Consider the following 228,895-nt stretch of genomic DNA (forward strand, 5'->3'; position numbering starts at 1 on the left):
ACCAGGCAAGCAGAAAAGCTGTGCAGTATTTCCCTGAAAATGAATAAATTTAATTAATTTTCAGTGACATATTAGCATGTGAATCCAGGGAGAGATGCAACTTTTGGTTACAGGAAAGGCAATTCTGTACATATTCCCATAGCTGCTTTGCCTGCAGGATTTCTGTGGAAACCAATTCAGATTCAGTGCTATGAAAGAACAGTGGAACTGGGTCCCCTGTGACCCTAAAGCTCAGTCACTCCATCGGAACTAGTCCTTGCCTCCGGTCACCTCCATGGTGGAGGAGGCTTCAGGAGGATGCAGCTTTTTGAGTCAGAGGACCACAATGAGGTTGTCAGCCTGTGCTAGTATACAAGAGGTTACCCCTGCATAGTTGCTGAAAAACAGGGAGAAGACATTTGGCAATGACAATTAAATGGCAAGGCTTTCTTCAGGAGTGACCCAAATCTGATTGCAATAGTGTGTATAATAGATACATAAAATGCATGTGGAATTTAATGCAGCGTAGTGAATACATACCTGTATACACATAATACGTACAAGCGCAGTACTGAGTTTTTGCTGCTTTAATGTGATCACAGTTGTGTTTTAGGAAGTGGCTTTTTTTTTCAGTCCGCAGTTTGAAATTTTGGAGGTTCCAATGCAGGGAGGTGTATGTCTCTCTTGCTTCTAAACTGGTGTGAGCTCAAAGGTAAAGTCTTCATTTTGTAAATTAAACTTAATTTGAGGTGCTTTAAGATGATAGGTGGTAAATATTTTCAGATGCTTATTTGCAGGTACTGTTTATTGTGAGTGATTTAGAAGGCTTTCAGTTTTCAATAATCAAATACTGTTTGGTATTTTATTTTACATGCACGTAGATATGTGTTGGCTGAGTAACGGCAAAAAGAGGGGGGGATTTTTGTGTGTGATTTGGTAGTGGCTATAATTTAAAAGATAAGTTTAGTGTTTTAAGTCAGATAGTTACCATGGATAGAATGATAGACTTTTCTACTAACATTACAGCAAGAAAAAGAAGAATATTTAACCCCGATTGTTTCTGTTCCAGAAAATAATTTGTTTGTTTTGTGAAAGAACAAGAAACATCTTTTCTGATGGTACCAGCGTTGATATGACTACAGTTGCATTTCCTGACGTCTCTGTTGGGGTGACTTTCCCCACAAAAGTGCCAGGATTTAGGCAGTCTGGGTCTGCTTTGTTTCAAACAGGATGAACAGACCAAACAGATGTGGTGAACCTTTGGTTGTGCACCTGGCAAAGTAAATACTCTTTTTCTAAGAGCCTGGTTACACCAAAATGACAAAGGGCATTGCATTCATTCATCATTACTCACTAGGTTCACGAGCATTTTTGGCCTTGCTGTTTGCATATGGGTCCCCATAGTGATTCTTTGCCACGCTGCAGGGTTGGCCAGGCTCTAGGAGAGCAGTGACTCTCCAAAGACTGTAAGTTGCATCTTGGAAGACCAAAAACTCAGGATGAAATTACAGACTTGGTCCACAACTCTTCACCAGGGACCTGAAGTCCTGGGGCACATCCTGGATATGAGAGTGGGCTCTGGTGCGATACTGCCAGTGCGTGTTTTGCAGCCTGTTGTATCTGGAAGCTCTTTCCAGCTTCTGTGGGGATTTGCATCTGTATTAAAAACTGTGAGATTAGGCCTAAATTAGGGAGGGAGCAACATCTGATCATTTTCTTTTTTAAAAAAAAAAATAAAATAAATAAATATGAGGGCAGGTAAGTATTAATAAGTGGTTGAGTGATTAATATTTTCTAATGATCTTCACCTAACTCTAGTTAATGTTCTGCAGTGGTTCTTGTCAAAATCTGAAGGAACTATTCCCAGATGGGAATGTTTACCTGGTTCTACATTTAGGGGATATAAATGTATACGTGGAACTATTGATAAGCAGTAGACTAGATTATATGAGAAATGGGGATCCCACTGTAGTTAGGTTTTGAGTGTTAGGCTGATACACTTATTGTATGATATTGTATATTTACACTTTTATTTATATAAATAAAACTTCTTTTAATGAAAACTGTTTAATATGCCTTGTATATTACAAAAAAAAAAAAAGTGAGTGCAATAACATGAAATAGATTGTACATTTTTCAATTTGCTGTCTCTGTTATGTAAATCTGTATTGCCATAAACTGTTTTGTTTCAGGTTTTTAGTGATTTTGGAAATAAATGGTATCCTTAGTACTCGTCTGGATATTTATTTCTCTTATGCCAAAGCCTGCCTGGTCCACAGCTGGAACTGACATTGCAGGGACAAGGTTGTCTGGGAGACCACAGTCGAAGACTAAGTGTTAATGCTGTCCAGATGTGCATATGAGCTGTTAAATACCATCTAAGCTGTTAAGTATCTGGTAAAATACCACTCTCTAAGAACTGTCATTCACTGTGAAGGAGGTTAATGCATTTAAGACGTGTTAGAAGGTGTTTTGTAGGACTTGCTTCAATATCTTCAAAGCAAATATGCACTTTGTTTCTTCCTGCCCCTTTGGAAGGAAAATGTGGATGGCAAAGGTGAAATGTAGAGTTTTCATCAAGAGCAGCAGTCACTGCAGCACGTCACCTATAAACTGTACCTCCTGCCCAGCCCCTGGGCTATGAAGGAATGGGTCATATGTATAGGTAACATGTATATACAGCTAGTCCTAAACTGGTATTTGTTCCTATCATCCACCTAACCAGGGGATAATCTCCCCTCCAAAACTGCAGTGAGCCAGCAGTGTGGGCTGGGCTGGAGGTGACCTGTCTGCGCATAGAGTAGAGCTCAGGCTGGGAGCTAGATGCCCTCATCTCCAAACTGGGAGAGTTTCCATCAAGTGTTCATAGAATCAAAGAATCACAGAATGTTAGAGATTGGAAAGGACCTCAAAAATCACCTAGTGCAATCCTGCCAGAGCAGGAACACCTAGATGAGGTTACACAAGAATGTGTCCAGGTGGGCTTTGAATGTCTCCAGAGAAGGAGAAGCCACAATCTCCTTGGACAGCCTGTTCCAGTGCTCTGTCAGCCTCACCATGAAGGAGTTTCTTCTCATATTTAAGTGGAACCTCCTGTGTTCCAGTGTATACCCATTGCCCCTTGTCTTATCATTGGCTGTCACCAAGAAGAGCGTGGTTCCATCCTCGTGCCACTCGCCCTTTACATATTTATAAACATTAATGAGGTCACCCCTCAGTCTCCTCTTCTCCAAGCTAAAGAGACCCAGCTCCCTCAGCCTTTCCTCATAAGGGAGATGCTCCCCTCCCTTCATCATCTTTGTTGCCCTACGCTGGACTCTCTCCAGCAGTTCCCTGTCCTTCTTGAACTGAGGGGCCCAGAACTGGACACAATATTCCAGATGCGGTCTCACCAGGGCAGAGTAGAGGGGCAGGAGAACCTTCCTTGACCTACTAACCACCCCCATTCTAATACACCCAGGATGCCATTGGCCTTCCTGGCCACAAGGGCACAGTGCTGGCTCATGGTCATCCTGCTGTCCACCAGGATCCCCGAGCCCCTTTCCCCTGCTCTGCTGTCTAACAGGTTGTTCCCCAACTTACACTGGTACCTGGGGTTGTTCCTGCCCAGGTGCAAGACTCTACACTTGCCCTTGTTACATTTCATTAAATTTTTCCCCACCCAACCCTCCAGCCTGTCCAGGTCTCTGGATGGCAGCACAGCCTTCTGGCGTGTCAGCCACTCTTCTCAGCTTGGTGTCATCAGCAAACTTGCTGACAGTGCACTCTATTCCCTCATCCAAGTCATTGATTAATATATTGAACTGCACTGATGCCAGTGCTGGAGCTTGAGGCACTCCGCTAGATACAGGCCTCTGACTAGGCTCTGCCCCATTGACCACAACTCTCTGTCTTCTTTCCTTAAGCCGGTTCCCATTGCATACACTTTGTACAGTAGTATTTGATTTATTATCTCTGTGCAGACCTGGGACTTGAAAAGTATTTCCACAAGCCAAGTGTATGCCTTTGGTTCTTCATCTGTAGGTAGATCAGCAAGGGGTGGTTTTCTGCTTTGGTGTGGCAGTGCTTCTCCAGGCAGGTGAGCTAATGTGGGAACCACAGTGCTTTGAAGCCATATTTCTCACACCCCACCTGTCATGCTCCATTCGGTGATGGACTCGTGATGGACTCATGATGATTCATTTACCTTGATCTCAAAGTGCAAAATTAAGGTGGCCAAAATGCCAAGGAGTTATAATTAAATCAGTGTTAACTTCATTATTTTGCGCATAAAGCAGCACACAACAGAGAAAGGGGAGAAAAGGGAAAGAGGAAAAAAAAAGGGGGAAAAAAGATTAGCTATCACCACAGGTCCAAATGTATCTTTGTGGTCCCAGGTCCTGTAACAGTGTCCTGCTGCTCCTCCGTCGTGATCCGTGATCCTTTGGTGGGGAGATGTCTATGATGTTCAGTCAGGAACCATATTTTATGCTTCTTCACCCCATTCTGTCTCCCGTGGACTGAGGCCAACCTCCACCTTTGTTTCGCAATCCAGACTTAACTGAGTAGGCCCAAGGAGAATGCACTTCGCTTACCAGAACTTGTCTGCGTCTGCGCTGCCTCGCATTCAGGAGTCTCTTACTTGTCTGCTGGCTGACCTTAAGATTCTCTATGAGCCTCTGCACATGGTCCTCTTCGTTGGCCTTAGTAATAGGGAGGAGGTGGGGGCAAGTTTGGCAGCAGGTGAAATCCAGCTTCTGGACAGCCGCTGTTGTTACCTGTAGTCCCAGGCTGGAGAGTCCTGTACAATGGAGTTCTTTTTCTCCAAATCTCTATACAGTTCTTCAGAATATTATCCAAGTCCCTGGGGGCAATGTTGAGGCAAATACTGTTCTTTGGACTGACTCTTATATCACCCCACAGACCTGTGGGAAGAACTGTTGAGTCCATGCAGTGGAACGCCAGGAGCCTTGTGTTTTCCGTAGCTTGCTTTGCAGTTGATAATCTAGAGGGTCCTGGACAAACTCAAGAAGTGGGCCCATGTGAACTTCATGAGGTTCAACAAGGCCAAGTACAAGATCCTGCACCTGGATGAGGGGAACCCCTGGTATCAATAAAGGTTGGGAGGTGAAGGCATTGACAGCAGCCCTGCCGAGAAGGGCTTGGGGGTGCTGGTGGATGAGAGATTGGACATGAGCCGGCAGTGTGCACTCACAGCCCAGAAGGCCAATTGTATCTTGGGCTGCATCAAAAGCAGCATGTCCAGCAGATCTAGGGAGGTGATTCTGCCCCTCTGCTCTGCTCTCATGAGACCCCACCTGGGGCCCTTGTCCAGTTCTGGAGCCCTCAGTACAGGAAAGACATGGACCAGTTGGAGAGGGGCCAGAGGAGGCCACAAAAATGATCAGAGGCTGGAACAGCTCTGCTATGAGGACAGGCTGAGAGAGTTGGGGTTGTTCAGCCTGGAGAAGAGAAGGCTGCAGGGAGACCTTATTGCAGCCTTTCAGTACTTAAAAGGGGCTTATAAGAAAGATGTGGACAGACTTTTTAGCAGGATCTGTTGTGGTAGGACAAGGAGTAACAGTTTTCAACTGAAAGAGGGTAGATTCAGGCTAGACTTGAGGAAGAAATTTTTTACAATGAGGATGACAAAATACTGGCCCAGGTTGCCCAGAGCGGTGGTCGATGCCCCATCCCTGGAGACATCCCAGGCCAGGCTGGACGGGGCTCTGAGCAACCTGATCTAGTTGAGGATGTCCCTGCTCATGGCAGGGGGGTGGACTAGGTGAACTTGGAAGGCCCCTTCCAACCCAGACTGTTCTATGATTCTGTGAATCTAGTTGCCCAGTAAATAATTATTTTATGTTGCATGTGAACACTAGGATGCTCTCTTTCTAGAGATCAGTCTTAGCAAATTAGTAGAAGCTCATAAGAACAGTAATGGGTTTCATATTCACAGAGTAAAACAAAGGAGCGGGTCGTTGTGTTGGGTTGTAAACCCAGTGTTAGTGCCTGCCCTGGCAGCTTTCCTCAGCTGGAGAGCTGTGCCCGAGGCGCTAATAATAACCGTGTCTTCTGGTCACTGAAGCACATCAGTTTTCTGCTTCCCTTGTTCACCTGCTTGGTGACTTTCCTCTTTATTCTGTAAAATACGTGTACAGCAGTGACAAGAGGAGAAATAGGGTGTGGAAGGGATCAAGAAAGTGATTTGACTGGGAAATGGCTCAGCAGGAGGGGGAGAGGTTTGTTCTGCTGTGCTCATCCATCCCCTGATCAGCTTGGCAAGACAGTCCTGCAGCCAGCCAGGGCAGCGCAGGGGCAAGAGCTAACAGATGGAGCCCTGGGGAATGTATTGATCTAGATTTATTTAAATACAACATGGTACATCTCTCCAGAATGATTAAAAATGTACATGTGCATGGCAGCCCCCCACGCCAGCCCCCTTCCAGCTACATTCCTGACATTACAGCACTGACCTTATGTCATCTTCTTAAGCTTTTCTTTTTCCTGAGGAAATGCAGGATCTGTGACAGCAGAGAAAACTGCAGTTACTCTTGGATATAGATCTCAAGGGTAGGAATCTAGTGTCAATTTAAAAGCAATGTGTTACAGTTTTTAAAATGGTAAAAGGATAACATAAAGCCATTGACACGGGCTTTAAAACAAATGAGTCTTGCAATAGCGGTTTTGCCTTTTAGCTTAGGGTGCCTGCTGCTATTTTTTTCGACTGATAACTCTGTTGATATTAAAGTGAAAGTAAGTCAGGAAATACAAGCAGAGGGTACGATGGCAGCGCAATTCAGCAGCAGCTGTTCGATTTGCATCTCTCCTGTGTCTTGTACATTATCAACATCCTTTGTCACACGGGTGATAATCAAGTAAGGTGTCAGCTGAGCATCCTCTCCTCCCTTTTCTGTAGGGTCTTGGATTCAGCATCGTAGGAGGTCAGGATTCTGCTCGTGGACGCATGGGGATTTTTGTGAAGACCATATTCCCAAATGGAGCGGTGGCTGCTGATGGAAGGCTTAAAGAAGGTATGGTAAAGAGAATCCAGCTGCATATAAAGGACCACAGTGAGGTATTATTTCAGACCAGCAAAAAAATGCAAGTAGAGCTTTATTTAGGCACCCGGCCATCAGCAAGAGGTAGTGCAGGATGTGACACACCCTGTTTGTCCATCCTGGGGAAGACCATTCCTAGCAGTTAATTTGATTCTATCTTGTATTGAGAAGGGGAAACTACAGCATAAGGGAGGGTTTTTTTCTCTTTCTCTTCAGTGGACTTGCTTTGCCCAAACTGTAAGCTGCAATTCTTCACTTGGAAAGGGTCATTGATAGCAGTGAAATTTATCCATCCAGCTAACATCTGGCTTAAAGACACTGTTCCAAGAAGGGGTTATACAGAGGGACATGCTTGGGAGAGGCTGTTTTGGGCCCTTGTGCTCTCCGAGTCTCTTGATACGATTTTGACATCAATCGACAAATAAGAGTCCTAACCAGAAAAAGACAAGAGGAAGGATGGGATTGGCAGTAAGATCACCCAGATGGTTAGAGAAGTAGGTGCATCCTGATTTTAGTACTGGTTTTCCAGTCTTGATCTCTGAGCTGGACATCTAGCCTGCCCTGTTTGTGTCTGCACCCTGGTCCCAGTGCTGCTGTGGCAGCCAGACTCTTACTGCTGAAAGCGCAAAGTGACCACATGTGAAGATGGGTGGTTTACAACCCTTCTGCAGGGGCTGGGTTACTTCTCAACCGTAGAAAGCTGCTCCTGTGTTACTTCTCTCAAGCTGCTCCTGTGTTACTTCTCTCCTTCTCGTATCTTCATTCTCCTCACTACATTTCACCACACTTGTTGTATTTGAGGCTGCTTTTGGTGCCAGCTCTCACACTTACTGCCAGAGGGAAGCTCGCTTCCCTGCAGCATAGGTTTTTACTCACCATGGGATGCCAGTGAGTAGCGGCTGTTCCAGAAGCCCGGCGAGCCTTTGCAGGCTATTCGGAGCTTGCATGCCCTTTTTTTTTTTTAAACTGGGGCAAGGAAAGGAGAGGAGGGGTAGACTTGGCTGATAGCATCACCCCATCTAATTTTGCACACATGCAAGTAAGATTGAAGAAAGCGAGTCTGGATCCTGCTTACCTGCCCTCCTTTAACAGAATGAAGATCTATCAACACAGGTGGGTAAGGTAGATCAGTACACATGGGTGTAAGCAGTAAGACCAAGAGCCTGGCAGCAGGTAGAAATGGGACAGGATGCGTTCTTTGGGGTGGGAAGGGCATCGCAGCATATGGACTACTCACCCGCCCACAGGCATTTAGTAAGAGGACACATTTGCTTTCTGCAGCAAGGCCATTTTTCTCTAAACAGGCTTTGGAGTGATGTGCTGTAGTGTTTCACTTAGATTCTTGTTTCTCCTGTTGATACACACAAAAGAAAGGGAGTTATGTAGTCCTTTTGAACTTTATGTTGTGAGTAGCTATTTTCAAACTAGAGTTAAAATCCATAGTGTTTACATCCTCTTTGTTAGCAGGAGGATGCCAAACTAAGCATATCTGCTGAAGAATGGTCTTTACTCTGCTAATTCCTCACTATTAACTTGTAAAGGCATTAAGAGAAAATAAACTGAGAACAGTAAAAGGCTTTTTACTGAGCAGTTAATTGGAATCCTTATGGTAGTGGGTCAGCTTAGGTATAGCAGGGTTTTTTGCATCTGTATAGTCTGTATATTGCTGACTTCATTTTTTTGTATCTAATTACCAGGAGATGAAATCCTAGAAGTTAATGGGGAGTCTCTTCAAGGGCTGACCCATCAGGAGGACATTCAGAGGTTTAAGGTAACACAGATGTACCAGAGCAGAGATTGATGCTGTTTAGCACCCTGGGCTTTATATTGTTCTGTTGCCACAAATTACTCTATGCAGGTTTACTGGCAAATGTTAGCGTATCGCATCCTGGCCCAAAGGACAGGATCGTCATGGATGTGACGCTCAGTAAAGGTGAGGATCCATTGAAATGAGCTTGGAGAACGAAACCCTGCTTCTTACGGGAGTTTTTGGAAACAGGCCAGAGGCTCTAGTGTCGAGGCCACCTACCCGTGTCCATCTGATCTTGAACTACAGGATAGAGGAGAAAAACATTGACTGAGACTTTGTTTTCACTATTTGATTGGTTCAGCAGGGGTGGGATTTATACCTACAAGTTCACCTCAAAGAAAACATTTAAATAAGGACTTTCCAAAGAGGTGTCAAATACCGAGGAACCATTATTCTCTGTGCTGGAAGCAGCATAATCATATGGGGTTTTTTTAATTCTGTATACAGAAAACTGAGCCTAATAGCACCCTTTGAGAAAGGGGAGCAGCAAGAAGTACAGCCTCATGTCTTTTTTATCAGAGATGCAGCCAGAGACCCCAGGTGGGGAGGGAATTTGCAGAGCTCTGCTAAAAGCTCAGTCACCTGAAACTCTCTTAAGAAGAGCTGGGGGAGATGTTCTTGCAGCTGACTGTGCCCGTGGGTGCAGCGGCACTTTTCTGCCCTTAGTGTCTGTCTGGCAGGATCGCTGCTGGCCGACCTGCCCGTCTAATTTACTCTGTCATGGAGTTTGGATGTCATTAAGGAATCATGAGAGACAAGCAATGATTCTGAGGGTTCCCCTGTGCTTTACACTGGATTAAGTGACAGGAAGTTATTTGCTGGTCCTCTCCTAGAGGCCTCATTTTTAAAAACCACTGGAGGAAATCTTCCGCCTTCCTGTGTTCCTGCATAAATACTGGTGGGTGCTCCAAGCGTCACTCAGGAGGGGAAACTGCGCTGAAGACCTGTTGGGACTGTGTGATCCACACCAGTCGTGTGGGCACTGGTACAGAGAGGCTGAGCAAACGCCTTGCTTTGACATGGAAAGAGAGTGCCTTCTGTTTCCTTGCTCACCAGGAAAACTGGGATAGAGCAGTTTGATTTTTTGGAATAAGGGAAGAAGATAATTTTATGTTCACATCCCTACTAAAACCCATGAAAATTCCTTCTATCTAGGAATGTCAGATCTTTTGCAGACACTTACATCCTTGAAAAAGCTTGACCATCAGTCAAAAGCACAAATGTTTCTGTAAAAGGCAGATGTGACTGACTGGCTCTATGTCTCCCTGCAGTCGAGGTGACCAGATCCTGGAGGCAGATTCGGTGAGTCTGCGTCACGCAGCATTAAGTGAAGCCTATGCCATCCTGAGCGAATGCGGTCCAGGTCCTGTTAGCCTCATCATTAGTCGGCATCCTAACCCAAAGGTGAGGAGTAAATGTGTTAGCGTATCTGGGTCGTTTTCACTTGGCACTGCAATTTGAGTCTTGCTGTCGGGAAGGCAGCGAATTAAGAATATTGGATTTTTCTCTCTCGGGCCTATGTTGTGCAAGAAGTCAGGGTTGTAATGATGCCTTCCAGTTTTGGAAGCTGTAGCTATGTTGGACTGTCCCTGCTGCTTTGCACTTAGTCAGCCACTGATTTTTTCTGAAAATACTTGAGTGGAGTGTTTCCACCTTTCTTGGTACTTAGAGCAAGTGACAACACAAGTCCTCTTCCTTCTTAAAGTTATTTTGCAGTTAGTCTGTCTTGGAGTAGAATATAATTTAGGGCCAGGAGTATAGATATCAACAGATTGAACCAATCAACTCTAACAAAGTAGTAGGAATACTGCCTAAAAGAAACCCTAAAATCTGTCCAAAGATCAAAGTTTTCCTTCAGGAATTAAAACATGAGAATCTGGAATGTACTGCCACTGTGAAATCTGTGCAAGGGCAATTTGGAAATCAAGCTGTGTTTACAAAGTGAGTATTTTCAAGCAATTTTAAGAAATTGATGATAGTAGATAAAAGCCTTTTAACCAAGCTATAGGGAATAATAGCTTCTTTTATTTCAATATTTCAAAGAATTTCAGGAGTGTACAAAACCTTCCTGTTTAAACAGGAATGAAGCTGTAAAAATATTAGTGTGAGTGGGACCAGAGAGCTCTGACTTTTGAACTCATAATAACAAATGGGGGCCTTAATAAATGCATATCCAGGAGAACTCAGGTTTCTTATTTTATAATTAATTGCGTATTTTCTGCTAAATCAAATTCACAAACAATAGACAAAGAGAAGTCTACTGCCTCATTGCTCTGAGGCCTTGTGCTGCTAAAAAGAAAGAGGCTCTGGTTCTGTTAGTTAAAGGTAAGCATGGAGGTGGTAAGAATTGGGCTTATAGCCTAAGATAACAGTATTTCTAGGGAGCCTGTGTGCTGTGCTGAACCAACAGGATTGTTCAATTTGATTTCATTATTAAGGCATATAGACTTATTGGAGAGTCGGTAAGTAGCAGGAAATAAAAACTCCATGGAGCAAAGCCTGTCCTCTCTCCTCCATCCTTCATCTGGCTGCGGTGGTGGCTTGGAAGCCAATAAGTGACCTAACCAAGTATCTGCTGAGAAGATGAACTGAGTTAAGCTAATTGCTTGCTATTACTCAGTAACAGAGGGAAACTATTAAGTAGCTCCTATTACAGTTTTCCATAAGTGATATTTAAAATGACAACAAGCCCTTTGCCAAGAAATGCTAAGGAAAGCTAAAAGTTGAGCTGGCGAGACCCTAAAGCATTTCCCCCTCCAGGCAGTATTGAGTCCACAATCCTTCATAGTTGGATCTTTGAAGGAGTGTCCATATGGGGACCCGTATTTATCATTATGTCACTGTTACCCTTCTTCTGACAGCCCCGGCAGATGTATAGGAGTGTGTGGGGTATTTTATCTTATTAGGTCTTAATAATACCCCAGACTTCAGATCATAGTTAGGAATTAGCTTGGCCCTCTATATTTTGCTCTGCATGAGTGGTATAGGATGGTAAAAATCAACACTGGCAGAGCTTGCAGAAGTGCGGATTTTTGGTTAGATTTAAACAAGTACTGCAGTCTGCCCAGCACCTGGTTTTACTTCTGGGACACCTTGTACCCAAGTTTGTGTAAAGGTCCTGGAACATACTCTCAGGATCTTGATCTGTGTCCTGGAGGAACTCCCTGTGCCCCAGGAGCCTGGAGACCTTCTGTTTTCTGTAAGGTCGTGCCACAGCCTGAAAACAGAGATGTGTTTCTGCGAAGGCCCATGTTGGTTTAGACAGTTTTATACTTAATGTCTCATTTTATGACACAAAAGCTCTACAGTACATTTGGTTGCTGAATATGTTCACTTCAGTGTTTTCATGTACTTCCAAGAGAAATACCACAAAATTTTCTTTCTTCTTGTTATTCTGAGCGAATGTGGCATTCAAACTATGTTTAAAGTGCTGAGTTTGCTTAGGAATCTTTCAAATCTGCATGGTTCAGAAAGATTTGAGTTTCTAGTCTCTATTTATGCTGAATTTTAATTCATGTAAAGTGATGTCCATAGACATTATTTTTGACAGAACTAACTTGCTTTTGATTTTTAAACATATGACCTGCAGATGAGTTGTTCCTATTATAAAACTATATGGAGTTTTCCAGTAATAAGAATTAAGTGCATGGCAGTAATTCAGGACAAAAGTAGCAAATATTGTAAGCCAGTATTTATTCTTGAACCAGAGAAACATTAATTACCAATTACCAATTTAGATTTTCTTTTTTAAAGCCAGGAGAAGAGAAATGAAAAGTAAAAAGACAGCTGACATCTTCAGAAGTCTAGTATTCACCCAGCAAATTAAGCGTAGAATATCTTCTGTTGCTGATGTATGCTTGTACAAAGCAGTCTTTGTCTATTTAAGGTGATATTTTCTCGATAAATCAATGTATAGCACTTAATTGAGTTAAAATTGTGCTGTAATGACTTCATTTCCTTACGTCTGGTGCTGTTTTATTTGTTTGCACAATGTGGCACTTCGATGTGGTCTTCATGAAGTCAGCAGGTTTCTGCTGCCTGGCCACTGCAAGAGATTGACAGAGAGAATCTGTATCAGGGGCCAGACTTAGGAGCTCCCAACTAGGTCGACTTCAGTGCATCTTTAAAAACAGTAATATATCTGAAATGAATCGTGTATTTGTAGTGATAAGCAGTCAGACTTCTAACTTCATTATACCTACCCTGTTTGAGCTCCATCTTCTACCTCACTTCAGGTTTCTGAGCAGGAGATGGATGAAGCAATTGCACGTACTACCCACCGAGAGAGTAAGGATGCCAGCTGCTCTCACGTCACAGGTAGCAGCACGTTTTCTCCTAATGTGTCCTTTTCCAGATGGAGGAGGGCTTAAGGACCTGCTCTTGGGCTACCGACATCAGTATTTTGAGGATACTGAAAACAGCAGAACAGTTTGGGGCAGGTAGTCGCTCTGTCCACTGCAGAAATTTTAGCAAAAACACCCAGTTCACATGGATCAACTCTGTAGCTCATGTTAGAAGCACGGAATTGTAGAACATCCTGATTTGGAAGGGACCCACAAGGATCATCAAGTCCAACTCCTGTCCTTGCACAGGACAAGTCCACAGTTGACACCATGTGTCTGAGAGCGTTGTCCAGTCTCTTCTTGAACACAGTCGGGCTGGGGGCTGTGACACCTCCCTGGGGATCCTGTTCCTTGCTTTGATTCTCTAGGCTGCCATGATCTGAAAGCACCGTTGCCAAGAGGTGGATGCTAATCCTCTCTTCAGGATGAATGAGAAGATCAGTGCCCCAGTAGGGAAAGGACAGTAGGAATCAGCTCCATCTTCGTATGCTTATCCACGTAGGTGGCCAAAAAAAGAGAAGTATTGATGTGTCCATTTGAAGAAGTCCAGATATTGCATTTTAATCTTTGGGGTCATGCCAAAATCTGTGATCTGGCATTTGTCTGATGTTTTTGAACTCCAGACCTAACACTTCCTCAAATCTTATAGGTAAAAGCAAACTCTTGGCAATGGCAGAGTGACTAGTAAGGCGATTTTTAGACATAAATGTTAGATTTGTAATTATCTCCTTTCTATCCATGTCAGCTAAGATATTTTTTTGAAGTAGACCTTGCCAGTGACCACTCATTTGTCTTTTGAGGTTGCACCTCGTCACCAACATGCTCCAAAGGGGAGCGATATTCTGCTGCCTCAGCTTCCCACATGGATTCAAAGCAAAACCAGAGGCTACATTGCATCTGCATTGGTGAGCCAGGCAAAGCACTTCATCACCACACCAGGTTTCAGGGTCCTCCTGAGCACCCTGATGAGGGGAATAAACCTACTCACGTGTGAAGTGTTCAGAGCTCCTGCTCACAGCATGTCTCACCTGACAGTGTTTGCTGAGATCCGAGTCATTTCATGCAGATCTGGAGTGAACTCGGCAGTGACCCTGCCCTGACAACCCATTTTACTGCTGTGCCTGTTCAGTAAATATATTGACCCTTTACAATCACATCTGTCTCTCTTAAATCTGAATTTTAAGTAATGTTATTATAAACGGGCAATGCAATAATCAAAGCTTGTTTGCCTTGCTTTGCCTTGCCTCATCTTGCCTTGCCTTGCCTTTGCCTTTCTCTTTCCCCTTTTTCCTTTTTTTTACCCTTTTTCCCCTTTTTCTCCTTTTTCCCCTTTTTTCTCCTTTTTCCCCTTTTTTCTCTTTTTCCCCTTTTTCCCCTTTCCTTTTCCCTTTCCAATCAGGTTGGTGTCAGCTTTGTGACCACGGTTTTGTTTTCATCCCATAAGCCTCTCCTCAGGTGAAACTTCCTCATTGCCCCACATCCACGCTCAGAGCCCCATCCACCCTGGCCTGGAATGTCTCCAGGGATGGGGCATCGACCACCTCTCTGGGCAACCTGGGCCAGTATGTCACCACCCTCATTGTAAAAAATTTCTTCCTTATCTCCAGCCAGAATCTCTTTCCATTAGTTTAAAACTGCTACCCTTGCCCTATCCATGAAATGCTCTACCCTGGCAAGGCCAGGCTCTCTTTCTGTGTCCCTTCTTTCTGGTTTTGGTCAGGTTTTGGCCACATTGCAGCGCAGCAGCTGCTCTGGAGGGAAGGCTGCACAGCGCTGGCTGCCAGCACAGCCTGTGGTGACAAACGAGCTTGTTGTCCTGCCAGAAGCAGTCCTCAGATGTAGCTGTCTCCGTGTTTTTGTTCGTGTCTGTTGCCAAAACCATTGGGACGGACGAGGGGAACAGAATGGGGACTGATTTTCAAAGTTATTCGGGAATTGGTGTATCTGCCCCTTCCCGTTCTCCCAGCATACACCATTTCTGACCTGCTTTTGAGATTTCTGCTTTTTAATGAGCTAGCATCATTTACCCTAAGGCAAACTACATTGTGTACCTGAAATGTACGTGGTCTAGGAATTTAAAGCTGTCTTTTACATTTTTCTATTCATTTAAGCTTTGATCAGCTGCTCATCTCAAGCCTGGACCAGCAAAAACTGCAATCTGTTTTGTCAGCGATTGTACCAAAATGTGATGTTGCTGCTATGCTCCAACAAGTCAAAGCACAAGTAAAGGTAAAATCCAGAAGATGAAAGTAGGTTATTGGTGATATTTTTAAGGGTTTTCTTACTGGAAGATAAAATCTGTTCTAAACAATTTTGAGCTCCTCCGGTACTCCTGTGGAATGTTACAGTTGATGCTGATCTTATTAATGCTGGTTTTTGAACGCCTTCTATAAACCCATAATACATTTAAATGGCTTTTGTGTGAGAAAGGGTATTGTTTCTCCAGTGGAAAAGCGGTTTTGAGCCACAATGAATAGACATAGTTTAAGTGTAGAAGTGTGCCTCCATTTGAGTCATTATTGTAACTGAGAAACTCGTGGTTTTGCCAACAACTGCACATCAGAATTCTAGCTTTCTACCAACCGTCTGTGTCAGACTCACTTTCCCCACCATGCAGGAGTAGCTCAGCTCCTCTCTGTGCCTGGAAGCACCCACATTTTGTTAGAAGCTGTAATTGCGGAAATGAAATTCGTTTTGTTTAGTGCTGAACTGGTGGCTTGCAACACCAGAAAGCGGCTGCTGAGGGTTTGTAAGAGACTCCTGTGCCCTTTTTGCTCTCTCTGCGGAAACTGGTCATTGCATTAAGATAACGTGCTTCATTGTACAGGTGTTTAAAGGAGGCGTCCAAAGTGAAATGATTGCCAGAGCATTACTTCCATCTGTGTTTTTGGGGAACCTCCATATCTTTTTTAAATCAGAAGTTGATAAAATAATGACAACACTGGAGGGGAAACTGACATCTGGTCTGCATAACTGCTGGCTGAGTTGCATTTAGAGCATTCCTGAGTCTTATTCACAAAGGTTGCTATCTGAGACCTTAAACATGCTGGGGGGAACAGCACCTCCCGAAAATACCCAGCTTTGTCTCATTCCAGGGACAGTGTAGCTAAGCCTTGCAAGTCCCAAGGGGTTGGTGAGCCAAGAGGGTTTGGTAGGTTTACTGATAAAATTAGGACTGGATTGTCCTTCTGACCAAAGGTAATTAAGTGTTCATTGAAGTATTTTGCATGGGGTCTTGCAGAGATTGTGTATTTATGCCACCTTTCAAAGCCTGAGTACTCAAATATTTATAAAGCTAAACATTTTTTGGAATGCACTCCCTGTCTGCGTAGTTTCTTAACCATATTTAAGCCCAGTTTGGCATGTACGCTGGAAAATTTTATGCTAATCAAATGCCGGATTTAAATGTACAATAGGACAGTACTTCATATTTACGCAATTTCTGAAAAATGAGATGAACTGCCTGATTCAGGCTCAGACCTTCCCTGGATAGAATTTGTCATAATCTTTTCCTCTGAATAGTGCTGAATTTACTGCTAACATTTAGTAAGTGCTCCTAATATTAGAAATAAATATACAGGCATTTTATTGTTTAAATTCATTTAAAGCTGTTCACACTTGAGTACAGGTAAGGAGTGTCTGAGCATCTCCAGAAGAATCTGGACTGAGAGGGTCAGCCCTGACTGCTCCTCTCTCTTTGAGCGCTGATGGATCAGGGTGGCACTGGTTTCTGACACGGGCTCTGTGAATTGCAGACGTGATTCTAATGCAGAAAATCTTCCAGGGCCACTGTTTGGCAAAAATGCACAAAGTGAGGGCAAGAATTTGATTGTTGTTTCATCAAAAAATGATATTTGTGGTTCCCTGTGCCTTTTGAAATGAAATTAAAAGGCAAAGCTGAGTCAAAATGTTGAGTTCAGAGAACTCAATATGTCATTTAATGATAAATAGATTAGGAAGTTTGTTTCTAATGATGTGCCATAAATTTCAGTGTTGGCAGTTTCTGGAAATGACTGGTGTTGGATGGGATCCGGGGGAAAAGCTGAGATACCTGCATTCTAGTCCCCACTTCCGCTGCTCTGCCCTGCAGTCAGTTACTATCCCCTTAATCCACCAGATGCCTGCTTATAGTCCCCTTTCCAGCACAAAATGTGGTCTCTGTAAGAGTGTCTGGTTAAGTCCTAATAACCATGCGGCAGCAGCACCAGACTTGCTGGACAGGACTGCTTCTCTGTCGTGGCAAATCCTGCATTTTGGCAGCAGGCCATCCATCACTTTGGAGAAATCAGCTTTACACCGTTGTCTGGAGCCACGTTCAGCCTTGGTGCAGACCTGAGCCAGTCCCTTTGGTCTATGCTCCCATTTCTACAGTGGCACATTTAGACCTGTTTGAATCGCTAACAAGCTCCTTACTTTTGTCTCCTAAGTAAAAGTTTGTCCTGCTGTCCCATCTAACCTTCCCAAGCTTCAATTTGTAGTCAGTGCTACTTGCAAGGTTGTCCAGCACTGCTGAGAAGAGGTTGATGCAACTGCCTTTCAAGGAGAAGGAGAAAGGAGATAAGAGAAGTGTTTGTAGTTCCTGGAAATTACAGAACTTGCTCTAGAAAGGTGTATGGGAACTGCTGAGTTTTGACTGCAAAATGTCGAGCAATGCAATATTCATTATAGCCTGTGAAAATTGGGCTGCTGAAGGTTTAATACCCTTCCACTGTCCTAGTTTGGACTTTACTTTCTAGCTTCATAGTGAGAAACATTTGCTGTCGTAGGAGCTCTTCAGGATGGCTACAAGTCATCTGTATCATGAACGAAAATGCATTTCATGTCTCTGTTTTAATTCCTTGAGTTGTTGGGGTTTTTTACCTGCCATAGTCTGAGGGCAGTGGGGATTTGTCATTTGTGTGAGAACTTGGTCTTGATCTTTGGGTTTTGTTTTTCTTCTCCTTCCTCCTCCCCTCCACCTCTGTTTTTCTGCTAGAGCAAAGAAGACACCTACTTTGTAGTCTTGCACAAAGAAGAAGGAGCTGGCCTGGGATTCAGTGTCGCTGGAGGAACGGATCTGGAACAGAAATCAGTCACGGTAAGTGATGCCTGCAAGTCATTTTTAGCAAGCCTCACTTTAAAGCAGGCTGTTGAATAGATCAAGTGGTCGTTTATCGAGACTCACTGCAAGTCGTTCACGGTCACAAAACTGTGTCTCTCAGAGGTGGCTGCATACCATCTGCTACTGAAATCACAGAGCATCTGGTAAGCGTAATTTTTATTATTGGAGATGGGTGCCAATTACGTTTTCAGTCTTTCAAAGTCTGTTACTGGAGAGGATCGGCTAGATCTAAATCGTCTGTGTGTACACAGAATTCTGCATGCAGTTGCAGTGCATGTAGCCGTTTAGGGGAGATTTTCTCCCCCAGCCCTTGAAGGTAAACTCTGTGCAGCAAAGTCTTTGAAGGATTTTGCAAATCCTGAGAATGACAGCTTTGCACCTCAGCAGACATTCTGGGTTTCATGTCACAAATTTGTTCTGGTGTTAGAGAGACCTGTGGGTGGCAGGTAAATGAGGATTGCTGTTTTGGCTGGTGTTTGTGTTATTTTGCTTTTTAAAGTGTTCTGTAGCATTCTAAACTAAAGTTACTGTTTGCCATTAAATGATGTTGGTGTGTAAACAGTGATATCAAGTAAATTGTACACTGTTAAAAACCAGATCATTGAGACAGAAGAATGCAAGACACCCATGTCTCGTCTGACAATTCCTTTACATAGGCTATGCATTTAAATTCTGCCCTGAGAGAGATCATGAAGTGCTGAGATTAGAAGAAGGGCATGTCTTCAGTCTTTGTGGTCTGCAGCAGCCATTGCAGAAATCTTCTGGTTTTTGCTCTTAGACAGGACCAATATAGGGAAATGTCTTACATGGAACAGTCATTCAGTTACAACATGGTCACAGTCTCGGGAATGAACTCAGCTTCTCTCACTGCAAAGGCTGTGTTCCCTGTCTGTGGTCCAAATACTCGCAGTGTCAGCTGTGAGCAAGAGGAGGGCTCAACAGTGTCCCACCCAGAGAGCTCCTCACTTAGGTACTGGGACACTACCCAAAAACACGATCTTGAGCTCTCTCAGGATGAGTAGCTGATGAAGTCTTTCTGCTGAATGCTGTTAGCCACGAGAACAAAAGAGCATGAGCTCCTGCTCTTTCCAGATCCTCTTTGTTGAGTGTGTGTAAAGCATGCTTCTCGGGTGGGAAACCTTTTAACGTCCTGGACCTACTGGGATTCTGGATGCCGGCTGCATTTAGGGTTGGCATTGGATGCTGAGTAACTTAGATGGGCTTTTCTGCTCGCAGTTGGGTGCAGAAATAGAAATTCCCAGTGCGCTTCAAGGTATGGAAGAGTTGAGCAGGTGAGGGAACGCAGCAGATGTTTCAGACATGACTGCTGTATCCAGTTTACCTCATACCTTTGGGTGTCTATATCTGTCATTGAGGCTGTTATTCCAGTTTTGAATGCCTGCTGAGACTGGCTGGAAATTTATGTCCTTGGATCTGTAAGGTTGTTTCAGGTGCCCATCTCAGCGTGGCCCTGCAAAGAGACATAAATGGAGCCAAAGGACTTCTGACTCCTCTCTGTTGTCTGGGTATCGGGAGAAATTCCTGGAGAAAATGCCATACAGAATTGTGTCCACAGATTTGCTGCCTTGAGCTTTTGCCCAGTGGACCTAGAACATGGTAAGCCATACTCTGGCTGCTACAATTACAGTGCCTGATAGGCAAGTCTTGAAATACTGGGTCTTGAGTCTTTTAGTCAGTTCCTTTTATGTAAATGGCACACAACTAAGTCTCGACTGCACTTTTTTGGAGTTTGCTTAAAGTTTAATCAACTCTGAATGGAATATATTTTCTGTAGAAAAAATGCATTTCAAGCCACTAAGTCACCCATTTGCATCTATTTACATGGTATTTGGTCAGCCAAATTGAGATGGACAATTAAATACTTGTACAACTGCAGTAAGTCAGAGCCTTTCTTTGCACAGATGATGCGCACCACTTAGAAGTATGTGTTTGAAAACGGCACAGGGTGTGTGTCCCAGACAGTGGGAATTTGAGGAGTGGGTATCGCACACCGCAGTGTTGTTCTTGGTGTTTGACATAACAAGGATGTGGATTTAATCTGTCTGCTGCTTGGAAGTATGTTAATTGAACACCTTGAGGCATTCAGTGACAACATGAGTGACTTGTGATATTACATGCTTTAGCTGATTTTGGTTGTCTTTGGCTTGGAAATGGCCATGCAATAATAGCATCTTTTCCTCTGCTTGCACCACCATCTCTCACTACAGTTCTTGTCCAGTCACGTAGGCCTTAGTGTAATACTTGAGGATATTCATTGGAGCAAATGTTGTGTGCTTGATATCCGGGCAGTGGGCACTGCTTGCAGACTTTGGTAGGGTCTCCGTGCTCTCCGTGGCCTGTAGAACACCATGTGTGGTCGTGAGGTCACTGCATCCTGAAGCTGAAATTTTTGTTGTAGGTACACAGAGTGTTTTCAAAGGGAGTTGCATCTCAAGAAGGAACTATTCATCGAGGAGATCTTGTTCTGTCAATCAACGGCAAGTCTCTTGCAAGCTCAGTCCACGGGGATGTCCTGAACACTCTTCATCAGGCAAGACTATACAAATATGCGGTCATTGTCATCCAGAAGGAAAAAGACAAAGCAAACAACTTCTCCAGACTTGAGATATCAGCTACTGGCAAAAAATGTGTGGGGTCTGGAAAGGATGTTTCCATGGCAATAGGAACAGGTATGATCTTTGTCCAAGAACAGTTGGAAGGATTCCCTTGCAGAGCAGACTGAAGGGAAAATATCCATGATGTCCATATGTTTTAGATTAAAAGTGTCTGTGCCTTATGCAATCGAAGGCAGCAAATGAAATTACCTTTAAATTTTATTTGTTCTCTTTGGAGCAGTTTGGTTTTGGTTTGGTTTGGTTTTTCTCAATATCATAACTAGGCAGAAACTTAGAAGGACATTCAGGGCCTAATCCAATTTCTACTGAAGTTAGTGATTCCACATATTCTTGCAATCCAGGATAAACTAATTTTAAGTAATAACAGTAGTCGGAGAAAGAAAGCAAACGACCAAAAAAGAAAAAAAGAAATGAAACCAACCTCAAAGAAAACTCCAAACCCTGCATTTTGTTATGCATAGGGACTGAACTTGCCACTTTGTAACAGCAGTTTTCCTACTGTTTCTACTAAAAACATAGAAAAAAAATATTTTCGTATTACGGTAAATGAAGCCAAATCCAAGTCAGCCATCCCACAGGAAACTAGGAATAAATGGTTTAAGTGCAGACCTGTGAGTGGAATGGCAAGTTCCTGTTTGGGAACAAGGCAGCATGCCAGCATGAGGGCTGCACTTGGGGTGTTACAAACAGATCCCTCCAATTTTTGTAGAATTAGGAGAAACCCCTTTGTTACCTGTCTGCATGCTACTGCTTCGGGAGCAGGGGATGACCTGCTTCAGTCCTGCAGGGTCGCTGGGTGGTGTGGGCAGTGGTTACAGTAACTGCTGACAGACCTGGTGTTGTGGCTTCCCTGGCCTTCCAGGGCAACACCAGGCACTCAGCTGAGACCACCCCAAAACGCGGACATGGAGCTGCCCTTACGCATTTTTAACCCATTGGCCATAATCATTACTGGTTTGGGTTTTTTTTTCCTGTAGCATTTTTATTGTTTTATGCTTTCACCGGGATTTATAGTACAGCTTTGTAATACGGCCTAAAAGAAATAGGAAGCACTCTGTAAATGAATGGATCAGTCTTTCTGGGATTTCTCCCATGGATAAAACACAAGTAATTACTACAGAATGCATTTCTACCGTCAACTCTCTGTGTCCTGCACATCGACAGATGCAGAACATCTGCTGGTGCAGGCACTAGGGGGCAACATAATTTTATAATCAACAGTATTGAGTTATTATTAATGTATTTCCATCTTGAAGGCAAAGCACAGCTTCAAATGTTTTCGATAACATATAAAGTTGTTTCAGATAACAGTAGTAGTAATTTGTGATAGTTCAGACTGCGTAATTTTGATGTTCACACAGGATAAAGAAGGCCCTGTTTTCCAAAACTATAGATTTATTTCCTCTGAAGCAAACTCATGTTTTATGTCAGCTACAGCAATATTGCATTATAAAAATGTCTGCTACATAGAAGGCAGGATGCATGTACAGGTAATTGTGGTTATTTCCATACACATGAGACCAAAAATGATTATTCACACTAGTTTCAGTTATTTTGTTGATGTTTAGAGTCATTTACTAAGTTTGCTAAACTTGTCAATTTCTGTTAACCATATAACAATATGCTGTGTATGTTGTGTCAGAGATCCAAGCCTGGATATGAATGATGTCATCTGTGTTGAATTATTGAAAACCTCTGCTGGCTTGGGATTCAGTCTTGATGGTGGAAAAGCTTCCATTGCTGGAGACAGACCCTTACTTGTGAAAAGAATATTTAAAGGTACTACAAGCATGTAAATACAGTGGATATTGTTCTGGTTACCCTTCTGTGCATTGTACAGACATTTTAACTCTGGACTTGATGTTTTTTGAAGCAAGCTTTTGGTTTGTGACCTTCATTTTTTACCATTTGCTAGCCAAAGTGGTCGTTAAAATAAACACTCCTGGGAATGGCTACAGGTTCCAACTGCTTGTAAAAGTTTGTGGAGCAGTCAGATTTACTAAATATGATGCAGTTTCTTCCTTAGCTTATCAGCTATTCTAGACATTAAATTACAACAGCAATATTGTACGTAACAGAAGCTCATGCCTTTTATCCGATTCTCTTTTCTAAGAGAAGTACAGGGCAGATAATCAGTGTGGTTCCAAAGCACCATCCTGCATTGTACTCAATTAGTAGTTTAACCTTTTTTTCCTTAGATATCAGTATTTGCTTTCACCAAGAATAGGTGGTGTTCATATTCAAAAACTGCCACTCTTGGATGGTCTGTTTGTGGGCAGGTAAAGTTAAATGAACTGTGTATCGAAAGGAAACCATCCCAGTAGTATGCTGTGATTTTAATTGATTGCAGCATGACAATAAACTGTGGCAGATGCTTTGTTATCCCCCTCTCCTTCCCTGCCCCCCAAGCTCCCCCCCTCCCCACTAAGTACAGACGATTCGAAGGCAAAGTAGGACTGAGAGAGAGAGAGTTGGGAAAAAAATTTAAAACTGTTTTACTAATGTTACTAATAAAAATAGAGAAAATAATACAAAATATACAAAACCAATCTTGAAAATCCCGGCAAAGAACTGCTCCGGCAACATCAGGAGACACCCAGAAGTTCTGGGCTGGACTCTGCAGCAAACCAGAACTTGATTTAGTCTGTCACTAGGCCTCAGTTCGCAGGGACAACTCGCAAGGTCCACCCCTAATGTCGGCCATAGTCCAAAAGGAAAAAGGGACAAGATCCTCACGGTCTCCCACTATTATATGAAGTATTACGTGCATGGGATGGAATACTTAGTTGGTCAGTTTTAGTCACCTGTTTCAGTTTGCTCCTCCTTGCCCTTCTCACTTACGGGATGTGCATCCTTATCAGCGACCTTGCATTCCATTGCTATGTCTACCAAAACATGTATTTTACTTCAGAAGAGTGCAGTTACTAAGAAGACTAGCTGAAAGGAAAATTCACTAAAAGAGAAACTTACATTGTTTTTAACAAAACCAGGACATTCCACCACTTATAACATACCATTCATGGCATACTTATACCTTATCAATACAATCTAATTAATTACTACTACCATATACATATATATATATATACATATGTACATATATACACAGGTGTAATTCATCGTTCTCAAAGTCCATGGACCATCCTTTTGAAAAGGTCATTAAGTTCATGTGTCGTAACAGTCTTCCAGGGCAGGAAAAATGGTACATCAAGTACATCTCATGACCACTGTTTGTGGGTTGAAGACATCAACTTCAAAGAAGTTGTCAGGTGCCACTCGAAGAAGCTAGCTCTGGTTTCATCACCACTGTCTTGATCTGGAAGACACTTATTAAACACTGTTAGTATGGCATTTAGCATCATATAGTTCAGTATTGAATATTTTCACCTAAAATCAAATCCCTTTGAGGTACACACTGGACTTGTCCATCCTTAAACATCACCCACTAAGTTCTGCCAGGTCCTTAGGCAAAAACAATCCCATGAATGGGCTTGCCTTTGCCTGAGGCAGGAGTAACCCGGACTGCCTTTCCTAACGTATTTTTCATGTGTACTACAGGAACTTTATCTCCTTCTACACTACGTAGAATTTCTGATTGGGCAGGTCCGGCTCGATTGGTTGATCCCCTAGTGTTGACCAACCAAGTGGCTTTTGCCAAATGTGAATCCCAGTTTTTAAGGTTTCACCACCAAGTGCCTTTAGTGTAGTTTTTAACAAACCATTGTACATTTCAGTTTTCGCAGAGGCTGGTGCATGATATGGAATATGATACACCCACTCAATACCATGTTCTTTGGCCCAGTTGCCTATAATACTGTTTTTGAAATGAGTACCATTGTCTGACTCAATTCTTTGTGGTGTGCCGTGTTGCCAAAGGACTTGTTTTTCAAGGCCCAAGATAGTATTTCGGGCTGTAGCATAAGGTACAGCATATGTTTCCAACCATATGATGGTTGCTTCCACCATTGTAAGTACATAGTGCTTACATTGACGTGCTTGTGGAAGTGTAATATAATCAATCTGCCAAGCTTCTCCATACTTATACTTTAACCATCACCCCCCATATCATAGAGGCTTTGACTGTTTGGCTTGTTTGATTTCGGCATGAGTTTCACATTCATGAATAACTTGTGAAATAGTGTTCATAGTTAAGTCCACCCCTCGATCACGAGCCCATTTATACATGGTATCTCTGCCTTGATGCCCTGAAGCATGGTGAACCCACCAAGCTAGGGAAAGTTCACCTTTATGTTACCAGTCCAAGTTCACCTCAGCTGCTTTAATCTTAGCAGCTTGATCTGCTTTTTGGTTGTTTAAATGTTCCTCAGTGGCTCAACTTCTAGGCACATGAGCATCTGCAGGACAAACTTTTACAGGCAGGCTCTCTAGCCAAGCAGCAATGTCTTGCCACAATGTGGCAGCCCAAATGGGTTTACCTCTGCACTGCCAGTTGTTTTTCTTCCATTGTCATAACCACCCCCAGAAGGCATTTGCCACCATCCATGAGTCAGTATAGAGATAAAGTAGTGGACACTTCTCTCATTCAGCAATGTCCAAAGCCAGCTGGATGGCTTTCACTTCGACAAATTGACTAATTCACCTTGTCCTTCAATGGCTTCTGTAACTTGTCGTGTGGGACTCCACACAGCAGCATTCCACCTTTGATGTTTTCTTACAAGATGGCAGGATCCATCTGTGAACAGTGCATACTGCTTATCGGTCTCTGAAAGTGTATTATATGATGGTGCTTCTTCAGCACGTGTTACTTCCTCCTTATCTGGCGACATCCCGAAGTCTTTGCTTTCTGGCCAGTCTATAATCACTTTTAAGATCCCTGGGCAATTGGGACTTCCAGTTTGAGCTCATTGCATGATTAATGCAATCCATTTACTCCACATAACATCTGTTGCATGATGTGTAGAGGGAACCTTCTCTTTGAACGTCCAGCTCAGCACCAGCAGTCAAGGTGCCAGGAGGAGCTGTGCTTCAGTACCGATCACTTCTGAAGCAGCTCAAACTCCTTCATATGCTGCTAGTATCTCTTTTTCAGTTGGAGTACAGTTGGCCTCTGATTCCTTGTATCCTCGACTCCAAAAACCTAAGGGTCAACCTTGGGTTCCTCCTGGTGCTTTCTGCCAGAGGCTCCAGGTAAGTCCATTATCTCAGGCTGCGGTGTAGAGCACATTTTTAACATCTAGTCCAGTCTGAACTGGTCCAAGGGCCACCGCATGAGTTACCTCATGCTTAATTTGTTCAAAGGCTTGTCATTGTTCCAGGCCCCACTCAAATTGGTTCCTTTTACGAGTCACTTGATAGAGAGGGCTTACAATCTGGCCATAGTCAGGAATATGCATTCTCCAAAAACCTACAATGCCCAATAAAGTCTGTGTCTCTTTTTTATTAGTAGGTGGAGACATTGCTGCAATCTTATTGATCACATCCATTGGGATCTGACAACGCCCATCTTGCCATTTTATTCCTAAAAACTGGATCTCTCATGCAGGTTCCTTGACCTTGCTTCATTTTAGGGCAAAGCCAGAATCCAAAGGAATCTGAATTATTCTCTCACCTTTCTCGAAGACTTCTTTCGCTGTGTCACCCCAAACAATGATGTCATCAATATATTGCAAGTGTTCTGGAGCTTTACCTTGTTCCAGTATGGTCTGGATCAGCCCATGGCAGATGGTAGGACTGTGTTTTCACAAGCGATTCCATGTGTACTCAATTCCCCTCCAGGTGCAAACAAACTGCGGCCTGCACTCTGCTGCTACAGGAATAGAGAAGAATGCATTAGCAATGTCAATTGTAGCATACCACTTAGCTGCCTTTGACTCCAGTTCAAATTGCAGTTCTAACACACCAGGCACAGCAGCACTCAGTGGTGGTGTAACTTCATTCAGGCCATGATAGTCTACAGTTAATCTCCACTTGTCACTAGATTTACGTACTGGCCAAATTGGGCTGTTAAAGGGTGAGAGAGTCTTACTGATCACACCCTGGCTTTCCAGTTGATGAATCAACTTGGGGATAGGAATCAAAGAGTTGATTGGTGTGATATCATCAGCGATGCACTGTCGTAGCAGCAATTGACATCTGCTGATCATCAACCATCAGCAGTCCAACAACAAAAGGGTCATCTGAGAGACCAGGCAAATCAGACAGCTGTTCAATTTTCTCAGTGTCCACAGCTGCTATACCAAATGCCCACCAATACCCTTTTGGGTCCTTAAAATACCCTCTCCTGAGGTAGTCTATGCCAAGGATGCATGGAGCATCTGGACCAGTCACAATGGGATGCTTTTGCCAGTTTTTCCCAGTTAGGCTCATTTCAGCCTCTACAACAGTTAGTTTCTGGGATTTTTTTCCACACTGACTTTTTCTCCATTTGCTCCTAGGTGGTGCTGCAGAGCAATCTGGAAACATAGAAACTGGAGATGAAATTCTTGCTGTTAGTGGAAAATCATTACTTGGCCTCATGCATTACAATGCCTGGAACATTATTAAATCTGTACCAGAAGGCCCTGTACGGTTACTGATCAGAAAACGCAGAACTTCAGTGTGATGGAAATATTAAATCTAATGACACTTACTAAGAGAAAAGATGTAAAACTGGCTGGAAGCTGTCGTCTGTTTCTAAAACCAGCAGAGAAGTGTCTTAATACTCTACAGAGAGGTGCTAAGAGCCTTGGAGAACCACTGAGCAAGCACGTGAAGAGCATCATAAAATCTCACCTAATTACCAAGGATGAAGGAAGCCAAATGTTAGAGACAATTTGGTATTATGTGGCAGTTTTAATGGAACTTCAAGACCTCTCCTGGGTTTGATTTTAAATATTTTGACTGAGATAAATAACACTGTGCCTGTCCCTGATAGTTTTAGTATCTGCAGAGGGAGTACAACTTGTTGGTTGCCATCCTGTTGACAAGGATGGGTATTTAGACTGTACTGTATAACGCAGCTGTAATAAGGCTTCAGAACACTGACTAAGGGTCTGGTCCTTTTCTGTTGTAATAAGAGAATGTCTGGAACAATCTCACTTTATTCTTCTAAGTGCAGTTTTACTAGAAATGCATAACAAAAGAGTTTAATTTTGCACAATTTTAATGCCTAAAACATCAGCGTTTTATTGCAAAACTGGAAAGTCCTTCAATTGTGGTGAATGCCGAGTCAGTTCATGAGTTCTAAAAACTGATGAACTGATTCACCATCTACCACAATCAAATTGAATTTTAGATGTAACTTGTATCTGAAAGCACTTGGCATTAATGCAGTAGAAATCTGTGAGCAAGAGCATCATGCCCACCAAGGTGTAGACTGAGCTGTTAGTTATGATTAAAATGGGAGCAATAAAAATTGGGGTCTGAATTTTCGTATTTAAGGCTTATGATGCTAGGGACCTTAAAAATATATATATATTTTTTTAAAGAGGGATAATTTTGTGTGCTGAGCTCTTGCAGATCTCACAGACTTAAGCGATTGCAAAGCACATCTGAAAGCCAGGCTGCTTTTATTTGGCTGTAGGAGGGATTTCAGTATCTTAAGTCTAAACTGGCTATATTTGTGGTGGCTTTTAATTGCTTCTCTCTTCTCTTCTTTCTCCTCTTCTCTTCTTTCTCTTCTCCTCTTCTCTCTTCTCTTCTCTCTCTTCTTCTCTTTTCTTCTTCTCCTCTCTTCTCTTCTTTCTCCTCTCTTCTTCCTTTCTCTTCCCTTCTCTTCTCTCTCTTCTCTTTCTCTTCTCCTCCCCCTCCCCTCCCTTCCCCTCCTCTCCTCCCCTCTCCTCCCCTCCTCTTCCCTTCTCTTCACTCTCTTCTCTTTCTCTTCTCTTCTCCTCTCCTCTCTTTCTCTTCTCTTCTCCTCTCCTCTCTTCTCTTTCTCTTCTCCTCTCCTCCCCTCCCCTCTCCCTCTCTCATCTCTTGCCCAGTATTTATTTTTGCTTGTGTGAGAGTGGGTGAGGGAGTGTGTGTAAGATATAAGTACAGCTGGCTGTGTCAGGAAGGTGCTGATGCTGAGCATTCTGGATGGCGAAAGTGAACACTGTTTGTGTAGATGGGAGAAACCATGCTGTTAGATACAGCAAGACTGACACAGTTGCAGTATGTGAACATTTCTTTTTGATTTTCTCACCTCTACTCACGGTAGAGGCACCAGTAGCAGAGCGGGCTGCTGAGTATTATTTATAATCTGCCGTGCTGGCAGGAGAGTGTGTGGGTGCAAGAGATTAGACTTGTAGTGAATGAGGCACGGACTCTCTTCAAGATGTAAAGAGACACATTTATTACAAACTCAGGCTTGCATTTATACTTTCTGTGATGTTCACTCAAGCATTTGCTGATTTGCTAAGTTAGTCATTACATAAGTGACGTATTTTTTGTTCCCACCAAATTTGCTGCCATAAGTGCTTTTTTTGGTCCACCACAAGTTAACCCCTGTCCTTGAGGTATCAATTCTGTATCAATTCCTCTGTTCTTGATGTATTAAGTAGTACATAGTCCTTTCTTTATATTTTTCCACCAATGCTTGTTCTCATGCTGTCGACTCTTGTGGTTTCTCACAGGCCCAATGTCAGAATACTGCCACATCTCCCCCCTTTTTGTTTAATAAATCCATAGCCATAGCAGCATGTAATTGCCTAGCCATTACACGATTAAAGCATTTTTCAATCATTCGTTATACACAAGATAAGACACATGGTATACAAATCAGAATAAGTAACAAGACTCCACATATAAACATTGCAAGCATAATTAGTCACTCTGCTCATGGCCCTAACCCCCCCAGCCAAGAGAACAGACTCCAGAAATCACCATCATCTTGGTTTTGCAATTGCTTTGTTAATTCCTTTGATTGAGTTATGCTGGCATGAATGGATTCTGAATGATCACTGAGATTCATGCAACACATTCCTTCAAAGTCCTGACAACCATGACCTTGAGCTAATAAAAAGAAATCAATGATTGCTCTATTTTGTAGCGAACCATGTCTTACAACATCAACATCTGTTAAAACACCATTCAGGGCTAGGCTCGTACCGTTAGCTTCTTTTGCAAGCCAGCAGCCTAGCCTCTCTGGGCAGCCTGTTCCAATGTCTGTCATCCTCAAAGTAAAGATGTTTCTCCTCAAGTTTAGATGGAACCTCCTGTGCTTCAGTGTGTGCCCTTTGACCCTCATCCTATCTCTGAGCACCACTGAAGTCTGATCCCATCCTCTTGACACCCACCTTTGAGATATTTACAAACATTGACAAGAGCCCCTCTCAGCCTTCTCTTCTCCAGATCGAACAGGCCCAGCTCTCTCAGTCTCTCATCAGAAAGATGCTCCAGACCTCTCATCATCTTTGTAGCCCATCACTGGACTCCAGTAATTCCTTGTCCTTCTTAAACTGGGGAGCCCAAAACTGGACACAGAACTCCAGATGCAGCCTCACCAGAGCAGAGGGGAAGAGAACCTCCCTGGACCTGCAGGTCACACTTTTCCTAATGCAACCCAGGATACCCTTGGCCTTCTTGGCCACAAGGGCACATTGTTGACTCATGGTCAATCTGTTGTCAACCAGAACTCCAAAGTCCTTCTCTGCAGAGCTGCTTTCCAGCAGGTCCACCCCTAACCTGCACTGGTGCTTGGCGTTATTACTCCTCATGTGCAGGACCCTACACTTGCCCTTGTTGAAATTAATCAGATTCTTCTCTGCCCAGTCCTCCAGCCTGTCCAGGTCTCGTTGGATGGCAGCACAGTGTATCAACCCTTCCTCCCAGTTTGGTATCATGAGCAAACTTGCTGAGGGTGCACTCAGTCTCTTCATCCAGGTCAGTGATGAACAGGTTGAGTCTACTGTAGTTGCCAAACATATTGAAAATATTTAATTTTGTAACTGCTTTCTTGGGATATATTATTTCTTTGATCTAATGGAAATCCTCTAGTGCATCTGGCTTTCATTTGTAATTTTTCTACAGGCTGTTGACATTCCTTGTAATTCCATCCCCCCACCTGCAGGGGATGGGGCTGTGAGCCCCAAGCAGGGCCTGGGCGTGAAGAGGTGCAGCAGGGCAGGCCAAGGCAGAGCACGGCTCACCTTGCTGATGTTCAAGCTGAACAACTCCTTGAAGCAGGTGGGCTGACAGATGAGCAGCAGGTAAAGGGTCCAGCTGTGGCAGAATTTCACAACGATGATGGCATAGCGTGGTTTGGAGGTGAAGAACTGGTGCCAGGGCATGGCCAGCTGCAGAGGGAGGGGCAGGGCAGGGCTGATGGTGACCTCTTGACCCTTGACCTGCCCTTCCCAACCAGGGGCATGACATCCAGCCCTGACCTCACACCTGGTGATCTGACCATGACCCATCTCTGACCTCCAAGCCCCAAGCCACCTCTGACCCTAGACCCAACCCTGATCCTGACTCCATCCCTGGCTCCAGTTTGACCCTGCAGAAAATGCCCTCCAGGACTGCCCTGACCGCTACCTCTGACCCCTGACCCTCACCAGGGAGGGCTGGGGTCAGCTGGGGGGAATACATGCAAGACACCCTTGTGCAATGTGGCATGTGCAAGGGGGAAGGGAATACACGCGATGGGTCCAGCTCTAAGTGCTGGGGTGCTGCCCCTCACACACCACATGCCGCTCCCCTCCCCTCCAACCCGTTGGTGGTGAATTTCTGGCCGATGAATCCCCCTGAGATCTGGGTGATGATGTAGCCCCAGAAGGAGCCGTGGATTATCCCCACCATTTCAGAGTCTCAGTTGAACTGTGTGCCCTGGGAGGGCAGAGGAGAGGGTGAGGAGACCACTACAGGCAGGACACCCTCAAAATCTTCCAAAACCCCCAACCCCCAAAAAGCACTGAACCTGCCCCTTCCCAAACATGACCTCCATGTCCCACCTCCTCCCAATGCCCCCCAGTCCCCCATGCCCCCCGTACCTCTCCGTGCCTGCCCCTGCTGACCATGGCCATCCCCAGGTCACAGTGGATGCCACAGCTGATGCAGAAGCTGATGCTGTAGTGTTGAAGAGACTATTGCAGGTGCAGTCCAGCAAGGGGAATGTGGGGGGTTCCAACCTGTCCCCCTCAGGCACATCCTGAGCTCAAGTCCAGTTCCTCTGCATCCTCCTGCTGTCACTCCAGGAGTCTGTAGAGACAGGGCGGGATGGGGGGATCATGCATGTGTGATGTGTGTGCCTTTGCTGCCCACCCTGTCGAAACACCTGGGTCCCCCCTGAACTCCCGGGTCCCCATCAGATGCCTGGGTCCCCTCTCCTTGTCCCACATGCCTGGATTCTCTGGGACACCATCCCTAGACCCTCGTCCCCAGGATCACCACTAAATCCCCCTCATAAGCTGAGACTCCCTCCTGTGTCAGGGCAGGGGGTGAGCACCTGGGCACCTGGGACCGCTGCGAGGCCCTGCCCCCAGCACAGGGGACCCAGGTGGCCGGTGAGGTTGCAGATACGTATACCAGTTTGATTGACCTTTTATTGCAAGTTTTTGTACGAAAAAGGCAATGGGGGTGGGGGGGACACAGGTGTCCACCCCCTCAGGCCTGCAGGGGCGTTGTCACGGTGAGGACCTGGGGGAAAAGGTCAGTGGTCAGCAGGGGGGCAGCACCTCCTGGCTAAGCAGTGGGACCGTGGAGAAGGGTGGGGACAGGAAAGGGGTGTAGCTGAGCGAGCAGGCATGGCCAGGAGCCTTTACCTGGGTAACGTGGATGGGTGTGGCTCAGGGCATGGACCAGGGCAAGGCTCAGGGTAGGTGATGTTGCCCATCACCATGGCAACACTCACCTTGGTTCCACGGTGGAAGTGGGCATGGCACTGGGCGGGGTTGGGGGGGTGGGGCAGCTCCAGCATGGAGCCGCCCCCCTCCCCCTTCAGCACCAGCTGTTCCTCACTCAGCCCCAGCCACAGCAACTCTGCACCTGCCTGGACGCGGCAGGGCAGGGTCAGGGAGAGGACCTAGATGGCCCCAACACAACCAGGGTCCCCCCAACTGCCCCTGGACCAGGTTAAATCTCCCCCACACCTACCCAGCCCCACCCAGCACCCCTCCTCCACCCCACAGCTTCCCCTCTAATATTTAGAGGAGCCCCCCCATCCCCCAACAACCCCTGGGATCAAGTTAATTCCCCCCAATGACCCTGGTGCCACCCCCACTCACGGCCTGTGGCAGCAGCACTCCTGGGTGTTGGGACAAGTGTTCTGCCACCTCCACATACTGGGAGGGGGCAGGGCAGCTGTGGGAGGAGGGGCAAAGGTCAGGCAAGGGGGTCACAGGGGGGTGGGGGAGTGTCTCACTCACCCCTCAAGCTCCTGGATGTGGGGCAGAGGCCACATCCGAATCTTTTGGGCTGAGATAAAGCCCAAGAACCGGCGGTTCCACAGCACCCACCAGCCTGGGGTTGGGGAGCATGGGGAAGTCACGGGGGCGGGGGTGAGACCCCCTTCCACCACCCTCTTCTTTTCCAGTTCCACCCCCGAAGTTCATCCCCCAGCTCCTTCCCAGTGCCTCTAGTTGCCCCACCCCTCACCCTCACAGTGTTCCCAGTCCCACCAGTCAGCTCCAGCCCATACTTCTCTGTCAGCCCCTCCATGGCCACAGTCAGGAATAACTCGCGGTACAGGGGGCCGGCCTGAGGGGAAGTGGGGCAGGGGGATCAGAACCCCCCAAACTCTTCCAATCCACCCTGGGATCCCCCAACCTCTCTCTCACCTGCAGTGTGCAGAAGAACCCCAAGCTCACCATCATATCATGGGCCATGCAACCCTGGCCATCTGCGGTGGGGGGGAGAGGGGAGAATGAACGAGGGGTTGGGGCATTTGGGAGGCTCAGGATGAGTTTGGGGGAAGGATTAAGGGAGTGGGGGAGGTCATGGAGAGGGTTTTGGGGGGATTAAGAGGGGCTGAGGGCTCCACAGGGGGGCTCAGGAGACAGTTTCGGGGATCAGGGGGAGAAATTGGGGGTCAGGCAGGGTCAGGAGGAGATTAAGAGGATGGGTGAATCTGGGGAAGGGTTCAGGGGAGGGGCCGGGGGTCACACAGGGTCAGGGGGGCTGAGCAGGAGGTTTTGGGTAGCTGGGTGTGTTGAGGGGATCAGGGCAGAGGTTTGCAGGGCTCAGGGTTTTTTGGAGGAGGGGGATCTCACTGCAGTCCAGCTCGGCATGGGGCTCCCCCAGACTCATGGGGATGTGAAAGGTCTCGGGCAGGTCGTATAGGAGGAGACAGCACAGCCCGGGGCGGGGGCAGCACCTCTCCCGAGTGACAAACATTGACAAAGACCTTGGTCCCCCCTGCGCGGGTGTTCACGCAGAACCCTGGGGAGAGGAGACGCAGGGGGTCAGGACCCGCCGAGACCCCCCAAATCCCTAGGGCCCCTCCCAAACACTCCAGACCGGGCTGCGGGGTGACAGTGCGAGAAGGGTCGGTGGGTGGGGGCGGCTCCTCGTCGTCCTGTGTTACCTGGGGACGACAGAGGATCTGGGGGTACACGGACGGAGCTGGGGAACACGGGTCAGTCCCAGTTCCCCTCGGTCCCTGCTCCCCTCGCCCCGGGCTCTCCCTCCGATCCTACCTGCAGCAGAAGCCGCCGCAGCGCCTCCTTCTCCTCCTCGTCGTCCGCGTCCAGCTCGGCCGACAGCAGCGACGCGTCCGCGGAGGCGGCCATGGCCTGGGTGGGGGCAGGAACGGGAGGAACCGGGGAGGAGCCCGGAGGCCCCAAACGCCGCCCGGGCTGCCCCGAACCACAGCCCCCAACCTCAGGCCAGTCCCCCCCAAAGCCTTCTGAGCGCCCCCGGGCCGCCCCGCCGTTACCGGCCGCTACGGCTCCCACCTCCGGTTTCCGGCGGGAGCGTGGGTGAGTTTCTATGGTTACGGGGCGGCTGTTTGGTGCGATGGCGGCAGCAGCGCTGGAGCCCGTCCCTGGGATCTTCAGCTCCATGGAGGAGGAACCCAGAGCCGAGGGGGCCGCAGCGGGGGAGGTCAGGAGCAGGCACACGTGTGGGTCCTGGGGCAGCAGACCCCACCCCGGCGCCAAGCGGGACCTGCACAGCAGCCGCCTCTGGGTGCCGGGACGGGGGGGCTGAGTGACCCCTGGTGACCCCTGATCTGCGACCTCCCACTGTGAACTCTGAGCTGCAAGTGAGACCTCAATAAACACCCCCTCCGCCCTCCCCCGCCGCCTTCCGGACCAAAAATTTTTGTAATCTAATGGGGATTATCAAAGAGGTAGTGAAACAATCACAGGACCTTCGACAAAATATAGAAAGCATGTGGATTAGTTAGCTGTTGTCTCAAATGGGGAATATTTCACTTGCAGGGTGGCTAACATCATTAATGTACACAGGAATAATTATTTTAGTCGTCATAACTGTGTTTATAATTGTTTTAGGGTGTGTAAAGAGAGCACCAGAAAGAAGCAGTTTGGAAGTAAATGCTCAAGGTTCTATTTTAATGAGGGCTGAAGCCCAGTGGCCACAAACCTTCAAGAAAAGAGGAGAGATTGATGATAACTAAAATCAGCAATTAGTAATAAAATAAGTCTATACAAATAAGGGTCATAGATTTTAGGCATTGATTAAGTTAATAAGGGTCACAGATGTTAGATGATAGGCACTTGTTAGGAGTTAAGCCACGAGAATGGTATTTGTTAAAATAAGCAAAAGGGTAGGAGACGCCTTTGCTCTCAGAAGATCAGGTGGTGACACCAGCGCAAGCAGGTTCCAAGCTGAATAGCAAAGGAGTGTAATGCATATGCAAAGGATTTATTGGAAATTTAATGAGCATGTATGATCTGTATGGGTATAACCTGTGTCTCGGAATTGTTCAGGGCCCTCACTAGGGGAACAATCCCCATGGGTGCTGGTGCGTCAATAAAAGATGTTTGCTTTCAAAACCGCGGGGGTTTTTGTTTTAGAAGTTTCTTAATTAGTCGATTTATGGTATAAATGTCATCTCAGCTGGGTATTTGCTGAAGATCTCAGGTATCAAAAAAACCCCTACAAACTGCACTTTCTGATCAGCTTTGCAGCAGAATAACATATAAACAAAACCTCCTCATGCAACAAAGTTTCCCTAAGAGTAAGGAATGAGAAGATTATTTTGTGTTACTTTTCAGTTGATACAAAGACACAAGAGAGAACAAGGAAAGGCCAATGGTTCTGGTGCCTGCAAAGGCTAGTGTTTACAGCCCTGTCCTTCAGTCAGAACTCAATTTGGCGGGTAAAGAATGACTTTGCAGAAACACAGTTATCCCGAAGCAGCAGAGTGTACTGGTAGTTAGTGTGTTAATAAGTAGTTAATAAATGAAATCTCATTAAATTTCATTGAAAGCTCATTTTTTATTGTAGTAAAGGACGTTGAAGTTTCACCTTGATAATTAGGCTCTTTACATTTGGCAGAAACAAAAAGATTAATTTAATAGCAGAGATGGCTTGGATTGAAACAAAGAAATCAACTCAACATAACTAGATTACACTGTTAGGTGGGCGTTCTTTATGTGCAGCGCTGGGGTGGCACTTGCGATTCTCCACCATAAGTGCTCACCACGACAGGACAACCTCGTGCAGCTTATATCTACGAAAGCGTTGCATATTCATTACAGTTCTTAGAAATTATTAACATTCAATACACCTGTCCTAAGAAATGATTACATAAACATGAAGTTAATTATTTCATAGTCTTTGCTGCCATCTGGTCTCCTTTTACAGGCATTGCAGTCTCTCCAGGGGGGTGTTTACTTCCTTCGAGGGTCTTCTCATAGTCTACCTCATGTGTCCGCTCGTTTAACTTTCCATGTTGGCAGCTCTTCACGCAAGTGCAATTAGTACATACTTACATAAATGATAAATTAGTGCAAGCCTTGAATTATACTTCTCTATTCTATAGCTTACTTACAATACATCTGTTAGTGTGCAGCTTTGGATTTGACCTGTCCAGGTATTTCCTGTAGCTCATTTTGGGCCATAATAGTTTTCACTAGAGATTCATGTTAAAGACAGCTTGGAGTAAAGGCATTTGTTACTGCAGTTGTACTTATCAGAATCACTAAGATCAACATCGAGGGAACTTCGAAGTGGTAGGTCCTACTGGTTCTGACATCCATTTCTTATCTGGCACTTTCTTCAGTCTTGAATAGTGAATCCAGGCAGGTTGCTCTTTAATCTTGATTGCAGTAAAGGTCATTGGCAACACTTCTCTTCTAAAGGCTGACCTGAAAATGTTTAACATAAGCCCAGTCTTCTGGCCTAAAGGAACGAACTGGTTGATCCTCTGGCCCTAGTTTCAAGCACTCGCTTTGCTGCTTTATTTAGCAGTTTACCTAAAGCTATCATATATTGTCATAAATATGCTTTTCCTAACTGATTCAAATCTTTGCCTTGGTACTTAGCATGACAGAGCCTACCATTGAGAATTTCAAAGGGACATAAATTCTCTATGGTTTGCTAATTCTAAGCAACACAAGGGAAAGTGCTTGATTCCATTTTAGATTTGTCTCAACAAATTTTACTCAATTGCTATTTAATCAAATGATTAATTTTCTCTACCTGTCCACTGGCTTGTGGCCTATATGGTGTATGCCATTGCCGATCAGTTCCCAGAGCTTTGCTAACCTGTTGTACTACCTGTGCAATAAAATGTGAACCTCTATGAGAGGACACCACAGCAGGTACCCCAATTTGAGGAATTACTTCATTTAACAATACTTTGTAACTTCTCTTGCTTTGTTAGTTCTGCAAAGGAAAGCTTCTGGCCAACCTGAGAAGGTATCTGCCAACACTAACAAATACCAATACCCACCTTTTCTAGGGAGCTCAGAGAAATCTATTTTTCAGTGTTGTCCTGGTATGTTTCCTTTCCCAATGGTTCCTATCTGTACATGACTTACAGTATTCGGATTATTCTTCAAACATACCTCACATTGCTGAGTTACTTGTTTTACTACGGCATACAAATTCACTCCTGCAATTCTTTTAATCAAATCCTGGTATAGAGCATCAGCTTCTCAATGAGTTTTTGTTCTGTTCTTCTAATACAATTCCCCATAACACACTGTAAGGTATTACTACTTCCGTCAGCAGAGATGGGTCATTTTGTATCTGACTCTTCTTCTACTTTTGCCTATAAATCTATTAATTTCTTGTCATCCTTTGTATAGTTACTGATGTTGGTTCAAGAAGATAGCCATCCGGGATCACTTCTGTATTTGTCTCTGTCCCTTCAGCAGCCTGTTCAGCAGTATAATCTGCTAGCTTCTTCCCAGTCTCTTGGTCAGAGAGACTGAGGGCACCCTTTTGGTGCCCTCAACAATGCATGATGGCTGTCTTTTCTGGTAACCTCACAGCTTCCAATAGCTGAAGTATCTCTTTGGTGTGTTTAATCTGTTTTCCTTGTACTGTTAACAGTCCCCGTTCTTTCCAAACAGCTCCATGAGCATGTGCTCCTCCAAATGCCTATTTTGAATCGGTCCATGTATTAATCTTCTTCCCTTTAGATAATTCTGATGCTTGTGTGAGTGCAATTATCTCAGCTGTCTGGGCAGAGGTTCCTGCAGGTAAAGAATTGGCTTCTATTACCTTGTGGGTAGTTGACACAGCACATCCAGCTTTACGTACTCTTTGCTTTACAAAGCTGCTCCCATTAGTAAACCAGGAGTCTTCAGCATCCCCTAATGGTTATTTCTTTAAACATGGTATACTTGAGTAGGAGGCCTCCATGATCTCCAAATAGTCATGGACCACTGGTTCCAAAACATACCCACTGAGGAAAGAGGCGGGATCGACAATAGTAGTAGTAACAATATTTACATCATCTTGTTCTACTAATACTGCTTGGTATTTCAGAAAGCTTTAAGGGGATAACCAATGGTTACCTTTTTTTCTAGTACGACAGTGAATGTATGAGATACCAACAGTCACCTTCTGACCCACAGTAAACTTGTGCACTTCCTGTATGTTGAGGACAACTGTTGCCACAGCTCTCAGACACCCTGGCCAGCCTTTGCTTACATTGTCTAATTGCTTAGAGAAGTAAGCTACAGCCCATTTGTAGGGCCCCAACTCCTGGGCCAGGACTCCTAAGACAATTCCTTGCCTCTCATGGGAGAACAGCTAGAATGGTTCTGTGACATCAGGAAGGCCTAAGGCAGGAGCTTTCATAAGTTCTTTCTTCAGCTGTGCAAATGCCCTTCTGGCTTCTCCTGTCCAATTCAATTTAGAAGGGCTGTTTTTCAACAGGTCATACAAGGGGTTTACTAAAAGTCCATAGTTATATATCCATAGCCAGCACCAACCTGTCATTCCAAGGAAAGTTCTGAGCTCCTGAACTGTTGTAGGTTCAGGTGTTCGGCAAATGGCTTTTTCTCATTCCATCCCAAATTTGCGCTGTCTCCCAGATATCCTGAATCCCAAGTAAGTGACCTGGCATTCTACTAGTTGAGCTTTCTGTTGAGAGACTCGATACTTACTTAATCCCAGAAAATTAAACAAATTTACAGCCCATTGCATGCAATCTTCTTTAGTTTCTGTGGCTATAAGGAGATCATTAACATACTGTGACAAAGTCCTGTTTCCTGGAGGAGCTCCCCACGTTTCAAGTTCTCGTGCTGACTGGTTTCTAATAATAGTAGGGCTGTTCTTGAATCCTGAAACTCTGTCCAAGTTAAGTGGATCTTTCTCCCAGTGCTGGGATTTTCCCATTCAAAAGCAAAAAGCTTCTGACTTTCTTTAACCAAAGCCAAACAAAAGAAGGCATCCTTCAAACCCAACACAATGAACCATTCAGTTAACTATGTGTAATGGTTGGCTACTACTGGGTGTAAATCCTCAGTCATTTTGTTTATTGCCCTCAAATCCTGCACTAAGCTATTACTTTTACCAACTGGTTTCTTTACAGGTAGGATTGGAGTGTGCAATTCTGACTCACATTCCACCAAAAGTTCAAATTGCAAGAAATTACTGATTATTTCTTTTTCCCTTGTTTATCCTTTAATTTCAGGGAATATTGTTTGATCCTCACTGGTCCAAACCCTGGTTTCAAATTAATTTTCACTGGTTCTGCATTCTTTGATTTACCAGGAACTCCTGAAGCCCGTACCCCCTGGAAATATTTGATCCAGTATTTCCTGAGGTATTTGGCTTTGCCTATCGGTTTGAATCCTTTCCAAACTCAAAAATCTCGATTAATTGATCTTCTTTTACCTTGAATTTCACTTTACCCTCTTTGAATGTTATTATGGCTTCCAGTTTTTCCAACAGATCTTGTTCTAGTAACGCTTTTGGAGACCCAAGCATATATAAGAACTTACGGATTACATTGTTTTCCTAACTGATATTTGATTGGCTGCAAAAAGAAAGCTTTCTCTTGTGGGCCAGTAGCTCCCACTACAGTTACAAAATATTTATCTAATAGTGTCAATTCCTGATTCAAAACCAAACAAGATGGTCGTGTACCAACTCAAACCTCAACTTCTTTTCTCTGTTTCCCTAGCTTTACTATAACCAGTGGATCTGCTAGGGTAGATTCCCCAGGTCCCTGTCAAGCAACCCCAGCTATTAGTGCAGACTTCAATTTTGAACAATTCCATCTCCAATGTCCTTCTTCTCTACAATAAGCACGTTGATTCTGTTTCAGCTGGGGTCTGAGATGGGACTCATCCTTCCTCCTAGGAAGCCCTCCCCTACCCCATCCTCCCAAAGGTCCCTGTGGACCCTGCCCTGTTCTTTCTAATGCCACCTCAGTAGCAGCTGGAAGGAACCTGTGGTGACCAGTTAATACCACACTCTTTCTGTCACTCTGGGTGATTTTGCAAAGTGAAAAACATGTAAGCATACATAACTTCATTCCATTTTACTTTTTTCCTCAAGAATAACATTGCTCGTAATAAAGTACCATAATTTGAAGTTCCGTTAAGAGACCTCTTTTCCTCATCATCTAATTTACACAATGGCGACCACTGATTACAATATTTTGTCAAGGTTTTTCTAATCGCATTACCACTAGGTGGTCACCCAATGTCTTTCCATTGAGCTAAAATACCCCCTAACAGGCCTTTTTTCCAGAATACCACTACTAGGCTGTCCTCCCATTATGCTATGATTGGAGCAGCACAATTAACCCTCTTACAAATACAAACTGGGAGTATTAATACATATATTAATAACCCACAAATAACACCAAAAACTCTGCATGACATAGTACCTTCACAGTTTGTACTCCAAGTTTATTCCACTCTCTCCAAAACTTACAGTTAACACAAAACAGCTTGGCTGCCAGACTCATATCTATCCAACACTTAGTACTACAATTAGGACACTTCACAACATAAATTGGTTCACAACTCCCACACTTTAAACAACTTAATGCCACAGCAGCTTCTGCTGTATCTTTAGGCATTAAAGTGCATAATCAAAACCAAAGTTTATCCAAAAATTCAAACAAAATGCCAGAACTCCAGTATGCTTTATGGTTGTACACAGAACTGTCTTTATACCACAACAAAGAAACAGAATAACCAGTACCAGAAGTATTCCACACAAACAAATCCAAAGCCTTCAAATTCCAGTAAACCAAATAACCAAAGCATACCTTTGCAGTGCTAGCAACCCATTATACACTATCCTACATAAGGACCTTGTCTTGTGACTTATAGATAGCCCCAAGATGACCAGTCCCCCCAAAATATTTGAAAATAATTCCTTCTTACTAGACAGTCCTTGTCTCTCACTGCAACGATCTGATTGAGATGAGGAGTCTCTCCAGAAAAGTCTCCAGGTCGCGCCTGGAGTAGTCCCTGACCCAATGGGTCCTGCAGCCAGACAGAGGGGATCCCATCTGGATCACCAGACTGAAACAAAGGAATTGACTCAACAGAACTGTATTACACTGTTAGGTGGGCTTTCTTTATGTGTAGCGCTGGTGATTTTCCACCATAAGTGCTCACCACAACAGGACACTCTTGTGCAACTTATCTTTACAAAAGCATTGCATATTCATTACAGTTCTTAGAAATTATTAACATTCAATACACCTATTCTAAGAAATTATTACCTAAATATGAGGTTAATTATTTCATGGTCTTTGCAAATGATAAAAAAGAAATCTGCTTGTGGGCACTTTATTGAGGTCAAGAGCCTCAATCAAAAAAAAAGCATTTTGACTTCCAGTTCCTAGTTAGAGTTCTAATTAGTTCATTCTCAACAAAACTGGGTCTTAAGCCATGAGGGGACTTAGGAGTCTTCCACAAAACCAGGGAGGAAGAGAAAGTGTCACCAGCATCATTATAAGCTGGCAACTAGGACACCTGCCTGGGTGCTGGAAGTTGGAGGCCTCTCACTTTGAATAAAATGGAGACAGGACTCGGTCTCAGATTTTCTGTAAGCTAGGGGAGGGATCCATCCATTGGTTTCAAAGGATAACACTTGTTTCTTGTCTTCCTCTTCCCTTTAATGAATGTCTACATTCTTCCTAAATTTAAAATGAAGGAATTCATACTCTAAATTGTTAAACCAAGGTGGTTTTATATAATACTATTTTCCCTTTAACATCTATTCTAATTTATTCACTGGAGAGCTGAAGTGAGCCTTGAGGAAGACTGGGAAGCCAACATGAGCCATAGAGAGGACTGGAGAGCCCTGGGGAGCTGTGTATAGCCCAGGGGAGAACTGGGGTGACTTGTGGAACCAAGGCAAGCCCTGGGGAGGACTGGGGAGCCCTTAAGAGATCTGGTGAGCCCTGGGCAACCAAGGAGAGCCCTGGGGAAACAAGGAGAATCCTGGGGAGTCAAGAAGAGCCCTGGGGAGAACTGGGAAGATTTGGGGAGCAGAGGTGAGCCCTGTGGATGACTGGGCCTTGGAGAGCCAATGTAAGCCCTTGGGAGTTGAGGTGATCCATTGAAAGGAGTGGGGAGCCTTGTGGAGCTCTGGGGCAATAAGATGAGCCCTGGGGAGCTGAAATGAGGCCTGGGGTGTCCTAGGGAACTGATGGGGTCAGGGGGAGCACCCCATGGCCAGGGATCCATGGTGAGGGGCAACACAGGGCATCCCACAGCCTGGCATCTGTGGGACAGGGGACACAGGGCAATCCTAGCTGGTGCGGAAACTCAGGGACTTCAGGTGGCGATGAACCTGTGGAAGAGGTGAGGGAGTTGCAGAGGCCTACAGGGCCAGGGGCTGCTCCAGGGTGCTGCGTACATCCACTCTAGTGCTCCCACCAGAGTCCCCTTGGCATCCCTGGCCAGACAGGTCTGGTCTAGGCCTGTCAATGGTGGGCGTCTTCTACCCTATACAAGTCTGATGTGCTTTCTGTGTCGGCCTTCATGCGTGTTGGCAGGTGGGAGAATGTCCATCTCATGAAAGTGACCTCCAGGCTGAAGAGGCGATCCAGTGAGGAAAGGCAGCAGTTCTGCTGCAGCAGCCAGGCCAGCCTCTTCCTCTTGCTACACAAGAGAAACTACTGTGCGCAGAGGCTCCAGCTCTACAGTGCTAAATCCAACAAGGCCTCCAGTTTGGGCAGGTCTGGGCCTGGATGCCTGGGACCAGGTAGGAAATGGCTCTTCCTCCCTGAGATTCTCAGTTCTGCTTCTTACCAGGCCTCCTGTGGAAGGAAGGATGCTCTCCTGGCAACAGAAGCAGGCCACTGCAATTTCTCCATTTAGAGATGTGACAAGGGCTCCAATGGAGGTCTGAGGGAACTACCTTTTGAGCAGGCTCAAAACCTTCCTGATCATTTTCTTTGCCAGCTTTATGTGTCCCATACCACAGCAGATCTGCACAGGAAAAGGGAAACATCCTGAAATGGACTAGTTGCCCATGAAACTGCAGGAATCTACCAGTGGCTGGAGATGCCCAGGATCTCCTCGGCAACTGGGGGACGCATCCAGCTCCTTTCTCCAGGAGATCCCTCCACACCTCCCCGTCTCTTTACCTCCCCTTTGAGTCTGAAGAAGGTGGCTTCATCAAAGCAGGTATCACTTTTGCATCCTGTAATGAGTTCCTCAGGACCTTTGCTTCATTCAGCTTCATTAGGGCCTTTGCACAAGAACACAGGCAGCAGGTGACACGGGTGCAGAGCCCATGGCCAGCCTTGTCCTTCCTCCCCCATTGCCTCTGACACCTGTCAGCCTTTGGTGATGGCCTGTCACGGAGGCACCCCGAGGTTAGTTTAAGGGACAACAGAGTCCAAAACAACTTTTATTAAACTGGTGAGAAACAGGGTTTTAGCACTCCAAAAGTGACTTAAATACAGGTTTGGATATCAGTTGAGGAAAATTATTAAGGGGCAGCAACTAATACAACAGGTGGAACCAAGGCAAGCCCAGGGGTGGACTGTGGAGCCCTTAAGAGATCTGGTGAGCCCTGGGGAACCAAGGAGAGCCCTGGGGAAACAAGGAGAATCCTGGGGAGCTGCCCCATCTGCCGGGATGCTCAGAAGGCTGTTGCCTCTGTGCAGCCCTGCCAGCACCAGTTCTGCCTGGGCTACATCCTGCGGTGGGCTGAAAGGAACCAACTTGAGCACTCTGCAGAGGCCAGATGGAAGATATCGTGTTTTCTGTGCAGGAAGATGACTACTTGTGTGTCACCATGTCCCCTGCACAGACAGCCCTGGCCAGCATCCAGGCAAGCTTGCTGTGTCCTGCTGGCTGTGGGCCTGTGGCAGGCGCCCTCCTCCTGGCAATCGGTTTGAGGCTCTCGCCCAAGTGGTTTCCCCTGGGCAGGCAATAGTCCTGCAGCAGAAGGCGGACACACAAGCTTGCAGGAGACATTAATTCCTCCCCAAGATGAGGAAGAGAAAGTCTTCTACAAGACTTCAAGATGCTGACCTGTCAAGCAGGCCAACTGGTGGAAATATGGAGGGCAGGTGTGCAGCACTCAGGTGCTGAGGAACAGGTACAAGGAGTTTGTTTCTCCTGGGGACATCAGCTGGTGGGTGGGACACCCAGAGCATAATGTGTAACTCAGGGGACAGTAAGGAGAAATCAAACTCTGTGTCAAACCCCACAGTCCCGCTGTGTGGGCTCCCACCAGGAAACTTACAAGTTCCTGCTGTTCTTCAGGCCTCTAAGCTGACAGGGCTCTTCTGGCAACACTAGCACCTCCTGGACTGCCAAGCAGATATTAGCAGGTGCAGAGAGCAAAAGGGCAGCCCCTTGCACAAAGCAAGCATCTGGTAACACCAGAGTGGCCCCACGGAAAGGTGCTGGCAGAGCTGCCTGGACAGGAATAGTCTGAGTAGTTATCTGATAGGCACCAGCTGCACTTCACATCACCAACCGATAGTTGGGTAGTGCTTGGGGCCTCAGCACTACTCCCCATTTCCCCTCCCTGCTGTGGCGAGGACCAATACCATGCTCCACAGGCTGTGAAAGAGCGACCTCTGCTCCCATCTCACTATGTGACGTGTTAGAGAAGTCCCACTTCAGTTGGGATGTAGATCCCAAGCAATAGGCAGATCTGGAGCTGATGGCCCACATACATTACTTCCTGGGTTCTATCTGTGTCCACAGGACATCATAGGGGCCTGTGACCCATCTCCCATCTCCCTGGGTGGGCTACTTCCTGGTGCTGTGAACCACTGATGCCCTCTTTCCCGGTGTGTGTGCTGCCACAATGGTTACTCACAGCCCATGGCACATTGCATGGGCCGTCACACACGTGTCTGTGCACAAGTAAGCTGTGTCCTGGGCCCTGGTGTCTGAGGTGCCAGGTTCCTGTCAGGCTGGAGGACTATGCCTGGGAGTGCACATGGACACAGGCAGCTCAGCCAGGATCCCCAATCCCCAGCAATTGGGCTCCTCAAGCATCTTCATGCACCTCAGACACTCTTCATGAGTCCCAGACATGGGACATGGGACGTCATGTGGGCACCCACTGGGCCCAGTTCCCAGAACCAAGGTGACCCTTGAATGTAATGGGCCCAATGCCTTGGGGATCATGACCCCTAAAAACTGCCAGGCTCTGATGACAAGAAAGGCTACAGGAGCATCGTCTCCTTTTGTTCGGTTAGGAAACATCACCGTGGTGGAGGGAAGGCAGCAAGCCGGAGGAAGGCAGCCCGCAAATGGCAGAAGTTTGCAGCTTTGAGGGGGCCTCTGAAACAACACTGCTCTTCACCAGGCTAAAAGCCACATTATCTGGTTTGTTTTTCCATTTTCCTTTTAATTCTTATTGGGGAAAGGCCTCCACCTGTGTCTGTCCGGTGGCATTTGATTCCACGATCTTCCCGTGCACCCGCACTCGGTAAATGCAGGTGTAACCTGGTTTTCCCCAGTTGCTCTGTATGACAAGTTTCAAAAACTGAAAGGCCCTGGGGATCCCATTCTGCAAAGAAATCATGACAAAAAGCAGTGTCACTCCTGGGGTGTAAAGAGTGAGAGCAGGCTCTGCATGTCTGCCTCTGCCAGTCCGTCCCTTGCTCCAGGACCAGCTCCTACCCTGGCTGAGATGACAGCTTCTCCTCCTTCTCTTCTCCCACCCAGACGGTAAAGGACCCTGTGCCCCAGCAGAGCAAACACTCGGCCACAGGGAGTGTGGTGAGCAGCTGTGGAAACCTGAGGCTTGCTGATGCTGGGGATGTAGGGCCTGGGGCAATTCCTGCTGTCGGGGCAAGGTGCTCTGCGTCCTCCCTGCTACCACCTGCCCAGTGAGTGCAGCCAGGCAGCTCTGGGGACACAGATGGCTGTGGGGCCAATGTGGCCCTTGTTCTGCTTTTGTGGCTCTGCTGGATGCTATTTTCCCTCCTGATCCAAGCAATGATTCTCTCGCCTGGGGTCAGGCCCTTGCCTCAGCAGGAACCATCCACACTCCTTGTGCAAGCAACTTGCCAGCAAACCAGCATTTCTGCCCTGGTCTCTTGTTCACACATGCTCACTGCACCTGCAGAGGGAAGGTCTGTGGTGGCTCTCTCTTCACAGTGTAGGTGAATCTCCCCAGCAGAGTTTCCTCCTCGCCTTCCTTATCCAGTCCCTTTGAGAAAAAACACAGGGGAGCAGGTCAGGCTTGACCCGACAGCGAGGAAGGCTCATGCCAGATCCAGGCTACTGATCTGAACCCCATTCCTGCTGCTTCAGCACAGTCTGGTGCAGGATGCAGTGGGGGTGAGTCTCCTCCTTGTCTTGTGCTCAGGGTCCTGGAGGTGCTGGGCCAAAACACTCTGAGCAAATATTAGGAGAGGTGACACCACCCCATGTGTCCCATGAAATGTCCCCTCAGGGAACAGCAGTGCTTGGGAGTACAATAATCTCGGCAGATGTGCAGAGCACCAAGTCCCCATTACAGCTTTTCCCCGTGCCTGTCCCCAGTCCCCAGTGCCTGGCAGAGACTTACATAGACGGTGATATCTCGTGGGGCACTGCTGACGGTCTCTAGTGGAGTGGCTGCCTTTGAGGTGTGTTGTATGACAACAGCTGTTGGTTGTATTTGTGTGGGCAACCGGATTAACACCTCACTCCGAGACCCTTGGAAAGGCCAGCAGTATCCTGGGGATGTGTCCGGCTGAAAGCAGAAGCCATGAGCAATGAACATGAGGCCATGATGGGCCCTGCTGGGCCCCCATGCAGCCAGAAGCACAGACGGCATTGTGCCTGTGGGCTGGGCTTGTGCTCGACATGAGTGGTGTGTTGGGAAGCAGGCAGAAGCGCCTGGTTGTCTTCCTGGTTCTGGAAAGAGGACAACATCCAGCCATTGGGAACCATCTGATACCCTGAAATGGAGTTAGGGCTTTCAAGAAACCTCTCATTTTGGCCAGCAGCTCTGCAGCCTTCCCCACCCTCCCCTTCCCCATTGGGAGGGGGACAGTCAGAGCTGTGGTGGGGAAATGGGGAATGGAAGGAAAAGCTTCTTCAGTCAGCAGTGACCAGGGATGGTGAGCAGCAAGCTCAGCTCAGCTCGGGCCCCTTGTGAGGGCAACTGATGTGTTCTAGGGAGCCAAGCCCTGTGTCAGACCTCAGCTGTCAGGCACTGGACCAGTGACCATGGCCTTGAGGAACACCACTGGCCTAAGGTGAGATGCCCCAGGGCTGGACCCCAACTTTATTAAATACTAGAGAAGCAGCACTGATGGTTTTTGCTACTCTACCTGCACAAAGCTATCCAGATGTGGTGGAGCACACAGGAACCAAAACACCCTGCAGAATCCTGTACAGCTGCTGGGTGATTTCTGCAGGTCGATGGCAGCCCCTGAAGGCAGAAGAGAGCGGCTGACTGCAAGAGGCCTCAGGCTTGGAGAAGCTGGTGGCTGCAGGACACTTGGAAGACTGCCTGCCAGCCCTGCAAGCAGCACTGCATGCTCACAGTTGCCCCAGGAAAAGGAGGGGAATGCCTGGTGATGGCATTTCTCTCCCAGCAGCACAATGAGAAGGGCTGCAGGTGCTGGAGGCAGCAAGATCCATGGGAAAGGCAGCAGACCCAAGGCAAGGCCTTGCTGTGTGGACAGCAAAGGATGTCCTATCCACTTGCGTTTTGTTCCCCAGGAAGGCTCAGTGGAAAGGCAGAGGGCAGAAATGCTGTCCAGGGCACAGCCGGAGCTCCAGCGAGAGCTCTGAGGGAAGGGCTGGGGTGAGCCCAAGGGAGCCACTCGGCCACAGTTGTGCTCTTGGGCCCTGTGGTTTCATGCCACCTCCCTGTGCCCCAGAGAGCAGAGTCTGCAGCACAGCCTGCTTTTGGGAACACTAAACACAGCCAGCTGAGTGTGACAAAAGCCATGCCTGCCTGCTCCCATCCGCACCTGGCATTTTCAGAGCCCAGTCAGACATGCCCATGTTTGCAGTCATTGCATCTGTCATTTGCTGAAATTCCTGGGAAAGACAGAACGGAAAAGGGGAAATGACCATGTCAGACCTGGCCAGGAGAAGGGGCTTTGCAGTGGAGCAGCTCAATCAGCAGCCCCTGGCAAAGGACAGGTATGTGGGCTGAGCAGGAAAAGACCACATGCTGGCCCAGTAAGGACCTTGTGTGGAGCACTGCTCATCCCAGCCCTCCTTCCCAAAGTGCAGGGTCACCTTTGTCATAGTACTGATCTCTGCAGCCATGCGTGCTGTCTTATCCCTCAGCTCTTGCATCTCTTGGGCTTGTTCCCTCCACAGAGCGAGTGTGTTCCTGCAGTCATCAGGAAAACAGATCTTGTCAGGGGGCTGCCCAGCCCAGTCCAGAGGCTCCAGGCTCAGCAGGAGCAGAGACAGAGGTGCTCAAACTCCCTTTTCTTGCCCCAGTTTGCAACTGCTTCCTTCCCCCTCCAGGTTTAGCAAAAGGCCCAGGCAAGATCAAAAGGCACAAGCTCAGACGCTGTGCAAGTGAGAGCAAATAGCATGGGCTCATCTGCTGCTACCCCACCAAAGGTGCTCCAGGTTAGGAGGTAGGAGAGGGCTCTTACCGCAGGGAATTAATCTCAGCTTCAGACAGCCCCAGTGGCACCTGAAAGGGAAAGGCGCTCTGAGTCCCAGAGCTGCTGGGGCTTTCCAGAGCCAGCGGCTCTAGGAAGGCATAGCAGAAGTTGGTGCTGATTCTGTGGGTCACTGCCTGGAGCCAAAGGAGGGGCAATCTACCCACCCACCCACCACTGTCAGTGCTCCTTTGCTAGACTTTCGTGTCCCACTTACCTGTTGCACATTCATTGCCCGCGCTGTCCACATGAGGAGCGAGGTCCCACAGCAGGCACCGACTGCAATTCAGTCACCAAGACAGAGTTGCTTGACTAGAGTTTCTAATGATGCCCGTAGCCAGGCAGTCTCCTCCCACACCAGGGTGGTAAGAGACTGGCTGAGGACATGGGGAAAGGGTGCAGAGAGACTGCATCTCCAAGCAGGGACTCTTTCCTGGGGCTTTGGGGCTCTGCAGAGCCCCAGTTCCTGGGCATGCTTTGCACCCCAAAGCTACACTCTCTTTCCCCTGCTTGCAGCAAGAACTTCGTGACCTCCCAGCTCTGCAAAAGTGGGAGGTTTGTAGGGCTCCACTGGTGCTCCAGCACATTAGCCTCACACTGAAGCTCACAGCCCGTGTGCCTCTGTGCCTCTGCTGACAGTGGACAAATACTCACTGAAAACAGATAGGCTCATCACAATGAGGATTGTGGAGTCCCTTTCCATTTTCAGGGTGACCACCTCTTTCCTGGAAAAAAGACCTGGTGTTAGTAGTGCTCAAGGGCAGAGTCCTGCAGAGAGAGCTTTTCTCTTACCAGCCGAGGAGCAGGAATTTATATGGAAGACAGGGGATCTCCTGGTCAGGAGCAGCTCCAGCCTCCCCTCTGCTTGCCCTGAGCCACCAATACCCTTCGTCATAATCTCCATGTCCACACTGGACACATGTTGTACTTACAGAATGGAGATGCCTATGTTGATGCATCTCTGGAGGGATAGCACGGCTGCTGCCAGGCGATAAGCAATGCTGAAGACCAACCCTGGGCAAAGAAACCAGAGAAAAGGCTGAGGACCTTTCTTGAAGATGCTTGTCAGGTCATGTGCCAGACCCCAGCAGGGAGGTGGGTGCTGGTTGTCCCTCCCTGTGGCAGGAGAAGGGGCAGGGGCATGGTTATGCCCTGGAGAAAGGGGTGCTGGTGGTACCCTGGGGGTGGAGGACAAAGGGCCGAAAGGATTCCCTGGAAGGCAAGGCACTGACAGTGTGGTTGGGGAGTGAGAGTGAATGTTGCTTTGGCCTCTCAGCTTCTACCATACTGGGGTATGGTAGAACCCCATGTTTTCGACAGTATCAAACAAAGACATGGACATGGCAGCTGGCTACCTGTGGTCACGCAGGCCCCAGGCCTCCCTTGGGAAAGGATGACACCAGTCCTGCAGGGCTATGGGTCCTCCGGGTCCTATGGGTTTACACCAAGACACACTTGGTGTAAACATGGGCTGAAAGGCAGTGTTGAGCTTACCTTCATTTTCTCCAGCACTGCATTTGAAGCATGGTGGCCCTTTCCAGCTGGTGCCACGGTCCTCCTGAGAGAGGGTGCACCTGTGGAAGGGAAAAGATGGGGCCTGTCTCTGCATCAGATCTATGCCACATGAGCCAAGGCCCTGGCCAGAAGTGTTTTGGGAAGCACTCAGGAGACGTTCCTGCCATGGTGAGACAAGGCAGAAGAAGCAGAAGCAGCAGAAAAAGAAGCAGCAGCAGTGGAATAGCACAATCACTTCTCACCCCAACTGCCTCCCCGTCCCACAGAACCAATCTGCCCCTGAGGAGGCGGCTCGGAGGCCTGGCAGTCTATGGGTAGAGGGACCAGCTGCTCTTCTCCAAATCCCCACCTCTCCCGTGAGCTTCTGCAGCACGAGTGCCAGAGCCATCCCCATAACACCCACAAGGCTTCTCTCTCTCAGCAGAGACCCAGCAGGACTTCCCAGCCGCAGCAGCACTTTGCCGGGCAGGCCCCGCAGCGTGAGGGCTGAGCTCTCCTGTGGCTCTGCCAGGGGTTGCCCAGACACACTTGCACAGTGGTTGCTCCAGGCACCCAGGAACACTTGTGCTGGAGAATAAGAGGAACTTCAGAGTCTCCTGGTGGGAGCCCACACAGCAGGACCATGGGGTTTGGCACAGAGGGGTTAGAGGTGCTTTCAGCTGAGCCGCTTCCCCATTCACAGCGGATTTCTCAAGCTCTGGGACTATTGCTCTGCCCACAGCTCTTGCTGTCCTCCGCGCCACACATTACACTCTGGGTGTCCCACCCACCAGCTGATGTCCCCAGGAGAAACAAACTCCTTGTACCTGTTCCTCAGCACCTGAGTGGGCCCAGCTGCACACCTGCCCTCCATATTTCCACAAGCTGACCTGCTTGACAGGTCAGCGTCTTGAAGCCCTGCAGGAGCCTTTCTTCTCCTCATATTGGGGAGAAATTAATGTCTCCTGCAAGCTTGTGTGTCTTCCTTCCGCTGCAGGACTATTGCCTGCCCAGGGGAGACCACTTGGGCGAGAGCCTCAAACCAATTTGCCAGGAGGAGAGCGCCTGCCACAGGCCCACAGCCAGCAGGACACGGCGAGCTCCTTACAGGCACGAGGTTGTGACTCAAAGTGCCATGGGGCAGGGCAACCAGCCTTCACTTCACAGGGACCCGGCCCCGCACAGTGTGACCTCACAACTGTGACATCATAAATGGAGCTACCAGGGGCTGAGGGGGCAGGAAGAGACTCCGCAGCCCACTTGCTGCTGCGTTTTGCATTTGTGAGCAAAGAGTGTTGAAAACACATAGATGTTTTCACTGTTTCTGAACTGTGCTTGCAGAGCATCAAGGCTTCCCCTGTTTTTTCTGTGTCCCCGACTCAGTAGGCTGTGCAGCTGGGAGAGAGGCTGCGACACAGCAGGGACAGCCAACGCAAATTGACCAGAGGGCTACTGCATGCCATGGAATGACATGCTCTGCAATAAAGCCTGGGCCTTTGGTCTTTCCAGAGTAGCCACTGCATGGGAACTGGCTGGGCATCAGGCTGCTGGGGTCAACCCACCACAGCCTGTTTAGAGAAAGGAGGGTGTTTGTGAACAGTCACACAATAGGCACAACCTGAAACACAGGAGGCTCCTCCTGAACATGAGGAAACACTTTTTCACTGTGAGAATGACCAAGCCCAGGCACCAGTTGCCCAGTGAGGCTGTGAAGATATTCAAAAGCTGTTTGGAAGTGAACTTGGACAACTGGCTCTGGGTAGCCCTGATTGAGACCGTGGGTTGCACCAGATGACCTCCAGAGGTCTCTGCCAACCTCATCCATTCTGCCTTTGTGATATACAGAGGCACTGGGGGGAAAACAAACAAAACAAACAAAAAAGAAAACAAACAAACAAAAAAAGCAACAGGATAAAAAGATAACTGCAACTAAGTAATTCCAGTCACCGCATTTTATTAATTCTCCTTCCATAGGAAAAAAAAAAAAAAGGAGCAGTGTTTATGCCGATATCACCCTAACTAACCTCCGTGTTTCATGTTTATATCATACATTGTCTAACAAGCAACCAGAATGCAAACAGATGACAGATAGCAAACTTAAAGAATGAGATATTTTGCTACAGCATGGCTCCAAGCATATGAAAACCTTGCATGGCAGTCTTCCAAATATTGCCCTATCAGTTCTCAGTTGATCCAAAAGATCACACCTGACAGTCTAGGTTGCCTCTTAAGCTTACCAAAAGGTAAGCGTGATCTCCACTCTGAAAAGACATTATTCATTGGGATAACTATGCAATACAAAACTATACTCACATTTGAGCTGTAAGAATAGTTATTTCTTCCTGTCAGTTGTTGTCATATACTTTACATCTCTATCCCCACATAAATTGTAATGTAATCAAAATAAAGTTTTGGTTTTTTCCTCTTGGTGATCTTAGAACAAGCAGCCTTGGGTGTACAATATGTAAAATCTGGGACAAGTTTTGGACAAGTTGGCATTTATTATGCTGGTAGTTTGCAAAACATTTACCTTGGGGATCAATACAGCAGTTAATGAAACTTATTAGCAGTGAAGGGAGGTGTTTCAGTTGATTTAAACACAAACTCATGAAAGATGAACTGCATTGCAGAGGAGTTAGGTGGTATAGACAGGATGTTGTCACTGAGTAATCACATACATAAAGACTCTTGAAGTGTCTTGAACTTACCAGATGGAACACTCCCATTTTTAAAAGAGGTCACTACGTTCCCATTAACTGGCAAGATATTACCTGTCAAGAACAGCTCTGTCAATTGTTTGCAGGCAGATTTACAGGATACGTTTGAGGATTAACATTGCTTTGATGCTAGATATGCCTCCCTATAAGTGTTCCTATTCCAAATCCATCATATTAATTTTTCTCAAACAAACAATTGCTATAATACCCAGAAGACATTTCTTGTAAATACCTTATTGCTTATTTACACTGTAGACAAGAAGTTCCCTGTCCAGCCATGCCTGGGATTACTACACTGATTCTACAATAGAGCACACTTATTTCAGTAAACTGAAGTGTTGTCAAATGGTTCACCAGTTATGTATGCACAGTGCCTGCACTGACATCCAGTAGAGGTTTTATTGGCATTAGAGGCACACCAAGAAGGAGGTTATCTGATGTTTTGATCAACTGCCAAATCAGTCATGTCACTTTAGGTCTACTCATGCTCTCATAGATCTGGGACCTATAAGGAGATGAAAAGCCCTTTACCAGCTCTTCAGAGTGTAGATACAGTCATTCACTTACTTTCTAGCATTTATACCTCCAACAGTACTGTTATCCTTTCACAACCTTATGGACAGTACACTGGGACAACATTCATTCTAAGTGTATGTTTGCACCTTTTGCCTCTTGGCTTTTGCCCAGCCAACCTTTATTTAGTGTGGGAACTTACTGCTCTCCGTTCCTTGCTCCTAGAGAGGTAGCTTATTTCTTAAAAAAAAAAAAAAAAAACCCAAAACAACAACAACAACAAACAAAACACAAAACAAAACCAAATAAATGAACAAACAAACCAAAACCAGAGAGTCTTTTCCTACTTAGCTTAAATTCTGGCTCAAAACAGCCAGGGACATCTTAGGACATTCACAGAGCCAGGCCACCAGTTCAATTAAGGGAAAATGAACACATGAGACCTCTCCTGCTCTCCCAGTCTTCAGCCTGTCTCACCCTACACTGGAAAAATATCATGTTCTTCCAAAAATGTTTTCCCAACTAACACCTAGAAAGGTCCACCTACCCTTCTCTGCTGCCTATTTCTGAATTTATCCCCATGCCACACACACTTCTCTCTTCTGAATAGATCCATCTGGAGAATTCAGGCCCTCACCTCGATCCTCCTTTGTTCAACTGGAAGGCCTGACAGTTGTGAGATTTGACCTGTAGCAGCCCAGCTACTGATGTTGGCTAAGTCTTTTCTCAAATTTATCTTATCATGTTGTTCTGCTGAAATTCAGGCGAGAACACCTAGTCTCTTACCACATCTATAGAGCACAAATCAAGATTAGATCTTGTTTGAGGCCTTGAAAGTGCCAGTAATAGAAATAATAGCAGAAGACAAGAAGACTCAACACTTCTGTAGAATTGTATTACTACCCTGGCTCAGCTAAGGCATTTCTGTTTGCTGCTTCCTCGCCTGAGCTGGCTAAGGAGGAAACGGACCAGGCTAGTGTGGGACAGCACTCCAGTTAATTTAAAACAAATGAAAAACCAAAATGCAGCAACCTTCTTCACAATGCCTGTGGAAATTAAGTATATCACCGGGAATATGAATAGCTTGTGAATCCCTCAGGGGGTATCAGCAATCATCTGATGTGGGCTCTCACTGCTAAAGAGCCTGCACAAATATTGATCTTATTTCAAAGAAAGAACACCATGAGTGACTACTATTATGTCCTGGTGACTATAGCCATGAAATGCTCCTTACTACAATAATAAATGTATGACTAGGAGGTGAAATGTGATTTAAGCTGGAGCCAACATAAAGGACAGAAGGAAACATGAACACCACAGAAATATTGTTTCAAACTTTTTCTGTCCTTTCATCTACCATAACAATTTACATACATAAAGGCAAAACTGTCTTATTATGAGTCAGGTATGATTCAAAGGTGTATTTTACCTGCAATCCAGAGCAAAGCACAAAAAAAAAAAGCAGATGTATGAAAAATATTTGTGCAATAACACATATAGCTGAATGTTAAAACATGAAGTTATCCCTTTTAAATTATCACAGCATGTTCACTCAGGGTCAAGTCCATGGTTTGGGATACATGTTCACTGCAAGATTCAGTAATAATCCAAGTCTAATGATATGAAATTGCTCATTTCACAACATGAAACTCTGCAGGAAGGTAACTGTCTTTCACTTTCCATTGCTACTAGTAAAGACGAAGTTTCTCTCTTGAGCACCATACTAGTAAAATTGTGACAGATACCACCATACTAGATTGGGCAAGGGATACAAAGAAATATAGGATTGGCTTTTACAGATAATTGGCTGTGAAAGGAAGATTGAAGAAAATGCATGCCCTGTGTTAAGTAAGACAGAAGAGCTGATGACAACCAACATGGAGAAGACTGAGATACTCAGCAATTTTTTTGCCTCAGTTTTTACCAGTAATCACTCTTCCCTCATTTCTCAAATCCCCAGACTTCAAGGCAGGGACTGGCGGAATAAAGTCCCCTCCCATTATAGGAGAAGATCGGGTTCAAGACCACCTGAGGAACCTGAACATACACAAGTCCATGGAACCCCATGAAAGGTATCCCAGGGTCTTCCTAATATTAGCTGATGTGGTTGCCAAGCCATTCTCCATCATATCTGAAAAGTTATGGCAGTCATGGAAAATCCCCAGTGACTGTGAAAAGGGAAATATCACACCCATTTTTTAAAACAGTAGAAAGGAGGATCCAGGGAACTACAGACCAGTCAGCCTCACCTCCGTGCCCAGTAAGATCAAGGAACAGATCCTCCTAGAAGACATGTTGAAACATATGGAACACAGGAAGGTGATTTGAAACAGCCAGAAGAAGTCTGTGCAAATCTACAGAGACCTGTGGAGTCCATGGGCAGGGGCTCCCAAAGGCAGGGAGTGCTAAGCCCACTGCAGAAATGGGGAAGGGACTGATGAGCTGAGCAGTCCATTCCTCCCCTTCCTTTGTAACCCTTAAAGCACATTTCAGTAGTGCTTGCATCTGCTGGCACTTGCCACATTCATGCCAGGAGAAAGATGCACATGAAGAATTCAGGTCTTTTGCTTTCACTCCTTCCATCTGGGATTCAAAGAATTATGACAGTGTGAAACTCTTAAAACAAGGAAAAGAAATCACAGCAAAAGTAGAGCTAAGCAGATACTATTTATGGTCTTCACTTTTTCCCAAGCCGTTTGTCAGGAAAAGTGCTTCACAGCAGGCTTCTATTCCTCCTATGGAATACCACACCCACAAGAAAAAGTGAATCCCTTTTTTCATCTTTGAAAGTCTGTTACACAATGGTCTAGTGACTGATAAAACAAAATCCTTCTCAGTTATTTAATATGTGCTGATCTCATGGCACATGGCTTTATTGGGACTGCAGGTGGTTAGCTAGCCTTAGGGTGAGCTGAGGTGGACCAGAACTATCTGAACTTTTCCACATTCTTAGTTTCCATCCTATTCCATACAGGAAAGGCTTAGAAAAGAAAGTGTATAAAGCTGATGAATGGTAAATAACAGAGACTTTCTATTTCTGTTTACTTGTCATTGCAATATTCTGCTTAATGCAGCTCAGGATGCCATTGGCCTTCTTTGACACAAGGGCACATTGCTGGCTCGTATTCAACCTGTTGTCCACCAGGACAACAAAGTCCTTCTCTGCAGAGCTGCCTTCTAGCCAATCAGCCTCTAGGTGTACTAGTGCCTGGGGTTATACTTCCTGAGATGCAGGACTTTGTTAATTTCTGACTATGTCTTCAGCCTGTTTGGGTCCCCCTGAACAGGCCATTTGGTCTAGCCACTCCTCCCAGTTCTGGATTGTCCACAAACATGACAAAGGCATACTCTGTCCCATCATCCAGGTCACTCATTAAGATGTTAAACAATATGGACCCCAGTATTTATCTTGGGGTACACCACTAGTGGCTTGTCTCCAAATAGGTAGCTTTCAGTCAGCTCCTCTTGCTCCATTGACACTGAAATATCACAATGCAACACACACACAAGAAATAAAGAGAAGTAAGTAAAAAATATTAAAGTGGTATATAACATACAGGAAACCAGTATGAGTTACAGTAATTTAAATGCTGGTCTGAAACAGGAATCCTATGTCAATAGACATTTGTCTGAGAACATTTCCTAAACTGAAGATATTGCTAAATCATAGAATCATTTTGGTTGGAAGAGACCCTTAAGATCATTGAGTCCAACCTTAACCTAAAACTAGCACTAAAACATGTCCCTAAGAACTACCTCTACAGGTCTTTAAAACACCTACAAGGATGATGACTCCACCGCTTCCCTGGGCAGCCTGTTTGAATGCCTGACAACACTTTCTGTGAAGAAATTTTTCCTAATATCCAATCTGAACCTTCCCTGGCACAACTTGAGGCCATTTCCTCTTGTCCTATCACTTGCTACTTGGGAAAAGAGAACAACACTCTCCATGCTACAACGTCCTTTCACATAGTTGTAAAGAGTGATAAGGTCTCCCCTCAGCCTCCTTTTCTCCAGGCTGAACAGCCTCAGTTCCCTCAGCTGCTCCTCATCAGACTTGTGCTCCAGACCCCTCACCAGCCTCGTTGCCCATCTCTGAACTCTCTACAGCACCTCAATGTCTTTCTTATGATGAGGGACCCAAAACTGAACACAGGATTCAAGGTGTGACCTCACCAGTGCTGAGTACAGTGACATGATCACTTCTCTAGTCCTGCTGACCACACTATTTCTGGTACAAGCCTGCTGTTGGCCTTTTTGGCCACTTGGGCACACTGTTGGCTCAGCTTCAGCTGCTGTCAATCAACACGCCCAGATCCTTTTCCACCAGGCAGCTTTCCAGCCACTGTTCGCCGAGCCTGTAGCGCTTGCTGGGGTTATTGTGACCTAATTTACTGTTAGCATAGTCCCATGTAGCACATAGGCTGGGGCATGCATCACATATCCTTGCTGTCATGTAAAATATAAGTTGCTCTCTCTCCCTGTGCTTGGAGAAAAACAGAGACTAAGGAGCATTAGGGAGAGTGAAGAAGAAATTGATTGGTGGGGTCAGGCTCTTTTGACTCCTAAGGGTGTGCAACAGGAGATTGCAAAGCCTTGTCCCTCCTGCCATAAGGCAGATAGAGCAGATCTAATTGATGGGGCGGAATGGAAACAGGTCCCTGATCGGAGAGGTAAAAGAACCCTCTCTCGAAACCCATCACCACCCTTGGTGCCCTTAACAAATAGATATGAGGCCCTGGACCCTGAAAATCAGGCAGAGGACAACCAAGAAGATCCACCTGGAGAGCCCCCTGGATGGACCTCATCTACAAGAAGGATTACAACTGCAGCTGTAAGAAGAAAAAAAAAAAAAGAAGAGTGCTAGTAGTCGGTGACTCCCTTCTGAGGGGAACAGAGGGCCCTATATGTCGCCCAGACCCATCCCACAGAGAGGTCTGCTGCCTTCCTGGGGCCAGGGTGAGGGACATTAATAGAAGACTTCTGAAGCTAATTCAGCCCTCAGACTACTATCCCCTGTTAGTAGTCCAAGCTGGCAGCGAGGACATCAACAAAAGAAGTACTAAGATAATTAAAAAAGACTTTAAAGCATTGGGTCGGTCAGTTCATGGAACAGGAGAACAAGTGATATTTGCCTCAGTTCCTGTGCTATCTGGGATGGATGAGGAGCTAAATAAAGAGAGGAGTAGAAAAGCCCATCTCATCAACAGGTGGCTTAAGGATTGCTGTCACCATCAAAATTTTGGGTTTTTTGACCTTGGGGCAAACTCCATGGTACCTAGTCTTCTCAGATCAGATGGGCTTCATCCTTCTAGGAAGAGCAAGAAGACTATAGCCCACAAGTTGGCAGGGCTGATCAGGAGGGCTTTAAACTAGGTTTGAAGGGAGAAGAGATTGAAACCGGGCTCTCCAAAGATCAGCCTAAGGATGGAAAGCCTGAATTAAGAGTGAAATCAGCAGCCCACTTGAAGTGCATGTACACTAATGCACGCAGTATGGGCAACAAACAAGAGGAGCTGGAAGCCATTGTGCAGCAGGAAAGCTATGACATAGTTGCCATCACAGAAACATAGTGGGATGACTCTCATGACTGGAGTGCTGCTATGTGTGGCTACAAGCTCTTCAGAAAAGATAGGCAGGGTAGGAGAGGTGGAGGGGTGGCTTTATATGTTAGAGAGTCACTCGACTCTGTTAAACTTGAGATCAGCAGTGACAAGGTTGAGTGCCTGTGGACCAGAATCAGAGGGAAGTTCAACAAGGCTGACATCCTCGTGGGTGTCTGTTATAGACCGCCCAACCAGGACGATGAAGGAGATGAATTATTCTACAAGCAGCTGGCAGATGTCTCAAAATCGACGGCCCTTGTTCTTGTGGGTGACTTTAACCTGCCGGATATCTGCTGGGAGCTAAATACTGCACAGAAGAGGCAGTCTAGGAAGTTCCTACAGTGTATAGAGGACAATTTCCTTCATCAGCTGGTAAATGAGCCTACGAGGGGCAAGGCCCCGCTAGACCTACTGTTTACAAACAGAGAAGGGCTGGTGGGAGATGTAGTGGTTGGAGGCCGCCTGGGTCATAGCGACCATGAAATAATAGAATTTTCAATACTCAGAGATGCAGGGAGAACCACTAACAAAACCTCTACGCTGGACTTCCGGAGGGCAGATTTTTGCCTATTCAGAAGCCTAGTTCAGAGCATACCCTGGGAAACAATGCTTAAAAACAAGGGGGCCCAGGAGGATTGGACATGCTTCAAGCAGGAGGTTTTGAGTGCACAGGAACAGGCTATACCAGTGTGCCAAAAGGCTAGCCGGCGGGGAAGACAACCGGCTTGGCTAAACAGGGAGATTCTGAATGAAATCAGAAATAAAAAGAGACTTTACCAACTGTGGAAAAAAGGGCTGGCTACTTATGAATAATTTATGGAAATAGCTAGATCATGCAGAAAAAAAAATCAGGGAAACAAAAGTCCAATTTGAGGTTAATTTGGCCAATTCTGTCACTAGTGGTGTTCCCCAGGGGTCAGTGTTGGGTCCAGTCCTGTTTAACATCTTTATTGACGATTTAGATGAGGGGATTGAGACCATCATCAGCAAATTTGCTGATGACACCAAGTTGGGAGGGAGTGTCGACCTGCTGGAAGGCAGGAGGGCTCTGCAGAGGGATCTGGATAGACTGGAAAAATGGGCTGATTCCAATGGGATGAAGTTCAATAGGGGAAAGTGCCGAGTGCTGCACTTTGGTCACAACAACCCCCTGCAGCGCTACAGGCTGGGCGCAGAGTGGCTGGAGAGCAGTCAGGCAGAAAGGGACCTGGGGGTACTAATTGACAGGAAGCTCAACATGAGCCAACAGTGTGCCCAGGTGGCCAAGAAGGCCAATGGTATCCTGTCCTGTATCAAAAATAGCGTGGTCAGCAGGACAAGGGCAGTGATCCTTCCCCTGTACTCTGCATTGGTGAGGCCACACCTGGAGTATTGTGTTCAGTTCTGGGCCCCTCAGTTCAGGAAAGACATTGAAGTGCTGGAGCGGGTCCAGAGAAGAGCAACACGACTGGTGAAGGGACTTGAACATAAGACCTATGGGGAGAGGCTGAGGGAGCTGGGGTTGTTTAGTCTGGAGAAGAGGAGGCTTAGAGGTGACCCCATCACCCTCTATAACTACCTGAAGGGAAGCTATAGCTAGGTGGGGATTGGTCTCTTCTCCCAGGCAGTCAGCAATAGGACAAGGGGGCACGGGCTGAAACTCTGCCAGGGGAAATTTAGGCTGGATATTAGAAAGAAATTCTTTACAGAGAGAGTGGTCAGGCATTGGAACAGCCTGCCCAGGGACGTGGTGGACTCGCCGTCCCTGGAGGTTTTTAAAGTGAGGTTGGACATGGCACTTAGTGCCATGATCTAGTAAACAGACTAGAGTTGGACCAAGGGTTGGACTCGATGATCTCTGAGGTCTTTTCCAACCCAGTCGATTCTGTGATTCTGTGAAAATTTACTCCACACCCTAGTATACAAAGGAAGCAATCCAGTCTAGATGTACATGAGGATAAGAAAGCCCACAGCACCATCACTCTAGACACTACTGTTTAATGCTTCAGTTTCCTGGGAGCTCTCCACAGTGTAGCCCCCAGCTTCAGGACAGGTAGGATGAAACTAGTTGAATCTTGGTCCTTGTTTAGTGCTGCATCCTACAAAGACTACACAGGCAAAGAAGCAGTTTTGCAAATCAGCTCCTTCATTAATGAGCTCCAAGCTAATGTGCTCCTACACCCCCCTGGCCATTTCTGTTGCTTCTTGTCAGAGTTTCACAGTATCTTGTAGCTCAGTTGTCTGAGAGGTGTTCAGTCCTGTCCTCAGGACTGTCATTAGCTAGCTCTGTGACATAATCTGCTGCCCCCTCACTTTGCTCAGAGCTCCTTTTAAGATTAATAATGAGGTAGCTGTTCAAAAGAAGCACAGCCCAAGAAAAGAGTTAGATAATTGGACAGCGGTGGAACTTCCTTCCAACAACAAATCAAAAAACTAATAACTTTTTGAGACCTACCTTCATCTAAATTGGTAATTTAAACAAGCCAGGAAACATTCCTTCTGTTTCTCTGAAAAGGCAATTTCCTTTCCTTTTATGTTTTAATACAGATTAATGGTTCCTCTACTTTACACATACCAGACATATTTTCTTTAAGAGATAACCTGTTTGTAGATATCTACTTAAATCCTAGGTAATTTTCTCAGTTTGTATTTTGCTCTGGCCCAACAGGCCTTACCTCTGTCTTTTATCTTTGGCCTCTGTCCTTAGACATCATGCCCACATCAATGTTTTTATACTGTTTTAAAATAGATTCATATTTATACTCCAAATAAACTCCTAATACCTTTAAATGCTACACTGAACCTGTTCTTCCCAATGCACTCAAATCTTGAAAACTCAGGGTGGTATCTCAGTGATATCTTGCCACAATCTATTGAAAAAGTCTGTTTTCAAACTTTTAAAAGGTCTAAGTCATCACTGTGAGCAAGGAAAGGTTTGAAAATATGATTTTGCTGCTATTAGAAAGCAAGATAAATAATACACATAAATACACAAAAGCTCTGCTGTTTCAGGCTTAAGATCAGAAAAACATTTCCACCATCAACTCAATAACCCTGGTCTGAAGTCCACTGAAAATAACAAAAATCTTCCCATTTCTTTGGTTGATGTGTAATAAAGCACAAATAATGGGAATTTGCCTTTTCAGAGAAAGAGAAGGAATGTGCTTCTTCAGGACTCACTTTCCCAATTGGAGCCTAGAGAGTTATATAACCTCTGGAAAGGTAAACATCTCCAGGTTTTGTTTCAAGTAATGGAACCCAGTGTATTAAAAAAACCTGATAATTAAAATTATTCTGGGGCAACACATCCATCATTCTTTTCCTGAGTAGCAAGTGACAGGACAAGAGGAAAAGGCCTCAAGTGGCACCAGGGCAGGTTTTGATTGGATATGAGGAAAAACTTCTTCACAGAAAGGGTTGTCAGGCATTGAAATAGGCTGCCCAGGGAAGTGGTGGAGTCACCATCCCTGAATGTGTCTAAAGGACATGCAGATGAGGTTCTTAGGGACATGGTATAGAGTTGGACTTGACATTGTTAGGTTAACAGTTGGACTCAATGATATTAAAGGTCTCTTCTGACCAAAATAATTGTATGATTCTATGAAAACAGGCTGAATTCAGTATAAAGATTGTCAGATAAAAGACCCTGTGATGCATTTAATGGTAAAATGAAAGACAGGAATGTTACATACCTGTTAGTCTGGAAAGGGCAGAAGAGGATTGTCTTACTGCTCTTCTGTGTTCTTTTTTATTATATGAGTATATCCCAGGTTCCCCTACAGCTGGGAAAGGGCCAGGAGCAAGGTCTGATTCCCGCATTATCCCATGCAAAATATGATGTTTTATCATTTGAGGTATAGAAGTAATATTAGTAGAAGTGTTTGACCTGGTATTCCTAAGTATGTCCTCTGCATGGGTAATGTAAGTCTTCATGAGGCAACACTGAAATACAGACTTTCTTGAGCAAAGGAACATGTCTTTGGAGAAAAAAAAACCCAAACATCCTAGGCCCTTTTAGAAGTTCAGAAAAGTCATCAAAGATCAGCTATGAAAGGCAGTCTAGAATGGTTGCAAGGCTGCAGAGGGGCAGGGGGACTTACTGAAAACCAGACTGAAAACCTGATCCCTTCAGCTAAATGGGTTTGTGTAGCAGAATCCTGAGTCTCCTGTGGACAGGAGGTTGCTCAGCTCCCTGAGGCCACTGTACACCCACACTGCAAACATGTTATCTGTACAGGCCCAAAGGACAGAGAATGCAGCACTGTGCTTTTGTTACTGCCTTCTGGAATCGATAGTTCAGCAGATGGGAAACAGAAGCATTCAGCAACTTGTTCATAAGGAAGAAAACCAACTGCTTGTACACTGGGACAAGTGATAAAATGCTGAGTCAGACATTGGTGCGCTGTGGAGCGGGCATGAAATATCATTCTTACATAGGAGTTAAATGGTTGCCCTGAATTCTTGGAGATGTTTATCTACTCTCCTTTAAAAAGAGTGTAGATTTTTATAACAAAATCCCTGAGAAAAATGTGGAAGTTGATGCAGAGAAGGATCTGAGTCCTCTCTTAGTTACCGTGCACAAGAAGAAAGGTAAATACTGTGGCAAACATTCAGCTTTGTAGCAGGACAAAATTGTTCTGGTCAGGTTGTCCCATGGGGTGCTATCACCAGCAGTGAGGGATGGCTCTTTACATAACCAAGAATAGACAGAGGCAGAACCTGGTCCCACCTGAAAATCCAGGTTCTCAGGAGTGATGAGGAAGAGCTGTACCACATTAAAAAAATCGTTTAGTCATTTGCATCCTGATTGTGAAGTCCAGTTAGAAAAGTGTTCACGAATAATTTGAGATCTGTGGGTTAATTTTCAATGGAAAAGAAACAAGAAAAATAAAAAATCTTGAATGCTGCATCCCAGAGTAGAGGAAGAAGTTCCCAGGGGTACTTGATGAGTATTTCTGCTCAGTTCTTTTCCTCAAGGGAGACAGAGCCGAGAACTTGGAAAATGTTTAAGCATGTTGCATGCCCTGTGTACCTTAGATCAGGGTTGCTAGAAAAACAATCAAGACAAACAACAACTACATTCAGTTTAAATCAGTGTAAACAGGTGAGCCTTTATTAAGTTAGATGTCTGCCAATACTGAGGGGAAAGGGAAGTAAGGGAGGGAGGAAGGGAAGGAGGAAAGAAGGAAGGAAGGAATACAAAAGAACTGATTAAAGCATCCATAAAAGAGGAAAAGCATCCTTTAATTCAATAATATCAAGTGTTTGATCTTCTTTCACTCTCATTAGGAATAGCTTATTCATTTTTAGCCATCAAATGAAAAGCAGTCTAAACTCATTTCACAATGGAAGATAAACTTTTATTCCTCTCTGCCTTTTTTCCCTTTTATTTACTTAGTTCCTGCATTGTCTGCATGAACTTGGAAATTTATTTTTTAGACATCTGAGAAAAATTAAAGAAATAATTTGTACTGTCAGCCTGAAAAGAGGCTTTTTAATCTCTTGTGTGCTGCAACTTAGAAAAAAAGTAATAAAGCTTCTGAAGCTGGGATGGGGAGGAGGGAGAGAAAGTTGCTGATTCCAAGACCAACATTCTTTTGGCTGCCTTTTTTCCAGATTCAAAGCATTAATCTCTTTCAGTCAGAAGAAGACGCAGTAACAGCAGCAACAGCAATTGGCCATGGAACCAATCTGACAGATGTTCTAGAAAGAGAGTATTATTTAAGATTCAGAACACTTGAGAATTTGGAAAGGTTTGGAAAGCAAATTTGTAGAATTTAAATGTAACAGATGAGATTTCCTTAAGGAAGTCAAGGTTATATATCTAAAAAAAATTATGTTTTTCAAAGGATTAAGAGTCTGCTTTTTCTTCTTTGAAAGAACTATTGAAGTTCTCATTTGTACAAATCCACAAGAAGACTTTTTTTTGTTAGATCCCAATCTTTCATCCTTTCAGTACCTCACATTCCTAGTCCCTGGCACAAGCAACTTAGTATCTTAGAAAGACAACTTAATTATCCTCATCTTCCTTACTTCTTTTATTCTGAGCTGGGCTTCATAACACAGGAACTTCTTTAATTTCAGTATCTCAGAAGAGAGCTGATCTGAATAGAGGAAGAATCTCAAAGGGAAACTTAACCATCCTATAGAAATTGTTTGGCAAGTTAGCCTGTCTATAGTAAATCATCATGTACTGGTTATCTAAATACAGAAAGAAAATTCTTGAGTCGTGTCCTATTAATAAAGTTTTTAAGATAATGCCCAGATGCGTCTGAGGTCTGTGAAACACCTACCAGCATCTGAATTTCTTACAATTTTTTAAAGGTTTCTGTTACACATTATCTTAACCCTATCTGACACAGCACATTATTAGTGTCCATTATCGGAGGCTCGCTGTTGTCTTTAAAATCAGTTTATTTTCTCTGCAATGGTTACATCACTTAATTCTTGAAATGTTGTAAAAATCCAGGCATTTAGAAGTGTAAATATACCCAGAGTCCCTTGCATAACCCCAAGTCAAGAGATTAACCCACTCCTTTCTAAACATAAAGTGGAATACTGAAGGCTGTGCAGCAAATTTCATATACCACAGAGTTCCATATACCCACATTTCTTACATAGTGTGAGGGGTTTGTTGTTGTATTGCTGAACTCTTTTGTTCTGTAATATTTCAGTATTAACGTTTGTTAACGTAAAATTAAAAAGAAAAAAAAAAAAAAAACCACCTAAATCTTTTTTCTTAAGAAGTAAAATTATCTTCCAAACCAAGGAAAATGCACACTTTTCAGGCTTATACGGGTCAGCTGCTTTCCCTGCAAATGGAAGAAAAGAGAGATTAAAGTGTGTGCTGGGTGAGCTGAATCAAGATAATTTTCCATGCAGTTAGACAAGTTTCTTCTCAGTAGGTTGCATGCTCTTTTGTTTTGAATTTAGTTCAAGAACAACAAGATAGTCCCTGGAATAAAGTTAATGTTTTCTTCCAGCAGCTTTCCAGTGTTTGAGATTTGGTAGGAGAAGAATGTAAGAACTCACTGATATCTTGGCTATTGCGAAAGGGAAAAAGGGCTTTTCCACTCTCCAGCTGCAGGTGGAAGATAGCTTCTAGGAGGAAACTTAACAAGACAGTACCTTAGCCTGACATCCAGGTTGATCAACGTATTCCACATCATGAATGTCACGCATCCATAAGCGGATGATTGTGGTCCATGAAGGCTTCCAGTCCCATGGCTTCCCTATGTCCTGCTGTTGATGTCTACCTTCGCTGGACTCACTGCCTCTGGTGTTCATAGCTGGCAGCAAGCATTCCAGCGGTGACATATTGCTTTGTTTCACTCTTCTTTCATTATTGCTCTTTAAATGTGTTTCGAGTTCAACTCACTAGTCTTTCCTCCTTTTGTCCTCCTTCCCCCTGGGGGAAGGAAAGGTGAGAGAGAGAGCAGCTGTCTACCGGTTTAGGTGCTGCCTGGGGCTAAACAGTAACTTAGTGAAAAGCGTGATAAAGACAGATAAACAGGAGGGATGTAACAGCTGCAAAGTATTCCTTGGTGTTGTCCTTTGGAATGTATACAGTCCAGGATCAGTTAAGGCATAATTGTCTCTTCGTGAACTGACTCTAACTCTTCCTGCAAAATAGTGCACCAAAATTTTGTTCATTTAAAATATTAGTTGCCTCTACTACTAAAATAGTTTCCATTAGGTTCATAAGTCTGAAAAAATTTTCACACTTGGTTTGGCTGAAGAAACAGCTGTTTGTTGTGGACTTTGCTGAACTTTCTGTAACAGGACAAATGACTCAGAAGAAAGTGAGTAACCAGTAGGAATTTGAAATAAACACTACAAGCACAGAGCATAGCTTAAATTAGTTTAAGTTAACTCTTTCCTAATAGTCTGCTTCTCTAACAGACTTTCCTCCTTTATTACTGTTTTTAAACTGTATTTAAACTACAGAATTTCAGGAGCATATTTGCCTTTCTAGACAAATATTTCCCTCTGATCTTCTTTCTCAAATAATTTATCATTTTTTTAACATAAAAATATATAATATTCTTGACAGGAGCAGATTCTACTGTACTGGGTAATTGTTGGTTTAGACTGCTTGTATATTTTCCATCGTTGTATTTGCATTTCTCTAATCCCTTTGGTTTCTTCATTCTTGTACCTCTTCTACAACTGCTTATTTCCTGCTACCACCACTTCAGCTCATGTTCTTCTTTATTGCCTAAATTCATCCTCACTATTGTTCCATGGCGAGGATGCTGGGGTCAGGAGCGCAGCATCCTCCGATGTCTGGTTCAGAGTGAGAGTCCTCAGGGTGCTGGTATTCTCTTGGTGAGGCTGAGCTGGTGTTCGATGAGAATGGTATTCCCCCCGTGAAGACTGGTAGGCCCTGGTGAAGCTGGTGTTCCCTCGATGAGACTCGACAGGCCCTTAGATGAGACTGGTATTCCCTCCCATGCTGTTTTAGGGTGAGCTTTTTATAGCTTCCAGAGTAGAGGAAAGTCGGGGCGGGGGGGGCAGAAGTGGTGATTGCGAAAGAGGGACAAGTCTGGACAAGTCCCGGGCCACGTTGAGGGGTCTCCCTTTGTGTCACGCAGAAATCCAGCGGGAATGGTGATTGCGAAAGATCAGCAAGTTTCAACAAGCCCTGGGACATGATAAAAGGTCTCAACTTTTCCCCTTTGTTTGCCAAGCTGGGCATATCAGGAGATGGGGCTATGTGCCCTCCAGCACATCCTCCATCTCCTGTCGGTCAGCCAGCCTGATCTGTGGTTAGCTCGTCGTTGATGTGCAGATCGCAGCTTCCCCTGCTCTGAATGTGTCTTCTTCTGGCTGAACTAGTCACAATGTTTTCAGCCATGATCCTTATCAATGCTCAACAACCATGAAAACTACTAAGCATGGAACTTCAGCGAAGTCTAAAGAGAAACAGATTATCGCATTGTTTTCAAATTCAGTTAAAATATGTTGAACCAATTTATTTGATTGTGCTGAAAATAGCTTTCCATTACTCCAGGCTTCTAAAAAAGTATATACACTCTACATCATGAAAGAGAATGAAGAGTTTTCCACGGTGTCTCACATGCTGCAGAGAATGGTGAAGCTGTAATTTTTATGCTGTGAATGTGTATTTCCTCTACATATTTGTAAAATAATAGCTTTAATCAGCTTTGATTCAGTGAATCCAGCATTTGGTGCATTTTACAGGGTGTTTCAAAAAGATGGACCCATTTTGAAAACACTGTACTTTGCAACCATGAACCAGTCATGGAGAGAACATAAAGCAGTTACAAAAAAGGTTACTAAAACTTGGTAACTTTACAGTTCGTAATTTTTTGTGTAATTGTAACATGTTGCCACTGTGAAATATATGGCTTTGAAACTGGGTCCTGCTTTGAAATTGGGTCTTTTTCACAGAATCATAGAATTTCCTGAGTTGGAAGGGACCCACAAGGATCGTCAAGTCCAGCTCCTGTCCCTATGACACGTGACAACCCCACAGTTCACACCATGTGTCTGAGGATGTTGTCCAGTCTCTTCTTGATCACTTGGGGCTGTGATACCTCCCTGGGGAGCCGGTTCCAGTGCTCCAGCACCCTCTGGGGGAAGAACCTTTTCCTAATGTCCAGTCTAAACCTCCCCTGGCACATCTTCCCGCCATTCCCTCGGGTTCTGTCACTAGTCACTAAAAAGAAGAGTTTGGTGCCTGCCCCTCCTCCTTCTCCCCTTGTGAGGAAGCTGTAGCCGCGATGAGGTCTCAGTCTCCTCTTCTCCAGGCTGAACAAACCAAGTGACTTTAGCCACTCCTCATACGGCTTCCTCTCCAAACCCTTCACCAACTTTGTAGCCCTCTTCTGGACACTCTCCAGTGGCTTTGTATCCTTTTCATCCTGTGGCACCCAGACCTGCACACAGCGCTCCAGATGAGGCCGCACCAGCGCAGAGCAGAGCGGGACAATCATCTCCCTGCCTGCCTGGCAATGCTGTGCTGGATATGCCCAGGACACGGTTGCCCTCTTGGCTGCCAGGACACACTGGTGGCTCATGGTCAACTTGCTATTGAACAGAACCCCCAGATCCTTCTCCATGGGGCTACTCTCCAGCATCTCATTCCCCAGTCTGTATGGACAGCCACGGTTTTTTGAAAAACCCTGTACAGTAGAGTCTGTTCCCAGCTAGTAGCTGCATTACAGATGTGCACATTTTTCTTCTGCTATCTGGGAAAGACTGATGGAAACACCAAGTATCTACGCCTGTTGATAAAGCTGATTTGCATTTCAGAGCTTATTGTGAGGTGTGTGGAGGTTGTTGACTCTTCATTATTCTAACCATTTGCCATGCTTTTGCTTTCATTTCTTTTCTTCATCTCTCCCCATATACTAATCACATGCATTATTTTTCTCTTTCTGAAATTAGGCATTTCATCCTATAACTGTGATAAGCTGACAGGGAATAGCAGTCCTTGTTTGCACTGACATCCCTTCACATTTGTCCTAGTTTTGTTAAAAAATAAGTTTCTCTTTTAGTGAATTTGCCTGTCAGCTAAAGCTTTCGTATTAGCTGCATTTTCCTGGAGAACTAGATACATGTTTTGGTAAACACAGCAATGGAAGGCTAACTTACTGATAAGCATGGATGGAGCATCAACCACTCTGAAACTAAGCACATTTAAGTCCAAATATTTCTACACAAAGCCTTGCAACCTGAAGTTTACGGTACCCTACTGTAAAGGATTCCAAACACAACTAATAACAACTGAACTAAGATTAAGTGTGAAGAACTAATTAAACTCACATGGTTTAGTACTAATAAGCTTGAAATAGAAGAGCAGATTTTTTCCCAAAAGGTCCATTTAATAATTTGAAGCACAGATACATGCAAATAGATTTCTTAAAAATATATATATCTCATTTTCAAACAAGAGCATTGCAAAGCATAAATAAATTTGACATGAAAGTAAAATCATCCCCTCTGCAGAAGTGAACAGAACAGGCCAGCATCTCAGTCACTACTAGAACTGTCTGAACTATCAGAAGATGAACTTTTTTCCTTACGTCTCTTCTTTTTCTCCTTTTTATGATGTTTTCCTTTCTTACATTTATTCTTTTTTTCCTTTTTCCTTTCTTTTTTGTGTGATTTTTGTTTTTTTGACTTTGGCCCATACTCTTCAGATGCACTTGATGAGGAAGATCTAGTAAAAGAAAAAATACACAGGTTGATATGCAATTAAAGAAGGGAAATGCCACAAGAATAATGGGGGTGGGGGGTGTAATTTCAGTATTTATACAATGTCACAAATTGAATTTGGAGTAGAATCACACATTAGCATCTACAAGCTTATAATTTCTTAGTCTCCATGTTCAACAGAATGACAATTAGACTATTGTGCCAGAAAAGCAGTATGTTTATAATACAGATTAATTAACAACGGAATAGGAAAGTTGTGTGTTTTTCAGCCTTCAATAAGGACAAAGATTAAGAGAACACATATATGAGAAGTTGTTGCAGTCCAGTAAAGCTTCCACTGACTAGGAATGAGGAAACATAGCCCCCATTTTTAAAAAGAGAAAAAAAGAAGACCTGGGGAACTACAGGCCAGTCAGTCCCACCTCTGTTGTCACCAAGATCATGGAGCAGGGCCTCCTGGAAACTACGCCAAGGCACATGGAAAATAAGAAGGTGACTGGTCACAGCTAACATGGCTTCACTAAGGGCAACCATGCCTGACCAATCTGGCGGGGTTACAGTGTTGGTGGATAAGATTAGAGCAACTGGCGCCATCTGCCTGGACATGTGCAAAGCATTTGACACTGTCCTGCATGACATCCTTGTCTCTAAATTTGAGAAACATGCAATTAATGGACGGACCACTTGATGGATAAGGATGGTCACACTCAAAGAGTTGCAGTCAACAGGTTGATCTCCAAGTGGAGACCAGTGATGAGTGGTGTTCCTCAGGGGTCCACATTGGGACCAGCACTGTTTTAACATCTTTGTTGGCATGTGGACAGTGGGATCAAGTGCACCCTCAGTGGACTACTGATGGAATGAAGCTGTGTGGTGTGGTCGACATGCTGGAGGGAAGAGATGCCATCTGGAGGGACCTTAACAGCCTCAAGAGGTGGGCTTCTGTGAACCTCATGAAGTTCAACAAGGCCAAGCAAAACTGCCTGCATAGGAGTTGGGGCAAACCCAAACACAAATACAGTCTGGGTGGAGAATGGATTAAGAGCAGTGCTGAGGAGAAGGACGTGGGGCTGATGTTTGATGAGAAGCTCATCATGAGCCGACAATTTGCGCTTGCAGCCCAGAATGCCAACTGTATCTTGGGCTGCATCAAAAGAAGCAGGGCCAGTGGGCTGAGGGAGGTGATTCTCCTCCACTACGTCCTAATGAGAATGCAGCTGGAGTCCTGCACCTAACTCTGGAGTCCCCAAATAAGGAAGACATGGACCTGTTGGAGAGGGGTCAGAGGAGGGTCATGAAGATGATCAGAGGGATGGAACACCTCTCTATGAGGAAAGGCTGAGAATGTTCGGGTTGTTTAGCCTGGAGAAGAGAAGGCTTTGGGGAGACCTTACAGCAGCCTTCCAGTACCTAAAGAGAACCCACAAGAAAGCTGAAGGGGAACTTTTTACAAGATCATGTAGTGATAGGGCAAGAGATGATGGCTTTAAACTGAAAGAGGGTGGATTTAGATTAGATATAAGGAAGAAAATCTTCACCATGAGGGTCGTGAGGCACAGGTACAGACTGCCCAGAGAAGCTGTGGATGCCCTATCCCTGGAAGTGTTCAAGGCCACACTGGAAAACTGAAAAGTATGACAGTAAGGTAGAGCTTCCAGCTTTTAAAATCTCACATAGTCAATAACAATGCTACAGTAATGCCTTCAGACATAATGTATTTCTCTCACGCAAAAATCTAAGGGAAATGGATGTCAAAAATTTGGATCCTCTTGCAGCTGGTAATATTGGTTTCTAACCAGCACCAATGAGTGATTACATATATACAAGAATTAAGATGACAATAAAAGTCATGATTATTAAACTCAAAAGGGCAGTTTTGTACTGCTGTTTACATGGCTAACTATTAATTACTTGCACATAAAGACTACAGCCAGCAGACTGATCCTTTTCTACTACCTCCGTAAGTGTAAGCCAGAGCTACACTGTATAAATAAGGAAGGGGAAAAACACCAATACAACCAGTGTTAAATTCTGCTTCTTTATTTCTGAAAAACATCTTACTATGGCTTCTAAATATATTATACATTTCCTAGCTCTTAGTGCAGTTCCTGGGATATTGTCTCATCAACAGTCCTTGTGATTAACCAGCCCATAGTCTCAAAGAATTAGAAACAAATAAGTCAGGAGGCCAAAACTCAGATTCACAATAAATTTGGCTATTATGACATTTTCTTTTGAAACTGGAGTAACATGTTTTTAGGTTTCTACAGTAATAGGAACATTAAAACTCAGCACATGCTAAGTAAAACTACAGAAGGTTTCCTTCTGATAGTTACATATTACTCAGAGTGTGTGTGTGTACATGTGTGTGCGTGCACATGTGCTAGTGTACACACAGGGAATCTTAGTGCCTCTGAATTGCTGGGAGGCTTCTCTATGAGAGCTAAGTTGAGGACCTACCCCATAATCCTCCTTACTCTTTGTTCTTTTCCCACCACATCTTGCCTAGTGTTGAATAGTCTGAAGGAGCAATTGCTTTCCCAGACTTGCAGAACGCCAGCTTGCTAGTGCCTTCTAGGCTTCCATGATCCTAACTCCACAGTAAAAAACCTGTGGCTTCACCTTTACTCAAAGAACAAACGAATTCTCACTGGAAAACAAGAAGCTTTTCAAACCAAAGATGTACTTGCAAATGAAGTTGCATCAAAAGAAGCAATGTTTTCTGAGAAACAACCTAACCATCAGAAAGATTTTTGCAGCTGCTTCAAAATTAAAATGGGTGTGTGATAGTTACCTTTTCCTTTGTCGCTTTAATTTTGTTTTTTCTTTGCTTTTCCTTTTTTGTTTCTTTTTCTCCTCCTCCTCATTTAAATCTATGGATAAAAAGTTACAGTTTAAAAAAACACTTGTCTTCATCAGCATTAAAAGAATGGCTTCAATAGCAATGCAAAATTACAACAAAATTCTCATTACAAGTTTTTCTTTTCCTTCCTCCAAATTCTGGTCTAGTATAGTAATTTTAGAAATATTTTGCAGAGTAGCAAAGCTTTTTATACACCTTACATTCTCATTACTTCGACCTAAGCACTAAGAATGAAGGCTCATAAAAAGTAGCAAAAAAGTTATGACTTTTCCTATATGTTCACATCAGCTTTAGGTTTTCCTATCTGTACTTCCATATTTTAAAATACTTACCCAAGTCTGAAAACAGGTCATTTAACTAGAACCTACCAAAAAAAGAATATTCCCTCAGGCTTACTTGAATTACTTTCACACATCCTCATTTCACACTTCACAAATAGCTATGCCATAACTAAGATAAATCTGAGTTAACTGTCAACATATTGTGTACAAATATTGGCAGTCATCCCTCATCTGGTCCTGCTTGGTTCCTGCCCTAACACTGTATAGGATTGTATAGTATTTTCACATTTCACTTACAAGCAATATTTTTATCACACTGGATGAAACTTCTGACCTTAAGACTTTTCTATACCAGTTCAAGAAGTATTTTTGAATACTTCAATATACAAATCCACTACATGTATACACATTACAATGTCAGCTAACAGGAAAATACTGGCTTTACAATTCATCCTTAAAACAGATAGCTGTTTTTGAGCTTTCATCTTACTTCTATCATATAAATAACGTTCCATCAAGTCTGACTGCTAGCATAATTATTCCATTGCTACCACAAATAATAATTACTGGTCTTTATGTTCTGGAGCAAAATTTGAAAAAACTCCATATGAGTTAGAGAAACAAAATTACTTTTGGAGCAACTAAAAACTATGAACAAGAATGAGTGAAAAAACACTCAGTATTTTTTGAAGAAAACGGTACAAAAATTTAAGTGCAAACAGAGCAAAAATCTTGAGAAGACAAGGCCATTTGAAAATGGCAAAATCCTGCCTAGATTATTGACAGTTAAGGATACATATCTCCTTACAGTACACACCGCAGCCAGTTTGAGGAAGAACATAATAGAGGGTTATTACAAGATCAAGTAAACAGCTGGTTTTGCTGCAAATATCCATCTTCAATCAGTTGAGGGCCAAAAAAGCCCTTTACATTCAAAATTATATAATAAGTGGGAACAAGTTTTTCCAAAGAGACTTGTTCCAAGAAAGGTCTGTTGCATACACTTGTTCCAAGACAGGACTGTTGTTCAGCACTCCTGACAAGCAGACTATCCACTTTTTTAAAGTGTTCCAGCAAATTACAGGGTTCTATCTATGCCTTCTCCTTCCTAAATAGCGTCTTTAGTGGGACCTGAATGTCGAGTCTGGAATGTGGGAGCAACAGAACAAAACATGATGTTTCATGGGCCAGAGAGGAAGAACATTGATTCATTTAAAACATACTATAGTTGAACAACCTCCCCTTCTCGCTTAAGGGAACAGCCTCTTTGGAGTTCAAATTCAAATGAACTCCAGTATCGGCTAAATAACCCATCTATTCTCTCTCTGACAAACTGTTGATGCTCAGACCTTCCAAACAGAGCAGTACTCCTCCAAATACGAATGTTTAAATTCAATTCACTAGCTGTTCCAGTCAAAACCCTACTTAGAAACTGGAGAAAAATTCAGCTGTCATATTTGTCATTAAAGAGTTATTATCAATTTTAAGATGTTGAAACTACATGCCATAATTAAAAGATTAACTCAAAACATCCACATCGCTTTCTCCTAAGCAGCTTCTTAGAAAAACTCTTATAATCTTTTGCATTTAGGAGTGCTTTTTGAGATGTTCGAAATCGGTACATTATTCAATTCCTATGACGGGAATTAATAATAATAAAAAGGGATGTGTGTATATTAAGTCTTTGAAGTCTGAACACATGAAGTATAGTACTTTCAAAGCACAGCCTAAAAGAACTCAGTTGTTATCAAAAATGATAAAATGAGAGTTCTAGTACTTCAGAAGACCATTATCCAATTTATTCTTCAAGAAAAACATAAAAACCTTACTCTTTTTTTCACGCATGGCTTGCAATCTCTGTAGTTCCTCTTCCTCACTGTCTTCACTGCTAGTGCTGCTGACATCTAAAACAATATCTCTTTGAGGATCTACTCGGAGGAAGTTTCGGCATTCAAACGTCAGATGACCAGCTGAACAAAACAAATATTCAGAAAGAAAAACTACAATTTACCAAAGATTATCAGAAACTAAAGGACATCCATCTTATTATTACTCAGTTTTGAGAAGTGAAAAAGGCTAGGCGGAAATCTGTGAATGAGGAGGGAGAAGACTTACTCTGAAAGTGCCTTAATATTGACAGGCTGCACAATGTTATTCCATTTAATAGTAATTTATGACATCTCTCTTATTTTTGTTAAAGATTTTGACCAACCTTTACTGTCTATTTTTTAATGGTCTCAGATACTTCCTGAAGAAATTACCTAAGAACATGAAGTGAAATATTTAAAACCAGCATGTTATATTGCCCTTTGTCTCCCTCTAGTGAAACAGAAGAAACTTATTTGCTTGTGAGAAATAATTTTTAACAATCAGAACACAAGCTACTACTTCGCTAGTATTTTCAGTTTTCAGATCTCAATAATCATGACCAGAATTGGAAACCTTGTGCTGAATACACCTGTTGAAATAATAAAAGAAATAAAATGAATTCAAAATATGGTTTGTAATTCAGATTACACAGGAATGCTAAACTACAGACTTACGGTAGCCACACTTCTTGCATCCTGCTCTGATGTTATCCTTATTTCCACCTGAAAGAGAAAATTTCATCAATTTGATGTTGCTAAGCAGAACTCTAAAGTTTCTTTTAAATCTGGCTTAACAAAGTCAACATGCAGACAGGAGTTACCACTTCTCTGGATACTAAATACACTAAAATCTCTCCAAAAATCTTAAAGAAAAGCAAACCAGTGCATTTCTAAGGTCACTTTTCTGTGCAGCAATTTATCAGAACAAATTTGGCTAGTATAAACGGCTATGGATCATTTAGTTATACATAACTTACTGCCAAATCCTCACTTGATTTATTATGAACTTTCCATTATAATTTTAATAATTATTCAACTTCTCTGAAAGCTTATGCATTTCTTTAGTTACAGTATGAACACAATAGTAGCTATGTGACATTCCAGGGATCCACAACAAGTGTACTTATAAATTATAGTAGTGTGTGGATGTTGACATACACTCAATGGAAACTCTGAAGTAATTTACATTTTAATTGCAAGACTTGTCTTAAAAAGGCAACTAAAAAAAAAAAAAGAGATAAATAATCACTCCTGAAAACTGGCAAAAGACAAAAAAACTTAGTATTACATATCATCTTCAGGGTCTATAAACTCAGCAGTGTTTAGGTGCATGTTTTATAGCTATCTTTTGAGGGAAATCCAGAAGAGTCAAGGAGGTAAGGAACATGGAAGGAAATGTCAAGAAACAACAGCAACCATCACTAAGGGCCTCATTCCCTCAGTGGAGCACAAGGTTGCAAAAAAAAGCTTTAGAAACCTTCAAACACAAACGTGAGATATCTTCCTCAAGAACTCCCTCTAGAATGGTCACAAGCTTATTAAGGTCTTCTCTTTTCTTAAGAGGAAGCTTACCAAAGCTCAGACTTGTTCAGTTGTTCTCAGCCAAACACTCCTCACGTCTCAGGATCAAGAAAAAATGATGAAGTAATGGCTATATGTTTGTCTAACATACATCTAAATCCCCTGCAAACAGAGCAGGTGTTCCTGCTTGTCCTGTCTCACCACCCTTCTCAGCTTCTAGTGGGACACAAACAATCCAGAACAAAAAACGGCAAGGAAAACCAAGTCTAAGAACAACCACCACTCTTTGGATCTAACTTTACAGAAGGTGGCTTATACTAACAGGCGACAGGAACATAGCACTTGGTCATCATCCACCCGAAACGCGGGGGGAGGCCCCACAGGCCTAGAAGGAAGCGAGTGCATGGCTGCGCTCAGCCCCTGCTGGCCTGACCGCCCGTCCCTCAGCCCACTTCTCGGCCTCCCTCACGCTACCGCAACGCCGCCTGGTTTAGAGCAGCGGCTGGTTTAGAGCAGCGGCTGTGCCGACCGGAGCAACGTTTCTCCACGGCGGCCCCGGCGCCCCCAGGGAAACGCGCCCGCCCCATTTCTCGCTGCACGCGCGGTCCTGCCACCTTCCCGCGTAATTTTCCATCGGCCCGCCGCTTATTTCCCCTTTCCAACATGCCAGCCGTGTGCCCAGCCAGCTATTGAGACTTCTGTTCCGGCAAACCTGTCTGTGAGCCCCTTACCCGGCAGCGCCATGGCACCTCCCGCCACCGTCCTCGCCGTCCAGGCCTGGACTCGCAGTGGCGTCCCTCCCCGCCGGAAGGCTTTGCCCGGAGCACTCCTGGACCGTACCTCTCACAGGGAGGACGGGGGACCTCAATACCGGGCGGGAGTCACGGAGAGGGGCTGCAGATGTCTGGAGAAGGCTTCAGGTCTTTCTGAAAGGAATTTGTCCCTCAGTGACTCCCGTAGAGCCTTCAAATGGGGACTCATCCCTTCGTTCTTCTTCCTGTCTTGGGCAGCCACCTCCCCACCTCCCTGGGTGGCGTAGATGCGTCCAAGATGGCGGGAGGTTCGGAGGGGTAGGCAGCGTTACAGGCGAAGCGTAACCGACTGTCGGGCCTGGATGGTTGGTCCCCTGCTGGGACTCGCTTTTCCCCGCCATGAGCAACATCTACATCCAGGAACCCCCCACCAACGGCAAGGTGGGGCTCGCCGGGGGCAGGGGCTGCCGTGGGCGAGGCCAGGCCGGCGGGAGTAAGGGAGCTGCGCTGCCCCGCAGTGAGGGGGCTGCGGGCGGGAAGCTGTTGCTGGGGCGGGTGTGTGGGGCGCGGGGCCGTTCGGGCGCGTGGATTGCGCACTCTGCGAGGAGACGGGGGTGGCGGTCGCGGTGTGCACAAGGGTTGCTTTTGAATAGTGTTGGGGGGTGTGAAGGAATTGCGTGCTGCAGGAGTGGGGACAGGTGAGGAGGACATGCGTGTGGTGATGGCGGTGGTATCCGTGTTGTGGTGCTGGTTGGATTAGTTTGAGGTGGTACAGCCCTTGAAGATGTAACCTGAGGCAAAGCATGATGTGTGCTGTGTGGGTACATGACACAGAGCAGTCCTTGAAGTGTTTCATTTCCTCTGTTCTTGACTGTATCCTAAGTTCTTAATTTTAAGATGATCTTTCATTTAATTTAATGGTACTGCTCATGAGAGAGGTATAATGCCTTTGGAGATTTAAGGCATAATTTTGTTTTCCATGTTGCTTCATTATGGAAGCGATAAAGGATATCTAGGTTTCTCTCATGTGTCAGGTACCACAGCTTATTGGCCTCAAAGCCTTGTTGTATGTATCAATTCAGAACTGTATCTTAAGAACTGGCAATACTGTCTGGGACTAACAGTAGCTACCTGGCACATTTGAATGTCTACTACTGTTAGTAATGTAATGAGTTCAGAAGCACTGATTTAACTTAGCAAAGATATTATTTGCACAGCGACAAAGTTACAATAAAACTAATGATGTTTTTATCTCTATTTTTACAGGTTTTGTTGAGGACAACAGCAGGAGATATAGATATAGAATTATGGTCAAAAGAAGCACCAAAAGCATGTCGAAATTTCATCCAGCTTTGTATGGAAGGTAATGACTGAATGGGATAGGGATTGTTAAAATTATTTTATATTCAATGTTGTTATCTTTGTGCTTTTTCTGTAAAATAGAGGTTATAACTACGTTTTAAATTTAATATGTTAATGAATTTATTTATGCTTAATAAATATTAACTGACATTCAGACAGTGTTTTTTAAGTTTATTAAGCAACCCAGTGGAAAAAAAATAGATTATGTATATCTGAAGAGTTGTATGTCAGAGGCTTCGGGAAGGCTTATTTTCAGCAAGTGTTTACAAAGTGTAACTGCTGCTTTAATGTATGTATGAAGTGGCAATGATATAGTATTGGACAACCTCCAAAATTCTCATTTCTGTATCATCATTTTTACTTCCTTTTTGTGTGTGTGTGTGTTTCTCATGTTTCATTTGCTATAGTTTTTTTCTTGATGGAAGCTCTGTAATGCTCTTTGCAGTGGGTACAAGAATGAGAAGCTCTCTGTTGGTAAAATGGTAACAAGAATTTGTGAAGGACCTGATGTCTCCATGTGTTTTCTAGCTGCTGCTGTGTTCCCAGCTGTGCATTTATAAAGCAGTTAAGAGTTCTTTTAGCCTTCCTCTCTTAAGGAAAAATAGCAGTCTAGGATTTGTGCTTCCAGCACAGATCCAGCCTGTTCCATATCTTACACCTAATCTGGAGATGTAGGGATTTTTTGCAATGATAAATCAGTTTCTTAGCCCTCGGTAAGTCCTTAGAGTTCAGATATCCTCAGTGTTAAAGAACTAGGCTTTATTTTTATTCTGTATTTGTCTGACTGCTGTGTAGGATCCTATACTTTGCATAAAAAATTTTAGTTATTTCTCTTGTGAGTACTCTAGAGTATAACCATCTATAAATATATGTAGTTAGGCTGCAACATTTGCACGTCCTGCTTTGTCTTGAAGCGTGCTGGAGATTTTTTTTTTTTTAATCAATTGGAAATATATGTCAAGTGAAGTTAAATTTTCATTCCTTTTATTTTGTTGTGATCATACAACCCTTATGTGATAGATAAATAAAAGATAACAACTTAGGCAACAAAAGGTACCACATGTTTCATTCTATGAAAATGATCGGTTTGAGTGCGGCATAGGTGGTGAAAAGGGTGACACCTGTATTCCATACTAGTGAGTGAAAATGCTAATCATTTGGTGTATGGATATGGTTAATGATATGAGATGTTGGCTGGTACAGAGCATGGTAGTTTTAGCTCTCATTTTACAATGAGGCACATTGGTAGTATCATCCCAGTGATAACACTGAAAACCTGAAAAGAAAATAACTCGTCAATTTTATCTTGTAAGTGATGTGCAGTGTCTTTTGCAGCAGCAATGTATGTCACCTTTGTTGTCTTTTTTTTTTCATAAATGTCATCAGCAATACTTTGCAGATGACATACGGTCACACTGAGGAAGACAGTGGAAGAGGAGGGAACTCAGTGGCAATAGCAGAATCCAGTACTTGTTTTCTGGAACTTCAGTCCCTGGACATCTATGCATAATCTATACGGAAGCTCAATTTTGAAACCATTCACATATATTTAATATCCTGGTTTTTTTGTTTTTTTGTTTTTTTTTTTCCAGAGTATTATAATAACACAATATTTCACAGAGTAGTGCCTGGCTTTATAGTGCAAGGAGGTGATCCCACTGGTACTGGATCAGGTGGAGATTCAATCTATGGAGCTCCGTTCAAGGTATATGTCTGTATATCTTATGCATTAATTTCCATTTGTTGTGTATCAGTTGTTCTTCCTACTGTGTTAGGTTGTGAAGAAGCAAACATTTTCTTAAGAATATAACATTTTACATAATTACAGTAATTGCTTTCACTTGTTGCTTCAGTATTTTTGAGTATACCTTTTTGGATTGAGAGTTCTTAAATCTGGTTGTTCTGATTTTATGATAAACATATAACCTGACTAGCATGAACTTCACAAGTTAAAATAGGAGTGGGAAAGAATGACGAGTAGATGTTGATGTGTGGCAAATTCAGATACAGAAATGTATCTGAGAGGAAGGTATCTGAGAAATATGCATTGTTTACGCACATTATATCTTCTTTAGCAAAGGTGTCTGAATGTTGTTTATGTGTTCATTGGTATTATTGATACTGGCATGGCTCATCTTCAACCATGAGGCTCAGTTCCTGATGGAAGCTACACATGAAGAACAGTTGCATTCTGTTCTATTTGATGGTTTTATTTCAGATGAAGCAAGCACCTTTAACTTGTGACTGGAGCTGCACAGTGTGTCTCTGGGCCTTCTGTCTCTGAGATGCTAGAGTAGACTCATGCATGTAACACAAACATGAAGTTTGCTGAAGTGTTGGGTACCTGACCAGAGAACAGAACTAACATTTCCAATTTTTACTAGCATCACTGCTTAAAATTAGTGGTAGCTCGATATTGTGGTCTTGAGAATTGTGTTACTACCATGGTATTAATATATTTCTCAACACTTTCACCTTACTTTGAAAGTGGTCCTATTCTGTCTTTTTATGGTCCAGAAAATGTACTTCCTATGGATTTTTGCAATACTGTACAGTTGCAGTCTGTTATTGAGCTTCCAGTTATTTTACATGAATTAGAATTTTTCCCCTAAATACAGTGGTTAACAAGAATGATAGTTTTACAAGAAATGTATGAAATGCAGTTACTTTTTGAAATGCTTTGTGTTTTTTTTTAATATTGGGGGATAATAAATTCCAACAAAAATATTTAACAACAATTGATTGTTAGGCAATGGTTGAAAAAAGTGAAAGTTAACCAGACAGAACTTGTCAGACAGAGTTACTCTTAAATCATGTTTCTTTCTGTTATTGATATACTAGTTTCTAGGGTTTTTTTTCTTTTGCTGTTGGCTATGTGTTTATGGTTTCTTTTGAAAGAAGGTTGTTCACTCATTTGCATTATTATACAAACTAACAAGAAAAAACATTGACTAAAAATAATATTTTCTGCTCAGAACAGAAGCTTTTATATAAAATTGTGACATTAAGTTTCAAAATACTTTGGTTTTATTACTACCTGAATTTAGAAAAAAAAAAAACAGTGTATTTTCTGTGTGTGCATATTGATGTAATTAAACAATAGCCAAAGAAGGGCAAAAAATAGTTACATACATAATTCATATTCTTTTCTCTTCTGTCTTTGCCAGGATGAGTTCCACTCACGACTGCGATTTAATCGAAGAGGACTTGTTGCTATGGCAAATGCTGGGCCCCATGATAATGGGAGTCAATTTTTCTTTACTTTGGGTCGTGCAGATGAACTTAATAACAAGCACACAATCTTTGGAAAGGTCTGTTACACAGACTAGAGTCCCAGTTTGAGTTTGACAGAAGCTACTAAAAGTTTCTCTGTATTCAAAGGCTGTTTTAGTGTTGTTTGCTGCTGTGAACATTTGAAATTTATTTAACTGCTTTCAAAGCTGTCTCCATTCTGTTTGTATCCCATAGCTGGTAGAAATGTTTCTATGGGTTGTTCCTGTAATTATCTTCTTTCCTGTTGTTATTCTTCTACATTCTATTTTTGTGTTGTGCTTCCTTTGAATCATCTCTTACTAATATTATTTTGGCTCTGTCTTATTAATCAGTTCATCCAATGCTAGTAAAATAGAGGAAAATTCTATTTGTAAATTCTAATTATTCAACAAGAATCAGGAAAATGTAAAATATAAGATGAATTTAGCACTTTCATGATTCACTTAAAAGAAAGTAAATCAACTATTTTTTAATTTCACTATGTCTTTTGTTTTCCTGTTTCACAGTTCACAGTAAGAATTTGACATCTTCCCTTGCGTATGCTCCCAAAAGTAGATGTTTAGCTGCCTGTGTTCCTTCAGTCTTTGCTCTTAAATTTTAAGAAACCCAAACTTTATACATTATACTTCCTCTCTGTTAAAAGTATTACATGCTTACAGTATCTCCTATATAATTTGTATTTTCAAAATTCTTTATGTAATAATTGCTTTGCATTTTGCATAATAATTAACAAAAGTTATAGGCAAGGCCTTTCAAATGTCTTTATAAATTTGACAGGTTACGGGGGATACAATATATAACATGTTGCGCCTGGCTGAAGTAGAAGTTGACAAGGAAGAGAGACCTCTCAGTCCACACAAAATAAGAAGCAGTGAAGTGAGTATATTCTGGCTTGAAATTTGAGATTTTAAATTTTTCTCTTTGGTAGTGTTCAGACAACTGTGCTGTAGTACGAAAACTTGGCATGTCCTTTTATATATTTTTTTAAAATATTAAATAATTTAATTCTAACAAAGTGCTTATGAAAGTTTTGTCTAAAATGTTACTTTTTTAACAGGTTTTGTTTAATCCTTTTGATGACATTGTTCCAAGACCAAATAGAAAGCTGAAGAAGGACAAACCAGAAGAAGAAACTAAAAAGTCCAAAGTAAAAGGCACAAAGTAAATATATGCAACATAAGTGGTGATTAATTTTCTTTCACCTTTAATTTGCAGCTTGGTAATTTTCTGTTTCTGCTTTTGAGATACAAGGCTTTACCACCACACAGAGAGCCATGTTCTTGGCAAACCCACTTCCCTGATCCTGAAAGGGTTGTACAAATCTAGTTGTTCTGATACTGTGTATCAGCTGAGCTGTACATGCATGCTGATAGTTTGTTGCAAAAGAGAGGTAAAAGCCAGTTTAAGCCTTTCCCTTGGGCAAGAGTATGTAATCACTCCTTTGTGACTGAGCTAACACTGAAGTTAACCTGTACTAGTAACTTGGTCACAGTTCAGTTCCGTGAAGTTTTTGAACTTATTTTATCAGCTACCACTTCTCTTCCACTAAAATACTCAGCAAAACATTTTGGCATAGAAAATTTCCATTTCTGAATGAAATTTTATAGTTATAAACATGCATTGAAATGTAACAGGAAGTCTAAATTGTGTATGCTTTCAGTTCTGTTGGACAGAAACACAACATATTGTGACTGAGTGGTTCCAAAAGAATGTAAAGAAATACTTTTGAAAAATTCTTATATATGGTTATTTGTCTTAATTACATTCTCTGAATGCATGTACATTTGATGCCTTTTTGAGCCATCATATCTTGAAAATACTGTTTGTTACTTGAGTGTTGCTCTGTTAGAGATGTTGCATTTTTAATATTTTTTTTTCTGTTTTCAGAGTTGTCAGCATTTAAGAGTCTGTGAAAATTAATCAAGGCAGAATGCTTAAATTCCATCTTACCATTTTCTAAGTGATGCTTTACTATCCTGATTGATCTGTCTCAGGAATAGAGCATCTCTGAATATTAGTGGTTTATTGCAAAACAACACATTACAGTTGTTTGAAGTTTGTACATTTAGCAGGGCAAAAAGTTTTTTTAAAAGAATGCATAGAATATGAAAGTAGCAGGCTTGAAGTTTATTGACTGTTGGGAAAATCATACTTCAGGTTTTACTATGGCCCAAAGAGTTGCAGTGAATGGCATCAAATTCAGTTGGTGGCCAGTCACGAGTGGTGTTGTCCAGGGCTCAATATTGGGGCCAGTTCTGTTTAGTATCTTTATCAATGATCTGGACAAGGGGTTCAAGTGCAGCCTTAGTAAATTTGCAGATGACACCAAGTTGGGTGGGAGTGTTGATCTGCTAGAGGGTGGGAGGGGTCTACAGAGAGATCTGGATCAGCTGGATTGATGGGCTGAGGCCAGTTGTATGAGGTTCAACAAGGCCAAGTGCCGGGTCCTGCGCTTGGCTCACAACAGCCCCAGGCAGCGCTACAGGCTTGGGAAACAGTGGCTGGAAAGTAGCATGAGGAAAAATTTCTTCCTGGAAAGGGTTGTCAGGCACTGGAACAGGCTGCCCAGGGAAGCGGTGGAGTCACCATCCCTGGAGGTGTTTAAAAGATGGGTAGGTGAGATTCTTAGGGACATGGTTTAGTGCCAGAGTTAGATTATAGTTGGACTTGATGATCTTGAGGGTCTATTTCAACCAAAATTATACTGTAAATCTATTATTCTATTCTACAAATGTGTTTTCTCTCTTAAAGGAATTTTAATCTGCTTTCCTTTGGGGAAGAAGCTGAAGAAGAAGAAGAGGAAGTCAATAGAGTTAGTCAGGTACTGTACCATTTTTCTCTTCTAATCAAAATTACTTTTTTTTTTTTTGCATGTTTATGAAATGGTTTAAAGTTAATAATCTTGTTGTTATGTTTGAGTTTTGAACAATAATACTACTAGAACAATAATACTATGAGAAATTACTTCAATTTTTATGAATCTGCTATTTTGACATGTTGCAAAACTGGAGGTTTTAAACTTTTCTAACTTTGAAGTTACTTTCAGTTATTGCACGGTATTTTTACATTTCCGTAAACATAATGTTTCATGCTTCGTATTTCTGCTGTTTAAAGTTCATGGAGGTGATAGGTACTTTATTCTTCTTAACCTCCTTCATTATAAGAATGTGATTCAATGGTTAAATAATTGAAGTTTGAAATAGATCATCTTGTTCGTTGCCAGCACATTCTTAGCTCCATTTTTGTATATCCATTCTGTGTGCAAAATGAGGTGGTGTTATTGTAGGAAATATAATGCATTATTATATTGCATTCACAGAACTAAGGTCACATAGGTTGTTTTTGATCTAACGTTTCCTAGCCTGACATTTCCACTTAAATAATGTTGGTTTAAACATTTCTGTCTCAAGTTCTCATTCAAATTTCTTCTGATGACCAAATTATTACAGTAGAGCTCCAGGCTTTCTAATTTATTTGTGTAGTTTGGGTACCTGTCAGCTTCAGTTAGTGATCAGACTACTTAATGCTGAGTCCTGTAGCAAAATAAATGAAAAAAATCGTCCTCAGCCCTAAGGATTTAGGTAAAATAGAAAAGACAACAGTGAATAGAGTAATGAAGACTATTACAGTGAGCCAATATCACTTAGGATGATAGTAGAGATTTATTGTAATGGTAGTTCTAAGTATTTTTCTTTGTTGTTTCATCAGACTAAGTACACTTGTTTACCTTAACATGTTCATCTGCAGTTCTGCTCTTAGCCTATGTCTGGTTTTAATATTGCATTTAACTTGGTTGCTTTGATGTTCTTCCCTTTCATACCAAATACTTGCTTTTCACTTGAAATGGATCTAAATAGAACATCTCTTTCATGACAAGCCTAGTTGCAGTGTTGTCATGCTGTCTTCAAATCAGTTTTAAAATCTTATCTTCATATTTGTCCTGACTAAATTCTGGACTAGCTTTAGCTGGGAAAACAAGCAAATAAACTGCTCATGAAGAGTTTGTGTTTGTTCTTTGTAACAGAATAAAACCTTTTTTCCAAACCTCATTACTTGTTTCTAATATGTCTAGATCAATATCTCTATAGTTCTGGACATTATCTTAATCTTGATTAAACTAAAGTATGTGGACTTCAGTACCAACTTTCATTCTCTGTTTTTGATAAGAAAAATTGAAGGTCAAAGTTAATAACAGGATTCTTTGACATCTACAAATCAGAATCCTGCTGTGAACATTTTTTTTGGTTGCTAGATGCATTAAGTCTTGCTTTTTTTCAGTGTAAGAAGGGTATACTTTTAAGGACTGAGGGTAAGAAGAAAGTCTGTAAGTAGCTGAAGAGTCCTCCACCAGACCTGGGAAAAGGGAACATTTTCTATTAATTTTAGTGTAGGGAGGCTGAGGCTGTAGTTATCTAAGGAGTAAATGAAAGCACCATGTATCAGGATGAAATTTGTACAGTGTATAATAGTTTTGTGTTTACATGTATAAAATAAGAATTTTTGTCTTAGTCACATAATATTAACAAAGTACTGAACTTAAGAATGCCTCCCAACGTCTTTTGTTCATCTTCCGTATTGTGAACTATTTTCTACTCTGAACATGTTTCCCCTGCACTACACTTAGTCTAAGTGAGGGAATATATTTTGTCTTTGCTGCAGTGCATCAGCAGATCTGTGATAATTATAGCTTAGACTCTGGCTCCTGAAATTATACAAAGGACGGGAAGGATGACCAGGGATATGGACCGTGATACCTTGTAAAAAAAGGAAGAAAAAAAAGTAAGAGGCTAGGGGGGAAGTTGGGAATGATTATTCCCTATTTCTTACAATATGAAAGATGAGACACAAAGATAAAGGAGCAAGTAAATACACAGGAAAAAGTGTTTTTCCCTCTTGGAATTTAAGTTGTGACTACTTATGGCATGGAACATTACTAAAGTGAGACATAAGTACTTTCAGAAAGAGATTAGGCAAGGGATTAGGGCCATTGGTGTCTCTTAAATGTTATAAGTCAAATTTTCTTCTGCATCAGGAGGATGTCTAAGTGGTTATATTGTAGAGGTTATGAATCTTAGAAAACTTGTGTACCTGAGGAGGTTATAAAAGGCAGAGATCACATGATGAAGGAAGTTTGTGTCAAGGAGCAGCGAGAGCAGAATGTCTGTATGAGGGATGACGAGCAAGGAGCCAAGAGTGATTGCAGCACAGACTCACTCACTCACCAACAGGGGCACAGTCCCACAGGGTCTGGATACGGTAAGCAGAGTTGGTTTCTGGTGACAGAGTCCATCAACAGTCCTGGACGAGGCAGGCAGTAACCAAGACCAAGGTCCCTACCCAGGAAGCTCAGTCAGGAGCAGCAAGAGATGGGACAGGAGGCAGAACTGGAAACAAGCCTAAGTGTGGGTCCATCAGGCCCGTCCAGAAGGTGGATTTAGTCACAGATACACTCAAGGCAGTTGTCAGGCCTGAGCTGAAATGATGCTGCTGATGGACAGAGGAGCTCCAGGTAAAACTCCTCAAGGCCACTAAGGCTATTAGTGCATTTGCAGACCTGACAGTGTAGCCCCCACTAGTTATTGCTTAGTGTTTAAACTGAAGCTTTCAGTGCCCAAACTGCTCATTTAGTTGTCTATTCTTGTTTGGAGAAGTTTACAAAGGTAAAGGCACCTGTCATATATTTCATCTAGCACCTGAACCTGCACACACACACATGCAAATTTCTTGTTGAAGGAAGTAATTGTTCATGTTTCTGAATATGCCATTTATTTATTTATTTATTCACCCCCCCACCCTCCCCCGCCTCCACACACACACCAATCTAATTAGTGTTCTACCAATTGATAAGTACTGCTTTATACTTATTAGTTCTCTGAGTTGACATATGCCATTATTGGAAAATAAAGTTCTTAGCTCTTAATTAACTCAAGCATTTATGTGCTAGACCATGTATCTTTATGATGTCTAATGACTGTGATGATTAAACAATCTTTTTTTTTTACTCCTTACTTTAAAATTAAATGCATTGCTGTTGCAAAAATACCTTTTAAATCCATGGGGTGAATTTGATACTCCTCTTACTGAAACTAGTCACATGAAGAGAATACGTTCTCTGTTGTTATACTATTAGAAGTGTTTATGCGTATTGCTTAGGTTAAAGTTAATGAGAAACAAGTCATCTTTTTCTTACCATTATCCTTTTTTGCCTTCTACTCTCTCAGACACTGCAGTTTATAACACTGTTTTTTCTTTTTTTTTTTTTTTTTTTTTTTTTAACAGAGCATGAAGGGAAAAAGTAAAAGTAGTCATGATCTTCTGAAGGATGATCCACATCTAAGCTCAGTTCCTGCTGTCAAAAGGTTAATATGTGATTTCGAGTTTTCAGAGCAGATTTATTTTCAGGATGTTTAGGTGCTAGAGTTAGGTTATGGTTGGACTTGATGATCCTGAGGGTCTTTTCCAACCAAAATGATTCTGTGATTCTATAATTCTATGTTAGACCTGATTAACATCATGTATTCTTGTTGTTTGTCTGTTACTTCTTAAGAAAGTAAGAATGACAATGCTGAATCAGACCAAATGTTCATCTAATCCCTTAAGCTGTCACCAGCATTGGCTATCAGTGGATGCCCAACAAAGAATAAAAGGAATACAAGCATTATGTTTACCTGAGTAGCCTCACAGTCTCCATCTACTTTCAGCTCAGGGGATTGTGAGAGTTTGATGTGGTTCATCTATTTAGTAATCCTTAAGAGAGCTCTCTTCAAACTACTTAATCAGTCTCTTGTAATGCTGTCTGCTGCAGGAAGAGTTACCTCCCTTTTTATTCAGAACCTGGCTGCTACTGACCTCATTTGATAAATTCTAACTCTTACTCTGGAAGAAACAGTGAGCAGTCAGTCCCTTTATACCTCTCTTTACCACAATCTGTTCTTAGGTCATCTCTTTTCTAGCCTAAACTTTTAAAGCCTACTCAACTTTTCCTTCACAGAGTTTTTCTGTACCTGTGGCTATTCTTGTTGCTCTTCCTAGCCTCAGCTCCTTTTTAAAATATCTTTTTAAAAAATTTATTTTAAATCTGAACAGCATATTAGAAAACAGGTGAATCATAAACCTATACACTTACATGAAGATGGTGTCTGTTTTTCTTCTCTATTTCTTTTTAATACTTCCTAACTTCTGATTTGCTTTTTTAACAGCTGTTGAGTATTGAGCTGAGATATGAAAATATATCAGCTCCAAGAATTTGCTTATGGTCAGTGATGGTCAGTGGAGAGCTCCTTGTCCTGTATGTGGGACTCATGTTCCTCATGTCTACAGCTTTACTTGTATCTACTTCAGATTGCATCTAGCATTTTATTATCTTATCATTCAGGTGTATCTGCAGTTCTGCAGTCTGCTCTTGTTTTTGCTATCCTGAATAACTTAATATTATCAAAAAACTCTGTCACACGGCTGTTTGTCTGGTTTGATCCTGAGCTCAGTGAACAGCTCAAGCCCCAACACAGACTACTGTGTATATACACTAGTTATTTTCCTCCATTGCAAGAAGTGATTGCTTGCTTCTAACTTTTGTTTCTTGCCTTTTAATAATTTATTTATTCATGCATGGACACCCCTATTACCCCAAGACTACTAAGCTTAAAAAGCTTCGATTAGAGATTCTGTCAGTCCAAATATATCAGAGAGATCATCCACAACCACATGTAGCCCCTTCAAAAAACTCCCAGAGGTTGGAAAGTAGCCTTGTCACAAATCCCAAGTAGGTTATTTTACCTTTTACTATGGCTTCTACTTGTGCAGTACTGACATCAGAATTAGAGACCTGGATGCATTGTGTTTTCTTTGATACTTACAGATATTGGGGGTTTTTTTTGCTTGTGTTCAATGTTGGTTGTTGGTTTGTTGTTGGTTTTGTGTGTTTTGTTTTGTTTTGTTTTTCTAATATTATAATATTCTATAAAGAAATACTTCCACAGAGAGTTTTCTGGATTAGTTTTTTAAATTAAGTTAGTGTGATTGGTTCCAACAAATTTACAATTTATTTGATGACCTTGTTTACTTATTGATGGCTTAGAGTGCACCTCAAAGCCTTGGCTTTGGGGACTCCTTTACTATTCCTTGCTTTGTTTCTCTAACATAACTTCTTTTTAAAATTGTGGGATGGAAAAATCCTCAAGGGTCTTAATTATTAGCTTGTGACAATAAACAGTGGATATATTAGCCTTAGTATATCCAAATATATTACTTTTTTTTTGTACACTAAACTGTAGCTGCATAACAAATGAAATTTTTTTTTTTATTAAGCTTAATTATCAGCATAGCGCGTGTCAAACATGCCTATATAGGGAAGGCTTTCCTAAATATAGACTGTTTGCAATGAAATACTAGGAATTGCTTTATATGACATAAAAACATCCATCTTAACAGTGAATTACTTTTTTTTTTTTTTTCTAACTATGGTGTGATGCAAACAGTAGCAAAAAAAAATTTCTGTACTCAATTGTTGTGTATTTTGTCTAACAGTATTCTTGTATTCTTTACTAAGATACTTCACTTATATTGTGTCATAGCACTTGACTGTCTATTTGTTATTCCAGATAGAAAGCTATCAGACAGACCTGGAAATCAGTCTGCTTGCCCAATCAGACTCCTTCTCTTGGACCAAAATTGTCTGGCTTAAAGTTTAATGATAATAGTAGCTTTTATTATTATAATTCTTCATCTTTCAAGAGTGTTCTGTTTGCATAGCTCAACATATAGTTAGAATTTATCCACCATATAACAGTCTGTGGCTTTATCCTGTGTTTTTAAATATGTATAATTAGAAAGGTTTATGACAGTTGAACAATAGAAAGTATTACTAATTGATACTGTTAAGATGAATGTGAGGATGATCTAAATGACTAGGTTGACTAAAATTTGAAGGATCTAATCAAACAATTTTTAAAATTTAAGAACACAGGGTGTTTTTAAACAGTATTTTAAATTTTCTCTGGTACTTTAAAGTAGTAACAGTTACTTTTCTTTTTTTAGTGAAGCAGCTAGTGAAGAAAGGGATTTGAGTGAGGTAAGTAACAATTTTTTATTAATAAGTCTTGTTTTTTGCTGTGTGTGAATTAGGTTTTCCTAAGGGACCAAATGTACTACAGATAGGTAAAGCTTGATATCTGCCCCCACCATTCAATAATCTTCTCAAATGGCTAAATCATAGCCATTACTCATTAATTACTAGCCATTACTTATTCTGACATATAATCTCTCATTACATTTTTATTTCCAGAGCAAAGAGAATAGCAGGCAACTCTACCCAGTTAACAACAACAGCAAAAACTAGTATAACTTCCAGGCAGGCGGTTTTGCATTTCTGTGTCACTAGGGGAACATGGTCTTACACCTGAACAGCTTCTTTCCCCTAGAGTTGTCATGTAGCCCACTGTGAGCTGGAAATGTGTTAAATCTATTAGTTGGTAATGCGACTTCAGAAAAATAAGTGTTTAAGAAGATATGAGATCAGGTGGAGTAAAAGACACAGAAGAAGGACTGAAGGAGGAGTCTTGGCAGGAGAAAAAAGTAGAGTTGCAGGAGGTAATGGGTTGAGGAGGAGGCTTATGTCCTATTTGTCAGTGCTGTTCTAGAAGAAAATGGTGAAATCCTGTGAAGAGTGAGGGGAATGGATAATTCTGGAAGTATGGGATTTAGCCGAGTTGGTCAAGTTGAACGTTTTTGTCTATCCCATTTTAAAATAGCATCCATAGAACCCCCTTCCTATTACTCAGATTTCTGTAATTTTTAATAAGCTTACTACTTAGCAATTGCACTTTGTCTAGAGTTGCCTATTTCTGTTCTAGAAATTCCCCTATCCAACTCTAAATCTCTCAGTGAAATGCTCTTGCCTAAGTACTAACCAAATCTCCACTTGGAATCTGATTTTATTCTTGACTGTTAAACACCTTGAACACAGTCCTGTTATGTTCCTTTTCTGGATTCTCCCCCTGCTATTCAAGTCTGTTGTCATCCTATCTCCATGATATTTTATCAAGTAAGCAAATCCTACAGAAATCTTTGTTACCTTCTCTGTTAAACAATAACTTTCTGGGAAAATAAGTGAAATGCTGATCCTGTTACACTTTTGTCTTTTCTCTATTTAAAAAGAACAAATAAAACCCCCACAACAACCTTCAGTTGTTTAATTGATAAAGTATTTAGCTATTCTACTCTGCTGAATATTCACAGATTTCAGTTTTTATTCCTGACTGGACTTCTCTTGTCTAAATTTAAAATCAAAGCCCGATAGTCTGAAGATTCCTAAACAGTGTCTCAAATGCAACATCTGAAATCCACCTTTTGATTTTTCTCCTCTTGCTTCTCTCCCTTAGCCTCTATTGCCTCTCTCCCCTCCTCTCCTCTCCTCTCCTCTCCTCTCCTCTCCTCTCCTCTCCTCTCCTCTCCTCTCCTCTCCTCTCCTCTCCTCTCCTCTCCTCTCCTCTCCTCTCCTCTCCTCTCCTCTCCTCTGTATATCTCCTCTCTCCTCTTCTTCCCAGAATTGTGCCTCTTGCTGCTTTGTGGTTAAAATTACAATCACATAGCATCTTATGCTTTCTCTTTGAGTAGTTAGCACCACTATAAAATAAATATAAAGATATGTGCCATCCAGTCTTTGAGGTGACATCCTGCATTAAGATTTGTGCAGGCTTCTTTTATCAGGGAAGGAAGCAGTCAAACTTAGATCCCTTGATCTAGTCAGGCTTCTTGTATGTTGCTGAGTGGAATGACTTATTTCTCCCTCCAAGTGTTTTTGAATAGGGTTAGTTTATCCCCTTTTCCTTCCTCTGCTGGCTTTGGAAGTGTGCCTTTGTAGCAAGTCAGAGTGATTGATTCCACAACCTCTTTTGATCAGTGTTGTATGTGTAAATTCCCTTATGGAGACTGAATGGCAAACCTCTTCCATCCCATCATGACTGTAGCATAGCTCTGTGGCAGGAAGTTCTTAATGAGTTTTGTTTTCTTTTAATGGAAAATGCAGGAGATGTTGAATGTATTGCCTTGATGAAATCTTGGATCCATGAACACAGACCAGACTAATACCACATTGAGATGAGGTCTTCTGCAGGCCTGTAAAGATTTACAGTGTAGAATAGACTGTTTTAGCTTTTTAAATGATACAAAAAAGATTTGTGTATGAAAAGAAATTTATTATATTTCTAATTTTGTGTTCCCTCTGAAGCAAATAAGGAGCTATTCGAAAAGTCTGCTTTGAAATGAAGTTTGTTTTAGTTTGCTTTGTGGGGTTGTTTTGTTTTTGTAAGGGATTATCTTTGTAAGAAAAGCTTTTCATATTCAAAATTGTGTAGTGTAAAAAAAAAAGCTAAAGAATTTTTATTATTTTTAATCAATAAAGGTGGAGGAAGAACATGATGAAGATGCTGATAGTGTAGAAGGAGAAGCAGCTAGCATTGAGAGATTTCAAATAAAAGAACGCATTGCAAAAAAGTTGAAAATTGATCCGAATGAAACTGCTAAACAACCAGTTCAAGAGGAAGAAACTAAGACAGAAAAGAAAACAACTAGTCGCAGGTAAGTGTCGTGCTTTTTTTTTTTTTCCTCATTCAGCTAGTTTATAGTTAGATTTTCTACTCAATTCCAGTTATGCAGTTACTATGTTGATAGGTTAGCATTATATTAAAATTATCCCACCTCTGACTGTGCAAATCTGAAATTGCCTATTGCTTTCTCATTTCTTAGTTTCATTTGGCATGTTAAAGCAAGCAGTTACATTTTTGTTACACTGAGCCTTTATTGATGCACTGTATGAGAGTTTTATTTTTCCCTGTGAGTTATAAATGAAGAGTATTTATATGTATTTAGTATGGTTTACTTTGTCTTTCTACACGGTTGTAACAGTGAGTTCGGTAGCTTCTTTGTGTGTCGTAATACATGGTGGTTGGGATTTACAGAAAGTAGAGGCTACCCAGTCATCTGTTAAAGTCTGGTTTAACATAGCAGTCATTCTTACAGTGTACTGATTTTTTCAGCACTACAATTGAAAAATCAGGATTGGAATATGTCCATGTTTAGTAATGTAACACTGTATACAAATAATTAAACTAACTCTAGACAAGTTATTATGTTTCTATAGCAGTATTCAGCTTTTTACATACATAAAAGCGTGGGTTCCACAAGGCTGTGAACAAGCCTTTGTGAACAGCCATACTGATAAGCACTCAATTTTAAGTGAGTCAATTTGCCCTCTTGGAACTTTATGTCTTCTCACTCTTCCAGAGCTACTTGGGAGATTTCTACCTAATAATATTTATGGACCTGATGGCAGATTTACTGCAATTATTGTCCAGTATTTCAATGAATGTTGGCTTCAGAAGTTACTGAACAATTAAGGCTTCGCAGTTATAAAGTTTAATGTGTAAATATTCAGTGAAACTCACTAGGGAGTAGCAGGAGGAAGCATCAGAAAACTGATTTAGATCTTGTGTTCTAACTCTGTACAGTTGTCATAAATAACTACAGGGACATCTTCAACTAGATCAGTTTGCTCAGAGCCCCGTCCAGCCTGGTCTTGAATGTCTTCAGGGATGGGGCATCAACCACCTCTCTGGGCAACCTATTAATCCCGCTAAATCTTACAAAAATAGTAAACAAAATCTGTAATTTAAATGGGTATTATTTTTTCCTGTCATGTGATTTTAATTTTAGGTAGAGACAAGGCAACCAATGTTGTAGTTAGAATCATAGAATCATTTTGATTGGAGAAGTCGAACCATAACCTAACTCTAGCAATAAACCATGTATCTAAGAACTTTGTCTAAATGCCTTTTCAACACCTCCAGGGATGGTGACTCCACCACTTCCCTGAGCAGCCTGTTCCAATGCCTGACAACCCCTTCTGTGAAGAAATTTTTCCTAATATCCAAACTGAACCTTCCCTGGCACAACTTGAGGCCATTTCCTCTCACCCCATCACTTGCTACTTGGGAGAAGAGACCAACACCCTCCATGCTACAACCTCCTTTCGGATAGTTGTAGACAGCGATAAGGTCTCCCCTCAGCCTCCTTTTCTCCAGGCTAAACAGCCCCAGTTTCCTAGCCGCTCCTAATCAGACTTGTGCTCCAGACCCCTCACCAGCTTCACACCAAGTACAGGGGGACAAGAATTTCCCTAGTCCTGCTGGCCACACTATGGGCCTTCACCACCCACTGTAGTTCAAATAAATGTTCATCAGAGTAGGCAGAGATGTGTGTGTGGAAGGTAGAAATACCAAAGAAGAAGTTGTATCTACCATACATAGCTAGAAGAGTAATGTCTATTAACATATCAGAGATCCAAGAAACACCTAATACCTATCTGAATTGTTAATCTTTTCAGATATTTAAATATGCTAATAGAATAATAGAACGTCTAAAAATATTTTTGCAAAGTACTGTAGTAACCTGCATTGCTTTCTACAAATCTGTATTCTTTTGTATCAGTTCTTTCTTTTAATACTCATCCGTTTGCACACCTATTTCAGAGAAACGATATGGGAACAGTAGACACCTCAAATTCATGGTACTGAGATGCAAGACCACTTTAAAATGGAGTCATTCTTGGAATGCTTAGATGGTGAAGTTTATTTTAGTCATTTCAGTACACATTTGAACCTTTTGTGTATGTTTTAATAAAAAATGAGACACTTCCCAATTTTGTATTAGGAAACCTCAGGAAAAAGAATTTCCCACTCATTCTGGCAAGTTCTTAGAGGAATTCCAGAAGTCTTACTTTTTTATATAGAAAGTTTAATCCTAAACTTCAAAACATAGAACATATTTACATGAAGGAATGTATACACATATAAGTGTTTGCCATCATTGCAAGAGTAATCAAATTTATCAAGCATTACATCAAGTTTGTAAAATGACAGTGGCTTAATATGATCATCTGAAGGCTTCAGAGCAAAGGATCCTCTTCTCATTAGGCAATTAAAAATATTGGTTTTACATTTGTTTTCATCCTGTAGGTGGAGCTCAGATGCCACACATTTTTGGTTACCAGCTTTAAAAGTTTTCACTGCTTTTTGTTTGCAAGATATGCAGTGTGCAAATAAAGCACAGTTCACTATATAGTTTTTCACTGTACAGTCAACAATTTCATTTGTGTCCTTATAATTGATGTGGTATTACATAGTGATATGAAATAAGTGTCTAGAATAGCTAACGTATTGAGAAGAAAAGCTGACTTTCTGAGTAGTTATCATCGCTTGAATTTAACTCTGTGATTGTATTTCATGTTATGTATTTTTCTCCTAGTAGTCCTATGAAGTACAGTTGAAATAAGTAATCACATTTCTTTTAGCTTATAAGCCATCACTGACTATCATCAGGAGATTAATAGTAATAGCAGTAGTTACTATTAACTACTAATGCTGCTTTGCATTCCTGTTTTTGCTTGTATGCCTGTTGCTTGTCGTAGGTAAAATAAATACATCATCTACTGTGCGTATCTATAGGAAAATAATTGTTTCATCCTCAAAAGAGAAGTCTGTAATACTTTTGGAGGTGTAATTCTTCTGACTTGCTTTTCTCCATTTGTTAAAAGGTAGGATGAAATAACTAGTTTACTCACAGATATACACACTTGGTCAAATGACTTGCATCCCTGCTGTCATTTTGTCATCTAAACACGATAGTACTAACATTAATTAATAATGCTAGGCAGACATGGTCAAGTTCATGCTTAAGTTGTCCAGAAGCACTTTAAACATATAAAAATGCACATAGTTAAGACACTGTAACAATTTCTTGGTGTCTGAATAAACATTGACAAACTGAGCATGCACTGAAGTGCTCTATTACTACTGTGGTTTAGAACAGCCAATGGTAGCTTTATGTGTGATCTCTTGGAAGTCTTTTAAAAGACCTTTAAATCAAGACTTGTTTTCACTTTGTAAATCTGTGGTTGTTATAATTGACAAATTGGAATTTTTTTCATAAATTAATAATATGTAGTAGAACATTTTGTTCTAAATGCATTTATTGTGCACTAGTTACCTTATGCTTATAATGTGGGCATTATAATGAGAAGAAATTCTGAAGGCTCATGTAATTCTATGGTGGAAGAATTCTTGTCATTCTTATAGGCATTGGAAATCTGTAAGTTCTTTGTTATTTATAACAGTTACATTTCCATGCATCTATGGGATACAATCAAGGGGGCTGAAACTGGTGCAGTACAAGTCTGCTGCCTATAATCTTCATTGCAGGGTGACTGATAACATTGCAAGGCTGCTGTCTGTAACTTCTGAAACATGGGAAATCCTCTGACTGGAGAATGTTGCAGGTGTTGCACCCATTTTCAAAAAAGGCAGTAGGGATGATGCAGTTAGCCTCACTTTTGGTCTTTGGGCAACTCATGGGGTGGTTCCTCTTGGAAGATATTTCTGGGCACATGAAGGAGCAAAAGATGATGGATTTAGCAAAGGCAAAATGAGGAGAGAGCAGTGGATATCATCTGGCTTGAGCATTAGGCTAGAGTAGATGACTATCTAAGGTTCCTTCCAACCTGAATGCCTCTGTGATCTCATTTTTTAAAAATTCTAATAATTATAATGTACAGTATAATAATAATGATGTACAGGCTGCCTTTATGTTCTTGACCTTATGGCTTGCAAGAGATTGAGGAGTGTTATAGTAGAATCCTATACACTGAAAAAAGTTATGTGTTATCTTCTGTAATCTCACTTTTATACAGTTTTGCCCCATAATATGCTGACAGAAAGGTCCGGAAAAAAAAAAAAGCAGCAAAACTGTGAACGTCCCAAGGTCCTGCAGTCTTGGTTTGAAATGTCATTTGAATAACTATAACTCTTTGGAGAAACAGTACCTCTCTGATGGAAAGTACTAGGCATATGAAATATGCTGACATATATAAAGAGCAGTAGGGCAGTATTTCAGTCTTCTGGGGTTTTTTTGTATCTTGATCAACCTGTGTCCAAGCAGAATTTCATTAGGTTAGTCGTTTCCCTCAGATACAGTAGATTATGAACAATGTCTGAATTAACAGTTTTGCTTGTTCATCGTATGAATTCTTGACAACATATTGATTCAAGCTTGTGAACTTCCCTGCAGATATCTGGCAAGGACATAGGAGATACAATTTCTGTGTTATGTGGCAAGTACCTACTTAAATATTTTCCATTTATATGAGGACAGTGCCCTTTCATTAGAGGAACACTTTGTGAGAATCTGGATAATACAGCCTGAATAAAGAGGTAAAGAGTCTGGAATATTAGCTGTGAGAGAAGATTTATTTATTCCATTAATTATTAATTGAATTTACAGCATAAGACTACAGAAAGCTGCTGCCACATGTCAAGGTCAACTCTTTTTCCTGGCTTTGCTTTGCAAGTGTAGGTGCTTCTAAATATAGCCCTTGCCACACATAAGCCTAACTCAGCTCAAACGCAGAGTTTGCTTTAAGTGGGTACTGTCTTTGAAGAATTTAGAGATTATGCTAGAAATTAAGTAGACAAAAATAATGGTCTGTGAAATATTATTATACGGCATGCTACCTAGCTGACACGGAAAGTCCACTGTACTGGTTCTGATTTACACATGCCTCCTGTAGTTTGCAGGTGGAACTCTCTTGAATCCTAAGTACTAAATGTCTGTGTTATCCAAGAGAACGTCTGTTGTGCTTTATTGCTGCAGCTGTGGTAAACAGATGTATATGAGCTGGAGCTACCCGATAGAAAAGGAGAATCGTTTAGTTTTGGTTTCTTTGTGTTTTGTTTTGTTTTGTTTTTCCCCTCCTGTTGTGTTTAGAAAAAGCACAGACACAGATTGGTAGGAATTCATTGTCTAGGTACGAAAATACGAGAGGAATGATGTTGGTGTAAGCTAAGTTTATGTGACTTTCATGAGGAAATCTGAATTTATTTTTCTTTTTAATGTATTCTTTAAACTAGTGCTTAAAATACTTAATTATTTTAAATTCCCCTTTGGCTGAGTGTGTACCTGATTAATGTAGTGGCTCTTTTAGACTTCTGCCTTTTGAAAAGTATAAACATATAAACTTCCACATAATGTACATTTGTAATTTATAAAATGAACTTTGTGTGTGTGTGTCTGCTTGTGAAGATGTCTTCAGAAATTAGATCCCCAGGAAAAAAAAAGTTGTATATTTTTATAGTGCCTTGCTTGATCTTGACTATGGCTAAAGTTAAACTAGAAAATCACACACACAGAAATTCACTTCAGATATAAGAGAAAAAGGAAAGATGGGGGTTTAGCTATATGTATTTCAAGAGTGTCTGAAAGAAGGGAGATAGTTTCTCAATCTTTTGTTCAGTTGTTGATATCTTAACTTGGTAATGATACCATACACAGCCTCACCCACAGGCCGTATAATACCTTGCAGTCTTACCTACCTGCATGTCGGATGTTTGTTTTGATAGGTGTCCACATTAATTTGTGTGTTGCATATGCTTTGAGTGACTAATTGTGGCATACAAATTCAATGTGGATTTGAAACCAAAGTGCTGAATTATTAATTGCCATTTATCCAGTCATATGGTAATTGCTCACTTCTGCAAATGTTTACATGACTCAATGATTCCAGTGAAACTATTCCTGTAAAGTAGAAGTTCATAGAAATAAGCCTGAGAAACACTGAAATTGCTTTGGACTGGAATTTGACAATCATTGTGTGGTATGAAGGGTAAAGGAGAAGAAGGAATATTTTGCCTAAATGACAGAAAAAGTTCTTACCCTTGGGACTAAGTAACTTTTTTTTTTTTCTTTCCCAGAAGGCTGTCTCAAGAGATAATTGCCTTCCTTTCTTTCCCCTTGGCCACTTTTTCTTGCCTTTTTTTCCTCAGTGTTACAGTTGCTTATGGAGTTCATTGTAAAATAGATTGCTTATACAATCCCAGTAAATCAAATTTTAAAAAAGTCAGCTACAAAGCGAGTGCCAGAAGTAAGATGTCAAAGACGAGAGACTTGTAAGCAAATTTTCATTCTGTAGAAAGTGTGTGTGACCTGCCCACAGCACACTGCAGAAAAAGAGACAGGCATCACTCTTTGAGTGAAATGGGGATGGCATCTTGCTAAGATTAGAATGTTGAGTGATACTCGCTTTTGATTTAATCCTTACATGTTCTGTCAAGTCATTTTGTTAATAGGATTTTTTTCATCATTTCGAGTAACACGATAGCACTAATGCTTTCAAAGTACACTTAATTGATGTTTTCTTTTGCTTTACATACTTCTTTTCCTCCATGCATGAGGGATCACTTGCTTCAGTGTGACTGATTTTCTTTAAGAAAAGCAATAATATTTGATTCAACTAAGTGTAATGTTTTAAATTTTCTCCATTCTTCTTTAGAACTCTTGGTCAGTTACTTTTTGACTGATGTGGTTCTCTTGTAATTATCGCAGAAAATGAACAGAATTTTCCTCTTTTCCTGTGGTAAAAATGAATCCTTAAGTTATCTGTAAGTTTAAGAAACCTGTGAGTTCCTTTTTATCTGCATTTTTATATTTTGTTCAAGAAATCAGTGTGTCAGGCATGGATAAATGGCATACAGGAAATATTACTTCAGAATTGGGTTTAGAAATATTTTTCTGAATAAGACCATTTACTTATGCTAAGGACTGCATTACTCATGTATTCTTTTCAAAATAATAAAGATTTTTCTGTATTCTTTACCTTAATAACATTCATTGTAAAGAAAAAATAATCCCAGACATACTCTTTGTAGAGTTAATGATTGGCAGTGACTTAAAAGCAGACTATACTATATTAAACACAAACCAAGATTGGGCACAAAACCCAGAATCCCAGCACTGAGATTTTTCTTGGCTAAGCATCAAAGCATGTTAATAGGTATAGTGTTAGCCTGGGACAAAGACGGGATTGTTACTGTGGTATATTTCATCCTGCTGCTACTTGGCAAGAGTCAGTGTATTTTTAGGTGAAGTTTGTGTGTGCATTTGTCTAGTCACCTGGAAAAAAGGATGCGTAGATGACCCATGAAAATGCAGTTAGCGTGGTGGAAGGTGAGAATGTGTAATCCTTATTATACAGGGAATTGTTAGCACTATATTGTGGGCAAGATATCATTTCAAAGAGCCAGAGTGCTTTCAGTTGTTTAGCTGCACATGTGATTTTTTTTTTTTTTTTTTTTTTTCTTTTTGGTAACAAGAGGGATTTAACAGTGGTATAGCCATGTACTTTTTAATTGCTAAATGTTCATGCTCCATTTCCTTTCTTTGTTTCAACAGAGTTGAGTAGCATGGGAAGAGACATTTTAAGGTTTTAGTTTTTGTTATAGAATACATTTTTTTTGTAAATATGAACAGTACATCTTAAAGTGATACTGCAGTGAAGCATGGCTACAGTATGTTCAAACATTTTCTTTATTCATCAAATCCACTGTTTATCTCTAGATGGTCAAGTTGTGGTATAAAGTAATATTTTTATAATTTTACATGCTTTACTACAAAGACTAATAGGTATGTTTAATAGCGTAGAACAAGTTGTGTTGGTTATCAGATTCTGGTTGTGGAATATTTATAATTAATAATGTTTCATTAATAAAAAGAAGTTAAATTCAGTTCTCGCTTAAGAAGTTGCTGTGTTAAGTTTTTTATATTTAGTAGTTAATAGAAGGTTGTTAGATGAATAACAAAACAAATTATGAATTTTGTAAGCAGAGCAAATTTGATTTGGAAATCTTTCAGGTGGTAAAGATAATTGCTTCTAAATTGATTACTACATTTCTTTTACTCCCAAGATGGTAGCTACTACACTATCTTAGATAAAAAGCCATGCTTAATATTACTGTCCATCCTTTTTTATAACAACACACTGGTCATTTTTAGAGTACAGGTCTTCACTGAAATGTCAGCCAGTCCACCTATTATCTTTGTTGTTAAGTGGGAGAATAGATTTTTCAGTCATGTTTTTAAGGGAGAATCTTAACAAATGTTTGCCTTTCTAAGCCCATTTTCTCTTCAGCCTGAAATAATCCAATTTCTAATCAAAGCATCAGCAGCATCACAGTGTTAGCTTAGTGATGAGCTTTATGTAAGTTCCTATATAAATCAATAGTGGCATTCGTTTACCTTATCACGGTTTCTTTCTTCTTCCACTTTGGTCAACAGGGGAGCTCAGCTCTCTTTCCATGAGAACTGTATATCGCATGGTAATTAATGTTTTCTATGGTATCTTTTATCTTTTGTTGTTGCTTGTTGTTGTGTGTGGTGGTGTTTTTTTTGTTTGTTTGTTTTTCCTGAAAGCACTCTTCTCCTTTCCTGTGTTCTACTTCCATAGGTATATAAGCAGGCTTTCCAAAATAAGCCATTGTAGAGGACCTTTTCCAAGAGAACATTTCCTTTACTGCTGTATATGTACAACAATATAATTTTCTAATTCTTTGCCACTAGCTGAATTATGATCAACTAAATTTTTAGTCCTTTCCCTGCTGTTGTTAGGCTTCTACTTTGTTTTCACTCCACTGTCACTTTGCTTCAGTAGTCTGGCCTATTAAATGTCACTTATATTCCCATTTCCTTTGTAAATTTTTCATTTTCAGTTTTGCTTTGCTAGCTATTCCTCATAGCAGTTTACATTATTTGAGGGAGGGCAATTGCTGATGGCAGTCTGTTATTAGATTAGAGTTGAAATCAACTGCAGAATATTTACTCTGATTAAATATTTTTGCATAGTAATATGATAATTATTTTATTTGTGATACATTAACTTTTTAAAATGACATAGAAATGTTTAAGTTAAATCCTGTCTGTCCTTAAGTACAGTAATAATTTATGCTTAATATTTGTGAATAGTAGAGTATTTCAATTATTTCCCTTTTGTTTTTATAGTGTTATTATCTTCCTTCTGAATGTGGGCATAGAATATTTAAAGAAATTTTGAAGATTTTTTTTTGGTGCCAGTATGTTCATGTTTAAATCTGTTTTCTTTGGAAATGATGAAGGAAATAATTTGAGATGTGCTTCAATAGCCACTGATGATGGTTGCATTTGTCTACTTCTTTTATTTTAAGGGGGTGTTTTCAAGGTTTTTCACAGATACATTTGTATTAATTATAGATTGTTAGCTGCTTTGCTGCCTCCAGACTTTTGGTGGATATTGTATGAATCTTACAGATGTGATTTCAGGAATGCTATTTCAGAATAAATCACACAGAATCACAGAATGTCAGGGATTGGAAGTGATCTCGAAAGGTCATCCAGTCCAATCCCCCCCGCCAGAGCAGGAACACCTGGATGAGGTTACACGGGAATGTGTCCAGGCAGGTTTTGAATGTCTCCAGAGAAGGAGACTCCACAACCCCCCTGGTCAGCCTATTCCAGTGTCTGTCACCCTCACTGTGAAGAAGTTTCTTCTCATATTTAAGTGGAACCTCCTGTGTTCCAGTTTGCACCCATTACCCCTTGTCCTACCATTGATTGTCACCGAGAACAGCCTGGCTCCATCCTCGTGACACTCACCCTTTACATATTTATAAACGTTAATGAGGTCACCTCTCAGTCTCCTCCAAGCTAAAGAGACCCAGCTCCCTCAGCCTTTCCTCATAAGGGAGGTGCTCCACTCCCTTTATCATCTTTGTGGCTCTGTAGCGGACTCTCTCAAGCAGTTCCCTGTCCTTCTTGAACTGAATGATTCTTCACAAATCTTTCTTCAATGTTTCTAGCAATAAAAGCCAGAATTTTGTTAAAGACAAGGTTTTTTTCTAGCTTGATATTTGTATTGAAAAGCAAAAAAGCGGTGATATTTCCCAGAACTGAATACCAGAATATAGGATATTGACCCTCACTTTGTTGAGCCAATGCTTTGTAAAATCTGCATTTTTAGTTTTAATAACCTATTCTCTATGGTTACTATCTACAACAACAACAAAAACCCCAAACAAACAAAAGAGGAACAAAGCTAAACCCTGAGCACTCTGAGCACAAGTGCTGCCCGTACACTATACATAGAGTTTATGCTCATAGAGACAATAAAAATTATCTCCTTTTAAAAATATACCTGAATTGTACTGAAAGGCAGCCTCACTGAGAGTGTTGATAGGATAGTAAGTATGACTAATATTCTGCTACTGTCTTGTAGAGTGATATTTTTATATTCATGAATTGTATGCTCATAAACACACTTCAGTGCCCTGTGTGCTTGTGAGTCTAATCTGTGTTCATCATAGATACTTATGCACAATATTTTCATAACAAAATGTGAACAGTTTTAAGATTTTTTTTTTTAATGTGTGTGAATGTCTATTTACTGCCACATTTTGGTAAGGAATTTTGAATTTGTTCTCTTTTCCCATCTGTTTTCTTTCTGTGAGATTGATTGCTTGAAATGAGCGGTAAGTTGGATAACTTTTTGCAGCTTAAATTTTTGTCTCTTTGAGGCCACAGGAGTTTATTTGAGAACAAAGGAGTAAAATATGGCACTTACAAGCTAGATCCTCTGACCTTTTTCTGCAAGTGTCATGTTTTCTGTAACTAATGGACTTACTAGTTTACTGAGACTGAATTTAGTAAAACTGACTAAACATGGTATAAGTATTACAATAAATTTTAGGAATTACATTTTGAGGAAGAACTTTTGAGGTTCATTGCTGGGCAGACTTCTTATTGGTCAAGAGTCAAGAATATGTACAAAAAGAAATACTCTTTTTTTGATCAGAATCCTTTGCACATAATAAAGACAATGGCATGTAAATAAAATGAATTTTTTTTTTACAATAACCACTGTGATGGTTTATTCAGCAGCTGTAATTTTAATGATTTTCAATGTGTGCTCCATAAAGAGTGTATACAGACTGATGTCTGTTTTTTAAAATCACTTGACTTTAAAGTAGGTTTAAGCATGTAGAACTCAGTAGAGTTCCATAATAAGTATAGGCATTAAAAACTATTTTAGATGTTTTAGCAGAAATTTATTTAATGAAAATTATTATCACAAGCATTGATTATGTCTGCAAAAATATCTAAGATGCAAAACCAATCAAGATTCTGAAGAGAATTTGTGTTGGCAGGAATAAAGAAAACCCAACTTAAGTCCTTATAAGGGTATATCTGCTTCTAATGAGAAGAAGCTGTTTATCTAATGAAAATGGAAAACATCCAAAAAGCCTGGACTTTGAGAGGATAAGGCAGAAAAGACTACTATGATTATTTAATCCAGTGTTTTACCTAATAGGGCACACTACTCTCTTGAGTTCTTTTTTCCCAGTCTTATATTTTGGTGGAGAAAAAAAATCCCATTTTAATGTAGAGGTTTATTCTGAAAGATACCCCACTTAAATTTTCTGTGGTTAAGTGCCTTTCTTGTTAAATAAATAAAAATGGTGCTTCTTTTCAGTTTGGCATTTGGTTCATCCTAGAGCCATTAGACCTTTTTTTCACGTGTCTTCTGTTAGCAAATAGACAATTTAACAGAGCTGGCTCTAGCCTTTGAGTTTTTATTAATCTCTTACAATTATCTTCTTTCCCTATGATATGTTTTCTAGTTCTTTTGGGTCCAAGAGCTCAGGGAATTTCCTCTTCCCTTTCCAGTAAATTGGGGGAATTGCTTTGAGACATCTGAGAGATAGGGGTCATAAAAGTGCACAGAAGAGAATAATATATTACAGCATGCTCCCATGCTGCATTATTTTTATCTGCCTGTTTCTATCTGAGGGATGTTATAGAAGAAAGAAGTATTGCTGCAAGAGTAAGAAGGCAATCTGAGTTTTAGTGGATTTTGTGCAGTGCTACAGAAATGTGGCATTACTGTCTGCAAAGAGAACTCAGTTTTAAAAGTTGCGTAAACCGTGTTACTGCAATGTGGAATTGAAGTTAGTCATGTTGGACCTATCAAGTTGATAGCCATGTCTTTGCACCAAGTTTGTATGCTTGGAACACACGGGAGCGATGACAGACCTGGCCTTGGAAAGAACCAATTATTGTTAGAGTTTGTGTCTGGTTTTATGTCTCATTAAAGCAATCTTTACCCTTTCCAGACTTCATCTGTCTCTAGAGATGGCTGTTACAGGTGAGGTTCGTGAGCCTTCTGTCTTTGCACATGTATGTCTGGCTAGATGCTTTAGTGATCTGCTGCTGAATTCATGCTGAATTCAGTCTTCAGGTCAACAATGGCTGATGCCAGGTTGGACTAGGTAGTCATGCCATGTCCACAGCTCAGTGCTGAGTATCTGTATGGTCTTCAGTTGCATCCATGTGATAGGTAGGGTTGGATTTGGTGGCATGTCTTCCTAAGCCTGGACACAAACAGTACATATCTGCAGCTTGCTGCTACTGTGTTTGAGGTAGATCCCAATGTACCATCTATCCCTCCTTACTAAACTGATTTTACCACTCTGTGTTATAAAGCTGTTATTCATTGACTGCTATCTGGCCTTGTAATAATTATTAGTTCATGGAGCTGCATAATTTTTTAGTATATTCACTTAAATTGTGATGAAGATGTATTTGTAGTCTACAAACTTGAATTTCTTCCTTGTCCGCAAAATCTGGCAGCTGCTACCTAGGCACTTTACATGGCAGTATACTTTTTTGTGCAAAAATAATAGATAAATAAGTATCAGTCTTGAAGAATTTACAGATTAATTTGTATTCATCCACTAAAAAGAGATAAGACAGAGGTTGAAAGATCAAACAGTAATGATCTGAATGGACCAATTTGATAATGAAATACATCCTCAGGTTACCAGGCCTTTACTGCATTCTTAGACATTCTGCCGCAAATTTTACAGAAAAGACAAAGCCAGGGTAATTTTGCTTGCTATACATTATGTAGTATCTAACATTTGGAAAGGAACATGGATAGAATTATAGATTGATTTAGTTTTGAAGTATTTCTAAAAATGGTTTGGACCATCATGAAGAACTGAGTGAACCCTGTATTCCAAACTGTGATAGCAAAATATTTCCTTTATACTCATTGCTTGGCTATGTTGCAGCTACTTGGTTTCTTGGATCCTCTTTTGATAGATTTAAAGTGACATATAATTCTCATCACTATTTTCATTAGTTCTCATTTTGGCTCATTGTGTACTTGAATTTTTTTTTTTTTTTTCAATAAAAGGGTTAATGCACATTGTTTGACAACTTCCCCAGTTGGAGAACAGTGCAGCATACCATAGTCACAGTTGGATAATTTCACAGCAAAATCACTTTTTAATGAGAACAATATCAGCAGTGCAGAGCTTTTGAAGTTCTTCTTAAGTTTGGCTGATAAGCAGCCATACTGAGCTCATTGATGGAAAGGCATCATTTGCTGAACAAGCCTCATACTGAAGACTGGAAGTCACAGTTACGTCACTGCTTGGTTAATTGGCTGCACCTGTCACTTGTTAACAGCTCTAATCCAGTAGCCTCTGAACCATGTGTTGAAAGGTCAGCAGGAGCAGGAAAGAGCCTGCTGCACTGAGAAACATTGTTAGATGTAATCTTATTTGAGCAACCTGTTGTGCTTGTTAAATTCAAATTGTCGCTTTTCAGCTCATGACATGAGTTTCTCAAAATGAGAAAGTTGCAAATAACTTGAAAGTACAAGTACATGGTTCTTTTCCTTCAAGGCAATGCTTAATTAACTTAAGAACACTTTTTTTTCACAGAATGTATTAAATTTGTGAGTTTGTCTTCTATAATGGAAATTTCTTTACATCTTTGTTCTCCTTGAAGTCAGAGTGTAATTAAAATATATTACTATAAAATTAATATCTATCCAGGGAAAATATATCTCTCTGTACATACATATATACATACACACACCTCACCTACACATATGTATTTCTTAGATGTCCCTTCCCTGTCATAGAATTTCAGTTCTCAGCTGTCTTGGGCGCTTGTCATTGTGCTGCCTTCTACCACAGAATGGCTTGGGTTGGAAGGGACCTCTGGAGATCATCTAGTCAACACCCCTGCTAAAACAGGTTCACCTAGAGCAGGTTGCAAAGGTCACATCCAGGTAGGTTTTGAATATCTCCAGAGAAGGAGACTCCCCAGCCTTTCTGGGTAGCCTGTTCCAGTGTTCTGTTACCCTCAAAGAAGTTTCTCCTCATGTTCACATGGAACCTCCTGTGTTTCAGTTTATGCCTGTTGCCCTTTATCTTGTCATGGGGCAATGCTGAAAAAAGTCTGGCCTTGTCCTCTTGGTACTCACCTTTAAGATATTTATAAGCATTGATAAGATCCCTTGTCACTTGTCAGTCCTCTCCAGGCTGAAAAGACCCAGATCTCACAGCCTTTCCTCATAAGAAAGGTGCTCCAGTCCCCTCATCATCTTTGTAGCCTGCCACTGGACATTCTCCAGTATTTCCTTGTCTTAAACTGGGGAGCTCAGAACTGGATGCAGTACTCCAGATGTGGCCTCACCAGGGCAGTGTAGAGGTGGAGAATCACCTCCCTTGACCTATTGGCCACAGTCTTCTCAATGCACCCCAGGTACCATTGGCCTTCTTGGCCACGTGGCACATTGCTGACTCTTGGGTAAATAGTTGTCCAGCAGGACTCCAGATCCTCCTCCACAATGCTGCTTTCCAGCAGGTCAACCACCAACCTGTGCTAGTGCCTAGGGTTATTCTTCTCCATGTACAGGACCCTATGCTTGCCTATGTTCTTGGTCCAGCCACTGAGCTGGTCACCGCCAGTTGTCATATAAAATGCACTTTTCATTTCACATCACAATCTGATTGAGAAATAGTTTGCTGTTGCGTAGAATAAGATAACATGGCACTTTTTTTTTATTTTTGGTCAGCTCATGAAGTACTCACTGATTGAGCTTTTCCAACTTTCCAATTTGCTTCAAATTCAGAATGATCTTACAATAGTCAATGTTGAGTTCTTTGGCAACTTCTCATGCAGCTGTAAGAAGATCAGCTGCGATGATTGCTTTCAGTTGATCATTGTCAAATTCAGTGGCCACCACTATGCTCCTCATCTGCAAGGCTCTCGTCTCCATTGTGAAACCTCTTGGCCCACCCCTGCACTGTCCGTTAATTAGCAGTTCCTGGGACAAATGTGTTGTTGATGTTGTGAGTTGTGTCTGCTGCTTTATGACCCATTTTGAACTTGAACATGAAAATTGCTCGGATTTGCTTCATGTCTATCATCATTTCCATAGTCTAAAATAAATATAAAGTAAACAGCAAGTAATAAGTCACAGTATCACAGTATCACAGTATGTTCTGGATTGGAAGGGACCTCAAAAGATCATCTAGTCCAATCCCCCTGCTGGAGCAGGAACGCCTAAGTGAGGTTGCACAGGAACATGTCCAGGTGGGTCTTGAATGTCTCCAGAGAAGGAGACTCCACAACCCCCCTGGGCAGCCTGTTCCAGGGCTCTGTCACCCTTACTGAGAAGAAGTTTTTTCTCAAATTTAAGTGGAACCTCTTGTGTTCCAGCTTGATCCCATTGCGCCTTGTCCTATCATTGTTTGCCAACGAGAAGAGCCTGGCTCCATCCTCATGGCACTCACCCTTTATATATTTATAAACATTAATAAGGTCACCCCTCAGTCTCCTCTTCTCCAAACTAAAGAGACTCAGCTCCCTCAGCCTTTCCTCATAAGGGAGGTGCTCCACTCCCTTAATCATCTTGGTTGCCCTACTCTGGACCCTCTCCAGCAGTTCCTTGTCCTTCTTGAACTGAGGGGCCCAGAACTGGACACAATATTCCAGATGGGGTCTCACCAGGGCAGAGTAGAGGGGAAGGAGGACCTCTCTTGATCTACTAACCAACCCCCTTCTAATACATCCCAGGATGCCATTGGCCTTCCTGGCCACAAGGGCACAGTGCTGGCTCATGGTCATCCTGTTGTCCACCAGGATCCCCAGGTCCCTTTCCCCTACACTGCTCTCTAATATGTAAATTCCCAACCGATACTGGAACCTGGGGTTGTTCCTGCCCAGATGCAGGACTCTACACTTTTCCTTGTTAAATTTCATTAGGTTATTCCCCGCCCAACTCTCCAGCCTGTCTAGGTCTCGCTGGATGGCAGCACAGCCTTCTGGCGTGTCAGCCACTCCTCCCAGCTTAGTGTCATCAGCAAACTTGCTGATAGTACACTCTATTCCCTCGTCTAAGTCGTTAATGAATATATTGAATAATACTGGCCCCAGTACTGACCCCTGAGGCACTCCACTAGATACTGGTCTCCAACTAGACTCCGCACCATTGACTACCACTCTCTGGCTTCTCTCCTTAAGCCAGTTTGTAACCCACCTCACTACTCTATTGTCTAGACCACACCTCTGCAACTTAGCAACTAGGATGCTGTGGGAGACTGTGTCAAAGGCTTTACTGAAGTCAAGGTAGACCACATCCACGGCTCTGCCATCATCCATCCACCTTGTAACATTCTCATAAAAGGCTATGAGGTTGGTCAAGCATGACTTACCCTTGGTAAAGCCATGCTGACTGCCCCTAATAACCTTCTTATCCTTGATATGCCTTGAGATAGCACCAAGGATAAGTTGTTCCATTACTTTCCCAGAGACAGAGGTGAGGCTGACCGGTCTATAGTTACCCGGGTCCTCCTTCGTGCCCTTTTTGAAGATTGGAGTGACATTTGCTTTCCTCCAATCCTCGGGCACCTCTCCCGTTTCCCAAGACTTGGCAAAGATGATGGAGAGCGGTCCAGCAATGACCTCAGCCAGCTCCCTCAGCACTCGCGGATGCATCCCATCTGGACCCATGGATTTATGGATGTCCAGTCTATTTAATTGCTCCTTAACCCAGTCCTCATCAACTAAAGCAAGCTCCTCCATTGACCTGGCTTCATCTGGGGTCTCAGGGGTACAGGGCTCCCCAGGACAGCCTCCGGCAGAGTAGACAGAGACAAAGAAGGCATTCACTAATTCTGCCTTCTCTGTATCTTCCGCCACCAGGGCACCCACCCCATTCCTCAGTGGGCCTACATTGCCTCTGGTGTTAGTTTTATCCGCTATGTATTTGAAAAAGTTCTTTTTGCTGTCCTTGACCCCTCTCGCCAGCTGTAATTCTAAGGAGGCCTTGGCTATCCTAGCTGCCTTCCTACATCCTCTAACAGCAGCCTTATATTCTTCCCAAGTGGCCAGCCCCTGCTTCCATGACCTGTAAACTCTCCTCTTCTGCTTGAGCATACCCAATAGATTCCTATTCAACCACGCAGGCCTCCTGGCTCCCTTCCTTGACTTCCTACGTGTGGGGATGCTCTGATCCTGAGCGTGGAAGAAGCAATCTCTGAATGCCACCCAGCTATCTTGGGCCCCTTTTCCTTCAAGCAGTCTTGCCCATGGGATTTCCCCCAGCAATTGCTTGAAAAGGCCAAAGTTAGCCCTGCTAAAGTCCAGGGTTGCAATTCTACTTGCTATTCTGTTCCTGCCACACAAGATGCTGAACTCCACCATCTCGTGGTCACTGCAACCCAGGCAGCCCTCAACCTTTACTGCTTCGACCATACCCTCCTTGTTAGTGAGGATGAGATCCAGCAGTGCACCTCTCCTAGTCGGCTCCTCCACCATCTGCATGAGGAAGTTCTCATCAATGCACTGGAGGAACCTCCTGGACTGTGTCTGGCTGGCTGAATGGTCCTTCCAGCAAACATCAGGGAAGTTAAAATCCCCCACAACAACCAGGGCCTGTGACTGCGAGGCCACTCTCAGCTGCCCATAGAAGGCCTCATCAACTTACTCAGCCTGATCTGGTGGCCTGTAACAGACGCCCACAACAGTGTCACCCCTGCCAGCCTGCCCCTTGATCCTGACCCATACACTCTCAACTCGCTCATCATCCACTCCTGGGCAGAATTTAGTACATTGTAGTTGCTCTCTCACATAGAGAGCAACTCCACCACCACGCCTGGCCGGCCTGTCTTTTCTGAAAAGGGCATAGCCATCCATGACCACATTCCAGTCATGTGAACTGTCCCACCATGTTTCTGTAATTGCCACCAGGTCATAATCTCCCGGCCGAACATAGGATTCTAACTCCTCCTGCTTATTCCCCAGGCTGCGCACATTGCTGTACAGGCATTTAGCAAAAGTCATTAGCAAAAACACATAAAGCGAGAAAAGCACATGAAGATGATGTATAACACAACCACGTTTATTTAAGAGCGTATTCCAATATCAAACAGCAAATTTCAACAGTGCAAAATCTGCAATTCCTTTTCCACTAACCAAATGGTTGGTTGTATATGGAATTGAGAATATTTCTGAATGCATGTACATTAAATACTATCCTAGTACCAGTGTTTGTGATTCATTATTTCTAAAAGAGTTTGGCAAGCAATTACAGTGACTTTAAATATAGCATGTAATTGTTACAGAAATGGCATTATGGTAGTATTCTCTTTAAAACCATAGGTGTACTGTAATTAATTAACAGTACATGGACTAGATAATAGTGAATCAATCATTTGTTGCTGTTTTTGCTGGGATAGAAGACAGGAGACCATGCTGGTTTTTTGGGTATGTTTGTCCTCTTTAATATAGCATTCTGGAACAAGTAAGTGGTATGGCTGTTTCAGTGACTAGAATATTAAACAAAAACAAAACAAAAGCAATTTTTATTGTGAATCAAGATCAGCAATTGCACAATTACACCCAGGAAAAGAGAATGGACTTAATATATTCAACTTCATCTGAACTGCAATTTTTTTAGGAAAAAAAAAGCCATTTACTTATCTATCTATCTATCTATCTATTTATTTATTTTTAATGCATATAATCTGTGAAAGACTCAAACTCACAGCTTCCTGAAGACCTACTTGGGAATATTAATTAAAATTTACTTTATACTATTCTGATTATTTTGTAATGCAGACGAGATCCACATTTCAGATTGTTTCATAGATACATAAAGCACTCGATTTTTTTTCTTTTGCAATTCAACACTGAGCAATTTACTGTTCGTTCACAGTAGCCTAAGTCAAATAGTTACTAAACTATTTCTTGGTATCTTCAGGTTGGTAACTGTTTTGATTAAAAAGATATGGTAACTGACACGAGCCATTTTGTTAAATTACTCAAAGAAAAGCAGATTGTAAGATTTAAAACAAACAAATCACTTCCGCTCTCTAAAATGTGAATTTGCAAATCAGATTTGTAATACATTTGAAGTGAGAGTAAACTTTTGTTAACAAAGTTTGTTTTTCTCGCTTGCAAAAGTAACTGCTTAAGTGAAAAATAAATCATTGGTCACTCAAAGTAGCTGTATTTTTTATGGCGTCTCTTCTGTTTCATGCTGAGGATAACATATTTATTATAAATACTTTAAATGGAAAATGCCATTTAATTAAGTGTGGTGATAATCTTCAGTTCCTGTAAAAGTGTAGAAATTGAATTACAAGCAAATTATTATTTTTAAAAACGTGCATGATCCAATTAAGTCAATCTTTTTAATTGAAGCTGCTTGGTTTTTTGATACAATCCCCGCCCTGAAGTAAGAATTGTATTTGATGGGATTTTAGAGCAACATTGAGACACCATCATATACCCTTCCTGTATAACTAAATTCAAACATCTTTGAAAAAAAAACTTATGCCTACCAAGAAAACAATTTTTATACTGTTTCATGAATGAGTCAAAATCTGATGATACTTTTAAAGGATTATTACTGTTAAAACTGTTAGAATCTTCTTATTTTTGGTTGGAAGTTCTTAAACAAAAATGGTAAAAATGATATGATTTTACTTAATCAGAGATGACTTTTTAGTCACATAACATAGATGCTCTCCAGGTCAGTTTTATGGCCTTTCCCTCAAATCCTGTCCATAATTTGTATGATTAGAATTTTCTCTTGCAAAATTTCCGGTGGCCGGGCGAAAGAGGTACTGTTACTATTACATAGATAGATATTGTTTTCTCCTGCTTTTAAAATTCATGGAAAAAGATGAGCACATTTAACTTGTTCAAAACCATACAAGATAGTTACATTTTGCATCTGCAAAATGGTATCTGCAACCTGTCCATTGCAGATATATTAATATGAGGTTATAGCACAACTATAACTACTATGAGTTGTCATTGTAGCCATTTTCTGTTGGGAAGTTTAAAGGATTAAGCAGCCGTTTACATGTGTAATCAATAAGGCTGTAGAATATTGGTGGAGGAAAAATGCACTGACGGTGTGTTGTGTTTTCATTCAAATGCTTCCTTCACAAATTCACTACCCAGTAGCATTCATGCTCACTGTGTTGTTTTTTTGGTGTTTCTTTTTTTTCCATTGACTGCTGAAATGGTAGTTGCAGCCTGTTGGCAGACTAGGATTTTGAATGGTGGCTATTGTTCTATTAACATTAGAGCCCTCCGGCTAGAGGATCAGCAAGAATGCCTGCTAAGATAAAGTGACAATGTTATCTCCTGTTCATGGGAATAACTTGCTGATAAATTATGACAGTATGAAAAGCCCTAAGGGCTGAGGGTAGGAAAAGCTATGTTAACTTTCATGTATGCTCAGCAGAATTCTTATTTACAATCTAATTCATCCATTAGTACCTATTAGGAAGTATGAAGTCTAAGTGCATCTTTCACAATAAACTTTACTTATTTGCACTCTAATTGGGTGTAAACTAAGGATTATTGGTTATAATAATAGGATTCTATTTCTGTCTTTCTTTTTCATGTTATGTTTTGATGCCAGAATATTTAAGGCATCTTCTAATCTTTACAATGCAAGGACTTACATAATGTATATTAAATAAATGTATTTCCAGTACTCTTACTCAAACATGTATGCCACAAGGATAAAATAACAAGTTCCTCTCTTATATCTCCAGATCTTGGAGCAATTCTTACATTCAGGCTATCTGTAGATAAGGATTGGTGCTGTCATTGTTTTATCAGGCTCAGCTAGAATACTTCAAAAGATACTCAGCTTGATTTAAATACATTTGTTATAAGTATTATTTGTGGTGAATATAGTGTTATAAAAATGCATACTCCTAAATACCTCTCGAAGTAAAATGTTCATGGGTTTCTTGATACATTTTAGTATGTACTGACGACTGGAGTTCTTGGAGACATGTGTTTCAGGCTTACAGGGATGTATGCTTTTAGAAATTATGTAACAAATGTCGAAACTGTTAACTTTTCCATAGAGCAGATACACCACGAGCATGAGGTAAAATTCAAACTCTTAGAAATTAATGTTTTAATGTAATTCTTAAAGCTTCGTGTCTAGGTTTCATATGTCATTGAAGAAGAAAATACGGTAAATGTATTTGAATTTCCTTTTTCTTCTGTCTCAAGTGATGTTTCTTAAATAAAATCATCACATTGTAATTATTTGCCATTCATTTCTATTTTGAAAAACTTTAGGTGTATATTGTACTGAAGTCAGTGAACTACAGATGTTCTCTTTGTGCCTGGGCAGATTTTCACGAATGAAAAGTCTTGTCATGTGAAATGAACAACCATTCAGAATAACAGAGTTAGTATCTTACATTTCACATTCCTGCTGTGGTTGTACAATCAGTGGCACAGCCATGTATCTGGTTACCTTTGTGAAACTCAGTCAGGTTTGTGAGGCTATCCCTTACTTTGAGATCCAAAGCATGTGTATTGTAGTCTAAATGAGTGGAATGAAAATGACCTTCATAGAATACTTACAGGTGAATGTGTCTTAGAGCTTCCATTGTTCAAATATGCTGGGTTCCTGGACAGCTTACAGTCTTATTAGAATCTCAGAACCCAGTCTTGAAGTTTGTGGGTTGCATACCTTTATTAAATACTAAAAATTGCACAGACTTTTATCTGAAGTTACAAGTCATTCTTAAGTCTTCTGCTCAAGGCTTTGGCTAAACAGGCAACTGTAAAACAGAGTATAAATATAAAAGAATCAATAATTCTCATGTGGTTACTCTCACTCTAGTAGAATTTCTTTTTTTCTGGCTTAACTTAATTTCCTTAAAAATTATTTGAGCCTTGCCATGACAAAACCTTTCTGTTTTCCAAAAAATGAGTGTAACCACATGAGGAATATACATTGTTGTAATAGTAGTGGTCAGCTGTAGACTGTTCTGTGCATAATCTTTAAAGTCCCTTTTTCTGACTGTGCAGAAAAAAAAAGATCTAATACCATCTTTCATTGACTGTTTAGACTATTCTGAATGCAGTATCAACTAAAATACTTTCTACTATTATCTCATTTGTGTAACTGAAGTGATATCACCCGTTCCTCCTTTGCCCAAAGAGTTGAGGAACTCTGTTCGATCTGCCAGAAGAATCTCTCAAAAACTGCAGTTATGAGACTTGATTTCCTCAAATTTGCAGATTCTTGTGTTGCCAGAGGATGGGACTTAGAGTGTGAAAACCTTTGCATACCAGCTGAGATTGTTTGTATGAAGCATCCCTCTGCAAGGGCAAGGTCAATAATCTGAGGCTTTGCAAGCTCAACAATACACACTGTCCACACGAATCAAAATTGTTACCATACGCAGACTCCATTCCCCTCTAGGACAAAAGAGCCTGTGTCCCACTGTGGGATCTTTAATTGATCATTTTGCTACCAGACAAGAGATTTGGTAGTATCATTTCCAAGCCCTTTTCCCTTTTGTGAGTATGCTCCCTTGCACTTTCTTTTCATGCTTAATTTCAGTTGTGTTTAAATGAGGTTACAAAGAAAAAATTTCTGTTGAAAATGGGTAGTTAAATGGAGTCATGGAGGACTGTTGTTGGAATTGTGTGTTAAGAAGTTCTCAATGGAAGAAAAAGTTTCAGCTTCTGGGGTTTGTATTTCACAGCACAACAATGTATTTTACATCTCAAGGTCTTTTCCTACAACCTGTCCTTCTCATAAATCATCCAGAAATATATTTTATGCTAGCATCGACGTAAAGCCTAAAAATTTCTTATTTTTGCATTCTTAGGGATGTAAAATTAAAAGAAATAGGTTTTCCATTGACATGAGAGGTAATTTATCTTTATTGAAAAAGAAAAGAGAGGATTTTTTTCAAAAATAAACTCATTTTGCACCTTTAAAATAAAGATGTAAAATACATGTGATTAATTGAACTTCCCAGTAGTATAGATTTGCTATATGAAGTATTAATCACATTTATTTCTTATTGGAGTCTTGTGGTTGTATGCTGAAGGGTACAGAAGCAGAACAGATAACAAATCAGGCAAGTACCATAAACTAGCTTGCTGGTGGTGAGGATTTGAAGAATGAGCTAAAAACCTAAGCAAGAGAGGGGTGATCAGATTTCTTAGTGAATTTGGTTTTTTGAGTTTCTTTTTGGCAATTCCAAATAATATTGAGCAGATCTGCAGTTTTATGCACTGCAGTTACCTGTCTCTTCCCAATGACTTTGTTTTCCCAACACCACCACCTCCAGTTTGTGCTTTTTTGCCATTTAATATGCATGCCTGGTCCAGCCCGCATCAAAATCCCACTGACTGATTTCACTTTCTCATAAGGAAATTAACTGAGCAAAATCCATTAAAAGTATGCTTTTGGAAAAAGAGTAGGGCTGCCTAAACTAGATGTTGTGGTAGAGGAAAGAGGAACAGATTAGGAGGGAAGAGTAGTGCAATACCTTCTGTGTCAGCAGACTGTTAAATCAGCTGAGCTGTTCATACCTTCATCTGTGCATACTGGTAAATCTCACACAGTTTCTGTAGTATTTAATGATGTAGGTTTCCTGCTGTCAAATTGTATTGAAGCTTATTCAGTATTTTCCTATTTTCTGAACTTTACATTTCCATTAAATCTTTGTTATAGTTACAGTTATTTTGCTTAACTGTGAATAAGGAATGTGGACTGTTGTGATGTTATGGTAGAAAATGTTTTTTGAAACAATATGAAAAAGTGTGATTCCTGTAGAATTTGTGCTGTTGGAGCACTCACCCTGGAAAAGAGAAGGAATGCCAGATAACTTATTTTGGTACCAAAACCCCTGATTAAAGGTCAGATATATAGATTACTCTCCCTACTTTGGCTGCCAATCCTTCAGTAGTAGGTTGTAATATATCCTCGGAAAGACAGGAGGCTTCAGTTTCTCAACAGAAAGAAATTCTGTGTGGGAATAATACCTTTCAATTATTTTAAAAATTATTTTCTTATTGCCATTGGAAATTGAGGGACATACTTGTAAGAACCTGAGAGGGCTTATATTTTTTTGTAGCATGTTGCTGATAACAAAATTTTCTACTTCAATATGAAAGAGTATATCAGTAAACCTTATATGGTTGATGTTTTGCCAATTTTCTATTAGTACCATTCTTCCAATAGTGAGTAAGCCTGATGCAGAACAGCAAATTTCTTCCCACTATTTCCTTGGGAACTTATAGATTAACCTGATGAAGCCAAGATGCTGAATTAAAATATATTATCAGATGCTTTCTCTCCTTCAAATGTCTTTTCTCGCACTTATCTGGTATTGGTTCTTCTCACTTTGTTGAGTTCAGATGAACTCAAAATGAGTTGAAGAAGAGGACATTTTAAAAGTTGATTTCTCCCTTCAAGTTTCTGAACAGGAAGCTAGAGAAATTAGCAATTACTTTATAAAGCTATGTTTTGTTTTCTGTGGCATACTTACTACTGTAGCAGTCTGCCACTGTGAGATGTTATTGTGTTTTTCATATCTGCATAGTTTATTTCTCTCTCCCAGTTTTTCGTCTTTCCTATTTCGTTTTTCTGTCTGATTTAGTTTGACCTCATGTTGAGCATGGCCATAAAGAAGATTGATGTTTTTCTTTTTTTCTTTCGTTTCCTCCTGCTTCTCTACAGTTGGTGATAAGGTGTATTATCTAATGCCTAGGCTGATTTAAGGTTTTAAATGTATGCTACCACAAATTCTAAATATTTTCATTGTTTTAATTTTAAAACTTTATTTTTTATAGCAGGACATTTTAAAACCTGATTTATTTCTTATTATTTATTAAAAATATGCCAAAATGAAAGTCATGTGCACCCAGTGCTCTTTTTAGGCTATAAGTGCTTTAACTAATAAAAGAGGAAAAAAATTTTCATAATGCAAAATGAACCGTATTATGCCCTTCAGCTCACCCTCTGTAGAAGAGTCTAGGGTTACTTGAACTTTTTGCTGACCCATCAATAAAACTGCATTTTTTATGGCTGTCATAAGAGTTATGGATTCCATGGATTTTGTGGTTTTGTTTTTGGTTTGTTTTGCTGTGGTTTTTGTTTTTTGTTTCTTTTATTTATTTATTTTTTTGGGGGGGGTGGTGGTGGGGGTGGTGGTGGTAATGTCTATGACTTTTGATATTGGTTTTTTTTTTGCATGTGTGTGGGAGGATGTGATGGTAAACAGTTTGAACCATTTTCAGTGAGAACTTTCAGGGCTGCCAAGTTAAGCTTTGAGCTCCATGGGAAGCAAGTGGAGAACAGGAGCTCAGCAGCAGTTCTGCAGTGACACACAGGATTAGGCATGCGAACTCTCAGTGAGAACTTCTGATTCTTCCAGAGGTAGTTATGCTTCCACTTCCTCAGGAGGGTGAGGGTTTTTTTTTATTCTGTTACTTAGAAAGGTCAATAACTATATAGTGATTCCTGTTTCAGATCATGCTGTGGTTCTCAGAGCAAACTCCACTCTGGTTTGGGTTTTTTTTTTCCTTTTTTGGCGGAGTCAAGTACTTGAACTTCTTAGTATAAGCGGCCTTGTCTCGTGACACTTTGCCCTGCATTTCTTGTAATCTTTAACCTTTTACTTCAGCTCATGCTTTTAGCTTTAAAAAGTATCTAAGGGAGAGTATTTAAACATGGTTGTTGATTCTAAACACTTGAATCAGTTTCAAGGACTGCTGTTTTCAGTTTTGCTTTGAAAATACAATAAATTAAAATACCAAAAGCCACTGTTAGTGGCTTTTGTGGTTCCTGAATTTGGCTGGGACTAAACTTTGCAAATAACTTCAAGGACATAAATTAAAACTGCATTGGATTAAATAATGGTTTAGAAATTTAATCTGTGTTTACCTTAAATACCTCCATCTTTCCCACTTGTCTACATGTATGTGCCAGTGCCTCATAATTTGATATGTAACAGATTTTTGGATGACAGATTGGCTTTCAAAAGTAACCAAAAATAATGTGCAACTAAGCTTTTTATTACAATTGATCATGAAGAGAGATATTTAGATTCATGCATGAAGTGCTTCTGTTATTCTCTGTTTGCTCTTGATAACCTGTGCCTAATTGTATGACTGGAAAGAGATGCAAAAGCAGTTGTGCTTAATCAGGGAGTGTTTTAACCCATGCATTCTTTCTGTTCATGAATCAGTCCATTTTGGTTCTTTTATATAAGTAAACTGAGTTTTAGAACTGTGTTGTACAGAAGAGCACAGGGAGCTTAGGTCAGGCCAGCTTGTGTTTGATGAATGTACCCAATGTCATTGAGGCACCATGTCAAGTCAGAGAAGACTACTGTTTTCAAATTTTAATTTTGGAATTCCATCTTTTTCTCTTGAATGTATTCAGTTAATGGGATTTTTTTATTATTTTCTGTCAGTACAGCATATCTAGATAACCATATTGATTTAGTGTCAGAAAGATGTGGAATCTTAATAAACCCGTGACTTGCTAGAATGGGAGATGAGTTAATATTTTTGTTCTTAGTTTTGAAGGCAAGAAAGCATATATTATGTAATCTGACTTACTTCATGCCACTCATCCACTTCCACTGTTACCCAGTACTGAAACTACATGTTTTAATCATTAAACAGTTATTGTTAGCAAACTTTTATATACCTAAATTGTTATATGCCACAGAGAGAAGATTCTAAGGAAAGGTAAATCACCAGTACGCATACTAGAGAACATATTAAGATTTCCCCATATTATTGGGCAATCTCTAGAAGAATGTGAACTCCCAAAATTGCATGCTGGTTGGACCTGTGAAGAAGGTCCCTTATGATACCCAGTTAGACATTCTGAATCTCTATCTTAAGAGTTGACAGGGTTTTTTTGAACTACCAAAGAAGAGTGATGTAGCCTCACTGACACTTTATCCCCATTCTTTTTCAATCATTGATTCCATAATGGGAAGAGAAGAATCCTGACAAAATGTATAAAAGTGGAAAAAAAATTTTCTTGTCCTTCTTTGTGAGTAGTATCATATATGATTATTATTACTGTCTTAATTCAGAATTGCTAGTGTCGTGGCCATGTTAGAACTGCAAACATTATGCTATTCACTGTAGACTGTAAGGTATGTGCAAGGAAAGTGGAGCTGTTTGTTTGTTAATGAATAATAAAAATAGATCAGAGGCAAATGTTATATTCTTAAGATAGCAAAGTTTGTCATGTGGGAAGTGTTTTTAATAAATATATGCTTACAGCCACAAAATTCTTGGGTAAACAAAGGCTTATTCTATTCTGCTTCCAGAGGAGCATTTAGGAATCTAGGGAAAGAGGTATAAAAGGGACCTTTGAGGGCACTCAGAACAGACCCCTGCTATCATAGGTACAAATTATACAATCCCTTTCATGAATTTGTCAAGATTTTAAGAAAGATTGTGCGTTTTTTTTCCTTAGTTTAGGTAGGTACTACAACATACATATATTTTTACGCTTATATTTGAATATTTTTCATTTGTCAGGATGTGATTTTCTGGAAAAATACTCATCTACTCTCAGAACCTAGTTACTTATATATAATTAGGCTTTTTCAGAATTTTTCATCTAGAAATGTGACAGCTGGCTACACTCCCTTTCCCTAATGTGTTTACAATGCTGTCTTGTACTCTGCTGCTTCTCTCTTCACTTCTTTACTATACATGCTTTTCTAAGTACATCCTTTACCACCTTGCTGCCTAGAAGTATACAGTTTTCTTCAGAATATCTAAAAAAATAGACTAGGATTTTATTCCATCCTTGTCATTATATCCTTCATTTTTATGACTGACATTAATGAACTAGAGATATCATAAGAACAAAAAGAAGAAAAAAAACCAAACAAGTGTATTTTCTTCTTAATTTGCTGCTTACATGTTGGACATTATCTTAATTCTTTTTTTTTAACAAATACGTGGACTGTTTTATTTTCATAAGGTCCAGTAGTCCTCTTTGACTCAGTTATGAATGGACACAGGAATATTTCTGCCATCAAATACATCAGATTTGTGCAGAAGAGGATGGTTTTATCTGTTTATTAAAAAGATTGTATCTGTCTTTTAACAAGTCTGCCATGCATTCATGAAATATGTAGATCAGGAGCAATATCTAACCATTTAATTTAAGAAAATGAAATTTACTTGCAATCATCTGTATGAAGCCAAATATTTTTCACATATCCTTCATAGATTACACATAGCCTGGAAGAGACTGAGAAGTGAGTATTTCCTTGTTGGTCTGCATGTTTCTGGCATTAACTCAAGTAGCCAGTTTATTAAATTTGCCCAAATACTTGAGATCAAATATTCTAAAATAGCTCTGGAAAGTACAATAGATGCAAAGGATTTTCGCCATATTTTCTTTCCAGTTCTTCGTTGTAGGTAATTACCCTAAATTACAGTGTTAGAGTAGACCATGCTGTCTCTGTGAGTAAATGGTGTCTGATTCTGTCACCGTTATACTAATGACGGTTCAAAAAGAATAGAAAATGATAGAGACTTTGGTCAGAAATCTACAATTTGCACATTTCATTTTTATACAAAGGTCTGTGTTCTGGTCTATGAATCTTAGTTAACTTTGGGCACTATAGATTTTTGAATGCTTGCCAAGGAATTATGTTTATCTTGGCTAAGAGTGTGGAACCATGTGAATCTTTCTTTCTTCCCATCATGTCAACTAGAAAGAGGAAAAAGTAGCATGTATTTTTGGAGCTATTAGGTCGTCTAGTCTGACCTTCTGTATACCATGGTTTGTCCCACTTACTCTTACTGTAAACTCAGTAATCCCTGTTTTTTGAAGGCAGTTACAGAATATATTTTGGAGAAATGGCTACCTTGATGTGAAGACAAGGAAATGTTAAGAATCTACTGCTCCTTTTGGTAATTTTTTCTAGTGATTTGGTATACCTACTCTGAAATATTTAGTGCCTGATTTGGTACCAGCAAGTATGTCTTTTTTCTCTGCTAAGGTTGGATCCTTCTCAATTCCTCTGATTTCATTTGTAGGCTTATACTGTCTACTGCACCTCTCTGCAACCTGTGAAGTTGCACTTGTTAGATAAGACCTATTTTCCATAAACTTCTTTAATGTTGCCATTACTATATACAAAATATCTTTTGTTCTCTCTCTCATTTTTTGTTGTATTTAGTAGTTTGTTGATACCAAGCTAATTGGCTTATAAAAACCCCTGGATAATCATAAATTCACTCTGTAAAGATTGGCATTATATTCTTAGTCTTCTAATATTCATTTGATAAATTGAAAAATGAGGAGACAGAGACTGCCTCAACTAAGGTGGCTTATAGAAATTCAAATAAAAGTTGACAGATTAAAATTTATTTATTATTCCATTAGATGATCTCTAAGAACTTCCTTCACAACTGATGGCCTGAACAATTCTGCAGCATTTTTGTGTAATATGATGAGGTGAATTTGGGTTTTGCTAAAGAGAGAACATTCCTGTTCATCTCTCTCATTGTTATAAGCAGTGTTTTTCGATTCTTTTAAGTGCCTTCACTTTGGCAGTGAACCTGGCTGGGTTTTTAAAATGTTGTCCTGTTTCTGTGTTGCAGAATTGTCATTTTTGGCCAACTGTCTTTAAGAACTTTCAATTGCGATCACAATTTCTTTGCATTTTAGTATTCTCGGTTTTCTAATATTTCTACAATCCTATTTTTAATAGTATTGGAATACTAGCTCAAATGTCACACTGTTCTCATATGGTTGTGAGCCAGTTGGCTTTTTTTTTTTTCCTCTTCTTTTGGTTTGTAATCAGTGGTGTCCAAGCAGTAACTCACAATTCAGTAATTCATCTCTTCATCTCTTGTAGTGAAGTCCAAAATACTTGCTTTGTGTTGAATGCAGTATCTGTGATGTTAAAAGGTCACGTAGTTGGTAGTCCTTAAACTTCACTTGCATCAGAACTCCCAGTACAATTTCTGTTTTTCCTCTCAGTGTCTTATTAACAGGTAATTTTTAAGTTTTGCACCTCTTTTGGTGTGGATTTTGGTTTGGTTTGGTTTGGTTTTGTAGACAATATCTATCAATATTATTTTTTTTTTATTCAGTGTGTTTATTTTTTATTAGCTATCAGACCGGTCTGCAGGTCTGAAGATTTCTTCAGCTCCAGAAGTATCTTAAACTAATTTCACCCTCCTAACATTTTACTCTGCACTATTGACCCAATAGGTTTCAGTAGTGTCAATTTTATCAGTTAGCCAATCATGCCATCTCAGGACTTGGAATGTGGGATCATTCTCCCCAAAATAAGGGCTTATAGTAAATTAATGTAATCTAAAGGCAGAAGGGACATATTAGGTAGGTTAGTCTGTCATTTTATTAGTTGGGGCTTATACTCTTTCATACTTTTCTGAAATTCTGTTGAGGACAAAATTTTCAGAGTCATGGTACTTCTATTACTTTCTTTAGTTACTGCAGAGGCAATCTCTTGGGCAGTTCTGATAGCTTTTTGAAGAGCACTTCCATAAGTGAGTTCACGTGCCTTAGCCACTCTATTTTCCACTAGAATGTCAAACCGTACTAATTGCATTGCATCACTCCCTGATGATCCTTCTTAGTGGACTTTTTACATCAATATGTTATCATACTCTTGGAGAGGAAGAAGAGGGTTGTGTACCTATCAGAAAAACCATTTTGTTGAAAGTTAAGGTTTTAATGTGATGTGGCTTTTATGATTTTTTTTTTTCTTTTTAGTCTTTATGTATCTGTGGATAAAAGTTGTTCATATACCTATCTTTGGAATGTTTTTTCCCCTTCCTTGTCCCTGTAGTCATATCATAATTTCTTAATTTGTTGATCCAAATTGTTTTTATATATTTAAAATACCTAAACAATTGTAATTTTATTGTATAAAACCTATTATGGATTAATCATGAATGGTTTAGTGTAAATCCTTGGCATCTTGCAATGAGAAGTTACATAGCTGGTCATTATCTATTTCTCCTTTGGTAACAGACATTGACTTTGCTTAAAGTTGGTAACTTCTGTGCACTGTTTGTCACTAGCTTATACCCTGGGAACAGGTGAAAAATCGCAACAGTACAGCTGCAGTAATCTGAGTTCTAAAAATGAGGAAAAGGTTCACAAAATTGTTTCAAACATTCAGTAAGCTTAAATGGAAGTACATAATTTTAATGGTTGTTTCTAAATGTAGTGTATACAGTTTGCCTTTTGGTGGAGACCTAGAATGCTCTGCAAACATTTTGCTGGAAGGTAAAAGCTGCTGACTCATTGAATTCAAGAGGCTAGGCTCTGGGTATTGGGGTAAGCGGAGAGGCTTGTTAAGGCTGTGAAACAGGAGACAGACAAAACAGTGTCCGAGTCTTAGAACTTCTTATGAAATACATAAACATGTAGCACAGAATGAAGGTGGGAGAAGGAGTTTGGAGGTACCTCAAGGAAATGAAGTTATAGGGAAAAGATGCATTTTAATGAAAACTCACTATGTGTGCTGGAAATGTCTTTTATGTGCCCCCCCAAGCAGATGAAAGGATGCTTTTTTCTTTTCATGAATTGAGACCAAAACATAACATCACTACTCCACTGGAGACTCCTATGGGACAGGTGTGGTCAGAAAAAGACTGCTAACACTGTCTGAAGGGAGGGAGTCTGAGTGAGCAATGCTTTGAGACAGTTCACTGGTCTGTAACAAGTTTTTGCACATATTTCCAGGCCATGTTTCATCAAGCTTACTTAAGCAGTGAACATAATGTTTTTGTGTTTTCTCTATGTGTTTAAATACATAGATAGACAGATAGATAGATAGATAGATAGATAGATAGATAGATAGATAGATATTTAGGTTTCCTGTGGTTTAGGTTATTGACTTGAAGTTCTTTGTATATGATTGTTGCCTATCTGTATTGAAAGATAGCATGAGAAAAGTATGTGATATTGAGTTAATCTAACACTGTCAGGAAGAGGAACATGGACAACCCAGAAGTGACCAATTACAAGTAGTTTGATCATCAAGAGGAGCAAGGACGCATTTCATCTATGACCAAGAAAATAATTACCTCTGAATTGCAGATGGGTGGTTGAGCACAGTGAGATATGTGTCTCTAATGCAATAGTGGTTTACATACACTGTTCTGTGAGATAGTACAATGACAGTTGAACGTCATGTCTTTAATTCTGTGGTCAAACAGTATATGTTAGCTATTTGTTTAGATTAGCATAACTACTTAATATACAAAGGTTAAGCTACTTGTGTATGAATACAGGGACAGCATGTAAAGAGTCTTAAAGTACTTTCATTGAGTTTAGTTGGCTAAATTGCCATGTTCTCGTAAGCCTAGTAATGTTATAGGAAGGAAAAAGATCACAAAATTTGCAGAGGTACAATTATAATAAACTTTTTTCATTAGACCAAACAATTTCAGCTGTATAAGATTATTCTTTTCTATGTGAGAATAAAAGAAATGTCAAATACTGCATTAAAATGTCACTGACAGCAGCCTTTTATTTACCTTTATTCCTTCTTATCCTTAAGAAAAATAGTGGCTGTCAGGAAGTTATGTAATTGTGGGTATAGAGCAGAAGATAGGCATACCTTTTTGATAAAGTTCTTTTCTTCTGATGTTACTTCAGATATTTATAAATTACATTAAATCATGCATGAAGCAAGGAAAAATAAAAATTTAAAAAATAATAACAACATAAACTTCCTGCAAAACTTGTTATCCTAAGAGCAAAGCTCAGAAGTTGCAGTGAGAGGATCCTACCTGTAAACCCCAAGCAGCTGACACAGAACAACTTCAAATTTAATTTCATGTCAAAATGCTTTTAAGTTATGTCATTGTTTCTCCAGCCATAAAATCAGTGATATGACAGGGATACTTCTGAGTTTGAGATTTGATTTATCTTTTTTTTGAGTGAGGATGAAAATAATCACCTTTGCATCCAGCAGATGACTCTTCTTTGATCCCAGCACTTCACACATGACTGATCTGTACAGTCGTGGCACAGCTTCACAGCTACCAACTAATCGCTTTTTGTATGTTCCCAATGTACCTTTTGGGGACTTTCAAGTGTAGTGGACAACAAAACAGCAGATTTTGTTGTTCCTGTACTTAAAAATACTAAATACATGATAGTTTTATTCAGTTTATATTTTCATTTCTGAGTTCGGGAACAAAGACATCAACTAAGCAGTAAAAATCACCTGCAAGTGGTATAATAGATCGTGAATTATTCATGAACAAATATGTAATACCTGTCACAACACTGCTACCAAATGTAAAGAGAACATCCAAAGAGAAACCAAACCAAAACTCACACAGATAAAGCCCTGAAACATTAGCCAAAATGCATGATGTGTAGCAATATTGTAAAATATTTCGTGGAATCTGTTCTCCATATATATTTAAAACTTAGACTATTTAGTTAGAAAGTACAGCTTAATGAATTACTACCTTTTCTCATTCATTTCACTCTGTCCATCACTTCATATGTAAACATTTGCAAGAGTTAAGTATATATGAGAGATTTTATGTACCATCTCCTCTTGTACCTCTGACTGCTAGCCTGACCGACTGGATGTCAAGCTGTTAACTAACCACCCTTGTAACTGATAGTTTCGCAAACAAAATGATTGCTGAATTTCTCAACATAGCAAGTGTGCCTCCACCCCTAACTCTCTTAGGGGCTCAGAAAAATATTCTGAAGAAAATCAGTAAGTATTTTGAGGTTAAAGGGAGTGTATCTCTTAGCAAGGGTGCTGCAGTTGTGCACCATCTCCACCCTTACTGCACTTGGAGGATGTTTCCCCTGCTCCAGATCTCTGGCAGTGTTCTATATCTGACCAGATGAGGATGTACACAGGAGAACAGGAGAGAATAGCTGAAGAAAGAATACCATCAATTTGGATTGGACAGGGCTTAGGGAAAGCATGGTGCACATGTGTTGAATGGATGCGTGGAGTAGCTCACCAAGGCTGGAAAGAGTCAGAAGGAGTAGATGAGGAGGGGTAACATAGGAAGAGATGATATATATACGATGGCATTAACAGTTTCAAACTGATAATCCATGTTTACATGGTTTGCAATTTAATTACTGGTTGTATGCCAAAATTGCCATGGCTGGAACCTGTTTTATATGGTTCAAATGAAAAAGGTTCAAGGGCTCAAGACACCATGGGTGCTGCGACTTAGACATTCTCTGTGTGTTTACTGCTCTCTAAATTGTGGTGGCCTCATTCTTAACATTAGTCAGTATAGTAATCTGCTATGCAGGCTTTTTCAAAACTACTTTTTTTTCCCTCAACTAGAATAATTTTATAGGACTCCTTAAACCATTATTTGCCTGCATAAAAGTTTAGTTTGCACTGGCATAGAAAGCAGGTTTGCTGGTTATCTCAGAAGTAGTTTCATGCAGACTAACACCATGAACTGTGTTCAGTTAATGTTCCACCATAAAGGTTCATTAAGTATGAGCTTTTCACTGCACTGAATTTAGTCCCTGTAATATTCTTACTTTTGTGATGTGTATTTGAACTAGGGGGCTTTTTTTTCATTTACATAGCCAACTCTGTAGAAATAAGTATTTTTATTTGTATTCATATATTAAGGTGTTTGGCAATAAAATACCTGAGAGAAAAAAGTTACTTTTTATATGTGTACATTTGCAGATAAAAATCCGGTCTGGTAGATCATTCTTATTTTTAATAATAAAACTGTAAAGTGCTATTCTTTGTTGCCACTGGATGGCATTGCCCATTTAGAAGATGGTGTTGTGATAATGGTTTTTAAAATAATGCTTAAATATTTCTGCTGATCTTGAAGCACTCAGCAAATTTGCTATTAAAAAAAAAAAAGTAATATATTCTCCATTACTTTTCATAGTTTGATGATTATTGACATTGAGGGTATTGATGCCACCATATGTAGTTGGATTTAGGTAATTTCAGACTGGATTCTGTGTTAGCATGGAAAGGAAACAATCTTTACTAGTGTGCTTCCAAGCTATGGACAAACAGAAAAGTGGGGATTGAGGGGATATAGATACAAAATATGAATACTGAACACCAAATCATAAGATTGTCTTCAGAAGGTAATGTAGTTCCTCTCTTCTTGTTTACTGTTGTGGTAAGTGGGAGCAGAGAAAGACAATGGGGAAAAATAAAGAGGACAGAAGGTATATGTAGGCTGACATCTGTTTGCCCATGGTAATCAGTCAGGGTTTTGTAGATATTTTGGCAGAGGATGAGTAACGCATGAGGCTTTTGAGGAAGAAGTGTTAGTCTGTGTCTGGATTTTATCAAGGAATTTCAACCCAGACAAAAGAGGCAGTAAAAGAGAAAACAAAATAATGTTTAGGGGAGGAGCTGACAACTATTTTTGTACAGAACTACATACAGCTATTAGGGGAACCCTATGAGAAAGGGGTTATCTGTATCATTTTACACCATGGTAGATACATGAAAGGTAGTTGCCTGAAGTCTTTTTACTTGTTTTTCTGTTCATATTCCTGGTGCTCAGATAGTCTGCTTGGAGTCAAAACACAGCAGTTGTGTAGGATTGATCTCCTGTTGTACTAGTATAATAAACAGTGAACATGTGCTGCTGCCATATTCAATTTAGGAGTACTGAAGAACTGCCATGGCAGCATTTTGAGATGGTAGTCTGTATTACCTATACCCAAGGCAGTCTCTGTATGTTTCTGTAATACCAGTTGGCACGTCTTTGGGAAGGAAAACAGTAAGAACTAACATTATTTTCTCATTTTGTGCGTTGCCCTTTTTAATGCAAATGAAGACAAGACTTTATTCATCACTGAGTGTAAACTTCATTTTGCAGTTCTTTTACTTCTCTCAAATGTAATATTATGTTTCTATATATCTCTGTAACTTCAAGGCATCAGCCCCCTCCAGAAGCAGTAAATTCCATTACTTTAAAAACACAGTTGTAATCAATTTTCTGCTTAAGGAAGTATCTCTATAACTTCGGTTTTAAAAAAATGTATTCAGATTCAAATATATCCACTCAACTTTGCTTTCCTAGATGCTCTGGAATGTGTTTCTGGAGAGATAGTAACCTAGGCCCTATTTCTGCAACAGATTATAAATAACTAGGCTACTGAACAGTAGTTAATAGTTATGCTTCTTTCCAAATGCATTCATTCTCTAGTTTATTTGGCTTTTTAATAGTTTAGATACTTTATGTTAGTGTGATTTAGATGACATTGTTTCCTGATTTGGCCCTCACTGCCTTCCTTTGCTTGCTTGAGAAGCTTACTACCTAAATTTTTAAGGCAGTGTTCCCTGTTAGTATTGAATCCTTTATCTGGAAAATCCTGAATATCATAAATAGCAGGAAAATGCAGAAGTAATCCAAATACTCCAAATCCAAGTACTTTATGAAATATAGATAAGAAATTATATTTAAATATACCTTTATAAAAAGTATTTATTAATTTTGCCTTAGATGCTTAAACCATTTTCCTGCTCTCTTTAGAATTTTAAAGAAATTACTTTCATTTGTCATAGGGTTCTGGTATATCTGCTTAGTGTCAGGGTTGGGTAGGAAGGGCAGATGTGAAGCCTGGCAAGAGAAAGACATGACTGTACTTCAGTAGGACTCACTACTGATCCTGCTGTTTTCACTCTTCCACATACCTTAAACTGGTTGTGGAAAAAAATGTTCTTAATGAATTAATCACTCTTTTAACCTTCAGAGTAGTTTCAGTAAAGGCATTGATGAAAATAAACAATATACCAATCTTATACGTTAAATGAACGCTTTTTTTTTTCTTATATTTTATACCACACTACAATTTATGCAATAATTTGTGAATTTCAGATTGCACCGTTCTTTGTAATAAGTGGTTAATCTTCTTGCAAGAAAGATAAGGCAAATATACAAAAGATAGTATTTGGCAATAGTTTGCATAATGGTGAATTGCTAAAAGGAAAAACTAGATAGTAGAACAGTCTTAAAAGAAAAATAACTGATAGAAAGGCAGGAAAAACTGTTGCAAGAATAACTATTAGAAAACCAATGAACCACAAGCCAAAAGTGATGTCAAACACATTAATGCTTGACTGTGATGAATAACCAAGTAAGTATAAAATACTTCTAAACCTAAAATAAATACTAGAACTAGATTGACTCAATATTTAATTTTTTCATTTTTTGGGGGGCTTCTAAATATTTATGTCGAAAATGGTCTGGTTGCTGGTTTTGTTATCTAATAACACAGTGAGACAGAAGAGTTGGGCAGATTCTTGCAATTACACTGTTGCAGAATACAGACCATTAAAGACAAGACAATGAATGTTACACTTGTGAGGAGAACAGGATAGTTCTTTTTCTGCATCTGAACTACACAAAGCTGACATTGAGTATCTACAGAAGGAGTACATGACAGTAACTCCCTAGCAGCCAGCATAGTGCAGGGTTCATTATCAGGAAAAAATATGTTTTTGAGAAAAGAAAGCCTGAAACATAACTTGTGAACAAGTTTTAGCTTGGAGATTTCCTATAAGTGCTTTCTATCATAGTAATTGGTTTACTGTATCAGTTGAAAACAGTATTGTCTGTTACACAAATCCCTTGTTGAGCAAGATTCTGGAGTCAGGAAATTCTTTGGGAAGTAATGAGTTACAAGAAAGTTTCTGCATGTAGTGCTTGCTTTGTCACTGAAATTTTGTTTAGCACAGTGTGGTTTTACTAATTGTGAAATTTCCTGCAATATAAATGTCAGTAATATAAATCATTATTTATCTTTCCTTTCTATGTTTTGTTCTTGTAAGACTTAGTTTAAACAAAATGTGCTATGGTTCATGACTGTTTGGTCATTTCTGAGAACAGATATGCAAGTGAGATTATTCTTTTATACAGTGCACTGAGAAAGTATGTATAATATTTTACTGGTGAAACTATTATAGGCCCATAGTATGTTTATTAATACATTACTTCAGAATACCATGAACACTGTTTTCCTCATCTAAATTATATGAAATATGAACACCAGCCTTGTCATGGAAATCAGAATGTTAAGGCTGTGATGTTGTAAATAGTAAACTCCTTTAGGAGTAAGTTTTGGAAGGCATTTACATAGAGTATTAACCAGCTACTTGCAGGATACTAGACTGGCAGATAGGTAGTTGTGTTTTATTGCTGGTGTTGTCTTCCAATGGCCATAAGCACTCAAACCTGTGGATCATGGAACTTCTCTTTTTATTCACTAAAAATATTAATTGCTCATGAAAATAGCTATGTAGCTTTTCTTTACAAACTACTTTATTTATTTTTTCTTCTAAAAGTACAGTATCTACTCTGTGATAAGGAAGCCTAAAAAGAAAGCTGGTTATCCATTTGAATGCTAATCTGTCAAAAAATCTTTCTGGAAAGTACCTGTGCTTCTGTTGGTGTCTCTTGTATTCCATTCATTTTAGAAGTACGAATTAATATAGTCTTAACTAATATTCTGTATGGTTTGTCTTACCAAAAATGTTAGGAATTTAATTGGTATGGTGCAACGACAAGATTAATTACCTTGAGTAGCTGTTATTGACAATTTAGTTTTAAGCTAATATTTTGTATTTGTGAGTGCCTGAGCACATATACGGTCATAACTGGTCAGTGAACACAAGATCACTTCTAAAGCTTTAATATCTACTCAAGTCTGAGGATGTAAAATACCGTGTTACTAATGGGAGTTTTAAAAGAACAAGAATATAGAAGATTTAGGATGCTGAAAGAAAGAGAAATATCAGAATATTGGAACTGAATATCAGAAATATTTTCCAAATTCTAAAACAAAAGTAAATTATTGTTTCAGATATTTAAACTAGGAGTACCAAAAAGTGGTATGTGTCTTGCAGAAATGAGGAAGGAGATAAACTAAGTAACCTAATAGATCTTTTGCATTTTCTTCCTCCAGTTTTAAAAATCATTTGCTACAAATTTTGAAGTATCACTTTTTAGCTGTTCCAAAATTCATTTTAATATTTGTCATGTCATTTTTCACAGTGCAATTTCAGACAGGACAGTTATAACCAGAATATTAATTACCCAAGATTTTTTAAAGGGGACTGTGAATGTAGCCACAATGCTGGCTTTAATTAGGTTTGTTTGCATTGTCTGTGGGTTTCATGTTACTACTTCATTCTTCCCATTGACTATCTGTAATTTTAACCATTTTTCCCAGATGTTTTTTTGTGCAGTTTTCAAGACAGAGTTCATTTCTGCCCATATTTTAATTGTCTGTTAATGCATTTGTATTTTCTTACTAGAGATAACAATTATTTAGTGTCTGCAGACTTTATTAATGTGCTCTTTACTGTGTGATTAATAATTTAGCCAAGTCAGTTCACCCATCTCTGCTGGTGAAGAAACACAGAGTGATGAGCAATACTAACAAATTCAAAACACCAATGATCACTTAAAGGTAAGGTTTGTGGCACTGAAAGCATGACAAACTGTATAAAAGCCAAAGAAGAAAAAAACAATTATTTCTGAAGTAATCTGTCTATATGCAACAAGCTTATCTCATGTGTGTTGCATCAGTATAACTCCAGCTCAGTCATAATGTGAAATGAAACACTTTTTACATTAATGGTATTTAGTCTGAGAATAAATGTAATTCATTTTGTGGAAGTGCAATGCATCCGTATTAACAGACATAAAATGTTTTTTTTTTTTTAAAAAAAAAAAAAGGAAGAAGAAAAAATTCTGCTAGCAGATGGTGTCCAACAAAGACCACTATTGTTTCAGTGTGAGATGCTTCAAATGTTCTGGGCGTTTAGCCCAGACGGAGCCATTTTTCCTATAGTATGTGACCAGGCAATAACAAAAAGAATGAAAATAGAGGTGTCAGTCCATATAAAAATATTTTTATAACTCAATATATCTAACAAGTCAGTGGCAATGATTAAACCAAGTTAAATTAACAAAACTGATAAGATCATTCTTTTATACATTTTCATGTCTCTCCAAACAGTTATTTGGCATTCTACCTTCCAGGAAAAATGAGTTTGGCAAGTTAAGCTACCTGCTGGTACTGTTTAAATGCCCACAGATAACATAACTCAAGCTGCCTGGTGCCTGAAAGTGAGTGTTAGAGCAATCAACAGGAACAATAAAAATCTGTTCAAACAGAAAATCCACAAATCCCAAGGATTTGGAGCCTCCCTATGGATTTTCCACAAATTTTGCTGTTTTCAGCAGAATCTAAGCTTTTATTTTAAAGGTGAACTGCAAAGCTGAAAAGAAAATTGAGTTACTAAAATATGTGCTGAATCCCCCACTCTCCTTTTGCAGCCTCCTAACTGGGGCTGTCTGCCACATATGTTTTAACTTTTTTTTTTTTTTTTTTAAAGCAACAACAAACTCCCTCTTTGAATATCATCTAATACTTACTTGTTAAATTCAAGAATAAACTTCAATTCTTCTCAATACTCTATTAACTCTGATGTATTTCTTAAATCCCTGAATTTCTTCTCTTCAATTCAGATGACTGCCATTGCTCAACTTAGTTTTATCTACATTCTTTGTCTGCATTTAACTCTTTAGAATGTGAACTTTTGAGCATACAGCTGTATCCTTCCGTTTATATCTGACATCTCTTTTAAGAAGAATAAGATTAAGTGTTTTGAGGAAAATGTAAGGATATTACTGATATAAAACTTCGGTAAAGATAGCTTGAATGAGGAGTGACTATCAATTTTAGTTTACAGTCATCAAAGTGTTTTTAGTTGTAAAAAGTGAAAAGCAGAACTCTCACAACTGCTGGGAGAATTTGATTTGTAGTAACTAAAGACTCAAGAGTTTAGTGTAAAATATTTCAACAGGCATTCCTTATTTCAGAATATTTAGAGATAATCATTAGCAGTTCAGTGAAAATAGGAATCGATTTTACTGACTAATCAACAAATGAAAATCAGATCCCAAAGTGCTGATAGTGATAAAAGTAACTCATATTCCTATTAGTAGCTATGAATTTTAAAATAAAAAACCTAAATTACTGTACATGTATTGGTTTTGTTTTGTTATGTGTGTGCTTTAGGATATAAAGGAGGAATAGTATTAAAAATGCTTACTTTTTTTAATGGAAAAGTAGTTTTGAAGACTATGGGACCAATTCTTTGTGTTTCAGTGACATTTTTTGTTCTAGCAGTGAACAACAGGTGCAATGTAACAACTAAAACAGAAGATCCTTGCTAAGAAGAAGAGTATTGGCAATTTTTTTAATTTTATGTTTTTCCAGTAAGACTACTTCTTGCTATGGTCTCTTCATATCTTCTTCAGAGTATTCTCTTTCTTCATTGATCTTGACTGGCAGTAAATAAATGTTTTTTGCCAGTAATTTTAGTAAGAAAATTTTTAAAAAGGAAAGGCCATCCTTTCATTTTTAAGTGCAGATCTTGTCATTATATCAACTGTCTGTCTGACTTCTTAAGCACTGAGTTTTGTTGGTTTACTGGTGGACTTTTTTAGTTTACTTAAATAGTTGTAAATTCAAAGTAGCTTAATGGTAATGTATGGTTTGATGGTGATAGTTTTTTGGACAAACAGACTCCAATCAGCTCTGAGAACGTCTCACAAAACAAAGTTCACCCTTAACATTACCTATTTACTTAAAAACACTGTTGAAAGGATTGTTTATGATGCTACATGCCTAGTGTGTTCCGCAGGTAGGGATGCACTAGTTTAGTTACTAACTTTTTGTTTCTTAACCCAAATGAGCACTGTCTTAGCAGGTCATAGAAACATTTCATTAGTGTTACACCTAAACTGGCTTTCTTATCTAGTTAATGCAACTCATCTGGACTAAGAATAATCTGCATTACTTTATAAAGCATAAAACGTGTTAAAAATGTTGATAGTTTATGAAGAATGTTATGTACAATCTTGATAGTCTGTAAGGTATAACATGTAGTATATTATTTAAGCAATAGTAAAGCAGTTGCATTATTCAGAAGATTGCAGTTGCATTATTCAGAAGATTTTTTTTTTGTTAAGTACTATGTTTACATGTGATAAAAATATTACTTTACTTATGTAATAAAATGTTTATATTTGACACATAAGTGCCCTCTACAGCACTGGTCAAATTACTGTCAGTGGTGGCATTGTTATAAGACATTGTTATTACAACACATGGTTATCACTATCTTGCATTAGTAAATGCAAAAATATTATCTATGTCAGCTTAAATATAATGTTTGGGCAACTGTTTTGTAATAAATTGGACTAGTAAGGACAAAAACTTGACTGAAACCTACAAAGATGAAAATTGCAAGGTACTTGATTGAAGCAGTTGTACATGGGATAAAATGCATGTCAACATACACTTGTCTTACAGGTGCTCAAATATAAACTTAATTTTACTTGCGTGCCTACTATTAGTTGTTTGAAATTGTTTCAGCCTCAACATTTGAAGTCTATATAATACACAATAGTCTTGCAAAAATTTCTTTAGCATTTTTTTACTTTTGAGATACAGATATAATAAGTTAAACTGTACTTTGAATAGTGCAGTGGCGTTATTTACTTGTAAGGATTGTGCAGGATTGGAGGCTGTACTTATAAATAATAAACTTGGTTAATTATGTCAATCTGTTATCTATGTGTTATGGCTACTAGAAAAAAAATAATCTTGAGCATCATAAAATAGATTTGATACTAATAATATTAATTATTAATCAATGACCTGCTTTGCTTTTTAAATCAGAATAAATGTTTTCAGTTGTATCTGGGGGTGAGAGGATCATACAACTTGGATTTTATTACATCATACTATTAGGGTCCAGTTTGAGATCTACTGCAAAAATAAAAAACCTTTTTGTATTTGACTTGAGTTTCTGCTACTTGCTTTAGCTTAATTTAAAATACTTTTTATTCAATCTAAAGAGGCCTAAAAATGTTTTTTCTGGCTCACATGCTTAATTGATGTACAGATGTGGGATAATAATGTAAGAGGCATTTTGGAGCCATTCTTTCTTGATGTGAGAAGGCAGTGGGAAAGGGAAAGAGATTAGAGATGGAGCTACTTCATAAGAAAGCGAAAACCATCTGGGGTAAGGAGCAGATCAGCTCAAATATTCTGCTCTAAAATAGCCTAGAGCTCAGATTGTACTTCTTAGTAGTGTAAGGGGTTTTTTTCCTGTAAAATATTTTTATAAATTAACTTATAACTTGGAGTTAATAGACCTTACATTTTGTTCTTTGTAGACTTCACAGATTTCAATAGTTGCTGTAGGAACTTTAATTGCTGAATTCTTTTTTAGCAGTCTTGGTGTGAAGCTAACGTGTCGACTTTTGTGACTAATTTTATAGTTGAAATAAAAAATCAGATGCACAGCATATACTGAACACACTGAAATACATACTTGATCACACTGTGGGAAGCTGGGGGAGTTTTTCTGATTGTGCATACATCAGTGTAATTAATTATTCAGGCATTTGCTAGATAACTATGTCAGCTGTGGGTTAACAATCGTGTGTTAACTGTTCAATATGTAAGATGTTCACACAGGTCCTAAATACTAAGTCAGGCTTTGATTATATTTCAAAAACCATCTAGTGATTATTAACCTCCTTCTTTATTTAACCGTGCATGCGTTACATAAAAATTAAAACCTTTTTTTTCCCTTCTCTTTTACCTTTACATATCTCACAGTTGTTGCTTTCAAAGTTATACCAAGCTTTTTCATTAAAAAAAAGGATAATGTTTTTAGAGCAGTGGAAAAGCTTACTTGCCCTCCATTCATGACCAGAAAAATGATAGGTCACTTTCTCTGAGGAGTATTTTTACATAAGAGATGTTTAATGAAAAAATGAAGAGATATATATATTTGTGTACCTTTAGACATGGACCTCTCCAGTATGGAATATATCACTCCACGCTTGTTTGCTATTAAGCCAAAGTAATAATGTCAGTTTTTTAGAAGTCATAATTGATTTAAGAATAAACTGTGCTGGATTAGATCAAAGACCCATTTAGCCAAATATCCTGTCTCTGACAGTGACCAGAAGCAGGGTAGTTCTAAGATACTACTGGGGAACATTTCCTGTTTGCAGCAATCTCAAGTGTAAGGCCTGTTTAGTCAGAAAGTTCATTTGGCCTGTTGAGTTTCATGTATTTTTCTTCTGTGAATAGACCTAGCTGCTTTGAACCTGTTTATGCTTTTGGTCTTTATGATGTCATGTGGCAATATATTCCTCAGTTTAATTGTAAGCAGTGTGGACAATATTTCCTTTGATTTGTTTTAAATCTGCTGTCTTGTGGTTTCATTTTACACTCCTAAGTCCTTGTCATCTGAAAAATAGTGAATTACACCAGTAGCTTACATTGTGTTGAAGATATTTCTGTCCCACATTTGTTTGAATATCATTTTCAGGATCATTCAAATCTCTGTTGGATTCTGATTTGCCTTCCTTACAAAATGCCCATATCCATTCTCTCTAATCACATCCTGTCTCTGATGCCTGGATTCTGAATTGTGAACAAACTTTGGAAGTGGTGAGACATGGGGAATCTTTTCTTTCACTTCATCAAGGTAGAGGGAATTGATGACCCATTCTCATTGAAATCCCAGTTGAAAGTGGTCTCATGCTCCTGTCAGCATGTTTAGATAGAGGAAATCATAAAAATATTAAGGCAGGGCGTTCTTAAAAGGTCCTCTTAACCACCCTTTTGTTCTGATACAGAAGCAGTTTTGACTGAGTTATGTTGCTTGACTGGTGAGTGAGCTACATAGGTTTTCCAGAGATAGAGAATTATTACTTGGCTTATTGTGAATGCATTGTACAGTGCAACTCTGAAGATCAGTTCATTGTGTTGCTGTAGTTACTGTGTATGCCTGTGTTTTCTGCCTTAAATGGGAAAAAGGAAACAAGGAGAATGATGCTGCTACCAACACATCTCATGCAGCCTCTACCTAGCACTCTCTCTCTTCAGGAGCCCCTCATACCTGGACAAGAAGTAGGATGTAAGCCAGATAAATTGTTCTGACAGTGCAACTCGTGGCTTTTGACTCCCTGAGAGTCCAGCATCCCTCACCAGTCACATCATGCACACGTGGTCCCTTCATGTGACAAAGAAGGTCTGGGGAAAGACAGTGCTCCAGCTAGGGGTTTTTTTCTTGCTGCCAGAAAAATTCTTTCCAGTCTGCTTTCTCTTCTCTGGATCAGAGGAGCCCCTAGAAGAAAGGGCAGCCAGGAAGGATCCTCAGGCTGGATGAATCACCCTGTTGGATCCTTTGAGGCTCAAATAGTACTATTGGGAAGAGAAGGTTTTTGTTAGCTTTGAGTGAGGCTCAGTGATTGCTTCTAGAGTTGAAACACTGTGCAAATCAGTCTTTAAACTGACATTAAGTTGATGACATTTTTATGTATATGAAAGCAACTTTATGTAATGTTGAGGTTTTAGAAGAATTAAGTTATTTTGTTTCTATTCAGAGAACTGCTCATTTTGAGTCTTAGTAAAAGAGAGAATCTGTACTTGCTTGTGGAGGAATACAATAGGTAGATTGAGTAGAATGTGTAGCTGATTTTTGAGACAATTTGGCAATGATCCTGCAAACACCTCAGCACATGCTTGACTTCAAGCTTTTTTTTACATTATTCAAACTACTAACTACTGTGTACTCAGAGTTCTCAGTTGCAGTAGCAGAGCATTTGAATATGATTTGTTTGCCTAAAATATGCATTATATAGCGACTGCAGAGCAGACTCAGTTGGGAATAATGTTGCCTTTGGTAACAGGGAAGGATGCTAAAATCTAGAAGTATCTAGGTCAGCTATCTCTATGAAACATTTTTGGCAAGATTTTATTTTTTTAATCTGGCTTTTCAGTATAATTACAAATCAAGTAAAGTCGACTATTTGTTTTATTTAAGGCTGCTCCAATGACAGAATTTACTATCTTATATGGACAGGTGATATGGCAGGTCAGAAAAGTATTCTGTGTATCTGTGGTGGCTACATTTTACAGTGTCTGATAGGTTTTTATGGAAGCCATTTGGTGATCTCATCAACAACAAGTCTATTGTTTCATTACTATCAGATTCAGTGTGTTTGTGATTAAATCAGCAAAATGGAGAACATGAAGGGAGTGCTGTTCACTTTGCAATCATTTCCATCTGTTATAAATTTTTATCAGATGTTGGGAAACAGCAGGCCAAACTCAGAGCAAGTGTTTTATCCAGTTTCCAAGAACAGTGATATGTAACTGGCATATATTGTGTTCTTAGTTTAATCTGTCCATTTGGATATTTTAAATGTCCTATGGTATACCAGTATTAATAGAGTATACGGTAAGCAATTTCTGTAATTCCTCACATTATTCTATTTTGAAGGCTCTGATGCTAATACAAAGGTTTTGGTACTTAGTAATTGTTAGCACTGATGATGCTTTTTGTAAAATCGAGAGTCAGAGTGAGACTTGGAGAGGAAAGTCTCCATTAGGCATATGCTCTGTTCTGAGTGTCTTTGCCTCCATTGATGATGTAGGAATCTGGAAGTGGAATTGGCTGGCCAGTGGCCAGTACTACTTGCCACAGAGAAGTGGGAGAACAATCCATCAGCAATACACATAAGCTGATTTATAACTAGATAGCCCAAAGGAATGAGGTCTTATATTTCTTCTGAAATTAATTTTAGTGTTAGTTGTTCTAAATAGAAGTTCTTTGTTTTCATATAAATATCTGGGATGCTGTTAATAATGCAAAGGTTTTTACTCCATAGAAGTTGTTCTCAAAGGAGATGTATGGTCTCATTGGAAGAGTGAAAAATATATTATCTTTTTTTTTTTTTTCCTAAACTACTGAGGTTCCACTGAGTGTCTTCTTGACTCAGATGTTAGAATTCTGCAGTATTTGTGGTTTTCCTACCCTTTTTCATGTTTCCTCTGTCTCATTTTCTTTCTGAAAAGAATAATTCTGGTTTTCTCCATCTTCATGTCAGGGGTAATTTTTCATGGTGGGAATAATCTTTGTCATCCTTTCAGGAGTTTCCTCTATTACTGTGTTGGCCATTTTGACATGGGGTATCCAGTTTTGGGCTTGGTATTCTAAATTGAGCAATATTGGCTGTCTCTTACAGTGTCACTGTAGTACTTAGTGTATTACTCTTATTAAGTCTACAGTTTGTGTTACCATTTTCAACAGCTGCGTACTAGTGGAAGTCTTCATTGAGCTATCACTAGTAAAGTCCAGAGGCTTTTCATTAACTCATTCTGTTATTATACTTCAGAGCTATGTTAAGGCTTGCAAGACTGCAGAGTCTTCTTCAATTTTGTAAGAGGATTTAATCAGAATTTCTGAGAACCTGACTATGGCTGTTTGTTCTGTTCTCCATTGCTGACTTAAAACCGTGAGAAGTCACCATATTTTGTCTAGGCTTGCCTGAGCTGATTTTGAATCTTCTGGAAATGCTACCATCTAGGAAATGTTACCATCATGTACCTCACTCAGTTTTTTTAAAGTGTTTAACTTGAAGTAATAACTTTGCCATATTGAAAGGTAATTGCTTGTTCTTGTCTCAGTTTGGGTATTTTTTTTCACCATGTTCTTTGTTTTCAATCCATTTCTCACCGTTTGCTTTCTGTTTTTTAAAAGGCTCATTGTACGTGTTTTTTCAATATCTTAAGCTGTTCACCTTGTTGTCCATTACTCTGTTCATCCACACCTTCTCCAACAAATTGTAATGAAATTACTAGATTAGGGAGACAACATAGAGACTCACCATTCAAGAAGGTGTTTGTTTTATTATTTAAAAATACTCACCAGAAGCTGCTATGAGGTTTGCTGTGCTTTCCTTGGTCATCCCTTTTGTTCTAAAGGTACAGTGTTTATTACTATCTGGTCATTCGATACAACATTGTTTTTAATGTAAGTTAGTGGAACAGCCATTCTCAAGTTCTTTCCAGAGGATGTACTCCGGAGCTTTATAACACTTTAATTGGTTGATAACTCTTCTGACACCTCTCTCTCTGGTTGTGTCTCATCTTTATGTCAAAATTGGACCAGGTTCTTAGAGTGTTATCTCCCTAGCATCTTCTTTTGAGAAAGCTGACACATATCAATCATTTATCTTATCAGGAGTGGTTTTGTTTTACTATATTATTCCCTTTAATCCCATGTGACCTCGTGACCCCTTCCTTCTTTCATGTTTTCTTGTTTTAGTTAATCATTTTAGCATTAATACCTTCAGCTGTTTCCTCTTTGAAACTCATCATAGCCCCTTTTATACATCTTCTAACATATGACCTTCTACGATCTATTCTGATAGACCTAGCTTTAGGTTTACAGATACAAAATTATGTTTGGTTTGAATAACCTCTTAAACCTTATTGTTCAGTCACACTGTTTAATTCCTTGCCTTTCTCATCCCCTTTTTTGAGCTTTGCATCTAATACTTTTATTGTTTTACAGGAAGCATATGTGTTACTTCTAAAGCATTGAGTACTTTTATCTAAAACATTAGAACTTGTTTCACATGGTGAAACCACCCTTCTAAATTTTCAGAATGACTTGGATTTGTTTGGATTCCTCTAAGATAATTAGAACAATATAATACAATGGTCTAGATTTGAAAGTAAGAATAATTAGGGATGATTCAAAGCTGATAGGAATAAAAGTTGAATTGGTTTATTAAAGGGGATTCTGCTAAACTAACCTGTCCTTTGGTCTTTCCTGAGCAAAAGTAACCTTTTTTCTAGGCTAAATATATATGATAAAACTTAGTGTGGATTCATCTGGAGGAAATTATTAAAATGAAGGACAGGGAAATTTAGAACAAGAACTGTGAAATAGGTAAGAATTTGGTTAAAGAAGAATATAAATTATGTTGAAAGAGCAGCTGTTGTTTTCAATTGAATGTAATAGGATAGTCTTATTCCAGAAAGAAAGAGAGAGATGGAAAGAAAGAGAGAGAGAGAGAAAGAAAGAAAAGAGAAAGAAAAAAGAAGAGAAAAAAAAAAAGGAAGGAAAGGAAAGGAAAGGAAAGGAAAGGAAAGGAAAGGAAAGGAAAGGAAAGGAAAGGAAAGGAAAGGAAAGGAAAGGAAAGGAAAGGAAAGGAAAGGAAAGGAAAGGAAAGGAAAGGAAAGGAAAGGAAAGGAGGCCCAAGTTTGTTAAAAGCAGCTTGTAGATAGTACAAGGTTTGAAAGTAATGTTAATGAGATAGCAATATCCTAATTGGATGATCTTAAAATGATGAATGATAGAAATAGGATGAAACATAAGTCTTATATAGGATCATGCAGTAAGGAGCTAAAACAAGAGTTCATCCTGCAAGCCATCGTTTAGAAGTGACACTGCAGTAGGAAAACCTCTTAATTACAACAGCAGTGAATGACCAATGTGGTGTGATATTACAAAAAAGAAACAAGGTAAATGCATTTCTATCAGACATTAAGCTATGCATTTGCAATTCAGATGGATATAGATGAGAGACACTGGCAGTCTCCTCCAGTTTTTTTGTTTATTTATTTTAGTTTAACAGTGTTGCCTGTCTTACATTAGCCTAAATTAGTTTATTTTACATTGGGAAAATTTAGGTTCTCCTATCTGTTCCAGAATCTGCTGTGAACATAGAAGTACAGATAGTGCATAAAATCAGCCCTAGGCTAAAACTATGATACATGGTTCTATACATGCCCAAATGCATACATCTGCAGCTTCTGGCAGTGTAACTGGTGGCTGAACAATGTAAGCGAAGAAAGTTTGTAGGGAAAGGTAATACCTTTTATTAGGCAAATTGCAAAAGAATAATAAACCCACTGAAGAAGAGTTCATGTGCCTTGAAACCTGTGGGGTTTTTTTTCCTCTTCATCTGTCTTAGTTACCATAATGAAACATATTGCTTCTCCCTTAATATCTTTCTTCTTCTTGCATAAGTTCATACTTCATGCTCAATCTGCAGGCCCTGCTGTTTTGCTAGGCTTCTCCCAAGGGAGTATAATCATAACATTCTTCATCAGTCTCAGCCTGTGAGAATTCATTGCTTAGTACTGAGACTGCTGATATACAGTGTAGTTTATAATCCAGTATGCATAATTACATTAGAGTGCCAATTATCTGATGCTTTAATTCTGCGATCCACTTATTTACATTCAGGTTTATTGAAATGGAAAGAGAGTAATGGTTACCCATGTAGTCTTTAATAAACATGCCAGTCATATTAGATTTCAGCATTGAAATCTTTTGGGAGTCCTCGATGAAATATATAAATAGTGGCTATTGATCCATAAACTCTTTCAATGCAGAAGTTTTTTAAACAGTTACAGTACTAATTGCAAACTGTAATGTACCAGATACTGTTGAAGTCAAAATCAGCATTAATTGTTAGCATTAGCACAGGTGTCTATACAGGGCCCAGCAGCTATATTAAAATATTTCATTTACAAGTTTCCAGTGTCAAGACCTGCTGAATATGTCTTCTGCCATTTTTATACCATCATCTTATTTGAGATATGAATGCCATGTACCGTTTGCAGAAGACCGACAGATGTATGTTTGATTCCTACAGCAAAACCAGCCTGGCAAAAAGACACAGTGCATATTCCAAACCCATAATTTTCATTCTCATTTTTAGAGTTGTAAAATTCTTGCAGTGCCAGAGATGAACAGTAATGTAATCCAGACAAAAATAATGAGATTTTTGAACCCTTGAAAAGTCTTAGATCCACATGCCAAATGGGAGAATTTGCTATCCATTCCAAGAACTGTATGTTCTGCAGGTACCCCAAGGGGCAGAAGGGCGAATATCAGAAAAGGCTTCAAAACTAGCATTGTAGAGCAGATCTTCCCCTTAATTCTTCTACGCATTCTGCAGATCAGTTAGTGGTACAAACATGACATTTTATATTGTTTTATTTCATCATTCGAGTTCTCTATTTGGAAATACTATTTCTATTTTAACTTAGAATCTGAATTCTTGAACAGTATATTATGGATTTTTCTAGAGTATCTAGTAGAAGCTGAAAGCTATCATGCAAATACTGATTCTTCCTCATTATCCCTAATATTATTAAGTTGTCTACTTGTCAGTTCTACAATGACCTTTTGGTATAAATAATGGGTGCTAATGATATAATAGGTATTGAAAACTATCATTAATAAATTTAAGAAAGAGAATACAGAGTGTGCTCTTTACCAAAAGAAAAGTGACTGCCTATAAAAGAAGGGGTTTGAATCCAGGACTTCTTTCCAGGCTATGAGCTTATATTATGAAGGGGTAATATTGTACTGCAGCTTCATTTTTATTTTATCTAAACTAAGTTAGCATCATCTATTCTGCTATGAAATGAACACAAGCAATGTTAAAGTACATCACTATTCATTTTATTTTATTAGGATGTTAAAGGTGCTTCTCATGTAAAAGTTAAAGTTATGTGACAAACTTGACAGGCTTTCATTATATATAACATTTTAAAGTTACTTTGTAAAATTAATAAGTGTATCTATTTTCTTTTCTTGTTCCGACATGTTTACTTTGAACAACACTTACTAAATAATGTTACGATTTAAGGATAACCAGTTAGTAATTTTCCTCTGATGCTGATGAATTAGAAGACTGCAAAAGCAAGTGAACGAAAGTGGCCTTCAAAAAAAATAAAACCAATGTGATTAAAATACTGTAAAAGGAGGAAAGGAAATAACATGCTATGCCATAAAAAATAATCATTTAATCTAATATGCAATACTACAGAAACGAGTGCTTCCCTGAATTAATTCTTGTTTCAACTACGACATGCCTTTTACAAAAACACCAGGTCCAGTGTTGCAAAATAAACCATAACCTTGTGTTGTTCAGTCACTGAATAGCTCCTCCATTGTAAATTCACATTCATCTGAGTGAATCCTCTGACTGTGACGCTATCTGTATAGTTTTGGCAGCACTTAAGTACTCAAGTTTCAAAATAATGTGGTCTTATTTAATAATGTTTGTACCAGGACCAGTGAATGACTATGCTAGGGTAACCTCAAGCAGTTTGGGCCCCTCTGGGGGCTTAGGTAGCATTTAGAAGGGGCACAGTGAATACTCTGAATTGTAGTGAAGTTTAGACTGGAGTTGAGATAAATTTGGAGATGCGGGGTAGGCAAAGTTTTCAGGCATTTTCTGATTGACATATAGGCATCAGATGAATTTTAGCATCTATTGAGCTTTATCATTACCAGATGGGGAATATGTAAATTACATTTTTGAATATATGCAACTGACCACCTTTTTCCCTAAATCATAGTTGAATAAGGCACCGTGCCTCTATAGGTGTTGTTTGTGTCTATGTATCATACACATTTTATTAGTTACAGATTTTATATGCTTAAATAAATACGGCCAGTTATGGCTTATATAGATGTGTGCATGAGCATACAAGTACAAAGAGGCATTTATATGTATGTAGAGAAAGAGAGGTGGTTTTCTGTTTGTGCATAATAAGTATAATCATATGGTCACTTACACCAAAGTCACAATTAGTGTTTATTTCTGTAATCAGTTCTCTTCTGCCAAACTGAAGTTGAATATAAAACTTCTTTTTGAATTAAGAAGTTACTTTGCAAGTTCAGAAGATCCCTTATTACTTACAGCAAGACACCTTCAGTACATGGCACTTAGAAACAAGTTTATTCATTCAACTTATAATATTTGGCTAAATTTCCAGTTGATTTTATTCCTTATTAACTAGGTATTAATTCCTGATTTAAAATACAAAAGAAAAGCAAAATGGATTTACTAGAAAGCTGAAACATGGAATATCTGATGTTAAAAATAACTGCAGAAAACCCTACTATTAAGATAAAAGTACATTGAAATATAAAGCTGTAATACTGGTACCACTATAAGCTGAGAGATAGTAGTAAATAAATGCCACAAGTAGGTTTTGCAGGCACTTTAACCAAGCCAAAAAACAACTGAGCTTGAATACGTGAAATGGCTGAAGTACTGAAACACCATACTGTAGCAATACCGTCATGAATTTTTGGATCTACTTTTGCTCACAGCTCATCGGTTAAGGGCACAGTCTAGCAAGTGTGTGCTTCCTCCCTTGTGGGTTAGATAGTGGCAGAACCAATATAAGAGATGTTGTTAACCTTTAGTCATGTGTTCAAGCCACCACTCCCATTATATTTCATAGGGTTGGAATCTTGATCTGCCAAAATCTACTTGCTTTCAAATATAGTAGGAAGATTATGGTCAGATTGTCACCATCATAGAATCATAGAATGTCCTGAGCTGGAAGAGGCCCACAATGAGTCCAACTTCTGTCCCTAGATTGGACACCCCCAAAATTCACACCATGGGTCTAAGGGCATTGTCCAGTCTTTTCTTGAACACTTGTCAGGTTTGGAGCTGTGACATCTCCCTGGGGAGCCTGTTCCAGTGCTCCAGCACCCTCTGGGTGAAGAACCTTTTCCTAATATCCAACCTATGTCCTTGCTGCCATTCCCTCAGGTTCTTTCATTGATCACTAAAAAGAAGAGATCAGTGTCTGCCCCTCCTCTTCCCCTGTAAAGCTGTAGCTGTGATGAGGTCTTCCTTTAGTCTCCTCCAGGCTGAACAAACCAAGTGACTTTAGATGTTTCTCATACAGCTTCCTCTCCAAACCCTTCATCAACTTTGTAGCCCTGTTCTGGACACTCTTCAGCAGCTTTATATCTTTTTATCCTGTGGCACCCAGACCTGCACACAGCACTCCAAGTGAGGCCGCACCAGCGCAGAGCAGAGCAGGACAATCACCTCCCTGCCCGGCTGGCAATGCTGTGCTGGATGCACCCAGGACACAGTTGCCCTCTTGGCTGCCAGGACACACTGTTGGGTCATGGTCAACTTGCTGTCGACCAGAGCCCCCAGATCCTTCTCCATGGGGCTGCTTTCCAACCTCTCATCCCCCAGTCTGTATGTACAGCCAGGGTTGCTGTGTTCCAGCTGCAAAATCCGGCACTTGCCCTTGTTGAACTTAATGCAGTTGGTCATTGCCCAGTTCCCCAATTTGTCCAGATCCCTCTGCAGGGCCTCTCTGCCCTCGAGAGTGTCAGCAGCTCCTCCCAAGCTTAGTATTCCATTGAGTCCTGCATCCACATAATTTATGAAGACATTGAAGAGTGCTGGTCCCAAGACGGATCCCTGGAGAACCCTGCTAGTGACTGGTCATCAGCCCGATATAACCCCATTTACTAGAACCCTTAAAGCCTGGCTTGCCACCCAATTGCTCACCCACTGCACTGTGTGTTTATCCAGTTGTGTGCTGGAAATCTTGTCCACGAGGATACTGTGACAGACAGTCTCTAGGCTTTTAGGGTATTCTGACTTTATATGACTTGTGACATTAATCTATGAAACAGTCTTAGACTTCTAGTCAATAAACTTGCAGCTTATGTATTGGAACAATCAATGAAAATAATCTTTTAACTTTGAGATCTGACAAAATACAGGAAGATGTTCCATCAGTATGTCTGATTAGGAAGTCCATATTCAAAAGGATTGTGGAAATACTGCAGGGATTTCTGAAGAGGACAGAAGTGATTAAAGCCATGAGAACATCCTTTCTTTTAAAAAAGAACTCTTTGACAAGTATGAATTACTTAGTCTGCTAAAGAGGAGCCTGAATGATGACTGAGATGACAGTGGAAAGGTGTTTGCTGATCATGTGTTCTAACAGTTTGCTAGGAAAGCTGATGTCTTCACCATGCATTATATCTTTGGGGCATAATGAGATTTCAGCTTGCAGTTGTCTAAGTTCCAGTAGCTCCTAGATTCTGGAGTCCTTGTCAGTCTTCTTAGACTGCTGCACAATCCTGTCAAACTGAGCCACAGTTGAACCAGAAATTCAAAGACGTTCTTAGACCTGACTTCACTAAATGATTTTATTTGTCCTGAGGAAGTAATCTAAAAATTCTGGACCTACACAGTTTGTTCTGAAACTGTTTGGCTACATTTTTTTCACTTTTCTCCAGAATGAATATTCTGATTTCAGTCAACTCTGATATGAGTCAGAAAAATGAACAATTTTTTTGATGTTGCTGTTTCATTCTAGCTTTAGAGCAGATTTTTGTTTGTTTTATTGTTTTTTTTTCTCATAGTGCTTCTTGCAGCTAAGTCTCCTAGAGATTTTTGGCAGTGCTACCTAGAGAAAAAATATGATCTATAATTCTTATCTTCAGAAACATCCAATATATCATTTATTATGCATGCATATAGACACACATATACCCAGTTATTTCTTCGCTTGATCTTGAATACGATACAAATGATTGATACAGTTAAGACCATTGTGCTTGGCCCTAGAATAGTATAAGCTTATTGATAATGTTGTTTGTCAGCTCTTATCTTTCAGGATGTTCAAACTGCAGTCAGGAAAAGATACTGAGGGTTATTTAGTTAAGAGATTGTATTAGCTGTAGAAAAATAATTAGGCTAATCTGCTTCAGAAAAAAGATTGAAAGCTGTTGTTTACCTATAAGCTAGTGCTAGCTTGTATTTGGTAAGTTATGGCTTTAATTTACTATAAAATGTAGTTTACTTTCAAAAGCCATAAAAAAACCCCACTGGTAGTAGAAAATTTGGTCCACGTTGTCTAGTGTTAGAAGAGATTTCTGCAAGGTGGAATCCAGCTTGGTACTTAAGCAATTTCACTGAAACATTCTTCACAAACTGTGGAGATGAGGATTTTAAAGAACGAGCTACTTTTCTGTTTTTAAAAATACAAAATTTAAGAAGGAAATACTTTTTAGTTTTGTATGCAACGTTGGCAGTGCCATTTCAGGAAAAGAAATAGCAGTTCCCTGATACTCGTTTGTTTTTGATTTGTGTGTTTTGGTCCTTCCAAATGGTGGTAAGTAGGCAGGGGAGGAGATTACACCTGCTCTGAAAGTACCTCTTTGTGTTGAGGGAAGCTTCCAAGCTTCAGGAAGCAGCAGGAATGAGAAGAAGCGTGGAACAAGAGCAGGAGGTGAGGCTGCAGCATAGCAGCAGAACCAAGAGAGCGGTGAGACAAGCATGGAGAAGACAGAGCTATGGCTCTCTAGCAACAGAAAGTTTCCAGGGACAGGAGGCAACTGCATAATTGGCAACAAACCAACCGCTAAGTTATATGAAACCTGCATGCAAAGACCTATGCTTCAAAGATGTAGGGGGCAGGTACAGATTGATTTGTAGTCTGCCCTACCTCATCAGTTTGACATTTTCTTGTTTAAAAAAGTCAGTTATTTCTCATCCTGTTACAGTAAATCTGGCTTGTGAGTATTGCCTGGCTTTCCTGTCAGTCAGTTCTTGTGGCTTCCTCTTCAGCATGCAGGTTTTTTTGATTACTTTTCTCATGAACCTAACTTGGTAAAGTGAGCCGAGGAATAAAAAAATTTAAAACATATACAAGAGCTTTTTTGCATTGAGTAAAGTCAAGCAGTGGTTGCTCAGAGAACTTGCGGAGTCTCCATCTTTGGATATTCAAAACCAGACGGGACAATGCCCTCAGCAACATAACCTTTTTGGTCCTGCTTTGAGGAGAGGAGCTGGACTGGGTGGTCTTCAGAGTTCTTCTCCAACCTATGGTTCTATGAAGATAGATGTTTCATTTTATATTGGCACAATGACATGCAAATTTCAGTTTCTTTTTTTCTAGTGCTAGCACCTGAATATTTTTTTGTAGAATTTGTAAAATGAAATGGATTTTCATGTGTGATAATTTTTCCTTTCATACATATCATGCCTTTGTCACAACTACATTGCTTGTCCACCTAAGAAATCCAGAATGCTAAGATTTATTTCCTCAGTAAACGGAATTTTATAAGATGTGTAATATTTATTTGTCATTGTCTCTGTTTCAAATTCTCTTTGTGTGGTTCTCCTAGTTAAACTTTACAATATTAAATTACAAATACAAATGAGGGTTCTTTGTTTTATTATTTATGTCCTCAACATATTTCTAATGGGGTCTTAAAATACGTTGTCTGTGATGTTCTTTTGTTGTCTCTGCTAATGAAAATATGAACTTTCTTAGGTTCTAATTGATTTTTAAGCCATGTTCCTAGCATCAGTGAGTCAGTACATTCCCTTTGTTTATAACAGAGATTTACTGCCCATTAACTTTGATTCTATTTCTCCTGAGCAGCTATACATTCCCCAGAAGATTAAATTCTTGTAAATATTTTTCTCTTTGCAGTGAGGAGCTACGGAAAGAAGCACGACAGCTGAAACGTGAACTGCTGGAAGCAAAGCAGAAAAAAGAAGAAACAGCTTTAAAACCCAAAGAAAAGGAAGGTAAGAGTATACTATAGCAGGTGTTGTGCAGAACTCCTGTTAACACTCCAGTTTTAGAGTTTTTAGTAGTTTTGTATTTCAGGTGGATAAAAGTGGACATTTCATTGTTGAAATGTAGATTTTTTTCCCAAGAAAATTAGTTTTCCCTAATAACGGTAGTAATGTATCAGTATGTAAATAAATTGTACAGGTAGCATTGATTCTTTCAGAGTAGTATTTGTCCTTCCAAACATTCTTTAGTTACATCTATGTAGTTGGGCAGGAGTCTGGATATGAAATATCATGACATATGATTTAATTATTTGTTGGGGACATACCTGTTCTGAAATCTGACTTGGAAAGTCATCTAGACATTCTGACTTGGAAAAGTACTTAAATGCAGATGATTAACTTTGAACTCAAAGCTACTAACTTCAAACTTTTATGCATCTTATGACATCAGTGGAACGCAAATGCAGAAAGTCAGTTCCATGTTTATCTTCTATAACCTTAAAAAAATGGGATTTCAGGTGCCCACTTCTTTGTCAGACAAATTTTATATTCTATTTATTTCTAAATGTACATGAATTGCTAAGTTTCGAATAGTACATAAGGTGTGCGTTTTATTGCAGGTGGATGTAACACCCTTTATTAGCTGAACTAAGAGAAAAAAAGGACTTTTTTTAAGCACTCTGGACTTGATAGACACATTTCTGGAGTGGATTCTTGGTCCAGTTCTCAATACCATAAGAAAACTCAAAGAAAATATAAAATTATTCAGAAAAAATTCCAGATGACACGCAATTTAGAGGAGTGGTGAAAAGTATAACATCATTTTTAGATAAACTCATGGAATCTCTTGACTAACAGGTAAACTTCATAGCAACCAGTTTGGCAAAGTAAAATATATAGTATTTCAAACTTGTATATGAAATCTGGCACCAAATTTTACAAAGTAGTGGCTCTGAAAATGTTGTAAGAATCATGCTCAATCACTGAATTAGTAAAAAATCTCATTGACAAGATAAAGAATGCTATCACTAGCCATGTGAAAAAAGAACTGCAAGTGTAGAAAAGGTGAAGAGTAGTCCTTATATACATCTATGAAAAATTATATTGAATAGTGCCATGTATGGCAGTTGTAATACCATCACTTAAATGTTATCCCTGTTCTGGTGCCAGTTAAGTCAGAGGACTTATTGCAGAGTAATTTGAGTAAATTCACCTTTACAGGGACAGAATAAAGCAATTTTTGGGCAACACTCATAGTTACTACTATGGTACAGTTTTGAATTATATATTTTATTCAAGGAGAAAAAGAAGGAAAGGGAGCTTATATACTAGGGTTCTTGTTTTACTTTATTTGAAATAAATAGCAGGTAGGATATAAACCTATTGAAAATCTGTAAGTAACCGGTAATGGTGAAAATAATCTTGAATAGTCTTGGTTTTCCTTTTTGTGATTACTGTCAGAGCACAGGAAGGCATCTGTTCCAGTTCCTGTTGAGAAATATATATGGCAGGAAAGAACCTATTCACTAAGTTCTTGGAGTACTTAACTAAAAATTATAAAAATAAACGGGTTCTAAAACTTAAGACAAAATTATAAAGACATTAAATGAGTTGCAAATAATGAAGGGCAAAATGATTGATGAAAATACAGTAACAGGACACGAATGAGCAAGAAGAGTAGGTTGTCTTTGGCTAAACAAAGAGAAAATAAGCATTATTGCTTGTTTTCACTGTGACTTTAGCATAGCAGTGTACTTTGATCGCATGGTTTCATGTGGTCAGTGACACAGAAGGAAGCGCTCAGGTACAGAACAAGCAAACTAGAGACTACTTAGATAATTATGTGCCTTACAATAATTTTAACTTGAGGACATTCACTGAAGCATACTAGCGAGTTGGCTAAAGCTGTTTCAGAGACATTAACAAAACATTAACAAAGTGCTTTAAGACAATTGTTTGTAATCAAACTGGAAAGCAGGATTCCTGGAAATCTCTTTATTAGTGATCTGGAAAAAACAACAGATTACCTTTATTAAATTTGCAAATTAAAACATATATGGGACAGGGTATGAGAAGATGAAAGAAAAACATAAAGAAAAATATGAACTTACATGCTAAGGTTGCATTTTCCCAAGCAGTTATTAAAGTGAAGAGCAGAGTGGCTCGTTGCTTTCCACTAGTCCGTGTTGAAGCTTTTACTGATCTGATTAATTTAAATTCAAAGGAGAGTGAGTGTCCCTTTTTTTTTCTTTGGTAGGGTAGTTTTCTACTGGAGTGTTAGATTGAGTCAGTTGATAGAAGTTAAAAGACAGGTAAAGATTAAAAAAATACATTTACCTTGGGAGTCTGGGGAAAAAAGCTTTAGTAGGTCATTTGTATCTCTCATAAATTATGAGTTGCACAAATACAAGATGTCACAAGGCACTTATGCAGCTTAAAGTCTAGGCAACATGAAAGCTGAAAGCAAGTTGATAGTGCTATGCTATTGAAAAAAAACAAGTGTACTGTAAAATGTAGAATATGGACTTGTATGCAAGACAGGCTCATTTTCTGTTCAGCCTGAGCACATCTTCAGCTTGAGTCCTTTGCTCAGTTTTGGCAGTTGCGCTTGAAAAAAATATGAGGCATCTGAAGGGACCACAGAGGAGAGCAACAAAGTTGATTGATGATCTGGAAAGCATAATATTTGAAGATTGTGGGAACTGGGGCTGTTTAGTTTAGAGAAGAGATGACTTTGTAAAAGGAGACATATTAATGATCATCAAGAATGTTTTAGGCTTCTGTGGAGAGGAAATTATTCTATGTAGTTCCCATGGAGAGGACAGTAGATATTAGGCTTCAATTGCAACTAAAGAGCTTTAGGTTGAATGTTAGGGAAAACTTCTTAAAGATAAGTATTGGAATAGATGACCTACAAAGTGGAACTTTTCAATATCAGATTAGTCAAATAATTCTTAGGACTGTTGCAGAAAAGATTGATCCAGCCGTTTGGGAGGGATAGGCTTAGATGTTCTGTTTTTCAAGATTCTGTGAAGCACAACTTAAACAGAATAAAGGTAAGAGCTGACCTGGAAAACGGTTTTGATGGGAAGGAGAAACTAAGCATCTTGTTAACAGTGATAGTAGGTGGAAGCATTACCGAAAGTGTTGTATTTACCATCACTGTGAGTCTTTAAATAAAGCAGTTAAAATAAAGGCTTGATCATAACTCTGCCAAAATAATTTAGTAAGGCAGTATTCACTTTACATTTTATTTTCTCTTCAAATAACTTATTCTGGCTATCTAGTGAGTTATTTTGTCTATGCCCTGAAAAGAGAAATTTAATGTCCTACCGATGTTTCCCTTTTTGGGGAAGTCTTGCACAAGTAAATGTATTTTACTGTATGATCAAAAGAAGTAAAAAGTTTTCTGGTGGTAGAGAATCTACCATTACAAAATCCACACCCAAAGGTAAATGTAATAAATTTATTAAACAGCGTTGATATGATTTTGAAGGAGATGAAACTGTACATTTAGCTACAATGCACATGTAGTGCTTAAAGGTGGTGACTGAAAGGCAGATGGAAGATTTAATGTGTAACTGGCATATGTTTGGTTTATAAAGGATTCTGGATTAAATATAAGAAAAGGTTTAATTAACAGATGAGTTTATGATGCCAGACCACTTAAAAGTGATCAGAATACCGTTGTGAAATGTCAGAATTTACTGAGCATTACCACTTGGCCTTTTCATTAGACATTTAAGTGAAAAATACGTTAATGATCCTCTGTCTAGCTGTGGATACATATTGACACTAGTAGCATAAAACAGCTATGGAGTTGCCTAAATACCTTCTATTTTGACACCAGAATTTAGTGAAACCAGTATAATGAATTTTAAAGTGTCAATCATTGAGGGAAAACATGTCAACAAAATATATTGTTGTGATCATATTCCCTTCTGTAAACAGCTAGTTTTGACAAAAGTGGTGGCACTGTAGAATAACTACAAATAGTCTTTGGGAAAAGGTTTTGTTAGCTGCCTTTGTGAGGACTTCAGCTGATGTCAAAAAGTATCAGAATGCTGGCAGCATCAACTGGGACTTGCTAAATATCTCTTCCTATAATGCTGTGTTTCTGACCAGTTACTATGAGCTATATGAAGTTTGTCCGTATAAAGTTTAAAATGGTCAATTTTCATTTCTGGATCTACCCACTGGATTTTAGAAATCATTCTCCAGATGTCCTTCACAGACCTATCAATTTGTTTTCATTTTAATTAGACAGTCTTTGTCATTTTATGGAAATATGTACAGTTGCCTCATAGGTACATTTCTGGTAAAGGAAGGAAGAACTCACAGACTTTAAGAAAACCTGGGGAAAGTTGAAATTTTAGTAGGAATTTTATGTATAATAAAAGGTTACATCTACATTGGTGTTTTACCTCAGACCAGATGTACACTTTTGGATGAAGCCGTGCTGGAAGATGCATTCCAGGAACACACCTGATGAGCTCCAAATAGCAGTCTGAAGTAGAATGGTCCCTGAATATATAGGGAATGTATCAGGGCTTCAGCATAACAGCTTTGCTCCTGTCTCATAGGCTAATCCTGTTTTCATTGGGTAATGTTAAAGTAGCCAAAGTTTTCTTGTCTTTTTTTAATTTCAGCCTTATAACTAGGGGTGACCAAAAGACACAGAAGTGATCCAGAGCTAACTGCCTACATTTTTAAAATCACAGAATCACAGAATGTCAGGGATTGGAAGGGACCTCGAAGGATCATCTAGTCCAATCCCCCTGACAGAGCAGGAACACCCAGATGAGGTTACACAGGAACATGTCCAGGGGCATTTTGAATGTCTCCAGAGAATGAGACTCCACAACCCGCCTGGGCAGCCTGTTCTAGTGTCTGTCACCATCACTGAGAAGAAGTTTCCTCTCATATTTAAGTAGAACCTCCTATGTTCCAGTTTGTACCCGTCTACAATTATGACAAAGCTTTTCTTTTCATAACAGTTTGTGTGGAGCTAAAAGGAGTTTCCTGAAGGTTCCCTTTTCCACTCCCATTTTTCTCTAAGATCTATTGTAACATTTCGGATCTGCAACATCAGCTTTGTAGAAGATGCAGATTAAAATTTAGAATATATTTCAGAAAGATCAAGTAGCAGCTTGCGACTGCTAACCTAATAATATTGCTGTCCTGTAGCAATGTTGGGTAGGTTAAGAGGCACGATTTAGTTGATCAGAGGCCTCTGAACTGTCTTAATAATTGTGAAAACACTTAGAGTTGCAAATGTTTCTAAGTTTTTATAAAATTAGCATGGTGTTGTATCTTAAATTTCACTTTGGTCTGTGTAACCTCACCTCACTATATTGTACTTTATGATTACTGTGTTACGCATTTTGAAACAGGACTGTGTACACTGGATCTTATGACTATTGGAAAAACATTATTAGGAAACTATGAATTTACTAATAATCAAGAAACAAAAGTAAATGTCACTACATACTAGATTCTAATACAGGAAGTACTAGATTGGGGAAGAGAAGAAAATGTGTGGAAAAAGTCATTGAAAATAAATTCAGAGTCATGTTGAGATGTTAAAAGGTTATTCCCATAGTATTAAAGGAAAAATAATTTCACACACAAACTTATAAAATAAAGACATTGGGAAAGCCACAAATTTCAGATTTGTACTAGAAAACAAATTGAACACTTGTATTATTGTACTTGGTTCCAAGTATTGTACCACCAAAAAAAGATATTGAACAACTGAATACAAATGGCCAAAAAACCCCACAAAAACCAAACAAATGAACAAAAGCACACCAAAAACCAAAAACAAACAAAAAAACCCAAAATAAACAAACAAAAACACACACACATACACACAAACAAACAAACAAAAAAAAACACCCACCACAAAACCTGAACTGATTTATTAGAAGATACTTAAAGATATGTGTAATTTAGTTAGGGAGTGGGATGGAAGAGTGGAATCTTAACTATTAAAGATGGTAAGTGAAAGGAAGGATACCTTCACTATGAAAAAGCCATTTACAGCTGAAGAATTACAGAATAGCCTTTAGAAACACATTAGTTTGAATATAATGAAATCTAACTGAAGTAAAACAGTGTGTACCTGAGCAAGTAATTTTGCCTCAAAGTTAAAGGCATTTATTATACGTCACTTAGTTCACTTAGTCATTTTTTGACTCTGCCTGTCCTCTTGGGGAATGTGGGATGGAGAGTGAGTTGTGTCTTGTTGTGTCAGGTACATCTGTGCAGATGGTGCAGACACTTGCACAGTGTCTGCCTATGCTCTGGGCTGGCTGCATTAGGAAAAAATGCTAGTTCAGAGGCTATGTAACTGCATTAATATGATTCTGTGCTTGATTAATAAACACTGCATCTCAGCCAAAACTTGCAACTGTAATGGGAGAAATTCACTGAATGCCACAGAACTGTGAGAATAAGCCTTAAGTCATACTGGACCTTTTGCAGGATCAGGGCTAATTCTGCAGGGATGCTAATAAACAGGTGGCAGCACGACATACCTATTTTACAGCCACTGGCATATCTTGGTTAGTATTGGTATCATATTTGGTATCGTTACTTCAGATTGTTCATGTTACATATTATGCCTACCTATTTTTTTCTGTGTTAAGAGATTAGAGTAATTAAGGAAGATCAGGGGATGATACATTGTTTCAAGAGGACAGAGAACAAAACTAATTCCCTTTGTACATGTTTGATTATAACCAGCCTTCCAATTTGTGAATAAGATATTTGACTCTGCCAGACTGCTGTCAAGACCTTACTTTAAATAAGATGTTTTTTCTTTTATGTGACATTTGCTGTGGTGATGCCAGAAATTACATCAAACAGCATAATTTGAGTGCTGAATTACTTCAGCATTTTGAAATACTTAATCAAATATTTGAAAAAGATACACTTTTCCAAGTTCTATAGTGTAAACCTATGAATATACTTCAATGAAATTTGCTTTAGACAAATACCATATGCCTAGTTGTTCAATTATATGTTGATTTAAAATAGTAGTATTTAAGTAGTATTTTAGTTTTTTCTTGTTGGAACATTTTTGTAAACTGCCTGATGATCTGTGGATGGTGAAATATAACTATCACACATGAGAAAACAGAAAAAACTACAAAATACTGTTTAAGCCAAGAAGCCTAACAACTAATATAAAAACTAACTTTTAAGTGTAAGAGTTCTACTGAGGCATGAAGTATTTTCTGCTTTAATTTTAATTGTGGTATGGGAATCAAATTATTGAAGTGTTCAGAAAACCCAAAATATAGCAAGGATGCTAATTTAAGATTATGTTTTATTTCTGTTTTGTTACTAAGTTTGAGTAACATCAGTTGCACTTAAAGATTTACATCCTGTCTTGCATGGAAAGATGCTTTCTGAAAGTCTGAGACTTTGATAGAGTTGTGCATCCTTGAGAGCATCATGAAAACAACTAAATCCAAATTTTGTTAGTTTGGGCATTATGCAGCAGAAATACATGAAGTATGGAGATTTTGCAGTATATACAGTGTGCCTGCATTATATCAAAGTATGTGTCTTGAATGTGTCACTTTTGCAAACCTTTATGTTTTCTTCCACTATTTACATGGGGTTTTTTTCTCATTTAATCTCATAAGATCATGCTCAGCATCCCTATTCAGTCTTTTCCATGCTAAACTGGATGCTTTTTCCTCTTGTCTCTGCAAAAACCTCACTGTAAGCCAGCATTGATCTTAGTGGTAATCTGAAGTGTGTGCTCAAAGTCAACTGACATTAAAAAATTAACCACGTTTTAGGCTGGAACTGTATGTCTAAAAGGTACCAAAGTTCAGAAAACATTCACTAGAAAGTTCCGCTATTGCATATTAAAGTTTACACTGTTTTACAAATCAGTGGGGTCTTTCAAATAAATGTTTTGAAGCTCTAGGAATTACTTCTAAGATTTTATTATTTGAGTTGGCTAAATGAACTCCTAAGTTTGTTCTAGCACTATTGCTTTTTTTTCACTGTAGCAAACTGAAAATCCAGTAATCAGACCTGGAATCTCATTCTGTAAGGGAATCTATTCATTTATTCATGGTTAGTAAATATTTCCTGACTCTTACCTAACTTGTAGGCAAATAGTGGCTCTTTACGAACTTAGGCAGGCCTGAGCTATAGTAAGAGTAACTTAATAGTAGTTAAAAATGTGGAAAAAACTGCAAGCAGAATTAGTCCTAAGCCGAATTATACTAGAGAGTATGTTATAAATTCTTTCAAGCAAAACATTTCGTATTGTATTTTCTGGTATATTCATTTTTATACTACTTTACAGTAAGTTAATGGTTTTATTTTCATAGCCATAGTATTTAAGGTGGGAGAAATTTTTTTCCTGGATTCTAGAAGATGTATGTTATCTGTCTTAGATCTTAATTATAGAAAGGGGCTTTATGTTCTCCATCTGTCACTTCTGATAGCAATTCTGTTTTAATTCATGAAATATTAAGGCATATCTGAATTTCTTTTGTAATTTGTAAGGGTTTTGTTTGTTTTGGAACAAAAGGAATTTTTCTTTTCAAGATTTGAATCTCATTAAGATTTTTAAAATCAGTACTGCATGTCTCTGTAATTCCAAGAGAATGCAATATAAACTGGATATTGATGAATAGCTGGAAGTGGAATGTACTGCACAAATACAGGAATATGTTTAGGCCTTGTATTTTAATGCACAAAACCATTCAGTGATAACTTCTTTCATTTCAATTAAGAAGTTGTCCAGGGTTTTCCATTATTTGTTTTCCCCTTTGGTATTAAGCGTAGCTATACCACGCATTTCTTGGAACTTCTATCATGTGGAATGTGTCATCTGAGTTGCTAAAGAATGCTTTTGAGATACTGATGAAAGTTAATGGGTCTACCTCATCTAAAACATATACAAACACTGCTAAATAAACTGGGCTGCCTTTTAGTACAGATTGCTTTGTGGATTCTTGTTATCTTGCCTTGGTTCTGCATGAACTCATGATTGTATATGCAAAGTGCATTACGAGAGTTAATGGGATTACTGTTGTGAAGTTCAGCATATCATGAATGTTGTAATGCTAGATACTTAGGACTATTTGTGTAAAAATCTTGATGCTAGCTGTACCTCATAAAACAAAATTCTTTCATTGATCCTTGCCAGCACTGTAGGCTTGCTCTTTTTTATGGCGACATTAAAACTTCAGAAACAGCGTGTATTTTTCTCTGCAACAGTATATATGGTTTCTAGTCTTCTGAAGATTAGTGTGTTTCTGGTAATACTTTCAGCAAACCAAACTGCTTCTTTTTCCAATAAAAAAGCTTCTTTATCTCTTTCTTAAGAAGGCAACAGAATATCTAGATTTTATACAAGTTATATACAGGCCTTTATTACAAAGACAGACATTATTACAAGGTTTGTCAAGACTGATACAAATAACTAAATGATAAAATAACGAAGTTCACACTGTAGAAAATTCTATGCATACTGTCAGAAATACATTTGCCCCAAATTGTACCTTACCTGCGCCAGAATTGGTGTACATGCTAAGCCAAAGTTACTCACCTGCAGTGCCAGCAACGAAGCCCAGTCATTAAGGCCAATATGGATGTCAGCGTAAGAAGTGATCGTGTTTTTCTGATCTACCACACTCAGCAGGCCTAGAACTCATGCTTTGTGGTTTTCATAAAGTGGAAGATAAAATTCGGTTGCAGTTTCCAAAATAGAGCATGTCTGATGCAACTTTTTGGAGTGTTTATTATGCTATTAAATTTACCAGGTGGTTTAGGCATTAAGCTTAACAGTATTTTATCAAGCTCTCTCTTCTGCTCCACTTCCTATTTGGGGATTGTTCCAAAACCATCCAGACTACCATTCAGTTCAATTCAACACCCTTCAATCAAGTTCTTGTGTCTTTGTTATATTCCTGCAATTTTGTAGTTAAAAACTGACATCATTTGAACTATTCCTAATTCAAGTGTGAGCAAAATAAACATTTCTGTATTTTTTTTTTTAAATCAGTCTCTTCCTTTCTGGTTTAAAGACTTCTGAATCTTGTCCTTCGTGTCAGGCTGTCATTGGAAACCATGTCCCAAAACCAAAGTTTTGGGTTAGATTACAGCATCAGGTTGGCAAGTGTTACTCCTTAAAGGAATATTTCAGGATAGAAGAATCTATCTGAAAGAAAGTAAATTATTTAAATGCTAAAGTTTTTTTCACAGTAAGATGAAGGATCTGAAGTTGCTAAATAAGTAGCAATATACTTATGAATTCTGTTTAAAGTAGGATGATGTGTATCTTTAATAAGGAAGGTTGTATTTTTCTGTTGTTTTTCTGTTGAGTTTTTTTGCTTTGTTTGTTTGTTTACCTGCCCTCACTTATTGACAGAATGTACACAGCAACTTGTTCAAACTAAGGAAAAAAAACCTTGTGGTGCCTGATGCTGTTAACACTTTGTGATGAGATGTCTGTAAAGCACATGCACACACCACCTCTGTGACTTAAGCTGGCATCTTCTGGATCCTGCAGTGCTTAAATAAGGCATTTAATTATTATTTCACTATTGTGCATCCATGTTATGTTTCATTCCTTTTCGTCTGAATAAATCCTCTTGGATCAAGGAGTTTGAAGCTTAAATATTTTAATACCGATGTAATGATCCTTATACCTTTGCAGGATCAGCAAACTGGATGTAAATTCATCAAGCTTGTTGTGAAGATCATGTCCATCGTATAGTGCTGTGGTTCCTCTTTTTTTCAACTCTCTTGCAAAAGATTTGAAGGGACTTTGGGATGCTGACTGGGAGATATAAACTAATAGCCAGCAATCTGGTTTTACATGTTAAAAGGGTTCTTTCCACCAAAACATCTCTCTCCAAGATGTTTCCTTTTGTTTGCTAGTTACCTGAGATTATTAATGCAGAAACAAAATAATTTTATCAAAGAATTGCTACTTATCAAAATTAAATATTTTGTTTATAAGAAAAAGTAGACACTGTCATTTTGAAATGACTGGAGTTTTCAGTTTTAGAGTGTGCTAGAGACACATTGACTTAGGAACTTTTGAAAATCCTTCCTGTTGTGTTACTTGCTTTAATGTGGAGTAATAGGTTGTAAGACCTCATGGAGAAATACAAGCATGTCTTTAAGCCATTTTAATGAAAGCTGCAGAAATACGATGCATACAAGTGCGTAATTGTTTTGGTTGACTCACTCTGAAGTTAGTTCAGGTGGATCTGATTATCTTTTGTCTAACTTATGAAAAAGCTTTCCTAGGAAGCAGAGAGAATGAACTTGAGGATTAGAAAAAACTCTGACAGGCAAAGACCCAAGAAAACAATAATCTCAAGAGAAGGCTTAAACTGAAATTTAAATTATATGTGTTAACAGTAAGTGACAACCATATGAATGTCATTAAAAAAAACAAAACAAACAAAACACACAACTGCAGGGCAATTTATCCTATTTGTATGAGAATTATATTTGAACTGAAATAGATGAAACTAAAAGCTTAGTCAAAAGACATCTAGGACTAAGGATCACATCTTCTTATAATTCAGCATATGTGTATCGAAGTCTGGATCACAAGTTTAAATGTTTATGGCCAGCTTAAGAGTGACATTTTCCTAAGTTTTCAAGAACAGTCTTCCCAAGTCTTTTGGCTGTCAGAGGTGGGCAATTATACTTATCATCAAGTAAATTAGATTAATTTTAAAGCACACCTTTAGGTAAATTTCACCTGGAAGATTGTTTTCTACAACAAAGCAGGTGGTTTTGTTGATCAAGTTATTTATCTAGAGGGTAAATGTCAGTAAAACAAGTAAAACACAGTCAGTAAAACAAAGGTGGTATGTTGTTTCCACACAGTCAATAAGTTTTATTTGGTCCATGCATTTGTGCAAAAACTAGTGTTTTGTCTTCACAAGGGGTTGGTCTTGAATTAAGAATGAGGTTTTTTTATTAGTAGAGGAGACAGAGGTAATGGGGCTCAGTTATTATGATTTGTAGTTTTATACTGTACTTTGTTATTTCTCTCAGGTTCATTTGATATGGTGGTGCATGAGATTTTATGGCAGATATGATTTCATTCATTCAGCTGTTTAATCACCCCTAAGTATCTGTAATTCTCTGTTCTTCATTCTATCCAGCATGTCAACGGGAAAACAGGAAAAAAAGAAATAAAAACAAACAAACAAAACCTAAATGAAACAAAACAAAAACCCAGTTCTGAATGATATTATGTATGTTTGATTGTTTTCCCAATAGTCCTTAAATATATGTGTAAATGTGCAACGTATACATTAGGATTAAAGGAAATAAGGTATTTTATTTGTAGAACTATATAGACAAATGTTTTATATGCAGATATACCAATCCAAATTATATCCTATGTTTGTAAACTTTAGAGAAAACTTCAGATGAGTGAGAAATTTCATTTGGAATCAGAAGTCTTCTCTATGCAGCTGTCAGCAGTCATCTAAAAAAAAATTATACAAGGTTTTATTTAGATTTACAGTTCATCAGGCTGTATAACCTGAAAAATGTTGAAACAATTGTCTCCATAATTTTCTGTTCTTCATTTGCAATTGACTCATGAAGGTTTTGTTCTTCTATTCCTCATAAGGAATAACAATCCTGTAAATATGTGTAAATGAATTTCAAGTATACAAAATCAATATATGAAATGTCTTAATGCTATTCAAAAGGAAGAAAATGTGAAAGGATGGTGTTTGTCAATTTTTGAATTGACGTTTTGTCATCTTAAATTATTCATTTTTCATGGCAGTGGATATTCTACAGTGAAGAAACTATTATAAGACAAAGGAGAATAGCTGCTGACTAGTCCATATATTACTTTGTTACTACAGAGGTTTTTTTCCTGATTGACAAGATGTGCTCTGTTTAAAGTAAAAGTGTTATGGGGTTTTTCCCTAATGCAAGGTCAAGGACTTTATTTGTATCTACTTCAGCTTACAAAACAGTAAAACTGTACCTTTGTCTATAAGCACTATTTGTCTACTCTGTAAGAGATAGTCACAGAATATTAATACAACAAAACAGTTTGGCTGCTCCAAGAAAGATCTTCAGAAATGAAGGTAAACTTGTTAAAGGAATTTCAACAATTTTCATTTCTCAACATAAGAGTTTTTATTTCTATTACCCTGCTTTTCCTGGCTCCATAATAAGATAAAATTGAAACAAAAATTTTTGGATTTGCTGTCTGCCCGATAGAGTTTTGTGTTTTTCATTTCAGCAAGTAGCAAATCATTCTACATGCTGAGAAAGCAATACATCTGAAGTATTTTATGGAACTGTTTTGCTTGGTATTTCAGAAGTCACAAATGATCTCAAAATAATACTAAATCATAAACCAAAATTTAATTTGTTTAATCAAATGTGTTTTCATATTCAGAGGAGGAACCTGCTCCAAACAGTGTTGTTGAAGAATACCTTCAGGAGAAGAGAAAATATGAAGACAAGCGGAAGCAGCAGCCAAAGAAAGGGGTTTCTCGTGAAGATCAGGTAATAATTTGACAACATGGGGAAAAAAAGTCCAGAAGAGTTCTGAAAATGTTTGTCTCTGTCATTTTTCATCTTCCATTAAAAGAACCTTAGTATTTGTAAAAATAAATGTGCACTCTTTGATTCCCTACTTTGATTACCCAGGTAGACAACGAAGTGAATTTTCAATATGTTTTTGAAAGTGCTATCAATTTAGTCACTAAAATCTTCCAAAAGGAAATGCTACCCACAAAGAGGTATCCTTGTTTACATTTACAAGAGTTTACATTTCTATACAGTGCTTTCCTTAGCTCGTCTGCTTGCCCTAAGATAACACTGCGACAGACGTTTGCATGCTTGGCATCTGTCCAAGCGGAGTTCTTTAACATTTTAAATTATGTTTTAAAGAGATTAAATTCATCCATACCTTATGGTGTAATGAACAGAAATAGTTTTTGACTGAACTGTTAAATGAAAACCTTTTTTAAATATAATGAAAAATATTTTTCAAAATTATTTGGGATGTATGTAGACTTCAGTATGCAAATATGAGTGAAGTAAGGTTTAACACAAATATTTGGGGTTTTTTCTAAAATTATAAAGTTTGAAACTGTTAAATGTATGAAACTGCCTGTGATGTGGAAAATACTATTAACTTAAAATCTGTGCTGGACATCAAGTCCATTGGTTTATAAGTACATGTCAATTCAGCTAAGAAGATGTTCATATTCAACTGTTGAAGCTACAAGAGGTTGGAAACTCGAGGCTTAGTAACTTCAAAGCATTGGCTGGGGAACCTTTATACATGTGGCAAGGTGATTTAGCTCTAATCTAAGAAGTTTATGGAAACTTTGTACATTCAAAAGCCCATTAACTTTGAATCAAAGAGTAGTAAAGCTCTGTTGGCAATGTGGATCAAGGGACTTAAAACCACTTCTAACAAATTTGTATCAGCTCTGTTTGGGCATCACAGGAAAACATGATGATAGGGATGTTTTTTTTAAATCATCTTAATTCTTATTTATGCAGCTCTCCTTGGAACTATTCAACAATAATTATCAAGTTCTTTGTAATGCATTTCACTTGTGGGGAGCTGCTTCTAGCCCTGCATGCCTCCTACCTGGTCCTACAGCACAATACCATTTTCCATCCTCTGTACAAGAATTAAAGAAGATGGGGAAACATATGTGTCTCCTTACCATACTAGATATTGGAAGTTGTAACCTTATAATTTTACGAGGGTCAATTTATAAAGTTATTTGATTCACAGTGTGACATCTAATCACTCACTGCAAAAATGCCTACTAAGACATTTCAAAATTATTTCTATTACCAAGGCTATTCACAGGAATGCTGGCATAAGAGAAAATTAGACAAGACATGAGGAATGTGGCTTTGGTTGGTCACAATTTCATATAAAAAGGGTTAGTTGGTTTTCATCTGATAGTGTAGGCAGAGATTTGCTATCATGTCAGATGTTGCAAGTATGTGATTTGTTTGCAATAGCATGGAAAGCTATAAAACTTGAATAATCTGCAGGTCCAAATAATGTTGAAACTTTCCTGTCTCCCATCTTAAACAGGAGATTAAACAGAAAATAAAGAAAATAAATGCAAAAAAACCCTCTCCAAAACCTGCCTTTGGCAGTGCTAAAATATGTTTTTGAAAGAATTCAAAAGCCAGGAAACTCCTAAAGCTAAGATTGCTCCCAGAAGGAGATTTGATTCCAGTGAACACTTCTGGTATTTCCTATTTCTGTTTTCTATTCTTGTTTAGTTTTTATTCTTTTAAATTTGAAAAACTTGACCAAACAAAACTAAACAGCCATACAGAGGTGTTTTACAACATAGGTGGCCAATCTATCACCTGCAGATCAAATGTAGCCTGCCACATAAATTCAGTCAAGTGCTTATTCCCTGATACACTTTCCTTTCCAGGAATGTCTCAAATATGAGCAAGAAATAAGTTGTGGGCTGTGCAAATTATTGTTATGGTCTGCCCTTTTTTTTGAAGAGCCCATCACAAGGCTCAGGCATACAATTCTTGTACATTCAAAATTTCATTCCAGGTGATCAGAAACAAGACCTGCAGTACTGTCTTCAGGTGTCACCCACGATTTGGTGGCTTTGTAGTAGCTGAAAGACTGGACAGTGTCAGCTAGAGAGTAAATACAAAATATAAATCAGTATCTACAGTGTTTCGTTCAAATTCATATCAAAGATCTCTCTTCCAGCTCGTTGTACTATTTCTCAAAATAATCATAGTTTCAAGATGATGTATATACCTGTTGTTGTGTACACATAGCTTCTCTAAAACCATGTATTTAATTTCAGACACTGGCACTGTTGGACCGATTTAAATCAAAGTTAACCCAGGCAATTGAAGAAACTCCTGAAAATGAGGTTTCTGAACCAGAAGAAGATACTGATGAGGGATGGTGAGTTTTTGAATTTGACTTTTTTTCTGTTTACTGCTGGAAATGCTACTGCACTAACATAGTCTCACTATTAGGTATAAATTTAAGGAGCAGGAGAAACACTGAATGTGAAGAGAGCTGCATAGGAGGAGTCAGCTAAAATATACTGGAAAATACTCGGGAAAATAAGGCAGAAGAGTAGAAGACATTTTGCTTTGCGTAGTTGTAAGTCCTACTGGAATTCTGTCTTTGGAGTGATAAGTATTTTAACTTAGATGGATGAGATGCAAATATATTCATCTGAAGTGCAGGGTGACCCCAAGGAAGCAGGGCAGAAGCACTGAAATCGATAAAGCACTGCATAATTTAGGACCTCAACACCTTCTGGTCAAGGAAGCAACTTGTACCATATTGTCTTATGTTCATTTTCCATCTAAAGAACCCACTTAAAATAGGAAAGGGGATAAAAATCAATATGATGTGTGTTGCTGAAGTCCTAGACTGCAAGTTGTTTTATGGTAATAAAAATATCTGCAGAAAATCTCTATAAAAAAGGCAAAAAAAAACACAGCAAAAAATGTTATGAAAGGATAGGTCATGTTTTTTATAAGATGAACAATATAGCTGGTCTACTAAAATAGGCTATCTCTGCCTACAACTTTTTCCTTAGTTGTATGCATAAGCCACCCCAGCTACACCGAAACTACTACTACAATAGAAACTTTAACACATTTCTTGACAAGAGTTTTAGGAGAAACAATATTTCTGTATATCAGATAACTTAAAGTTATTGAGTGAAAACATGTCAGGTGTACCCTTATGATCTTTCTAAAGGCTTCCTTCTTGGGAGAGGGAAACCAATGGGATACCTACCTACCTGAAAATCTCCAAACTAGCACCAATAACTAGACATGAAAAAAACTGAATTGCAATAAGGAGAAAAATGTACAAACATGTACATTAGACATCCTTTTAAAATAGAAAATGAACAATTAAATGTGATGGAAGCATCCTGCATCTGTTTTGAGAGGACTTGTACAAAACTGTAAGATAACCGTGTTAATGAAGTTGTTTTACTCCAATGAGAAGACAGCATTGTTAGGAAGTGCAGAGTGTCTAAATAACTTAGTTATTTTTACTGTCATTCTATTAATACAAGTGAAAGAGATATGCATACTGAAGTGAGAAAAGATACCGTAAAGAAGACTGTGAGGGAAGATAATATACCAAAGGAAAAATGTTTGTTACATTTTAACTCACATTTTTTTTCCACATGTTGATAAATTAAATGATTCGACTATCTGTAAGTTACACGTCAAGTTACAGTAAGCTATATTACAATAAAGCTTATTTTTTATATATTGAATCAATATCTTAAAACTATTTGAAGATATATTCCATTTAAAAGAAAAAAAAAGTAGGTCATGAAAAATAATCTGAATTGCAAATTCTAAGACCAGTTATGTTGATGAGACTAAAATTTTAGATCAGTCTTAGATATCTTTTTCTTTCTAGTTTGTATCATATACATGATGAATCATTGTATATATTTTAATTTAGTAAGATAAAGCTACATAGAGTCTACAACTTCACCTTCACACCTTCTTGTTTTTCACTGAACTGAGCTGAGACCTGTCCTGATTTTGTTAAAAACAAGACCAGTTTCTCTTTTAGTGAATTTTCCTCTCAGCTAAGTTCTTCTAGGTACCTTCTAAGTAACTGCGGATTTTTCTCAGACACTGTGCTCGGTGCTGATAAGATGACCAACAGAATGCTAAAGGGGCTCGTGTTTAGATTTATTACTATGGTAACCAAGGTTAACTGATAATGGGACATGTTTGCTGGGAGGGGTGGACAGAACAGGTGACTAAAACTTAACAACTGAGTATTCCATCCAATAATTGTCATACCTGCTATATAGGAGGGTGATCATGAGGGTCACACTCTCTTCGACCATGGCCGGCATCTAGAGAGGACCTTGTCTGTCTGCCTGCAATCTATAGGCCTCAGGTCCCGCATCCCTGAAATCCAGTTTCTGTTTTGCTGTGAAGTCCCACCCATGACTTCCAGGTGCCTGCCCTGCAGCTGCTGGAACCACGCCAGGTCCCAGCTCTGCCACTGCTGGAGTGATGCCAACTCCATATCGGGCATTCAAGATTGGTTTTGTATATTTTGTATATTTTCTCCATTTATTAGTAGCATAGTAAAACTTAAAAACTTTTCCAACTTGCAAGACTCTAACTTGAAGTCCCTCTTTCTTATCTTTCTATCTCCTTTTATGGTGGGAGGGATTAACAGAGGGCATCTGCCATGGTTTATTGTCACCTTGCTTTAAACCCTGACAGACCTCACGAGGGAAATTCTAGGATTTGCAGAAAACTTCAGACATATGTATTGGCAGAAAGACTAACATTAGTAGTACAGCACTTAGTGTAGAATTATTGCAGTTTATAAAACAACATTTTTACATAAGTAGTGTGTAATGAGTGCATTTATTATGTTATTATGGAATCACTTGGGAAGTTATATTTCATATTTTGGGATTAAAGTTTACATTTTCAGTGCCTTTGTTGTATTGGAATATTTGGGACAACTATAGTGAATGTACGTTTTTAAGATCTTTCTTAATTCCCATCTACTCCTCAAAATACAGTAATTCTACTTTATTTGATTTATAGTAAATAATTAGTGCATGGCATATGCATATATGATATGCACAAATTATGTGATTCCTCCGGGCCATTTTGTAGGTCATGGTTGCTGTTTTTATGGGGAGTGAAATCCTGCCAGTGTGCTTTGCTCTACTGTCAGGGTGTGTTATCTGAGGTAAAATGATTGCTTCTAAGACATTTTTATGTGTCCACATGAGTGGCCACACATTGAGGTATAATTTTCATTTTCTGTCAAGATAGAAACCATTACCAATTTGTTATGTTTTCTTTTATTTGGCAAACTTCTCCCTGCATATTTGGCTGAGCTGCTGTATTGGCATGGAGCTTAGCAGACATTTGGGCACTTTTCAGCAGCATTCTACTTTTTATGCAAGAAAAAAAGAAGAAGTATGACTCTATTGTAAACAATGTGTATGGTGTTTGATAATTATTACCAGATTTTACAGTCTAAGAAGGCATCTGAGGAAGTGTCGTGAAGAGAGCTGAAGAGAAATGCATAATACTGAGTTTTAACATGAAATACCAGAATCTTTGCTGAGACATTCTATTGCAAACTCTGCTGCTATGCAAGAACGATTATATGTATCTGTCTGCAGCAATCAAAATCCAATTTCCCCTACAGAATTCAAAAGTAACAAAATAAACATGGTATGTACTGCCAGAAAGGATACTCATAACAATAAAAATGTCTGCAAACAAGTAGACAGACACATTTTTACAGCATCTGGGCACCTCAGGAGACATGCTTGACCCTGGTTCTTCCCAGTGTAAGCATTATGGTCCTTATAGTTCCATATTGAGAACTATTGCTTATGCTTTTCTTTTGATGAATTGTCCATACTACTGATTATTAGTTGTTCTTTATTTGCTTACAGTCCAAAGATGAAAGAGTCAGATATATTATTTCATTCTTCTCTTTCACAGAAGTTGTGCAGAATGCAGCAGAGGGAGGGAAAGATGATTTGGCAGAACTCAGTTTCTCATTCTGAGCTTTAAGTCTTATCTAATAAGACTTTTCCCCAAAATGTAGATGAGATCCACTACAGTGGCAGTGTGGTGTCATATGCTTAGAGACTAGTAGTATGAAAACCAAATATGTCACAGCAGAAGACCCAGCTGGAATAATCATCTGCTTGATACTTCTTATCTGGATTACTGGATAGGTCTGAATTTGAAAGTGGAAACACTGCACAGGCTACACTTTATACAGAATGCTGCTGCTTCTCATCTTCTTTAGGATGTCGACTACTGTATACGTATAGTTGCATGCATGTGACACCCAGTCAGGTTGTAGTGCCACTTCAGGGCTCTGATTATAATATGAAATAGTTACAGCTTTAGTAAATCCCAGATTTCAGTCCAGAAAGTGTTATGGCAACTGCAGATAATGAAACTGGTCCAGTGAACATGACATAAAATATTTTTCATAGAGAGACTCCAGCTATGGGTGAAAAAAATACATATGCAATCAAGTATATTGAAAGATTGATTGCTTTAGTTAAGCTGTGCAAAATATTCCTCTTCAAATAGGCTTAGAGTGATACTTACTATTCCGAAACACCCTCCCATGAAATAATTCTGAGAGTTCTGAGTGGTTCATCTCTCTTTTGAAGTGTGAAATCTGAGACTAGATACAACACTCAGCTAAATCTTTGTCAGTGTTGAGTAGAAGGCCCTTCTAAGTGACAAAATCCTTTTCCTACTGAACAGTTGCCTAACCTAGCTCTGTCCTGTACCCATGCTGTTGATTGCTCTTATCAAAATTCAGCCATTGCTCTTTCTGAATGGTAGCCTGTTTTTCTTACTACTACTCCTGTTTGCCAAAATCACATACATTCTAAATACTCCAATAAACTTTCAAATACTTCTTCACAAATCTTCGTATTATACATATGTTCTGTAATGATATTCTTTTCCAGTAAAGTCATAAGTGGAAGTGAACTAACCAACCCTGCCACATTAATCTTTTCCCTTTGACATTGAACTATGGCTATCTACTACTAAAAATAGGGCTCTCCAGATGAATTTTTACCAGTCTTACATCTTTATGAAAAGAAATATATATTTACACTTTTTCCAGATGGAATATAGTTCTGTGTGGAAGGACGGATTTTCTGCTATGAAAATCCACCTGTCATATCCTTAACCAAAATTCTGGATTATCTTTCACTCTTCCCTCTTTGATTTTAGAAAACAAGCAGGGACTTCCTGAAACTGCTAGATTTATTGACATAAATATTTCTGTTCCTATGAGAAATTTTACAATCCTGAGGATTTTTGAGCTGATGGAATTTTCTACAGAAAACAACCCACCATTTTCCTTCTTCAAGCTCACCTGGCTGCCAAGTCAACTTAGCATATTTCTACGAAGGGTCTCTAGTGTTTGTACTTTCTAACACATAAAATGCACAAGAAGGTTTACAAACCAAACTCTGGTACCATTCTTGAATTTAAAGCTTAGTTATCATGAAGAAGTAACCCAAAACTCAAAAGGAGCAGTACTCCATACCATTAAAAAAAATACATTGTGCACTAAAGCAATCAAGTTTAATGTAGCGTATAAAATCTGGAGGATGCATGGGCTAGCAGATCACAGTGATTTTTTTTGGTGGCATTGTTGAAAAGATATGCACATCCATTCAGAAGGCATTGGTATGTGAACATTGCATCGAGGCAATATTCTGTTCTTGCTTGAAAATCTTTTCCATGGGGGTAATCTGAGTCCTGACAAGTATGGGTTTACATTATTGTTATTTCTTAAGTTTGTATTTGATGGAGGATGCCCAATTCATCCTGCTGGACATTCAATATTCAGTGTGGAAACTGGAATGTTAACATGTGAAAACTGTTCCTTACCAGATGAGCATGATTATGTGAAGTGCATCTAAACTGTTGATGCCACCAGGGAATCAAAGTTTGTATCATCCTCATTGGAAGGCTTTGGTCTATTATTAATCCCATAAATTCACAAGTCAGGGTTGCAAGTAGACCTCCAGTTGATTCTGGCGTTTGTGTTACAGTGGAGACCAGTAATTTTTCCTTCATTCTGCATCCAGCTAGACATTTAGGATTTCTTCTTCTGGATTCAGATCTCATCACTGGCCTCTATCTACTCTCAGTAATGCACTCTACACCCATTTACAGTTTGACTGTGATTGCCAGCATGCTATGTAGTTCATTTAATTAATAGCACATGATGCCAGTGCTTCATAACCAAACCATTGCAGCATTTCCTGGTTGAAATGTAAGGTGTTGGAGGTGATCTATGAAGCTTCTTAATCTTTAAAAGAGATTAGCTTTTTCATTCCCCATGGAATGCTGTCATAGCTATAACTAGGCAACAAATGTAAATGAGACAGTTACTTAAGTATTTTTGGGAGGATGTCTAGACTCTGAAACTTACTCTTTCTTTTGATATGAAATAACATAAACCCTTCCAGCTTTCAGATATGCTATGGGACAAGAAAGAATGAGTGAAATGGGAATTTGGAATAAGATGATGGTTTTTCACATGGTTTTTCAGTTTAAAATTCTTATGGTTAGTTACCTTTGCTGAGTGTGAGCTATTTTAAATGCTAGTTGATTTGAGGGGTAGGAAAAATAGGCATTTTTAAAAATCAAAGTGAATAAACCAATGCCTGAAACTGCCTGTCACCTTACAGTCAAAAGATTGTTGTGAAAATTACATGAGAGTAAAGGTCTTCCATCTCAAGCGAAGAGACATTTTAGATCTTGCTTTATAGATTGTTTCATGTGCGTGTTGTGTAATTACTAATGTTGGCGTGACTATTGTTATATAAGTTATGTATGACAAACCTCATTTTAGATAGCAAGTATTAAAAACAATTAAAGTGGGAATTTAATGGCATTGTTCACTTAAATAAATCACTTTAAAATCTTGTGGCTCCTACGAGGCTTTTAAAGGTATCTTCTTCCTGATCACAAAGTATTATTTTGATTTGTACAGTGATGCTTTGCATAGATCTCATCGCCTAATTATAGCAAAAAAATAAAAGGAACTGCTCTGTTTTTACTAATTTATTGCTTCTCTGGTCAAAAATCTCATTGAAGTTCGGTGTTAACCATTTAAAATGCATTCTGATTTATATATGTCAGATTCTGTAATCTCTTCTGATTTTTGCAAAACTACTATGGAGGCCAGTTGAATATTTTGACAACGTTGGGTGCTAATGCTGATTTATTTCTGCCAGGACATTCATTGCAACTTGACTGTATAATTTTTCAGCTAGTTTGTAGAAATAGTTATGTTTTGCTCCAGAACAATTAAAAAATAAATCTGTATATTCAACAAAAGTATTCCCTGCCCAGCATCAATAGCTATGTCTTTTATGTTCTTTAATAAATGGTTTTGTTGATAATAAAGGAAAACTTCCTTCAGAATATTTAGCGTTGGTTTCAGTGAGAAATCTGTTGCAGTTAGGAGTGGGAACACACAGTATTTCATTTATTTTCTGTTCTCCCAGTAAAAGGCTTTGCGGCTGGAAGTGAGAGATTTGGGCCAAGAAAAAAAAAAAAAAAGGAAAAAAAAAAGGTATCAAGGGACCACCTTTCCAATGTATGTTGTAGAATTGGGGCTAGAATTGGTTTGAGTTTGTTTTTTTTAATTGAAATAGCAATTTCAGAATAAGGCAAATGTTAAAGTTAGCCAGAATGTTTTTATATTGAAAGATCTCATTTATATTAAGAACTAAGTCACAATGCGTACTGTCAGTATCTACCCGACATAAATTTGATAATGTCTTCCACATTTTATTTCCAAGCTTTCCTATTTAATACAGCATCTACTATTAAGCTTCACATAATGTAATTCTTCTGGATAAATGCCTAAAAATGTTGGTTATATTTCTTTCATAAACCTACCTTTATACACGTTTTCTAAATGCAGTCTCTTTGCTATAGTACCTCAGGCTGAGGATTATGAAATACGGCTTCCTCAAGATTAGCACTAGTCTCTGCAGATTCAGTTGCAGAAGCTTAACTGTGACAAACACAGTAAGCCCCTGAAAACTAAGCAGCAGTCTTTTTCACATGCCAATGATAGCCTGGTGAACGAAAGAAAAAGTGCTGCTGTAATTTATGCCAGTGAGGCACAAAGATGGACTAAAGCCATGTTTGCTCCCCTCCTCCCATCCAGACTTGAGCCAACGTTCCTCCACTAGTCTGGAAAAACTGGCTTTATATTAGGTCTCTCCTGCTAAGGCCATTGATTTACTCAACTACATTTTTAAGTTGACAAGATACTTACTTGATTGTTACAAAGGATAAATGAATGCCAGAGGTCTGTATTAAAAACACGTCAGGAAGAGAGGTTTCTTCTCTGGCAAAAAAAAAAAAAAAAAAGAAAGTGTTTGTTTGGGTTTTAGTATTGCTACTAACAGTTAAAGGAAGAAAGAAAAAAAACCTCTGCTGTAATTTTTTTTTCTCCAATTTTCTCTCCACCTTCACCTTTCTAGTACTAGAATGTGGTCAAACCTTGGTATATAAATGCTAGCTGCTGTCCCACTGCTTCAGTCATTTATTTTGTATTAATTAATTGTTCTTCCGCTGAAGTTGTGTATTTATTGCTTGTAACAGTTCGGCATGCCGGAGAACCTAGGAGCATTTGGGGTGGGGGTTTTTTTGTTTATTTTTTGTTAATTCCTCCATGTTTAAGTTTATTTGGACTAGGCATCTGGGCCTGGAATCGACTACTGTTTGACTTAATTCAGAGATGATCCATGTTTTACTCTAGGGATATCTAGTGTTACATTTACTGTCTGGAAATCTTACATTTTATTTATTGCCAGCAAACCTAGTGAAGAATGAAGAAATAATCTTCTAAATCTTTTAATAGCCTAGCTTAAGCTTCCTGCATATTTACACACCTTTGCAAGCACCCCAACTTCATCTCAGTCAGTGGCCTGTTTAAACAGCATTTGGACGTATTCAGAATGGGGAGAGAGGAACAAAAGAGAAGGGAGAGTGTCCAGAAAACATTGAATGTTATGAAAAACCGAGTATTTTTGTGCTAGAAATGCTTTCCTCTCCTTCCGCTCACTCCCACTCTGTGCTCTGGTGATACAATACTGCCTGTTTGTGTTAACCCGAGGAGCTGATTTGCTGAGTTCTGGAGTGTCAGGTGTTGTACAAGCTGTTGCCAGAAAGAGGACACTTGACTGGTTGGATCGTTGGTCTGTCCTGGTATGGTGGTTCCTATGTTCTTATAGTAAATGCTGTGTAAAGTTTTCTATGCTGGTACACTGTCTGGAACAACATCTGGAGTTTGCATTATAGTCTTCCATACCACTCTACCAGGAGCAGTTGTCTATTTAAAGCACCCGACTTCTTTCATCAAACTACTAAACATTTTTGTGAAGTGAACAAGAATATAGTGTAAATATACTATATATGAACGGATGCAATATAAAAATAGGATAACTGAATTTTTAATACAAAAACATTTACTGCTTAAAGTCATGAATCATCACAGCTTTACATATTTCTAATTCTGATACTATGAGAACTAATCACATTTTCCCCTGGTGCTTTGACTATCTTTTGAATTGGATGAGCTTTTTTATAGTTAAGTTGATTTTCCATTTATCTTAGAAGGTTACTTACAACCAAGTCTTCCTTCACGAGAAAAAAACACTGAAGTATGTTTTGGGGGTTTTTAGCCTAGATATCCCATACTTAGTGAAACTATTGATTTCTTATTTTTGCAGCGAATGTTTTGAGGTAAAACTGAGCATATAGCATTTGAATAGAATATCTCAAAAAAAAACCCCAAACTATTATGTTAGAATATCTGTAAAAGTTCTGTTCTGATCATTTTATGCTGTCAGCCTACACCAAGAGAAAATATAATTTTAACCATTCACTCTCTGGCCTATGGAGGACCCACAACTTGCTGGTTATTCTGAAGAAGTTAAATCAATTTCTTCATCCTCCAGTACTTATAAGATAGTTTCGAAGAGCTAGTCAAAGTTAACAGTATACAGTCTGAATTTGTATAATATTTTTAAAGCATATTTTTATCAGTTTTGCTTGCTCAGAATTGGGAGGATTTTTGCCCTGTGCTTCAAGAGCAGCAATAGTATGTTACTTCCATTGTGAACATGTAAACGCTGAAGTATTGCAGGCTAATAATACTCCATTCATCCTAAAGACAGAAAATACTGTTTCAGGTCTTGCAGAAATGAAATTAACCTCAGGAGAGTGCTTGGGGGTGGAGGTATTTATACCTTTAATGAAATCTTAAATTGCAGTCTAAAATCTGTACTCTGTGCTGTAGTCACTAGTATGGATTGAAACAGCATTATTTTGATGTAGAATTAAATACTTAACCTGTTAAGTTGACTGCAATATGTCAAATATCGGTATTTATGGCAATTTTTTTCAATACTCTTCTAAGAATTTTTTATATTAGAAACTTCTATGGACTAACTCTTTTATTTTGGCTAGACCCAAATAGCAAAAATTATGTCTCTTTTTAAATAGCGAGTTAATAAATTTGAAAAATATAGGGGTTTATGAAAACACAAAAAATTGGAGGAACAAGTGGATCTGATATTTGGGAAAGGAGATGGGGAAAGAGGAACAAGAAATGTGGAATGGTAAAAACAAGCAGTGAAACAAGAAAGAATTAAATCTCTTTGTGGTAACAATTGCAGCAGAAACTTGTTTTGGTTGTATCATCTCAATTCTGAAAAAAGGTGGAAACAAGATTGTATGTTAATAGCATACTTCCCCCTTCAAAATTCCCACTGTTTTATGGGTTTGATATTCTTTTTATCTTGTTCATACTCTTGTTCTCTTGCCTCGGTTCAAAATTTTTGCTTGTTTTCAATTGTCGTTTCACATTTCTCTTTATTTGCTTTTTGGTCAATCTCTTTTTCTCTGTTTTTGTTTCTCATTCCTGTCCTTTTTTTAGTCTTTACTTGCCTCAATTTTTTTTTTTTTTTGGTCTCTCAACTGTCTCTCAGTGTTTCTCAACTGTCTCTCCTCTTCCTGTGCCACCCGCTACTCTGCTGGAAGTGAAAAGAGTGCCAGTGAGTTCATTCTTCCAGAACAGCCAAGTTTTTTTGATTTTTATTGGGAGAGAGATCTCATTGCTTAGAACTGTGGATTCACTCATCTGTTTTCTGATCTGTTCACATTAAATACATTTCTGTCCACTGCCTCTGAGGGTGATGGTGGGAAAAGTATTACTTGTTTCTTACGTTAATGCTTACAGTTTAACATATGCATTTATAATATTTGAAGGAAAATGTTAATGGCAGATAGAATATTATTTAAAGAAAGTGGTAGTGCTTGAGTACATTTCATTTTACTTTTAAATATAGGGTGCATTAGTGGTAGTTGAGAGAAGTAGGTAGCATGTTACTTGCAAGCACTGTTGAGCTCAGAAACGATTGGTAGTACTAGTAGTTGTGGTCCATATTGGTCTTTACTTTCTTTCATTTTTTAGACAAACCTGTACAATGCAAGAAGCAGTACTGAATTTCTTGACACAGATACTTACTCGTGCTTTGTTCGTTTTAAGCATACTGATGGAGAACCAATAACTTTCACAAAATGTAGGAATAACTTGCAAAATTCCAACATTGTACATTTTATAGCAGTGTGATTAGTTGCTTCATTCATTTAACCTGCATTTAGAAATGGTATGTCATTTTTGCTGATGTTCAGAGCACCAGTTTAGATGTACTGTCTGTAAGTAATGTATTTTTAGTAACATACAGTTCTGCATTGGGAAACCAAATAGCTGTACATTACTTTTTCTTGGTGCCTGCTGCTTGCAGAAATGAAGGATGTATCACCAGCTGCCATGTTTTATGCAGGCACCTCCAAATGAATCCTGGTTAAAACTACCTAAGAAGTTACTGCCTCTCTGCCAAAAGCTCCTAGCCTCACGACAGGGTTGGCAGAACTAAACTTTTGTCCACACCTGCTGATAATTTACTGCAAAGCTCACGTGTTTAAAATGTCCCAGGTTGTCCTCTGAAGTGGCAGAGGCACTGGAGAGTATGCTGTGCAGGGTCACATCTGCAAGGAATGTTGAATGGGCAGCAGGTGAGCTGGTAACAGCCAACAGCTGGGTCAGTTTGGTAAGCACATGTGGAATTAAGCAATGCAGTGTATCACTTTGATTCAGTTATTATAAAAATCACTGATGCATACACTGCATTTGCACATGGACATTCAAGTTCCGTCACTAGTGCAAAAGCACAACGCTTCCTTGCTCTTGCTGAGATTAAAAATTATTCAGTTCACTGACTGCCACTTCAGTTTCTCCTAAAGGGCAGTTCTGGAAAGGCCAGAGCTGTTGTGATATCAGACTTCTGTTTATGCTACACTTAACATGACTGCCAGCTGTCAGCAGCTGGCACATGCTTCAGATCCAGTGCATCGCTCACACATCTCAAAATCAGAGGGGTTACTGTATACCATATCTTTTAGTACAAGTACCATCTCACTAGATTAGTTCAAAAGAAATTAATCTGCCTCCTGAATAAACTCATTGAATCTGCCTGCAGAGCACTTTGTAGGTGGGGGTTGTTCTTTGACGCACAATAGGGAAATGTGGTGTTGCTTATGTGAGAGCATTGGACACACAGCTTAATTGTACTGCAATAATTCTTAACTGCTCTCTGATACGCTGAAGTTTCTTTTTTAGTTACAGTTGCAGCCAACATTCTCTCACTTGTTTACCACCTAGAAAATAATAAAACTGATCACCAAGGTAATTTATTAGTTACCACATTTTAGGATGTATATGAGCTACTCTGCTAGTAACTGTGAAGTAGCAGTCTTGTTTCCTGACTGTCGCAAAAGCTGTTATCTGAGAATATCACTGGGCCAGGAGAGTAGCCACATACCTTTGGAATCCTGTGCTGTCTCTGAAACCATCTTAAATTAATTCAGGTACTTCAATCTAATGTTTCAAGACATTTCATTTTTGGAATATAGAAAAGAGCCAAATAATGAATGTCCTTTGTTAACACTGATGGAAAGAAGTGCAGTACAGCAGAACAGCTGCTCACCCATTACCTGGGATAGGACAACGGTTAAACTACAGGATGCTGTCATCTGGCCGGGGTAAAAATCAACCCCCTTCAGCAACAGATCTCTCCTAAGATAGCTGGTTCTGCTTTGCAGCACTATCTAATAAACAAGGATAAGAAAATAATTTTGTGGTAGCTTCTTCCAAAGAAAGTCAACAATGTGCACACCTAGATACTTTAAACCCAGAATAATCAGGTTTGGAAAGCTATTTTATTAATGTTAGTTTTGAGGGAAAAAAAAAATAAGCTGCAAAACTTTTTTATTTTGAGTTTTACGTAGGAGAACTGACAACCTTTCATCCTTTAAATTTTGAAGAAAAAATGTGTTTTAAAGTTGTATGTCTCACTCATTTAAAATGAACTGTCAACAAGTGGTGATAAGCACATGTTAGTAGGTTCCCAAAGACTGGAGATGAAGAGATGAAGTCAGAGCTTTCAGCACAGTGACTGCAGGAGCACGACTGGGCAGCCAGCTCCCCGCTGAACCCAGCAGCATACGGAAAGGACGAGAGTTATAAACCAAACAGGGAAAAGTCTCACGCAACCTGTATTTGTGGAATTGCAGCCGTAACTCCACACTTGGAATACTATGCAAGTGCAAACCTTTGTTGGAGGAGCTTGATTAAGATTACTGTAAATTCAAATAATTCATACAGAAATAATTATTAAATACATATAATATTCCTTTAAAAATGAAACAATTTGCATTTTTTCTGGAAACTACTATTAAGTATAATTTACCATTTCCATGGATGCAAAACAGGTCTACCTGCGAAGATGTGTGACTAGCAAAAAATAAGCTTAAGTTCACATCAGGAAATTATTTTTTAAAATCTCCACCGCAGACTGTGTTTATTTTGCTTTACCTATGAGATGCTGCATCTGAAATTGATTCTGGGAATATCAAAAAGTTTCTTAATATTGGCTTATTTTTAATCACAGCTGGGAACACCTCAGTGGAAAGTTATGAATAGGAGTCAGACACTATGACTTCTTTCAGCTCTTGGAGAGAAGTAAACATTGCTTAGTCTGAATCTACTGCATCTAATTTGCAATCTGCCTGGGACGCAGTATGGCCTGACCCAAGCATTAGAGATGTGTTTATTTTTAATTCCTAGTAGTTGTATCCTGCAAGTGTGCTGTGGCATTCTTGGAAAACCTGAGTTGATGAAATGGCTATGTGTAACTACACTTCTACATACATTTGTATGAAACACTCTAAAACCAATCACCAAGGCATGAGTCTATCTCTTTAGGCCTATATTTTAATTCACATTAGGACAGTGTGATTCGGTATGTGTTCTTGCAAAAATATTCAAATGGTCATCTTTAATAACTTAAGGAGAATATGACAAATGCAGAAAGCATGTTAACTAAAATAAATTACTTCAGTCCCTCCTCTGTGAGACAATGTTTTTATAATTAAACTACAAATACGCAATCATGAGTCATTCTGATGGTACATTATGTTATTCTGAATTGTAGATATGACTGAAAAAAAAAGGTTTGGTGTTACTAGTGTGTACAGGGTTATAAACTACTGAAGTTTTATACACTGGAAACAACTTTTAAATGCATTTCCATAGGACAGGGTAATATGCAGGCATGCTGTCAATGCTATACAATAAGAGATTTATGAAACCCATATGTCAAGAATCAATTGTGATGAAAAGTCTCAATTTTTCTTTTTAGATAATTCTAAAGCATTCAAACAGATCCCATGTAGTCTCGAGCTTTGAATTTTGTCTGATTGCTTCATTGGTACTACATTGTAATCTACATTCACTGAGCTGATCCTCCTTCCCTACCGCTCTTTCTTTCTTTATTTCTATTTGCACTGAGGTCTTTGAAAAAACAGTTTAATTCAGGACCTCTTACATGTTGCAGGAGACTGATAAAGCAGTATTTCATCAGCCAGAAAACTTTGATTCTGATACTGAGTTGTTTTTCCTGGGATTTCTGTTTCACAGAGACTGTAGACACAGGTATCTAATGCAGTAAAGATTGATAAGTTTAGATTCAGTTCAGTGTAGTTGTAATTAAGTTACCCCATCAAAGTCAAAGGTGGTTTTGCAATTGTTTAATACAACATCCAAACATAAGTGTTTTTTTTGTCTACGCATGTTTGTTTAAACTGAAAAAAAAATTAATTCCATTTTAGGTTTGGTTTTGGTTTGTTTTTAATTGAACTTGTGAACTTTAGATTTGTTCTTCTGGTTCATAAGTAGCAGTTTCACTGCAACTGTATATTCAGAAGTCATGTTAAATAACCAACTGGGTTCTTCATTTAAACTATTACAGCTGTGGTAAAAATGTTAATGCTGTAGCCATATTTTGATACTTCAAATAAAACCACATCCTGTGATACAGAAAGGAGCTAGCTTGTAAGTAAAGATCCATAGGTTTAAAATTGGCCAACTTGTAAGCATCTTTGGTTTGATTTTCTTCTCTTTTCCTCACACGTCTCTTTAAGTATATAATTCGTGCTTTTGTTTAAGATTTTTTTGTCTAAGCTAAAATTTGTAATTTTCTGACAGCTTCTGTATTAATTCTAATAAGGCCTGCTAATAAGGCCATAGTTGATAAGCTCCAGGCTTTCCTGCCACTCACTACAGCTGGTAAGTGACTTTTGACTCCAGGTTATGGTGATGTTTTTAGATTACTGGGAATTCGCTGAAATGAGGAAATGTGTAATGGAGGGAAAAGTTCTAATCAACAGTAGAAAAATCTTTGGATTGAACAAAGCATTAGTTTAGTCTGGTGTTCAACTTATTTAAAAGTATGATCTGAACCAAGTTAAGGTGCAGTAGCAGGACATCAGGCATTCCAGCTTTGATCTTCTGTGTACCTACTTCAAGCATTTTCCATGCAAGCTCTTCCCACCTTTTACAAAACCCTAATGGTGAGAGGAAGTCCGAAGTGACTAATAGGAAAACTTGAAGAACACTCCCTGTTCCTGGGAAGATTATTCAGTATGTTTGGAAAGATGTGGTAAATAAAAAATGACAAGACAAGATAATTCAGTACGTGAAATAAAATCTAGCAGAGCAAACTGTAGCTGTATTTCTCAAAATAGGTCTTCACAGAAGTGGTTACCCTATAGTGTTAAGGCCTATTAAGAAAGAAAAAAGCAAACAGTCCTAACAGCAAAACTTTGATCTATTTTGCTATGCACAAATATAAGTCATATTGCTAAAATCTTGCCATGTGTATCATAATTACAAATCATAACTTTCCATTCATTTACTGAGTTTGAGCCATGTTTTATTTTTGTAGGATGTCACATGTACTTCAGTTTGAAGATAGAAGCAGAAAGGTGAAAGATGCAAGCATGCAGGATGAAGATACTTTCGAGATCTATGATCCACGGAATCCTGTAACTAAGAGGAGAAGAGAAGAAAGCAAGAAGATAATGAGAGAAAAAAAAGGAAAGGAGATAAAAAGAATGTAAAGCTAGCCAGAGCTGCCTTGAAAAGTGACTGCAATAAAGCCCCGGCTCTTTTGTAAGCTGCAGTTCCTAAAAATATCACTGGACAAGTGTGAAAAGGAATCTCTCAAGAACCTGTCATGCAGTTTTGAAGCAGAGCTATCATTTGTTTCTTAAGTTGTGCAGTCAAGTGCTCTCAGTGTATTCATTATACCAGCTCACTAAAGGTTTCTAGAATTATGTATTTAATAAAACAGCTGACTTGACTTTTGTCTGTACTTTAATTACAATGGTCACCATAATTGTTTAATTAACAAATGGTAATCAAAAATTTTTTAACATAATGAATGAGAATCTGTCTAAGTAAGGGTGAAATTAAAGATAGAAATCCTATCTGCAGATTTTTAAGATTCTCTGAAAGTATAATTTTAATTGGGTTTTTTTGACAATGCATATGAATATTAAAGCAGTAAATGCCACCTGCCTGAACCCTCTGTCACAGAATTAAGACCTCCTTAGAATGGTCCCAGATTTCCTGAAACAAAGCTTAATTCGAGAATTTGGTTATTTTCTCCATTTTTTGAAATACATATTCAAATGCAGATCCCTGCTTGGGAAACTGAGATAATACAGAGTTTGCTGAGTGTTATTTCACTATCTATACTGCCTGTACAAATCTGAATCTGAATGTATTGCAATGGTTGCTTAAACTGTTGCAATACCAGAAACATCCCTCTGGTGGAATTTTCACTGTAAAGTAGCTGGTAATGAAGATTGGTTTCTTAATTAGTCCGGTATAGAAATGAAGAAAAAGTGACCGGTCTCATCAAAAGCATAACCCTTTTTGTAACAATTATTTTACCATCTAAAAATGAACACCTACTCAAGTTTCTAGTTATAGGCTTTCCATAGATTTCCCCTATCCCCCCAGGTACTACTATTTTTACAGGTAAATGAGAATTTTCAGTGCTCCCTGTTTACAGCATTTCTGATGCCACAGAAGCATGGACTACCCATATGGGCAATAGCTAATGAAGAGTGAGCACAAGTGAAGAAAGGTCATTAAAAAGTGCGACCAGAGGAGTGGTTTGCTGATGTTGTTTTTAGAACAAGTTCGGTAAGGTATGGTGTCCTTATCAAGCTGCCACTGCCAAATTTCTTGATAGGGTCTGAGGTGTGAGATACATAAACCTGCATTGGTGGATTAATATGGCCCAAATGTCAGAGGTTAGATTAATACAAACTATTGCTTTAATGCGCGGTGCAACCTTTGAGATAAGAAGAAAGCCTGGAGGTGTGATGTGAGATCCTGTATAAAGCTGTCATTATCCTCCTCTTAAGCTGAGTGAATTATACTGTACCATGGTGTAAAGAAGTTAAGAGGGGTTACATTCTTAAACATGGCCATTCACGAACTAGTGAGTCTAAGTTTTTTCATCAAGTCGTTTTCCACCAGGCTCCTATTGTCAAAATCAAGAACATCTCATGTCACGTACTGCTATCTCTATTAATTGTTTTGTTTGTGAGGAAAATTTTAAAACAGTTGTTACAGGAAGTGAGCATATCAAACCCTGATTCTGATAGGGACGGGAAGGAGGAAGAGTTTGTGTGTGCATGTTGGCAGACCATGTCAGCATGGGCAAAGTGAAGGCTAGATCTAGAAAGAAACACGAGCATCAATTCCAGGAGACAGTAGTGCCCTTCTCATACAAAAATGTTCTAATTACATACTTTTCCTGTAAGCGAAAGTAGGGCGGATGAGTCAATGAATGGGGAAGTTGACTAACACCCCCTTTAGCTGAATCTTTTCGCTGACTACCTGCAGCAGCTCGGTGTGTGCTGTGTGAGATGATTCCCATTTTTAAGCACTAGACAAGCACAGGGAGAAAAGCTTATAATTTGGGGTTAGGACTCTGCTCAGTAGGAAGAGGTCTGAAAGGCTGAATGTCGCATACAACAGGACTGATAACATCACAAGACCAAGAGACTAACCCTATGCTGACATTTTATTGATAAGTATGTATTGAAAATCAGTGAATATTTTTCCAGAGATAATATATCTTAAGTAATTAATGCTACAAATGTGTTGCCTGTTCAGGCTAATTCAGAGTACTACACCATTACACTTTGTGCTGGGAGAGCACAAGGGCTGGCCCAAGTGGAAGGGTGCTTACCCCAAACTGTAGTCTTTCCTATCACTTTGGGTGTAGTGGACAATTAGTGCATTAAGCCCAGGTTTACAGCATCAAGCCCAGGTTTCCAGCTGTCATGTGCTTTGGACTAACGCTGGCTATCTGGATACAAAAAATGAAAGCCTTTTAGAAAGGAACTAGGGTTTAATTTCAGGGTTTGTTTTTTTTTAAGTGAGTAGGGACCAACTTCTCTGGCAGTTTGCATTTTGCTCTGTACCAAACCCATACATACAGATAAAGATTTTTGGACTAAAATGCTTTAATTTTGTTGTGATTGTGAATAGAAAATCTACTTTATCTTGATGACTATGCTGATTTTGTCTGGGACAGAGTTAATTTACTTCATAGTAGCTAATATGGGGCAACATTTTGGATTTGGACTGCAAACGGTGTTGACAATATAAGGATGTTTTACCTACTGCTGAGTAGTGGTTACACAGAGTCAGGACCTTTTTTGCTTCTCATACTGTCCTGCCAACGAGGTGGCTAGGGGTGCACAAGAAGCTGAGAGGTAACACAGCTGGGACAGCTGACCCCATCTCATACATGACATCATGGTCAGCAATATAAAGCAGGGGGAAGAAGTGATGGCGTTTGCCTCAAGTCACCATTATGTGTGATCGAGCCCTGCTGTCCTGGAGATGACTGAACACCTGCCTGCCCAGGGGAAGAAGTGAATGAATCCTTTGTTTTGCTTTGCTTGTGTGTGGCTTTTGCTTTGCCTGTTAATCTGCCTTTGTCTCAACCCATGAGTTGTCTCACTTTTACTCTTCTGGTTCTATCCCCCGTCCCACTAGGGAGTAGTAAGTGAGCGACTGTGTGGTGCTTAGTTGCCAGCTGGGGTTAACAACAATGGGGACAGCTGGAAGTGCCAAGCCCTGGATGCTTTGTGAAGATACTTGGGCCGCTTGTGCCTGAAAGGGGCTTGGCACAGACTTGCCATGAGGGGGCATCAATGAGAAATGCTACAAATAAATCAATTCAAGCATTTTTTTCGTTATCAATTCTATGTAATAGAAACATTTTATAATACTTATTTTCCAGAAACACAAAGCCTCTAAACAGTTTTTAATAATTACATGTAATTGTTACGAGTGATACCAGTCTTCAGGGCTAATCAGCTTTGCAGAGTATTTCACAGCATTCATTGAATAAGCTTCTCTCAGAGTTCTCAGTTCACCTGTATTAATGCCAATCGATATTTCTGCAAGACAATAAAAGGATCTGCCTTTATTCCTTCCCTAGGAAAATAATAAAACTATGCTTGTAGGAAAGAATCCACACTTATGCAGTGAAGTTTTCAAGGAAGGCAATTTTAATAGGCATCTCTGTTCTTGTTTTGTCTTTGTTTGACTCGGTGACAAAACTTTCCTAGCACTGAAGGCTGACATACACTACAATATGAGAACATTAGAAATGTGTTAAAACTAGCAGACAGATGATCTCAGCTAATCAACCAAGAATCACTTAGAAATGGGCCAAGGTGTCTAAATTTTACTCATTTCACTAAAGCAAAAGTAGTTCTGCATTTCATTTAGGAGATGTCTGGAGCAAAGTTATGAAAACCTGATGTCAGAAGCACATTCTCAAGCTGGATCCTTAAACTCAACATTAAAGAGTAAGAACCTTGAAGAAAGACGTTAAAATGACAGTTCTCTGAAACAACCGCTTTGCAATGTCACAGCAGCACCCATACTGCCAGTATCCAGCCAGAGAAACCTGTTGCCCATACTCTAGGCTAGTAGAAGCACTTTTTAGCTGAAACCTATTTCATTCATCATCTGGTGTTCCTGTAGCTAGAAGAAATGTCGAATGCTACAGAATTGCAGTATTTTCAATAGAGTATTAATACGTATGCTCAGAGTAAGACCTTTTATTTGTCAATACTGAAAAGCAAGTGGGAAATACAATGTGGGCAAGTGTCCCCCTCTCTCTGAAGCCAAAGTCTTGTACTAGGTTCGTGGCGGAAAACTGGATGAACAATCAGTTTTGTGGCTGTAGAAAGAATTTGTTCTATGGTACTGAGATTTTTCACTGAATATGTTTTCTTGAATCTTTTTATTAAGCAGTTCTCATGTTCCACCCTGTGTCTAGCACCTCACCTCTCTGTATAAACCTGAGCATAATTTCTACAGAGTTGTAACGTATAGCTGGGAACATTTGTCTATGCACTGCTGATACAAAGCCAGTGTTTTGACGTGTACTTGTGACATTTTCCTTCCCAAAAGATGCTAATTATGTGCATGGATCACTGGGGCTGAAGATGCACACCACAATGCTGGGACATAAGTAATTTACTTGAAAAAGTCACTGTTTAAAACCACAGGGTATGCTCCTCTTCTCCACCACCACCACCTGCTTTTTGGATTACTCGTTTTAATATGCTTAAAATGGTGTAAGACCAAATTCTGACTGAGCTTTGAATTAGAGCACAAAGGTCAGAGCTACCTATTCCTCGTGGCAGCTAAATTGCAATTTCAATACATTTGTTTTGCTGCCAACACAGTGGGCCAGTGTCGACAGTCTGTGAGACAGAATCCTTCCAGTCATGCTTGCCTTCCCTGTAATGGGGCCTTTCATTTTGTTAGAGGAAATTTAACTTTCCTAAACGAAAAGAAAGGGGACAGTGGGGAAAGTCTTACGTCCTTGCACAAAACATTCAGTTGGTAAAGTTGACATTTTTGTTTCCAGACCAGCTGGATTTCAAGTAGGTAAAGTCCTTCTAAGCCGCATCTGGTAGCAGCAAGATCCTCAAGAACAGCTTACAGGCTTGCCTCACAAATCCGTCAGTGATGCCAACAGCTAGTACAATGTGCCCTTTCTGCTTTGGAGCTAAAAAAAACCTGAAGTACGACAGAAGCTGGTTTATTTCTGCCAAATAGCCAGTATGCCTAGGCTGCTAGGGGTGTAGTCTGCAATGCCACATTACGTAGATTTCCCTGAGTTGCTGGCATGCAGCATGAGCAGGTTTAGGAAGAGATTGTTCCCATACTGTCTCTCCCTTCCCCAGTAGCGGCATGTCTGTACTCTAATGGTTAAAATAACTGCACAGCAATGTTGTCTGCTTTCGTCTAGAGAACCTCAAGTTTGCAGGAGACACAATTATGTTTTGGCAACATAAAAACCAGCCTCAGACAGAAGGGATAGCTTCAGACTCTGCCTCATTCTGGCAGAGACGTGTGCGTCTGTCATTACTTAAATGATGACAGACTCGGGCCGTTGGAAGATGAGGGGACTCCTAAGTGTATATTCTCAGTAAAAGATGTAGATATTTGCTTAGATATTTCACTGTAACAAAATGTGAGCTGATTGTACAGTGGCTACACTTGCAAGGTTCCAGCCGAAGTATACACAGCACAGAGGATGTAAGCTAAAAAGTGAGACAATGTCTCCTGATCTTTCTTACCCTGGCGTAGAGCGCTGACCAACCAAATGTCACCTATAAAACACAAAAGGCTGAGTGCATTATATAGCCTAGATGTACATTGGTGCTCCATGAGGACGACTGGGAGCACTGATGACAAGTATCCATCACTACCCTGAAGCGCAGTCTCAGCTCCTTGATTCTCCCTGCAACTGAGCACACATGGAGTCAGCCAGGCTGGGCAGGAGGACCCGCCTTACCACAGCACTGTTACTGCTCCCATGGCCTCCTCGTCTACCAGCTACATTACCCAGGCTCAGTTCAACAGCTAATTAACCTTCTCAGGCAGCACCTTGGACCAAAAAGTCCTCTGGTGAGTGAATGCTCATGTCCATCAACTCTCATCTAATTTTGAATGTAAATGATCATCCTTTGATAACACACTCCTGCCCTGCCAGTACCATAAGCTCACCATATCCCAGACTAATGCTGTAAAGTGATTTCCCTTCATTTATCCTGGTCAGACATGACACAGTCCAGCTTGCTAGCCAGGAATTCCTCATGCAGACAGACAGAAACTTCATACCCATGGTGGGGCTATCTGATTGACAACCTCTGGTCACAAAATCTGCAAGGCATCCAGGGCAGGTGGCACCTAGTCTGCCAGAGGCCAACAGCCTGTGCAAGTCAACTGCTGTCACAACAGAATAGCTTTCTGAATTCATTTTATTTTTCACAGTACTGTGAAACAAATACTTGTTTTTCTTGACAGGATTTCTCTTCCACTTCACAATCCATCATAGATGAGGTTTTCCTCTTGATCTTGCACCCTTCTTTTTCTCTCGCACAGCACAAGTTTCATTTATAAGATGCAGATTGGAAGAGTATGTATGAAAAGCTGCTGCACTCTTGTGCAGGTCTTTATTATGTATCTCACACAGATGTGTAAAAATTGCTTTTTGCCTTCCCAGACTTCAACAGCACACTCTGGTCATCATGCCTTCCCTGTCAGCCACTATTAATGAAGGCCCAGAGGAAGGATTTATGTCTTCCTGCTCCCCCTTTTGAAATGGATAGCTATTACATTTATAGGTAGGTTCTGCTCTGCTGTCATCTCAAACTATCTTTATGTCTCTGTGTGCTTCACTTCCCAATGCAGAGCTGGAGAATCTGTACACCCTTAGCGAAGCCACACTTAAGCTGAAGCTGCATTTTGTTTTATTATGTGCCTGTTTAGTTTCTGTACATACTACAAAAGCAAAAAAATCTGAAGTCAGAGCTTCAGTAAGTAGACTTATAATTAATATTTTAACTTTATTACGTTTAAAACACCTTATCTGTATATCTCACTTTATTCCTGAAATACATATCAAAAGAGCATTTTACCTAAAGTGCTTGCTTTATTCACTCTTGATACTACCTTTAAGTGACACATAAAGGGTGAAAGCTGGAAGCCACTAGAAATACCTAACATGCCAGACTGCTACACTAAACTACCATTACTTAAGAATGAAGTGTCTACTACTCAGAAAATTCTGACCACAGAGAGAGGATCTTCAGATTGTGCCCTAAAATTGGTATCTGGTACTCCTTCAAAGCAGCACAAAAGTCTGAAAGCTAGTTATTGAGGAACTAGTTCTAACCCATCCTTTGCTATTTTCTTAAATATAAATGGGTTGATAGTATCCTTCTACTCCTAAAGCACTGTTATAAAAACATACAAATGAACAAACAAACACACAACAACAAGGCATCTACCATGTGAAAGGAGAATACAAACCAGATAGCACGCTCTCAAAAAAAAATAATCTGTTTTTAAACCTCAATTCATTAGAAAGGATATTTGCATTTTTATGAATTAGCTCTCCAAATCTAAATGAAGGAATTTTGCAATGTGGGAATGTAAAGGGAAGATCTACTGTTCTTGACTTAGAAAATCACATGGAAAAGAAAACAACTCCTGATATAAATAGCTTCTACTATGGTTCCTATTTTTAATTTATGAAATGCACTGGCTGTGGAACAAAGCAAGGAACGACAGTCATATTCCCCAGTCAATTGGAGTCACGAACTTGAAAGTCCAGTCCAATATTCATAAAGTTATTCAAGCTGCACACTCGCTCCCCTTTATTATTTGTTTGTAGTAGTAAAAGGGCACAGTTACAGAATAGCCCTAGGGTACCCTTTAATTTTGGCAGCAATAAAGCATTAAATGTTGAAGCTCTTTATATTGAATAGTCTGGAAGATCACGTTTTTGCAGCAGCTATTGAAAACTTGGCTCCAAGATCATGTTTGCTCTTCTTCAGAAGTAATTTCTGAGTCAAAGAGATTTTAAGACAACATTGCACTCAAAGGATACATCTTTCACCTGCTTGGACTAAGTGCCTCCCTATGTTCTTGGCAAGCAGTGAGAGACACTGATTCACAAGCAATCTTGTATTTTTCCCATTTCTTCTTTTTTGCTGCTTCACTGTGTGAATGGTCTGCTGGATCTGACCTGTGTTATCAGATATTGTGTCCTTTCATCTCTCAAGTTATTTCGCTGGAATGACAGAGAATAACAGTCAGTATATGTATAATCATTTTTTAAAATATTTCCACTACAGCTACACTATGCTCTCCTTTACATTTACAGAATATATAAATAAATAAAAATTAGACGTAAAACATGAGAATTATTTCAAATGATAAAGCATAGCTTGGTTCCATTTGTTCTTACAAACTGGAATAGACCTGACAATATGGTGTAGTAGGAATGAACATCTGAATAATAACTCAGGGGGATGAGCTGGTGAATGGGATGGTCAACTATAATATCTACCCCTGTCCCTCAGGCTATAAAGACAGTTTTTAAGATGATTGACCCTTGCTGAGAAACAGAAATATGCATGTTTTAATAGAGAGCAAAATGTTGTCATCTAGAGCACCCAAACACAGAAAAAAAGTTGAGAGACTTGTAAAGGAGAGAGGAAAAAATCATTCTGACCCAATATTCCAGACTGACTTACATTTATAATGTAGGTAAAAGAGTATTGTTCCAGTACTTTGTATCATTTTATTTCATGAAGGCAAAAAAATCATCAGACAGAAAAACCACAGTAAGCAATGTTTGCCTTTGCCAAACAACAAATTTACATAAATGTCTGAAACTAAACTAAAAAAAAAGGCAAACCAACTTACTTCACCCTCTATAATCTGATGCACAATACTGGTTTTTGTTTCATTTCAGGTGGTTTCACTGCTACAGGATGAGACCTCATATACTGGGGAGACCAGAATATACTGCCTCACTGTCATATAATTTAGGCTCAGTCATACCTCAGACAATATTTTTACAAGGTCACTTTGCAAAAGTATGTCTAGCCTATCCAAATGACAATATTATTTATGCCAAAGGTTTTGCTTAAGGGATGGAAGTATTCCAACTACTGTTTAATAGGCTATATGGAGAGGCTAAGAAAACATCATCTGTAGCACACATAGCTTATGTATATAACATAGAACTAAAGAGTACAGACTGATCATTGGCAATAGGGCCTAAAACTGCCCTCAGTAAAAAAAGCCACAAAAGCAATGAGCTTTTGAGTTTTCCTCTCTGATATTATTTTTGGAATTCCTGAACTTAACCAGAAATATGAATGCACAAGTGAGAAACATCTGAATTCAGTAGCTACCTGGATATTTGAAATGCAAAAGATATTTTTCAAAAAAGAATTTGTAACACAGGCATATGGCTTTTTACAAGGAGAGAGGACAGCGTATTCTCAGCTACAGTATTAGAACAGGGAATGGACAGGAGAGAAATGGCAGGAACTCCAATAAAAAGCTTTTTAGAAATATTGATATGAAGACAATATAGTCTTCACAGCCAAATTAGTACCAGACCGAGAGTTTCAGGCAATTAGAAGATAAAGTAAAACAAGCACATTGCTTTCTTCTCGAGCTCTGTTGTTAGAAGATAAGCTTCATCCATGGACTTAATTTCTAGTCAATTTGTACCTGTTTTTCTGATAAACTACACTTCAGAGGCTGAAACCTGCACTGCAAATTCATCGTGGTTGCTGACTAAAGTTATGGTGAGAACACACTATATTTTTATGGTGTGAATTCTCTTTAGATATTAGTCCTTATTCTTGTAACTTGTGCTGTTTTGAAGGTTAAATTGTTCGGGAAGTATGGTTTTTTATTGCCATAACAGGAGTACTCATTGAATACTAAGCTCAACACTCAAAAACTGGAAAAGGGGTTTGTTCCTGTGACTCTGTCATTCTTATCTAGGATGCTGGCATTATTCCTTAAAGACAGCCCACTTGCCTGCTGTCAGAATCTCTTCAGTGCACCAAGAAGTATCCTGAGTCTCATGCTATGAGTGACTGAGATTACAAAATCTGCACCAGACAAGCACTGCCATATGCACCAGAATATTACAGCACTTGAATATCCACTGGCATCCAAACAATCCCAGTGCATCAGACTAATTAGAATAGTGTAAGTTAGATTTGGAGGAACAGAAGCACAAGAGGACAACCCACAGCTTGAGGAAGGGGCTTGAAAAATACTGCAACTGTGTAAAGATCTTAGCTGGGCAACCGTGGTTCAATAGGCATGGGAAATCCCAGCCAGACATTTTGAGTAAAAATGCATGGCATAAAAGGCTTCATAAACATAATATATCTATTACATATAATTCTATGATAGTTCTGCTTTCAATACGCAAAATTAATGTTTATTTAGCCTACAGAGCTGTGGAATAGCTGCCATTCTTCCTCTGTTACTTTCCCGTTTAAGTCTATGCTTTTTGGCAGCACCAAAACATGCAGAAATTTGGGGCTTTTGCCATACAAGAAAAACTATGGAAGGACAGGCAACTATTTTTTTTGTTTTGAGAATGCTTTTTGTGAACTGTTAGTCAAATCAGCTACATTAACAAGACTGGCAGCAGAGAAGTAGAGTGTTGTTCTCCAACATCTGCCCATTCTAGTGTTTAGATCCGGTCTGAACTTCACAAATACCAGTTGTGCTTTTAGTTGTCAGATCACAGGTCTAGTTCAGATTCCAAACAGAAGGGGGAGAGGCAAGGAAAGAGTTTCAATAGTGACAAACTTTGCTATTTACACAATAATACCATGTGGCTTTTGGAGTAGTGGCCCCCTGTGACCACAGAAAACCAGAAGCATTCAGATCCAACCCAGTATACCACACAGCTAAGGACATACAGTGTTTGGCTCCTGGTCACCGTGTGTGGAATGTAGTTTTAGAAGAAAAATATGTTAAACTACTTGGCTGAAGAACAAATCCAAAGGCATCTCACACAAAGACTTGGTGCCTCAAGTTACATACTGATTTCTACCTCAAATTCCTAAAGTACACATTTTCTGAATGGTGTGAATGCATCTAAGGAGAGAGCTTGGATGCTGAGGTGGTATTTATTCAGAGACTAGTGAATAAATATGCACTGTACCCCTCAGAAACATAAGCAACATTAGTAAGAGACAATACAGGCAGCAATTCTAATCATGGAAAAAGGGATGATAATGTACAAAGGTCAAACTTGACTGAACAAAAGTTAAATCTGGACCAATTTAACAGTAGTGAATTAACACAGAACCTTTAGTACTAGGGCTACACTGACAGTAAGAGTGTCTTCATATGACACAAATATTCCTGAAGCTTCTTATTTTGTGCTTCCTTGGCTCTGAGCTTACAAAGAACACTCCCCTTTTACTGCATTTTCCAAATAACAATTACATAGCCACTAAGTGTGATTTCAGGTCAGAATGGACAGGACATAATCAAATGTACCTACATAATTAAAGAGAGAGGTTTCTCTAACATCTCTCCATCATTACTCCATACTTCCATAACACAGTCTTTTTCAATGCATGACTGTTCTTGCCTTCAGAAATATTTTCCTAAAATCTTGCCTAAAACTGCCTTACACAGTTAAGCCTATAACTACTTGTACCACTCTGAATTAATAATCTTTTTCCTCTCTGCAGCAATATTTCATGTATTGGGAGATTTACAATGTCTCCTCTCCATTTTTTCTTCTCTAGAATAAACAATCCCAAATTTTTAGTTCTTTCCTTGCATTTCATGTTTTGTATATCTCTAAATCATCCCTATTGATCTTCTGTGGGTTTTCTCCCACCTGACTTGCACTATTCTTTACCTGTCATACCTAAAGAAGGCTGGACACAGCAATCTAGCTGAAGCCTTATTAGTGCTAAGAAGATGCATTAATCTTAACTTACGACACTCCTGTCTATACATCCAAGCATGGGCTTTGCCTCCCCATTCTCCACTGACATTTTTTAACTAATTTTTATCTTATAAACCAATATAATTCTCTAATCCTTTGCTAGTAGCCAACTGGTTAGTGGTTATTTTTTATTTTAGCAGTTGATTATTTCCAAGAGTGGTATTTTGTATTCATCCATGTTGAACTGCCCCCTATTTTTGCAGCAATTAGCTGCAATCATTATGAATTCTAGCCTTATTCTCCATCATGATTGTTGACCCTTCTAGCTGCAGTTTTGCCTAGTTAATACTTTCTAGATTGGTTATCAAAATGATATATGAAAATATCAAACAGTTAAACTTACCTAACTTCTCTGCTATCTGCAAGCCCTCTTACCATACAATAAAAGGAAATTAGACAATCAAAGTAAATTCATGCTATTGAATTTCAATATTTTCTGAAGAATAATATGAAGCAAAAAATAATCTACCTCTTGGAAGGAAAATATTTGCTGAAATGCAATTTATCCTTCATAGGATGTAGTCTGTCTAAGATAAAGAATGCTTTTCGTAGTTCTTTAAATCCAGCAGCAGGAGTGAAGTTAGCACAGAGTTGAGGCTAAAAGGCTGATTATCCACTCAGTCACAGGCTTTTACTTTGCCCAGGTATAGCACAAACAGTGGCAATAATAACCTCTGGCTGCAAATTGCAAGAATATGCATACCCCAAGCCTCAAGTCCTTTATACTGGCTGGATGAATGTGTGAAACTGAATCAACAGCCAGCTCTGGGTCTGAACAGATGACATGATGGAGGTAGGCTTTCTCAAACTTTATATGTCAGCGAGGGTACAGAGCTCCTTCTGGAAAAAAGGGGATTTGCAGAGGTTTCTTCCTTTTGTTGACATGGCAAACAGTGTAACCTACATGCAGTAACTAAAACAATTTCCTTTCCTAAATGCCCTCATATGAACGGTTATAATTCCTCTTGCCAAGGAAAAAGGTGAAAAGGCAAAGAATTAAAGTGTCAGAACAACTGTTCTCATCTGTCATATGCTAAGTGATCTGCCATGTCTGCGTGAAGGAAGTGAAATGCCTCCAGCAAATGTTTTTAGGCTGATTTCCATATAGTTCTTTACACTTCAGTCAAGTGTACTGCTACTGAGAGGAAGCCCGCATGCTACAAAGAAGGAAGATAAGGCAAATGTTAAGTGTGTGAAATACTTTGTGGTGACTGTGAATGCAAACCAGCATTTTACATTTGTGAAAGCCAACTAGACTTCAGAGTGAGATAAAGGGATGTTCTCTAAGAAGATCTCAGCCTTGCATGTGAATACAGAATCTGTCAGTGGTCACACTGAGGGTAAATCTCATTTTCAGCGGGCATCACCTAATCAGAACAGATGTGGCTATTGTGAGAGTACTTTGTGCCTTTGGTGTTCGAATTTTTGTTCCCAGGACAATAGGAAACAGCTGGTCAAACAACAGTCAGGGACTTGTCCCCCAAAAAAAGCACACACTACACTAGTTGTTCTGAAATGAGATTTTGAACATGACACGCAAAGCTGAAACCCTCCACAGTACGATCCACACAAAGAAATGCTTTTTGGGTCCAAGGAGTAAGACTAAATGTCCATCTTTTCTTAACAAAATTAAAGCAGTCCTTCATCAGAGTTGAATTTAAGTCAGACTGTATGACTAGTCTCTCCCCTCCTGAGCAGAGCTTGGAACCTGTTGGGCAAGATATGGCCACAACCAAGCTCAGCAGTCTGGGCTGTGCTTCTGAGAAGTGCATTACAGAAGCTCAGCCTGTCTCAGCTGGGAACAGTTGCATGCTGCTTTGAACACAGTGCTAATATGTCCTCTGTCTGCTTGCACTTCCTTTCTGCTGTGATGCTGTGCACTGAAAAAAAGAAAAAAAAAAAAAAAAAGAAAAAGTGTTTTCTTGTTAGAGCAAAGCACTAGGTGTCAGAAATAAAGGTGTCTTTATACACTGGTTGCACCAAAACAGTCGCATCTCTTTTACCTAATATGATATTGTTTTTACTTACTTGATATTATAAATTATTGTTACCAAGTAGCTACATTTGTTTTCAGGTTTCTTTTTTGGCCATAAATTGTCTTGGAGGAAGCCCAAACAAAAAAGCATATTTTAAACCTTCCATCTTATTACATGGAATTTACTAATGTGGCATTTTTCTCTTTACAAATATTTTTCCATAGCACTCATGCCAAATCTATTCTTACGCTGTAGGGAAGCAGAAGACAGATAGGGACCACGCTACTTGAAAACAGTTAAACTCACCTCCAAAACAGTGCAGCTGTAGTCTCTTGCTACATTGGCCCATGCTCACAAATGAAAATCAAATCATTTTATTCTCCTGGAATCCAAAGAGAACATATCCCCTGCTTAGTAGCTGGACTATGGTTGTTTTTTGCATCCAGGCAGAACTATGGAAAGTCTCAGGTATTGAGCACTGCTCCAGTATCTCAAGGAGACCAGCTCTCCAGCTCCTGACTTTAGTTTTAGATTAGTTAGGGACATAGAAGCCATTCTGAAGTACTTGGGGACTTCAAGTCTGACAGAATCTTGAAAACTGTAAATATTAAAATACACTTTTTAACCTTGAGAAAAAATATAACCAAGCATTACCATGGTGTTTAGAGGTTGTTTTCTGTATTCCTCTTCCACAGAGTTCTGGGAAGATTTTTATGGAGCAGATCCATTTGATATATAAAGTTAATTGAATGCAAATACCATTAAAACAGATTGAGATGGATTTGTTTCATTCACAAACTATATGAAAAGTGTCATCAAACAGCAAGCTTAGAGATTGCAGAAGAAACAGTCTCTGGGCAGATTACAGAAAGCTTTTTCCTCCTCTCCACAATCAACATATTATGGCAATATCACAGATTAGTACTCAGTATTGCACAAAAAATAATTTAGAACTGCAAAATATGTGATTATTTACTCTCTGAAGTGAAATAAAAACATGTTTAATAAAATAAAAACGTGTTTAAAAGCTAATGGTACAGAAAAATCCCACTAAAGACTGAGACAATGTGCCCTCATGCAAATCAATCTTCCATATATATTTGTGTTAAAAAAATATTGCTTCTGCAAGAAAGAGTAATTCTCTCTCTCCACCTTATTAGAAACTGTTGGGGGGAAACTCAGCTCCACTCCAAGGAGCCAAATAGGAAAAAAAATAATTCCTAACCTTTAAACATAATTACTGTATTAAATAAAAGGTTACCATATGAAATAAGTCTTAGTCATTCTTTCAAAATAATTTTCATCATTGTCTCAATTTTGGAGACATTATTGTGATTGTCTTTTCATTTGGATAGTGATAGGAAAAATAAGATTTTTGGCTAAGCTCTGCAGTTCTAGGCAATTAGTAAGAAGAGATTTTAAAACATAGCAACAATATTCACTTGGCAAGGAAATGAATATCTAGAATTACTGAAATACCTACAGGTGAAATTTTATAGATCCTCATTTAGTTGCATGAGGAGAAAGTTGCCTTTATGTGTGCTATTTTGCAAGAACACCATGGAGTAGAGAAACAAAATTTTGGAAAAAAAAAGCAGAATTTGTAGGATGAGCAAGAGAAAAGGGAAGCAGGTTGTCAGAAATTTGTATTTCTAAGGAGATACGGGACAAACCCAAAACAATGAAACATGTAAATAAAGATTTCCTAAATGGAAAAACAACAGAGAAAGGATAGGGAAAAAAAAAATCATCAAAACAAAAAGAAAATATACAGAAGGAATACTAGAGGATCAAGGAAGAAAACTAGTGATAGATGATTAATATGCTGCAGATCTAAATTATTTTTTCATGGCAGTACATACAAAAGGGAAGAAGATAACATCCTAGGGACTGAGGCGTGTTTTCATAGGCTTTGGGGAGTGAATCGTTGTAAGGTTTTACCTTCATCATAAAACAGATAAGAAGGCAATTAGAACTACTGAAAACCAACAAAGCACTAAACCCAGATGACTTAAATCCCCAAATTATGGAAGTGGAAGAAAGAGGAACTGGAAACCTTATAGAAAAGATTTATGACAGCTTACTGAGAACAGGGTATTACTAAAGGGCTGGAGAAAGAATTGATGCAGTTACCACATTGAATAGACGAAAGAAGGAGCCATGGAGCAAATGTGTTCAGCTGTAGGCACAGATATAGGAAATGATTGCTAGGAGAGATAAAAAATGTGAATGAGTCTGAGATGAGATATGGAAATAACCAGGAGAAAGGGAAGACAGGGAACACACATTTGCAAAACTCTGTAATTTTGGTTTCTCTGGATACCTGTTCAGCTTTGGTGGTCACCTAACAATAGGAAAGAACATACATAGTAATGGCCAGTTATCTGGGTTTGAGGCAAGAATGTAATGTGCAACCAGAGACAGCCCCCTGCCTCCACCCCACCTGCATTCATGGTTTTCAGTTGAAGAGAGCAGCTCTTGATGAAGGATGCAGCACAGGCAGCTGTGTCAGTTAGTGGAGCATAAACGTGTTCATTCCAGCGGCAGGCTCCAACCTCACAGAAGCAGAAATTAATTGAATAACCTGGCAGACACCTCTGACCGCTTAAGAGAAATTTCAAAAGTGCCACAAGGCATGAAGACATGTAATAATCCTTCAGAGACTATAGAGCAGCAGCAGAGCACCACTGAAAGGCTCATGAGTCACAACTCGACACCGAAGGGACACTTTCAGAAGTGCCCTTAGTAAGTGAGCGCTTTTACAAGTGTGCACACCACAATTTGAAATTATTTGCATGGTCAAGGTAAGATTTAAGGGAAAAGCATTAAAGAGATTAGTTTGATTTAAGGCTAAAACACAAAAAACACTCAGTGGACATTAGGAATCTCTTCCCTTTCCTCCAAGAAAAACACTGTGTCAAATGAATCCCTCTAAATTACGCTGTTTGTTTATTCTATACATTAATTTGTACTTATAATTTGTACTTTCTATTTATAAATAATTACTAGCTTCTGAAAAAGTGAAATCTCTAGGATCAGAAGATCAAAAATACCTACTTTAAACTTTTTATTTGTGCACTTAGATTCTTGAGGGCAAAATTAGAGCTGCCAAAATTAAAAAGACTCGAAACTCTGGTTTTCTTGCTATGATGTGATTTGGCAAATGGAGCTGAGAGTCAGGTAGTCAGTTAGCTCACCAACTCCTTCTAAGATCTTCTCACATACCATTTCACATTAGAAGCTGAGCAAAATCCTACACAATCAATACACTGATGGTATTTTTCAAAACCAGAAGTATGAACATTTCCAACAAAATGAAAGCATAACCACAGTTATGGGAAGAGAAGGAGTCACAAGACAGCCTTTATACTTAAATAAATGTACAATCTTCAAAGGCCTTCACCTTTCTTATCAGCAAGCCTGTGCACACTGTTGTGCAGAGTTTGTCACAGGATTTATCTTTTCTAAGGCGTTAAAGAGTTTCTGTGGGAAGTGCTGTTAAAAGACTGGCACACTTCATCGGTGTGAAACAATTTAAAGAAATACTACTATTTTTAGTTTCAGTGAGATGTTTATTTCATTAAGTGGCACTTCTGCCTGTCCTGATCACCATGTTTTCCTCTTCTTATGGCCAACATTTCTGATAATCAGAAAACGAAAATAAGCTTGCAACATATACTTCATCCCCAGAGTAGCAACAAGGATAAGAAAGTGCTGGATTCATTGAGGAAAAGAAAATCCAAAACTGAAGAAAGTTTTACCATGCAGCCCAAAATGCTCATATGAGCATCAGCAAATTAGAACCTCGTAGCACACTGGAATCTGACATCATGTTTTATTTGTCTTCTAAAATGTGCCCAAAGTATTTGTGTGCTAAATCCATGTACCAAGATTGCAGCAAGAGATTTCTTAATAAGATCACACATAAATTAACACACAAAATCAGCAGAATTACATTTACCAAAAAGAATTCTCAAAACACAGTGTGGCAAAAGGAGCACTGGAAAAAGCATAAGTGCAGTGAAAACTGGGACACATGGGTAAAAGGAATGCTTGATGTTCAAAACAATTAAATTCTAAATGTAAGAACTGTGAGATGAGAAACAAAAAAAAAATAGCCATATTAGCACTTCCAATATTTTAGAAGGACAACCAAATAAGAGCTGTGATTTTTTTTGACTCAACACAGAACAGTCAGCTGCTAATTCAACTTCTGACACACCTTCCTCTGCATGGACAATTTTTCTTTGCTCTTTTCATTTTTTTACCTGCTATTTTGACTTCAAATTTTACCAGATCAGACCATATCATCTTGGACAGCCTCAGGGGCCTCTGAGCAATCAATGCCACTGAGTACAAAGGTTGAAAAAGCAACTGCAGGTGCAAACTCTGCTATCTCTGATCCCATTTGGTACACTGTAATCATCCGATGCCTAAGGGTTCAAAAACTCCAAAGATAACCCTGTGCTTCATAAATCACACTACTTTTACAGAACTATCCCCTTCGGCTATTAAATGAACTGTTTTGTATAAACATGCATCTAATCTTATTGTTCCATTACAAGCTTCTAAGGTGCATAGCTTACCCCAGAGGGAAAATTGGCTGAGAGAGACTTGGAAGATCCTAACAAAAAATAATAATAACAAATTAAAACAAAACAAAACAAAAACCAGCCAGCTACTATATTCTGGCTAGTCAAAAACTATGCTTATCCTCAGGATATATCTGTGTTAGAAGAGTTTCTGACATCATTTGAATGCAACATAAGTTTCCTAAGAATGTTCAGCTATACAATATGGTAAAACAGGTTTGGTTTGTTTTTTTTTTTTCCATTCATAATCTCATTTAATTAGCATAAGAACAGGAAAATGCTGTAAGGCTAACCTTCAAGCAAACAAACAGAAGTACTTTATGGCTACTCTTTATGGCTACTGTCAGGGCAGGGTAAGTCAATATATTTGACTCATAAGGAAGCTCAAGACTTGCAACCATTTAGATGTCCATCAAAACCTAGTTCCTGAACCCCTCCACCTATGCCTTCAGGCAACAACTTAGGAAAGTTACTAAGAAACTACTCTTAGGTTTACTTATGTACCTAAATCCAAACCACTTTGGATGCATTAGGCGGAGTGTGGCTAGGTTATTCCTTATTCACAGAATAGAGATGTTGAATCTCTCTCACTGGTGGGTATACCTGCTCAGAACACATGTATATCCATCCAAACAAGACACAAACAAAATATCATCATTATCTCCTACCCTGTGATTAAGATCATCGTCCAGGATGTGGGGTACCAGGGTTCAGTGCTCTTACCAGACTTGGGGATTAGAAGCCATGCCTCACCTGTGGTGTTTGGTGTTTTATTTTCCCCAAACAGCAAGAGACGAGATACCTCAAGCAAGTGGTGAAGACATATGCCACTAAAGGGAGACATCTCATTACACTGACACAACATCCTTTTGTGCATCCAGCCATTACACACACTTGGAAATTTCCCCATAACTTTTGTTTACATGGCATTTTGCAGGCAGGCACATGAAAATTCCACCCAAACTCTGAGCCAGCAGGACACGTGCCAGCTCTGAATGAAAAGCCATACTGTTGCATTTAGTACATCATTGAGCCTCAAATGATAAACTCAGCTCAGCAGTAACCAACTTTAAATCCTGGCATTTTTTAACTTCTCACTGTTTATATTTAAACCAAAAATGCCTTCTTGCAATATATCGAGTAGCAAGATTAGGAATTAGCCTCTGTAGAAGCCCCCCTAGGACTTGAGCTAATGGTAGTAATAAAGGACTGGCTTTCATTTTGTGGCCCTATCTGTAGAGGCAAAAGACACACACCTTGATGATTTGTTTTACAGCTTTTTGCAAGACAATCATGCAATCTGAGATGTGGGAGGAGCAGTTCTGCAGGCAAGCAGGCCACAGTTAATGTGCCAGTCAAAATGATCTAGATGCTTCTGAGAAAAAGGTTATAAAAAATACAAATCTTAAAAAATTCATTATCTTAATGAACGTATTTATTCTCTTTGACTTCGCTGTTGCCTTGCTAACAAGGTCTATGAAAACTGCTCCTAAAAGGGAACAGCAACCTGCTATTGCTGCTAATAACTTGCTCGCTTCAAAGGATCTGCTTCTATGTGATAGACCAAATATTTCAGTCTATTTAAACCCAAAAAAGCACCATAAAGAAAGCAGTATAATTTTTAAGATCAAGCACTCAAGAGTAACAAGTAAAATAAGCTAAGACCTCCTCATGCAAACTACCTGTTTACATGTGCTCAGCTCAGATCCAACTGAGAAGGGAGTTAAAAGGACACAACCCTTTTCCAAAGACACTTCTTAAAGTCACAGCTACTATTATTCACTACAAAATTATTATTACGTAGAAAGATACTTGTGACCATCCTGTTTAGTTTCAGTTAAGAAATAGCAATGGTTTGTGCATGCTTTTGGAATTTTAGATTTGCCTGTATGAAAAATAGGTTTCAGTGTGCAAAGCAATTATACGTGTGCTTAGAGCCAAATCCCAAACTACCAGTCTGACATTCCCCTCATGACAGGTTAACAGTTTGTAACTATTTTAGCAGCAGGGCAGTCATAAAAGAAAATTTGCTTACTCTTGAGAGTTTGAGCCTTACCCAAGGGTCCTTCTAGTTTAAGAGAGGTAGGGGTTTTGAACAATCCACCAGCAGAAGTGTTAAGCCTAACATTAAACTCTGAATGTCCTTGTGCTACCAAGAGAGGAGACTGAATCTGAACAAAACCTCAGAAGAAATTTAGTATTACTTATATAATTTTCTATTCAAGACAGATTTTGCAAAAGGATTGAATCTTAGTCTCGATGTGAAGCATGAAGGTCCTTACCAAATGAAAGAGGAAAAAAAAATCTTTCTGGGGTTCATCTGAGTTAACCTTGTAACTATGGAGTTAATACTGAGTTAATACTGAGGTTGGGTAAATAGCTATTTACTTACTTGTCTAACATTTTCTTGTGTAAATGTTGAATCCAGTCTAAGAGACCAAACACCACTGCATTCCTTTCCTGTGAACGTGGCAATTCCTAAAACTGAGGGAAGTACAGCATTTCAGCAGGGAGAGCCTGAACCTCAGGACACTCCCTATGAGTCTGCAACACTCCCTCACTCCCCTCATCTGTCCATGATGTTATGTTGCATACTTTAATGATCACAAAACAATTTTTCTTGAACGACCTCTGCCCCACTCTGTATGTTCCAGACTTGGAGAGTGAATCAAGGCTGCACATGCAGTACAAAAGGCTGTCTTCTGTAAGTACTCAGTTTGGCTGAAAATCTGGAAGAAAAAATTAAATGTAGCCAAAACTGCAGAAAGAAGAGTCTGGTTTCATAGTCTAGGCTGATAAGTGATAATCTGGAGCATTTTCCTCTGGACCTGTCCCTGTCATAAGAATTTATTTTAATTTTATTTAGTGCTGCACAATGCCATGTACATGGTGGTGGAGGGGGATGAAAGTCATCCCAAGGATTCTGAAACCAAACACTCAAAGTGGGCTATAGCATTGAGCTGAAAGATTATATTATATTCTATTAAATTATGAAATATGTGGCTTTTTAACCTCCTAAAAGTGTTCTGAAAATATTAGTCATACCTGACTAATATCTGAGAATGCTTAGATACTGCTGTGGCAACTTCCACATAAGAAACCATCAGAAAGTTAATAAATCTGTTTACTTAACACAATTTTAGGAAACTACAGCAAACATGGTAAAATTCAGACGTTGAATTGTTTGGATTTTCATCATCAGTTATGGTATACAGAAAGAGCAGAGCAAATAAAGATAGCATAATGTATTTGGCCCTATATGCAAAACCAGTACACATTGCATTAAGAACCTGTTTTAAAATGTTGAGTTTTGTTAAAAACAATCCAGAATTCTGAACAGTTTTACTGTTGCCACAGTCATCTTGGTCAGGCATGATTGAATTTCAAAACCAGAAAAGCAACAGCAGAACTGGGGAGGGAGGTCTTATTTTTTATACCATAATTTTATCTTGTTCTGTGTAATGCTTCTGAAACTCTTAAACATCTAAGATGATCTTCATTATATTATACACAGAAAACTATATTTACGTTTTTACATCTTGTTCTACAGCTTCATTGATGAAGTTATTCATCCTAAGGAAATACTACTTAGAGGCCTGTATCTTTTCAAGAATTCACAGAAATAGTCTTTAAAACTTTCTGAACTGTAAATCTTTTTATAAAAGTAATGCTAAGTAGAAGGAACTTAGCAGTCTGCAGTAAAGCTTATTTAACAGAACAGAAAGTGCATTCCTTCTTTGTGCCTGTAAAATACAGAGAACTACATTACAAAAAATGATGAGTAATTACAAGGAGAAAAAAGGATTATTTTTTGCTTTGTTATAAACTGCCTTCAGCTGATACTGTTTGACCACAAGACCTCAGTCTATATATATATTTTAAAAACATTGCAAAATACTAAAAATTTAACTTGTGATTTTTCTCCTTTTCACAGACAAATTGAGGCTTTCTTCTATGGATTAATCTTAAAATGAACATATTTCTTCTTACTTGACACTTCATACCTTCCTTGCTTTGTTTTTTGGACTAGACCTGGGAGAAATAAAGTTTCTTCTCTAACACTGAACTCCAGGTTGCCCGTAATTTAGAAAACTTCCCCTAAAACTTCCAAGAAAGTGAGGTGTGCCCTATTCAGTTTTGTTAGTATTCCTACTCATTGTAATGCTTAGGATGCTGAGAAACTTCTTACTGAGCCTAGACTGAGGTGTATCCTAATTACCATAATCATATCAGGTAGTAAAAAAATCAAGGCCCATACTGCATTCAGGAGGAACAATTTGAAGCATATAAGATACAGAAATTCCTTCTTCAGAGTGAATATCCTTATTACGGCCCAGATTAGGATAAAAAGGTTATTTTAGACTGCACATAACAGCACACTTGTTTCAAGGTTTATGAAATTATTTACTATTTACTATAATATACTCAGAAGCCTTTGAAGATATGATGAAATATGACATTTAGCATGATAGTATTTAAATGGCATGTATCCATACTTCATATTTGAAGGTGTCTTATTTGTCTTCTTCTTTTGAAGATCTGAAGTTAAATTTGACTTTCTAGGCAAATGACAATATTCACCAAAAATTTGTTTTATTTTTAGAAATATCCATTATGAATTCCATTATACATACAAATTTGCTTTGAAAAAGCAAATCCATTGTGTTTGTACATATAAACCACATGCAGATCTTCAATCCTGTTCCATGCCAGCAAAAGGAGGCATATTAGACATCATAGCATTGAAAAATCTTGCAGGTGCTGAGAATGAAGTATAATGTAATAGTTTAACTGTTGGAAAGATCTCATTAAAATTCAAGCAAATTAAAAATAACATTCTGTCATATTTAAGATTTTGTATAATCTATTTAGTTTTGTCCAATTGTGTTGTCATGAAGGTATTCTTATTTTTACATAGCTTCTTCAAACCTCTTTCCACTGAGTGTATGGCGAGTATAGTCAGGAATTCAAGAATGTAACCTGTGTGGCCTATTTTGATGGACACATCCTGAGGCTGCAATTCCTTAAGTGATTAACAGAATGGAAACAAATGTCTTGTTGTCATATCTTGGCTGAGGCAATCGCCATCATGGCTGTCAAGGAAAGCAGCAGAAGTTACTGAAAGGAAGAAGTGATCATCCCTCTGGGGCTCAAGTTTACAGGGCTAAGTTATTTCACTGCAATATAGAAAGTAATTCAAAAACAGGTAATTCCTTACAGCATGAAAAATGGTAGAGAATAACTTTGCACACTAAAAGGATATTAACAATTTCAATAAAGTGTTATTTAATCCCTTATTTTTCCTAAAGTAAACAAAATTGTTGAGAAGAGTCTCTAATTAACTAGCAGGTGATAACACACATATTCTTCTGTGACTGTAGAAAATGGAAAGGAATAACAATTTTTAATGTCTTCATCAGAATATTGTCCTGGTTATCAGTAGCGACCCCTTAAAAAAATACTGACACATCAAACGAAACATCAACAGAAAAACAGCCTGAAAGATGTTCACTTTGTAAGGGAAGATTAGAAGAGCTGCAGATTGCAATTTCTCTTCCTACACCTCTCGAAGTGATGGATCTCAAGATGGAGACTGGATGAGCCGAGTCCGTCCCACTGAAAGAGAAAATCAGGTTTGTGACCACTGGAGGAACTTGAACATAAATAAATCTATGGAACCTGACAAAATACATGCAAGAGTCCTGAGGAAACTGACTGATGTAGTCATCAAGCTACTCTCCATGATATCTGAGAAGTCACAGTAGTCAGGTGAAGTCCCTGGTGAGTGGAAAAGGGGAAACATCACACCCATTTTTAAAAAGGGTAGAAAGCAGGAGCCCGGGAACTACCAACCTGTCAGCCTCTGTGCCTGGGGAGATCATGGAACAGATCATCCCAGAAGCAATGCTAAGGCACATGAAGGATAGGGAGGTGATTTGAGACAGCCAACACAGCTTCACCGAGGGTAATTCCTGCCTGACCAAACCAGTGGCCATCTCTGATGGAGTATCTGCATCAGTGGATGCAGGAAGGGCTATGGATGTCATCTATCTGGACTTCTGTAAAGCCTTTACATAGTCCTCCACAACATCCTTCTCTCTAAATTGGAGAGGTATTGATATGGACTGTTCAAAGGATGAAGAATTGTTTGGATGGTCATGTCCAGAGTCTCATTGTCCAGATGGAGACAAGTGGTGTCCCTTAGTGTCCGTGTTGGGACCAGTACTATTTAATATCTTCATCAGTTACACAGACAGTGGGGTTGAGTGCAGCATCAGTAAATTTGTGGATAATACCAAGCTGAGAGGTGCACTTGACACACCTGAGGGACAGGATGCCATCCAGATGGACCTGGACAAGCTCAAGAACTGGACCTATGTGAACATCCTGAGGTTCGTTATGACCAAGTGCAAGGTCCTGCACCTGGGCTGCAGCAATCCCCAGTATCAATCAAAGCTGGGGGATGAAGGAATTGAGAGCAGCCCTGTGGGGATGGACTTGGGGGAACTGGTGAGTGAAAAACTGGACATGAGCCAGCAATATGCACTTGCAGCCCAGAAAGCCAAGCATATCTTGGGCTACATCAGAAGAAGTGTGGCCAGCAGGTCAAGGGAGGTGATTCTGCCCCTCTACTCTGTTCTGGTGAGACCCCACCCGGAGTCCTGTGTCCAGCTCTGGAGCCCTCAGTACAGGAAAGACATGACATTTTTGGAGAGCATCCAGAGGAGGGTCACCAAGATGATCAGAGGGCTGGAACACTTCTCCTGTGAGGACAGGCCAAGCGAATTGGAGTTGGCCTCTAGAACTACTTGAAAGGAGGCTGTAGCGAAGTGGGTGTTGGTCTGCTTTCCCAAATAACAAGTAACAGGATGAGAAGAAGTGGCCTCACATTGCACCAGGGGAGGTTTTGATTGGATAGTAGGAAAAATTCCTTCACTGAAATGGTTATCAAGCATTGGAACAGGCTGACCAGGGAAGTGGTTGAGTCACCATCCCTGGATGTATTTAAAAGGTGGGCAGATGTGGCACTTTAGGACACCGTTTAGTGGTTGACTTGGCAGTGTTAGGTTAATGGTTGGACTAAATGATCTTAAAAGCCTTTTCTAACCTAAATTATTCTATGATTCCATGGTTAGTCTGGAGAAGAGAAGGGTCCAGGGAGATCTTTCTGTGGCCTTCAATACTTAAAAGGGGTTTATAAGAAAGATGAGGACAGACTTCTTAGCAGGGCCTGTAGTGATAGGACAAGGCGTCATGGTTTTAAATTAAAAGAGGGGAGATTCAGGCTAGACATGAGGAAGAAATTTTTTACAATGAGCATGGTGAAACACTGGCCCAGGTTTCCCAGAGAGGTCGCTGATGACCCCATCCTGGGAGACATTCAAGCCTAGGTTGGATGGGGTTCTGAGCCACCTGATCTAGTTGAAGATGTCCCTGCTCATTGCAGGGGGGTTGGACTAAATGACCTCTGAAGGTCCCTTCCAACCCAGACTGTTCTATGATTTTATATCTCAAGTAGCAGAGCAAAATCCTGACTAAGAAGTCTGTAAATACTCTGTAATAATTTGTGATTCACAATTATATTCAGTCACTCAATCTAGACCATGAGTACTCACATTCTTGCTTTTTACTTCTTCCACATCCTTTTCTTTGGAAGTCCACATGTGACCATTTATCCAATGTACTAGCTGTTAAGTATTCATATTGGTCTAGCCCCACAGCTTGGATAATATAAATAGCTTTTGTCCCAACAAAATCCCAGATCCATAGAAGTAATAGAACATAAAGGCTGGCCGTGTTGCTTGAGGAACTAGAAGGTTCTTACAGGTGTTTGTTCACAGTCTTAAAGAGATTGGGTCTCTGCAGCAAAAATGGGGGGAGACTTTCACTAAGGATCAGTTGTAATTCAGATCTTCCAGGTCTTCAAGTGATCTTAGGAGGCTTTTGCACAGGGTGGAACACAGTGAGATTTCTAAACATCCCACAGTAAGAGCAAATGTTTTTCTAACTGCCTGCCCCCAGGGCTCCACTTATGAAAGATTAGATACAGACCACAAGATGCAACTAAGAGCACACAGGCCAACCAAATGGAGAAGGAAGTGTAGGCAACCATCTGTTATTGTTATACAACTATTTTCATTCCCTATCCTCCTTCCCTTCCTACTTTCTTGATTTATAAAAGAGGTAGAATAGGAAGAGTTTGTCATACATTCGGTTATCTCCAGTGGCTTACACAGGACAGCATCTATCAAATGAAGAGGCAAACGTGGTCTGTACCCTCAAGCTCTCTGAAGGTAATAATAAAAACCCTTGTTCTTATTTTCCTCCATTTTAGCTTAATGATTATCTAAAGCCTCTTCCTAAAGAGACATGACTAGGTAATCATCACAGAAATGACAGTAAGAATTGAGATCATAAATCAATAAATAAATATGGATCCAGGACTTCTTTTCTCCTTTTTAAAAATGGCGAAGTCATTTGGTATCCAATTTAGACCTGAAATTCAGGTTTTATTTAAACAGAAGGCATAATACTTTAAATAATTTCCCTAAAATGTGAAAGTTTTGTCACACAGGTACAACATCCTGTGCTAATCTAAGAACTAGAGGCTTGACCTAGGCAAAAGGTGAAGATTACCAGTTCTCAAAGCATGGAATATGGTCTAGATTCAGACTTTGAGCAAAATACTAAATCAAGTGATAAGTTTGTTCTTCCTTAGTCACTTTAGAGTTCAAATTTCGTACAACCATTGAAAGATCTTGTGCAACTAATGCATACTTAATACAGCTACTTCCAAAAGTAGTATTTTTATATGACTGCACTTTACAGAACTTCAAAAACTGATGAATTACAAAGACCATTCCTGACTCAGTATAATCTCATTGATAGTTACCGAGTATTATTTTCTCTATAAGTCAAAATTTCAAAGTGCTAGAATGTTGCTATATGATCAAAAATACATCAGTATAGTCAAAGAACATATTTCACTTGTGCTCAGCTAGGTTGGAGGATGAAAAACTCCACACAGTCTAGACTTTAGTCATATACTAAAAAGAGGAGTCTGTTATAAAGCCCTTGTTTTGAACAACAATGGAACTTAATTGTACAAGTTATTTTCTATCCATTAAGTCACTTTGGGACACTGCAGCCTGAGTAAAGAAAGATAAGAAATGGGTGAAACCTGTTTAAAGAGGAACAGAGAAATCCCTACAGTTTTGTTTGCTCAGACCAGGTGGGCTACACAGGAGACATTTAAGGTGATTTGTGGAAGGAGTTTTCTTGGCCATTTTAGGTGCTGACATTGTTTTTCCGTTGACATTTTTTTTTCCACTGATAAGATGATTGAGGTTGGTAAGATGAAGTACTGAATAGCTTTAGTAAGAGCTAAATAAATGTAATGCACATTGATTACACCTCAAAAACTAAAGCTCATCAGATTGCTTTCTAATCTGCACAGTGCTTAAAAGTTATTCGTTATTGGTGTATTTTAAACTTCATCTTTACATCTAAAGACAGATATAAAAACTGGGATATTTTACTTGGGTGCCTTGAGCCTCTGGGTTAAAGTACAGATTAGTTCTTTGATTTTGATGGTATAAGAAACTTGTACAAAGCATCCCTGACTAAGACGTGGCTCTTCATCTCTCAGTTTTGCATGCTTTAATAATTGGTTTTAATCACAGGACTGTGTTTTATCTGCAGATGTCACTTCATAGTATGGAGGTAAACATCTGGCTAACAGTGTTGTACTGGAGTCCTTTTTTGTTCCTTCCAGTTCCTCAAAACCTACATACCTGTGTTTGACAGTGAGCTGCCTCCCTTCCTCAAGGCATAGGAAGGAAACATAGTAAACAAATCCAGGTGGCTGGTTCTGAATGTAGAAAGCAATAAATGATCTTCAAGTGGAAGCTTTCTCCAAGTTGGTAACATCAGCAATGCTACTGCTTTAACTTACAGAGAACATTTATATACTATATGGTAGGCAGATATTTACAGATATTTGGTCTTAAAATATGTCTTGATTTATAACAGTGTAGTATGTTATAGAAGAGTTCATCTTGGTCCAAGGCAAACAAGAAATACAAAATATTACAATATTTGTAACCCATTGAGTATCTGCAACATAAATATAAACATAATGAAAATAATTTTGATCAAGTTTTGGCTTCTCATTTACAAATGAAGTAATAATATTGGTACTTCATCATCCTTATTCTGGTCATATCTGCACAGCTTGTTTCTTCCCAAATTAACAGCCAAAGATCAAGAGAAAATGCTAGATCCCAATTTACAGAGATTCTAACCCATCTAAATTCTTATGCTCTGTTTCTTACTGGCTAAGTGACTCCCAAGGCCATAGCAGCTAAGCAAAGGCTGTGCAAGTGCCAGATACAGGTATTTAGGTAGAACAGTTAGGTAGAACACTAGGCAGGCATTTAGGCATTTAGATAGAGGCCAGATTAATCTGCACCCAAGAATCATTCAGACAGATCTCATCTTGTAAAGGGAGCCACATTTTTATGAGATTGATGCTGAAAACACACCTTTGTATAATTTTCACAGCTCAGAATCAAAAAACTCCCTCTCCAGTTGAAAATAATATAACAGAATTGCAGTTTAGTAGAAGCTCATTAAGACTGTAAATTTCCACTTCATCAGGAATAATCCGGAAAAAGTCCTGTTTAGCTCTCCACCATGGCTGAACATGGAAAGCTGTATCAAGCCAAACCACACTGTGAGACTACTTCTTACATAGTTCTGGTCCTCCCCTTTCATTTCATTTTTTCCATTTTTTGGGAGGGGACCGGACAAGGTGGTCATTCCTCAGGAGTCCTTGAATTGGGTTCCTGCCTGCCATTGTGCATCCCTGAGCACACGCAGATGGGCCTTTCGTTTCATGAGCTGCTGGCTCCTGTGATGGGCTTGGCAGGATATTATTTGGCCTCTCCCTCCTGCCGTTGTTTCTCTGAGCTCCTTTGTGGGTGTTTTATCACATAACCTACCACTTAGATTCAAAATTAAAGAAATAGGCAAATAATTTTTTTTTTTTTTAAAGCGGTTTTAAGTGTGATAAGACATCTAGAAAATGACTGTTTATGATTTAAGCTTTCCATTTATTCTTAGAGTCTCAAGCTGCAATGACCGATAGTTACAAAAACAGTGGTGGAAACAGAGGTAGAGTGGAGACAAAGTAGCACTTAAAACCAAAAGTCCCTCTCTTTTTTCCTTTCCTTTCCTTTCCTTTCCTTTCCTTTCCTTTCCTTTCCTTTCCTTTCCTTTCCTTTCCTTTCCTTTCCTTTCCTTTCCTTTCCTTTCCTTTCCTTTCCTTTCCATTCCTTTTCTCTTTTTCTTTTCTTTTCTTTTCTTTTCTTTTCTTTTCTTTTCTTTTCTTTTCTTTTCTTTTCTTTTCTTTTCTTTTCTTTTCTTTTCTTTTCTTTTCTTTTCTTTTCTTTTCTTTTTTCTTTTCTTTTCTTTTCTTTTCTTTTTTTTCTTTTCTTTTCTTTTTCTTCTCCTCTCCACTCCTCTCCTTCCTTCCTTCCTTCCTTCCTTCCTCTTTCTCTCTTTCTCTCTTTTTTCTCTCTTTCTTCTCTCTTTCTCTCTCCTCTCTCTTTCTCTCTTTCTTTCCTCTCTTTCTCTCTTTCTTTTCTTCTTCCAGGTGTTGTTTGTTTTTGTTTGTTTTTGTTTTGCTCTCGTCATGGTTCTGCCTTCCTTGGTAGATCTTAGAAGACCTGTGTTTTGAACACACTCTGAGCTGTGTTTCTCTTATCTTTTTCTTGGCTTCATCTTGTCATAAAACTTCTGCCTGTTTCAACATCACATAGCAAGTTACAGATACATGGTGATAAGTACTAGCATTAGATGGGATAAATACACATTCTGACTGTGGGTTTCAAATACTGCCATTGTGAAACCACACTTGGACACAGAGAGTCTGATTAGAGCCAAGTGTTTAATTTTTTTGCTAGAGCTCACAAGTTCTGGCACAAACAACAGGTACCTCTGCTGCTTCTACTGCTTTAAGAATAAGACTAAGTTCAGTAACACAGCATAAATTCAGTAAGTGTAATACCAAAGGATTTTTGGCTTCATATTAATAGGGAGGCCAATGAACAAATGATAAAAAACAGGCAAGGAGGAGAATCTCACTTTACTGACTTTGGCCTAAGATTCACTGAGATAGAGAAAAGAGAAACCATAATTGCTTTTCTCTAACCAACACAGCATAAGCTTGACTGGTAGCAATACTTGTTATTAAGATTACTAGATTTTCACTTTTATAACGCTCTGCTCCTCAAGTGATTAGGTTCTTTGCAAGACAGCAGCTTTAAATACTTCTCCATTTCTTTTTACCACTTGGGCTTGTAGCATCTATAATTCTTTGACCACCAAGAATCCAATAACTGAGATTAAACCGAGCAGCATTCAAGCTGCTGCTGTTTCAATTTACTACCATGTGTTAAAAAAATACTAATAAAAGAATGTTATTTAATATCTATATGAAAGCAGAGTATTAATAGAGTTTCTGTCCCTCCATCCCAGCTACCAGGGCTCAAAATAGCTAATCACATGAATGCAGCATCCAACTCTCTTAGACTGTAACAAACCTCAGTGATGACCATTTGAATTGCCTCTTAATGTGCACACATGCCAGAGCACTGCTTGATTTCAAAGCAAAGACTCAGTCAGATTGGCATTATTTTCTGAAAGCAGGCATGCATCTTCAGGCCTGGTTAGTCAGGTCACCAGGCAAAACCTCTACTTATTCTTACCTGGCTAGTGTCTGCATAAACTACAACCCCTAAAAGTACATTTTCACCAAATTTACGTATACCAAATTCTTGTTACTTCTCACACCAGTGAAGTCACCTCCTTTGCCACCCTGCAAAGCAACATCAGTAAAACTGCACTGACTACCAGAAAACAAAGAGTATCTCATCTCTAATCACTGTAGTCCCAAAGGAGTTGTTGGTCTTGTCTGCTTTGGCACCATCAGCACTGAAGGTCTGCTGACTGCTGGTGGGCTTAGTAATGAGTTCCCAGTAATACAGGATTATCAGGCCAGACCTGTTTTACTACCTCTTTATTCTAAAGAGAGATTTAAAAAACAATGCACTTGGTAGGGAAATTGTTACTGTCCATCAGTAATAAACAACTTTCTCTTCTAACTTTTGAATGGAATTACAAAGCTCAACCATCCCCTCTATCTTGACCCTTTATTGAGTGTCTCACAGAGTAAGAGATTAATTGTTGATTTTTTTTTTTTTTAATATATCTATGTCTTTCTCATAGATTATAAGACTCAGTAATACCATGGGCAGCCTGGGATCTGCCTGTGTGCCTTCCTATTTACCCTCATGCAACTTCACTGAGTAACACAGAATGTCTAGAATTGACAAAACGTGGTCATTTGCTTCACACAAATCCTCATGAGCTCCATGGATTTGCTGCTCTTCAGAGCTCTAGATATCAGGCATACCCTGGGAAATCCAAGCATCCCTATGGATCACTTTATCACTTCAAGAAATCAACTCCTAAGAGCAGCACAAAGACTTCATGAAAAAAATCTTGGAGCAACTTCCTGTTCACTAGAACTGTATGCTCCAGCCTCAAGTCACAGCAACTCCATCAACAGGTTCAGCTTTCCTTTAAACAGAATTGCTCCAGCAGTGACTCCAGAAACACCCTTTTGAAGTACAAAGAAAGCATCACAGAGCCTACCACCAACCCTCCTTAACCTCCTCTTCTGCAGCCTCCCAACAGGGACAGCCACCTAAAGGCAGTTTTGAGAGGAAACGTAGCTGTGGATCAATCCACTTCACATTCTGACAGCTATTTCGATTAAGTTTAGAAAGTACCTGGGGTTACCTAGGACTAATGTTTTCTCAAAACTCTCAGTGAAGGGTTCACAAACAATTTCCAAACTCTTTCAAACCCTTCTGCATTTCCAGTGCCTAGCTGGAGGATGTGTGACAATGAAGTAAGGTCCCTAATACACTCAAAGTAGCAGAGGAAGCTTCTACAAGACCTCAAGGGGAAGAAATTCTAACTCTATTTCTGTTGTACAAGCATTTTGGAGTCTCTCATTTCAAAATGTACAAGTACTTGACTTTGTTTGTATACAGTCCAGAATCTATCTACATATGGCATTTCTCACAGCTGCGATGACAGCACCAACCAGGCAGAGTAACACATCAGAGAGACTATTTCAGTGCAACATCTTAAGGTTTTGTAAATTAAGCAAACACAGTACTGCTTCTCATATATATTATGAATTCACTTCCCATATGTCTTTTGGGTCAGTCATACAGAATTACTATCTCAGAGCTTCATTAAATAGAAAATACGTTTTTGTGCTGAAACCCACCCAATGCAAGTCAATTCAGTAAGTGCATTCCCTCCTTTCTGCGGTGTCACTGCCCCTGTGTCTGCCTCTGTCAGCTTCTATATGTAAGGAACACAGCACAAATGTATGATTTATGCCTTGCCCAGAGCAGGATCTTCATGAAGATAACAGAGGACTTGCTCTGGATTACATAGAACAGGAAGGTGAGCTCAGTATTGATAGAGACCTTTTAAAGCTGTATCAGAATTGAGATTTGTTTCTTTTTAGGGAGAAGGGATGATCCAGAGTTGAACTTGAAAGCAGACAGAAAATACCTGTCCAAACATAGGAAAAGACAGTTAACAAGTATGTGACCCGGTCTGAATTCATTGACTTGAGTGGCCTGAGATACATAGCACAAAGCCCAGAATAGGTAAAGGACTATTTTAAAAGAAGCTTATTCTGTCACAAAGTAGTTATTTTTAACAATATTCCTCAAAAATATATTTCACATTAACCAGAAAGCAGTGTAAATGCACCATATGACAATGTATTGGTTCTTGCTAATCACCAGGAAACTTGCAACAAGTCTGAAGAAAGGAGAATGTTAAAATTAATGTCATAACATGCAACTTAAATAATTTGGCACTTGGTTTCAGGTACCAATGGAATAAAATGCTTTTAACTTTTAAAGTTTAAATATGACTGCTGGCGGCTACTTTTCAAAAGGGAGTGACAAGTAACTTCTAGCACAAAATCATTCCCAGGTTGCTTTTCAAAAAATTCTTCTTTAACAGAAAAATATACCTATGACAAGGTAGCATAAGATATAGCTGGAATCTCCCAAAGATTGTGTATAACATGGACACTTATGTGACCATCAGTGAATAAATACCTTGCTGCCTGGGTATGATCATTTACACATGATCTTGAGAAGGTAAATGAATTTTCTGAAGCCTTAACTGACTTCAGCAAAATGCATCAAGGTACACTAAAGAGTGACCTAAGAGTAAAATCAGTCAATGGGGAAAGAAGGAGGGACTGAAGGGAGATCCTAGGTGGGTTTTACATTTTTCTGCTGTCAATAATCTGCAATTGCATGTTTTTATTCAGTGGATGGGTCATGTTGAAAAAAATTTAATTTTAAAATTGTTTCTCAAAGCAATGATTTGTGAGTATTCTTTGGTTAGGGTAGGTATACATTTACAAAGGAGACCACCAACATCTTTTAAACACTTACTGTAATTTTAGTTCTAAGTCAGAAATGCTGTTTGTGTTCTTATTTAAAAAAAAAAAAAAAAAAAAGAGAGAACTGAAATTCCAATACATTCTGTGAATTTCCTTACCCCCATAACTTCTTCAATAGCTGCCTATCAGAAAAGTATATTCACTCTGTAAATACATGGTAGGTTGCAAAAGAATCTTTAGAAGAAAAAGCAGACAAAATACTTAGTTTGGGAAAGATCTGTCAGTTTGTAACTAACAACACCGAAGGAAACTCGGCCCTTTATCTAACACATTCATATATAAGATAAAACGTTCAATATATTACTTTTTGTTAAGTTTTCAGAAAGCCAGAAAAGCAAATAAGCCTTTCAACTATTTGTTTATCATTTTAGATGAGTAACAGAAGCACCCAGATACCATCATATCAGCATAGTACATTATCAAATACTTAAATACGAAAATGGGTTAGTTTATCCACTCAGACAAATTCATGCTCTTCCTTGTATGTTTACTTCAACATTGTGGTGTACTTATATGGAATTGTTAAACTAATCATATTTTTGCCAAACTGGCTATAACATAATCCACCTACAACTGACCAACTACAGAAGAAAAATTAAACAAACATTTTGCTGTTGTTGAACTTTTTTTTTGTGGGGGTTTGAGATTCTGAAGCCAGAGGGTCACTTGGATTATGTATACAATGTTGGTAATTGCATTCCTTAAATCTACAAAATGCCACGAGACTCACTATTTTCCAAAATAGCTTTGCAAACAATGACAATTACTGCCCAGACATTTTAAAACACAGCAGGTTATTGGCTTAGGCAGTGATGGAAACCCAAAAAAGAAGATAAATATTTTGAAATGCACTGTAAATCAAATCTGTGCACTGGACTAAGAATGGATTATCTGCCTCTAAACAGCAAAATATGTTTTAGTTTGAGGGGATTTTTCCATTCTTATTTACTAGAAATGATTTTAAATTGTGTCTTTGTGATTTCTTTTTTTTTTCCTCAAGTTTTTCAGCAGTTACATTGTAATAAATACTCTACTATAATTAGTTATATGTACTTTAATCATTACATTCACTAATACCCAAGAATTCACTGCTTCTCAATCTTTTAATAAAAAGTACAATTTTCAGATTAAACATTGATTGGAAACAACGGTATGCTGGCTTCATGCTTCTCTGCAAGTATTTATAGCAGATGTATCTACAGTCTCAACTGGGTAAATTTCTACAATGTAATTAACTGAGCCCTTGACTGAGTCTGTGAGGAAGATTATTATATTGTGATGTACTATATTCTGATACCGTGGTACCAAAACAAAGGCAGCCACCTTTTGCATAATTCATTTCAGAAAGTAAGTATCTGGACAAGAAAGAAAGCCCAAAATGGAATTCATACAATTGACTTAGCTTTGGCTAAGACCAATAGAGAGGCAACATCAGGAAGCCAAAGGCACTGGTTTTATGTATGTGCACTCAAAGCTGGTTATGAATCACGTTTCTGACTTTATGCCAGATTCGCATTCTCTGGCAGAGCAAGGCTGTTGTAGGATGAACACTACCTTCATACTCTCCAAGGAGTCCTTCAGCAGACCACAAGTTTAGGTTCACTGAGCACCTTCATGAAAGAAGGAATGCAAGACAGGATGCTGCTAGGTTGTTGTTGAGGGTTTACTAATTAGTGCGGAGCTGGTATTGCATTCTTCTCTTCCCTAGCAGATGACAGGCATTAGACAAAAAGAATGTGGGCAGAATACCCCTGGGCTATGGTAGTTTCCAGCTGGGAGACAATCCCTTAAAATGACCCCAAAGGAAGCAACATTTCACTACATCATGTCATTATTTTTATAAAATGGGGCTGAAAGCTTAAAATGTTATAAAACAGTTGCCGTCACTGAGAAAGGTAAGTATAACTGACACTTCCTGAAAAGTGTAGTGAGCATTCCATTCTTAATCAGAATGAGATATTTATCCTGCCGGCCCTTGTAATCATGTAACATCTGGAAGTATTTGTGTTTACTACTGCAAGACTACTGCAATGACAAGAATCCAGCTGTTGAGTTTTCCACCTTTCCTCTCACCTGTAAAAAAAAGTAATTTTCCAGCTTTTCTTTGTATACAGAGGGGGATAATGTGAAACAAGTAAACCATACGGCTTTAAAAAAAAGGCCAATAAGAGAATAATAACTCAGAAGTTTGTCTTTGCTTTGGTGTGGAATTTTTTCAAATTCTGGCTCAAGATTTTTGAGGAGTAGGGCTGACTATTCATCTGTGTGTCATTTTTCAAACTTCCAGGAAAGTCCAGGTAAGTAAGAGCTGTTAAAATCAACCTCCACAAACAGCATGAACTTGATCAAAATAAACATATACTGTTGAATGACACACATGGTATAGTAAGGGAAACACAAGCAAAAACAAGTTGACATTTTACATGTAACCACAGCACTCCATTGGACAACTCTGGACACCCTATGCAACGTGACTGCTTTTGTAGTCAAGTTGCTCCAGTCACAGGGGAACGATCAAAATTTCAGTCCAAAGTTTACCAAAACATGTTACCACTCTCTTACCCTTTTGTTTTTAAAGGCGATTCAAGGTTTATTGTTTTGAAGGCATTAAGTCTCAAAGACTGTTAACAAGTAACATACCTCTTGGCAGATCTTCGCTATCCTGATGACCAGCTGAGAGTCAACACACACTCTAAGTGTTTGTTCATCAGCTCAGCAGAATTACACAGGACTCAGCGAGCATCTGGCATTCGAGAACACTGCTGTCTTTGTGGCAGGCAGATTTATGGATAACGTTTTTGTAACTGCTACTTTTCGTGATCTTTCACTTATCCACTGAATACAGCACAGCCGATTAAAACAGTCTATCCAAAGAGATACAGAGTTCAGCTCATTGCTGAAAGTCACCAAAAGAGACACAGTTACTTTCTTTTAACAGTGTATACAGCATTTGAGGAGTTCACTGAAGGGATTAAACTGACCAAGGGTTGCTCCGTCTCCACAGTCTGCATGGGTACTCTACTTTCCATCCTGAGGTCTGAGGTTCTGCAAGGACATCCTCTTGACCTCTTTGAGCGCAAGGCTTTTCTGCAGGTTTCTTGCACAAGCCGTCTACTTACAGGAGCCATATCCTCTCCATTGTAGGGGCACCTCTGGCCAAGACCTGTGGTCTCCACCAGTTCCTCTAACCCTTGCCCCAGATCCTGAGATTTCCTTAGCCCCTCTATGCCCTCCCAGCTCCCCTACTCCATCTCATGGCCTCACTCTCCCTTCCCACCCTACGGCCCCTCTGCAGTTCTCCCAGCCTGGTGTGTCCCTCCCTTACTGATGCGCACGCCCCAGGGCTGCAGTCACACTGTGTCTCCCCCAGCCCTACCATCCGCCTTCCACCTCAGCCCGAGCTCTCCTGCTGACACCTGGGTCTTCTCTCTTTGGAGCTGTGTGGCTGCGTGCTGTGTTTTTCCCCTTCACTTTTCCAGCCCAGTCCAGGCAGCCAGCAAGGGCCATGGATGCTCCTTATCCAGGATGCTGCTCAAACCTGGGGCTTCCCAGTGTGAAGTCAACCCACACTCAGCTTGGAGCTCAGCAGCTCTCCACACTACACACAAGCAACCAGGGCAAGCCCCAGCCCTGGCTCAGGCACAACAACACCCTGTCCTGGCAGTGGCTCTGAGCCGGGCTCCCAAAAAGAGCTGAGGGACACCTCACACCACAGGCAGGAAAGCTAAGAGAACGCTGCTAGTCGAATTTGAAGATGTCCTGGAAAGAGTGTGTTTCTTGGGTGCAGCCTGTCCCCACCATGCCTGCCAGGTGATGGGAAGACCATGTCCCACGTAAGCTGATATGATGCAGTTCTGTCCCAGGTGCCACAGGCAGAGGCACCTGCCATGTCTGAAGCCACATACACCTGTTTTATTGAGTTTCTGCCCACAGCATGAGAGTGCCAAGAAGCAGCCAGCAAGTCTGTGGTACCAGAAATGGGTTTGATAATATTGGGGGAAAAATGGCAGATGGCAGAGTTTTCCATCTAGAGGAGAAAGGGACTGAGGGAACATGTCCATAGACATGAAACCAGGGCCCCAAACCCATAGTTCTTGGTAGGTTTTCTTTCATTAAATTTTTTTATCATCATGACTGCAAGAAGCAGCAAAACCAGAGCAATTTCATAAATCAGGGGGAAGGATACTTTACAGAAGGATGTTTGTCTTAAAGCTTGAGACCTTTCCTAGGCCAATTAAGATAAGAAAGTCTAAAAAAAAAAATCCATGTGAACAGAATTCAGAGCATCCTCCTTTAGCTTTCCAAATATTTTACCTAGAATTGCAGTAAGCAACCAAAACTGAGCCTCACTGAAAATCCCAAGATGGACTATCCTTCTCTTGAATTTTCCCTTTGCAGTTGGTGCAAAATGCAACTTAAATTCCCCTTTTATTTAAATAGGCTGTTCTGCACTCTATTTAACAAGGACTGAGCAAGCTATAGTTAATTGGTACATGTAATTATAGCCATCATGCCTTCCCTCCTCCCTAGAAACTCAGTTACCAGTACTATCCTTGACAAAATGCTTGAGAAGAATAATACATCTGAAGTCAAATGTTATCTGCTAATTGACAGGATGGTTTCAGCAATGTAACCTTATCTTAGGTAAATAAACTTCTAAGGGAACTTTGAGCCAGAAAGGCCAAATGAGATGTTTGAGATTCCTTTTTGCTGCAGAAGGTCTTGTTTTGATAGTGTATTTCGATAGCAAAGGCTAAATGTGAAAGAGTATCTGAAAGATCAAATGAGTGGCTCAGTTCCTTCTGTTTATATTTAGTGTTCTTCATAACTGGAAAAAACACTTCAAGAGGGTTTTTAATTATTGCAGTTGAAAAAGTGTGAAAATTATCTTTCTCTGGTATCTTATTGAAAAAAAAAATCAATGCCTCTCTATCACTTGTTTCTTCAAATTCTTATTCAGACTTTATATTAAATTTTACACTTCAATAAATAATTCACAAAAGCAGTCTAAAATTAGCACTCTCAACATACAACAGTATTAAGTTACAGATGTGAAAACTCTAAATAACATTAAAATATCAGTTCAAAGACAGCAGTACTGTACACCAAATATGAGACTCCACAGACGTGAAAGCAGTGAGAAAAAGGAGAAGCAGCAAGCAGGGGGATAAGATGATGGAGGGAAGAGAAGTCCTGTCCCAGTGTGTGGATTCTGAGGAATGAGTGTCCCGGAAATTACCTGCAAACTTTTCAAGCACACATCGTCGTGTGTGCACAAGGCACTGACCTGATCTGATCAGTATTCAAAGATGTTGGAAGGCAGTGACCCTACTAAGAGCACTGCACTTCTGTAGAATTATTTGGTTTATACAGCAAGCTGACCTGAACAAATGTGGCAGTAATAACTTAAAATGCACTCTCAACTCTTAAAATGCACTCTTCAGCCTAGACACAAAAGAAGAAATTTTTTACAATGAGGGTGGTGACACACTGGCACAGGTTGCCCAGAGAGGTGGTCAGTGCTCCATCCCTGTAGACATTCAGGGCCAGGGCTCTGAGCAACCCGATCTAGTCAAAGATGTCCCTGCTCATAGCAGAGGGGTCCCTTCCAACCCAAACTATTCTATGATTCTAATTTATCTCCTGAAGTTCTAGTTAACTCAAGGGTCTGTGTCTTTCCACAAAGATATAACTGGAAGATCTTCTCACACATGCAGGACTGTTACCTCAGCCTATTGCACAGAAAGTGTTACTCCATACCAATCTGCTTCTAAGCAGAGGGACATACTAAATCCTATACAGAATACTGGCCTTCATTACCAAAAAAAAAAAAAAAAAATCAATCCAAACGATATGATGGTAGTTTCTTATAAACACTGCAAGAGTGTGTACAGTTATAAAGACTTTGATGTCACGTGGAGGTGGGGAGAAGAGTAGACAAATACACTGATTTTTATGTGCTTAGCACTGAAGAAATAGAGTTTCCAAAAGGCATGGTTTATCCTTTATCAGTCAGGCCAAATCTGATCCCTCTGGGTGGTCATTGCAACCAAAGCCTGGAGCACTTTCTGGCTAAGCCTTCACTTCTGGCTTCCAGAACACTTCCTTTTCTATCTCAAGCTGTGATCCAATGAATTTGTTCCAAACAGGATTACTGAAGAAGTGAGATTTTTTATCTAGTGATCTTGCTAGATCTTCTCCGAAATGGCCTTCCAGTTTACACAAACAGCATCTGTGCACTCTTAATGCAGAAATACATACTTACACACTTTTGAAGTCAGATTTCAGTATTTTTCTGACTGGCAGCTATATGACCTCTCAGCATAAACTATGTGTCCTCTAGCCTGTCCAGCTCAATGAAAATGTCAGTCCTGTGCAGAAACAGCAGAAAATAAATGATGTGTGGTGCTTAGGTGACATGCCAGTGTAAGAAATGCAGTATCCTTACATGCACACTATACCACATTCTAAGTGGCTCTGTTTCCTAAACCGGACCTGAGCTTCCCTCGCCTAGCTGGGCCAAATATACTTGGGAAACCACCAAGTTGCTAGTGCTGTAGTGAACCTTGTTCTGTGGCTGAGCCCTTATAAATCTGTGTGAGATTCCATCCCCATTACTGCATGCAAATGCTCTTACACCATTCTGTCTAGGACAAAGATTGGAGAGACCACACAGAAGCAGTGATCCATCCTTTCCACCTAATTGTTGTTTGTGGTGAAGGGAAGGCAGCCAGATAGGGTGTCACTTCTTGCAGAATGACAGCCTCAGCTCAGTAATGGCCTTCTCTTGACTGACTGACTCCAGATGAGGCTCACAGGACCCATCCAAAGTCTATTGCAGCAAACCTCCATAAAAGAGTCCTGGATCTTAGTTCTTAGTAATAAATAATAATAATAATAATAATAAAAAGTCAGCAAAATCACCAAGGCCTCTTCAGCATTCTACAGAGGATATTTAAAAGTCCTTCTTGCAGATCAGGTAGCTTCAGAAGAGAACAGGGAGTTTACTGATGGAGGAAACATGATGGAGTATAGCAAGGGAACTCAGAGAAAGGAAAAGCAAGTATCTCTGGTAAAAATGGTGTCCGTTTCCTCGAGAAATAAACTGAAAAAGTGCAACAGATAATTACAACAGGGCTGGCTCCAGAAGAAAGTTCAGGCATGGGAAGAATGCATTTTAAGAAGACTGAAGGGCATTTTGTCTGCCAGGAATTCTATAGTCAGCATAGGTGATGTTAAGTTTAAGGTAGAAGGAGGAAGAAAAGAGTGAAACACAACAGCATCTGTTTCAGTGTACCCAGTTTGTCATTATAATCCAAACCAGAAATGCTCCAGGGGGAAGAATACTCAAAACTGAACAATAATGGGAAACATATCAGCTAGTAACTTCTAGTATGAATGTATGGGAGGAAAGTCAAAAAAATTTTGGAATGACAGAGAAAACTGTTATTAGACTGTGTTATTTACCATCATTAATTTCTGATCTATAGGGCAATAAAACTTTCATGATGGAACACAGGTAGAAATTCCTGTACCTTTAAAACAGGTAATTGTTTTTTGACTCGTCAACTGTAAATAGACTAAAAAAGAATAAGCAGAATTAGTAAATGCCTTATCAAAGTATTTTATGTTCATTGTACTTTAGCATCTTACTCATAACAGTAAAGTGATTATTTTCCTTAAGCCAGAAACTGGATTTTACCTGAGAAACAAGAATTATTTCATAGGACTTGATCAGAGATTTCCATACAAGATATTTTTACTGTACCAGATAAGATGCATCTCTTAGCAACAGTGACCTAAGCACCAAATCTTCTGAAATTACTTATATTTAAAACCAACATGGCTTCAGATAAACTTCAGATAAAACCTTAAAAGCTCGATGCATAAAGGACATTTTATTGTTCTTGTTATTATTGACTGGCTGTTAATGAAATCATTCCAAGAATTACAGGATATTTTTTCTGTCATTAATTTAATTCTTGATCTACATTGTTGCTTAGGTTAAAATATTATCTAATAATGTACATGACCATGTTCTTGACTTTTCCTTTCCTTATTGTTTTGCTTATATATGACAAACATTGCTGCTGCCAAGGAGAGGATTCTGGCATAACATATAGATGTTACTTGAAAGAAAACATTATATATGTATTTTGATGCATCTGACAAAACAAACATTAAGCATACAGAATTCTAGCAATGGTAAGTCAGGGAACAGACAACTGTACCATCGGTATAATTCTTAAAAGCTGCAGTTTTATTTCACTAAATTATCTATGTTGAAAACAAATCTGTGCCTGGTGTGGAATTTCACTGCATCAAGTGTTACAATATTTTTGTTTTCATTACAAGCAGGAGAATGCATGTAGAACAAGTGTTAAGAAACATGACAATAAATTAGAATATAATTTACAAAAGCAAAAATAATAATAAAGTAACAGTGTACCACATTAATACTGAGTATAAAATAATAAGCAACTAATCACAATAATACAAAGGTAATTTCAGTCTGTATTATTAAGGATATCTATGTGACATTCACTCCATTACAAAGTTCCTAAAGAAATTGACTATTTTTTGGGTGCATACACCTTGAGGGGTTAATCTCTAGATCTTTGCTTCAGTTTTGATCTTCTTCAGCTAATAGTATTGCTCAGTGGAAGTACTGGCACCAGATTGATTTCTGCATTTCGTATTCTATTTGATTCTAGGCATGTCATATTTATAGCCTATACAAATAGTCCTATTGTCACTATTTAGGAATACAAAACTATTTAGCTTAGATTATATAGATGGCTACACTGTAGCAGCAGCAGTGAACCGTGCTGTGGAAACCAATTATTTTTCATTGAATTAGGTTTCAATCTGAAGCATTGTTTAGTTTGTAAATCCACATACATTCTGTTTTGTTCCCTTTAACAATACAATTCCGTGTTGCTCCAGGGAGTTCTTTAAATTCCAACCTCAGTGCTGTTATGTTGCAGAGTAAACATCAGACTCCCTAGTGTTCTAGCACCAGTAAGAGAGCAAAATGTGTCTTTGGAAACAATCCTTGCAATTTTAATGTCCTAAGTGAGGTAAAAAAAATAAAAAAGGTTTCTTTTGAATACATATAGGAAACCCTTTTCTTGTTAGCTGAAAAGACACATTAGATGATAAACAAAATCATGCCCTGGAGAAAATCAGACCCTGATACAAAGAGGCCTCTTGCTTAGGGAATGCCATTGCAACCCCTTTCCCTTTTATAATATTTTTGACCTAGCCAGGGCATGCTAGCACCAAGGTGTTTTGTAAAAAGGATATACAAAGTCAATTCGCTTAACAGAGAAGGACTACATATTGCCCTTAATCCCCATATGAAACTCCCAAAGATTGGCGTTTTTTATCCACTGGTGTCAGTTTTAACAGGAGTTGTTTACGTGGTGGCGAGAGCAGCAGATAAGCGTATGTGAATACACGCAAGCCATCTGAAAATGCATTCCACTGGTCACAGGCGTACAGAAGCGGAAATACTGGCAAGAGGTAGCAGATGACAGGAATTTGATGGTCATTAATACGTGGGTTACACAAAACCCCACAGACAGATTGTCAACATATTGGGGGGATTTCATGGTATGACTCCTGTTAACAATATCTATTGTTCCATGTTAATTCACATTAGTAAATAGTGTGTAACGCATTTGGCTTGTTATTGGTAAAATACACTAGTACACTTCAATCTCATGATACCTTGAAATTATTTTTCACTGAAGAGAGTACTTTTTTTAAAAAAGTGCTATTTGAGTTAGAATTTGTAACACGTTATTGTTCACATAATTTTAATTGCACTACAACAAAGGAGGCACAGTTGGACACAAAAGCACATTCATCACATACCTGCTCCAAAATGCAAGTGTTCAAGTACAATATATTAATATAAACAAGTACCTACTTTCTTTATCCCCTTGTTGAGTCTGTTACTGAAAAGTGAGGGGGGGAGAGGAGCAAGACAATAAACTTTTTAATGGTAGATTATTGAACATGACTTGCCTAGAGTAGTTTGGTTTCACATTTAAAAATGCAAAGTATTTGGTGAATATTAAAAATATGGTAATATGAAATAAGTGGAGTATGGCAGCAGAATAGTTAAGGCATCTAGCTACCAGTTCAGAAGCATGACCTTGTTCCAGTCCAATGCTGAAAGCTGCTCCTAGCTTTAAATATGGTCCAGCTTTAAATATGTACCTGGCCATTTACGTGAAGGAAAGTGGCCAGACTTCATTCTATCATCCCCTTTTTCAGTGTGCTTTTCTCCTGATAGCCCAACAGGCCTCTTGGCTCAAGCACACTTTTGACTGCTCATTTGAGCAGAATGTAGATACCTCCACGAGTCACTTATTCTTTGGCTGTAATCCTTGCCCACTGGGATGTGGTCTCCTGAACCGCACATTCATATATTCTTTCTCATGAACAAGTGCCCTTCTGCTGTGGTATCAAAGAAAGGGACATCTGGAATCCATTTTAACTTTCGGCTTTGCAAAAGATTCTTGCTATTACACAGTAGACTTATCTTTTACACTGGAATTCCTTAGTTTTAGAGAATCAAAAGTAACATGTAAACCAGATCTAGATGCCCACAAAGGTGTTTCTTCTTTGTGGCTGGTGTTGTAAACAAAAGTGAGCTGGAGTCAAAGTGTAAGTTCTAAGCAACCTGTACGGTAGCAGTGAAGGAGCTGGCAATACGGTCTTCACCACTGTTGGAGCCTGCCTCCTCCATGATACTGAAATATGTTCCTTTTCAGTGGAAATCTCAGCTTCACTTGTACAATGGTAAGATGGCTATAAACCTGCAACGCAGATTCAATTTCATTTCATAGTACACTTGTAT

At 39.5% G+C, this 228,895-nt stretch overlaps 3 protein-coding genes across 4 annotated transcripts; 1 reads left to right on the forward strand and 2 right to left on the reverse strand.

Annotated features, from left to right (window-relative positions):
• Window positions 1-33,189: 33,189 nt before the first annotated feature.
• On the reverse strand, window positions 33,190-34,555 carry LOC308051880 (PIH1 domain-containing protein 1-like; the record flags this gene model as incomplete). Its single annotated transcript, XM_080362529.1, has 4 exons — window positions 33,190-33,287; window positions 33,446-33,524; window positions 34,141-34,350; window positions 34,463-34,555. 4 exons carry the CDS (start codon window positions 34,553-34,555, stop codon window positions 33,190-33,192), a joined length of 480 nt encoding a protein of 159 aa, XP_080218655.1.
• A 30,124-nt stretch (window positions 34,556-64,679) lies between these two features.
• SREK1IP1 (SREK1 interacting protein 1) lies at window positions 64,680-78,089 on the reverse strand. Its single transcript, XM_080362210.1, has 5 exons — window positions 78,018-78,089; window positions 76,441-76,488; window positions 75,727-75,867; window positions 73,548-73,626; window positions 64,680-70,757 (listed from the first exon to the last, which is right to left on the reverse strand). Exons 1-5 carry the CDS (start codon window positions 78,028-78,030, stop codon window positions 70,568-70,570), a joined length of 471 nt encoding a protein of 156 aa, XP_080218336.1. The 5' UTR covers window positions 78,031-78,089; the 3' UTR covers window positions 64,680-70,567.
• A 256-nt stretch (window positions 78,090-78,345) lies between these two features.
• CWC27 (CWC27 spliceosome associated cyclophilin) lies at window positions 78,346-184,274 on the forward strand. Of its 2 annotated transcripts, none has more exons than XM_080362207.1 (14): window positions 78,346-78,479; window positions 79,305-79,401; window positions 80,993-81,105; window positions 82,568-82,711; window positions 83,451-83,549; window positions 83,731-83,834; window positions 85,425-85,494; window positions 88,953-89,032; window positions 91,710-91,743; window positions 94,075-94,250; window positions 151,879-151,976; window positions 165,397-165,506; window positions 167,819-167,922; window positions 183,917-184,274. In XM_080362207.1, the coding sequence occupies exons 1-14, from the start codon at window positions 78,438-78,440 to the stop codon at window positions 184,089-184,091; spliced, it is 1,446 nt and encodes a 481-aa protein (XP_080218333.1). In that variant the 5' UTR covers window positions 78,346-78,437; the 3' UTR covers window positions 184,092-184,274. The 2 variants fall into 2 exon arrangements, with proteins under 2 accessions (XP_080218333.1, XP_080218334.1); XM_080362208.1 differs by having other exon boundaries at window positions 91,722-91,743.
• The last annotated feature ends 44,621 nt before the right edge of the window (window positions 184,275-228,895 follow it).

Source organism: Nesoenas mayeri (assembly GCF_963082525.1).
Source record: "Nesoenas mayeri genome assembly, chromosome: Z".
NCBI lineage: Eukaryota > Metazoa > Chordata > Aves > Columbiformes > Columbidae > Nesoenas > Nesoenas mayeri.

Excerpts from the sequence above, each read along its gene's own strand:
- CWC27 (XM_080362207.1), top strand. The coding sequence starts at position 78,438 with ATGAGCAACATCTACATCCAGGAACCCCCCACCAACGGCAAG. Across the intron at positions 78,480-79,304 it reads AACCCCCCACCAACGGCAAG|GTTTTGTTGAGGACAACAGC; the intron begins GTGGGGCTCGCC and ends CTATTTTTACAG. Across the intron at positions 83,550-83,730 it reads ACAAAATAAGAAGCAGTGAA|GTTTTGTTTAATCCTTTTGA; the intron begins GTGAGTATATTC and ends CTTTTTTAACAG.
- SREK1IP1 (XM_080362210.1), bottom strand. Across the intron at positions 75,868-76,440 it reads ATGCAAGAAGTGTGGCTACC|CTGGTCATCTGACGTTTGAA; the intron begins GTAAGTCTGTAG and ends TGTTTTGTTCAG. Across the intron at positions 73,627-75,726 it reads AGCCATGCGTGAAAAAAAGA|ATTTAAATGAGGAGGAGGAG; the intron begins GTAAGGTTTTTA and ends TTTTATCCATAG.